General features: G+C 35.4%; 1 protein-coding gene and 1 long non-coding RNA gene across 2 annotated transcripts; both read right to left on the minus strand.

The window, feature by feature from the left end:
- Positions 1 to 53,187: 53,187 nt before the first annotated feature.
- On the minus strand, positions 53,188 to 193,353 carry Sema3c (semaphorin 3C). The gene is made up of 18 exons (XM_048339910.1): positions 193,088 to 193,353; positions 190,996 to 191,136; positions 120,497 to 120,657; positions 119,168 to 119,230; positions 111,521 to 111,640; positions 108,552 to 108,642; positions 105,407 to 105,526; positions 103,896 to 104,038; positions 102,624 to 102,738; positions 99,907 to 99,976; positions 99,257 to 99,401; positions 88,446 to 88,668; positions 67,969 to 68,057; positions 65,038 to 65,079; positions 62,606 to 62,763; positions 59,838 to 59,905; positions 57,175 to 57,305; positions 53,188 to 55,359 (listed from the first exon to the last, which is right to left on the minus strand). The coding sequence occupies exons 2-18, from the start codon at positions 191,096 to 191,098 to the stop codon at positions 54,946 to 54,948; spliced, it is 2,256 nt and encodes a 751-aa protein (XP_048195867.1). The 5' UTR covers positions 191,099 to 191,136; positions 193,088 to 193,353; the 3' UTR covers positions 53,188 to 54,945.
- On the minus strand, positions 132,250 to 133,153 carry LOC125346952. Its single transcript, XR_007210074.1, has 2 exons — positions 133,036 to 133,153; positions 132,250 to 132,810 (listed from the first exon to the last, which is right to left on the minus strand). It is a non-coding gene; the product is annotated as an uncharacterized LOC125346952 (long non-coding RNA).
- Positions 193,354 to 288,358: the final 95,005 nt, after the last annotated feature.

Consider the following 288,358-nt stretch of genomic DNA (forward strand, 5'->3'; position numbering starts at 1 on the left):
AAAAGACTGTCATGTTTAGAGGATGTTCATTTGAAGTGGATAAATCTCTGGACTGTCATTACATCGGATTAGCTCCAAAGATGTTGAAGAAATCTCAGAATAAGAGCTGAAGGTTGATCCGTTTATGAGCCATTCATCAAACCTTACTTAATTTTTCTTTTTGCCTAGAATACTTTGTACAGCAAAAATAGCTATTGTAACCATTTTTTACTTCCTAACAATGACTTTAATGACAATAATTTTGTCACTCATCATGCGAACTATTTGTAGTATACTTTAGTTCTTCTTTTTAAAGAATTTTGTTGTTTTCAACATATAGCTCTTCCTGGAATTCTAGGTAGATTTTAGCATTGTTTATTTTTTTCTGCTCAGTTGCAACTTAAACCTGGCAACCTCAGAATGCTGTTCTAGTATTAAGCGATGCACAGGATAATAAAGAAATTATTATATGGAATGTTACAGAGTAGAATATGCATTAAAAGTTGCTGGTTGTAATATTTCCAGTTTTCATAGTCACTTCAGGACTGTTGGCAAACATTAAAAAATGTTCCTCCTTAAGGTCCAGTACTTTTGTCTAGCTCCTGTTCTGTTATAAAATATCTACTGTATTTTCTTTGGCTGTGTTTCTTTCTCAATTCAAGTTTTATTTACATCAACATCTCTGAGTTCTACTTGGGGGTGGTGGTCCTTTGAAATATTTCCATACATGTGTAAACCAACCCAGCTGAACACCTTCCTTCCATCATGTTTGCTTGTCTTTTTCTTTTTCTATCCTGTCTTAAACATTTACTTATCTTTGAAGATGATTGGGAAAACTACAACAAAAAAGACTATTTAATCATTTATAAAACCATTAGAAGACACATTGATAGCTTATTCTGGTTTCTTTAGCAGAAAGCCTCACCTATCACACACTATTCTAGTCCTAAAACATTCTGACGGAGACAGGGAAGACAACAAATTCTATTCCGTGTTTTCCATGTAGAAGGATACAGAACAAATGAGCAGTAATAACTCAATTGTGTGGATATAATTATTAACAATTCCTTTACTTCCTTCATGGCTTTTATGCTACTTTAAAAGGTATATATTTACAATATATACCTACTAAGATCTCTTCTCTTCCAAGACATAGCATCAAAGGGGAAAGAGCCTTTGAATTCTTGAAGGTAGTAGAATTATATTCATTTGTCTTTCTTTGAATTAGAAGGGGGAAATTAATATTCTAAAATACTTATCTGTACCATGAGATTTTAAACCCCCTCCCCCAATTCAAGCTAAAAAATCTATCCTTTATGTAGTATTTGTGATATGTTGATCTAACAAATATAAAGAAATTGTGAGGTTGGACTATATCCATCTGAAGTATAAAAAAAGAATTGGGTGAAGGTAGCTATTGTACCTCCATGATACAAATTTTTACCTACTGTGCACAGTGCTCAGAGTTCAATTCTTACTTGCAGGGGAAAGAAAAGTAATTGGATGAAAAACACATTTATTTCACATAAGACTTGACCTGGGTTATAACTAATCATAACATACATATTCATGCAGAAATTTATTTTTTGTCATTTAGGTTTGAGAAAGGATTATATAAAATAATATATTGGGCTGGGAATATGCCTTAGAAGTAGAGTGCTTGCCTAGCATGCAGGAAGCCCAGGGTTCATTTCCTAAGCACCATATAAACAGAAAAAGCTGGAAGTGGCACTGTGGCTCAAGAGATAGAGTGCTAGCCTAAAGAAAAAAGAAGCCAGAGACAATGCTCAGGCCTTGAGTCTAAGCCCTAGTATTGGTAAAAAAATATATATATATATATATATATATATATATATACAGTTTATACAACTTAATTAAAATACATGTTATTAAATCCATACCTTTCCTCAGCATTTTCTTTCAAATTGTATACAATGGAGAGATATGTGTTTGTGTTTGTGTGTTCGGGGAGTGTATTAAAATAGCCAAGATGAATAATGAACTTTAAAGAGTGGGAGGACTTTTATATGTAAAATAGGGTGAAAAGAAGAAAGTAGATTAAGATGGTAGAAGGGAATATCTCCATAATTCTCCTTCCTATAAAAATAAATTCATAAGCAACTGAATACATACAAAAATACATTCACTAGTGCTAAAACTATAAAGTAGTTATCAAATAAAGCATAATATTAAGAAAAGATCCATTGAGGATGGTAGTTACTCTTACATACCCTTGGCAGCACAGCATAAAGTGAAATGCTGTCCACTTCGAAGAAAGAGGCAAGTTAAATGTGAGACTATCTTAGACACTACTGCCAGGTGTAGCACAGTGAAACCCTGTACTAGGCAGACACCTAACACCTAATAATCAAAAACTGTAGCCTGGGTATAGTGGCTCATGTATGTGTTCTCAGGTCTTGAGAGGCAGAGATTGGATGGGTTCTGGCTGAACACATATCTGGGATGCCAGCCAGCTACATGGAAGCCATAAGTAAGAAGGCTGTGGTGTGAAGCCAACACTGGGCAGAAATGTTAGACCTTACTTGAAAAATAACTGAAGTGAAAACTGGCAAAAGGCATGGATCAAGTGTTAAGGGCCTATCTTGCAAGGCCAAGTTCTCAGTTCAAACCCCAATATCACAAAACCAAACCAAATGACAAAGACAAGCCAAACCAAACAAACAAACAAAACCTACAAAACAACAACAAAAGCTAGTACTGCTCTGGGACCACCAGATAGAAACACACAGCTCTTGCAGGGGCACCCATTCTGCAGCTAGCACCATGGACAACATACCACAGCAATCTCAGATTCAGATAAAACTCACCAACTGGAAAGTTTCAGGAGCCAGTATCAGGCATATGCCATTGCTCAACCTGTGTAGGTAGACTGAAGAATCCACTATGTACATAGAGAATCTTTCTAGCCTTGAAATACTCTAGTGGTCCCAGAGTAGTTACCACGTTGGTTGCTCTGGCCATATTCTCAGGACACATATATTTGTAGAGCATTCCTAGATCAAGCCAGTCTATGAAAGCTGAAATAAGTAGCTATTCCTTTCAATGGGCAGATGTTGACAAATGATCACCATGAGGAAAATAGAGATAAATGGAGTACCAGTCATTGGCTAAGAAGGGACAGACATATATCTGCTTCCAGAGAATTCGGAAATAACTGTTTAGGGAGAACTGTTTGGAGAATTTCATGAAACTGCACAGAAAGCAACTCAAGGAAATGAAGGAGAGATTATGTATCAAGAATGAGGAAGTTAAGACAGTGATTGAAATAAAATTCTAAGAAGAAATCTTGGAGCTGGAAAAAATACAATTAATAAAGAAAAACACTATTGGAATCATTCAGAGACTTGATCAAGCAGAAGGAAAACACTATGGTGGAAATGAATTTTTCAACTTAGAGGAGTGGAGTCGGTGTGCCAGGGAGAGTGGGGGAAATAGCAGGAGAAAAATGAGGGAGGGGGTAACAAGGTTTGTCAAGAACCGCACTCATTTCCTTATGTAATGGTAACCCCTCTGTATATCACCTTTACAATTAAAATGAAAAGAAAAACATAAACAATTAACTACAGCCTAAAGTTCCCTGTGAATCTGTTGCTTCTACTTGCATGAATTTGTCCAGTGTTAGAAGACGAATACTCAAGGAAAAATTGAATCTGTACTGAATATATGCACATAATTATTCCTTAAATAATGATGTATGTATAATTTACATGATATTAGGTATGATTACAATGCAAGGGAGAATGTGCCCAGACCATACAGAGTTGCTCTATCATGTTTCAAACTGGACTTGAGCATCTGCAGATTTTGTTGTTGATGGTATGGGGGAGGTCCTGAAGCCAGACCTCCAAACATGTCTCTGCCAACACGACATAGACAAGGGAAGAAGAAAGGAAAGAAAGAGAGAAAAGAAAACATTTCAGATTTATGGGGCAGCAACACAAGTACATAAGTTCAACTCCAATAAATTAAAGAAGGGAAAAATGAATAAGTAAAACAATTGCTTAGATGTTATGCCAGAAAACCTTCATATCTAAAGAAAAATATAAATACCCAAGTACAGAAAGTCCACAAACTCCATTCAGATATAATCTGATAAATAAAACCACCCAATATGCTGCAATGAAGCTGTCAAGAACTAAGAACAAAGCTGTCAAGAAGAAAGCAACATGAGTAAAAGAGGGAAGTAGAATGTAAAGGCATTTGAGCAGATTTCTCAGCAGAAACCTTGCAAGACAATAGTTAGTGAGGGAATAGATTCAAAGTGCTAAAGGGAGAGGTCTCTGTTGAACAAGAGCACAATATCCAGGAAAGCTGTCTCTATAAGTGACTTCAGGAATTCTCCCCCAAACACTTTCTTTTAGAACAAACGGTTGTTAGAATGCTACACTAAAGTAAAAGGGAAAAATCTATTAATAATAAATGCAAAATTATTATACAATTATAAAATACTTTGGTAAGAACACATAGTCAAACTCACAGCAGTAATATTCATGGATAAACCAATTCTATTTTTGATATGAAGGTTAAAAAGTAAAAATATTTAAGAGTTACAGTTTTAAGGAATGTACAATATAAAATAATGTAAAGGGTATTATAAAAACTCAAAAATTTTAAAGTAGTGGAATAAAAGTCATTATGTGCAAGTAAATTTAAGTTAATTTCAGATTTCAGCAATGTATTATGAGAATTCAATTTCTGTAAGACTCCTAGAATCCATAAAGCATAAAAAATAGCAAGGATAAACAAGTAATGAAAATGCAACACTTTAGAAAGAAAGAAAAAGGAAGGAAGGAAGGAAGGAAAGAGGGAGGAAGGAAAGAGGGAAGGAAGGAAGGAAGGAAGGAAGGAAGGAAGGAAGGAAGGAAGGAAGGAAGGAAGGAAGAGCCAAGAAGATAGCCAAAGAGTAGAGTAGTGACACCCACCCATGCCTCGCATCTCATGAAAGGAGAGCTGGAACAGGTGGAGAGAGCTATTGTTTCAAGGGGGTAATTGCAAGAAATCATTGAAGTTCCATGAGTGAACAGACACGGACTTATAAAAACAGAGAGAACTTGGAGAGTGGAAAAGAGAGAAAGGGAGCTTCAGCACACAGCGCACATAAAGACAACATGGCAAAGGGTGGTGGTTTAAGACAGAGAGAGAGAGAGAAACTCTGAAGACATGCATACCAATTTCAGTTGTGAACTGAGAGAATCTTCAAAATACCATTATATCCATAACTGTTTGAAATGAAGAGAAACAGAGCTTCAGTTCACTGATCTTACAGAAACGGCAAAGCAGTTTAGGGACTGATATTATAGAAAGAAAGATAGCTCAGAAAACACAACTGCAGTTGAACACAGGGATTCTGGAGTCTGCCTAATATATGACACTCTCTTTTCTTTTCTTCTTAGATAAAATGTGTGTGTGTGTGTGTGTGTGTGTGTGTGTGTGTGTGTGTGTGTGTGTGTAAGTATTAGCTGGAATGATGCCATTTCCTACTACTGGTATGGGGATCTACTTCATTTCTAAGAACTATGCCTGTTCAAAACTTAACCAGATTTTTACAAACCATGAGATACCATTCTTAACAATATCTATGCAACCAATCATGTTATACATTGAAGGGATTACAGTTGTTGTACAGTCCTAGAGGAGTAGAAGGATAAGAGCCCTGCATATGGGGTTAAAACTTAGCTATTAAGAGTAGGAAGGATGAAGGAGGAGATGCAGAGTAAGGGCATTTGAATTTAAAGACAGAGTTTCTCTCTCTCTCTCTCTCTCTCTCTCTCTCTCTCTCTCTCTCACACACACACACACACACACACACACACACACACACGAGCTGGGATATTCCTGCTAAACCAAATCTCAGAGTAGAAACAGACTGCAAGAGTGAATCCATTGGTTGCTTAGAGCCTAATTGAAAGTCATAAAAATAATAACAGATTCTTAGACAAATTGAATTTTGTTGATTAACATAAAAATGCAGTCCTGAAATTCATATGGAAACACAAAAGTCCCTAATAGTCAAAGTAATCATGAACACTACAACAAAAACCATGATGGGGATATCACAACACTGACTTCAAATTATACAGAACCTACTGATCAAAAAAGTTTTATGCTGGAGCAATAACAGACCAGAAGACCAATTGAAAAGGCCCACAAACCTAACCATCTGATATTAATGATAGAGCTGTTTTATGTGTGAATATTTCTGTACACTCTGAGCCACACCCAAAGAAACATGGACTCTAGGGTCTCATAGGGAATAATTAGCACAGGTTTAGGCAAGTCACAACAGAGGATCACAAGAGCCCAATAGCTATACCCTTATGAACACATAAGATGTTGCTAAGTGAAATGAGCTCCATGTTATGGAAACGATTGTTATATCACTGTTGTAACTACTTTCAACGTGCTATGTGTAACTGTAGCTTCTATTGTTGATTATCTTCATGTATCCCCTTCCTGTGATTGTACCTGCACTATCTCTGTATCTTATCTGAGTACATTGGAAACAGTGGATACTGGTATTAGAACTAGGAAACTGAAAGGGAATACCAAAATCGAGAGACACAGGGTAAAAAAGACAAACGACTACAAAATCAATACTTGCAAAACTGTTTGGTGTAAATGAACTGAACAACTCATAGGGAGGAAGGGAAAGGGGGAGGGAGAGGAGGGAATGAGGAAGGCGGTAACAAACAGTATAAGAAATGTATCCAATGCCTAATGTATGAAACTGTAACCTCTCTGTACATCAGTTTGACAATAAAAAATTTTTTTTTAAAAAGGATAAAGGGGGAACCAATGCAACAGTGATACTCACCAGAGAGTATGTTGGAAATGTAAAGTATTGGGCGGGGTGGGGATTGAGGAGGAGGAAAAGTTGGAGAAAAATAAAGGAGGAGGTAACAAATTTGACAAGAAATGTACTCACTACCTTACCTATGTAACTGTAAACCTTGTGTACATCACCTTGACAATAAAATTAAGTTAAAAATAAAAAAAAAATTTCTGTACACTCTGATGAGAGGCAAGAGACTTGAGCTTGACCTTTTGTTTTGAGTTGATGAAAGTAAATGTTGATAAGGATGTTTTTATATTCATATTTGTTTGTAAAAAGTATACTTTTTTTTTTTTTGCCAGCCCTGGGGCTTGGACTCAGGGCCTGAGCACTGTCCCTGGCTTCTTTTTGCTCAAGGCTAGCACTCTGCTACTTGAGCCACAGCACCACTTCTGGCTGTTTTCTGTATATGTGGTGCTAGGGGAATTGAACCCAGGGCCTCATGTATACGAGGCAAGCACTCTTGCCACTAGGCCATATTCCCAGCCCCAAAAGTATACTGTTTGATGAAGTCATTTGTTTTTTATCTCAAACTAAGCTTATTCACAAAAGTATAGCTCTTCTTTATAACTTAACTTTGAAAATTTAGAGTCACTGAAGATGGGCTAGCAAATTGTTGTATGGTAATGGCATCTGAAAATGGGAGATTATAGATTGCTACTTATAAGTACATGAAGAAAGAGATTCATATTTTTAGATTCTATTTGTTTTTTCTTTTTTATATAAGAGCAAAGGGCTGGGAATATGGCCTAGTGGTAGAATGCTTGCCTCTTATAAAGGAAATCCCAGGTTGGATTCCTCAACACCACATATATAGAAAAAGCCAGAAGTGGTGTTGTGGCTCAAGTGGTAAAGTACTAGCCTTTAGCAAAAAGAAGCCAGGGACAGTGCTCAGGCACTGTGTACAAGCCCCAAGACTGGGAGAAATAAAAAGCATCTACCTAAGAGCAGATAAGGATATTGTTTAAGGAAAGAAATGTGGCTTTTCACATATTGTCTGTAAATTCAGACAGAAATATGCTGATTGTGTAGGTTGTGATGCAGATTTGTACAAAATAAAGGCCAATCTTCTAACATGTTTTCAATGTCTGAGCTTTACAATAATTGTCTTTGTGGCTAGAGTTTATATAGCTGGGCCTCAACAGAGTTCATATTTGCCATTTGAATGTCAGTGTATTCACTGTAGATATTTCTCTGTCCTCTGACTTTTTTGGCTTATCTACTCTTTTGAATGGACTTTGAAATCAAGTAGGCAATAATGATGTCTGTACATGCCAACAGAATTGTAATTATGCTTTTTTCTCCTAATATTTTTTTACTGAGCTGAACTTACAACCTAAATTTATTTTTGCTTTCATGTTTATCAAATACATTCAAGAAACTTCTTTGTCCTTTTGTGGTTCAAGGGATACTACATTTAAAAATGATTGTAAAACTAAATGCTCCTTTATAAAAATCATTTTGCTTTTAATTTTATTTTGAATATATTTGACTTCATAGTGTTTAATATTAGTACTATAAATTTATTATAGTTGTTATTGCACATTTATGAGTTACTTTGTATTTCTATTTTCCCATTTTCTGTTCTACTGTGCTGAGATGCTAGTCTTACGTTGATGGAAAGTAATTGTCTTAAATCTTTTTGCTTTAATCATGTAAATTCTGAGACTCAGTATCATCTGAAAATTTTTGCATACTGCAGAGTATTAGATCCTCCTCAGACCTACTGAATAAGAATTAACAAACGCAGATGTGATTCATACACACAAAACCCTGGAAAGGCCATGACTGAAGTCACACTGAAACAGGATTAGCTATAAGAGCTTTATTTGACTTGCTGTTGGTATTAGTTTGCTTTATTGTTAGAAGAACATTGAAATCAAAGCTGTATATGTGCAGAGAGTTGAAAGGAAATCTATCTGACTTGAGAATGTCGCTATAAATATTCCTCTGTTTTGTGGTTCGCTCATTGAGATTATAAAATGACATTTTTCAGATGGCAATAAAGCTAATCTATATGGCAGAGTAAAGGGTAAAATGGTACTGATTTTATATTGCCTGTTTTTGCCCAAATGTGCAAACTGATCTGTTTAGCAATAGTCATGTGCATGTAAAATAGGGGACAGGTCAGGGGCTGTTAAGATTACTGAATTTTGAGCAATTCTTTAGAATTTATGTGAAATTGAAATGATCCTCTTGATAAAATTTCAGAAACTAGTAGTATTGTACTATGTAGAGTATTTTAATATTTACATTACCTTATTGTTACTCAAAACCAAGCTATACTGCATGCATCCTGGATATTTAGAATAGAGTAGGAAGCAGGAGGAGGGAGAACATTAAAAAGAAGAAAAATTCAAAGAAGATGGTTGGTTTGTGGTAGCAAATGTCTGCAAAACTATATCAGAGAGAATGCCAAGAGATAGAGGAGATAGCTGTGTTTGGATTTGTCTAGGCCAATTTGATAGCTGCATTTTTGCCCTAAACCTTTCTCCAGTCTACACAGTTGTATGGTCAGTGATGATCTTCTCCCAATCTGTGGGCTTTCTGTTTATTTTGCTAGAGCATCCTTTACCATCCAGAAGCTCTGCAGTTTGATGCAATCCCATTTTTCCAACTTTTCTTTGATTTGTTGTGTTTCTGTGTCTTTATTAAAAAAGATTCGACCTGTGCCAAGTAGCCATAGTGTTTCTCCTATTCCTTCCTTTAATATTTTCAGGGTATTTGCTTTTACCTTAATGTCTTTGATCCATTTGGAATTCATATGGCCTTAATTCTGAGAATTCTATAATTTATACAGGTATGATAAGGCAATGCAATCTCTGTGATATGAGAAACTTTTAGGTTTACTCACTCCAGTAATTATGCTTTGTATAAGTCACATATAAGCACCTTTTGTTATGGAGATCAACAAATTGTGTCCTATGACTCAAATTCAGCCTAACATGTGTTTTCTTTTTCAGTACAGTTTTATGTATGGGTGATGATGAACTATCATGACAGAGCTGAATTGTTAGTAGTTAGGACAGATTCTGAATGGACTATAAAGCCTAAAGGATGTTCTATGTGGTCCTTGATAACAATTTGCCAATTCTTGAGTTAGTTTCTTTAAGCACATTATCAACAGTGATAAATAACTTACTCAGTTTGTGTACAAGCCCAAATAAAATGTTGCCTTAATATTTAGAGATGATTCCTATTCTAAAGTATATTGAAATTTGAGTTTTGCTTGTAAATGTTTCTACCTTATGGCAATAGCTTAACGTGGTAGATGGTAAGGATTTATCCTACCTAATGGTGTGTCAGTGATTGAACTCACACATCAACTTTCCCATTTCATAGTTTACTTTAGAGATTTTTTTTTCCTTTCATGTAGGACCTCTTTGTCCCCCACAATAGACTTTGCTAACACTTGATCACTTTTGAGCCACACAGACCCATCAAAATATTTGTCTCAACTAACTCAAGTGCCTCCCAAGCATATAATTTGAAGCAAAAAATTATCCAATAGTTGGGTTTTTTGTTTGTTTGTTTTTTGCCAGTCCTGGAGGTTGAACTCAGGGCCTGAGAACTGTACCTGGATTCTCTTTGCTCAAGGCTAGTACTCTACCACTTGAGCCAGCACCTCTTCAGGCTTTTGATAATTATGTGGTGCTGAGGAATCCAATCCAAGGCTTCATGTATACAAGGTGAGCACTTTACCACTGGGCCATATTCCCAGCCCCCAAATTCTCCAGTACTTGTAAAACAAAAACTATTTGCCACCTAGGCCTGATTACATGCACGACATTTACAGTTTATTTAGCAAATCTATTAAATTTGATTGCTTTTTTAGTTGGCATACTTGGTTATTGTGAGAGCAAACTTCTTCTCACTCTCAATACAAGTGCCGAAAGTATCTCACACGAAATTACCCTGGTGTGATGTTGTTTCCCATGTGTACCAACAGGCACTACATCAAAGGACCTAAATGTATTGAATAACAATTGCAGCTTACCAAATAATAATTTAGGAGTCAACTTTAAGTACACAGTTAGAAGGCAGGACAAGAAGGAGAAGGTTCACAGACTCACATGGAGAATGGAAATACTGAATTCTTATGTGCATATAATTCAAATATCATCTCTGCATTTCATTGACATTTTTATTTAATGTTAAAGTTGGTATGATCACAGTTATGGTTTGAACAAAGGAGCCCAAATGTAGAAGGTGCCTGGAAAAATCTACTCGAGTTGGAGGGCAGGTACACCTGGCCACAATTAGAACCAATTACCTGTCATACTTGATTTTCTTTATTTGTTACATGTTGCAGGAAAGAGCAAATGACACATATGAATATAGCTCATATGCCTTATTCCAGTTAGAATGTCGATTATCAAGAAATCTAATAATAACAGGTTCTGAGGGGTGATGTGACGAAAAGGGAATGCTACAACACTGTTGGTGGGAGTACAAACTGTCAAACCACTCTGGAAAGCTGTGTGGAGTTTTCTCAGAAGACTAACATAGAGCTCTCCTGTGATCCAGCAATCCCACTGCTGAGCATTTATGCAATGTCCACAAATGGGATCACACTAAAGCTATCAGCACAACCTTGTTCATTGCAGTATTATTTACCGATGGTAAGATATGAAACCAACTCAAATGCTCCTCAGTAGATGAATGGATCGAGAAGATGTGGTATATATACACAATATTGTCTTGTGCTTCCACCAGAAAGAATGACATTGCCCCATTCATAAGGAAATGGAAAGATCTGGGAAAAATTATATTGAGTGAAGTAAGCCAGACTCAAAGAAAAGTAAGTTGCATTGTTTCCCTCATTTTTAAGAACTAGAATATGTCTGAGATATTCTTAACAGTGGATCTCAATAACCCAATTGCTAGTGCATAGGACCATTCATAATGAAGTGTATTAACATGAACTCCAAGATATGGAAACAAGAGGTTCATAATATGTCTTATATGTAGTGTTTTTCCTTTTCTCTTAATTTTCTGTAGCTTGTGTGTTGTATATAAGATTATTCAATCTGTAGAAGGGAAAGGGAATCACAGAAACACCAGGACAAAGGAAGTACTAATGCAAAGTTAATATTCACTTGACACTATATTGGATATAAACCTTACAACTGGGTGGGTGGGGGTAAGGAATAGAGAAGGGTAAGTGGGGAAAAAAAATAAGGGATAGGGTAACTGTTTAAAACAAATGTACTCATTACCTTACTTATATAACTGTAACACCCTGCTAATCACCTTTTCAATAAAGATGAAAAATAAGAATCAAGGCCATATTTAGTATTAGTCTTTTAGCTAATTAAACTACTCTGCCAAGTTGAGAATGACACTTGAATTTTGAGATAGGAATCCTAAATTGATCTCTGACTAAGGCTACTCTGCTTACATTCTGTTTAATGTTGTCTCAGTGGTTGAGGGCTACTTAAATCTTCAATTAGATGGCCACATATTCTTATAAATCATTTACTTTCCTCCTCAACTATTTCCTTTTTTCTTTCAGTTTTATGGATTGAACTCATGCTAGGCAAGTATTCTACCACCGAACTATACTTCCAGCCTTCAAATACCTTTACTAGTATTAGACATTAAAAGCTTTGTATAGAAAAGCTTTTATTATAGAAAGATATTTGCTAATTAATATAGTTGCAAAGATATCATAAATTACAAGAAACATACTTAGGTCTTTCACTACACTTTTTTTTTTTTAGAAATGTTCTGGTTTCTTCAGTAACTAATTCTCAAATTCCTGGGTTATGTCTCCTACCTTTAAGTGGACGAGGTGTGATGTAATGGATAGAAATGTGATTCTATTTCCATACCCAAAACAACTAGTGTGACTTTAGGAAAGTTAGTGAACTGCTCTGGATCTTACTTTCCTCATCTCAAATGAACATATTAGTACCTCCATCATCAAGTGCTTTGAAACTAGTAAGTGAATGAGTATAAGATTCATTCATAAATGATATACAGAGTTGAGACAACAGTAGGCCCTCAAATGTTTTGTAATGGTTTGTCACTTAGTCAATCATCACAATTGAGCGTTAATTACCAAACAACTCAGGTTTCATCTTTGTGGAAATTAACAGCCTTGGGATTATTTCCTCATAATTAATCTTTGAAAATTTCTCCACCCACACTGTCCTGTTATGCCTTAGATTTAAATTTCCCCTACTTAAGATCTAATGAGTTAGCCTGTGTTATGTCAGGGATGTTGTTAGAAGATATTTGCTATCCCTACAATAGGGACAAACAGTGTATTGTTGCCAGCATCATAAAGAACATGCATATCAGTTTATTTGCCATCAGGTCCCCTGAACCCCAAGATTCAGGAGGAACATGAATACTATGGACACTCTACATTGTATCATAACTATACTAACCCAGTTCTGAGAATTTCCTCTGAGGGGTGTGAATAAGAAAATCTCCTTTCTTTTGGAAACAGAGTTGGGGCATTTCAGGTTAACCACTTCAAATAGTCCACTGAAAAATGTCCCAAGTAAGGAGAGTAATAGCCAAACTGACTGTCTCATCTAATCCTATTCTATTTTAGAGAGATCATTATACATTGTTTCTCTTCACCTTTTCTAGCTCTAGGATAAAACATTGATAAATTCTGTAAACAAAATAAAACATATTACTTCCTGGAGGTTCTTGTGGAGCCTTCAATGTGCTATAAATCTAAAAGAAAAACAGTGCCACAATGTTAGTCAAATTTTATGACCATGGATTCCTTCCTTTTACTTCAGAATAAATTACTTAAGAATCCACAGTATTTTTTTAGAGCAAGATGCTATTGGCTATTGATGTTCTGCTTGCTTCTCATAACTTATTTTCTGGCATTTCAATCACAGTAACAGACTGAGCATTTAATTTATACATAATTGTATAAAATCTTAGCACTCAAAATGTTAGTTGTGTTTCCTATTCTCTTGCTTTCAGTGACATGTTAATTATCAGACCACGGGTGTGCCTGCTTTCTTTTAATTATGTGTAAACCACAGAGCATTTCTGGACTCAGAGCTACCATTTGCAAGCTGAACGCAAAGCTCTCATGGTAATTATTACATCCACCTTTACATTCAAGACTTTATTTTGTGGCTAGTTACTTTCATTTTATAGTACTTATGGTAATCTGGCATTACTTGCAGTAACAGTTAATAGGCTAATGATACAGATATTGATTATAAAGAAAAATGAAGAATCATTGCAAATTGAGGCAGGGGCAGTGGACCCTATACAACTTCTCTACCAAACAGCATCATTCAGACCCCTAGCAATAGGAGGAATAATTCAATAAATTCTCACTTATCATTTTGGGGAAGGGTGGATATGTCAGATAATCCTCAGCTCTTGCTTTCCTGCCAGTTGCTCCATCTATATAACAGATGGTAAACTGCATCCAGTCTAATTCCCTGAGAGACAAAGTGAATTACAGCCCAGCTTATACACTTTAGGATTGTGATAGGAGAAACAATTTTTCACACTGGGCCTTGGAAATTTTGTTAAGTTACACTGTGGTAAAAAGTGGAGATTTCACCCTATTTTCAACAGAAGCTGAAAGCATTTCACATTGTCTTTAAAGCTACTAGTAGCCTGTGTAAAACATTTGTTATTAAATCTTGAAACCTTGAAAAATCCTCGTATTTGAGAATTCAAATACTATCATGAGTTAAACATAATTCCAGAATTACCAGATCCTTGTGTGTGTGTGTGTGTGTGTGTGTGTGTGTTTAATTCTGTTGCATTTATATAGTACTAATGAAATGATGTAAATGCAGATAATTGACCATCTACTGAAACTAGCTCTTAACAACTGTGATTGGTATTGTTTAAGGTAACCTAGATTGAGGTGTACCTACCAGACTTTGCCTAGCATTACCCACACCTGTAAGCCCCCAGGGGAAGTTTCATCCTGTTTTATCACCTGATGCGCAGAGGGTTTCCATTATGGGCAAGATGCCCTGACCTGTTTGTAACCAATTTCTGGACATTTCTCGAAAGTAATACTAGTTCCTGGCCATTTCTCAAAATTAATGAGTTATTACAATTAGGCAATAGGGAAAATTCCTGTGGTTTGAGGGTTTAAAAGCAGCCTTCTGAGATGGCTCAGGGCTGTATCTAGAGATACTGACCTCAAGTGCAGTCCTGGCATGTCAGTACCTTCTCGCTCAATAAATATTCATTTTCCATAATTTATTGGTCTCATTGATTGTCAATTTCCAGACCACATAACTCTAAGTGATATAAATAAAAGAAAAAATGCATAAACAATTACTCTACACATATGTAATAATGTGGCCATTAATCCCTTTCAATTAGGTGGTCAGAGAAGATCTCTAAAAGCTTTGACATTGTGGTAAGCAGAATGGTCACCAATGTATCTTTGCACTAATTCCTGGAATCCGTAAGTACTTTGGTTTCATGGACAAATAATTTGATAGAGGTAATCAAGGTTAAAGGTTTTAAAATAGGGTGATTATTCAGGATTATTCAAGTGGGCCCAATGTTATTAACATGATTCTTAAAAGAGGAAAAGTCTTTTCTTTTTAAATTAAATTTTATTAACAAGGTGTTGTGCAAATGGGGTACAGTTACATAATAAGGCAGTGAATACATTTCTTGTGATATCTTACATCCTCATTTTTCTTTCTCTTCCCTAGATCAGGTAGACATATATACAATATCCAGTGTACCAAAATCATATACAGTAAATTCACCTAGAACTTTAAAGATAACGTCAACAGTAGAATCCTCCTCTTTTCTTCTTGAAGGTAAAATATATACAGTATGAAAGAGTTATAGCAGGTAGATAGCTTTTTAGAAATTCCTAGCACCCCAATGTATACAAATGATCATGCAAATAATGGCATCTTGACCAAAATAACTGAAGGAGAAAAGGCAAGGAAATAACAGAAATACCAGAGAGGAAAGAAATCATAAAGACAGGAAGGAAACACCTGTTCTTGCTTCTGCATCCTTCCAATCAGCATCAACCTTTCCCTGTAGGCAATCATGGGCCAGGACACCTGAACATCCTCAACACTGTCAAGAACATTCCCTTGTCTACTCCACTGGAGACTTCTGCAGTCCTCATGAGCTGAGAAAAGTTTTAGAGTCCATACCAAGCTGCCCTGGAGAAAGAACTGACGTAGTCCCTTCTGCCATATCCTATATTGCTACCGCATTGTGCTATTTTGTTCTTGCTGCTAGGGTGAGACCTATTCAAGATATAAGAAGCCATTATATCTTGTTATTCCTGAGGCTTGGCTACCACTGTACCATGTCCACTTGGTAAAGTACTATTGCTAGAGAATGATTCTGCTATATCCTATCCTTAAAACATTGGTCATTTTATTGTATGTGCATACCAGTTTCTTTTTTTTTATTTGTTCATTGATGAGCACTTAGTTGTTCGTATCTCTCATTATTTTGATACTCGATCAGAGAACAGGGGAGTGAAGATACCTTTTACAAGAGGACAATTTGATGTCCTGTGGATGAGTGCTCAGAAAAGTTGTCGTTGGGTCATGGGATAGTTTTATATTTAATTTGTCTGGAAACCTTCTGTTTTCTATAATGACTATGTTTCTGCCAAAACTATACTATATTTCCTCTTTTTCTAGTCTCATAAACATATATTTATAGCGTAAACTATAGGACCGATATTCTACAGAGCACACTTTGGGAATTTGCTATCCAAACATTACTAACTCTACTTGTAAAAGGTTAAGAACATTGATGAGGAACTTTAAACCAGCTTTGAATCCTAAATGCCATTACTCTTTGAGTGAACTTCCTTGCTTTATAGATAATTTGAAGAAAATAAGTTAAACTTGTTGCTCATATGCTGCCAATTTTAGAAATTTGATTTCCCTAAATGAGAAAACTGATATCATTTCTCTGGAAATAAATATTTAAAAAATAATCTTGTTGAAAGTAATTACAACTGTGATATAACACAAAGACAAATGACTCCAAAAGCAATACTTGCAAAACCATTTGGTGTAAACCAACTGAACCACTCATGGGGGGAGAGGGAGATTGCGAGGGGGGAAGGGGAATGAGGGAGGAGGTAACTAACAGTACAAGAAATGTACACAAGGCCTAATGTATGAAACTGTAACCTCTCTGTCCATCAATTTGACAATAAAATAATTTTTAAAAATCTTGTTAGGGCTGGAGGGGTGGCTTAAGTATTAGAATTATGTCAATTATGAATTGGAAAGCTAAACAAGAATGTGAGACACTGAGGTCAAAACCCAAAATATATATGAAAAAGAATAATCTGAATAAAATTATGCAAATATTATATATTGTAAATATGTGGTTATTTCTATTACTTTGATTTTTTGTTCACATAAGGTAATAATTTTCTACATTTAAGTCTTTGCTCAGATGAGAACTGATTCAACCCTGTCAGACGACCACAAGGCTGCCTTTAAGTGTCCCAAAAAGGCATACTGGCCTTCTAAGTGCTCATGGATTACTTCTGTGTTTCTTAAATATTCATGGACATTGGATTCCTTGAGGATCTTGTCAGGATACAAATTAAGATTACCTTGCTGGAGAGGGAGTCCTGAGATCTTGCCTTTCTAACAAATTCCAGGGTGATCTCACTTGACCTGAGTTTCCGTTCATTTTCTGCAATTCTTTCCTTTTGTGAGATTGACTCATTCACTTAATACTGCTCTTTTCCTATTTCTTCCTTTTGTTAAGTTGATTCATTCACTTAGTACTGCTCTTTTCCTATTTTCTTAATGGAAAATAGTAATACAGACTTGTTCGAGTGACCTCACATAGCCATTATGAAGATAATTTCAGATTTTGTGATGATTCACTAAGACTTGTAGATCTTCGTGCCTTTTTCCCATAAATTAAATGGTTCTCAAAAATAGTCTGAACTCTTTCTTTGTATCCCTTCCTATGCTGACATATGTGACATTTCTCACAAATACTTTCTTAAGTCTGGTCTTATAGCTCATCTATTCATAGATGTACTCCAGGTAAGAGTAGAAAGAGTTAAATATTATGAATGAAGGAAAAATATAATTTTTAAAACAGTAAATTGCATTGCTGGTAAACATAGTTGAAGTAGCTTCACAAAGTATGAAGACTTGTACCTCATTTTATGAATAGAGATTTTAGTAAGGAAGAAAAAAGTTAACTATCTTGTTCAAATCACAAATTAGTGAAGAATTAGTTGTATGAAATTTAGGATGATTACATTTTGAAACAGTAAAAATGTGTGTTAGGGTTTAAAAGTGGTTGTTGAAATTTAAGACTCGTTATGTCTCAGAAGAAACAAATGGAAAAAACTAACACAGGGCCTATTCAAAACATGTAATTTGTCCAAATTCCAGTAGATGGCAGACAAAAGCCAACATTAAGTAGACTGGCTACGAAGGAAGGGAAAAATGGAATAAAGCTAATTATTACTTTATTAAAACGCAGGGCTTCTGACATTGAAATACTTGCTCATTTTTTTCATAAAACTTCTAAGCATAATTTAATCAATTTAATCAAATAAACTGAATATAGAAACTTCTTAAACATTTTTTATTCAATTTACTGTATGTCTACATATACAAAAGGTCAATGATTTGGTAAAATAGAAAACCATAAGAAGAGACATGAGATCCTAGCCATACTTTTAACACTAAATAGTCTTCTTAAGTAAGTTACTGAACTATTCTCAGTCCCATCTTGTTACTCAGGCAGTGTAGATAATAGAAAACAACACATTACCAATTTGTGAGTGTTGGTGTTAGATAAAAATTTATTTTGTAAGTACAAAGAACAAGTGTTGATTTTAGTACACTTTGTTGAGCAGGTACAACTGAAGCCTCAAATCAGTTAAGTCTCCTACACCACTCCTACCATGGTGAGATATTTAGTGCCATGAAGCTTCAAGAATCAACCATGTTCAATATCTTCCTGGCCTCTCTATGCTGGACTCCCCAGAATTCTTTAGATATCTCAGAATTTCTTCACTAATTTCATTGCCATGTGTTATAAGGATATGTGTCCCTTCTGTGGGTTATCATCCTCAATTGGCCATTAGGAGAGAAAACTTTCAGATTCAGTGTGCTGGAGTCAATTTTCAAATTCATGTGTCAGAAGACTATATCATATTTGTCTCTTCACACTTCCCTCTGTCCTTCTAGATTTTATTCTGTGGAACTTATGCCTCTCTCCCACTACTTTCATTTCATAACCACAAGAAGCACAGTATGGATCACAATAGTGCTAGTTTTCTTTCTCAAAAGAGAACAGAATCATCGCAGCACAATTTGTCATAGCGAGAAGCTGGAACCAACCCAGATGCCCCTCCATAGATGAATGGATCAGGAAAATGTGGTACATTTACACAATGGAATTTTATGCCTCTATCAGAAAGAATGACATTGTTCCATTTGTAAGGAAATGGAAGGACTTGGAAAAAGTTATACTAAGTGAAGTGAGCCAGACCCAAAGAAACATGGACTCTATGGCCTCCCTTATTGGGAATAATTAGTACAGGTTTAGGCAAGCCATAGCAGAGCATCACAAGGCCCAATAGCTATACCCTTAGAAACACATAAGATGATGCTAATTGAAATGAACTCCATGTTATGGAAACAAGTGATATATCACAGTTGTAACTACTTTCAACGTCCTATGTGTATGTGTAGTTTCTATTATAGATAATGTTTTGTATCACCTTCCTATGTTTGTACCTACACTATCTCTGTAATCTTATCTGAGTATATTTGGAAACCGTGTTTACTGGTATTGGAAGTAGGAAATTCAAAGGGAATACCAAATTCGAGAGACACAGGGTAAAAAAAGAGAAATAACTACAAAAGCAATACTTGCAAAACTGTTTGGTGTAAGTGAACTGAACACCAGGGGGGAGGAGGGAAAGGGGGGGAGGGAGGGGGGCATGAGGGACAAGGCAAAAAACAGTACAAGAAATGTATCCAATGCCCAACGTAGGATACTGTAACCTCTCTGTACGTCAGTTTGATAATAAAAATTTGAGAAAAAAAAAAAAAAAGAGAACAGAAACTGAAACAATCCCCAGCCGCTACAGTGTATATTTAGGTACTGAGGATATACATGTTGAATTGAGGAAAGAAAGAAAAAAGAAACAAAGAAGGAAGGAAGGAAAGAAGGAAAGGAGGAAGGAAGGAAGAAAGAAAGAAACAAAGAAGGAAGGAAGGAAAGAAGGAAGGGAGGAAGGAAGAAAGAAAGAAAGAAAGAAGGAAGAAAGAAAGAAAGAAAGAAAGAAAGGAAGGAAGGAAGGAAGGAAGGAAGGAAGGAAGGAAGGAAGGAAGGAAGGAAGGAAGGAAGGAAGGAAGGAAGAAAGGAAGAAAGGAAGAAAGAAAAGGAACTGGCAGGAACTAAGGGTTATGAGTGGGGATAGGGAGGAAACAGATTGAATAATATGTTGGAGACAAATGGCAGGATTTGATAATATAGCTTGATGAAGAACAAACAATTAAGTACAAGTACTACATTTGGTGGTATCAAAGCAAGGAAAGACAACAAAAATCAATCTTCTGGATATATGTCCTGAAGAACATGGTGTGGTTATTTGATACAATTCACCAAGTGCTCTATAAATCACTCTTGTTCTATGATTCTTACCAAACAAATCTCCTTTTACCTCTTTTCTCCAACAAGCAATGTTTGAATACACACAGATAATTCTAATTATGTTATAGTGGATATGTTTTATATGCTGTTTAATTTGGAAGTGGAGTCAAACTCTTCTCCCCTATAACATATAAGCTAGCTCTAGTTACTCACTTTCAAAACAATACCATGTGATGGCTGCCTAGGAGAAGTTATGAAAGGTGATGAAGCTTCTGAGTGGATGTGTCCGTACTCTAGGTATATATCACTTTGGAGTGACTAAGTCACAACTTAATCAGGTTGGCTAACATAAAACCAGCACATTGGAGAAAACAGGTGGAAAATGACATGATAACAAATAACTATAGAGTTTATACACCTCCAATTTTCAACTCTGAGTTTCTCCATTCATTTCACCTGGGAGCGATGAAGATTTTGAGAAAGCTCTGTTCTCCATCTACACTTTACTAAAGCAGTAGAAATGTGTAAGAGTCAGTGCTGCTAGACTGCCATAACAAACGTCTTGGACAAGATGGTTAAAATAATTGCATTTTCTTAGTTCTAAAGGCTAGAAATTTGAGATCATTGTTTTCAAAGAGTGAAGGTTCTCTTCCTGACCTATAGCTGCTTTTCCTCCTGCCTGAAATGGTAGAGAGAGTAAGTAAGCCAGACTTAGTGTCTCAATTGACCCTAATGACCTCGCAAAGGCTGCATCTCCATATATAATTACATTGAGGTTTAGGGCTCAAACATATGATTGGGTATACAGAGAGATCCAGTCCATTCACAGGTCATTGAGCATGGTACCTGAGGCAAACAGGTACTGCCTGAGCCAAACGCACACCGTAGACATGAAAGATTATAATACTAAGTCACTTTTGTGGTATTATAACTTAAATTGGAGATAATTTGATACACAGAAAAGCACTGGGCAACTCTCAATTCTACCTTAAGTTTCTGCTTGTCATTTCTTCAGAAAAGACATTTCTTCCAGCAGGTATAAGAGAGATATTTCACTTTTGTTATCCCAAATACTTTCTTTTTCTTTAATATGATATTTTTCACATACAATGCATTATTCCCTTCAAAAGAGTGTCTAAAGGTCGATAATGAAGAAGTCATTTAAAACAATCTATCAAAAAGAGAAGCATTTTATGCTTAAATTTGTACAACATACTCAAAGAGCCGACTTGTGGGTAGAGAAGACAATAGCTTTTACCCTCCATCTTCAATGCCCCATGTGGTAAGTGTTTGTGTGTGTGCGTGCACGTGTGTGTGCGCGTGCATGTGTGTGTGTGTGTGTGTGTAGAGTGAACAGAAATGTTTTATCTGCAAATTTGACCTCCAAATTGTGATAAACTTTGAGGAGTCATAGAACTAAAGGAGAAGGTCATTGGAGGCAGCATCCTTGGTTTTACTATAACTATATAGCAAAATAATCAATGCAGTCATAAATGGTGATTAACACTGCAAACATGAAACAAAGAAAAGACCCAAAATACCTTAAATGCATAGAATTAGTGCAAGCATATTTATTGACTCTCTGTGTTTCAATTCATATTACTTGTCATAGGAGAAATTATATAAGTATAAGGAATTCTTCAAGGAAATGATTTTTTATTTAGTTAGATAAGACATAATCATACTGAAACTCAATACAGAACATAAATGGTTTGTGTATATTAAGATAACCCAAAGGGAAATGATCACTGTAAATAGTTTCCAATGCTATGTTCAAAAATGTCTTTTTCCACATTGGTTATAGGTGGAGGGAAAGAGGTAATGATAGGATGCAGGACAAAGGATACACTCACCTACAATAGTAGGATTATTGTTAATAATTAGTAGACTTTGGTTTAGTTACTTTGCCATTAATAAGGAATAGCTATGCCAGGTGGTAAAGTTGTTAACTTACTTTATGGTCATAACCAAGTAACTATACGCATATTTCCCATAATGACATGTTATATACCTTAACAATACATAATATTTATTAGCATGTTTCTTCATGTGTGGGCCATTTGTGAATTTGTAATATGAATTGCATCAAACCGAAATGTCAAGACTATTTTTCTTTACATCTTCTATTAATATGATAATCATAAAAAGAAAATACCCCTAAATAAACTCTATTGATTTTTCTAATCAAGAAAAAATTTGTGTTCTCCAGTGGGGTTTTGCAACCAGCCTTTTGCTTATTCTTGCAAGTTTAAAGAATAATTATAGATGATTTAACCCTAGTGTTTTAAGATCTCAACAATTTTTAAGAATTTTTATGTGATATATGGAATAATACTATATTACACTTGATTCAATATACTATGAACAGGTTTCTTCTAATGAAAAGATAACATAACCAGCTAAGTAGAATAGTAACCTGAAATCATAATGTATAAAACGGAAATATGTTAAAATAATTAACTTCTGATATCCTATTCTTTATCCTTATCCTCTGTAATTGTGAATGGTATTTTTAGTTATTGCTCTGAAGAAGAAAATCAGTTGGTCTCAAACAAATAAACACAATCAAGTTAACAGAACATTGCAATGTATTATTTACTATAACGGGGGAAAGATCAGAAGCCCATGGGGAGAAAATAAAAACTCAAGAACAGGACAAAACAGGAAAATTAGAAAACTAGCTATCAATGGAATTGAAGCAGTTTGAATTCTGAGCAGGATTAAGATCATCTAAAATATTTACAGGCAGGAGAGTTACTGACGCAGCAAAACAAAGTACATATGGCTACAGTGACAGTCAGAGATTGGCAGAGTCGGGAAGATGAGAGGAAAAGAGTCTGTGTGGTGAAATAACTGGGCTCCTATCCAATGCCTAACGTATGAAACTGCAACCTCTCTGTACATCAGTTTTATAATAAAAAAATTTACAAAAAAAAGAAATAACTGGGCTTATTGAGCATTATGTGAAGACATTAGAGATTTTAAACATACATGTTTTAGAAAAATCATTCTACCTTCACTATAGCTAAAATGTAAGATAGTAGTCTCCATTTGCAGATAGCAAGATCTCAACTGAGATATTGAAAGCTGAAGTTAGAATATGATGTTCAAAAAATATTGAGGGAAGGAAATTGAGAGGATTTCTTGATAAGTTCATGAAATATACAAGATGTTTAAGTAAAATGTTGTATCGATCCACCCATCACTGTCTCAGCCAAAGCATAACCTGATAGGAATTAGACTGCACAAAGTAAAAGTGATCGATGGTAGAATTGTTGATGTTTTTCAGATGCATATATAATTTCTTATAAAGTGAGAGAAAGAAAGAAGAACGAAAGAAAGAAAGAAAGAAAGAAAGAGAGAGAGGGAGAGAGGGAGGGAGGTAGGGAGGAAGAAAGGAAGGAAGGAAGGAAGGAAGGAAGGAAGGAAGGAAGGAAGGAAGGAAGGAAGGAAGGAAGGAAGGAAGGACGGAAGGAAGGAAGGAAGGAAGGGAGAGATAGAAAGAGAGAGAGAAAATGAGAAAGAAAGTGAGAAAGTTGGAAGAGTGTGTCATGGACCTGAATTAAATCCTTCAGGGGGAGTAGTGTACAGCAGTCTCACCATAAACCTGAAAATCACTGACTTTAAAGATGGGTAGAAAAATAGCATTTAGCATTTAGTATTTCTACAGGAGTTTGGCAGGAATTCCTGTAATATGAGAACTATCCCTGAAGTCAAGTAAAGACCATGTATAAGGAAGGAGGCAGTAGTGATGAGCAGCACCACCTTTACTATGCATCTGGGAGAGGAGCAGCTGCAGTGGAGTGTTGGAAACCAGAATGCAAAAGACTAAGATAAGTGCTAAATATAAATGTAATGCTGATAACTCTTTTAAGAGGTGTGGCTGAGAAATGGAGGTCATTGACTAATTCCTTGCCATATATGTAATATATATGGCTATATATATGTGTGTGTGTATATATATAATTAAATAAATAAATATATTTTAAAACTAAAAGAAGGAAGCCAAGATGTGACAGAGAAAATATTTCCTGCTTGCCTTTAACTGCAAACACATTGAGCATGCTCTTTTTTTTTCTTATTTATTGTCAAAGTGATATACATAGATGTTACAGTTTCATACGATAGGCCTTGGGTACATTTCTTGCTCTTTTATAGATAAACTCTCTTAATTTCCAATCTCTATAATCTCCAATGCAGCACTAAGGAACAAGTACCTGCCCTTCTGCTATGACAATCACCCTTACTCAGTGGAAGTTCAGGTTCTAATACCTATGCCTTTCTCCTTCTGCTAGTAGAGACAGGATTTTTTTTTTTTAACTGGGGCTGGGGAAAAAAGTGAAAGAGGTCCTGAGGCCTAGGGACTGGCAACAGCTTGACTATTATCATCAGTTAAGGAAGAACCTGGACTTGAAAAGAGTCTCTTTGAGGCCTCAGAAGCCTTTATCAAAAATATGTAGAACCTGACTTTGGCATTAGATTATGGTTTTTCAGCACAGTTAAAGCTCAACACAAGAGAGATGTTTTCCTCATGAATTTCAAGGCTCTTTTTCCACATAGCTTGACTATATTTTCTTTTATAGCTTTACAATCAATGGACTCAGTTTTTTTCTATGCCAATAGCTTCTTCGATAGAATATTCTACCTGGTTTTATTTCTGGGTGTTAAGAAAGCAAGGCTTCTTTGGAATTGCAATGTATTCTGTTATAATTACTCAGCATAGCCTGTCACTGCGATCAATTTGTGGAACACTCTATTTTTGCTGGGATAGATTCACCTGAATTATTGTGATTGAAATGACTACTTACAGTGGGATTTCAATCAAGTCTGAAAAAAACTTGCTGTATTCAAAATAATCAGTCTGCTTGCATAAATCCAAATTTGATACCCAAAGAAAAGAGAGTATGTTGTTGTTGTTTTTTTTAATTTGAATCACTGAATCTGATTTTTTTCAGATCCATTTTGGTTTTGGTAGATGGACTAAGCAATTTGATATTCAGTTATGCTTGTAAGAATGTCCCACCACCACTTAAAAAGGCATATGGCTTGGTTTATGTAATTAAAACTGACACTTATTTCATATCTGGTTTTTTAAATATTAGAAAATCACTATAGAGAGCATATAATTTTGAACCAAAAATGTCTGTAGTCCCACCTCATATAAATGTGTGACCATGGGAAAATTTGCTTGACTTTCCATGTCTCCGTTTGTTCATGTCTAAACTGTAGATATAAATTGACACTTTTTCACTGTATTGTTATAAGCCTTAACAAATTAACATTATTTGAACTTAGAATGGTACACTGTGCATAAGAACATGTATTCTACCTATAACATAATTAATATAAAATAGAAGGAATATTACTAAACTCAGGTTACAAAGCCAGAATTAGTCTAGTAAAGAAGCCAAAGACACCACAAGAAAACTATGGGAAAGTTCCCCTGATGGACATAAATGCAAAAATCCTGAACAAATTATCAGCAAGCAGAAGTCAATGACACAACTGAAAGCCTATTTACTACAAGCAAATGAGACTTATCCCCAAGATACAAGTTTACTTAGAGATATGCAAATCAATGTGACATAGTACTTTAACTAACTGGGGGACTATATCAACACATGCAGAAAAATCATGAGACAAAATTGAATATCTTATCAATAAATTATTCACTAGGTAGTGGGAAATTTTCTCAATACAAGAAAATCTACATTAAAATTCACATAGCTGATAACATAACTAAATGGCAAAAAACCTGAATAGATTCTGCCAAGTCCAGTAGATCAACCCTATTCAATGTGATAGTGAAAACATTGTATAGATTCAAATAAGAAATACAAGGCATGAAGACAGAGATATCCCATTTTGCTTAATTATATTAATTACTTTATTCCACACCAATACATCATGCTGTACACTCTAAACAGAACTTTGACATAAAAAAGTGTAACAAGTGAAAAAAGTGTTCAAAAATGTGAATTCCCTTTCAAATCTCAGTTGGTTTACATCACACTTAAATAGCAATTCGCTGAGGACAAACTCCTTGAGGACAAAACTCTTGCCACATTGTTATCTCTTGTGTCATCTGACATGTATGCCTGTATGCAATATTTCTCAGAGAGGGATTAGCTACTGATTTTGACTAACTTCAAAAGAGCAAAGGCTATAAAAACTTGAAAAATTAGAATGATGGAGTTTTCAAATTGTATGCCAAAATTTAAGACAATGATAGGGGAAGTATTGTGAAAATACGCCAGCCACTTGATACAAACAATGATGAGTTCTGCTCAGAGCTGTAGTTTTCATGCTCATCACAAGCTTTTCAATATACTGAAAGTGTGATAAATGCGGCTGTCATGTCTGTTAGAAACATATTTATTATTACCAAGCAGTTCTGGTTTACAATTGAATTTTCTCTGACCTAACTGTCTTCTCCTTGTATGCATACTTGATTCAGCCCAGAGGCTCTCTGTCTCTGGAGCATTCTTTGGCTCTCTGTTCACGTATGTTCCCCTGTGGTATATTCGGCACTCATCTACCTCTCTGTCAGGCACACCCAACTTAAGCCCTCTCTCCTTCAACTCACACAATCCTGCCAACTTCTTCATCATCTTGAGTCACCATTCCTTTGTGGTTTTGCATCTGGCTGAGGGACCTAGAGAATTAGGAGTCATTCCCAAAATTCCTGGACAGCTCTTATTGCCAATAGGGATTCACATCTGTGTTGGACAAAGCAGGCTTTCAGCTTCTCTGACTTGAGCAGAGCAATGGGTATGAGAGCATCCAGCATGAAAGTCGACCAAATTCTAAATCCCAAGGCTCCTGCACACAGCCAGGGTTTAATTCCTCTTATATATCTATTCGGTTGCTATGGAACACTACATTTCCTTTGCTTTAAATATCGCTCAGTGGTATACTACTAGAAAATGCAACTCAAAAGGTTTTATCTTCTTATGGGATTAAAAAGTGAGGCAAAAGACTTTTAAATCATGAAAGGTTTCTAACTTGGTGAGGCCTGTTTTACTTTGGATGTGAGTGAAGTTTATATTATCAAAAAGCAACATTCTCCTACATTTGACCTTGGAATATTATATAGAAAGCAGTTAATGGGATTTACTCCAAGAAGAATTTTTTTTTTTCAAGGAGGGCATTGGGCCAGGAGAGTAACTCTCAGCAATGCAGGATCAAGGACACAAAATTAAACCTATTGGTTTATGGTAAGATTCTTCAGTCATTAGTCATGAACTGCAGTGTGTCTACTTTATTTCCAGCTGGAGCTGTGTGTGTGTGTGCACGCACGCACGTATTTGTATACATGTGTATGCATGTTTGGTGGATTAATGCTTCATAGTACATGGTTAAACAAAATTGAACAGTGAGGAGTTCACTATGGATAGGCTCAAACAAGTTATGCTTACCATGAAGTATGAAATAGCTCACAATTTTGGTGTACTGTAAGCTAAAAGACTGAGGAAGTCTACCACCTACATTTTGCACTGGAGCTCTGGTGCACTCATTAAAAGGACCATGACTTCATTGACTATTGTCTAATTAGCTAAATACTCTAACACCAAACTTTTCCTTATAATAATATTATTGTTATTCTCAAGTAGCTGTACACAGGCTATCTATTCAGTTTGCCACTTTATGAGTGCTATGCATCCTGATCAACATCATCACTATAATTATTCTCCCCTGTTTCACCCAACTCCACTCATATCTTCCATTCGCCTAGCTCATTTTTACTTTGATACCTTGGATATTATGACTGCCTTTACTCAGCAATTGCAACATACAATTATTTTAATTAATTAATTCACTTATTTATCAAAGTACTGTACAGAGGGGTTATAGTTTCATTCGTAAGGCAGTGAGTACATTTCTTATCAAACTTTTTACCTCCTCCTCCATTTTTCTCTCATCTTCCCCCCTCTCTGGTTCCCTTCCCCCTAGTTGTACAGTTGGTTTACAGAATATTGTCTTGTAAGTATTGCTGTTGCATTGGTTCATCTTTAACCTTTGTCTCTCCATTTTGATGTTTCCCTTCCCTCGCTCTGATAAACAACACCCAGTATACCAGTCAATTTTTTTCTTGTCCAGATTGAAAATAAAGTTCATAATCTTTAACCTATTTTGTATTTTACCTGTATAACATTATATACTTAAGAGACCGTATAAATAATACTTTTGAAAAGCAAGATAACAGGACTAGTAAACATTCACACAATGAGACCAAAGGAGGATATTCTTAGCAGTGGATAACAAGGGCTCAATAGCTATGTGCATATGATCATATAAAATGATGCTTATAAAAATGAAATACAAGAAATGGAAATGGGAGCTTTTAAATATTATTATTATACTGCTGGGGGTTCTTTTCCTTCTTCTTCTTTTCTCTTTTGTCACTATTTTTTTTTAAATTTCGGTACCCTTTGTCTTGTGTGTAAGTTTTTCTGATTTGGGGAGAGGAAGAAGAAGCATGGAAACAGTGGGACAAACAATGAAATAATTCACCAGTGATACTCTTTAGACACTATGTTGAAATTGAGCTATGCAATTTGTGGGGGAGTGGGGTGGGGGACAAACTGGGAGAAAATGAGGGAGGGGGCAACACTGTCCAAAAAGAAATGTATTCATTACCTGATTTATGGAACTTTAACCTCACTCTATCACCTCTACATTTAAGAAAAAAGAAAACCAAAGTCCAAAAATAGAAAATAAAATAAAAAGAAGGAAAATCAAGATATGTCTACCCAGGTGTAATTTCCTTTAAACAATTAAAAAAAAAAAGCCGATCTTGCCCGCCAAGGGGCCAGAATTTCTATTTCCCTACAATGAACTGAAACCTCAAAGAATGTTGAAAGCACAACATGAGATCATGGAGAATTTTGTCTTTCCAGTAACACAATCAAGAATGATTCCTCTTTTGAGCCATAAAGACCTTACTAGTTCTTTTTTTTTTTTTTTGAGGAGAAAGATCATGTTGTCATTTCTGTGTTTTGACAGGGAAAGCTGGGGTAGAGAAAACAAATCTACTGTGACCATCTCTGAGTGCTCTATTGTGTTTCCATAAGGAAATATTGATTTCTCTTATCTATATGTAGAACGGATTTGAATTCTTAAAAATAAGGATATCACAATATCCTTATGGCTATTATATTAAGATTCTCAATGTTTTTGACAGCATTCTTCTCGTCTCATTTTTCTATGCTTCTGGATCAGTTTTCTCTCTGGATGTGTAGGGTTACTCTTTCATGATTTGGTATCTAGGCACTGACATGACTCCCTCTGAGCAGTACTGATATTTAAATATATGCCCTTTAACATCATCTATTGCTACAAGTTGACAAGGGCATTGGCAATTCCTTAAAGCCCTGACCATTTTCTTTCCAAATTCAAAACAATATAATAAAAGAGATGATAACTAAAAGCTTTTAAATTAAACTATCACTAAGCATAGTTCATTGTTCAGAAAGTTGATTGGTAGGAGGATATTATAAGCTACATTAAAATAATAATAACAATGTAATAGTTAATAAAATAATGAATGTAATATGATTATTAAATCATTAAAATGTAATCATTTTGACTGCTATCTTATGGAACGCAATATCTGCATCATGTAGTTGTTCAGATTTTTATATTGAAAGTATTTTTAATAGATAAAAATAATTTTAACCAGAGTGCTGGTGGTTCATGCTTATAATCCTACTTACTCAGGAGGTTCAGATTTTAATATCATGATTTGGAAGACATTCTGAACAGTAAAGTACATGAGGGTTTTAATTACCTACCAAAAAGCCCAAAGTGAAGGCATGGCATAGTGGTAGAGTGCTTCTCTAGAGCACAAATCTCAGGGAGGGTATGCAGGATCTGAGTTCAAGCTTTAGGACCAGCATCCAAAAAGTAAACAAACAAATAAATAGTTTCAACCTTACTTAGGAAATACTGTTCACTTAATTAAGCTTGAGCTTAATGAATTTTAAGTAATAAAAATAAAATCCTGATGAGATTGGGTGAAGTTCAGTGTTTGTATGGCCAAATCTAAAAAATTAAGATAAGTGAGGGAAGAGGGGGTTGGGAGGGGTGAATGAAAATGTTGGAAGGGATAACACTGATCATCTTGCACTGTATTCATAAAGTGCTTTGGTGAATGGTAACTCCTTTCCAGCTACTTAAAGATAATGAGGACATTCAAAAAATAAAATCTTTTTAATCATTGTAAGGAAATTTAGTTTATACATGTGTGTTTATATAGATATTTCATTTTCATAATAACTAAAAAAATCAAAGTTCTACAAATATCCACCAATTGATATACTAAAAGTAAAAAATACTAAAAGAATGAAATGTATATATATATATATGTGCTACATAGATGAACATTAAAAGTATTTTCATTATACTAAGTGAAAGAAACAAGTCACAGATGTGTCAGATATGATGTATCGTTGTATTTATCTGAATGTTCACACTGGGAAATATATAGAGAGAGCATATATATTAGCCTCAACCTCGTGCTGGAAGAGGTGACTAAGTTTATGTTGTGACTGGTTCTGAATGCAGTGTTCCTCCTGTGAAGATTGTGTGACAAAAATGAACTAGGCTGCAGTGATTGTTGTATACTATAAGCCTCAAAATTAAATTTATTACTATATAATTATTTTAATTTAAGTTATTAATAGTTGTATCTTGCTTAATGGAGTACCAATTACATGCTACACACATGTGTAATTTATAATTCAACAAAGATATATATATATATACACACAACTGTATGTTCTCAGATTTAAAGGTGGTTTTAAACAATTTTGTATACTTATGAAAAACCATTTTTAACACCTTGATCAGCTGAAAGAATGTTGAGCTATTTGAAACTAATTACAAAATTACAAAAATTTCCTCTTTGATCGTCAAATAATGCCATCTCCTTTAACAACTTCAAGAAGCCCAGTATTTTATATTATTTTATTTTCAAGTTCAGAGATTTGTTAATCAGTGCAATAAATCCAAGAAATCAACATCATTATGTCTTGAATTTACAGTAGATATTTCCTGGTAAAGTGGAAAATTGTGTGGGTGGCTTCTGAAAGCAGCTTTATTGTAAGCTTTTTTAAAAAATATTTATTTTTGAAATTTAATTTTCTTGTCAAGGTGAAGTACTGAAGGGTTACAATTACAGTTAAAGTACTGATTACATTTTATGTCAAACATTGTTAATCCCTCATTTTCCCTATTTCCCTCCATCTTTCCCTCTCCCCAAGTTGTAAATTTCATTTCCAACATGGTCTCTTGTTAGTATTGCTGTTGCATTGGTTCACCCTTTGTCTCACCATTTTATTCCTCTTCCTTTCCCCAAATTAGAATATGTATATATAAAACAAAGGATGTCAAAATCAAGCACAGGGGATAAACCAAAGGGAGGAAAATGAAAGAAAGAAAAAAAGAAATAACATTAAAAGCAACAACAAAGAAAAACTTCTTGTTTACCTATCTTGGAGTTTGTTTCAATTAGCATTATTTTATATGGTCATATGTACATAGCTTTGAAGCTCTGTACTTTTGGAAAGCTAGGACTGAAAAAAGAATAGGACTGCAGCATTTTGTTTTAAAGTAAATTTGCTAGTCTGTCTACATTGTTGTTTAACAGAACTCCTTAGAACAGTGTGTTTTGTTGAAATTCTGCTAGTTTTTAAAATCTAAAGTCTAAATTAGAAGACATTTTTCATCTTGTTATATTGGAAATTATTCAAGGTTTCCACATACTAGTATTTCACACAAGAGCAGATCTGCCCAGAACTGATTAAAATCAGGAAAGAAATGCCATTAACCCCAAAATGAGGAGTACGAGATTGAATATTGTTGATTTAAAGTGTAAGAGTCATAGACCTAAGTTTCAATCTAACTGGGTATCAAAACAATAAAATTACGTACAGTTAAGTAATACCACTATGTTTTTAAAATAACTTCAGCAACAATTTTGAGGATGGTATACTACCCCTCATTATCTGATCATGACCTGCTGAGGATTCTGGGTACTACCTGGGTAGGATATTGTTGTCCAAGCCAGGATGACTAACAAAAAAGGCAGATTCCCTTTACATCCCAGGTCTCTGACTGTCTGAGAAATTTACTATGGTCAATTTTTGTGTATCTTTCATCCCTTCCAAAGCCAATTCACCTGCAATTGAAGGATGAAATAATATTCCTCTTTCCCAAGTTTCTAAAACAATCTTCCCTTCTCCTTTCTACAATTCATAGCTCGTTTCTGATACTACTTCAATATTCTCTCAGAAAATTCTCTCAGGCAGCAGAAAATGAAATCTCAGAGCCAATTTTTTCAAGGCAGTATGATTTGTAATCAAACTATGCAAATTTCTCCAGAGAGTACCATGGATTGAGGGAAGGAGAAAAAATACAGTGAGCACAAAATTAATTATCTCTAACTTTTCTTGCCAGAGTTGGATTCACTTTCTCTTCAATGGTTTAACTCTCAGTATTTCTGTAGTTACACGCAATAAACTGTGTCATACAGTTTTCCATGGTTGACCTTTTACATTCCCGTGACCCACATTAGTCAATGGTGGTGATTGCTTACTGCTGTTCATTTTTCTCCCTTCCTATGACATTCCATCAGTTATTCCATCGGCATGAGCCACTGGACCTCCTGCCAATGTACCCCATGCCCCAGTACTACTGGTCTCTTCATTGCATTCATTTTTAGCCTCATCTTGGCCACCAAGACTTTTGTCAAACTTGCATTTTTGCATGACATATTTCCCCATCTGTGGGTAAATATATTTTACTCTGGGTATTTTCTGCTACTCTCTCACCAGGTCTTTTTATCTCCTGATCTATCTCATTCTTTAACTTATAGAGTCTACTACAGCTAAATTAAAATTAAAACACCTGTAAACCAATATGGTATCTTTGACTTTCATTTTATTGTGACTATCACATTTTTTGATATATAAAATTTAAGATTAGGTTAATAAACTTTTGTGATTTAAATGTATATCTTATTTCTTCTACACATTGTACTCCAGGTATTGTGCGTATGCCTCTGTGTGTGTCTATGTATGTTTGTGTGTCTATGTAAATATGTCTATGTGTGCACAACTGTAGTTGAGGGAAAGAATGAACAAAATATTTGAATCGACTTCTCATTGAGAGAGGAATTAAATCCTCACAACTAACAACTCTCAAGAGCCTAAGTTAAACAACTGGTAAATAAATAGGTCACCTCACTATGGTATGAGGAATTAAAATCCTGCTCAATTCAGAGTACATACATAAATAAATCTGTGTTTTACATGTGATGTTAGTGTTTATTTTTTTTCTCCTAAATTAGTTATATTCAACATCTCAGTTGCATGCATGTTAAGTTGAAAGCAGTAATGTAAAAGAAAGATGGGGGCAGGTTTGTGGCTCAAATTACAGTGTACAGGCAGAGAGAGAGAGAGACAGGCAGAGAGAGACAGGCAGAGAGAGAGACAGAAACAGAGAGACAGAGACAGAGTGAGAGTGAGGATGGGAGAGAAGGATGGAGGGAGAAAGAGAAAAGAGAGAATGAAAAGACAGGAAATGAGAGAGAAAGAGGAAAAGAAAGGAAGATAGGGAGTAGAAATGGAAGGTAAGAAAAAGAAAAGAAGAAACAAAAAGAACAAGAAAAGTGATCACTTTTTACCAGACATCCTAACACACTAGGTGGTATAAACATTTCTAAGAAGTCTGATGTCACCAATTCTGCGTAAGGATATAAAAATAAGGTACTAGCAATAAAATCCAAGCTACCAGAAGATAATACATTTCTTAGCAGATAAATTGTACAGACAATAAATCATTTCAGTTGGAATAAAACAGTTATCACATAAACATTTTTACACCAGCCCTATTGGCACTGCAATTAAGTCTTAGAATTAAAAGATGATTAGAAAAAAAAAAAGCCAAGGAAAACAAAGGTGTGAAAGAGCCAGGGAAAATATTTGGAGAAGAAAGAAAAAGCAGCAGAAGGGCAAGGGAGAGAAGAAGCAAGTACAAAAACAACAAAGAGAGCAGGAGATGAGCTTGTGCCACACTGTTTAAGCATACCTGTGCTGGGTGTTCGATGGAATGGGAGAAGATATAGAACTCGAGGAACTGAAGTTCATGTGACAGAATTATTTAACTTGTGCCATTTTTATTTTGGCTAAGGTACCAGTCTCATCCCAGTGTTCAAGAGTCCTAATTCATTGAAAATTCTAAGACAGATCACCCTCTGAGCCAGGTGGCAGCTGGAAACTGAAGTATGTTTACATTCCAGGCACATTCCAAAAGCACCCTACTAAGTTGAACAGGCCCCTGAATGTATTCTTCAGAAACTACTCCTGCCCTCCCCCACCCCCACCCCCAAAAAAACTTAAATATGAGCTGCCCTTTGGAATTTGTTACAAAGTGTTCTTTTCTTTTGTAAGAGACCTTTGTGTGAAAATGCATCTGGGAAATATTCACCTAAGTTTCTCTTGTTGGGTAGAAACACTTTGGGAGGCTAACTGCCTAGAAGAAGTATAAATTTACCCAGTGGTCACTCACTGACACTGAAACTCTAAATCATTTTTAACTTCAGGAAGACATAAGTGTTGGGATGGGTCCCATTCAATTTGTCTGTTTTAGTTGAACTCTGGAGTAAGTCAGAGATTAAGCCAAACTCTTAACAAATACACCAGATTTTAGCATCTGGATGGACGATGATCCAAAACAAATTATATGATCCAGAGAGTATGTAACTGTGGTGTGGTCATCTGATTCCTGAGCAGTGACCATGCACTGGAAGTGTAGGGTGAACTTTTAACCCAACAAATGACAATTTTGCAAACAACAGCTGTGTAACCTTTCACCAATGGAACTATAAAAATTCAAACAAAACAATTTATATTTACAGTGGTATTAGCACTTCAAAAATGGCTATTTCTTTTAGCCTGAAGAAAATAAGAAAGCATATAGAAGTTCTAGATTTCTGCTCCTCTTTAAAACATAAATCATACCTTAGAAAATCAGATAAGATCAATATCTTTCCTTATCCTATTCAGCTGCTATTTACTTTCATCTCTTGTTCAATCTCAAGACACTTTCAAAGGAAGGAAGAATGACTTGTTTTTTTTTAACTTTTATTTAACATGTGTTACAGAAAACATATAAGCAAAGTGCAAAGCATTACTGCCACAAGCAGTTCAGTTGGACATGACTGTCTAGACCCTCCATTGGTGAAGGCTATCTTCTGTTGTGGATGGCTTTGCAATGCAGCTTATGCTATGTCTTATGTTTGTTTTTGTTGCTGATGTTTTGTGTCTGTTTGAACTAAGAAAATAGGCTCTGATCCTTAGTTTTTTGTTCAAGGCTAGTGTTCTACCACTTAAGCCACCCTCCACATTTAGTGTTTTGGTAGTTAATTAGAGAATAAAAGCCTCACAGGCTTTCTTGCCCAATTTGACTTTGAACTCATATCCTGTGATCTCAGCCTCCTGAGTAGCTAGGATTATAGGCATGAACCACAGGTGTCTGGATGGGTTTTTGCTTTGTTTTATGACTAATTTAAAAGGAACTGAAAATTGTATGATGGTATGAGAAATGAAGGCACTCTCATTTATGTCAATTTACCTATTGACTCAGCAGGTTGTGTCCTAATCCTGCAGCTTAGGCACTTTCAGGTGGTTATTGATTGAGCCACAGATTTAGTTCCAGCAAATGATACTATGTGGTCAGTCTCTTAATTACTTACTGCAGACTCTTCAGATCATGACAATATGCACATTGAGGTAGAGGGTGTAAATACAGCTGAGTAAGGCTGGATGAAGCAATTTTTATAAAGGCTGCTCTAACCAAGTGGGAGGTATCTCAAATTCAGTTAGATAAAGTGTTTCAGTGAAAGTCATGCATTATACTAAAAGCAATTTGGATAATGTTATCTATTAAGGATTTCTTTTTAAAAAGCAAATGGAAAAATTAAATCAGATATGTCTATACGTTAGTGTCTGGATGGACAGGGGGGTTCTTTGCTGTGCAGACAGTACCCGTTTCTACATAAAAATAGAAGATAATTATGATATTTAATTACTGAGCACAGGTTAAGTGGTTCTTATTAAAATCTTTAATCTTGTCCTTACTATCAGTGAGATACATCTAAATGCTAAATGTGGACTAGAAGAGTACTCCACAAACCAAGAAATTGGGTTATCTTTCAATTTCCTGCAGTCTTGGTAGTTAACAAAAAATAAATTTGTTTGTTGTTTCACTGCTGATCTTCTATAAGAACAGATTTGCTGCTTTTGTTTCCTCTTTCTCTCATTTTCTTTTTTCTCTTTTCCTCCTCCTTTTACTTTTCCTCCTTTTTGTTTACTCCTCTGTTGAGTACAAAAGCACTATGAAGAATTAAGGACAAATGTTTAGGAGAACTTTTAATTTTAGACAGTCAACAACAACCAAAAGTGGTTATTACATGTCGCTGAACATTGTGTGTAGTTTTTTTTAAAGGATCAATCCTTTCACATATACATCTCTACTAGACCCTATATATCTTTCATTATATCTTTAGCCAATTAATGCAACTTATATTGGTTAAACTACTGAAATTCATTTCCTAGAATTAAATCACTGTTCGAAGCATGGTGGCACAATTATGTAACCCCAGATATTCTGGGGCCAGCAAATAGGAAGGTTACATAGTCCTATGCCATCCTAGGCAAAAGTTAACAATACTTTCCCTCAAAAGCAAGCCAGGGGTGATAGCATATGCCAGTGGGCCCAGCTACTTGGGAAGCACAGTTAAGAAGATTTTTCTATGAGGTCAGTTCAGCAAAATGCACAAGACACTATTGGAGAAAAAAACTAAAACCAAAAGGACTTTCAGCATGGCTCATATGGTAGAATATTTGCTACAAAGTCCATCTCTATTTTTATACAAAAGTGTTTCTGAAATTGCAAAAGAATATCCAGGTTGTTTCGTTAAACATTAATTATTCTTAGAAGGTGACATTGCCTTATAGTCCTATTAATCTAGAACTTTAAAAATCTTCACTCCACTGGTATTGTAGAATGTGAGAAGAGTTAAAGGGAGAGTATGTTCATGAGAAAGGAGACAATCACCCCACCAAGAAACTAACCCAGAATGAGCAAAAGTACCAGAGAAAGTTTTTGATCATGAAATTAACCAATGATGAAGAACTACATAGGCATTTTTTTCTGATGGCATTGAATCCTGTAGTGCCTATTCTGTTGCTAAACTTCAATAACTATAATCATTTTCCATATAGTCATGCACTCTGAGGTCACAAAACTATAACATTTCTTCCAAAATAAATGATTCTCTTAATGATTCTTTTGTGATATATGCAAACCACAACCCCTGTGCTACTTGAATTATACTGTTGAGTAGTTTCATCTTCAACAGTGGTGATGGACAAGTTCCTCTTGACTGACCCCAGCAACATCTGTCATGCTGAATTCCACCTACAGTGCATTGGATGAGTTACACTGAATAGGTTTCACCCTGGTCAAGGTCACTACCCAAACAGTCAGAATTGATGGGGTCATTGCAAATATCCAAATTACTTCCAAATGGAGGTGCTGACAGACACTGTTAATGAGCACTGTTTTGTCAGACTTGTTGATGACCTTTGACAACATCTTTCTTCCAGACTGCCAGGATTGGTCTACTCTTTCTCCTTCTGACATTTAGGTGGTTTCTGACACTTAAATACACATTGGAAGGTAATCTGAATACAGTGTCTGATGATGAATCTGAAGATGAATTTGCAGAAGCAATTCAACTGAAGGTAGCATTATCTGTTCATTAGCAAAGAAAGTATTTGCTTAACTTAGTAAAGAAATACACATACATCTCTGTGTAATTATTATTATTATTATTTTTTTTTTGGCCAGTCCTGGGCCTTGGACTCAGGGCCTGAGCACCTTCCCTGGCTTCTTCCTGCTCAAGGCTAGCACTCTGCCACCTGAGCCACAGCGCCCCTTCTGGCCGGTTTCCATATATGTGGTGCTGGGGAATCGAACCGAGAACTTAATGTGTAGGAGGCAAGCACTCTTGCCACTAGGCCATATTCCCAGCCCCTCTGTGTAATTACTATTGGAGAAACAAGAGGAGCTACCTGAATCTATAACTACAGCCAAATGATGATAGAAAATGAACAATCCTGTTTTTAAGCAGTCATGTGTTCTTCATTTTCCCAACTATGCTGGCCAATAAATAAAGCACATGGGCCATAGCAGATCTCTCAAAGCTCAAAATAAGTACATATTCCTATGATGTTGCTTACATGTTCTGACAAATGTATCAGCTATATGATTCAACACCTGATTCTTAAAGCCACATTGGAAGACAAGGCTTTACAGTGTATGAAATCATGAAAATAGGAAATGTATAAACTGGTCAATTTCTGAACATCTACAATTAAATACAAGTTTAAGTCTTCTTTTGATTTTTTAGTTTTAAAATTATACACCCAGCATTGTCCTGTTTAACTTCTCCTCACCTGCAAATATCTCAGAATGTTATAGTTAAATACTACTTCGCTCAATATTCCTACTTCACAGCCCCTTGATTTTTTTAACTGTTCACAAACTTTGCCTGATAATCTCCTCATTTCCCTCTCTATTTGTCCCCAAGTGAAGTTTTAGGATCATTCTATGCTCAGCCTCTTTGACTATATTTAACATCTCTTCATAAAAGACCATAACCTTCATTTCCTACTTGTGCACAGCCTAAAGATTAGCAAAAGGTACACAACTTTCCTGAGGAGGCATATGCTTGCTGTGTACACACATTCACACACACATTCACACACACACACACACACACACACACACACACACACATTTGTACCCTGTTCCATGCATGAACTTCTCTTTTTTGTCTTTCCATGGGAAATGCTGGATTTTTTCAAAGCCTTTATCAAGCTTCTTATTCCACAGCTTTTTATTTTTAGATTTGAGTCTTGATCTTTCTTCCAAACTGAATGTGTCACAATTATTGCACAATTTTGAATATGTCAGTCACAAATGCACACATCAATTCTATTAGTTTTCTCATTTTCAAATGAAAAGGCATACATATTTTATTTTGCTCAAAATAGTTTTAATAGAGTCAATATTTATATTCCACTTGTAACTAAACATCTATTTTAAAAATAATTCTCTACACATGTGAAGGACAGAAGACATTATTTTAGACCAGGCTTATGATCTATGTCTAGGAAAAATATAAAAGTATCTAGGAGACAAAAATAAATGAAATAGAAACCTTAATATGGATACAAAGTTATAGAAGATTTTAAGACCCTCAACATTTTCTTTTATCCATTTAACTTTTTATGGAACCGTGTCATTTTCCCTTGTAACTTCAGCTATTTTGTGTGGGGAGAGTCATTGGTCCTTTAAGTAAATTGTGTTACTCTCTTTCCAGATTTGTGTTCAGTGACCTCAAGTTAGTTAGCTTGCCATTGTCCTTGATAGTATAAATTTACTCCATGACAATGGACAATTATACAAAGCAAGTCTTTTTTGGCCCTTCTAGTTACACTGTGAAAGATGGGGAGAAAAGAAAAAAATGAAATAAATTCTCTTTCTATTCCTCTACAATTGGCCTTCATCTCCACAATCATCAAATATGTAAGAAACGAAAGCCTTCCTGCAGTTTGCCCTACAGACCAACCACCTCAGCATCTCCTCCTAGGAACTTTTCAGAAATGAACATCTAGACCAATCAAGTTTGAGTATGCCTTTTAATAAGTGTCAGGGATGGTTCAGACACATGTTCAAATGCAAGGAGCACTGGCAGGGAGATGAGATGGAGGGACGACTGGAGATGGATGGGATGACTGGCAGGGGAAAAAAGAGATGGAGGAGATGGCAAAGAGAATAAGATGATGCTGGTTTGGGCCTTGAGTAAATCAGTTCCAAAGCTATTTAGCTGCCTTCTCTACAATGAAAAACCGGGAACAACTCCCCACATCTGTGACTGCTTGCTTTACCCCAGCACCTGTTTAAAAAGAAGATTGCAGTGAAAATCCCCAAATTTGGAGGAAGTTGTCATTATGACCTTTTCATTTCTTCAATCAATGTGGATTGACAGAAAATAGATTCTCCTTTCACTCTGGGCCAGTCTTACACCAAGGTCATATGTAATTAAGCAAAGCCAAATGAGACTAACCAAAAACAAAACAAAACAAAAAAAACCTGGTCTAGTTACACAGGCCATGAAAAGAAATCCCAGACACTCCACTTCTTCCTTTTGTGGTGCTGAAATGCAAAAGGAATAAGCTGTAGGCCTCTTGTGTATTGTTCAGTACTACACACACCCCTCTCTAGGTCACTTACATATATGGAAAAGGAGCTGCATAGATATATAGAATATGTGGCTTTGTAACAAAAATCTGTGACCTCTTTTTCCTGCTTAACTTGATCTTCTGTAAAACAGTTGTTTTGACAGTTCTTGGGACCACCCTGGTCTTCCCACCTGTCCACATGCTTTTCACTCTGGAATATTCTGATTTGTAAGATGAGCTTCATTTACCACAACTTATTCCCTAGCTCCAGCTGTTGTGGTGTGCCATAACATGTGACCTACCATTCTGATGACGTTTTTTCAGTTCCTAAGTCCTATATTAATTGATTGCCTGAAAGAGTTTTCACAATTAAAGTGTACAGAGATTCTGAGCACTTCTATATATGGGCAACATTTTAAAACATGTCTTAATTTTTGACTTTCTCATGAGAAAGAGTAGTGTCCTAGTCAAACTTGGTGGTTAGTATTTGTGATCTCAGTTCGCAGGAAATAGAGGGTAGTGGATTTTAGGTTTAAGCCATCATGAGCTAGAAATGAAACAAAGAAGGAAGGGAAGGGAAGGGAAGGGAAGGAAGGAAGGAAGGAAGGAAGGAAGGAAGGAAGGAAGGAAGGAAGGAAGGGAACAGCAGAATAGGCTATCCTGGAATTTTTCAGTTATTGTGGTACTGTGCTAGCTAATAGATATTCTGACATCATATGGTGAAATCATACTATCTGCAGAGGCAAAGACAAAGCTAGAAGCTAGCCTTTATATAAATTACATTAATATTTCCTATTCTGGATTATTATCAATATTAATGATCATCTGACTCTAACAGAACATATAGGGATTACTTCATAATGTAACAGCATCATGGTTTATATTATTTTACATAATCTTTTTACCAATGTGTAATTTCTTATCAACTTTCACATTTTTCTCAGCTCCTCATCTGTAAAAGACAACAAATTATTGTACCTCCTTTCCACATTTGAGCCTGAAAATTAAGCAAAACAACGCAAATTACCCCCAAACACTTAGCAATTAGTTAGCATAATTAAAACTAGTCTGTTGTGAATATTTTATTGTAGATATTTTTAATTTTTTTTCCATTCCTGGGCTTGAACTCAGGGCCTGGGCTCTTCCCTGAGATTTTTGCTCAAGACTAGCATACTGCCACTGAGGCACAGCACCACTTCCTGCTTTTTCTGTTTATGTACCATTGAAGAATCAAACCCAAGGCTTCATGCATGATAGGGAAGAACTCTACTAGTAAGTCACAGTCCTAGTCTCTATTATTACATTTTTTTTGAAAAAACATCATCACCTATAATTCTGGAAATACTTAAATGTATTAAAAAATAATGAGGCCTTTCCTGATTAATCACTTAAATAAAAATTAATCAGTTTTAAATAACTTGCAACACCTACATATTTTGGCAGATTTGTGTAGTAAAATCCCAGAACTCAGTGTGTCCACTAAATGGGAAAATGCTTTACTAAGGCTATCCTTTCTATTGTCTGGTTTCTTTATAATTTTGTAAATGTCTCTATCCAAAGAGCTGTCATAAAATCTAGATAGGGATATCTAGTCTTAAACACTGTCATTACGAGAGCTGGGAGTAGTAAAACATTAGAGTTCAGTTTAGAATGTGAGAGTCAGATGATATGCAGAGAAAAAATGCAACCCAAATACATGACACATAAGAAACTTAGTCCTTCCCAGTTTCAGAAACATTGGGGTGACCAATAGGTCACAGATGAGAGGTCTGAATGTGCCAGAATGCTGCTCAACCAATGAGGATTAAGAAAAGAATGTTTCTTTTTCTTTTTTTTTTTATGTCTATGGAACTCAGTCAACCCTCAGGCTTTCCTGAAGACATGTGTGTTGGCTAGATTAGAGGCAAGACATACACAGCAGAGATTTTATTTACATGACTCTTGTGTTGACCATTCGACTTTATTATCATGAAGACAAACAAGTGGGCTGTACTACAAACAACCAGGCAAGGAGGGCACATTTATAGCAGGACAAAGGGGACAGTGTTTCAAACAATTGTCAGACCTTAAATTGAATGCCATGACAACTATATTAAACAAACTTATGATAAGTAAATCTTTTACTCTTTTACCCTTATTGAGTCTGAATGGTGTATCTCATCTCAGATAAGTTTGCTAAGTAACCAAGGCAATGTAATCAATCAATCATTGGAAATGTTTGTCATGCTTACCTTGTTAAATAAATCTGACCCTCTGTCTTCTCCCATTGACCAACTTTCCTCAAAATCAATGATCAAAAAATAATTACTTCAATATCTCTTCCCTTCATACACATTTCTAATTAAATCTAGGAGTCAACATACTCTTTTTTTTTTTGTATCCTTGGTTTCTTTTTCTGCTCCAAATCTATAGAAAAGTCCTTCCACTTCCATAGTTACACATTTAAATTCTAAACGACACAGTCCATAGCATGTTCTTTGCAGCATCAGACTTTTCTAAATTTTCACAGTGAAAGCTCATTGGTTCAACTGTTAATGTGGGGGAACCTAGAACAACTAAGTAGATAAGTTCTTCAGTCTTCTCACAATCGCTGTGAACAATGGATAAAGTAAAGAAGACTTAAATAGCACGCTGATAGAACAACAGATTTTGAACATATTACTTTGGTGTCCTTGTGGTATGGAATAAATATTTGTTGTTTAAATTTTGTATTTTATATTAAGTATTCTATATTTGTTTAAGTTTCTTCTTGAAGAATAGAGATGGTATTTTTTTCTTAGTCAGAGTACATAGTAGAATACTCATTGTTGCTTGGTTTTGTGAGTTTTCTAAATTCTACAGATTTTCAAACCAACAGGTGCTCACATTTTAAAATCATATCATAGTGTTAATATAGCATCTGTGATATCCTATTTGTTGGATATTAGTGACCATAAGGTTCATTGTACACTATCCAAAAAGGAAGATCCTGACTCATTTGTATACATTTTTATTCAGACATGGATCAATTAGTATGTGTCCAGCATATTCCTTGATACTACAGAAAATATGATTGAGATATGAAGCTTAGGGCTGGGAATATGGCCTAGTGGCAAGAGTCCTTGCCTTGTATACATGAATCCCTGGGTTCAATTCCCCAGCACCACATGGCCAGAAGTGGCGATGTGACTCAAGTGGTAGAGTGCTAGCCTTGAGCAAAAAGCAGCCAGGGACAGTGCTCAGGCCCTGAGTCAAGGCCCAGGACTGGCAAAAAAAAAAAAAGAGAGAGAGAGAGAAAGATGAAGCTTAAGCTCTAGCTGACAAGGGATAAAACTTTCATAGATTGCATATGACACATAGAGTGTGTTACAGAATCTGGCACTGCCCAAGCCCTATGAGGGCAAGCAAATGTGTCAAAAGGTATGGGGGAAGACTTCACAGATGAGAACTTGGTTTGAATTTTGTATTAGTTTTTTGAAAAAAAGGATTTCATGTCAGTTTCTAGATTTTACGGGTTCTATCCAAATAAAAAAGTAAAACAACAATTTTTTTTTTTTTTTTAGGCGAGTCCTGGGCCTTGGACTCAGGGCCTGAGCACTGTCCCTGCTTCCTTTTGCTCAAGGCTAGCACTCTGCCACTTGAGCCACAGTGCCACTTCTGGCCGTTTTCTGTATATGTGGTGCTGGGGAATCGAACCCAGGGTTTCATGTATATGAGGCAAGCTCTCTTGCCACTAGGCCATATCCCCAGCCCCAACACTGACATTCTTAGACTATTTGAAACATGTCCTCTACTTTTCACTGGCTATAAATATATTTGTAATTTATTTCTTTATAGTCAAAGTTATGTACAGAGGGGTTACAGTTTCATACATGGGCAGTATGTACATTTCTTTTCCAACTTATTACCTCCTCCCTCATTTTTCCCCACCTTCTCTTCCCCAGTTCCCTCCCCCCATGAGTTGTATAGTTGGTATACAGCATACAGTTTTGTAAGTATTGCTGTTGCATTGATTTGTCTTTTATCCTTTTCTCTCCAATAAGCAAAATCTTGATTTTTGTGATAGAGAGGGTAGGGCAACGAGGATGGTTAAGTCTCCTTAAGGAGAGGCAAAGGCATGGATTGATTTTTTTCTTCCCTCTTTCTATTCTAGAGATTCATTTCACATAAATATTTTATCCATATGTATTCATAATTATTCTGTTTTTTAGAATGAAAACATTTAGATTGAAACATTTTCAAGTCTTAGAAAAAAACATGCCAAATAGGTCTGGAAATCTTTCTAGAAAGTTTCTCTTTTGGACAAGGCATAAGGAGAAAGTTCACCATGAGAAATTAAAGTGGCTTAAGTGTTGACTCCAGGAACCTAAAGGTTGATTCACACATAAACTTCATTGTAATTTTACTCTTCTGATAAAGGATATTTCATCACCATCTCCATGTCCTAAGTCTTCCTCCGTCACTTTACACAGCTTTTTTTTTATTAATTAAATTTTGTTGACAAGGTGTTGTTCAAAAGGGGTACAGTTACATAATAGGGCAGTGAGTACATATCTTGTGATATCTTACACCCTCATTTTTCTTTCCCTTTCCTAGATCAGGTAGGCATATATACAATACCCAGTGTACCAAAATCATATACAGTAGCCATGTGGCATGCGCCAAAGGAAATTTACCTAGAACTTTAAATATAATGTCAACAATAGAGTTTGCTTATCCTTGTCTTATATGATCATATATACATAGCTGCTGAGCTATTGTGATCCACTGATAGGTATATTTTAGACCTTTTTAGGCTTAGTTGTTGTTTGGTTTTAGATACTTAATGTAAGGTCGCACACCCAAACCTGTGGAAATACCATTTGACAAGAAGTTTTTTGTTTTGCAGACCCAGTCTCTACTGTCCCCCCCCCCACCACCACTCCTTAACAGTCATATATCAAGGAGACCATGCCCCTTTGTTCTCTGTGTTCTAGGCTTGTCTCGCTCAACATTATTTGTTCAAGTTCTGACCATTTCCCTGTGAATACCAATATTTTATCATTTCTAATCGCTATTTAGTATTCCATTGTGTATAGGTACCACATGTTTTGGATCCATTTATCTGTAGAGGGGCATCTGGGTTGTTTCCATATTTTGGCAATTGTGAATTGTGCAGTGATAAACATGGATGTGCCAATGTCTTTTTGATATCCTGAGACCTGTTGTTCAGGATAGATGCCTAGGAGTGGTATGGCTGGGTCATAGGGTAGGTCTATGCTGAGCTTTTTGAGGAACCCCCACACTGTTCTCCAAAGTGATTGTACTAATTTGCACTCCCACCAACAGTGGAGAAGGGTTCCTCTTTCCCCGCATCCCCTCCAGCATTTGTTGTTGTCTGAGTTCAGAGTATAGGCCAAGCTAACTGGAGTGAGGTAGTATCTCAGGGTTGTTTTCATTTGCATTTCCTTTACTGCCAGGGATGTTGAATATTTCCTCATATGTTTCTTTGCCATTTTTATCTCTTCTCTTGTGAAGTCTCTCTTTAGCTCCTTTGCCCATTTCCTAATTGGTTTACTGGGTTTGGAGGGGGATAGTTTTTTGAGTTCTCTGTAGATGACGGATATTAGGCCTTTGTCTGTTGCTGTGCTGGTGAAGATTCTTTCCCATATTGTTGGCTGTCTTTCTAGTTTGGTGGCTATGTCTTTAGTTGTGCAGAAACTTTTTATTTCGTAGTAGTCCCCTTTGTTGAGTCTCTCCCCTATCTGTTGTGCCCATGGGACTACATTCAGGAAGTTCCTTCCTGTGCCTGTAAGTTCTAGCATCATTCCTACTCTGTCCTTCAGTAGTTTAAAAGATTCAGGTGTGATGTTGAGGTCCTTAATCCGTTTTGAGTTGATCTTGATACGTGGTGATAGGCTAGGGTCTACTTTGAGTTTTGTACATATGGCTGCCAGTTTTCCCAGCACCATTAGTTGAAGAGGCTATGCTTTTTCCATTGTATGTCTTTTGCTCCTTTGTCAAATATCAGCTGACTGTAAGAATGCGGCTTTATTTCTGGGTCTTCTATTCTATTCCTTTGGTCTTCAGGTCTCTTTTTATACAAATACCAGGCTGTTTTTGTTATGATGGCTCTATAATAGAGCTCGAAGTCTGGTATTGTGATACCTCCTGCACTGCTTCTTTTGCTTAGAATTGCTTTGGCTATTCTAGGTCTTTTGTTATTCCATATGAATTTATGTTTTTTTCTCTATTTCAGTGAATAATGTAGCTGGGATCTTGATGGGGATTATAATAAATTTGTATAACATTTTGGGCAATGTGGCCATTGTCACTATATTGATTCTGCCTACCCATGAGCATGGGAGGTCTTTCCATCTGCTTGTCTCCTCTTTGATTTCCCTTTTTAGATTTTTATAGTTCTCATTAAATAGGTCATTCACATCTTTAGTTAGGTTTATCCCTAGGTAATTTATTCTTTTTGTAACTATTGTAAATGATATTATTTCCATAGTTTCCTTTTCTGCTTTTACACTGCTGGTGTATAGAAAAGCTGCTGATTTTTGTGGGTTGATTTTGTATCCTGCTACTTTGCCAAAATGGTTTATTACGTCCAGAACCTCTACTGACTAAAGAACAAAATTTTACAGAAATGGATCAATTCCTAGTATAAACTGCTGAAACTGAATCAAGAAGAAATAAATCAACTAAATAAACCAATAACTCACAGCAAGATACAGAAGGTAAACAAGAGCCTCCCAACAAAGAAAAGCCCAGGCCCGGATGGATTCACCAATGAATTCTATAAAACCTTCAGTAAGGAGCTAATACCAATACTCCTCAAACTCTTCTGCAAAATAGAAACAGAGGAAGAAATTCCAAACTCATTCTATGAACCTAATATTGAACTCATCCCCAAACCAGGCAAAGACCCAACCAAAAAGAGAATTACAGAGCAATATCACTAATGAACACAGACTCAAAGCTCCTCAACAAAATATTAGCTAATAGGATCCAGAAACTTATCAAGAAAATTATATATCATGATAAGTAGGCTTCATCCCGCAGACACAAGGATGGTTCAACATCCGCAAATCAATAAACCTAATTCACCACATCAACAGCACTAAGACCAAGAACCACATCATCATCTCAGCCAGTGCCCAAAAAGCCTTTGACAAAATACAACACCCATACATGTTAAAAGCCCTGGAGAGAATAGGAATAGAGGGAACATTCTTTAAAACAATAAAAGCCATATACAACAGACCAACTGCTAATATCATATTAAATGGGGAGAAACTAAAACCATTTCCCATAAACTCAGGAACAAGACAAGGATGCCCACTCTCCCCACTTATATTTAACATAGTGCTGGAATCCCTAGCCATAGAAATAAGGCAAGAGGAGGGCATCCAAGGTACCCACATTGGCAAAGAAGAAATCAAACTATGCCTATTCGCAGATGACATGATCTTATATCTGAAGGACCCCAAAAAATCAGTCCCCTACACAGTTTGTTTTTAAATGCATAGAATTGGGATGAAGTAACTCAATTTGCTGGTAAGATAACTGGGTTTCAACAACAGTTGGTCTCTTAATCCTGCCTCATTTTACCTTTAGTAAATTGCTTATCATTGCCTCTCAGTCATAGAGATTATTGCATCTTCAATAAGCAAGAGTCACTGTCCCTGGAACCCAGCTTGTCTTCATGAATCCATACAGCCTTGTCTCTAAAACATTCTTAGATCTCCATTCATATATTGAAACTTGAACCATTTCTTCTCCCAGACATTTTTAAATAAATTTTATTGTAAAGGTGATGTTCAGAGGGGTAACAGGCACATCATTCAGATTTCGAGATTTTCTTCTTGACCCCTATTGGGGTTTACTTTTCCCTTCTGGAGCACACTCACCCAGTACCAATGGCTCCTTATGCTTAGGCTCAAATAGCTCATTTCTCAATTTCTCCCTATTTCAAAAGTGCACTCCAGGAGAGATTTTTTTTTTTTTTTTTTTTTTTTTTTTTGCCAGTCCTGGGCCTTGGACTCAGGGCCTGAGCACTGTCCCGGCTTCTTCCCGCTCAAGGCTAGCACTCTGCCGCTTGAGCCACAGCACCGTTTCTGGCGGTTTTCTGTATATGTGGTGCTGGGGAATCGAACCTAGGGCCTCGTGTATCCGAGGCAGGCACTCTTGCCACTAGGCCATATCCCCAGCCCCAGGAGAGATTTTTACAATCCTCTATACATTCAGGTGAATGGGAGTCAAAACCAATCTAGAATCTGTTTGGATTCCTAGTTGATTGTTTCTTTGTGCTGATTTTTTCCCTGTAGAAAGCTTCTAGGTTCAGCCATAAACATATTACACAGCATGTAAAGCACTCCTAACAAAAACTAATACTGAAATCAAATGACTCAAAGAAAATTATAAGGTCTGTTATATAAGAACTTCACATCTCAATTTGATTCTCATGGCATAATCATTCCATGAACCTATTTTGTAGAATGTAATAATTCATGGTAGAGATGAAAAGAAATCATTTTCATGTTATACTATTATAAGTAGAACAGGAATTTGAAGCAGAATATTGATATTTATATGAAACAATGAGTAAATTGAACAGAGGGAGGGCTTCTGAATTTATAGATATATAAACCTTGAACACACACATCATATATATGAACATATAGATGTACCAGGATTACATCAAGGTCTCCAGGTTTTTGTGACTTGGATGTCAATTTTCCTGTGGGCCCACTTTTCCTACTATGAGGAAAACTGCCTGGATATTAAAAAGGAACAATTACAACTCACATCACCCCAGGGACCTTAAAGATGTAAAGTAGAACTTTAAATGTATAATAGAAGTGATAATCATTAATTACCCTCAGAACAAACAAAACTAAAAACTAAACTGTGTGCTAATGGCTCATTCCTATAATCCTAGCTACTCAGAAGGCTGAGCTGGAAATCATGCTTCAAATCCAGCCTAGTCAGAAAGGTCTGTGAGACTCTTATCTCCAACAAACTACTCAGAAAAAGCCAGAAGTGGCACTGTGGTTCAGTGGTAGAGCACTAGCTTTGAACACAAAGAGGTTCAGGGACAGTACCCAGGCCCTGAGTTCAAGCCTCAAGAATGGCAAAACAACAACAAAAACTAAAGCATATAATTTCTTTTTCTTCTTTTAAAGTTATAGACATGCCATTATGCAAAGGCTTTGGAAAGTAAGAAATTACACACATCTCCTGAGCTAAGCATCATACGTATACTCAAGAATACACATATAAGGGCTGGGAATATGGCCTACTGGCAAGAGTGCTTGCCTCCTATACATGAAGCCCTGGGTTCAATTCCCCAGCACCACAAATACCGAAAATGTCCCAAAAGTGGCGCTGTGGCAGAGTGCTAACCTTGAGCAAAAAGAAGCCAGGGACAGTGCTCAGGCCTTGAGTCCAAGCCCAAGGACTGGCAAAAAAAAAAAAAAAAAAAAAAAGAATACACGTATTGTCAAGAACATCCAGAGCAACAGTAGTGATGACTTCCATTTTCATAGTAATGCCATCATATATCCATTTTGCTTTGCATAAATTGTGCTTTTGATCTCAAAAAAATCTTTGGATGGCATCTTCTCTTGTATGACTAATTCGGAGATAAAGAAAAACAAAATACTTATGCAAGCACCCTGTTTTTGTTCTTGGGAAATGCCAGGTAACCTCACATAGAATAAACAGTTCTAATGTGTTTGTTATAATGTCATTCTTTAATAGCACTTTATGTAAGTAACACTCAAGCTTGGCAACATAATAGCCTTGAGAAATATACAATTCTAACTATCTGGAAAGGAGAATTTTATGAGGTGAATAGACAAATATAGTCATTAAAATGAGATTTTTTTTTTTTGTTCTTGGAAGTTGTTCTTCACTAGATACCTGGACTGTAACATTGTTATGAAGCCATAAAAATCTGTAGTATATATCAGAACTCCTAAGAAAACAAATTACCAACAATTAAGTTTACCATTGATAGGCATATTGGATTTATTGTGAGCTGTTTTGCTTTTGCAGTAGGGTTTGGTTCTTCTGCAAAATGTAGTCAGCTAAAAGGTTAGTAAGATAAACTCTGAAGAAGAAAACTTAAAACATTTTCACAACAATCTGCTACAGTTTTGTTTTTATGCAGAGAATTCAATAAAACTCTTCATTTCTGATGTTTTTCTGATTTAGTCTACTATAATTCCTTGTCTGGATTGAGGCTTGTAAGTAGGTATGAAAAAAGAAGCTTAATTTTCTCTTGACTATTTTCAGCAGAATAGATTTGAGACTCTCATCTTTTTCCTTAAAAGATTTCACATAGGTAAGTTGCAAGCGATATCACAATCTCTTTAAAATAATACATAAATGCATTATAATATTTTAAGATAAGTTAGGATAAAATAGACACAACAGAGAGTATAAAAAACATAGAAGCAATTCACACGTTCTATGAAATGATCAGGCTGCAAGACTGCTGTGAAAATTTTAAATTTTATTGTTCATTTCATCTCTATTCACATTACTACAAATTGATAACCTAGCAGTGAACAAGAAAAGAACTGTTCTTCAACTGAATGAACAAAATTAGGAGTTAATCCATGGTTCTTTTCCCCTCAATTTGACAATGGCTCATTTCACCTGGTAAGGTGTTAGCTGATCTACACACTCTAGTTATATACTTGGGTCATTGGAATCTAATGACATAGAACTCTAATAAAAGTTGGAAGATGTCATCTTCCAGAATAGGAAATTTGACATTTATTAAATATTCACTATGTAACATTTTCTAATACTTCCAGGTATTGACTTGTATAGAGTACTAATGCAGAGAGAAACTTAAAAACTTAAACTGAATAGCTAGACCAAACAGCTAGTTTCAACGAAGTCTAGGTTAGTCTCACCCTAAGGCCTGTGAACTTCTAAACTATGATTTTTAAAATTAATGTTGACAAATCATGGCATATAGATATGGAAGGATGTGCAATACTAGGGACACAAATAGACATTTTTTGCATATGTAAGATACTTTGGAAATAGAAAACCAGATGGCATAGGATGGCTTTAAGGTTGGGCCTGAATTAAGGATAATGGTAAAGCATTGCTAGACATGTGTATCTCTCTGAGGTTCCTAAGTGTTGGAGCAATTAGGTGCATTCCTCCTGTCAAACTAGAAAATTAGATAAATCAGGCGTTTTTATCCAATTAACAAACTGTATATTAATAAAGGAACAAAAGACATTTGTGGGAGAATCCAATAGGTTTTATTTTGCCAGGCAAATGATTTATTTCCCAAGTCAAGGTTAGTGTGATAACTACACTTATTTTGATTTCTTACACAGAGTGAACACTCACTAAAATGACAGATCCATCATGCTAAAATCTATTGACAAACCCACACCATGAAAAAAAAAGTGCATTTCTAGGAAATTTTATATACAATGCAAATGGAAAACATGTTAAACTGCTAATTTGCCAAACTAACCCAAAAGAAACAGTCACCAATAATCAGTACACCTTAACTATTTTTTGAGACAGAAAACCTTTACATTTGGCAACTGTGTTTTAGAACTGTTTTTAGTTTAGTAACAACCAAGATAAAAGGTATTAAATTTCATGAATAATGATAGGAAACTATTATTGTTGGTCAGTTTGTAACTATATGAAACCAGAAGATGACTCTATAACAATTCTATCTTTGATTTTGAACATAGAATAAGTTGATTACAAACACAGAATGTGATTTTGGTTTTACATTAGCACACTGCTTTGTTTTATCTTATGTCCTGGTATTAGGCCTTCTCTGAATGGCCTTGAGCTCACTCATCTTTATTCTTTTCATAGTGGGGGTCACCACTTGAACGACTCCTTCAATTTTAGCTATTTTAGTGGTTATTTGGAGATAAAAGCTTTGTGAACTTTTCTGCCCAGATTGGCTTTGAACCACAATCTTCAGATCTCAGCTTCCTGAGTGTGTAGGATTACACTCATGACCCACTGACTCCAAATATCACATTGCTTTGTGTGCATATAAAGGTTTAAGTATCTCCTTTTTAAACAGGCAAGCATTTGTCTAGTAAACTCCTTTAAAAATTGCTTTAGAATAATACACATTTTGAATAATAGCTTTTAAAAAATAAACCCCAGTGTTCTTTATGGTTGTCAATTTTCACTGAGTTTTTTTTTTTTTTTGACACACTGAGGCCCTCCTCTTAGATTATTACATTTTATTATTACTGAAAAAAATGAGTAATTTTCTTGAACTATGATCAATGAGCCCATTATTTTTTACAACATTTTTTTTTTTTTTGCCAGTCCTGGGGCTTGGATTCAGGGCCTGAGCACTGTCCCTGGCTTCTTCTTGCTCAAGGCTAGCTAGCACTTTGCCACTTGAGCCACAGCGCCACTTCTGGCCATTTTCTGTATATGTGGTGCTGGGGAATTGAACCCAGGGCCTCATGTATACGAGGCAAACACTCTTGCCACTAGGCCATATCCCCAGCCCTTTTACAACAATTTTAATTCCTTCCCTACCCTTTGATAATGGAGCTTAAAGTCAAGGCCTACTTCATGCTAAACATATTCTGTACAACAAAACCACACCTCTCATCCTAATTCTGCATCTTGAAGTTTTATGGCAACATTTTTAGAAAAGGCATATATCAACTTTAATTATCTTGCATTGTCAGCTAGAAGTGTTTTAATTATGTTTTAATGAGCTATTTGGTGCAATTTCTATTTTTACCTGTAAACTCAAAAAATGTCTTAAAAGTAAGCAAAATAAAAAAGCAAAAGTATTTTTTTAAGTTGGATAACATGAAGGAAATCCTGATTCTTCTCTTATCTAGCTTATAAATTGGAAAAAATAATTTCATTGTTAAAGTGTTCTAATAAAACTATTCAAACATTATTATAAGATAGTTATTTTTATTATCACAAAACATGTACAATTACATTTAAAGACCACTGAATAGGTGCCAACATTCTTTCAAATGAATGTGCAAATTAAAAAAAATCAATACATTATGAATAAAATAATCATCTTACAGGATATCTATTGTAATGTAAGGCTTAAAGATGTCCAAGTTTGTTCATATATATATATTATATTTTTCTCTCGTGGCCTAATAGACATCTCTCCAAAACAAATGATTATAAAATACAGAAACATTGACTGAAAAAAAATAACATCTTGAATTTGGGTTTTATAAAAAAGGCAATTGATCACAGAACATGATTGTTGAAGTTGGATATGAGCCACAATTGGTATGAATTCTTCATGATAACAAATTTTCTCCATTTATTATTTTTCATTTTGATGGTTTCACACCTCTTGTAAATGTTTGCTACTTCAAAGTGTTTTCTTCCTTTTAATATCCCATACAGACTAGAAAAATTAAAATCTAAACAATATGCCATTAAATAGTGTCAGATTAAACTTAAGTCCATAATAACTTAAAAAGAACTTCCAAAAAAAGAAAAGTGCTTTTGTTTGGAAGATAATAAAATAACAAAATACAAACCTAAATGTCCACTGATATATTTTCCACCAAAGATTTTGATTTATTCTTCCAGAAATATGAGACTAAAGATCAATGGCATTTATCAGCAACTGACAACAATTTTACAATCTTAAAAGACAATAATATATTTCACTGAAAACATATCAACTAATCATTTCCTTTTTATGATAGATTCATATTTTTATTCAACAAGATATTTAGATGCCCTCTTCCCTGTCATTTAGCTACTCTACATTTCTTTTGATATTAATTCTACCACATGCATTTGTGTAACTTTTACAATGTGAAGAGTATGATTCAGAATTGGTTATTATATATATAAAAACTGTTGACAATTAAAAATCTAAACCCTTAGAGCCCAAAGTTATGGCCCTCGCTCAGTCAAGGGATGTAACAGTTCTACTTTTGTAGTCACCACATTGATTTTAAAGAAAAGATGGGTAAAGCTATAAATAAAATCTGGGTTAAGTTAAATACTTATATGCACCATGAGGACCATGACATGTCTAGTTGCTAGTCAATATCATACAAGAAAATGCATGCTCATTTCAGTTCACATTAAACTCACTTTAGGAGTGAGTAGTTGCCTTTTAGCAGGAATTTTTCTTGGGCAAAAACACAAGATTCTTGGCAAAACTTGATCGTTGCAGACAGAGCATTTGTTGCTGGAAGCAGAAGCTTCGTGAAGACCTTCTTAGGATTCTGGCAGCTGGTTCCTCCTGTTTCTGCTTTTCCTGCTGTTGATGAGAGCCTTCAGCTTGCCATAGTCCCCTCGCATCTTCTGCAGTTCCTCTCCTTGCTGCTGCTGCTGCCGGGTGTCTTTGCAGTATTGATTGATCATCTGCATTTCAGAGTGGCTGAACGCCCCCATGATGTCCTTGGGGTGAAAGGGTAGCGCTCTTACTGAGCTGGCCCAGGTCCATGGGGACCATTTATCTGTCACAACAGCCACCATTTCTGAATCCAAAACTTTAAAGTTGATCTTGGCTATGGTCTGCTTAAAACTGTTCTCGGTTGCAATGCAGTGGTACAGCCCTTGGTCAGCATCTTGAACAGCACGGATCAGGAGTCCTTGAGAAGTGACTATAATGCGCTCATTCAGCTTAACCTAAGGAGAGAAACACATTGAAACACATATCCGAACTGAAGACTGTACTTCTATCATTATTGTTGTTTTTGTTATTTGTCAGTCGTGGGGCTTGAACTCTGGGCCTCGGCATTGTCACTGAGCTCTTCAGCTCAAGGCTAGTGTTTGCTCTACCGCTTGTTTTCAGGTGGTTAATTGGAGATAAGTCTCACAGATTTTCCTGCCTGAGCTGGCTTTGAACAGTGATGTTGAGTAGCTATGATTATAAGTATAAGCCACTGGTGCACAACTTATTTGGCTTTTTTGCTCAAGACCAATGCTCCACTATTCGAGCTACACCTTAACTTCCAGGAATCAAGATTCAGTGTTAGTTTTTAAATTTTGAATGTTCTTCAAAAAAAATGAAGATAATAAATTTAGTTAGAAATTAAGCAAACTAAAGTCTTTTCTATTGTCTGTTTTCTTTTCAGATAGTGGGAGAGAGAGAAATTAATGGCACTGTGGTTTGAATTCAGAATCTTACACTTACTGGACAAACATTCAACTATGCGAATCATGTCTGCAGCTTGCTTGTCTTTAGGTATTTTTTAATGTGGGGGTTCTACTTTTTTGTTTCAACATGTCTTGGAATGTTATTCTCCTATCTATGACTGTCACATAGCTGGAATTACAGGCATGAACCATCATACTTAGAGTCATATATTGTTGTTGTTGTTTTCTCTTTTAAGTATCAAAGCTTTCTAGGAAAGAAATTTGGTTCTGAAATCCACTGAGCCCTGCTTTTCTACAGAGAATTATGTAAGTAGTCATAGCCTACAATTAAATATTCTAGCAACAGAGGAAAAAGAGTTCACTGGACAGTTCACACATTTGGATATTCAAATCTGACAACTGGAAAGTATTTTCTCCTATGGTCCTACCATTTCAGCAACTTCAATTCAGAATTGAAAGACTGTGATCATAAGCCTTTTACATGGTCTTAATTGATATAAAATGAAGAAACAAAATTTCCCAGAACAGAAGACCCACAGATGGAGGGGACCCCTTTACCCACTGGCTCTTCAGAATTTATGATGCACTAATAGCAGTACATTTTAGACTACCTCAAGGCTTTATTACATACATGCATACATGTTTTTCTTCTCCTCATTTGTCTGGAAAACCCAGCAGCAAGGTTTTGGAATTCATTACTTACAGTATATTACCATTTTACAATGTCTCTCTTTTAAAATAGTCCTTTCTAATCACTGAAAGCTTGCAGTGTCTTTTTACTTAGAAATATTTTTTTCTATACCAATAAGTAAAGGTAATGGCTCCATAAACAAGGATTCCATGTATTACCTCAGGGAAACCTGAGAGTTATGAATAATACAGCAATGTAAACAGATTCTGGCACACTGGAAAAATGTTTTGTTGTCATAAAGGTTATAGTTCAGAGTAATTTCTTGCTGCAGAAAATTGTAGTTTGTTAAAAGATCCCTTTTTATCTTGAGAATCACACAAAGGCCTCTTGTGTGAAAACTTGGCCTGTGGATTTGCACACATCTTGTTTCTTTTTACAAATGCTTCCTTACATCAATACCACCGTCTTAGTGCCCAAACTCTTGTTTCAATTACTACATTACAGAGTTGGGCAGAGAGACAGAGAGGATTTATAATTAATCCATCAATCTAAACACAAAGGATTTTAAAATAAGTTAGGACTTGTCCAGCCAGAGACATAAAAGGATGCTCATATGTCTTTGCTTTTGTCTTTGATCAACACTTCACTTCGGGATGGTGATTTAATGTTTGGTCCAAAGCCCTGATGGATCATGAGGGCACCGAGCTACTCACCTCTTTCCTCCTGTCTTTATCTTTTTGTAGCAACCACTTGATCGATGCCTGTGGAGACTTGGGGGTACACTCTAGAAATGTGGTGTTATTTTTTACTCCATACTGAACAATTTCAGCTGCATTTCTATATGCTGATGAGCAAACAAGCAAAAGAAGAAGAAAGAACACAGTGGCATTTAGAGCTTACTCTTTTGTGTAGCTGTATATCTCTTTATATAAAGTTATATAAAATACAGCAGACAGGACAAGACAGTAACATTCATTTCAGGAGCAAACTGCTCTGCAGTGTTTTCTGGTGTTGTTTAATGTAAAGAAATACACACAAAGATGATGAAGCTAATAGAGAAGCTGTGTTGATAAGACAGTTAACATTTATTCAAGAACTCCTCGGTACCAATTGCACTTCAAATCCACTTAGACATTGAATTGCAATGTGCTTGAGAGTGACATTTTCTCAGATGAACAAATAGAGGTTGTGAAAATAGAGTGTAAAGATACCAAATGTCAGACAATTCTGAAACTAGGTTTATTTCACCCCAAGCTGGATATTTAAGTGTATGTAGCATGGAGAAAATGAAGAAGAAGGACAAAACTAGAGATTACTGTGACCACAGAGGATTTTTAGTGGTGAAAACCTAATGTTTGAAATGAGAGGAAATCCTGACTTCAGCTGTGGTTGTGTTAGCTTAGAAAAGTTACTTCATCTACTGTGCCTTCCACTTACTCATTCCTATAACATAAAGGGCTACAATATGTCCAACTTTTTCAATAAAATATATAGTAGGATAAACACAATAATCATGTGATATGTGATCCTCATATAACCAAAATTTTTAATTTGGTCATGACAGTAGATTCATTTGTGATAATTGTTAAAGCACTAACTGAGATAGTCTTCAAAAAGAAAATGAGATAATTCGGGTTTCTAGCCCAAATCAGCAGTATTTGCAGTCACCTCCACTGCCACTATTGCTCCCATGTGTCACTTGCCTGATGAATTGAAACTGACATGTTTTCTATCAGAAAATAGGGAAATGGCAACCTAGATTTATGCCCTCCATTAGCTGTTTGGGAAAATGAAGCCAACACTGTCTTGATTAACTCATTTTAGTTTGGGAAGAGGGCAAACAGGGATGACACTTTTTACTAAAGGAGAGGCTGGTCCCAGGTCCTTGGGCAATGGGAGGTTCCTTGTTAATGGTTAAAAGCAGAACTCATTTGACAGCCCCTTGGTGAGCCAGGAGAGGTCTGTTTGTAGTTACTGGTTGATGAGGTTGGGGTAGAGACAGTAGATTACTGGGGAAAGTGAAATAATATTGCACCTCCCTGTCAGGACATGAAGAAAGGGTAGGATTCATTTTTTTCTTCACTTCTTTATTGTCAGAATGATGTACAGAGGGCTTACAGTTTCGTTCGTAAGGCAGGGAGTACATTTCTTATCCAATTGTAAGGATTGCTGTTGCATTGGTTGGTCGTTTTATCCTTTAATTTTGAGATCCAAAGTAGTACTGTGTCCAGTACCCAGGCCCTGGCTTGGTACTTTTCACTATGGCCAAAGTGTAGACTTAAACAAGAAGAAAACTCTGATACATGCTACAATGTAAGTGAATCTGGAAGATATTATACTAATGGAAAGTAGCCTGTCATCAAGGGACAAACTTTATGTGGTCTTACTTATATGAAATATGTAGAAAAGTCAAATTCATAAGAAGTTTAGAAAAGTACTGGCATCATCAGGAGCTAGCATGGCTGCTGGATTTTTGTGCAACAATATGAATGTGCTTAGTGGTACAGTTTGAAACACTTAAAATGTAGATTTTCTACAATAAAATAGTGCTGTTCTTTGTGTTGTTTTTTCCATAATAATTCCTTTAATTTATTTTTTTTTCCTTTTGCGAGCTCTTGTATTTGAACTGAGGAACTCATGTTGGCTCAGATTGTTTAGCTGACACTCTACTATGTGAGCAAGACACCAAGCCTGGCTTTTCCTGTATATTTTGGAGATAGAATTACAAGGTTTTTAGAAATGTCTGAGCTGGTCTCAGATTTTGATCCTCTGAATCGCATCATCTCTAATAGCTAGACTTATTTGTGTGAGCTACCAGTACCACACACCCCACAGAAAACATTTTCTTCCTTCAGGTAATGGTAGCTATGAAAATGTACTAAAATGTATGTGAAATACCTACAAAATACACACCTATGACATATATATATATTTATATATATATATATATCTCAGTTATTTCTTTTCCTGATTCTCAGTGTTCATACAAATAGTATTAGAAATAATTACTTATCTTTCTGGGACATTCCCGTTTGAATTCCAGGCCTTTTGTTTACTAAGCAGGCAATCTATTAGGATGGTGACTGCACCATCAAGCCCAGCTACTAATTCAGATGGGATCTCATGAACAATTTGCTCTGGCTGTCCTCAAACTGTCATCCTTACAAAAAAGATGTAAACAAGAAGAAAACTCTGATCTATGCCACAATGTAAATTAATTTGGGAGATATTTTATTTATATTCTAATGGAAATTAGATCCAGTCTCACACAGATATATCTGTGATCACAGGTGTGAACTACCACTTCCTGGTCTCATGTATGTTTTCATTATCATACGCAGAGTTCACTGATACTGACTGCTGTCCACTTACTTACCTTTCAGATTAAATCCTCTGCATTGAGTCAGTGGATTTCCATGTCTCACATCTTGTCTTCTGCTCCTCCTACAGGCACAGAAACATATAAATAGGATTGGAATTGTCCTTGTACAATACTTAACACACTGCATTGTTAAAGTTAAAAGTTTTCATTGCCAAGGCTTTGAAGAGGGTGGGGAAGTTTCCCTGTGCTGTATAACTATGTGACATTTCTGATTCACAATAGATTTCTGCTTCTAATTCTGGAAATATAGGTATACAAGTTCATTCTGTGTATTTATTTTCCTAAAAAGCCCTGTGATCTTTATCATATAATATTACTGATTTTAAAAAACACAGGCACTTATAAATAGTAAAAATGTTAGTCTTTTTTATGTAGCAAAATTTGATTCATGTTATATTCTAGACTAGCACCCATACTCATTTTTTACTGCACTGAATTTGCTGTATTTGTGAGTCACAGCATTATTTACTATGAGCTGACTTGAGAACCTTTATTATATGCCTCAGTATGAGGGCTTATGGCTGACCTGGTCAGCTTTCTACACATACAACATCATTCACATAGGTTACATTTATTGTCCTGAGATCAGCACTTCGAAATGGTTACTCATTGAAAGCATATAAATTCTCAAGTTGGGCAATCTGAATTTACAGTATCAGCTTCCCAACATTCACACAGAGAAACCATTATTATGGCTTGGCTTCAATGTGTCCAGCAAGAGCCTTTTGCATGTGTCTATTGCCTTGGAGTCATTCCTACGGCACCACAAAAGCACACTTCTCAAGAGGGTGATCTATATTGCACACAGTATTTAAGGATTGGCTCTGGTTTCCAATGTTTTATCCATTATGGTCAATGCCTTGGATAAACAATGAAATCATTTTTTCTTGTATAGAAAGATATTTACTTGAAGGTTGAATTGATTATCTTGTCTTAAATTTCTAACTACATATCTTAATCTAGACTAAATAACTCTACCAACCGAATTGCACTATTTGATACAAATGTACAAATATTTAAGATACTAGAGCATGCTGAGGAAAAAACACATGTGTTAGCTATACTGTCTGTTTCTATGCAAAAGAGATTTTTTTTTGTTTTTGTTAATATGAAAACCTCTAAGTGATAGTTATGCTGCAGGAAGATAATGCAACCAGGTTACACTACCACTGCTGCAGAAAGCAAATATGGAAAATACTCAAAATTACTATTTCGATAATTGCCTTGTAAGAGATAAAGACTATAAACACTGAATTTAATAATTAGAGGATAGTTAATTCATTGAGGAAACATGGTTCATGTTCTCCATAAGTAATTTTTCATTAAGTTTGGAAATAATTTGGAGAATTTATATAGTATAGGTATTTTTAGTAAAACGTCCAGTGTGCTAGTCATTATATTTGCTAGTGCAAAACAAATATGACTGAAAAATCCATCAGGACCCACAAAAGCATTTTTTAATTTGAAGTTTCATCTCTCACACAGTCATCAATGTTCAAAATCTCTCCACCAGCACAAATATAAAACATTACAATATAAAATAGATCCCCAAATTAGATGTTAGAAAAAATTAGATGGCCTAGACCTCCTTACTCCATGAATGACATGGAAAAACAGAAATCTTTGAACATAGATACAAAAGATGCCATTACTTCTTGGCCTTTCCAGCCTCACATGTCTACAGATTCTGTGAGTTCAAAAAAAAAACAGACCACATCTTTTCTCCTCTTCCCCCATCACCCTGTGCAAGCCACTATTTTTTCTCACTTGAATTATTGAAATAGGCTCCAGACTTTTGCACACCTCACTCCAACCTCTTCTCAGATTCAATGCAAAACCCAACCAATGATCTTTTTAAAGTGAAACATCAAAAGTATCAATCACTCATGCACTGAAAAACCCCTTAGTCATGTAACTACAAGCTTTCTTGACTGTAACTACAAGCTTTCTTTTTACTTAAAAGATGGCATTATCTACCAATATGACCTCATTTTTCCTATTCAATGTCCTCACTTCAAAGGCTAATTTATTGGGGTGCTGTAACTCTAATGTTCTCGGATATATTCCCGGAATTGTATTTTCCAACTTAATGCCTTGATGAATTCTCCAACACCTTCAAGTACTTTTTCATCCAGTCAATACTGCAAACCTCTGCTTCCAAGTATTCTATTGACCTTTCCTGCTCTTCTAAAACTCATAGACGTATCTCTTTTATATATATATATGTTAGTGCTTGTCTTTCTTCATTTGATATTTTCTCCCCTTAAAATATTTTATACCTGAAGGCACAGATTTTTGACTTTTTATTATTATTTTCATCTTACATTTCAAATTCTAATAGTGGCGAGAAAATACCTGCCCAACACTGAGCAAGATGCACTACATTTATAAACATGTCAACTCCTTTGTACAACTAATTAAAGATAATAAAAAACTATCTGTTGAACTAATAGATGAAAAGATCAAGATCTTGATTTGGGAAAATGCTAGCATAGAGTTATTTGAAGCTGTCCATGAAGAAATAATCTGAAAAAGGGAATAAAAGCTATAAACTATCAAAAAAAATAATAGGACAAAAGGTGAATTAATTCAGTAGGTATAGTCACTAGACACTATGTTGGAAATGAACTATACAACAGAGGGGAAATCATAGCTATTACTTTACGTGTTGATGACACCATAAAATTGATCCCTATGACAGGGCACTTTTCTGTATTGTCTGATTCCATTGACTGCTGTTCCATTGTATGTTTGATACTCACCGCTTCCCAGTGGGGTAGAACCTAGAGCATGAATGGCCATCCCAGGCACAGTAGGGGTCCCTGGCCAGGCAGCAGTCAGCACAAGCTGTGCCATACATATGACAGCGATGCAGAGAGACTTGCGAAACCCCATCAATGGAGCTCACGTACAACTGTTGCTGTAAGAGAAATCATGATCATTTATGTCAGATATGGAAGTTAAAAGAATTTCTGCAGGAACATATTATACTGTACACACACAAACCCTTGAATTCATTCCAAAACAGACTAAAAATGAAAAGTAACACACAGAAGGATGTAAAGCCAAAACTAATAGAACTTTCCTATGTTAGTATGCCTATAACATTACCACTTTCCTGCTTTAAAAAAAATTCAAAGCACCATGTAGAATGTGTTTTAGACACCAAGATTCAGTGTTCTTTCAGATTTGAACAAATATGTTGCAGATTTCAATTATGTTTTCTATTTCCTTTGAATGCTGTCTCTTAGCAAACTACAAGGAATCTTTCTTATTTTTCCAAGGCTGGAAACACATTACTATGTAAGTTTGAAAGGAAAGTCAGATTTAAAATAAAGTTTAAAAGAAAAATAATATTAACATTTAAAAGAAAAATATTAAATAGTATTAGACAAAATTTAAAAAACGTTTCAGAACATGACTTTGAAAGTGGCATATTAGTTACTGAGACTCTTTTAAGCTTGTTTAGAAGAATATCTGTATGTATATTTAAATATGGTTTTAAATTTTGTCATGATCCAGCAATCTGCACCATCCTCAAAAAGTCATGAAATATAATATAATAAAATAATGTAGTATACATTTGAACAAAGGCATTTCAAAACTCAAATAATCACCACTGTTCTAACTCTAATTATTTACTGTTCTTTTTCTTTTCTTTTCTTTTTTAAGTCTGATACTGAGCTTGGTACTTAATGTTTTCATTCATTGGCTGGCTCTCTATCAACTATGCTATGCCTCGAACCACATCCAACTTGAATTGTTCTAAGGAAGTATTTTCACTATGAGGAATGTAAGATGTTGAAACCAATGTAATATGTTAACTACAAATAGGCTAAAACTTGGAGCTTTATGTAGTAAAGATGTGCCATAATGGCTTCAGGTCCATTTTGAATTTTTCTCTGATAATATTTTCTTTTTCTATTAGGCCACTGTAAACAAAGTGCTTCCCTGCTAACTTCAAAGATAATTCTGAGTTGTGATCAGCTCCCTAGGACATTAAGCAAAATGATGAATCTTTCCTTGTGACTTGGGAAAATGTTTCTTATGCACCATGCAAACATTTTTACAGATGAGATTTTTAGCCATATCATACACTATTTATTTTTGCTCATAAAATGTATCCATGTAGAAAGAGAACAAGGTTGACTTTGGAATACTGCATCCTCTCTAACATACCAAATATGGTAAACAATATTAAAATTATCAAAACAGTTGTACAAACACATAAAACCTTTATTCTCCATTCCAACAAAAACGAGTCTCAGCCCCAAATAGACAATATTTACTGAGAACCCACTTTATCTTTGGTAGTTTATATAAGTTAACTTGTGAGAAAATTGTCATGTTGCAGGTGTGGAAACATAAGCCAGACAAGTTGAGTGATTTGTCCATAACTAATAGTCAGGTTGAGCTTCAGATAAATCTCCATTCCAAATCTGAACTTCACCCTGCCTACAGTACTCAACTCTGGAGAACTTTGTTAAGCTAACACCTTTGAGGGCTAGAGAGATTGGAATGGGCTCTTCTGTGCAATTATTACTGTGTATTTGCATTCAAGTAAACATTATATTTTAAAAAATTGAAGATAATTACCAAAAATTTCTTCTTCAAATTCTGACTCAGAATATTCAGAATGTTTTTAGACAAGTTTAAACCCTAGAGAATAGATTTGCCTTAAAAATAACCATAGAATAATACATTGCATATTTCAAACTTGTGACAGAAGCAAAAATTCAAAGGAAGAGTGATTAAGCCCCTGAGAATTACAGTAGTCCAAGCATTATGGTAAATTATTTCTATGGAAGATGACTTTTATTTTAGTTGGATTTATACACTATAATATAAAATATTAAAATATATTTCTCCATGTATGAGGAGACCTGATGAACTTTTACTTTATATTTATTATTATCTTTAAGTACTTGTACAAGGAGTTGTCATTTAACAATGTAGTTTATGGATACATTGTAGTTGGTTAACTTTTATACAAAATAAGTATATTCAGTTTATTACTAGTACCTAATAATTTCTATATCAAAATCAAAGGTGATTTTATGATATACTTTAAACAGTATTAAATATGTTTCACAGTAAAACTAAATTTTCTGAATCTAAGAAATATACTTTAGAGTGGCAAACAACAATAAATTATTTCAACATGCAAAGAATATAAAAATTGCTTAGTTTTTACCTTTTTGGATGAGATTTTCATAGTTGTTATGGGCACGTGATTCTAAAAAAAATTTAAAAATTATGTTAATTGTTCATATGATCTTTAGAAACTATTTTACATCAAAGTATCATTTATAAAAACTCAAAAGTCATCATTTTTCTGTGTATACACTTCTCAATAAACTGTTTCTTCTTCTTTTCTTTTTTTTAATGTCTTTATTGTCAAAGTGATGTACAGAGGTGCTACAGTGTCATCTTCTTTTGTGAATAAACTTTGATTCAATATAACACCTTAAAATGCCAGTGCTTATTGTGCATCTATAATTATAGAAATTAGAAAAAATATAATTTGAGTAATTGATACAATGCAAAAAAAAGTATGTCTTAGAATATAGAATTCAGGTTTGGGTTGGATATAAAGGAGGGGAGGCTCTCTACAGTTACTCTGTCTGTTTCACTGGAACACAGGAACAACTTAGGACTTAGCTGATCGATTACCTACTACGTGCTATCTAGGAAGATGTATTTATTTCAAGTATAATCTTGAAATCTCCTTGTTGAGAATTAACACACTTATGGGTAAGGTCTTTCTGTAAATGGGAATGGATCGGAAACCTAAGTCACTACTTACAAGTTTACTTCTTAAACAACACTACGTGCTTTTATACATAAAAACTAGACTTCTGATAACCAGATGAAGGTCCATGGAGATTTATTTGAGATTTTCAAATGGCAGTAAATTCTCAAAGTCAACTGGTGTTTCCTGGAGCCACAGGTATGTACAAATACTTAGAAAATGTTATCTTTTACCCTTTATACACACACACACACACACACACACACACACACACACACACACACACACACACACACTACAAATGTTGCAACTGAGAATCAACAAGGTAATCCCTAACAATGGTACTTCAATTCAGGTTAAACTCAATAAAATCAGACTCATTCTCAGAAAATGAACCAAGTGAAAAGAAGAGATGAAGTTACTGCACTGTATAAAAATTAAGTGCCTGTTTTTTCAAACAGTTACATTGAGTTTTCTGCACTATTTCAGCATGACACTTAGCTAATGATATTTTTTTCCCAACTTAAATGCATTATTTATTTCCTTAAATGCTCATCAGAGTAGATCATGCACACCCAATTACTTTTTACCTCACCTCACAAACTGTGATACAAACACCAGGCTGCATATATTCACTGTATTTGGTAACTGTATCTCTTGATTTTTGTTCTATCCATCAGTGACACACATATCAGTGAAAAGGGCTCATGTAGATTTAGTCTCTCTATTGGGCTGACATCCCACACATATATTCTGACTGACTCTTTCCACTGAGAGTTTATTCTTCATGATGATAACAACAGAAAAAAATCATGTAACAGACCATCAGTAGTTCTCACTTGGTCAAAATAACTCATATTTCTTTTGAGATGTTTTTTATAACATATATGTTTTGGTTTGTGTCATATTCACTTAATTAACATTTCCCAACAATCAAGAAAAGATATTTCAGCATAAAAAATGAAGTGACACAATAAAGCATCGTTCTATCTTCAGAACCCCCAAGCATGTTACATTATTTAGGGCTGACACAAATTATTCCTACTTAATTGAATAGCTAAAACATAGACTATGTAATGAAATGTTTAATCTCATGAAACAATTGGTTCTTCAAAAAATAAAAATAGAAAAACAGCTAATTGTATAGATATAGCTCCTGTTATTTTATAGTAACTATTTTAATGCTCTAATCAGAAAGAACCAAATGCCAGTCTGCTTAACATTTGTACACTTAATCACACACAGGAAAATTTACCAAAGCCCCTTCACTACTTATGTGACTTGGTTATTTTTTTTGTATTTCTTTGCTTTTACTATGTATTAGCAAAAGCTAATAGTATTATACCTTTACTACATAGATTTTATTGACCTTGGTAATGTACAAAATATTTGGAATCCATTCAGCTAAGCAAAGCGACTGAGTGGATTAAAAATATTCTAGTTATGGGAGGTCTGAGATACTTTTACTCCGCCATAGGCTATTTCTGCTCTTTTGTTACTCCTGAGTTATTGTTTCTTAATTGGTTTAGTTAGACATAGTGGTCCTGCAACAAGATTTCCTGCCAAGGTTTCTTTGCAATTCTAATAGTTCCTCTCCCTGTGTTTTAGCTATCTTTCCAAGCACAGATAAAAAGGACCACTTGAACTACAGTGATTTTAAGAAGAAAAGGACAAGGCAGAATACCACAAATCCCCTCTCCTGGCACAAGGGACATAATGAATAGGCACTCTGCACCAAATAGAGAAGAGCTTATGGAACTGAACATTCCTCCTTGTATCTTTTATTACTTGCTTTGTTCTTTCTTCTTTTGTTTTATCAATCACAAATTTAACACAAAAAGAAAATTTCAACAAAATCTTCAATAGTGACAGAACCCAAGATTTTAAGGTAACACTTGTTTCATTTAAAGTGTGATTTGAATTGAAAGCAATGAAAACAGAAAAAAATCAAAGCAATTTTTCTTGAAATCAGTGGTTACAAGACGATGAGAAAGCTTATCTACCAATCAATAATGTGAAAACATTTGTGTTTCAGTGGCCTGTGAAGCAAATCATAATAGCCCTTTCATAACAAATTTATCTAGATCTTGACCACAACAAATCATTTTCTTAAATAAGGATGACTAAAGTTGTGATGATAGCTGAGGGGAAAAAAAGTCATTCTTTTATGTTACGATATCTCGCAGTGTAAGAAAATATTTCACGAAAATATTTGTTCTATATTTCTCATTTTATCTGATGTTTTCCTATCCACAAAATTTATTACAGTCATTTATTTGATCTTTGGTCAAATATTTTTCCTCCCAAGTGGCTGTGAGATTAAAGAATTGCACTCATTGCACATGTTGAGACTAATAGATGAGATGCTCTAACCTTAAAGACTTCCATTTCCTCCAGAATGAGTTCACCACTTGCAGAGCTGTTCATAGGAAGAACCACAACCTTCTGCACAGTACCTCGGTCTAAATTAAACAGAGAAACATTGTGAGGCATATATTTTTTTTAAAGAAAAGGGATACTTATTTACAAGGTACATATATTAAAATCTACCAAAAATATAAAATTTTCAGCTGTTAATTAAAAATAAATAAAAAACAATGAAAGGGCTGGGGATATAGCCTAGTGGCAAGAGTGCCTGCCTCGGATACACGAGGCCCTAGGTTCGATTCCCCAGCACCACATATACAGAAAACGGCCAGAAGCGGCGCTTGGGCTCAAGTGGCAGAGTGCTAGCCTTGAGCGGGAAGAAGCCAGGGACAGTGCTCAGGCCCTGAGTCCAAGGCCCAGGACTGGCCAAAAAAAAAAAAAAAGAAAAAAAGAAAAAAAATGAATTGCCATTAAATGAAAAAAAATAGCTCCTAAATTTAACCCAATGTTTAACTTATTGTGAGAGACATTTTTAATACAAATAGTCATTATCTTCGGAAACGATGTTAAAAATAATTTATTCATAAATAAATATAAAATGTTATACAAAGAAGACCTATAAACATGAGCCTATAAAAGATAATGCATAACTATTTTGATTTATTCAAAATAGAAGATAGAATGCTACTTTGATTTATTGCAGATATTTTCATTTTATAAAATTTCCTGGTAATGATGAATTCTCTATAGAGGAAATATTTGACAGTATCCTTACTCTGTATCATTTGCTGCTAAATAAATAAGCAAACTTGTGCTGTCTTCCACTCATTTTATTCATCAATTCAATAAGAAATTGTTGAAAGCCTTCAGTAAGCTAGACAGTACAGATGCAGATAAATAGACAGAATACTTAGGAGTTCACTGTTGAGGTTTTATGTTTTTCAAGTAGTAGGCATGTTCCCATTAAACCATTAGTCATTGTGAGATACACATTCCAGAATGGACATAAAAATCCCCATAACTTACATCCACATAAAGCCATCCCATACCCCTTCATTTGAAGAAGATAATATAGTTATCAAATGCCTGGGTGGTGAGAATAGAATTCCTTGGATGTACCCATAACCATAAATCATTTATATTGTTCTGTTGAATTGGGAAATTGCTATCAAATCCTTGGGAAAAAGCATTATGCTACTGTACAGTTGCACTAAGGACTATTTTCCTCACTCAGCTTGCATGTAGGATGCAGAGCACAACTGTGCTTTTTGCAATGGATATCTGCTACTACAATGCACCCAGAATCACTTCCTCTTCTTTTGGTACTATCAATCGAAGAAATCTTTGGGAATCAGTCACTTTCTCAGTCTCAGTCTACCATGATGAAGGGATGGTTTCCCTCACTGCCACTCAGACTTGACTTGAGCCTTGGTGATTCATGCAAGAGTGGGATCAGATACGAGTGAGAGCCCAGCCTTTTCTGAAGATATTACATCTACTTACATCAAGGCTGTTGAAGCCTTGTTTAGTTGGAGGTGCTGGAACCATTCCTGTGACCATACACAGATTTTCCATTTGCAAATTAACAATGTGAAGGAAAGCAAAACTGAAGGTGGTGAGATAAACTCTGATTTTAGCCAGATTTTTAGCACAGATTTAACTGGAATCCTCACAGCTTCTGACATTTCTCAAAGGGAGGCTTTTGTTTCTTTGTTTTACCGAGTTTGAATAAGGTGTATGATAATTTTCTGATGAAAGAGTTCTACCGAAATGAGTAAGAACAAAAACAACAACAAAAACCTGTTTAACATGGTAAATGGTATAGCATTTCTCCTCAGTAAGCAAAGGTTATTATTTTTAAAATTTTCTCATTCCCTTATTTTTAAGCTTTTGACAGGACAAAAGTCCATTTGTTTCATTGTACTTCAATTTCTTCTTTCATGAGTTAGAGGATAAACACCTGAATATATTACAGCAGCAGTGTATAAATAAGCAAGATAAATCTTAGAAGTGATTTACATAATGCACACTTGTACATAAAGCTATAACAGTAGATCCGACTTAGTAATTTTTATTGTCTTTTGTTTCATTAACTATTTAAAGATAATCCCTCAGACAAGCTAAGCCTTTCATTTTAAATTTTATACTCCCTAGGGTTGTTTCTTTTCCTCCTCACAGGAATCATAGCAATCATCTTAAAAACATCCCCCAATTCCAGCCAAGAGATCAGCTTGCATTTATAGCACAGTAGGTGTTGGCTGTCTCAAACAAGTGATCAAACACAACTCATTATCAGCAGGTCACTTGAACAATCACCTGTATATCCATCCCCTGGGTTGCATTTTAACTAAAGTCCTAAAAGAGTTTCCATGGAAACTGGTTAGCTAAACTGAGCTTGCTATGGATTTCATTGAACACTGCCTCCTTAATTAGATCTAGTCAGTCACCTCCCTTTCATGGTAACCTCTATAATTATTCTAGACAAACAGGCTTCACAGGAGTATGATCTGCATAGTCACACAAGCTCTTATGCTCAGAGGGACTGTAAATTTGAATTCAGGACCTACTGTTTATCTCCTTGAAATTTTAAATTTTTTCTGAGCCAATATGTTTATTAAAAAAATCATTTTAATGCATAATCTGAGCGATGGTGGCTTATGCCTATGATCCTAGCTACTTAGGAGGCTGAGATTTTAGGATTGTGGTTCAAAGCCAGCTGAAGCAGGAAAATCTATGAGACTCTTATCTCCAATTAACCCCCATAAAATTCAAAGTGGAGCTGTGGCTCAAAGTGGTAGAGCACTAGAAGAAGGAAAGATAATTTTATAGCCAAGAAAAGAGCTGCTGATCTCCAACAGATAAATCAATGATTTGATTTTTATGTACAAGAAAAAAATGGGGGAATGTAATAGGGAGGTCAGATCTGGCCAGTGCCATCATTAACTGTGGAGGGGTGTCAGATTGACTCCAGGTCAGATTAGAGCAGAAGCCAACTCCATCTTCACTAAGATCTCCCCCACCCTATCTAGGGAAGTTCCCCTTCACTGTGATAAGATTGTGTAAACTGCTTGACCACCTGAAGCATGGAAGTTTCAAGGAAATTTCAAGGTTGAACCTGTGCCCTCCTATGAGTAGGCGTATCCACCTGCATCATGTGAGCCCCGCCAAATCCATGCATCAATTCTAACAAGTATGATAGGTTGGTTCAAACAGATACTTTGAGACAGACTGTTACTCCATTGGCCACCTGCCTGTGACCTGGCAAGCTCTGTAAGTGTTGTAACCTCATTGGCCACCTGCATGTGGCAGGCTTGACCATGTGGTGTTTGCCTTTATAACCTGACCCTGAGTGTGGCCCAGCCGCACCATCCCAGCTACTGGTAGGCCAGCCTGCTTTTTAGGCTTGTGGTTCCAGCTCCCGAGTCTGGGCTGTGACCCTGCCAGTCAGTATACTTTTTACTTCCCCAATAAATCCATCCTTTTACTCGGAAAAAAAAAAAACAGGGGCTGGGGATATGGCCTAGTGGCAAGAGAGCTTGCCTCATATACATGAGGCCCTGGGTTCGATTCCCCAGCACCACATATACAGAAAACGGCCAGAAGTGGCGCTGTGGCTCAAGTGGCCGAGTGCTAGCCTTGAGCAAAAGGAAGCCAGGGACGGTGCTCAGGCCCTGAGTCCAAGCCCCAGGATTGGCCAAAAACAAACAAACAAAACAACAACAACAAAAAAAAACAAAGAAAAGAGCTGCTAAATCTCTACACAATGAATGTTCTATAGGTATGAAAGAAATTTGACTAGGCATTATACATTGTTAGTGTCTAAAATTAGATCTTTCCAATTGGATACTGCATTTCATGTTCGGTAAATGCTCATTTCAAATAGATTTATCAAATTGCTTCTACAGTAATTTTTTTTTTTTTTTTTTTGGCCAGTCCCGGGCCTTGGACTCAGGGCCTGAGCACTGTCCCTGGCTTCTTCCCGCTCAAGGCTAGCACTCTGCCTCTTGAGCCACAGCGCCGCTTCTGGCCGTTTTTTCTGTATATGTGGTGCTGGGGAATCGAACCTAGGGCCTCGTGTATCCGAGGCAGGCACTCTTGCCACTAGGCTATATCCCCAGCCCAACTTCTACAGTAATTTTTAAAAGAACAAAAAGAAGCATGTATTTTAAAAATCTTTAGTATCAGTTTGAAAAATCTTTCTCCTCAGCATGCTTATTGCCACAAAATAAATGTAAATATATTACTAAGCTAGGTTATTTACCAGTTTCTCACATTTTAATCAATTTCTTATATTGTGAGTCTTGAATAGATCACAAGAAAGCTGTAATATTCACACCTTCAACATCAGCTCTAGACAGCGACGGGCCAACTTGGTCATCAATGGCATTGCATGTGTCTCCATGTAAGGGGAGGCTTTTGAAAATACAGTGTCTGAAAAACGTGATGGAATCTATATTTTCCAAAATGTGTTGATGCTACAGTTTGCAGGATCATATAAATTTGAAAGTCCTAGGTTCACCAAGTTCAACAAGTTTCTTTGTCACAAAATCTTTCAGAAAGGTTAAAATACTTCTCCACATTGTAAAGACAATACAGATTTTCACCTTCATTTGCTGATATTTTTAACTCCACTTGGTTCCTTAGTTCCTCTTATCATGTTAAATCACACAAAAACTTTCTAAGTGTGGCCTCCCTAAGAGGCCCCTTTGAAATCTAGTAAAACCACACATATTGTTTCTCCTATCAGATCATGCATGGTGAAGCTTTAGAAGTCCTAAATATCACTAAATTTTACAGAGAAACATATCTGCCTAAACACTTAGGAACCACAGAAGCAAATAGTGTAATTCTTATTACCCTGTTATTTTGTGGTAGTTCTCTATATTAATCAAAGAGAGAACCACCAAACTAGTCCTTTTAATATAAATGGATCAAATCTTATTTTTACTAATGTATAAAATAACAGTGCAACGCAGATCCTTGATAAAAGGTACAGCCATAATTCTAATGAAGAAGCTTTGAAAATCAATGTGTAACTCATATTTACGATTCATGAAATTGCAAAAAGAACACAATCTACAAACATTACAGTGATGGATAAAAACTGGAGTTACTAACACAGGTAAGGAAAGAGGAACTTCCAAATACTTTCAAGAGAAATGTTGTAAGGATAATCTTTCTGAAGGGCACTATGGTCATTGATCATGATGAAGGAAGTAACTAGAACACGTTTGTTGATTGAGATAGTTTTCTACAAGCTGTAAAACATGACCCACTATGGGAGTCCCCTCTTACTGGGTCACAGCAGAAAGTGCAAGATTAAAACAAAGATGGCAGATAGGCTAATACTCACAATCCCCACTCTTCCTGCCAGTGAATTATTTTCCAATAGAGGTTATGAGTGTTAATGTCCAAGTTGAGCACAGAAGTCTCACTTGAGATAAAAAGGTTTATGTAAAGCCTTGGGGCCAAAGAAGGAAGTGAATTCTGTAACATGGAGCAGAAAGAGGAAGGGAACTGTGGAGCCTAGGATGCCCAGGAAACACTGACTCTGTGGGACTGAGTACTAGGCAACATCTTAGCAGGATACAAAGGCACCCAGGCTTTAGAGTTCACAGCTGTTCAGGGAAGAGGCAAAACAAAACAAAACAAAAAAAACAAAACAAAAAAAAACTACATCATTTTATCAGTTCTATGGATGAACTGATGTGCTTAAGTTTCATTAACATCTTGTAAGAATTGTTTGTATCCAGTTGACAAAAACTGAGCTTTTCAGAGTGATACAAAATGTATAACCAAGACCTGATGGAAGAGAAAGAATTTAGAGTTGGATTGTTGAGAAATTGAAATAACTTCCTTTGAGCATATGCATTTGAATGAACAGTTAAATAAGATCAAATATGATTGAGGTTATCACCTACTAAAGCACTTGCTGAAATAATACTATTCAGAAGAAATAAACAGCATCCAAGGACAGTGCAATATCCATAATGTCTAACATTCAAGAACCAAAATCATTACACACAAAGACGAAGAAAACATGGCAAAGCATGAGAAAAGAATAAAGAAGTCAAGATAAAGCAAATGTTGGGCTTACTAAATAGTAAGTTTAAAGAAGACATAAATATATTCAAGGGGCTGGGGATATGGCCTAGTGGCAAGAGTGCTTGCCTCCTATACACAAAGCCCTGGGTTCAATTCCCCAGCACCACATATATGGAAAATGGCCAGAAGTGGCGCTGTGGCTCAAGTGGCAGAGTGCTAACCTTGAGAGAAAAAAAAAAAGGGAGAGAATATATATATATGCATATATTCAAGGAATTAAAAGGAAATTTTCTTAAAGGAAGACATGGTATTTAATGAATGAACAAAAACAAAGTATAACAAAGGATTAAGAATCATTTAAAAATTAGAAATATTAGATTTTAAAATATAATAGCTATAAATAGTATATTGATTGTATGGGTTTAACAAAAGGCTAGCAAGTTGGCATTGAAAACAGAAAAAGTCAGTGAACAACTACAACTCCTCCCGTCAGTGTGAACCAACCTTTAATAAAATAAATGCCAGCAGGTCAGAATCAATCAGAATTAAATGATAGTAAAACAAAAATGTTCCTCCCTCAAAAAAAAAAAAGAGTCAAATTTAGCTCTTTGTGATATCTCATGGAATGTAAGAAAAAAATCAGTATATAGATTATAATTCCTGTTATGAATAAGGGATTACTCTCTATTTTTAAAGTGGCACATTCATTTTCTTTCATCTCTATTTCTCAACCAGAAAAATTTTGTAGGACTTTGTCTTTTCTTTAAAAAATCTTTTATTTTAAACTCTGTCCTGACTTGAACTAATTTGCCCATAAAACCTGACTGACACTGACTTGAAACTATTTATGTTCGTTACTCATTATTCATGGTAGATTTTTCATTACTCATTGAAGATTGTTATAAGTTTCTCTGTAGAAAAAGCACTATGTGTTGGGTTATGATGGGTGCGGTGCAAGGCTCTGCAGGCATTTTATATGTGTAAACACTACCTTTTCCTGTTTAGAAACTGCTGAAATCTGAAATGTGTTCAATTTCAAACAAGGGAAGATACACTACAATTCCTTTTTAATTTCTTAATAAAAATCTACCTTCCATATTTGTTTATAATAAGCTTATGTAACTTGAGTGAATAAAAATAATTTTTAAATGTAATTAAATATCTGAAAACATGGAGTGTCCTTTTTCAGAGAATAGAGTATAAATCTTCAAGAGAACCAGGATCAAATCACTCTCTTAATACAGGACACTGCTGCTGTGGTGTTCCCCATAACCATTATGTTAGGAAGGTGCTACTCTGAGGCTGTTTGGTGCTGGGTATGTGGAGATTGCTGTGATGGTGATCTCCTCAGCATTCAACAGTGGCAACCCCTATTCCTCACCAGATCAAGCAGAGCACGTGCTTCAGTGCCTATGAGTGAACCACACACATACACTGATACCCACAGATATAATAAACCATACATTCCATGTGCATGTGTCCTTACATGTAAATTTTTCATTTTTAATATGTATTTCATTTATGTAATATATATCATATTTATACATGTATCATCAAACCCCATTAGCATGTAATTTTCTTCCTTCTGTACAAAATATGGGTAATGGAGTTGCTTTATATTCTTGACAAAGCTGCTCAAAATAAAATCAGACAACCGACGCCAACCTTCCTGGTTAACTCCAAATATCGCCTGCATTATCTTACATAGTAGGATATTGTCCTTCCTTATTCCTCCTCTGCATCTGTTCTATAAATTTATTCATTTACTCTTCTTGTACATCAGTGCTTCATTATAATTTCAGAGCAAAAGACATGTTTACAATAGTATAGACAGATTTATCTATATGTCACTAAAGTTGTTTCTTTTTCTTTATTTCCTTCCTTCTTTCTTCTCTCATTCTCTCCCTTTCTTCCCTTCTTTCCTTTTATTCTTTCTTCCATTTTTCTTTCAGATCTTCCTCTTATAGTGTGTACTCAAATGTATGCAACATTAAAAAGCCGTTACATGCATATTGTCTATAGTTCCATTACACAGGAAAACAAGGTCTATAAAAGGAGAGGCATTTGTGTATTTTGCTTATTACTTATGACTAATGAATGGAGAAGCATTAAGACACATAGAAGGTATCCAAAATATGTATTAATACACAGCTATATAATATTACATGCCATATGTATGATTTATTTCAATAAATGTATAACTAGGGCATAAATTACTATGCGAATGTATCAGTTTGAATCTGGTCTAATTGTTGTGCATTAAATTAGTATGTTCCAGTGAGTGTGTGTGTGTGTGTGCAAATGCTCATGCATAATCTCATTCATTTATTATACTAGACCCACTAGTAGGTATAATTAAAGAAAGGAGGCTAGAATGTGTTACATAATTTACTCAAGTTCATGAAGCTGATAAATGAAAGAGAGAAATATTCAAGGCCTTGAACACAAAAATATTTTCTCTAACCTATAATTCATTGCCAAATAACATTGAAAGGTCTTTGAGCAAGTTATTCTGTATTTAACACAATTTTGTAAAAATCTCAACTAAAGTTAGAATTAGTCAATATGGGAGAAATCTCTGGAAGTATTAATTACACACTTCACTGTTAGATGCTGACCTAGAATTTACAAGTAAATATACACTTGTTTCTAGTCATCCCTGCTGTGAAAAGTTTCAGTTATACTTTTAGCTCAGTTAATTGAATAGTAAACTTCTGAAACAAAGTCCAAAAAAGAACCTGAAGACTAAAATTTTTGCTAAACTATGGACTAGGTAATAAAAAAGTTGCCAAATTACTTTTTATTTAAGTTGTATGCTCTAAAATTCATGAAAGGGTTAAAATATGTTTTATATGAAATTGAAGTTAATATTTAACTTTTTGAAATTCTGTTTGTTTAATCAGGAAAATATATGCTATATCTAATTTTTCAAAAAGCACCTGAAAAGTTTACAACAAATATTATTATATAGTCTGACACCGAGAACTCATTTTCTCCATGAGACTTAGGAAAAAAGTATTACAGAATTTTATCAGCAAAATAAAACCCCATCCTGGTAATAAAGGAAATTTTATATCTATTTCTATTTGATAATCCTCAAAGAGGTCCTCAGCAATCACTAAATTTAATGTTCTTTTTATTTAGAATATAAAAGTTATATTACAAATATTGCATTATTCCATTCACATTATAACAATGATTGCTTTTGTTTGGATTTTAATTTTAAAAGAAATGTAGGCTGGGCATGTGGCTTAGGGGTAGAGTGCTTGCCTAGCATGCACGAAGCCCTGGGTTCAATTCCTCAGCACCACGTAAACAGAAAAAGCCAGAAGTGGCTCAAGAGGTAGAGTGCTAGCCTTGAGCAACAAGAAGCTAGGGAAAGTGCTCAAGCCCTGAGTCCAAGCCCCAGGACTGGCAAAAAAATAAAAAGTAAAAAGAAAAATATGTATTTACTGTAATCCTACAGGTGTATTATGTAGTGTTTTGCCCCTTCTACACAGTGTACACCAAGCATGTAAAATTAGGGCTAACACTTTCTACCCAAACCTTTTTTATTTGCAGAAATAATTAAGTATATTTTTCCCTTATTGTTACTGCTTTTCGTGTGTTTGTGTGTGCTGGTACTGGAGCTTTAACTCAAGGTCTAGGTACTTACTACTCAGCATTTTTGCTCAATGCCAGTCCTCTACCACTTCAGCCACAACTCCACTTACAGATTTTTGTTGGTTAATTGAAGATCATAGTCTCACAGACTTTTCTGCCTGGGCTGGCTTCTAAATGGAATGAGTAATTAGTATTAGAGGCATGAGACATTGGTGCTTAGCTGAAATTAATGAAGTTTATGTTCCTCAAATAATGTATGTCCCTGCACATTGTTGTTTATAAAATAAACCATTCTGCATTAATTTTCAAAGCTTTAGTATTATTTGCTCTGTGTGTGTGTGTGTGTGTGTGTGTGTGTGTGTGTGTGTGTGTGTGTGATTTATCTACTTATGCTTCTGAGCTCTCAATAAAAAGGATCTTTCCTTTCTCTGTTTGGCCATCTCTCAATTTACTATGTGGCCTTCTTTTTTGTGTTCACATCTTGTTTCCACTTGGAGTGGTTATTCTGCCCTCATATGTTGTCGTGTTAGAAGACAGAATGATATGGAAAGAAGCATGCTACATAGCCACTCAGACATAATGGTGGCCACATGTGATGACTCCTTTTTAGCTTCCTATTAAGGCCATCATGATGTTACTTTCTTGTATTCTTCCACTTACTGCCATGGTCTCTCCTCTGTCTTGGAAAATATTCTTTATTATTTCAGCCCTTCAATGAACTCTCGGAGTTAATTTCTTATAGTCAGAGTGTCTTTGACTGACTTCAAGCATTGTCATGAACTCAGCTAATGCCTACATTGCTAATGACTCTCCCTCCTATCTCTCTTTCTCAAGCACAGCCCTCTCCGGTGAAGTGTACCCTCTTGGATTTATCCTTCTGCATAGTCTACCAAAGCTTCAATCAAGTGTGAGACTTGGGCTTATGTTTCAATACTGTTTCCAATAGCTTCACAACACTAAACAATTTAGTCTCTCAAATTCTCACTTTATATAAACAGTAAAATGGGAATAATAATTTCATCTCATTCATTTACTATGAGGGCTTTTTTCCTTAATAAATCCTTTCTTATTCATTCATTTAAATGGCACTAAACTTACTGTTTGGTGGTAATGTGTTTGACTCTTTTTCAACTTCTGAAGCAAACGCAACACACCCACTGAGAAGAGAGAAAGAAAAGATATCCTCCCAGATTTCCAACTCCAGTCACTTTACCTCTATCAAGAAGAAATATTTTCTAACAAGAGTCACCTTAAATATATCCTGGAGCCAGGTGGCAGTAGCTCACACCTATAATCTCAGCTACTCATCAGTCTAAGATCTGAGAATTGCAGTCAGTTTGAAGCCAAGCTGTGAAGGAAAATTTGTGAGACTTATCTACAATTAATCACCAAAAAGCTGGAAGTGGAATTGTGACTCAAGTGGTAGAGTGCTAGTCTTGAGTAAAAACTCTCACAGTGTCTAGGCTTTGAGTTCAAGGTTCTTGACTCTCTTTCTCTCTCTGACACTCTCTCTCTCTCTCTCTCTCTCTCTCTCTTTCTCTCTCTCTCTGTCTCTCTCTCTCTCTCTCTCTTTCCTGAACTGGGCCTGGAATTGAGAAATTAAACCTATGGAACTTGTGTCTTTAGTGGTTGTTCTAGCAATAATTTAGGGATTTGGGGATTGATAATGAAATTGCATCATGGGAGAGCAGAACTTCCATGCAGCACAGCTGATTCAGAGCATTGAGATGGTAGTGCCAGGCCAACACCTAGCCAATTCATTGTCATGTAGCACTCAGGGATACTGGAGAGGCAAGTGCTTCTCTGAGTTTTCTATGGAAGAATTTCATGGGTAAAGTTTGTGATTTTTATTGCCTTTGACTGCACTGGGCATTTTAACAGCAGGAAGAAGAGGAAAATTGGCTAAGGGCAATGGACTGTATCTTAAAGGATTCCCAACATTTGTAGAATGGTGAGAAAAGATTTTAGCACTCTGAGCCTGTACTATAAGGCTTTAATGAGATATTATAGTTGGATATTATAATTAGGTGATATATCTTAGATTTGGTCTCTGATGCATTCACTGCAGTTGGAACATGTAATTTGGCTGTAACTAATAAGAATGTGCAAAAGTGATTGTATGCCAGTGTCATTAATATGCTACACTGTCTTAATAGAGTGAAAAAAATCCAGACTTAGGCAAGCAGCCTATTCTGAATATCCAATAAAGATCCTTCTGACAGGGAATTGTGGGTGCCTTAGAAAGCTGAGGACTTTATCTGCGTGGAATCAAGAAATTTAATTTTGCCAAAATTTATGTGAGTCTAGAAAGAGACTCTGAGTTCAAAAAGAGATGTAACCTGCCTATACTGACCAAAATTTAGGAGACTGTGACTTGAAAGGACAGGTAAGCTACCATCGATGGAAATTATTATGTAAGAAATATGGATGGTCTAAGACAATAATTTTGTGTAAATTTTTATGCAGCAAGTAAAAAGCAGTGAAAAAAGTATATCAATAAGCTACTCTGACGTTAATAAACACATATTGAATTGGATTGTTTTGCCTTCATTATACCTTAACTTCCTTCATGGACAGTGATGCTATTTTTCTTCTTTCTAAACCATACCATTAATTAGGCTCAATAATTTCTACTAAATGGATAAATCATATTGTTATTTGGTAATATAGATATTTCTATGTTTCGCTATACTCATTAATAAGCTGTATTCATTGATAAGTTGATTTTAAGACACACTATATTATATTTGTGACTAATTAGTAATTCCTTTTTCCAGAATTTTAGATTATTACAACTGATTAACTTTAGTTTTTTCAAAATCTTCAGGAATGCATGTAGTAAACTAGCTTGCAAAAGCTGCTTATGTTCATATTGTAAACATTTAGATTTTTTGAACAATATGTATTAATTACCTTAGAGGTTCGTAAGACTGTGACAATGGTTATATTGCATGAAAAGGAAAGCTTCTAAACTTCCATTCTTTTGTTGATGTTCTAGAACCTAAAAAGTAGATATCTAGGGGCTCATTGTTTGATACTGCCTTAGCAGAAAAGAATTTTAAAAAATGTATGCCACTGAGGTGAATTAAATATGTGATTCTAATTAACTGATTTATCCCAACAATTCATTTAAAATCCTTTTGTTCCAATGTATATTAGATTTTTATTCTACAATAAAACACTTCCTTCCATTTTCAAAAATTTGAACTTTTTCCAGAACAAAAAAGGAAAATAATTAAGGCTAACTTTCCACACAAGCCACCCAAGCTGAGAGCCACAGAGGACTTACAGTAGTCACAGAGGGGCAGTCTCCCTGGCCGAGTGAGTGGGAGGCTGCGCATTCTTCCATGGGGACAAGGGATGCCAAATACATGCCCGGGAAAGTTGGCAGCACATCAAGAACAAAACTATAGTGTGGCTATTTATTCTTGACACATAGACAATAGACTTCTTAAATTAATGTCATTAGAGTCAAAAATTGTCTTACACTCCTGTGAGTGGAGGCTAAATAGAGGCAGCATGCAGGACTGATATTTCACTGGAGTAGTTTCCAAGTCATCTACAGAAATACAGGTGATTAAATAGTCAGAGAGCCAATGATACAGAGCAAATCACACCACCTCTCATCTTGCTGAAAAGCACCGTTTCCTTGCATGTTCTAAAAATTTACCAAATCTACCAATCACCCATGAAATAAGTAAAGAGAATTATGACTAGTTTTCTATGTATATTTTTGGTGAATATGTGATGCATTTGGGATGCAGGCATAATTTCTATCTTAAGCAATTGTAAATGTGTAGAAATTTAGTGAAACCTGAAAAAAAAATCAAAATGAAATGCTATTTCATCTATTCCTTCTTCCTCTCTAACTAAACATATATACCTTCACTCTAAATATAATATAATAAGCACACAATGCATGTGAGTCACAAGATTAATTTTAGAAAGGTTAGTTTAGTTTACACCCCAAAATCCAGTCTGCTTCAAAGCACAGTTTGACCAGTCTTCTCTGTCACTTTATGAGATACATCTTGTTCACATGTAAGATGTGTTGACAAGTGGATGGGTTAAATGATAGCACTTAAAGAATACCAGTGGTAGGTATCAGTAGCAGAGAAAAAATAACACTTGTTTTAGAGCAAAATGAGAAAATGCAAATGGAATTACCTTCATAAAAGGAAGAAATATGAAGTAGGTATAGCCAATGAGTTAAGAGTTTGAAGAAAAGAGATAATTAGAAAGAAAGTAAAATAAGAAAATGTCCATATCTGGTTTAAGGTAAACTATATATTGACATGATCTTAATGTATCTAAAGCTCCTTCTGAACATAGGGCTGAATATGGAGGACAACTCTTTCACTCATTCAATCAATGTTTATTGAAGAGTTACTTTGAGCAGTGCAATAGTTTAGATATTGAGGTTATATCAAAGGATATATCAGAACAGTACCACTGCCCTAAACAGCTGAGGTTCCTTGTGTCTCAGAGAATAAGTAGGAGAGATAGGTCATATATAATAATATAACAAAACAAAACATTCCAGAAACTGAAACACATGTATATATGAGTACAGTACTAAATAAATAGATTACTTGAACATCTAGCAAGACTGCAGTTTATATAAGCATTATAGGAGAATAGACTTTTTTTTTTTTTTTTTTGCCAGTCCTGGGCCTTGGATCCAGGGCCTGAGCACTGTCCCTGGCTTCCTTTTGCTAAAGGCTAGCACTCTGCCACTTGCGCCACAGCACCACTTTTGGCCGTTTTCCACATATGTGGTACTGGGGAATTGAACCCAGGGCTTCATGTATACGAGGCAAGCTCTCTTGCCACTAGGCCATATTCCCAGCCCGGAGAAAAGACTTTATGCTAATTTAAAAGAAAGAGCTCTAAAGAGTAACTTAATGAAGAGTTTGCTTTTAGAGATAAATGTCTCCAGAGATTAACCATATATACCATTCCAGTAAATCCCTCTTTAAGGTATAAATTAATTGAGAACATTTCTCTCTGGAGTGAGCATCATGTTGGGCTATCATCTTCATTTTTAAATGTCCTTCTGTACTGCCTTGTACATGATCATGCAGCCAGGCCACCATTAGTTATTACTTTCCTCCAATCAATTCAGCCATCATTCTACTCTCTTAAAATAGTATTGCCTGCTGTGAAAACCACTGTACAGCCCGGGGAAAACCCTAAGATGTTTCCAGGTTCTGCTTTGTAAAGCAGTGACCCAAATTATTTTTTTAAAAAAATTGAGTGATGTGGAAAGACATTTGTTCCTTATTTCTAAGCAAAAAATGCAGACATCATCTTTAAAAAAAAATAGTCATGCACATATTCCAACTAACAGTAGCTTTTCCCAAACTCTAATGCACTACATTTTGCATGAGTATTTTAGGGTCTTTAAAACCAGAATTCCTGGCTCTGAAGATCATTGAGTGTGCCATTTCAAGAACTACAACTGCCAGAGCTGTACTTACCAGGAAGCCAGTTTTCCTCCAATGCTACGAGTCAAGCATGTTAAGGCTTAGTCATATATGTGGCACAAACTTCAAACTTCCACACTTTCAAAAGACTTACTGGAGCCAGCATTCCAGTTTAGTACTTATCCAGTTAAACGGAAGCTAATAAGAGGCATGAAATCATATATGCCATGTAAGAATTTTGACAGAGCACTATAGGTATTGACCCTACATTAAAAACTTATGATATTAAATCACCCTAAAATTTTAATACCCACTCAGAAGAATACTATCATTATTCTATCAAAACCACACGTCATTCTGATTCATGTGTAGCACTAAAATAAAAATTTGACAGAATATTTTTGAACCTGACCCAAATACTTAAATATTTTTCCTAATTCCAGAAGCAAAAAGAAAACAGACAAAAATCTCTTGGCTTGTGCATTATAGTCTGCTCTGAGCAAATGGCCTGGATATAAGCGGTAGGTGGCAAAGTTAAAATAGAAATGCTAATCCCATAAGAGCCCTCTCCTGCTGTTTTACATCTCTCCTAAAGATTAGAGAAAAAAAAAAGAAGAAAGAAACTGAACAAACAATACAGAACAAAACAAAACAATGACTTTTATATGTATGTTTGTGTGTGTATTTTAAATATGTGGTCTTTCTTAGAGGAGGTAGTAGCAAGGAGTGAGAAAATAACTGATTTAGCTTCCAGTTTAAAATTCAATAACGTAGCACGTTTTCTAGAATTCAGAGTACATGTAGAATGATTTATGATGGAAAATATTATTCCCTATAGTACCTCCTCAAGTTACAAATTGGTTAAAAAGGTTATTTTTTTGCTATACTTTCACAAGCATAGACTGAAACAGTCAAACAAAATCTACCTTAGGCCTTATGCAGTAAGGATTTCAGTGGCTCCTGTTCAAGTCTTCCTTCTCAGCAGCACAAAAGCAGTCTTAGTTAATACATGAACAAGAAATTGGTGTGACTGAGTTATGAACACTGAAATCTAAGTCATAATTTTTACTACTCAAAAAACTCTCATTCTGTGTGTGTTAGCCATTACTAATACAAAGCAATATTCTTAGTATATGTAGTACACCCTACCCTAAATTTGCTCCATGGTTAATATAGTCTGATCACACTTAGAGCAGATATTAATAATGCATATAGAAATAAAAGTTAAGAGGCCAGTGATCACTTCCATCACGTTCTCTCTTTTCTTTGTTCTTTTTTCCTTCCTTCTTATTCTTTCTCTATCCACTCTTTCCTCCCTCCTTCCTCCTTCCCTTTCCTTTTTCATTTATTTGTTAGATTATTCTCCATAATATCTGACAACACACAAGCAATAATCTGAGGCAATCCAATAAGAATGGAAGACAAAATTATCAGAATTTCAGTCTCAGCTAGAGTTAAACTCACTAACGACACTGTTAATTTTAACAGTATAAGGCATTGAGCCCACACCACTACCCATGTGGATTCTTCTAATTATATCGTAATATTCATGTCAAATAAACTTATATAACATCTTATGTGCACTCCATTGTACTGTCACCTTCTTTCTTGATAACTGATGATTTCCTCAATCCACCTGAAAGTTTCTTGATGGCACAGAAGAAAGGAAGCCATGACAAAAGCTTTCCTTAGAAAATGGAGATGTGGCTCAAATGGTAGGGTGCCAGCTTTGAATGAAAAAGAAACTCCCCTCATTGTGACCACAGTTGAAAAATCATTATTTACAACACTGGGAGAAGTCATTAAAATTGTTTTTAGAAATTTGGCAATTTCAAAGAAATGTTATATTCTCCCATTGATTGGCTTACAGCAACCAACAGGCAAAAAGAATTATTTTATAATATCATGTTACTATGAAATGTTTTACATCAATATACTATTGTTGGAATTTCCAATAAATAGAAATCACTGTTCAGAAATTGTAATTCAGGGCTGGGGATATAGCCTAGTGGCAAGAGTGCCTGCCTCGGATACACGAGGCCCTAGGTTCGATTCCCCAGCACCACATATACAGAAAACGGCCAGAAGCGGCGCTGTGGCTCAGGTTGCAGAGTGCTAGCCTTGAGCGGGAAGAAGCCAGGGACAGTGCTCAGGCCCTGAGTCCAAGGCCCAGGACTGGCCAAAAAAAAAATAAATAAATAAATAAATAAAAAAGAAATTGTAATTCAGACTGATGTGACAATGTGGATAAACATCACTGGTGAAATGGGTATAATACAATCTCTCCAGAAAAATTCTATTGACTGAGACACTGCCCTAGCACACATTTTCATATTGGGGCAACATTCCCCCAAGCAATCATGAAGCTTTGTAAGCAAGCAATTATTAGTGAAGTTTTCCACTCTAATTAAACACATATGCCTAAATACTGTTTTGAAAAATGGCACAAGTGTTTAAATACCAATATGAATAACTTTGTAAAAGTGCCAGCAAGTTATGCAGCAAGAAAAGCCAAAGAATTAGAACAAAAGCATATTTCTTACTGTTTTCTATCTGCATAAATATAGTGGAACAGTCTTAAGGGATGTGAAAAGCCCCTCCATAAAAATATCCATAAAGTAGAAAAAAGCCAAATGTATATTTGTATACATGTATAGATTTATATAATCTTAGTCTGCCATCAAAGTCCAACTTTAAGTCATACTACAAAAGGTAAAGAAAGAAAGCAAAAGCAATAATCGTTTCTGGGTAATATGAGATATTAGGTTGAGATAGGCTGTAAATTATTCGATTCAAGGAAAAAGAAGTATAGTTTTTTTCAAATGCAAAGTACATTGGCTGATCTGATCTGAATCTAACTAAAAGCAATTGTTTATGCTCATTTACATGGAGCCTACTAGTTAGGAGAACACATCTTGTATGCAAATGAAGATAAATGCTTTCACAGGCATTTATGAATTCATTCTATTACATGAGTAACAATGGACATCGTTATATTTTTAATTTACCTTGTCAAATATGTATTGAGCTAATGCAGTCCTGTAATATTCCTACAGAGAAATTACCTCTCAAGGACCAATAGAAGCTTGAGAGTAAAGTGCAGCAATGAATACAAATATGCAAGATTGGATTAAGTTCTGGCTTGAGTCTTACAAGAGGATAAATGGAGCCTGAATGCTGTTGTTTGAAATGTTAATGGGATACATAATAAGTGTATAACACTTATGCTTATACTAGTAAATTGTAAATCCAACATTGGGCCTGCAAGGATTAATGACACACATTTTGAATTGTTTGTAGAAAATAGATAATTAAAGCCAGGTGAATAAATGAGGTGATCAAAGAATATATCAAAAGAGGGGTCATGGACAGAAACATTGAATTCCCACACTTATGAGCAGAAAAAAGACAGCAACTGAAAAAAGAATGACCTGGAGAAAGCTGGAAATAGATGATACATGAGTAATAGAATTGGAGATGCCACAATGCTCAATGTTGCAAGGAAAAGCAAGTACAGTATTTCAGTAGTTTAAGAATGGCATTTTGTATTGGAAAAAAACAACTCTCAAGCCACTGGCAAAATCAGCAATAATGTAGAAGTGGTAGTGAGTGAAGATGTGTGTGTGTGCGTGTGTGCATGTGTGTTTAGTGTTATTATTTGCTTTAGTCACAACTTGGTGTGGAAGAAAATTGGGATAGGCCCAGTGGCTCACATGTATACTGCTAGTTGACTGAGAGACAGAGATAGGAGAATTGTTTCAAGCCATTCTAGGCACCATTTAATGAGATTCTTTCACAGAACAAACTTGGTATGGTTTTCCGTGTCTGTAATCCCAGCTAAGCAGGAAGCAGAGGTAGAAAAGACATGGTCTCAGGCCAACTCTGACAAAAGCAAGACCACATCTGGAAAATAAACTGAAGTATGATGGGGTGGGGTTATGATGGCAGTGGTAGAACACTTGAGTACAAATTCCAGTACTGACCAGGAAAAGGGGAAATATAAGGTGATTAAGAATATAAATATAATAACAACAACAATAATATCTAACGCCTTGAAGATGGAAGAGTAACCCAGAGCAATTAGGCATGGTCAGACTGGAAAGAAGGGCTTAGACCTCCAAGAGTTGGGGAATAGAAGAGGATCCAGTGAAAACTTAAGCTATGAGGAACCAGGGTGAGGTTACCACATGTTAGAACAGTCTCTACCTCTCAAATTTCCAGCTGAGGTTATGTGAGAATTAAAGATTCTGAGGTTTGAAGTCAATGAATAAATAGGGATAAAAGAAACTTCATAAGAAAAGCAGGTTTGAGAAATTTTGTTTAGCCAAGAAGAAGTAAAACCACATTATTAAGTTGACTGAAATCTGAGTGCAATTCACCATTTGATGCAAAATATGTATTCCATTGCTGCCATATTGTGTAATGACTTTTACAGACATGTTTTGAGTCTTTTCCCTAAATTAGAAGAGATTTCATAGCAGATTTCATAGAGTAGCTCTGATATCACAGTAGGAAAACTGAGAGGGGATTTTTATCACTGTAGAAAGAGCTGTGTGAAATTTATCCACAACAATGAAGTTAAGCTAGAAGATCTGATATCCAGGGGTAAAAAATTAAACAAAGAAATATAGTATTAGCTATTTGCTTAGCCAGCTAGCTAAGATTTTATTACCCTTTACTTTATTGGTTCTCAGACTTTAGGATGAATCACCACTACCACCTGGACTTATTAACTATGAATGGCTCACATCTAGAATCCTGGGTAGGACCTAAAAAGGAGTATTTCTTACACATTTCAGTGATACTGCTTTTGCTGGTCTGAGGACCCCACTTTGAGAAGCATCGTCATTTTTTAAAAATCCATGGTTAATCTCCGAACATTTTGTAAATCTCTGTGACCAAGAGTATTTTCACTTAACTTCTGACAAAGTACTTTGAAAATTACAGTTGTGGCTATATTAAACTTGCCAAATTAATATTGCCCAACAATCTGCCTATATGTGAGTTCAGTTCACACACATTATCCTTAGAAAATGGTTTCCAAGTTTGATCAAGAAGACACAGAATTTCCTTTGCTTCAAAAACATCTTTGCAGTCCTCAATTTAGCTCATTATATATGATAATTAGTTCATTATATATGACATAAGTATAAGCATTCTTATATTTTATTTTGATAAGTATCAGGAACCTTTCAGATATTTTACATTGTTAAACTCATTTCTCACAACAAATACATCACTTCTTTTGTTAGTTCCATTTACAGATGTGAAAACTGACTCACCAAAAGATTTAAATAGCTCTCTAAAGTCCAGACAAAAGGAAACATTAGAGGCATTTTATTCTCCATACAAAGGTCCTAACCCACAACCTATATTGGATCACAGTCTTTGAGGTGTAGCCTGACTCACCTGTTCCAAGAAACAGGACATGGTATCTCCCATCAGCTGCATTGACTCTGTCCACAGCGATCTTTGTGTACTTGTAGTCAGTGCCTATACGAACTATCAAAGGCCTTCTGTGGATTGGGTAGATGGAATTGTACATGAGAGGGTGGTTCCGGATGAAAGTCACAACATCATCTGGAAATTCCTTGGTGGTTCTCATATTGGGTGTAAATGCTCCTCCTGGACACTAAAAAAAAAAAATGTTTTTGAGAAAGTAAGTTAATAAAACAGTTTACTTTAATAATTAACAAAAGCCTTCTCCTTCTCAAAATAGAAGCGCCAAGTGCTTTAGGTATATTTACTCTCCACTGAAGAGAAAATAAACAGCTTGACCATCTGCATGCCATCTGTAGAAAGTTAATATGAAATGCTACTGCTTCCGTGAGTTAGATAAGTGAAGGAAGCAATGTGTACTTACCCTTGCCCTACTTGTTTTCAGAGGAGCTGATGCTTTTGCATGTGATGTGTTTCCCCTTTTCTCATCTATCACTTTTCTGTTTTGTTTTTAGAAAAGAAAAACTTGTGGACACAATCTAATGTTCTTATTGGTTAAAATTATTAAATGGTGACTTATTAAACTTACTCAAAATTATATTGTACAAGAGTTTTTAAAACTATTATTATTCCATTAAGAGTGATCTCAGAAGTTGGTCCTTCAATTGGATGTGTTAAGTGAGATCTTCAAATCTCCACTAGAAAAGACTCCAGACATGTCTATTAACTTTAGAATGGAATCTCAACATCCTACACTAACCTGTAAGCCTTTGTGTGATCTGGCTTGAGCCTCTCACCCCATGATAGTTCTTGCTCTTCGTGAATTTCAAGTTTACTTCCCTACTAGCCTCTTGGCACCTGCTTCATTTGGCTTCATCCTCTAGTCCATTTCAACCAACTTATGTTGCCTCATTTATTTCTCTGTTTAAAAGTTCTCTAAGGTGATGACACTATAAAAATAGATTATCCTCTTCACCTCTGTTCTCTGTCTCCTTAGCCTGCTGTTTTTCTTCACAGCCCTTTACTGAACAGTAGATGACATATAAATTTGGACATATGAATGGACAGTGTCTGCACTGCCCATTTCTCCTTACATCATGTAAGCGTCATACTGATAATAACTAGGTTTGTTTTAGCCATTGTTTTACCATTAGACAAATAGTTAATATGATAATAATGCTTGATAGATGTAAGAGTAGGTAGATGGTTAAGTTATATCATCCATCTTAGCGGGTCCAAAATTTTAGTGAAGGGTCTGTATAAAAATGGAGTCCATTATACAATTGATCACTCTGGAAGTCAGTTTGGAGGTTGCTTAAACAACTAAGCATAGAACTTCCCTTTTGCACAGCAGTACCAATTTTGGGCATCTACCCAGAACATCACAAGACAGAATATGATAAATACATGTGAACATCCATGTTCATTGCTTCACAATAGTGAAGTCATGGAATCAGCCCAGATGCCCCACAAGAGATGAATGGATCAATAAAATGCAATACATACGCACAATGGAATTTTACACATCCATTAGAAAGAATTCAAGTATGTCATTTGTAGGGAAATGGATGGACCTAAAATAAATCATGCTAAGGTAAGCCAAGCCAGAGGGACAGACAGTGCATGTTTTCTCTCATATGTAGAAGCTAGATCTAAAATATAAGCATAAATGAAAACCTATACATGACTCTAGGCCTTCACATACAAACAGTCAGGCTAAAGGAGGATACACTTAGGGGAAGAACCCAAAGGTATAACTCTTCTGAACAATTAAAATACTATTTATTGAAATAAATTCCAAGAAGTAGAAACATGGAGTTTGTTGTTACTGTAGTTGTTGTTTATGGTGGTGGTGGTGGTGGTGGTGTTTATTTTTAAAATTTTTTTTTTTTTTTTTTGCCTTTTGGGAGTGGGGAGCAAAAGGGAGGGCACAAAGGGAGGAAGGAGGAACAAATGTATTCATGGTTCCATTATGTGGAAAAGAAACTACATAACAGGGTTGGGAGGGAGAAATTGGGGGAATGTGAAAGAAGGGTGACACTGTCCACAAAAGGAAACATACTCATTACCTGACTTATGAAATGGTAATGTCTGTGTAAAACGTCTTAATAATAAGTATTAAGTTATACTTTATAAAAAGAAATCAGGCCTTGCTAGGCAAAGGAAAAGTTCAGAGCTTTAAGTACAAGGGACAGTAAGCAATAATGTAACCTTAAAAAATGGACTGCTTGGTACTCACTAGACATTCTGTTGTAAATGAGCTATACAACTTGTGGGCAAGGATGAGAAGGAAAAACTGCGAGTAAGCAAGGAAAAGGATGACACTGTTCAAAAATAAATGTACTCTTTACTGAAATATGTAACTGCAACCCCCTCCCCCTTAAATTGCCTTTTACAATAAAACTTTTTTTTTTTTTTTAGCAGACTGCTAGCTGTCTTTAAACTCAGCTACTTGGGAAGCAGAGGTAGGAGGATTCTGGTCCTAAGAGAGCCTGGGAAAAATTAGCCCAAAATCTTATCTGAATATCAAACTAAAAGCAAAATGGCTATAGATATGTCTAAAGTGTTTGAGTGCAAGGCACTGAGTTCAGCCCTATTATTTTAGGGAGAAAGAGAGACAGAGGAGAGGAGGGAGGGGGGAAGAAGGAAGGAAGGAAGGAAGGAAGGAAGGAAGGAAGGAAGGAAGGAAGGAAGGAAGGAAGGAAGGAAGGAAGGAAGGAAGGAAGGAAGGAAGGAAAGAAGGAAGGGGGGAAGGAAGGAAGGAAGGAAAGAAGGAAGGGGGGAAGGAAGGAAGGAAGGAAGGAAGGAGGGAAGGAAGGAAGGAAGGAAGGAAGGAAGGAAGGAAGGAAGGAAGGAAGGAAGGAAGGAAGGAAGGAAAGAAAAATAGCCAAGAATAAGAAAAAGAACTGGACAGTTTCATGTTCTGAAAGGAGTTTGAGAAGGGCCACTGAGGCAACATTTCTATCTGTGGAACATCTAAAGCCACACTTCAGGTTAGACTGGGAAAACTGCTGAACTTCACAGCTCAAACTCTCTCAATGAGAGCAAATTATTTAGTCATATTGTTATGTATAGTATTTTAACATGTACAAACATAAAACAATAATGTTTACCCACTCAATTGAGTACCTGCCCAAAACACAAATCATCATTAAAACACATACTATTCCTAGCTTTTACTTATTCACAATAATAACATTCCAGGTCAGAGGAATATAACAAAGAAAGTTTCTTGGCCGACAGCAATGGGCACAGCATCAATGTGAAAAGTAGGGTGTGATGAGACTGAGAGATTGGAAAGTTATGCTGTGTCCATGGGTGACAATGAACACATATTACTTGCTTATTGCTCCTGTATAGGCATGTAAGCTTGTGCTGCCAGATTCAACCAAAAGATAGAAATGTGGCATTTTGCATGGAATAAGCCAAATCTTCAATATTTATTCAGTTTTGGAAGAAAAACAGCTATATGAGCCATCAATATGAGGCAACCTCTAGGTTGAAGCCATTTGACTGCTACCCACAGTCATTTATGCCTTTGGGTCAATGTTGCCAGACAGATTTACAATTGCATAGACATCTCCAGAGATTACTAACACAATCTCACTCATTTAGACTGCATAATCATGTATGCAATCTTCAGAACAAATTGGCCAATTTCCATTCCGAAAAAATTAACAGGATAAAAACATATACAGTATTTTTCTTTTGTTTTTTGGGGGTTGTTTTTGGTGTGTGTGGGGGTGTGGATTTCATAGGGAGCAATGACATGAGTTCCAAAAGGAGAGATAATGAAAACAGCGAAGAATTAAATCTTTCACTTGCTATCCCATTATTTGGAACTTATGTGCTTTGATTTGTAAGAAAAAACATTGTATTTAAATACACATGTTTATAAATTGCCCACAATGGAGACCAAAATGAAGACAAGAATTTAATTTGAGGTTGTTCTAAACTGGACGATGAGTTCCATACTTCAGAGAAACATGGAATTATTATGGGTGTTTTCTACTCTCATTCTTCATGCAAAGTGGAAAAAGGGAGATGCATCACTCACTAGATGGAGACATGGAAAGAACAATGCATGGGAAATGTAACAAGTTGCAGACAGTCAGAGCCACCACTAATTATGGCTTGCTAAGTTGAGACAGATCCTTAGGTATTTGCAGGCTCTTGAATTTGTCAATTCTTGAAAGGTCAAAAGTTAGCCTACATGGTGAGGTGATTTTTATAATTTCCAGTTGGTACAGTTAGCTGTCTGATGAGCTTATTAAATTATTAGAGCCTAGTTTCTATCTTTTCTTTAAAGGAATTGAAATCCAGATAAAAACAATAGTAAGATCACACACCACTAAAGTTACTAAATAAGTAACTTACATACATTAAATCAAATCTATGATTTCACATGCCTTCAATTTCCCTTCCCCATCTTTGAGACTTTTCTTACGTTAACATACTGAACTCTCTTGGAAACAAGCCCCTCCTAGAATGAGCTTATTTCCAAATTTACAAAACAATTATCTTTTGTTGTCGTTGCTGTTGCTTAAACTCAGGGTCTGGGCACTCCAGAGCGTCTTTGTGCTCCCTGCCAGTACTCTACTACTTGAGCCACAGTGCCACTCTGGTTTTTGAGTGGTTAATTGGAGATGGGTCTCACGGGAACTTTTCTACCTGGGCTAGCTTTGGAACGGTGATCCTCAGATCTCAGATTCCTGAGTAGCTAGGATTATAAGCATGAGGCACCGGAGACTAGCTAACAAGTATCTTTTTATAATAGTTACTTCTACCAATGCATAACATCAACTTTAGAGATAAAGTACATAATGAATGGTAAAATGTCAGCTAGAACAAAAATTGATTACTTTTTTCAGACTATCTGCTCTGGTGAAATCACTCAGGCTTACACTCTTGAATACAAATCATATGAGATCATTTTTCCTTTATCTTGTGATGAAGTAAAACTTATGTATTGAAACCTCAAGATCAAATAACATACCTGTACTGTCTTACATAAATGTGTTTTCCACTGAATAATCTGCTGCCTCAGTTCAGGGTAGTTGTACCCTACAATTGCCAAAAAACTAATTTTGTTTAGGCATTTTCAAATGTTCCTTTGGGTTTTTGTTGTTGTTGTTGTTGTTGTTTTTTAATGTACCAGTTGTGGGGCTCCTTCTCACATCCATTGCACGAACTTTCACTTGTAACATAGTAAAATACATGTCCCTTCTTTGAGCACTTTTTTATTCACAAAACATTTTGACATAGAAGACATAAAAATGAGTTGTTATATCAGTAAGATAGATTTTTTGAAAGCAAAATAATTGATAGAAATAACTGGAGGAAATTTTTTAAAAATAGAGCTTAGTTCAGGACTAATTTTTACAGACATATATGTATATATTCTATCTGTCTATCTACCTATAATGAACTTAGGAAAGTACAGAACTTAAAATCGACTAGAGCAGTGAAGAAGTTTTGAGAAGGGAAACTGTGCAATTCCTAAGCTACTGAAACAGATTTCTCTGCTACACTTAGAAATAGATGTTAAAATGGAGCACTTTAAAAAATGGTGCTGTTTTTACCAGGACATACAGTTTATACAAAAGAAAACTCTGCAGAAGCTTTGGACACGTTTGGACAGAATATGTAATGTGTTAGCCTGGCCACAGAGAGAGAGTCAACAATCTTTGGCTGCCCTTTGCAACATACCAAAGGTGTCTTGTTTCTTCCACAACTTGAATTACTTATGGAAAAACATTATGACACAATTGGCAGGCTTCCTCCTACCGACTCAGACTTGCTGGTTGGGATGTTTGCTAACACAGCTATCAAGCTTGCTTTAAAAGGAGCACCTTCAGGGAACATCAGAATCAGCATATAGAATTTCTGCCAGTGCCATTTCTTTAAGAATACAGTCATATTTATGGGGTTGACCCAGCAACCAGACTACTGGGAGGGGAAATATAGTCTGATAATAGCAGTTGATCCTTTATTGGGAGGACTTCAGAGGCAGCATTCTTGACCCCAGAAGAGAGGAATGCTTTTGGTCACTTGGCTGAAGCTCTTCTGGCTACATGATCAGGAACCCCGGGAAGAGACAGCCACCAGCCACTGTGAGTCACAGGGCTGACTTCATGGTGTTTTGCTTAGCAAAGGGTGGAGGGATCTGATCTTCAAGGAAATATGCTTTTCCAGGAGAACTTCCAGAGATCATTCCTCCACCCTGCCACTTTAATTCCCTAAGGATCACTCATTGGACAATTTTGGGATTTAAAGGAGCTGTTCTGGTCTCAACACCACATGTAAAACAACCACATAATAGAAATATGTCTTAAGTACTGACTACTCCCTTTTTTCACAGTCTGTTCCAGATGTGTGTCACTAATCCTTGGCTTATTCCACACTACTTTAGAACAGAGAAAGAGAAAAAAAATGCTTATTCTTAGGAGCTAAAAAAATGATTAACAGTGAACAGTTAGCAGAATTTTCTAATTTAGCATGAATTTATTTTTACTAAAAATGGTTGCTCGATTCCCACATTGTGGAGAATAATTGCTTCTTTCATTAGTGGGTGTTTTTTTCCTGTTATCCTCAGAGCTCCCTGCACATATTAAGGTGTCATTAAAGTTGCCATGGGTTTGAAGAGCATGATGAGAGGTAAAGCCAGAGGTGGGTTTTCCTTAGGGGAAATAATTTCTGATTTATAACAACTGCCAGTTTTTATGGTATAAATTGTTTCTCCCATGCTAAATTCTGGTTAGCACTGTGGTGTCCTTACTTTAGGAAGAGGTGTCTTAATGTACAGAATTTACTATTGGGAGCTGGGTATAAGTTGAGTCCAGAGCAACTGTCAGCATGAGGCTCTGCGGTCTCAGATTCTGATTTAGCATAGCTCTCTTTAATTTCTTTTTGTAGACTATCTGAAGAATTTTCTTCTCTTAAGAGATCAGGAATGGGCAAACAACTTTATTGACTTTACAAGTTAGTTGTTTCTTCTATACTAATCTATATATACATTGTTCAAATGAATTATTGATAAATTTAGGCAATGTAGCATATGTCTGTGATCAGGTATCCTTGGTAAGTTGAGATCAGGGGGATCGTGAATCAAGACCTACCTAGGAGGTGGGAAACACTAACTAGACCCTCATTTAAACCAGTAAAATCCCAGTTGTTCTACTTACTTGGTATACATAAATAGGTGGGTCCTGATCCATGTAGTTGAAACAAAAAGCACAATGCCACTGCAAAAAGTGACAAAAATAAAAAAGACTCAAGGGTGCACCTGCTTTGCAAGTGTGAGGCCCTAGTCTCAGACCCTGGTAACATCAAAGAGTGAAAAAAGAAGAAATCCTTGGTGAAAGTATACACTCTCACAATCAACTACAAATTTCCTGCTGAAGGTGAAGGAATGGTTGAAGACAGATCAAGTGGTAGAATGCTTGATTTTCACAATTAATCTGGTTTAATCTCCAGTATTGCAATCAATCAATCAACCAACCAACCTACCGATCAATAAGGTAACATTTTGGAGCAGAATGTTGGCACACACTTGTTAACTCAGTATATTTTGAGAGCTTGTTCGGAGGTTCTAGCAGTGGAGCGCAGCTACTCGTATACACTTGACCAAAGACTGGTCCTCCTCTATCAGGGATGGTTGTCCTCTTCAACCCAGCGCACAGCTTCGGGAGGGACGCACATGGAGAGGTGAGGGAGGAAGGGGACACCCGCCTAGCCAGCCAGATCAGCCGAATCAACCCTGGTGATCATTGGAGTGACACATGTCGCAGCCAGATCACCCTGACTTCCACTCAGCAAAATTTGAGGCTGAAATAGGAGGATCAGAAAATTGCGGCCAGCATGGGCTGCCTACTGAGATCCAGGTGACCCTGAGTTACATCACAAGGTCTTATCAAAACTGTTTTAAAAGTGAAATAAAAAAAAATGAAGCTATGGCTCAAATGGTCAATGAAAAGTCAATGTCAAGAATGCTATCTCAGAAAATATTATCCATGAATATATTAGCCTGTGGAAAAACATGAAATATTTTGGTTTAAATAGTGATGGCTTTTGACTTACAATGAGAATTTTTTTTTCAGGGGCTGGGAGGCCTGATGGTAGAGTGCTTGCCTCACATACATGAAGCCCTGGGTTCAATTCCTCAGCCCCACATATGTAGAAAAAGCCAGAAGAGGCACTGTGGCTCAAATAGTAGAGTGCTAGCCTTGAGCAAAAGGAAGAAGGGACAGTATTCAGGCCCTGAGTCCAAGGACCAGGACTGGCAAAATAAATAAATAAATAGCTAGATAAATAAATAAATAAATAAATAAAATTTTCAGCCTCCCCTAATCTTTCCTTTGTCTTATATCCTTCATGTTTCTTAATAAAATGCCCAGTGTACTGTATCTGTTCGTTCTGTTCTTTGTGCTCACTAAAATAAGTAAACATATTGTCCATTTTCTCCAAGTTGTTAAAAAATCACGAAAGGCATTTTTTTTTTAATTTTATGATAGGACATATTATCAGATATTGCAAATTACAACTTTAAAAGGGTAATACTTTCAGGGATAAATATCAGTTCTCATAATTTAGCAGAAATTAAATTGATTTTTAAAAATAAAAAGTAAACCACATATTATTAATTAATTTATTTATTAAAGAATAATTTTATTGTTATTATTAAGATGTACAGAGGGGTTACCATCTCATAAGTCAGGTAATGAGTACATTTCTTTTATGGATTATGTAACATCTTTTCTGTTCCCCCCCAACAGTTTTCCCCTAATAACACTTGGTGTGTGTGAGTGTCTGTGTGTCTGTGTGTCTGTGTGTCTCTGTGTGTGTATGTGTGTCTGTTCCTGGGACTTGAACTCAGGGCATCAGCACTGTCTCTGAGCTTCTTTTGCTCAAGACTAGCACTCTACCATTTGAACCACAGCACCACTTCTGGCTTTTTCTGGGGCTTAATGCATGTGAGGCAAGCACTCTACCACTAAGCCACCTTCCCAGCCCACTAATTTATTTTTGAGCATCTTATCCAGAAAGTTAAACTCAAATGTTTTAAAATTCTAAATAAATTGAGCAGTCTTTTTAAAAGGCTTAATATTTTTCACATGAAAAATTGACATCAAGATAGTATAAAACATGAGAAAATGAAAGTACCTAATACACTACATATACACTCTGTCAATACAAAAATAAAGTGAATCAACAATTTGTACAATGTATGTGGGAAGAATGTTTTAAGTTTACAGGGAAAGGTGAAAGAAGTATTTTAACTAAATAAGAACTTTGACAATTATCTTTTGATATGTTTTCATAAAATATTGTTCTTTCTTATTCACATCTATCCAATATTATGAGTTATCACCCTATTCCGAGAAAGACAGAGGAAAAGGTTGTATTTCTTTTAATAGCCAATTGAGAAAAATCACCTTTAAGTCTGACAGTTTTCAAAAGGAAAGTGCAATCAGTGTTCTAGAAAGCAACATAAAGAAAGGCCAGATGAAAAACAAGTTGTAAGAGATTTTTTTAAAAAAAAACTGGGTTCCTAGAAAAAGGTTGAATTCTAATTTTCCAGCATATAATCTGAGTCTTTGTTAGGAAAGTTAGCATTCAATGTTTCCCTTAAATCATGTGGCTTAACTTTGATAAGTGGCAATGCTTTCAAAGCAGTATTTCTACTTAAAGTGATTTTTAATCACAAAGCAGCAAATAGTTGTGTTGTTCTAATTTCTACATTATCTTACATTTTAGAAATGATTCACTTGTATAATAGTATCACTTTTTATACCTATTTACTCACACATAACAAACATTTTTTTTCTTTGTGTAATATATAGCATATACGCTTTAACAAAATATAGTCTACAATTTGGAATAGATCTGCCATCATATCTCTAAGTTAATTCACACTTATTATTTTACTAAAACAATTGAGATTCGTTAATCTGGGAGAAAGTTGAGAAGCAACTAACAAAATTTTTGGACTCATGAAAACTCCAAAAGTTGAACTTTCAACTAAGCATGGAAGAATACCCCTATAATCCAAGCGGAGGCTACAAAATGATATATTGTCAAAAGAAAGAGAGACATAGAAAAAGGATGAGAAGAGGGAAGAAGTGGAAGAGGGAGTGGGGCAGGTAACCTTTTCAAAGTTAAAGTTTGAATGTTAATTGGAAAATAGTAACTTCCCTCATTTAATTTCCATAAATTTGCATCTAAATAAAGATTTGATTAGCATTTAGCACTTAGAACAAAGAGAGTCTCTTTCTATCATCAGTTTTATACTTTAAAATCAGGATCTTGTATTTATAAGACAACTGACTCTCTTGCTCAGGTCTTTCTGCTTTAGGTTATTTTCTGGACAAGTTTGTTTGTTACTTGGGATTTTTGTTTTGTTTTGTTTTGTTTTGTTTTTGCCTTCTACATAGTTGGTATTGCAGACATTTACTGCCAGGCTCAGCTTATTTGTTGAGATGGATGTGTCTTGATAACTTTTTGGCTAGGCCTAACATTGAACTGCAACCCTTCCTATCTCTGCCTCCTGAGTAACTATAATTATAGATTTAAGCCACTGCAGCAAACAAGTATTTTCTAATTCATATGACATCTTAGCAAAGTTCCAAATCAGTGAAGCCTTGACAAGGCTAGGATTTATAAACAAAAAATTTCAGAGCATACTAAGAAGTCTGTCATTGTAAAATAAATGTCAATATAGTATTTGCCCCTTATCAAATCATATTTCAGGCATGATTACAACAAAATTTTAGTGTACTTACAGTTCCAGGGCGAGGATAAGGGATTCTACCCTGATAGGAAATCAGCTGGTGATTGGGCCCTTCTTTGTGGGCAAATGGCCCATTAAACACAGTCTGTATATCAGATAAATGGTACACACACACTGCTGAACCTTTAAAAACGGAGCTGAAAAATAAAAACAGAAAGAATATATTTTCTTTTATTAAAATCATGTACCATAATTTTAAAAAGCAAATTTTCTAATTAAAACTTGATACAATTCATAAATCTACTGCTGTGTGGTACCCAGTAGCAGGACTTGATATACATTTACATACCATTTTCACAGTCTAAATCACCTCAGCAGGACAATTTGCCAGAGTTTTCATGGAAATTGCCAGTATTCAGATTTTATTTCTTAAAATATCTTCTTTATCTCATTTCTACATTATAATACATGTTTTCTTTTTTGTAGAAAAATAACATGTAACAATTGCAATTAGATTATTCATTGTTCATTATATGCGTGATTTTAAAAGGTTCTTTTTGAACTTAAGTATAATTTGGTAATCTGGAAATCTAAACATAATGGTAGAACTACCTTATGGACATAACGATATAAACAATATTTTAGAACTATTCTTGCTCAATAATTTTATTGACTCATAAAATGTACTCATTGAACAATTACCTTGATGTTGTAAAAATGCCATACACTAGTGTTGTCCTTGGATTATCAGTTTCCAGAAGAAACACGTCCTCTATAAAAAAGGAAAATGCCATTCTTTTAAAGTTCACAAATTTTAATGGTATTGTAAGAAAATAATTTCAACTATGAAAAATACTATTTGGAAAGCTATACTTAGAGCATGAGTATAATTTGGAAACAACTAAATGATGGGTAGAGACAGTAATAAGATTTATTAACACTGTATCAGTGTGCCAACAAAGCTAATGAGATGTTAACTGAAATAACCGCAATGGCATACAATACCTACTAGATCTTAGAAAGGGGAGATTATTATTATTATGAGAGTCCTTGGGTAGAAAGTTACAAGAGCTTTGCTATTGCTTGTTTGTGAATTTTCTTAATATCCTTTAATGATAATGTATCATTTTCCTATTTAAAATATTACAAGTCTCAATTTCTTTTATTTATTTTTTAATTTAATTTTATTGTCAAGGTGATATGCAGAGGGGTTACAGTTACATATGAGGGTAGTAGGTGCATTTCTTGTCAAACTTGTTATTTCCTCCTTCATTTTCCCCCTATCTTCCCTCCTCCCAAATGCCCCTGCCCCAAATTGTACAGTTAGTTTATGACATATTGCCTTGTATTGCTGTTGAATTGGTTCACCCTTTGTCCTTTGTCTCACCATTTTGATGTTCCCCTTCCATTCCCTAATTCAGATAAACGTATATACAATACCCAAGATACTAAAAGTAAATACAATGACAACATGGGTGAAACCATGGGGAAGAAAAAAAGCAAGAAACAAGAAATGATTTCACAGAGGACATTAAAAATAAGAACAACAATGAAAAACCACTTGTTTCCATATCTTGGAGTTCATTTCACTTAGCATCATCTTATATGATCTTATGTACATAGTCATTGTGCTATTGTAATCCTCTGCTAGGACTATCCTTGATATATACTAAATATTACCAATGAGGGAAAACATAGTCTATGTTTCTTTTGGCCTGGCTTAATTTGTTTAGTATGATTTCTTTTCCCCAAGTCTTTCCATTTCCTTATGAATGGACCAATGCCATTCTTTCTGATAGAGGCAGAAAATTCCACTGTCTATGTAATGCTGCAAAGAACATGGTTGCACTGGTTGCTTTAGTATGGTTTTCTTTGCCATCTTTAAATGCCTACAACTGTTCCTTTAATAAATGGGCTAAAGACTTAAAGAGAGACTTCTATGAAGAATAAATTAGAATAGCCAATAGACACATGGAGATCTCTGGCCATAAAATATATCTGGCTATAAAAGAGGTGCAAACCAAAGCAACATTGAGATTCCACCTCACCCCAAAAAGAATGGTTATTATCAAGAAAACTAATGACAGCAGAAGATGCTGGTGGTGATGTGGCCAAAAGGGAAACCTACTACACTGTTGCTGGAAGTGTAATATTCAACCACTCTGGAAAGCAGTACGGAGGTTTCTCAAGAGGCTAAACGTAGAGCTCCCCTATGACTCAACTTCTTTTTAACCCAGAGTTTAAAGTTCTAGCAAAATAAATAATGAATTTACAATAACATTTCTATATAAATAGGGGAATATGGCTTATGTTCAAAATTGCTGGTGACATACCTTAACAAATAGTTTTTCTGCCATATTAAGTTCTTCTGCCTATTAAGGCAAAGTCAAGAGTATATAAAGTATAATCAACTGCCATGACTATCATAAAAACCTGGATGAACTATTTTGATAATACAATCTTTAGGAGAGATAGCAGGGAAATGTCTGAAATGAACAACTACTTAAGGATCACAAGCAAAAATTAATAACTTTATTTTCTCCAGATCAAGTAAGTGCTAATAGTGTCTTGTTCTCACTCAAAGTAAAAAGAAAGAACCAAAGAATTAGTGGGGGTGGGGGGATATATTAGCTTATGTCATAAAATGTAGCTTAGAATTTTTCTCTAGAGATGCCAATGTTGAAAACTTTGCTTGAATTAGCAACATAATGGATGATTAGAACATTAATTTCAGGATATCACTGTTAAAACCATCAGTGTTTTGCATATTACAATATAATGTCATGCTTCTTCCTCTACCTACAAGTTTGAGTACAGACACAATTTCATATTTTAATAAATAAAGGCAAAATACAAGAAATTCTTAAAAGGCATTAGCACAATTCAAATTAAGATGCACACCAGGATACTCTGAGTGAAGAGAACTTTTCCATAGCAGAAAGAAACAATTGTTTGTCGTAATTTGATCTGGAAAATTTACTTTTCTCATGCTATATAGGGAATACTTAATTTCAGGGCCCACAAGCAGGAGCAATTCTAATTTCTACTTGAAAATGTTTCTACGCACACTCAAGTGTGTGCTTTCATTTTACCAGCTGTGTTCTTATATATGCTGATTTTAAATCAGTGTGTTAGATGTTCTGATACATGCATATATATATATTCATTTATACAAATTGAAAAATGTCATTACTTATATTTAAGTTATAGAAGTAGTCCATGTATATGCATATATGTTGTATAGTAAAAGAGATTTGAAAAAAGGAAAATAATTAGCAGTATACAGATCATTCATTCTAATTGGCACGTTGTTTTTGTTGCAAATACTCATGGAAGACACATCTTCTGAGATTCCACTGAAATATGTGAATCTTACAAACTCTCTTTCCAAAACATTGTGCAATCTCATATTCACATACCTAACTCATCAAAGTGTGTTTCTGGGCCATCTTCATCTGTGACTGAGCACACGAGCCTTGCCTTTAAGAAGGTGGTCCATTTGTTAACAAGGCTTCGCAGCCCACCAGTGTCATTCTGAAACCATTTTGTAAACAGGATTCTGGTTAGTTAAGGAAAGATGGAAAGGCATTGAAAATTCAACTTGCACTCTGATTTCTTCAGGTTTTATTATAATCTGAAGATTATATGAACTACATCTACAAATCATAAAAATATGTATGACTTATTTTATAAAACATCCAGAATTTTAGTGGTATTATTCTCTTACATTATTATGACTTAATAAATTTGTCCTAGTTTTAACAACCTATCATAGAAACATCCATATTATGAATGAGGAATTTGTTGCCTTTTCTTAATAATTATTCTTCTTTGATATGAACCAAAATGTGTAGGTTGTATACATCTCTGGTCAGGAGAGTGTGCATGTCCTTATACTAAATGGTCCAGACAGTTTCATTTTTCCCTCCTTCATTGCATTATTATTAATTATAATTACTATTAATTTTCCTCCTGTGCATTATCAGTCCCCAATACTTCTAATCATTCACAAATGTGTATTCATGAGGATTTTCCCCTTCTCTGTACAGAGGCCTTTTATCCTTGTGAATAGCTTTTTTATCTTTTTCCAAGTAACTCAGAAAGAAATAGTTGGGCTCTGACCACTGGAATATTGCGATAAGTTGAGATAAATTAACATGAAAATCTTCCAGAATATTATTAAAAGAATGCTAATTATATATAATTAAATATAAATATGGAATTACTGTAAGAGAGAATAATACTACTTTTTGAGTATTAGGTATGTTTATTGTTGAAACCAAACATTTTGGTTACGGTTCAAAAATTAGAACTATATTTGCTAAAGCAGTTCTTGCTTTTTCACTACTACTACAGACTGTTTCATAATATTTATCTTTTACTGAGCTTTAGTTGTATTCTATTTGCAAGAGCTGTTGAGTTTCTTCTGGTAATAGGCAATTGCGCTATTCAAATACCAGTGCATTAAAGGAATGTAAAAATAAATTCGGCAAAACAAAAATTGCCACCAAGTTATTTCACTGAAGACTTTTAATGAAATAATGCAGAATGATTGCACGTGACTCATACAAGCATACATTATACTAAGTTCTTTCTGACATTGTCTTATTTATTTGTAACGGTAGATAATAAAAACATGAAGATAAACTATAATTTAAAATATTTCTTCAAATTAGCATGCAGATACTCACAGGACATATTCGAGCAATCATGGAATGAATTTGTTTTGTGCTCCTGTTATTGTCAGTTAACTTTTCTTTGAAGAAGAAATATACTTTAGCATCATTTGGGTCAGTGCCATCTGGGATAACATGTGCATCCACAAACATAGGTTCTGGAAAAATCATAAAGCTATCATAAATATATATACTTATGATGAAAATCCAGGTAATGTTCTTCCAAGTAGATCAGAGATTTGAGTTCGGTATAGAAGAGTAATTCTATGTCCACAGGCAAAATTTGAAAAAAAAAAAAAAAAAGCAGTAAAAGCATGTAGTGCAGCATTCCAAACTTAGAATGTCAAAGACCATGAATATAGCGCTAATGTGACTCTTTTTTATCTCTCTCTAATATATTTTGAAAGTGCTGTAAATGAAAAGGTTCTTTCTGCATTTGCTAAGTTCTAAAATGTTGAAAAGTTTCTCCCAGCTATTTCCCATGGAGTCTGATGGTCGTTTTATTGAAAGAATGTTTGCTTTTCAAAGTGTGGTTTACAATCTAGTGCACATAAACTCAAACTCATTGAAGCAGAATGAGAAGTTGGGAGTCCAAAGTCTGAAACACACATTTTTTCCCCCTTAAAAAAGAGCAAAATGAAATGAAGGGGAAACTTCTCAAGGAAAAAAAAATGCTGTCATTTGAAATCATACAGGGTTTCTTTATTTCAAGAATAAACCAACTTTTAGAACAGTCTGTTTCTAGATGAACAGGAAGAATTATTTGAAGTAAATGGACAATCAGTGCTTTTCTTATGTGTTGCCCTATCAGTGAAATAGAACACTTTGCTCTGCTGATTCATGCTTAGCTGGATAATGTTAAGTGAATAGTCAAATTTAGAGTCAGCTTGAAATTTTTCTCAGAATAAAATGACAAGGATCTTAGTGGTTTCTTCCTCCATCAAGAAGAGCAAGTGATTGGAGTCGTGGACTAAAATCAAATGAGAACCTTTTAGTTTAGTTTGTTTGTTTTAGTAGCAATTCCACATAATCTCTAAGAATCAATAATAATTGAACAATGATAATCACAAAGTTATCAACTATTTGATTTCTAGTAAGTATTAATCAAATTTTGGAAGTAGCATATACCGGTTTTTCAATTTTGAAATTTAAATATGAAACAAATAAGACTATCATCTACCAAGTGTCAAAAATTTAGGATAGTTTTTAAATTTGGCATTACTAAATATTCAAGCAGATTAAATGAAGTAGGAAGCATATTTAATTGCAAGATGTTCCTTTTAAGTATCTCGAGAAGATGCTTGGAATATTGCTGTCACTTTTACATACATCTATGACAACTGCATGATAGTTAATAAAATAAGGAATGCCTTTGTCCTACATTTTTTAATCATACAGTATGAAATATTAGTACTTCTATATTGGGCTAAATTTCTATTTTTTAGCTATTTTTGTTAGCTTATGAAATTATAAAATGTTAATCTATTACAGCATACTCCAGAAAAATACAAGCAGTAAGTTCTTACCACTCAGCCATTTAGAATTGTGTTGATCAGTCCTGACTGCATTCCTCTTGGTTAAACTTCGAAAAATAGCAGCATCTGTGCCCATGAAATCTATGTACATCCCCGAGAACAACTCTTCATCTATGAAAAATTAAGAAAATACCAGTAGAGAGTTCAATCTTACATGCTATTTTGTTATTTAGAAAGTCTTATAAATCAATAAATTTGGTCATCACAAATATAATTGTTTTCATTGTCTACCAAACTGACAGGATAAATTATAATCTAGTCCTACCATTGCCTACATAATTACTTTTTTCTACATAGTAAGTGTCAGCAGTGATATTCAACTGATAAAATAGCATAATTGTTTTCTTTTTAACAAATTAAAACAACACACTAAAATCAGAAAACTTGTTTTCTAATGTTGGCTGTCTGTAACAAACTTAGAAGTAGGGCTAAGTTCTTTAGCACTCTTACTTATAATCTTCTCATCTTTAAAATATGAGACATGACTCCCTTATTGGGAATAATTAGTACAGGTTTAGGCAAGTCATAGCAGAGGGTCACAAGAGCCCAACAGCTATACTCTTATGAACACATAAGATGATGCTAAGTGAAATGAACTCCATGTTATGGAAATGATTGTTATATCACAGTTGTAACTACTTTCAACGTCTCATGTGTATCTATCTGTAGCTTCTATTATTGTTGATGTTCTTGTATCACCTTCCAGTGGTTGTACCTACACTATCTCTGTAATCTTATCTGAGTATATTGGAAACCGTGTATACTGGTATTAGAAGTAGGAAATTGAAAGGGAATACCAAAATTGAGAGACACAGGGTAAAAAAAGACAAACAACTACAAAAGCAACACTTGCAAAACTGTTTGGTGTAAGTGAACTGAACATCTCATGGGGGGAAAGGGAAAGGGGAAGGAGGGAGGGGGGGTATGAGGGACAAGGTAACAGACAGTACAAGAAATGTATCCAATGCCTAACGTATGAAACTGTAACCTCTCTGTACATCAGTTTGATAATAAAAATTTGAAAAAAATAAAATAAGAGACATGAAATATAATCTCAAAATTTCTCAAAGTATATAAATTCCTAAGGTTTACTCAACACAATATAATAGTTCTTTTTTTTTTTAGCCATAGAACTATTTTATTTTTCTTACTGTGCCAAGGGCCATACTGAATTCAACAAATCTCTTTCTTTCCTTCTTTGACCTTTCATAGTTCTAAGAAGAGCAGAATATGGGAGAATCTTCACTGAGTGGCTACTTTTTTTTTCAAATTTTTATCATCAAACTGATGTACAGCGAGGTTACAGTTTCATACATTAGGCATTGGATACATTACTTGTACTGTTTGTTACCTTGTCCCTCATTACCCCCCCTTCCTCCTTTCCCTTCCCCGACATGAGGTGTTCAGTTCCCTTATACCAAACAGTTTTGCAAGTGTGGCTTTTGTAGTTGTTTTCTTTTTTTACCCTGTGTCTCTCAATTTGGGTATTCCCTTTCAATTTCCTAGTTCTAATACCAGTATACATGGTTTCCAATATACTCAGGTAAGATTACAGAGATAGTGTAGGTACAACCACAGGAATGGAAACGATTGTTATATCACAGTTGTAACTACTTTCAATGTCCCATGTGTATCTGTAGCTTCTATTATTGATGATGTTCTAATATAACAGTTCTGTCATCATCATTATGTGATCACATGGACACTACATTCCAATCGTTAAAAATACTATTCAGGATAAGAAATTTATTTGTTGTAAAGATGTATTTTAATTTAAAGTACAAGATGGCTACTAGTAATATAAACAAACTTTACATGATCAATTAGAACACAGTAAAAAACAGAATACAAGGAAAATACATTTAAAAACTTTAAAATTAATTCATCATTATTAATGGTAGCTTGAATTATTTTACGCCACACGTAAACAGCATTACAATTGTTACCTATTTAAAGGATACATGTATGTAAACACAGTAAGAAATTGTAATCATGGAATTAGTGAGAAGTAATGTGACCCTTGAGGAACTGAATATTATTTTAACAAGACCCAGCTTTATCAAGTCTGGTGCACTGAACTGCCTGCACCTGGGCTGTCTGCCATTCTACAGAGATGGTTCTGGCTGCCTCTGGGTTGTGCTCAGGGATTGTAACATTTGAACAATGAGTTCAGACTCCCTACCTAGGAATAAGCCATCAGAGAACACACTGAGAACGGAATGCTTCTAAAATGTGCTCACCAGGTTGCACACTGCACTAACAAGGAGCAAACCTAGGTGCAAACAAGGAGCAAAACCTAGATGTTTTGTTACCCTAGTCTCCTTCCTGATATGGGCCTGAAGTCCATGGAAACAGATTGTAGGGAGATGTAAAAGAAAACATTTGAGAAAGAATTCAGTGTAAAATTATATGAATTCATATAAGTGTTATTCATCACTCCCATTTTGTTATAACCACTTAATCATAACACTACAGATTATCAACTCCTGCTGTTCTGTTCCCAAAAAGAAAAATAAAGGATATGAAGCGGTAGGTATAGGGATTATCTAATTCTATTGCATATTACAGAAGTTTTTGTATCTTAAGCATTACATAAACTGGCATGTTTAATTGGCTTCAGTTCCTGTCTTGAATTCTCAGTGCTTCTAGTATGAGTTTGGGAAATTTCTGCATTGTGTTGTATGAATAAAAAATATTTAATGAAGTGTCACTTTGGAAAGCATTGTAAGATGGATTTGAGGATTTCTTTGTAGGATTTAAGCAAAGATAAATATGTACCTTTTAAGTTTAACCTCAAATATTGTTCATTTCCAATTGTACTTTCACTGACTAGAAAGACTAGTTTTTTTTTTAAGTTAATATATGGTTTCTTTATTGCTCCTAAAATAGTAACAGAATATTGGAGTTGACTGATGGATTAGATGCTGAAACAATATTGTGATGGTGTGAATTCTTCTGTTCTTAATGTTTCTTGGCATTTAATAGATGTCAGAATGTTAACCAGACTGAGTTATGTCACTCATGGCCGTAGAATGTACATGAAAATCTCAATCATACAGTAAAGTTAGATAATCACACACACACAAAAAAAACTTATATAGAAGACTTGAAATTTTGATTTCTTTGTCCTACTTACTGATCATAACAGACACAGTGTTCACATTAGGATTGAAAGAGCATCGTCCTTTCCCAGATTCACACTTGGAGTCAATCATGAAAACTTGGTCCTTTATTGTAGATAAAATAGTATATGACAACATGTTAGTATATGTATAATAAAATGCCGCAATAACTTACTATGTTAAGACAAGTGTTCCCTAATAAAAAAACAAAGCATAATAAAAAACAATTCACATTCTACTTGGTTGCTTATTTCTTCCCAATTTGCAGTGTGAAGAATGACTTGTCTTGTAAGAATCCATCTGTTAATAACTAGGAAACCTCAACAGTGCTAGTTCTCATCCTATTATACTCCCTACAGAGCTGATCCAAGCAGGAATTCTCCTCAAATCAACATCACCAAAGTCACAGCTTACTCTAAATAGGCCAAAAGAAGAAAAAAAAAATCCACATAGAAATAATACTTATAAGGAACAAAATATTTTACTAATATATTTACAAAATATTTCTATATAATTTTGCTATGTGACATTGTTTAAGATCAAGAAATAGTTTAGAGTAAAAGATGTCACTACTTTGTTAATATATTTATTTAACAAAATATTATAGATCGTGTACCAGATATTTGACTAGCCAATAGGGTTACAGAAAGATGAATGCAAACAAAAAAGCAGAAAGTCTTTGTTGGTGGGTGCCAGTGGCTCATGCTTGTAATCCTAGCTAATCAGGAGGATGAGAACTGAGTTCAAAGCCAGACAAGGCTGGAAAGTCTGTGAGACCCTTATCTAAGCACCAAACAGCGAGAAGTGGAGCTGTGGCTCAAGCAGAGTGGTATCCCTGAGCAAAAGAGCTCAGGGATAGCACCCGGCTCTGAGTTCAAGCCCCAGGACTAGCATCACCCCGCAAAAGAAAAACTACTTTGTTATCAAATAATTTACAATCTCATAAGGAAGACATATAGTAAAGAGCATAAGAAATGGGTGGTGTATATTGCTTAGAGGGGGAAACAAAGCTAAAGGATAAACAAAATAGCAAAGATTAAAGATTTGAGGAAGTAGATTTCATGTGAAAGATGATGGTCAACATGCCATCAAAGAGGGAAAGAGGAAAGTCCTGTCATCATAGCTATTCACATTTCTTATAGTTAGTAACTTTTTTCAAAGATTGTACAAGCTACTACTAAAATTGAAAGAAAAAATGATAATTTTATAGGTTTATTAAGTCTTGGAAGACCTTAGTTGTTTGGATAAGGCTTTGAGAATTATACAGAAGAAATAGACTCATTAACGTTAATGATGAAATTAGGAGAATTCCTAGAATGAAACATTCTGTATCATGTGGCCATTTTATGCTAGCGGACCCCTATCCCCTACCCTAGTTAGAATAAAACAGACACAATGTTTAACAAAACTGTGGGGGTTTACAATTACATTATGTATATATACATATATATTTCAGATATACAAAATGATGTTATAGCAAACCCTTTAACTAGAATACCATATGTTGAATACAAACAAACACAGTTTGAAAATCATAACTCTTTTATACCTGAATAGTTTTGTAAGGTACTCACATATGATTTAAGAGAATGAATTCATGAAAACACCTTCCCTTTTGAAATATATCTTCCTAAGTGAGAATAGTATACTTCATATTTAGCAAAGTGATTAAAACTGACTCCATGTTGGTTTTTCCTAAGGAGATTATTTCTTGGACAGACTTTCTAATTAAGGTTTAAAGAACATAATGGGAAATTTGAGCATGGGAAAATCATTTTATTTGAAATCTGTGCTCTGAAAATTGTGATGCTATTGTTGGCCTGTACAGTGAGCGCACAGACTTCAGCCGAGTGTCTGACAGACTGCAGACCTCTGAAGCAGGAGTTTATTTAACAAATTGATCTCAGGCATGTGGCTCTAATAACCAGCTCCATGCAGATAACTGTCTTCCTTCAACAAGTGTAAGTTTCTCTTGAATACTGTTAATATTTTAATAGCATAGTAAACCTCATTTGTAAATGCCTTGATTTATAGTATGCAAAAGTAATTTAATTAAAAGGAATATAGAAAATAACAGTGGAATTATATTTGTATTACTTTAGATGGATCCTTATTAAAAGTAAATAAACATTAAAAATCGAACAATATTTAATCCTTTTCACAATTCTAATCTCCAAAATCAAATTAAAATATTTTCTAAGTAAATTTCTAAAGTGAAATTTCATAGTGAAACAAATAATGATAGTTTGAAAACAGTTTTTAAGTAATTATATCATGTAAGACAATGTGTTTGCCTAAAAGAATGAATATAAACATTCATTTTAATGTGTACCTTCCTTAGTCAATAGTTGTGGATTGGGTAATAAGCACAATCCTAAATGCCATGGTTGAAGTTCAACCAGTCTTGTATTTGCCTATGCATTAGCAATGTACTTGACTAACCTTTAGCAAACACCATAATATCCAATATCATTTTAACTATTGAAAGGATGAAATGAGGACAGCCTGGTACAGAGTCATGATAGTTTTCCACGATATTGTAATTCGCTAATTTATAAAATTCTTTTACGCAAAAAAATTACAGTCTGACTTAGATATATCTTACAAATATGTGTTTCATAAAGTATTATCAAATTTCTTAGATAAATAAGAATTACATAAATAGATTGAAGAGATTTTAGAATATTTTAAGTGCTTTGGATTAATAGTAATGTTAAAAGTACCCATTTTTATATTTTTCATTATCCATATTGGAACACACACACACACACACACACACACACACACACATACGCACATATGAAAAAGTGACAGTGTGCCTTAACTCCTAAAGAACCTTGCTTGACAGGTATGAATAAAAAGTAAGACATTATGTATTTTAAAAAGAACATATTTAAAAAATAAGTTTCCTACTATTTAATACCATTTTTAAAAATCTCTGATGCCAACACTAAATCTAAGACTATGAAATAGGTGCATGTACCTCTGATCTCCTTCCTCTGTTCAGGTAAGTACAGACAGGGCTGTATGCTCCACTCCCACACACGTACAAATGAGTACGGTTGAAGGTCTGAATCACGCGGACGAAATTCCCACAGCCATGCTGGAAGTCAAAAAGAAGTACTTTATTGTTGACTTTGATTGCTGTTTATGCTAATGATATAAATCTGAGATTCTGAATAAAAAACAACAGTGAGCTTCAATTCTTTGTGTAATATTCCTTATCTTTGAGGAACTATGCAGGCACCTCATAAAGGAAATTTGAGAACACTCATCTTACTTATGAGAAGACCAAACATTTTGGTGCTCTTAAAACAAACCCAATGACTCAGAAATAGTCATTAAAATACCACAGGAACAATATCTCAGCTATTATTTACTGAGTACAAACCTTAATGAAAATGATATTGTGTAATCTTTTGGGTATTTTTTGTGAACAAAACTTTACCCTTACAGACTCAGTTGAACAATGAAAACATTTATGCCCTAGTTTTTGTTTGTTTGTTTGCCTGCTTGCTTGCTTGTTTTGCTTTGTTGGCTTGCTTGTTCATTATTTTTTAAATTATCTTTAGGTAGTTGTACAAAGCAGATGTCATTGCCATTTAACAAAGTAGTTTGTCAATACAATGTATCTTGACCAGTGTCACCCTTCTTTCACTCTTGTTAATTCTGTAGGGTACACATCATACCTAGTTTTGTTTTTTGTTAGAGTCATTAATGAAGTCCTATTAACATGAAAATATTCTCAAGTAGAAACATGTCAGTAAGAAGTAAATACAATATTGACATTCTTCTCTTTGCATTTTGTTTTCCTGTTTTTTAAATTTGCTACCAGTAGGAGATATTCATTGACGTATAGTTACAGTGGTTGTTAGTTGGCACTGATCTAGCAGGTGTTAATCTCATGTGTTCTACAACTGCTAGGCCTGTTATATTGCTGATTATAAATTCACAGAAATTGAGGTTGAACACTATTCCTTTTCCACAGTCTCTTGAAGAGCACTCTTGCAAAGAACTGTATAGATAAAATTTCTTATACTAAAAAACTAGGAAGAGGGCTGGGGATATGGCCTAGTGGCAAGAGTGCTTGCCTTGTATACATGAGGCCCTGGGTTCGATTCCCCAGCACCACATATACAGAAAACGGCCAGAAGTGGCGCTGTGGCTCAAGTGGCAGAGTGCTAGCCTTGAGCAAAAAGAAGCCAGGGACAGTGCTCAGGCCCTGAGTCCAAGGCCCAGGACTGGCAAAAAAAAAAAAAAAAACTAGGAAGAAAGAAATTGAAAGTTAACAGTAGATTTTCCTGGGTGGTCAAAGAGCACATGTTGATTTCTCTTTTTTAAGATATGTTTCTGATTCCAAAAGGCAAATTAAGCAAACTATTAAAATAGGAGTTATATTTAACTTAAAGTCAGTATTATTTCACACTTTTTTCATCTTTTTTAATAATACTGACTTGTCAGTAAATGCAAGCTTTTTTTTCCATACATAATTTCCTACATATGTTCTCATTATAAGTTGTATTATTAAATAACCAATCATTATGTACTGTCAAAGGTACTAATCCTTACAGATTAAACTACACACTTGATTTTTGTGTGAAGACATTAAGTTTTTCATTAAATACACAATGCCATTGAATTTTGACATATGTTTATAGAAGTACCTGGAAACTGGTTACATAACTGCAGTTGATAATATACATCCTTGGTGGGAAATCACAAATGAAGTGTAATGTGTATAAAAGATGTCTATTAAGATCATTGATGAAGAAGGAGCCTTGCAGAGATTTTTTCACATTGAATTTTAGGCACTCAGAATTCTGCATGGAATACTTTCGCATAAGACTTAAGTTCAATCCAATTATATTAATAACAGTTAAGTCTTCATCGTCTTGGGTTTTACACACAGTTACCTTCATGAATTATATGTACTTTAAAGAAAACTTAGAAGATACTCTTCATTTGAATCTTGATTTCTTATTAATCTCTTTTTCTATCTATCTGCTTATCACAACTATATTTTTAAATATTTACTATGGGTTGGACATATAAAATCATTTTATATTTTGCCCTTTTGCTTCTAGGAGTTCAAGTTTCACTCTTATTGCTGATTATTTTGGACAATTATTATTTGGTATTTAACTATTTTACAGAAATTTATTCAAGTTAAAACTATTAATACTTTTACTATATATATATATTTTTTGTATTGGGGCTTGAACGTAAGGTCTCTGCACTGTCCCTGAGCTTCTTTTCCTCAAGGCGAGTGCTCTACCAGTTTGAGCCACAGCTCCTCTTCCCATTTTATGTGGGATAGTTTGAGATAAGAGTCCATGGACTTTCCTACACTGGCTGGCTTTGAACTGAGGTCCTCAGGTCTCAGCTCCCTGAGTAGCTAGGATTACAGGCATGAGCCACAGCACTCAGCTTTTTATAACTAATTTATAGCTGCTGCAACAATTTTAATATGCACACAGATGTAAATGATATCAATTTTCACTGATATTCTATAGTTTAAATATTAGTATCCTATTTTATTGATGAATTGAGTACCAGATAGATTAAATGAAGCGGTCTATATTTAATAAGTAACTGAGCTTAGATCTGAACAATTATTGACCTGCACTGATCAGACTTTTCATTTTCTGATGCTCAGATTTATCTTTCAACTTAATCTATATACAAGGGACAGAAGGCAATAGAAATCATCTGAATTGATCATTGAAAATCATTTTGTAGATGTTCTGCCTTTCCACTGTGCTTCCTTCATTTCTATGCACATTATTTCTGACCTAGACCAATGTGTCAATTCCATCCAGCAACTATTTACTCAAGTCATGCTATGCACTGTGCAATACTGGCTAGCAACACTGGAATGAATAGTCCATTATCCCCTCTTAAAGAAAGGAATTGGTATGTCTAACTATGTTAGGTGCTAGAACAGGACTAAAATTTTTAAATACACTAGAAAAGAAGAAAAAAATGTGGTTTGAACTACATTTGCATTTTGGCTGGATCTTGCAGAAAGAGTTAGAAATTTTGACAGGAAAAGACATCAGAAAAGTACATCTCAACAGATAATTGCATGAACAAAAAGCAAAGACATGAGAGTGGAGGATTTACTGGGGGGTTAGTGCCTAAAAGGGTTAGAAGACTGCTGGGGAATGAAAGCTCTATTAACTAATAATAGCTTCCCGAGAGGCAAAGGAAGCTGAGCAGTCTTCAGATGGGCAGTAGATAGTACTGTCAAGAATAGACAAGAGATATAAACACTCAGACCTCAGAGCCAGCCAGAAGACCTGTGTTCAAACCTGACATCTTTTACCAGCTTTTAGAACTCAAAGTAGTGTTTTTCCTCACTTAATAAAGTAGTTAGATCGTATTTTGCATACAATCAATACAATAATCACGTAGATTTTTTTATTTACAACTCTCACTGATATTATGCACACAAAACATGAAAGTGTACAAGGCATTTGTCTTATAGACTTTAGCAGAGACATAAATGTTTTTTAAAGTCTTGGAAATTTAGTGGAAATAAATGTATTGCCTGCCTACTTTTCACTGCTTAATTCTCTTTCCTTGGTAGAATACTAATGGAAAATAAAACTGATGACATTATGCATAATGCAATATGATTGTTTGTTATATATACATACACATCTATACAAAGACATGCTTGAAGAATGCATCTAAATTGTTCATAGTTAATATGTTTTAGGAGTACAGTTTAATTATGTACTATCCTGAGCTCTCTACAAACATTAAATGGTTAATCCTCTTAACCTAATAAGATAGCAATTGGAAATTGGCAGATTTCACAGAGAAGCAAACAGAGACACAAAGCAGTGAAATCTCTATTGTCCGAGTTCATAAGATATAGTTTGTTTTCCATGTGCTCATCTTGGCTTTCAAAGATTTATAAATTACATTGGATATTTTTTCCAAGTCAAGTGAGCCAGACCCAAAGAAACATGGACTCTATGGTCTCCCTTATTGGGAATAATTAGCACAGGTTTAGGCAAGTCACAACAGAGGATCACAAGAGCCCAATAGCTATACCTTTATGATCACATAAGATGATGCTAAGTGAAATGAACTGCATTTTATGAAAATGATTGTTATATCAGAGTTGTAACTACTTTCAACATCCCATGTGTATCTGTAGTTTCTACTATTGATGATGTTCCTGTATCACCTTCTTGTGATTGTATCTACACTATCTCTGTAATCTTATCTGAGTGTATGGGAAACAGTGTGTACTGGTATTAGAATTAGGAAATTCAAAGGGAATACCAAAATTGAGAGACAAAGGGTAAAATACGAGAAACAACAACAAAAGCAATACTTGCAAAACTGTTTGGTGTAAGTGAACTGAACACCTCGGGGGGGACAGGGGGAGGGGGGAGCGGGGTATGAGGGACAAGGTAACAAACAGTACAATAAATGTATCCAATGCCTAACGTATGAAACTGTAACCTCTCTGTACATCAGTTTTATAATAAAAACTTAAAAATAAATAAATAAATAAATTACATTGGAGATATATTGGTTTACCAACGTAAAAATATACATGTCTAAGATATATCCTCAAGCACATATCAATAGACCTTTAGAGGTATTCATTCCTCGCAATACATAAAGTGCTTTAGGGGAAAAAAAGAGAATTTTTATTTATGTTTTATAAATAAATATTTCATATGCACATTTATGGAAGTATATGTATATAGAGAGAAACTTATGAGCTGGGCACCGATCACTCAGATCTATAATCCTAGCAACCCAGAAGGCCAAGATGTGAAGATCTTTCAAAGCCAGCCCTGGCAGGAAGATTTGTAAGACATTTATCTCCAATTAACCACCACAAAATGGAAGTAAAGCTGTGGCTCAAGGTGGTAGAGCATTAGACTTGAGGAAAATAGCTCAAGAACAGAGCCCAGGCCTTGAGTTCGAGCCACACAACTGACAGAAAGAAAGGAAGAAAGAAAGGAAAAAAAGAAAAGTTTATTTGACTAGTGTTAAGAAACGCCTAAACCCTTGGTTGCAATGAGAAGTTTAATCACAGTAAGTTATTTGTAGAACTTGCAAGGATCTACTTCTCAGGAACTTCTTTTTCTCCACTGGACTTTTGTTCTGTGGTTCAATTATAGGATCCTTGTCTTCAATTGCCCTACACATATGCATTGAGTTAGATTTGTTAGACATTCTATTCTCTTGAATAGACCACATGGTTGGAAGAATTTGTTTGTTATTTCCTAGGATTCCACAAAGATTTATGGACAAATAAAACCTGTCCAGCTGATTTCTAGTAATATCCACCTCAGAGCCTTCCACTAGTAATTTCAACCTATATAGCAATTAGCCACATAGAAAAGTTTAAAGATACTCATGAATGATATTATAGCATAATGAAACTATGGGAAAACGCATGCATGTACTGGATATTTCATCCGATTTTTAAAAAATCACCACAAAGCAATAATAATGGTGTCCTGCTTCGCAAAAGGGAACAAGAGAGCAAATGATTTAGCCATGATTCTTGAGAAAGTCAACTGGTGGTTGTGGGAAATGGGATACGCAAAAGTTTGTATAGTCTCCATATATTGCCTACAGCAGTTTCTACGGCTGAGAAATGAACATGTTTTTGAATAAAGTATAAATTCAGTTATATTGCCACAGAATATTAGATGGTAAAAGCAACACAAGAGCAGATGTCTATCTTGTTCATTAGAGAATCAACTAAAATAGTTTAATTCATACTAAATTATTGAAATAACTGCTTCAGGGAACAAAACATTCTCTACAACATGATACCTCATTCTACTATTAATTCCTTGGAAAGATCATTTACAATGTCTTAATAGACTCTGTTGAATATTTCTTCCTTATTTTTTTTCTGGATTTGTCCTCCTTTAGATTGTGGTCCAGGAAATTTCTTAAATAGTATATATGTGTTGGTAAGGTTGTTTTGTCCTCTTTTAAAGAGCAATTCTTGGATGATATGTCCAAAAAGTGAGACCCACAACTCAATCACCTTGGGTAATTTCTCTTGCCAAGACTTTTTGAGTGATACTCCAGTGATAATCAGAGATCCTAATTCCAGAGTGTTCTGTGGTTCTACCTTGAATCTGATATCTTGGAACTTTTACCAGGGGTTAAGTTTAGACTGAATCAATATCAATTTTCTTCATAAATAACATGTGCCCCTCCTGTCCCCACCCCCAAAAAAAGCAAGCCTGTCCTAGCAAAATGAAGCCTAGAACATTTGTTATAGGCATTGTGTTCATTAAGCACTCCTTGCCTTAGTCTTTGCCTAAAGTGCTTAGTCAACATTTTTTACTCTAATTTCAGATCATTATTTGTTATGACCTCAAATGTTAATAAATGTGTAAATTTACTAGATTTTTGACCATATCACCATATAGAGGCAACCCCATTGCCTAATTTGCTTGTATTTTCAAGTTCATATGAGAGATGTTGGCTTTTCAGAGCAATAAGTGAAGTTAATTAATACTAGGGCTATGTCTGATTCAGCCCAGATTGTATCTCTAACAACTAACACTGTTCAAGTTATTCTAATGGTATTCAAATATTATTTATTATTAGTGAATAATACTTATCATTCATAAAATTGAAAGAAAAATAAAGGACAGTCCTTATATTATTGTAAGAGTAGATAATTTAATATTTGGTAACATATTATTTTTCATAATATGATATATAATCTTGACTTAAAGCCATTTACAGTGAACACATGCACCATACATTACTTTTGTAATATTCAAGAATAAATAAGGGCTGGGAATATGGCCTAGTGGCAAGAGAGCCTGCCTTGTATACATGAAGCCCTGGGTTCAATTCCCCAGCACCACATATATGGAAAACGGCCAGAAGTGGCGCTGTGGCTCAAGTGTCAGAGTGCTAGCCTTGAGCAAAAGGAAGCCAGGGACAGTGCTCAGGCCCTGAGTCCAACGCCCAGGACTGGGAAAAAAAAAAAAAAAAAAGAAAAAGAAAAAGAAAAAGAATAAATAAATGTGTCCATGTCAGCAAGCTGTTGACAGAAATCAATACAGATTTCTTGCCTGACTCTATATTGAATCCCACTTAAAGAAATGTAAGTCATACAAGTGTTGCAGTAAATATTTATTGAAACTTCTATCTGCATTGATTGTGATTTTGTGGTTATTTTTAATCAACAAAGGTACCATTCAACACTGTTGATTTATATCTCAGGAATGTGCCCTCTACCACTAGTTTGTCACAGAGAATCTTTGGAAAAGCCTGCATGGTATCTGGGAGCTCCTCCAGCCACTTGCATTATCATTATTTCAGCAGCCTGCTGAGAATTCTGTAGGTTGGATCTGCTTGGAACAGGGTTTATTACTGAAATCCATCACAAAAGTATCTGCCTGAAATAATGAAAGCAAGACAGGAAAATTCTACCCAGTCAGAAATTCCAAAATTACAGATGGTATGAGAATTCCAATCTCTTCACATTTACATTTTTTAACATTTACTCATCCAGGGACTTCAAATGCTAACACCCTTTGTCTCTCTCTTGGATGTACTGAAAGTCACGAATGTAAAAAACAAACATTTGTGTGTTTTTATTTGTCTTAAAAGTACTCACTGTGGGATCTTTGCCAGCCATTTTGCACTCATCAACTTTGATTGTAGATGCGGGCCAGAAAACCTGCTCAGGAAGGGAACAGAGTTGTTTAAAAGCACTTAGATATATGACAGCTCAATGCTCTTCATTTGCTTCCTGCCAGCAGATTTCCTTAAGGTATTTTGTATTTCTGTAATTCTACTTAAAAGTTCACACTTCCACCTTCACTTAATATTCTAGTGTTATAATATTTGTTTCTCAGTCCTTCAATTAGCTCTTTCTTTACCAAGAGCCTTTTGGTAACACATGGCCATTTAAAATTACATATTATATAAGGTCTTCATTAATATAAATGTACACAAAATATGCATATTTCTTTCTTTTTGACTAACACTATGCCTCTCCAACTCATATTATTGATTTATGTTTATTTTTTCATCTAAATTTAATATTGGTTTTGGTAAACAACACAGCTGGAGTGATAGATTTTTACTTAATGTGAAACTTCAGGTAACTGAATAACTGAAGTAACTTGAATGCAATGCAAAAGATTCTCTGTCAAGAATATAGTACCAGCCTTGTAAGCCTCTGCAGTTTGGGTTCAGATCTTCTGAGTTATCAGCCTCTCACTATATTAACAGAATGGATCTAGAAGTCAACTTTCTGTAATTATCTATGTTGTATGTTTGTGCTTGTGCACACACAAGCTGCTCCTTTGGCTTGAAATTGGGGCCTGAATATTGTCCTGTGCTTTTTAAGTCTAGTGCTCTATCACTTGAGACACAGTTCTACTTGCAGATTTTTTAGTGGTTATTTGGAGATAAGAGTCTCACAGACTCTGAACTGTGATCCTCAGATCTCAACCTCCTTAATAGCTAGGATTACAGGTATAAGCCAATGGTACCTGGCAATCAATATTCTTTTATTTCTTTACTCCCAATAGGCTCATTTACTTTCTTGCATGGTAAATGTAGAGCATACTAGTTCAAATAACTTCCTTAGTCTATTCCTTTTAATCTCTGTGTGGTGTGTAAGTAAATTACAAGCTTTCTTTAATCTGATAATTTTCTAGTGTTCTACATTTCCTTTCTCTTATAAATATGTGAGAAGTATTTTCTAATTTAGCTGCAGGTTTTAGATTGTTAAAATCTATAGAATTACAGGAAAGAATTGATGTTGATATATTTCCAGTTGTGAAAGGAGATCTTAACATATTTCTTAACAGCAATATGTGTATGTGTGACAGGTATTCTCTATTCTATTGTAATGAAATACATATTATCTTCATTATATTTAAAGTTCTTAAAGCACTTAGATTCAACACTGCCCTCATGGAAATGAAAAACTTACACTTAAAGGTTCTTGACTGATATTATTAATATTCAAGGAGAGAATGTGATCCTTGCTGCCCACATATATCCGGTCCTGATCTTCATCCATTAGTAATATCCTGTAGTCTAAAGGGTGGTGGGATAGGCTGAAGTGTTCAGATGTCTTGGTTTCTCGGAGTTCTGAAACAGTGAATAACACACACACAAAACCAGATATGCCTCTTGAGCATTTATCCAGACTGTAACAAGTCATAATAAGGTAAATACATACGTACATCCATGTTCATTGGTGCACTATTCCTAATAGCCAAGTTATGGAGACAGCCTACATGTCCATAGCAGATGAGTGGATCCAAAAAATAAAGTACGTATACATAATGGAATTTTACTCATGCAGCAGAAAGAATAATATTATGTTATTTGCAGGAAATTGGATGAACCTAGAGCAAATCATGTTAAATGAGGTAAGTGAACCTCAGAAAGACAAATGGCTCATGCTTCCTCTCAAATGTAGAAGCTAGGTCTAAACCACAACTGGATGCGACAGGTGTACAGGGCTCTCTATGCATTTACACACAGACAAATATACTAATGTACTAGGGTACATTCAGATGAAGAACCAAGAGAGTTATTTAACTCCTCTGAACATCTAAAATACTACTTACCGAAACAAATGTTAGGATATGGAAACATGTCTTTGTTTGTTTTTGTTTATTGTTGGGCTCTTTTTTTTTTTTTTTTTTTTTTTTTGGCCAGTCCTGGGGCTTGGACTCAGGGCCTGAGCACTGTCCCTAGCTTCTTTTTGCTCAAGGCTAGCACCCTGCCACTTGAGCCACAGCGCCACTTCTGGCCATTTTCTGTATATGTGGTGCTGGGGAATCGAACCCAGGGCCTCATGTATATGAGGCAGGCACTCTTGCCACTAGGCCATATCCCCAGCCCCGTGGGCTCTTTTTTTATCTTGGAAGGGGGCAGCTACTGGACGGGAAAAATGGGGGAAAGTAAAAGGGTAACATTGTCCTGACTTATGAAACTGTAACCTGTTTGTACAACTCCTCAATAATAATAATATAAAGAATCAGAACTGGAGGTGTGGCCAATGTAGAGCACAAAATCTTGAGTTCAAGCCCTGTACTAGCTTTAAGTAAGTGAAAAATAAATGACAAGTGAATGAATAAGTAAATGAAAAATAGTGTGTTGTTTCTACAATTCTATTATTATAATTAAAACTCTTACAGAAATATTGACCAAAATGCTAACGAAGTTTAAATTCTTGTCCTTTTGCTGAAGAAAAACAAGTAAATCAACAAGTACAATGTTAAAAATTTATCTGATCCAGAAACATGTTCCTTCATGAGGTGAGTCAAACATAGTGGAGAAAAGTCATTCAGGAAAATTGGAAAAATAAATAAGAGTAACTGGAAAACTCGGATATCTGAGAATATATGAGGGAACACACAACAAAGCAAGTATCACTTTAAGGTTGAAAAAGTAACACATCTCCTTGATTGTTTCTGTTATCATAGTGTTTCATAAAGCTTCCTTTTCATCAAAGGGATACATCTCATGATCATGAAAATCTTCTTTAAAACATCAGGGGTACACTACAGCCTGGGCCATATAATAGATGCTTAACTAATATCTCTTGAGTAAATTATTTTCCAATGAAATACATAGAAAGAAACAAAAGGAAATTGGTTGAAAATGATGGAGGGGGTAACACTGTTCAAAAAGAAATATACTTATTATCTTACTTACGTAACTGTAACCCCTCTGTACATCACCTTTACAATACAATCAAAAGTAAATTATGAACTAAATTCCTAAAAATAAGAAAAGACAAAAAGAAAGAAGCACTACACTATGACTAAATTCATAGCTTCTGGCCTCAATCACTGGAATCTGAATTGTAGCTCTACAATCACATTTCTATGAATACTTGCATTACTGATTGGAACGTAGAAGCAGTATCCTCATCTTAAAGACAGTAAACAGAACTTGCCTAAAAAGGTTCTTGTGAGGCTAAAATTGGGAACATGCATGAAGTCAGTAAAAAAAGCAATCAGCCTAGTGATGCAGGATACTACTGGATAGAGATTTGGGGAAAGACATCAATTGTTGACCCTCAAAAGAAACATAATCCTAATACAGGAGATAAAGGGGGAGAACTAGATTGTCAGGCTTATGTTTAATATTATCATATTGAATATTTTAATTTGTAGAATCTACTTGAATTATTTGAGCAGGACAGCAGTAAGATAAGGCATTTTTCAAAAACAAACAAACAACTTAAGTATAGAGGATAACTTTGTAACAACTGTAAGACTAATGTGCAGTGTTTTAGTTGTAGAGATATGATCTGATTACCACTTGAAATACTAGAACTGGAAAGGAAGAGGTCAACATTTGAATGATACAGGGTTTTATATGAGTTTGTGCTTGGGATAAAGGGAAAATGGAAATTTTCTCCAAGATGCTTAAGCTAAATTTAGGGGATATGACTATCCCTTTATCACTTTATTTTTCAAATTTTTATTATCAAACTGATGTACAGAAAGGTTACAGTTTCATACGTTAGGCACTGGATACATTTCTTGTACTGTTTGTTACCTTGTCCCTCATACCTCCCTCCCTCCTCCCCCTTTCCCTTTCCTCCCCTGAGGTGTTCAGTTCACTTTCACCAAACAGTTTTGCAGGTATTGCTTTTGTAGTTTTTTGTCTTGTTTTACCCTGTGTCTCCCAATTTTGGTATTCCCTTTCAATTTCCTACTTCTAGTACCAGTATACACGGTTTCCAAAATACTCAGATAAGATTAAAGAGATAGTCTAGGTACAACCACTGGAAGGTGATACAAGAACATCATCAATAATAGAAGCTACATAGACAGATGGACGTTGAAAGTAGTTACAACTGTGATATAACAATTGTTTCCATAACATGGAGTTCATTTCACTTAGCATCATATTCTGTGTTCATAAGGGTAAAGCTATTAGGCTCTTGTGATGCTCTGCTATGACTTGCCTAACCCTTTATCACTTTTAAGAGATCAAAAAAAGGAGATTCCATTGGCAGAGAGAATATTTGATATTGACAGTTCAAACACAAAAGCAGATATGAACTACAAACATATGGTTCACTTAATTTAAATAAATTAATTTAATTGGAAATATTACATCTGCAGGGAAAGGTTTCCTGTTCTAATCTTGGGGTATTATGTTTATTCTGAGAGCAGACACAGTCTCTGAGAAAAAGGTTACCTACAGTGAAAAGCAAAGTAGAGAGCTTTTAGATACCCCCAAAAGAAACCTAGAATGGAAACTGAAAACAACTTGTGGTTCATAGGAAACAGTGAGATATTGTAGTAAAAGTACTGAACTGGAGGCAGATGGTTCTCAGTTAAAATCTTAGCCCCCTTAGTTACTAAGTACATCATTTTGATAAATCTCCAACATTGCTCTGCATTTGAACTTGTTCATCTTAAGTTGGTAATACTGTGTAGCAGAAAAAATGTTCCATCTGCTTGCACACCAGAGAGGACCAATGTCTAGTACCTTTAGCAGGAGCCTAATAGATACTGATTGTCTGCCTAGAGACAGAGTCATTCAGATAGCCATACATACTGTCCAAATGCCCTAGTCATGGGGCAATATCAAGGTGGTCATGTGACCAATTCTGCCCAGTGAAATTTAAAAGGAGACTTCTGCAGGGTTATTAAAGAGGTTTCTTAAACTTTCAAAACTGGCTTGTAATTTTACACATCCATTAGGAAGAATGACATTATGTCATTTACCAAAAAGAAAACAAAAAACAAAAAAACAATAAAATGGATGGACTAGTAAAATTTGTTACGTGAAATAAATCAGACCCAGAGAGATAAAATACATGTGTTTTCTTTCATATGTGACAGAACTAATTTATAAATGCAGAAGTAAATAATATGGAGTCATTTACAAGTATACACAAATTCATTAACTAAGATTTAATACTTGCAGGAGAGAATTCAAATGGCATAATTACTTAGAAAATCTAATGCACAGTACAACAAAATGAATATGAGGAAATTGGTGCTTGAAATGTGTATGGGGACAGGTCAATGGTAGGGGTAGACATATGAACAGAGAAAGAAGGGGGGGATTCAATCATATTACTCAGTGTATATAACATGAAATTAAGAAAATTGAGGGGAGGGGATGGTTGTGTAGGGTTGAGAAAGAATGATGAATGAGGCAACATCAATCTAGAACCATTGTATTTACAAACTGATTTGTTGAATGGTGACTCCTTTGTACAACTACTTACAGATAAATAAATAAATAAACCTAATAAAATGATACATGATAAATAAAAGGTAAATGATATACAAAAAAAAATGGTGTTTTCCTGTCTTTTTCTGCCTGACATTGGTTGGCGTGCTAATCATACTTTAGCAACTATTATCTTCTGAGATGGTTTGCCAATTTATAATAGCAAGGAGAAATGTAGGAAAAAAATCTGGGCCCTTTAGTAAGTCATTGAATTATTGAAATAACCATAAAACAGCACAAGCACAGAACTATCTAGTTAAATGAATTTTGCACACACACACATACACACACACACATACACACCACTTTTAAGACACTTTAAGGTTTTCTTTTCCTTATGTAAAAATCCATACTGACAGAGATTTTGTGTTCATCATGTCCAGACACCACTTTTCACTCTTTTTACTATGGCTTTATTTAGCTTACTTGTTTTTCTTTCAAAGTTCTGTCTCTCTGCCGCTGTCTCCTAACCTCCTGTTTTTTTTTTTAATCTGTGCTAAAATAAAATCAAGAGTATGAAGATAGCTTAGAAAAATTACTGCAATTGAAATTAATTTGCAAGTAACAAATGATAACAGCTCTCCTCTTACCTGTTCCACTAAAAAACAATCAATTTATTATATTTGCTTAAGTACCAGAGGGAGTAATAACCATATTAACATGAAGGCCTTTCTAGCCCAAAGACTTTTATCTATTTTTTTTTTCTGAGCCATAAAGTATCCTCCACTTTAATCATCTATCTGTAGTTCATTGGCAGTTGACAGCTATTAACCCAAGAAGTATTTAGAAGTGTTCTTTTGTGGTAGGATCCTAGGCTATTTTGTTAAATGCTATTTAAATTGCTGTTAAGAACCATACTGGAACTTTGGAGACTGTGAAAAGAAACAACTATTACTTCCTGTTAAGGAAAAATAGAAGGTCGAAACATAAAGAATTTTATCTTTAAAAAGAAAGATCCACAATTCTATCTTTTTGTTTCAATGTAGATCCAAGTTAAGTCTATGAATGATTCAGTGATTTGGTCACAGTTGTGGGAAATAGCCGATTCAATGATCTGGCTCTAGAGAGAGAAGGAAGGCACAAAGAATAGCTCAATGAATGGAGCTGTGCCACATTTGCTTAAATTTAATAATGATGTCATCTTTTTAACAGCATCTGAGTTACGGCTAGTTATGTCCTTTCTCAAGACATGGTCAGATGATTGAGAATAGACTTGACCTAGAGTTTGTAGTATTAGAAAATTCATTGGCCCCCAGAAGGGCAGCATGGGTCTTCAAGTTCCTGGGAAAATCTCCTGGGAAACAACATTAAAAAAATAAAAGGAATAAAACAACATCATTTTTCCTATTTCTATTCAGAAATCCACTCTGTTGTAGAGCTGCAGGATAGAAAGTTACTGTAATAGCTTCTCTACCCAATCTACTTTCTCTTGGGGAAATTTTACAGCATAGTATGCTTACCTACAATTCATGAATTCACGTGAACTTTTGTTTGTAATGGAAATGACTGTAAACCTTGAATATTGAAGCAACATTGATTTCCCCAAAATATAAGTCCTAGAAATGTAAGCTTCTGAGTCTATTGAAGTATATACTTACTTAAGTATATTCATCAATATACCACTATAAGAGTAATTCAATCTGCTGTGATTTATTTTATTATCAATAATATTCTAACCACATAAGAACTAATCTTGATTTGCCATTACCGTTGTCAGAGATCTTACTATTTCAAAGATGATCAAGTCATTAAGAAGCCCATTCCCATGCTCAGAAGTGTAATTCTGGTAGAAACTTTGTAGGATTTTTCTTTATGAATAATAAACATTTGTTAAACTGCCTACTAGAGAAACTCATTTAAACAGAATACTACATTATCTCCTGGCTTTTCTAAAATTGCAGGGTGGATAAAGAATTACTTGGGCTGAAAATCAATTCCCAGGAGTTTCTCAATTAGAAGCACATTTAATGATAATCCATTACTTATATTTAAAGCTCATGATGTGCTCTAAATATATTTATTTATTCAACACATACTCACAGACGCTTTAAGCAGGAAAGATACTTTGCCCACGTAAAATAAAACAGATATGAAGATAAACCCTATTATTAATTTTAACTGGATTTAGCAGTACTATTTAGGTAGCTCATCTTAACATTCTCTACAAGATCAGTCTCAGCTTTGCCTCAGGCAGATTGCAGACCACAGATTTCAAAGTAAATCTCATGATAGCTTTTACTTTAGAAATTGTGTTAAGGACAGGATAATTTCCTTTTGCTTTTCTTATCTCAGAAGAATGTTAAGTATGGTTCAGCAAATGACCCATCCTCTACTTCAGGCTCAGTGTTTTGAAAGTGAACTTCACCTGTCCCTTTAGGCAAAATTCTCAGATAAAGGCAAGAGCAGAAACTTCTGCAGCCTGATGCTAGGATTCCTAATTCCTAAGGTAAACAGAGACCAGAAAACAGTTGTTAAAACTTCATTCACTCAAAATTAACAGCCCCAAATAGCAGCCATATGGGAGCACACCAGGAGAGTTCACTATTCTACAGGCTTTATGTAATCTTTTCACTTAATTTTCCTTCACAGCCTCTATCATTATGTCTTAATATTGTTCTAGCCCCACAAAAATAAGTATGGAAGTTTAGTAAAAGTGACCACCCTAACCAAAGTCTCCTAAGAGAGGTATGAAGAGGCAAGACCCAATATTGAAAGGTCACTGGGAGAATGACAAGAGGTTATCACTGATCCAGATGACTGGGACTCATAAAAGTGACATGGTGAATGGAATCCCCTTTGTGTAACCAGTTAATGATAATTTAAAAAATGAAAAAAAATACATAATTTTTTCTTTAAAGTAGAGAAAAAGAAAGCAAGATCAGTTCTTTGAGACCTCAATCAGATATTCTTTTGTTATTCTAAATGGACACATATCTTCAACATGTATGTGTTCCAGTTTTGTTTTGTCTCTATGCATGAGTCTATATAGTATCAAATGCCATAGAACTACTTCCTCAGCTTCTCAAAAAAATTTTGTTTATTCCAATTGAGGAGAAGTAGAAACCACACTGCAAACAATGGGAAAGCAATCGGTTCTACAGTGCCTTCATGATGGCCCAACAAGCTGCAGGAAAGAGGCATCAGATGTAATTCATACTGCAGATAAAACATTCCCAATTTCTGTTTCTTTATGGATGTGCATGATTAGCTAAGTGGAGGCAAAATACCACATGGCTGAAAGGAAGAATGAGAGACACAGCTCTATTCACTGAGCCTAGCCAGAAAATGGCCACAAGGAACACAGAATGTATTTTCCAGACATTGCAAAAGTGAGATTAAGGAACATACAGAAGACTTTATGAGAAATGGTGATTCTCGCTCTGGTCTGCCCCAGACAGCCCTGCTTTCCCAGAATAATTGTCAATAGTGCTTATTTTCATCTTCAAAAGACTCATGGTTCGGATGTTAAATTTTTATCCTGACTTTCAAGGCCTGGCATGATCCTTTAAAGATTAATTTATTAGAAGCCCGGTGTGGCTTTTTTTTTTTTTTTTTTTTTTTGGCCAGTCCTGGGCCTTGGACTCAGGGCCTGAGCACTGTCCCTGGCTTCTTCCCGCTCAAGGCTAGCACTCTACCACTTGAGCCACAGCGCCGCTTCTGGCCGTTTTCTGCATATGTGGTGCTGGGGAATCGAACCTAGGGCCTCGCGTATCCGAGGCAGGCACTCTTGCCACTAGGCTATAGCCCCAGACCCCAGGTGTGGCTTTTTTGATTCTAGCTAATGAGGAAGCTGAGATTAGGAAGATTGTGGTTTCAGGAAAGTCTGAGCAAAACGTTCCCAAGGCCCATCTCAACCAACAGCTAGGTGAGAGGTGACTGTCATTTGAGCTACAGTTGGAATTGCAAATAGAGGATCATGGTCCAGGACAGCCTGGACAAGAAGCAAGATCCTGTCTAAAAAGCAACCAGAAAACAACAACAAAACTAGAGGCATAGCTCAGCAGTATACTGGCAGCCTGGCAAATGAAAGGACCTAAGTATAAACCCCTAATTCTGAAAAGAAAAAGGAAACGAAAATCAAGGTTTTCACAAAAGAATGTATCACTGTTCAAATACACACTTTATCATTGTTAGAGTGTTGGGCATTGTGGAAGCAGCTGTGGAATTAACCAATTGGAACTATAGTTTCAGTTTCATCTTCCAACAATAAAAGTCTTTTCCCAAACATCCTTCTACCATGTCAGTCCTGTATCTACACAACAGAAGAAATAATAAGATTTATTTAATAACCAGAGTAATTGCTAATGTCCACTATGGAAAGAAAATAATTCTTTTGTCAATATTTGCAAGAATTATTTATGATAAATATTATCTGTATAATATCCATAAAGCTCAAGTAATATTTCATTTTATCTTGAAACTGCTAGTCAACAGGAATTCTTTTTAAAATTCAGAAATGTAGCCCTAGTAATATTACTGTATTTTCTGTAGTTTCTAAGCTAAAAAAAAGAATAAGGACTTCTATTTAAAAATTATACTTTGCTGTGCGGTTCCATTAAGTAGAGAAGTTTAAAGTTTTACTTCTGAGATCACCTGGGAGGCAGAAATGCAGATTTCTAAAACATTGCACACCAATCTGGAACTTTGTTTGAGAAGTAATGGCTAGAATGTAGCTCAGTGTGTAAGGAGCAATGGATTAGGTGTTCTCCTCAGAAGTCTTGGGAGACTGAACAGGCAGGAAGGGACTTCTGGTAAAAAGACTCAAATCTGCACCTAGTGCTAACGTGTGGGGGACAAATGTATGAGCTGAGTGAGATATCAGCAACTGGAGGTGCTTAGGTGAGGATAGCATCAGTTTTGAGAGTGCTCATGAGACAGCAACCTTGTAGACAGACTGACAGAGAAGCAAGCCTATTATCTCACACCTACTTTCTAGAGTTGTTGACATTCTGGTAAAGCTGCCATGGGACAAGGAGTTTAAGTTTTGGGGGATACAAGGTGTGACATGATTTCAACCGCCAATCTGTATACATCAACTAAATATTATTTTACAATATAATGTCAATATAATGTAGAAAGAAAATATTTATAAACCTAACCTAGTACACACGTGCATGAAAGTACACAAAAAAGTACCTTGAGAAATTCAACTCAATGATTTTCTACATCATGTATCCAAAGAGAAATGAACTTGATAACACTGAATGCTTAATTCAGTGTTTTGTCAGCTTAGAAGATTTTTAATTACTTTGGTGAAAATGCAAGAAGTATCTGCTTTCTTTATAGACCACAGTATACTACATATATTATGAAACAAGAGTCTGGTTGGATTGTACTTAACAACATATTGAACTAGATGAAGAATGAAATACAAATTACAAACTGGAAAACAGATAAAAGTTGCCAAAATTCTCTATCACTAGATTCCTTCAGAATGATGGAAGACCACCCACAACCCTTAGCAGGCAGACTTTTTGGAATTAAACCACTGATCTGGCTCCACCAACCAAATTCCTGAACCAAGTTTTTATTTGGTACATTCTTAAACCAAGTTTTCTTTGAAAACAGGAAAAATATTTTAAAAAAACAACAACCGTATATCATATGATCTGAAGTTTAAGGAATCACACTTCATGAACTAAGAGATATTTTCCTAAAGAGAGAGTTATTTTATCTAAATATTATTTAGCTTAATGTGACTTGTTGCTTAGGCGAGTAATTACACTTGGCTCAAACACAAAAGTTGGAGAACTGTATGGGCCAGTAGAGATGTGTTCCTTTCACTCTCAACATGTTCATTTGTCATTCAATGCAGAGCTCTTTCTCTCCTGTATCTGTCTCCTGAGACTGTCTAAAATACAAGGTCAGTGACTCCCTAGCATTCAGCTACCGGAGAGGAGATTTAAACAGTCCTTGTGAGTGTGCTTCTACATAGTAATAGAGCTGCCCATTGATTCTTTTCAAGAGAAGCACAAAGGATCCAAGCACGTTTCCTGCAGTTTTGAAAGCCCAAGCCCCATCATATATACAAGACATTCTCTTACCTTCATGCTAGTTTGGCAACCATTTGTTTCCAAATTTCATGTGATGATGTTTTGAGATGGCATCACTTGATGTTTTACAAGCAAAGATCAGTGTTTCACTTGTCTGCTTTTGTCTGGAAACATAATATTTATCATTCTTGCATGCACTTCAAGAAGAATAGAAAATATGGGATGTGAAGTTTATTTTTTTTAATGTTGCTGCCCTTTTGAGATAAACATGAGTCATGATTGTCTCTTTAATTTCCTGTGTACAAGTAAAGTCATTTGGTGAATGAAAACAAGGCACACTTACAGGACAACGAGACAAGCCATAGAAAGTGAAAATTGATCTGAGTGTCAATGAACAAAGACAAATTATTTTTTAATGGAAGGAAGTTTTATTCCATTTACTTATATTCACGTTTATCTGTGAATCTCAAAACTTACTCTTAACCATAATGATAGATGTAGATAGCTAGGATGACGCTATTCAAGGGAATTTTTTAAATTAAACAATTTAAGGATTCAGTGAGATTAAATCAAACAGGCTTTCCTATACCAAATACTAGAAGTATGGGTACACAGGTTTCTATTTAAGTATCTGTCCTTGGTTCCTTTTCATCAAAGAGACTTCCAAGTTGTATTTCTATAATTTGTTTTTTGTAAGCTTGATACTTTGTAAATAATAAGTGCAAACATAACAAAAGATTATCTTTTAATATCCAAAAGAAAAAATAGCTTAAATTGAGAACAAGTCCCCAAATCAGTTTAAAAGCAACAACAAAAATTACAGATAATTAAAGCATAACTTTTTGGAAGGGAAGGTGGGGGGTGGGGGTGGGGTTAAACCTAGTCCATTTTACTGGAACAAAGTTTTGCTTTTGAAGAGAAATCTACCATCAAATCGTGGCAGTACATCTGATTAGCTATATGGCTTTAGGCAAGTTACTTCAATATTGGTGCCGAAGTGTCCTCACCTTAATGATGGGAAAATAATTCCTGTCTCCTGGAACTATTGTGCTCATCGAATGATAAAAGAAGTGTAAAGCACCCATGGAAGTAGAGACATTATAGTAGTAGCTGTCACGCATAGCTAGTAGACCCCATGCCAAGACCAGAGTTCCACTTTTAAACAGAATACTAATGTTTTGTCTGTGCACTAGCTTTAGGACATTACTCGGTTTTCTAGTGAATCTTAATAAATAAAAAACACCCTATTTCATTAATGTCAAGTTTTTATTAAAGTACTATCAATAAAAATAGGTATGACACTTCAAAACTCTAGCAAAAATATGATTGCATTTCATCAGAATTACTGCAATTCTGCATAAAATGATGAGAAAAGCAACAGCTTTCAGAGTCTTTAGCCAGACTGCCTACTTTAACCTACCACCCACAGTACCTGATTCCTTGGAAGAGTATACTAAGTATCTATATGTTTTTCTAAGAACAGCTTTTAAGCACTTTCTCATTTAATATCAAGAATAGTCCTACTTATTGGATCTTATTTTTTTGTGAACAAAGATGTAGAAAGCTAGTGATGAATTTTGGGATACCTGAAGAGTGCACGTGTGTACTTGTAGGTATGCATGTTCTCCAAATATTGGTAGAGAATGAGAGCTTCTTCAGCCTGAGGGACTTTGCCTCCTTTTGTTTCCTCTTAGCATACCTGTGTTTTTCAATCCTACTGTATATATGCTAAGTAAATTCTTAAAAAAAAATAAAAAGAGCACATGGCAGAAACATTTATTTGGCGGGGGAGAGGGGTTCAGCTCTAACTGTTGAACATCCCAACCTAGATACTTTACCCAAGACCATTGCCAAGATCAGCCTAGCACTTCCCAATCTTCAAGGCCTTGGCAATACATTTGATACTAAAATTCAAACTCATTTCAAGTGTTTTGTAGTTTGTGGTACAATTAATACCAATATGTGGCTAATATACTATTTTTTGGAGATATACATTTATGAGCTAATGTTTGATGATTTTATTTATTTATTTTTTCTTTTTTTTTTTTTTGGCCAGTCCTGGGGCTTGAACTCAGGGCCTGAGCACTGTCCCTGGCTTCTTTTTGCTCAAGGCTAGCACTCTGCCACTTGAGCCACAGCGCCACTTCTGGCCATTTTCTGTATATGTGGTGCTGGGGAATTGAACCCAGGGCCTCATATATATGAGGCAAGCACTCTTGCCACTAGGCCATATCCCCAGCCCGATGATTTTATTTTTTACTAAAATTATCTGACAAAACAATCACTATCCTCCAAAACACTACTTTGCTTTTCTTCTGAAGTTTTGGGAAATTCAGCAAAAGTTTACACAACATCAAATTTTCTTAAGTTATTATTCATCTTAGATACTACCCAGCACAAAGATTAAGTGTATAATGAAAATTGTTTAAACTGATTCAAATATCATTTGAATATTTGACTTACAATTGCTTTCCAGAATTAGGAGGGTGTAAGAAAGGGAAGTCTTCTCATACTAAGAAGTGAAAACATTACACAAGATTTACTGAACCAGCCTCATGGGAGCTACTGGATGCCCACACTGGACAGAGAGGCACAATAACACTCTTGTATTTACCACCACTGTCTGATACTCTGAATAGCCTATCAGCCTCAATTTTAGCATTACTGCATGAGGAGTTTATGATTCACTAAATTCTTTGTGGCTTTAGGTTTGATTTCTGATTTTAAGAATTTCTAAAACCACCTTTAAACTTATCCCAATATGACTTTTTTTTCAGAATTTATTATTACTATATGCTTTTTAGTCTTCCTCTTTTTCTTTCTTTCTTTTTTTTTTTTTGCAAGTCCTATGGCTTGAACTCAGGGCCTGCGGGGTCCCAACTGTTCTTCAAATTGTACATACTTTTTTCTACATCCTTCTTTATTTGTTTATTTACTTATTTTGGCCAGTCCTGGTGCTTGGACTCAGGGCCTGAGCACTGTCCCTGGCTTCTTTTTGTTCAGGGATAGCACTCTGCCACTTGAGCCACAGCGCCACTTCTGGTCATTTTATGTATATGTGGTGCTGGGGAATCGAACCCAGGGCTTCATGTATACAAGGCAAGCACTCTTGCCACTAGGCCATATCCCCAGCCCCTCTACATCCTTCTTTAAATCTCATTTTAATACCAGTGTTTTTTACAGCTCTGGATTGTATACAAAGTAGTCATTTTTCAGCCCGTGATTTTATTTTTCAATTTCTAATGACTGTTGATTTTCTTGCACAATTTAGATCAAGAAACTTCGTCATTTTTAAGATCTCAAAGCCTTCTCTTGAAACAGAACAATCTTTCGAATAGGGAGAGAAGAAGATCACCCACAAATCCATATCACCTCTCTCTCTCTCTCTCTCAGCATGTTTCACACCAACAACACATGTTTCTTAATGCAAGAGATTTCACTGCCTTTTAATCCAGCTCTTGAATGTCATATAGAACATCATTTGGCAGCTACGCTTCTAAATTTAGCCTTTAACGTCTACCTAATTCTGCCATAACTACATAATGACTTAATCTTCCTCAGTAATCGTCACTGTTTTGCAAGAAAAAAGAATACTGGAAGATTTATGTAGTCTTAAATGTACACCACTTATAATCAGCCTTTTTACTGTGCATTTCAAACCACAGAAGTCATAACATTAACATTTAGTAATGATGGCAATTAATGAATTTTGATGCTTTTGCTGAATAGAAATATAAAAAGAAAAAATTATTACCCTGACAAAATACTTCCACTCATTTTTAAAGCCATAATATTTTCTCTTCTAATGGATGGTCTGTATCAAGATATCATCTTCATGTATAATAAAATCACATAAAGACAAATACATTTTGTTAAAGGTAGATAGTACTAAATGGTATATAATAGCATATCTTTCATAAGAGATTCACAGGAAAAATGTACATAGCAGCAAGGGACTTGTGGCTCAAACCTGTAATTTTTATTACTCGGGAAGCCAAGACCTGGAAGATCATGATTCAAAGACAGACTTCATAGAAGGTATGTGAATACTCTATCTTAATTAATAAGAAAAATGCTGGATGGGAGCATGTCTCAAGTGGTAGAGTGCCAGTTACATGCAAGAAAGCCAAGAAAGGTTATGATGTCCGGAGTTCAAGCCACAGTACCAGCATACACATGAAAAGGATGTTCATAGCAGTTTTATCCCTGATACTCTCAAATGGAAACATAACTGTCTACCAAGTGGAGAGGGCCTAAACAAATTATTATGTTTTCCTTATCTTGTTATTTCTCAGCAACTAAAAAAATATACATAATATATTAAAAACTCAAGCTAAGAATAAGCAAAAATACACAATTCAGTTCACAGATAGAAACTTATTCAAGACAGTGATTACATCCATGAGAAGGGGTGGGGTGTGGCATAGTTTTGAGGATCCAAAGGGGAAACCGATAGAATTTGCTCACCTGAGTGGTAGTTACCCAAATATGGACTTTGTGTTAACTCACTTGGTAACTTATCCATGCTGACAATGCTTGCATTCTTTCTATATCTTGGACTTCACTTGATAACCACATTTTCTTTTAAGAAAGAGTATATAAATTTTGAGTTGGTATTCTTTTTTCCCCCCTGTGGTTGTATAAACAAACACCACAAGCCTTGCACCTTGAAAATCAGAGAAAGTCCTTCTCTTGCACTTGTGAATGCCGGAAGATCAGTGCACTGGGCTGAAATAGAGGTGACATTGCTGTGGGAGTCTGTAGGGAAAATCTGTTTCTTGTCCCTTGAAACTTCTGATAATTTCTTGACTTACTTTAGTTTATCCTTGTTTGGTCCTGGTGTTTTTGTTTTTGCTGTTCCTTTCATTCTATGCCAGGCTCTAAACTTCTCTAATGGTGTTTGTGGATGTATTTGGGGCTCATCTGGTCAGCCAGAATAAGTTATCTATCTCAAGAGCTGAAGTTTATTCATATCTGTAGATTCAACTTCATCTAAAAGCTCACATTTACAGATTGCATGCTGTAAATGAGGACATCTTTCACAGGACCATTATTCAGCCTACCTTTCCATGCTGATAGCCACAAGCACTGAGAATCCTGTGGAGAGAGATGACTGAACAGTAGCAGCAGCTGAGAAGGACAATTGGAGGTGGAGTGGAAAATGCATTGTGATAGGTAAGGGAGCCAGAACACAGCACACATAAAAAGGAACAATCAAGGCACAAAATGGCCCTGAAGGAAGCCAAGTGACACACTAAAGAAAAGATTTTGACAAAATCTGCTATTACAGAAAGAAATTTCAATAGGTTTGTCTAAAATGTGGTCCATTTTCACAGAGAAGGCAATGTTCATTTTAGTTCTATTTATACCTCCAAACTGATAACAGTAAAATAATTCACCTTAATTTGATCATGACAAAAGGTTAAGGATCATTAACAAGTATAGTTTGTTCAAGTTTGCTTTTCCACTCCTGTGAAACTCTTTGTCTTCAATAACTGCCAAGTTAGGACTCTTATACACATCTACTCAGGCGACTAGCAGCAACACAATGGACGGGTCCAGTGGTGCTCGAAAGCAACATTTTATGACCATTCTGGCACTACAGAGGCACATGTGCCCTTTCATCCCCTGGTTGGGGAATCTAAGAAAAGTACCTGGGGGAATCAAGACACTCACATACATCTACTTTGCCTAACTCCATCCGATTACAGTATAATCCCTGATCATATAGACAAGATAGTGTGGTAGAAAGTGTCACATGTTATCCACACATCTCTTCAAAACATACTGAGATTCCTTTCTGATAATCTCTCAGTGATAAGAAATAAACTTTATTATAATCTCCATAGTGAAAATTCAGCTGTAATGTTTAAGCCATTGTTGGGCTCTGATTCATATGATGTGATTATCCCACATGATCCTGAAAAATAGGTTGCATGTTTTCAGGAAAATATTTGGTAGAAGTATTAGTATTCTGGAAGATTGTACAGAAACAAAAAGCATGCTGTCAAAGAAAATAAAGAAAAAGTCAACTGTTTCCATGTGTCCTTTGCCAGGGTGACCCTCAGAACAAATCCATAGCAAATTGGGCAAAAATTTGGCTTATGAGTGTAGATAAGAAGGAGATCTACTGCTCCTCTACCTGAGCATTGTTGGAGAGTGGCAATTTTCCTATACTGTACTTTCTGGAGTGTGATAGTGAACACCACATTTACTACCCAATTTAGTACAGCCTTAACTTGGACATGAGCTCTGAGGCTCTATTCTGGGTCAGAAGTGAACCTGTTTGCTTTTGTTTTCTTACTAAAGCCAGGGTTCTTGGGTAGGGCTAAAGCAATCAGTGTGCAAGAGTCCCCAAGGATTGTCAATACAGCTCATCGCTCCCTACAATTCTCTTGCTTACCATTTCTCAGATACACACTTTTTCTAGAAACTGAATTATAATATATTATAATATATTCCTGGGCTAAGGTTATATGGCACCATACTGTAACTCCAATCACCACATGAACCTCACAATAAATATATGATACTGTATTCCACAGTATATTATGTTTAATAATGTTCAATACTTTATTATAAAATAAAGAGGTATAAGTAACGTGATTTTAACTGTAATTTAATACGAGTGTTCTGAAAGTGTTTAAGATTTGTTTATAATCTATAATAATCAACAGTTTTGCCTATTAAATATGCATATATGGGGCTGGGGATATGGCCTAGTGGCAAGAGCGCTTTCCTCATATACATGAAGCCTTGGGTTTGATTCCCCAGCACCACATATACAGAAAATGGCCAGAGGTGGCGCTGTGGCTCAAGTGGCAGAGTGCTAGCCTTGAGCAAAAGGAAGCCAGGGACAGTGCTCAGGCCCTGAGTCCAAGGCCCAGGACTGGCAAAATAAATAAACAAATAAATAAATATGCATATATATGTATATATAGAAACAGTGAGAGACATGGAGGGAGGGAGGGAGAGAGAGAGAGAGAGAGAGAGAGAGAGAGAGAGAGAGAGATTTGGGGGGCTTGAACTCAAGGCCTGGGCACTGTCTCTAAGCTCTTTTCCTTAATGTTAGCACTCTAACACAACATCACTTCCAGTTCTCTGGTGGTAAATTAGAGATAAGAGTCTCTTAGACTGTTCTGTTTGGGTGCAATCCACAGATCTCAGCCTTCTGTGTAGCTAGAATTACAGGCATGAGCCACCAGAGCCCAGCTTTCAATGTATTTTCTGATGTAAGTAATTTTCAATGACCAGTGGGTTATTGGGATGTAACCCCTTGAATTAAATATCGTTGCACCATGAGTTGACATCTACATTTTTATATCATTATAAAGGTATTTATCAAACATTTAAACTCAGTTAGATTATGACTAGAACATTAAACTATTATTTACCCCAATTATCTACGTGAAAAATCAACAACACAAGTATTTTTGTCAACAACACTATTTTCTCTTTTTTATACTTTTTACATTAGTGTTTCAAAATTGATAAGACTTTGTCAGAGTTTTTGCAGATGATCATGCTATCCTGCTGGAGGGAGAAAGGGCAAATGCACCTTTTTGGGTTCTCCCATGTCAGTTCTGCTGCATTTTAGTAGAATTATAACAAATAAGGGGCTGGGAATATGGCCTAGTGGCAAGAGTGCTTGCCTTGTATACATGAAGCCCTAGGTTTGATTCCTCAGCATCACATATATAGAAAAGGCCAGAAATGGCACTGTGGCTCAAATTGGCAGAGTGCTAAACTTTAGCAAAATGAAGCCAGGGACAGTGCTCAGGCCCTGAGTTCAAGCCCCAGGACTGGCAAATTAAAAAAAGAAATATAATAACTTTGTACTGATAATTAGTAGTCCTTTTCTAACTATGAATCATACTATTTAGTCTTTACAATCACTATATAAGAGACTAATTTATCATCCAAAATAGGATCTTTCCAAGTGTGAACAGGTAATGAAAATTTCATGACAAATGATGTTTTCAGGGACCATACTTGAGAGACTATGATGGATGATGAATTGCCTTATTTGTGAGGATGACTTTATCCTAGTGTATAGTTGGGGCCATTGAGACACAGATATTTCCATGACTTGCTCACAGTCCCAGCAGAATCAAGCCTGGCTCACAGGGAAGTCTCACTGGAGCCCTACTCTTAATTACAGGCTTAAAGACTGAAGTAAATCCAACAGGATGTGAATACACCACAATTTGTAGTAAGTCCAAGAAAAAGGGATGGGGATTCAAATTCAATAAATTACCATATTTGAAGTATTCCATTGTAACATTAGTTTCAGCTTGTGTTTAGGTTTCACTTCTACAAGAAGCTCTCTCAAAAAATAAACATTCTGCAATCACTCATGCTGTTTTAACTAGATTTGCCATATACTTAGCAGCCTTGCTATTTTGCATTTATGCAGAAGATAAAAGACTAGGAACACATTTCTTATATTTTGGAAAGAGGTGAACAAGGAGCTGGCTATCTGGATTGCTTGTAATCAGATAGCAGCCTTTAAAACTCTCACAAATTAGCAAAGGATATTTCTCATTAAATGTAGCTAAACAAAATTTAGAATTTATTTAAACTTATTTTTATTTCCCAGAGAGCTCAGCAGAACTAAGTAGGGGAAATTAAAAAAACAAAAGAAACAAAACACCTGATTTCATAACCGTGTCATGGTAACAATAGATTGAGAGTCTCTGAATTTTCAAAATGACCCTTGAAAGCTGCATTTTGGGGCATTTGTTATTTTCTATCTGTTCCTTGTGTGTGTGTGGCAGGTAATGTATGCCTACATCTAAGACATAATATATCCATACTTGAAAATCCAGGTAAAAGAACATGAATTAATTGTGATGTAACAAAATGTTAATCTGGGAGGGAAGATTAGCCAAAGTAGATTGACTCAAAGTAACAGTGAGAAATCCTGCAGGACAGAGATTTGTAAAGAACACACAATCTTCCAATAGTTGGGGAAAAATAGGTCAGAAGAAGAAATCATCCTGAAAATATGCTTATTGTGCTTTATGCTTACAATGTATAGAATTAATGCTCAGAGTTTAAAGGATTAATAAGCAAAAGAACATTGTGAAGATAGATTTTAATTCTGGAAAAATGTTATAACAAAATATATTATCTCATACATTTTTTCTTAGGTAAATCATGTGCTGCATGCCTTGTGCTCAAGGAGCTGGCTGAAAATATGAAAATATGGTGGACTTAATACTCCATCTTGACCAGGAATACATGCTTTATATAAATTTTTCAGTGATACTCAGGCATAATGGAGGAACATAGATGTATCATAATACAACAAAAATCTTTGCCTGTGGGATTCTACCTGATTTAACTGAAGACTACACGCTAGACCTTAAGGAAAATCTTTAGTCATACACATTTGCACATAGAATCCACATCTGAGACACCTCTGAGTATAATACACAGAAAATGAGAGCACTACTTTTCAGACAGTTGACGACTGGAATTTTTGGTTGCAAATTCACATCACTACAGACATTTTGAAAAGGAAGTCATAATAGTTATAATCATAGTAATTATTACTGCTGTTATTACTGATGAAGAAACTATTAAGTAAAAGAATTGACATTAGCTGGTGGTATTTTCAAATCACAAATGGTCAAAGAAGGCTGCCTGAAATGAAAAGACCATCCAAAGTATGCCTAAGAGAAACTGAACAAGAAGTGTGAGTTCTAAGAGGATTCACTCATGCCATGAAGCTGCTAGGTGTATATAGGGGTTGTCATTAGCTGGTGTCCTCTCTGAGGTCCTGGGGTGATTCAGTAGACCAAATGTCCTTCAGTCCAGGTAACCTCCAATTTCATGAACAGATGTGTTCTCATTTGCATTCTAATACCCTCTTATTTTAGGATTCTTAGCATGAGGAGGAAGCAAGGCTTTACTCTGTAAATTCAAGCAAGCATCCTTGACTCCTCGCCATGTAGCACAGAAGGAACCATAAAGATATATGCAGAAGAGATGCAGCAGGGATGTAGTTTTCTCCTTCCTGAAAGCCCCCAAACTATCTCATTTTTAGCTTTTCAAGCTTTTGCTTCTTCTCTTTTACCTTTTCCCATCATTTGAAATGTATTTTCTAAAACTTTGTCTTGAGACAAGTATTCATCATACAATTTTAAGTGATAAGTTATTGTTGTTATTTCCAATGTACCCTATGAAATTATGCCTTGTTCTTTTGTCTTTCTTCCCCATGGTTTTACCCCTGATGTCACTGTAACTGACTTAGGCACACTGGATATTGTATGTACGTTTAGCAGAACTAGGGAAGGGGAATGCCAAAATGGAAAGAGAAAGGGTAAAAGGTGAACCAATGCAATTGTCATACTTTACAAGACAATATGCTGTAAACCAACTGTACAAGTTAGATGAGGGTGGGAAGGGAACTGGAGAGGGGGGCAGATGGGAGAAAAATGCAGGAAGAGGTAAAAAGTTTGATAAGAAATGTACTTACTACCTTACGTATGTCACTGTAACCCCTCTGTACATTACTTTGACAAAAACAGAATGACAAAAGTTCCAGAAATTCTGTGTGTGTGTGAGAGAGAGAGAGAAAGAGAGAGAAACATATCTATTTTTACTATAAAAATGAATGTGGGTCGTGGTTTTTATGTATACAAATACAGATTTAGGCATTTTTGCTCAATGCTTAATCATAGCTTTCAATAGCTAGAACAAAGTTCTTATGCGATTTCAGTGTGATTGTCTCAGGATTTGGGTAATTTTGGAGAATCATCTTACAAGCTCCCATGACAGTCTACCTTTTCTGCCTTGCCATTTCCAAGTTCACCCTGAAAATTTGCTTCAAGCCTCAGGTGGGTGGACAGAGTGACTTACATAGGCTAAAGAAAACCTTTCCTCTCAAGCCAGGCTTGGGACTCAAACTCCTGCTTAGTGCTTCATGGTCACAAGAACTGAATGTCTTATGTTGTAAATGAAGACAGCCAAAAGGCAGATTTAAATGCAGTACAATCTCATTGTGGGAGGGTGGGGGATAGGAGGATGGGGAAAAGGAGTGTTTTTTCTTGGATAACAACTTTGGAGGCACACACTTCCAAGCTTAGTAACGCATTGTTTGTACCTGTTTACAGACTTCACTAAACGGTTTCCTGGATTTCCTGGACAGTGAGCTGCTCTCGACATCATTCATGGGCCCTTATTTGGTTAGAAGAACTGAAGACTCCTGCTTTATGGTTGGCACAGAAAATATTTCTAAACTACACTCAAATTTAGAAATCTCCAACACCTCTCACATCTGTTTCAGGAGTTCCTTTGTATGTAAGCCAGACACACAATTTATGTTTTATATAATGGAGCTTCAAAACTATCTCATCTATGGGGATATGAACTCATATTTAAACTCGGTAAAAATGTTCTTCATTGGTAAGTATAAAATGTAAATTTCTTTGTAAATTTCTGTTTACACTGAATCCTTTTATCTTATATTGACATGTTTTACTGGAGTGATCAATAAGTGCATGGAAATTATGGCATTTATTTTCAACTTATTATTCAGCAGTAAGTCTCTGTATCCTATGAGACACTAACTACTGCTTAGTTTTTATGGCAAGAACTAAGACCACTGTCTCATTGAGAAGTGTGTAATAATACATTTTTAAAAAGGATTATGAATATTCCCCTCAAAGCTAACTACTTTCTACTTCTTTATTCAAATTTTAAGTTATTGCTATCCCAAAAAACATCACTATCTCTACTGTAATTACATTCCAGGGGTAATCTCTGGTGTATTTCTGCTAACAGGAGGCCCTAGATATAAAATTGATTCAATGAAAAGAGAAACTTGACTTCACATGGCAAAACTCATGCACTGAAGGGTTACAGGAATTACCCTATTTCCATTAAATAGCATTAGAACAATCTTAATCAGTGAGCAAGATCTAAGATTAACTGGCAGAAACCCAGAGTAGAAGTTTCAGATCCAAAACCACAGAGGTCAAGGGTCCTGAGCCATTACTCTTCCTTCAGTGTCAGAAACCAAACAGGCAAGTTCATTCAATCAGAGGGGAGGAACACTAAAGACCAGGCCACCCACATGAGCCTTTGTTGGCCTACTTGGTTCACGGCATTAAATAATGCCATTAAAATAGGTGTTGTGGGGTGTGAAGAATTCTGTTTGGGGGGACCTGCAACTTGGTGAGTGCGTTTCCTAAGTAGGTACCTGCCATGCCAATTTTCTACATTTCCTCTTTCACTGGTATTTGTTTGTTTAGTGCTAGTAACTTTGACATGGTTTTGTGGGAGACTTTAAATCAAAGGCACACTGAATGAAATAGTATGGATTTTTAGTGGATGAACAAAGGATTTTATCCAGTTGACCAAACACATGAAAATGCACGCAAGCTGATGAAAGCATTCCTTGGCCATTTTGTTTGCTGACCAGGGCACTAGTGGACAGATGGTGAATACAGGTCCATGGAAAATGTTCTTTGTTTTTCGGTGCAGAAAAAAATCCACTTTTAAAATCATAAATGATTATCTAGAAACCATTAAAATATCTACCTTTAGACAGAATATTATAATATACCAACATAATGTGTATTTCTATATCTAAAGAACACCTGCTTTAACATCAGCGTTTTCTGAAATCTTATATATCCAGAAGAATATAATTCAGTCATTTCTAATAACATAAGTTTTGGCTAAGCTTGGCATTTAACAGCATGATGTCATATGCTTACTTGCAATAATTAGTCTAGACCTTGCTTTGAAGTTGGAAGAGAATATCAAGTTTTAGCAATGACTGCATTGTATGTCTATATAACATTTTTAAAGAAGTAGTGATGGCAACATATCAAGTGAAACATATAAAAAGCCAGATTTAAAACAAAGCCCAGCTTTGTTCACTCACATTCTATAGTTGAAAATTTAAATAGTGAGAGGCTTTAGAAAGCTGATCTCAAATGTCATAAACTGTAAATATCATTGAATTTGCAGCATATTCATACTGTCAAAGAGAATTTTTGAGTATGTCTTATTTTTCAACTTCTATACTAGACTCTAATAGTAAAATGCTGCATTCAACAGTGTGTCTTCTTTTTTCTTTTTGGGGAGATTAGAATCATACTTAATTTAATGATGCAAGGATTGTTGATTCTAAAGATGTTTTTAATTATCTAGTGGTTAGGAAAAAATATGTAAAGAAAACTGCACAAAATGTAGGAGGAAAAATTGGAGAAAAACTATCATCACCTTCCGTGAAACTTCAGAATTACTATGCTCACACAAAATTAGTTTTATTCTATTCTGTACACATATTGTCTCTACATCTAAGCTACATAAAATGCCTTCTAACCTTTATATAGAAGATAAGTAACTTGCCCACTAGAACTCCATGTTAGTGCTCAGTCCTGAGAAAAATTCCCTAGTGGAAGGCAATGTCTTCTCCATAAATGATGGTCAACCTTGAAATTCAAGGAAATCCAGTTGTCTGGTGAAAGCCACACTAATTTTACTAAATTAGTGCCCTAACTTAATAAATAATGAGAATCAACTCTAAACGTACTCAGTTTTATTTCTAGTTGTTTCCCACAGTATATTTCCTTAAGTGATGCCACCTTAGTAGTGCCAGGTTTATTATTGTGCTGTGATGGAGGCTGTGTGTTTTTTTTTAGTCAGACCTCAGGAAAGGTGCTCCGGCAGCTGAGGGAGGTGTCTGCTTTCACTGAAGGTTGCCAGAACATTCTGGAGAAGCAAACACTAACTTTGTGTTGAGGGAACTTCATCCTCATGCTGTGTACAACTCAATAACTCATTGTTAAAATCACCCCCTCCTCCTCCCCCTCTCCACACATACATGAGGCATTGATAATACATGGAACAACTTTACTTCTACAGACACCGTGTTTCCCATAAGGTTTTTCTGGTGGAAAAGTTAAACAAGAATATGAACTTCTCACAAAACTCAACTCTTAAGCCTCTTCAGTTTACAAGTCAACAAATTTGCTGACTGAGAATGGGTAGAGAAAACGCAGAGTACTGAGAGAGTGAAATTATAGAAACATGAGCAGGAAGTTGAGCTGGTTCCAAATAAGCAAAAAAAAAAAAAAAGAGAGAGAATTCTAGGGAAGAATCAGGTGAAATATCTGTTCAGAAATCTCTGCTTGGGAAGAATTTAGTGTTTAATCAATGAGATGCAACAAAATCAACAATGTAATGTGCAATGTGATAGTCATAGTATGACATAGTATGATAGTCATATTATGAATATCAGTGTTGATAATAATTACTGGATTTTAATAGTTGTGTAAGATATGTGAAACAAAGAAAATAAATCTTTCAGAATAAACAGAAAATATATTTATGTCAAAGTACATATTTCAAATTTCTTCTTACTTTGGTGGTACCCTTACTATATAAGATACTACTATTTCAAGGTACTACAATGTGATAATCACTAGCAAGCAACATTGGGAAGCTAAACTTAACCTCACATTTTTCTGGGCTGTGTTGCTGATTCTTCCATGTTTGCTGCTTTTGTTTTCTCCAGTGCTGTGTGAATTTTTTGTGAATTGTTAGTCCAGAGGGCAGACAGGCCATACTGGTGAAAACTAGAACAAAAAGTGACACAGAGTAGCAGAACTGACAGCAAGCTTAACATTTTTTCACACACACACACACACACACACATACACACACACTGAAGTTCTTGTGAAAAAAATCATGGGAGGAAAGCACTCTATACTGTTTGAGAACAACTATTTTTTTTTTTTTGCCAGTCCTGGAGCTTGAACTCAGGGCCTGAGCACTGTCCTAGGCTTCTTTTTGCTCAAGGGTACCACTCTACCACTTAAGCCACAGTGTTACTTCTGGCCTTTTCTATATATGTGGTGCTGAGGAATAGAACGCAGGGCTTCATGTATATGAGGCAAGCACTCTTGCCACTAGGCCATATTCCCAGCCTGAGAACAACTATTAAATGGAAATCAGTCAAGCAAGTCAGAAGACAACATAAGTCATTGCCAGATATATGAAATGTGCCATGATCTTGATGTCAGGAAGATGGCAGGGAAAGGAAAGAAGAGTAGAAACCACAAAAAGCACATGCTCTCAAGGGAGTGGACATTGTTCCTGATGGCAGGACTTGTCATGCTCTAATTGCTAAAATTTTCAGTAGTAATAGACAAGTTATATTTCATTTTGAAATTCTACAATTTAAAAATAGTGGCAGCTATCTCATTGTCCTGATCACTTTAGAGATCAAGGTGCACCTGTCTTTAGGCCAATCTGAACTTCAGGTAGCATTTGAGACTTCTCCATCATAATAAAAACAAGGAAAGTGTTTGACTTGAGTCAGTCCCAAGACCAGAAAAGACATCTTTCTTCTCTGAGGCTCCCTAGCTACCTCCCTTGATTTTTTTTTTTCTGGTGCTGTCCCTGAGCTTCTTTTGCGAGTGCTCTACCACTTTAGACAGCACCAGTTCCAATTTCTTTGAGTAGTTTATTGAAGGTAAGAGCGAGACTTCATCTCACAGAACCTATTGAGAGATTTTCCCATTCTAGTCATATTGCTCCCAACCACACTGCATCTAACCTCACACAGCATAAATTAACCTCGTACACTTCAAAAGAGAATTGAAGAAAGTTATTAGTGAGAGCTGTCTCTTGCACACTGGCATATTTCACTTAACAGGTTGTTGTCTAGTCCTCCCAATTTTGAGCATAAGACATTTTTGTTTCTTCCTTTTTTTGTCAGTTGTGAGGCTTGAACTCAGGGCCTGGGTGCTGTCCTTAAACATTTTCCTTCAAGGCTAGTGCTTTATCACTTTTGGCTACCACTTTGAGCTACCCTTCTTGTTTTCTGGTGTTTAATTGGAGATCTAAGTGTCTCACAGACTTTCCTGCCAGGGCTTGCTTGAATCATGATCCTCAGATTTCAGCCACTGGTGCCCAGAAATTTCATTCTTCTTAATGACTGAATAAAACTATCTATTTTCTCTCTCTCTCTCTCTCTCTCTCTCTCTCTCTCTCTCTCTCTCTCTCTCTCTCCCTCTCTCTTTCTCTCTCTCTCTCTCTCTCTCGGTTTTTGTGTGTCTATGTGTGTGTTTACATTTAGTTTTAGTTTTATTTTATTTCTGAGACAAGATCACCTATGTACCCCATGCTGGACTAGAAGTTGCCGTTCTCCCACCTCAGCCTCTTGAAGGCCGGATCAGAGGCATGTGACACTTCATAATTTTCTTATAAGTACAAAACAAAACACTAGATGGAAAAGTCTTTAGTTATATAATCACTAAATTCATATAAACATTGACTTCAATTTGAAATATAAACAATGATGCAGGGTAAATATATTTTGTTTTGTCCCATCTGTCAACTAATAATTCTATTAAATGAGGAAGAAAGTTAATATACTGTCTCAAACATTAGTTTGCATCCTCACCAAACATCCTGACTACAGAGAAGATAGATTGAAGGAATGTGTGGTAATTGAAATTATAGTACATATCAACCCTTATATGATTTAAAAATATAATCTTTGAGTTGAAAGGAGTCTTTCTGCCAATGCTAGAGACTGTTGAGTTAGAAAGAGCTTGGCAGTTGAAGGAGAAAAGCAAAAAGCATTCCAAATTTGAAGAAGAATTCAGTAGGCACAACTAACAAATGTCACAGATAATTGATGAGGGCCTTTGTTAGAGTATATAGTTTCTATTGTGAAGAAAGTTTGCAATTTAATTACAAGTGGCTTATGCTTGCTTCCTGTGCTTCTTTATACATATATTTTATCAATCTATGTTCATAATCTATGGCTTATTTCTAAGATAAATCTAATTACTGCACATTTTGCAAAGTTGGCTCTGGAGCAAACAATACAATGTCAGGAAGTAATCTACATCAATGTATGTCACTGAGTGCTAACAGGTGATCATTTAACCTGACAGATGCCACCCGGACTGTCCTCAGAATCTATGGGTCCAAGCTGAATGTCAGTACCACCACGATGCAACTTAATACAACCTCTTGGGTCCAGTTTGGCATGATCCTAAATATAACTGCTGTGAGCAGTTTTAAAAACAAAGAAAGAATTTGAGACTAGAAGTATATTTCCTTCAATGACAATGATTTTTACACTATTTAAGAACTTGACAAGTGATAGATCACATTGTCAAACAAATTGAAAAAAAAAAAAACAACATTGTTGGAACTTTGTTGGTCACTTTAGACATTACCAAAGGGTTTTCATTCATCCTGTGGAGGGAGATTGTCAATGACTGAGTGATTTTCCAGAAACATTATTGGTTGGAGAATAATCCCAGTTATATTTTATTTGCTAAATCGTTACTCAATGCTCAGTTATATTTTGTTACACAACTGAAAGACATCACAAAAGCTCCCTGATCTTTAAAACAATACATAAACTAGATATTCTTATTCACTGAAAAAATGGGGTATATGAGGCACAGAGAAATTATTTGGAAAAACGAGGGGGGTAGTATTGGAAACCTAAACCAAGATGGCTATTTTGAGTTTCTAGTCTGAATCTGTATATTCCTCCCATGTTGTCGTTCTATCTTTTTGCCAGTCCTAGGGCTTGAACTCAGGGCCTGAGTATTGTCCCTGGATTCCTTTTGTTCAAGGCTAGCACTTTACCACTTGAGCCACAGCACCACTTCCGGCTTTTTCTATGTGTGTGGTGCTGAGTAATCAAGCCCAGGGCTTCATTGAATGCTACATAAGTACTTTACCTCTAGGCCACATTGCCACATTCCCACATTCCCAGCCTCCCCCCCCCCCCACCCCTTGTTGTCTTTCATCTTCAGAACACCCCACCTACTTGTGGAGCTTGGTTGTAAGCTCATGTGGAGATAGGGGAAACAACATACTAAAAATTTTTTCAAATCTGAAATGTTAAAGTTTCTAAAACATAGATCACCAGAACATTTATACATATGTAAAAATACTGATTAGCCATACCTTTCTCACCAATAATATCTGAAATGATTTTAAGAGTGCTGAAAACATTATTACTAAAAATTATGAATACTTCTATGCAGTCTGTAGTAGAGAAGACATAAAAAATGTCACTTTTTTCTAATTTTCAGTTATGCAGACACAGTTATCATTTCCTGTGTATGTGAGATATGCTATACTGATAACAGAGAGTATGATACGAGAGAGAGAGAAGGGAACAAGAAGAGGAAGAGGAGGAGGATAAAAGAGGAGAGAGAGAGAGAAGAGCAATTTGTCAGAGTCTTTTAAGCAATACATGGATATAACTAATAATGCCTCAAAGGTCTCTCTCTCGGGATCCATCAACCTACAAGGGACTCTAAGAGCTCAGGAAATGGGTGGGAAGCATCTCTGTAATTGTAAATACTGAAGAGCACTGTGGATCCAAGAGACTTTCTTAGCTTCAGTAAGTACTAAGAGAAAAGAACTGAAGAGAGTTCAGCCCCGTAAGGAATTTGCTAATTGGTGTGAATGCTCTTAACTGAGAAACACCACCACACTGATTAAATTATTTATGTAAACCAGGAGTACAGTAAATGCCTAAGGAAGTTCTGGTCATGGTTTATCTCCAGACTTTTGGACTTGAAAAAGGTAAAATTGGGAGGGTGCGTGTGGGTATCAGCTGGTGAATGGCAGAAGCCAGACCAAAGCTCATGATAGGCCAGAGACGGTTCTTGCCCCATCAAAAATAAATAAATAAATAAATAAATAAATAAATGAAGTTGCATTTCTGCAAAAATAAGAATATATACCTGTGATTGATACCATGACTCATTAATTTGGTATTAGAATTAAAAGCTACTTTTACCTCTCACATAAAGCCTTCCTGTGGATAAGGAAGTTCAGGTGGTGAATTAGGCCTGGGTGAACTGCTTCCACTTTGGTCACCACAGCTCTGAAAGGAGATCATGGCAAACTCCACACAGCAGGGACTGCACTTTATTCACCCTGGACCTAATGCTACCCAATTTTGTAATTTGTGTAGGACAATCTAGGTGTTTATGCAGAACATTTAAAAAGTTGATTCAAGGATCATCATCATTGTCATTGAGAAAAAGCAACAAAAAGCACGGTGTAGACAAACTCAGAACAAACTGAATAAGTTGTAAGAATGATGTCCAGATCACAAACCACTGATTTATGACCTCTGCCCTGTGCAGTGAGACTCCGTCTGCTCTCTGACCACAGTTTAAACCCCTTTCCCTAGTTCTTTTCATCCCTTCCGCAGTGTTCTCTTTAAAGAGTCTCAGATTTCTCAAGGACCTGCTTTGGGTCTTCTTTGCTTCTTGTTTTCTATGCTAGAGTTGGGTCTTTCTTCTTTGTAAAACCTCATCTCTTTTCATTAATAATTTGTTTTAAAGTTTTAGGATTCATTAATTTATATATTATAAATAAAAATATCAATTTATGGTTGTTTTAAGTAATATTTAAATTTGTTTGCAGTTTTAACTTCTATGTTAAATGTTAAAACATTTAACAAATATAGCCCCTGTCCTGCTCACCAAAAAAAAAAAAAAAAGGTGTTCTTAAATGTACATAGTAGCTCTTAAGAATTCCAGTGGGTCTTGAGGATAAAACTTTCAAGAACTATTAGTTCATAGAGATGTATCAAACACCGGAATTGCCCAGTTCATCTATTTGTATTCTTCATTAGATTGTCCCCAGATCTTCACTGCCATGTTAGTACCCCCTTAGCTCCTAAAACAGAGCTTGAGGTGTCCCAGGCGCTAGGATAGTAGAATAAGCAAATAAAGACAGTAGCATCATGTATAAATCAGAGATATAATGAAGCCTAGGTTTGAGCCAGCTCTCATTGGAAGCTTTGCATCTAAGGCAGTGAATGAAACTGATCAAGTAGCCCTGCACATAAATTCTGAGTGCTTGTGGTTTATGCTTCTCAACATAGCTACCCAGGAGGGTAGGATCTGAGGATCTTGGTTCAGAGCCAGCCTGGGCAGACAAACCCTAGAGATTCTTATCTTCAAATAAGAAAATAATAAAATAAGAAGAAGCTTGAAACAAGGCATGGTTCAACTGGTAGAGCATCAGCCCTGATCAAAGAAAGCTAAGAAAGAGCAGGTGGTCCAGTGTTCAAGCCCCAGTATCAAAGCACACACACATACACACACACACACACACACACTATTTAACACACACACTATTTATTTTATGGTAAAAGATGTAACTTTTCTTTTACCAACTCTTGAGTCTACCTCTTCCTTGATTTTCTGAGTAGGGAGAAGTCTCTAAGGGTTTTGTGTGTTTCTCACAACTATAAATACTCATGTGCTAACAAATGAGGTCACATGAACTTAAATGAAACACTGACAGAGAACACAATTTTGCTCATTAGTTAAGCATGACAAATTTATAGCCAGAAACTCATGTTGACTTTTACAGAGGAGCATAAATTCAAGGTGGCCAATATTATGTAGTCTGAACTCACTCAGGCAAAAAATACACATATTCCATCATGCAAGCCCTTAAAGCAAGAGGTGTGGTATCTTTAAATGATCTCCAGAGCTCTGAAGGGAGGCCTTTTCCTTCCCACTCAGGGAGACAAGTCTTTAAATGTGGCAGAGAGTATAGAATGTCATTAGAGACATTTAAAGTGACATTCTAAAGAGACATTCTTCAAAGTGCCTTTTTCTGCTGTGTGCTTTTAAAATACAAATCCCTTTATTCCGTTAAGAATTGGAGGTCGAGTGTCAAACTCGTATGCTTAACTTTAAATCCATATTATGTGTATAGTCTTGGGCAACTGAATGTATGTGTCTATGCTGTGTTTAAATCTATGAGACATTAAAACTCCTACTGCAATTGTGTTAGAATAAAATGAAGTGTATTAAAATATTTACAACATTCCCTGCTACATGGTATGTCCTGTGGGTATTAGCTGTCACCATTCTGGCAGGATAGGTAGCACAGGACACTGTCTGTGAAAGACTAGCTTTGCAACTATATCTCCAGAAAACTCTTATTAGCTCATTTAGGATGTCTGGGCTTCCTTTTTTTAATTTAAAAATAAAAGCAGCCTTGACTTATTTTCCTTCATATCGTGATCTCCAATCCACACATCTTTCTGAAAATGAAACAAATCTGTTCTTTATAACTAAATTAAACTCCATATATATATATATAAAACATATATGTGATATATGTACATTATAGCATACTAGTTATATATCTTTACCTACTTATATCTATACCATACTATACTTATACTTACTATACTATACATACTATACTTTTATCTATGGATTATGTAGAATTGGTGGTACTGGAGTTTGAGCTTAGGGTGTTATGCTTGCTAGGCTGGCACTCTGCTGCTAACTCATGACTCCAGTTCTCTTTCTCACTGGTTATTTTTACAATAAGTCTTGCTTCTTGCCTGAGTGTCTGAGCCTCCTTCCACCTACTTTAGACTTCCTGTTGTTGCTAGGATGACAGGATCTTACAACCTCATCCAACTTTAGTCTTTGAAAATGGAATCCCTCAAATATTTCTGCCTGGGATGTCCTGGAGCCACAATGTTCACAATCTCATTCTCTCGTGTAGGTTAAGATGACTGGGCCCCACACCTACCTACATGTCAAGAATGAGCCTCACAAACTTTCTGCTAGGGCTAGCATTGGCTCAAAATCCTTCAGCTCCCACCCTCCAAGGGAGCTAGGATTGTAGATGAACTCAACTGAAAACTAGGTATTTTTACTTTTTTGGTGAACCTCCATAGTGATTTCTATTACATTTAAATTAGTTTACATTCCCACCAAAAATTATTTGTTTTCTTGATGGTAACTATTTTATTTCAAGATAAGATGGAAACTCAGTGTAGTGCTTTTGGTTTGTTTGTATGTCTGTTTTTGTTTTGCCTTTACTTTTTGTCAGTACCAAGATTATAAATTAGGGCATCACATTCGTTTGGCTTGCTTGCTTATCTGGCATTTTCCTGGTTATTTGAAAAGAAGGTCTTGCAGACTTATCAGCCCAGATGGGCTTTGAACTACATCCTCCAAATTTCAGTCTCTTGAATATCTAGTATTATAGGTGTAAACCATTGTCACACAGATGTCAATGTAGTTTTGATTTTTATTCTTTATGGCTAGAGATGTTGACCCTGTCTCTTTATGTGTTTATTTGCCATTTGTACTTCATGTGAGAATTGTTTGCCTATAAGCTGTCCTCAAAAATCCAGATATTGATTGAATGTTTATGCCCACATGAGAAATCTAGGCCTCAAGTGAAAACAATAGCAATAAGAGAAGAGTATAAAAAGGAGATTGCTTGGGAGATTAGAAGGGACAAGGAGAAGGACAGTGGAATGTAAGGGGTTAAAAAGAGTAGAAAATATTATGTATCTCTATGGGCATAGATGCTTGTACATATATGTATATATATACATACACATATACATATAGTTCATCAAATGTTTCAAGCAAAAGAGAAAATGGAGGAGAATCAAAGGAATGCAACAGAGGGGGTGAAATTGTTCAGAGAATCCTGTGTACATCTAATTTTAAAATAAGAGCAGAGAAGTCTTTCTTCCATTCAATTAAATGGAGAAAATTCTATTTAAAAAGAAATGTTCTGAGTGAATTAATATGGTCCTCAGTTACATAATCCCCAAGGGAAAGTATTAGCATAGTGCAATATAGCACAAATTCTGCACTGTTCTAATGGAAGTATTACTGTTTTATGGAGGAGAAAATAAGGTTTTCATTGGTTGCATTAGACAAGGTTGGAAGAAAAAAAAGTTGGGACTTGGAGGAAGCCTTCTTTATGCACTCCTGGCGGGAGTAAGTGATTCCAGGTAGGGGCGAACAGCAGTGACGGAGCTGGGTTTGAATATAACCAAAAGTGCTCAGTAGGAAATAGTATGATGGAAACACTAGGAACAAGTTTACCTAAAATGGGAGTTCAAGACAGGGATTTAAAAAGGTAGAATCTGCTGGGTGCTGGTGGCTCATGCCTGTATAATCCTAGCTACTCAGAAGGCTGAGATCTGACAATCATAGCACAAAACCAACCCAGGAAGGAAAGTCTGTGAGACTCTTATCTCCAGTTAACCACAAGAAAACCAGATGTGGTGATATGGCTCAAAGTGGTAGAGCTCTAGCTTTGAGCAAAAAGAGCTCAGGGTCAGTGCCCAGTCCAAGTTCCAACCTCAAGACCAACTGAAAGAAAAGTTAGGCCCCAGAGCGCCCCCAGGTTCTTTTCAGTTTGGAAAAAGAGGAGGAAGGGTTAGGGTGGAAGTAAGATCTGAATCCCACAACGTGGAGAGACTTTTCTCAGGGAAAGGAGAAGTCATTTGGGAAAGGAAGTAACACATCTAGCAATAAAACTGGATGGATGTCTATGCCAAAGGAGGAAAGCTGATTAACCAAATCTTATTGGCCTTGCCTCTGGCTTTCCTGATTCACTCTCCTGAGACAGCTGCAGGCAAGGAGGCCATAAATAAACATCAGTCCTTTCCTTTTAATCCTGAGGAGCTAGAAAGGAGTCTGGAAAGGCCAAGCATGTAGTAAATGGAAAGAGGCATTGTAAGAAAATATCACCTACTGCACATTATCCTTCTTGGGTGTGACTTTTTATGGGCCGTAAATAATTAAAGGAACACACAATATTTTTTAACATTTAAGAACTGATCTATGATAGGTTTATATGTGAAGGCATCTCTGCTTTTCTCATAATGAAATATTGATTGTCTCTGAGTGTAACCAATACACTTTCATTAACATTTTGCATGCTAATTATGTTCATTAAATTCATATGTGATTACTTGCAGCACTGCTAAATTGGTGTGTATGTGGAAGATGAGGGAGATATTCTATCTCTTTCATTCCAAATGACTGAAAACTTCACTGACTCAGAATACTAAAGGTTTATATGAAATACGTTTTTGAAAAAAAATCACCACTATATTTATTAAAATTGTAGTTACTTCTAAATTAGGCAAAGAAGGTTATACTATTAAATATACATTTACATTGTCTTAGAAATGGTAAATAAGATCTCCTGAAATGTCTGTGTGTGTGTGTGTGTGCGCGCCAATGTTCACGCTCACACCTTGAGATCTACCACTTAACCCAGGCCTCCAGTCCAGAATTTTGGTGATTATTTGAAGATGGAGTCTCTAGGACATTTCTGACCTTGCTGTCCTCAAACCTTCATCTGAAAGGTCTTAAATTAACATTTTTATTTGTTTCACATTACATGGAATAAAACTATTATAATTGCACAAAATTTGATTTTGTGACACTGGAGTAATTTTAGGAAGCTTTATGTTGTAAAGAAGAAAGCTGTAAAGAAAAAAAACTATTGGTGTTATGAGGGTATAAAATAGTCATCAGTAATAGTGCCCTAGGCCCACACTGAGACAATGGAATTTGGAACTGATATTTGCTGATACAGGACAAGAAGAAATGTGTTTGAAGAAAGGAGTGTGTGCATTTATTTAGCTATCTTGAGTCTGAGCGTGCTTCTAATCTGTGGATGTGCAAGTGTATCATTCTATAGAATAATGTTAGATTCAGGAGAGACCTGGAGTAGCCACATCTGGGAAGCATCAGAGAATAAAGATGGTAGGGAAGCTTTGGCAAGGGATGAGACTTCTCATAACATCATTGAAATCAGTTTCTCAAGAGGTGCAAGAATTCAGGGCATAGGATCCAAATAGCCAAAAGTAGGACAGGAATTCTTTCATTAGGAGGCCAAGAGTCAAAGTCTGGGGATATCTGACTGTTCTCTCAAGACACAGCAGAAGAATGGGGATGTGAAGGAGAACAGATTCCGAGCACCAATGGTACTTTGTGAAAACATTTTGCAGGCCGATTACTTATAGACTCTAGCTACTTACATACTTACTTTATGCTATGGAGCTTCTGTATACTCTCTCGCTCTCACTCTCAATCTCTCTCTCTCAATCTCTCTCCCTCTCTCTCTCTCTCACACACACACAGATGTACTTTAGCTGAAATTACAGTGCAAAACACCACCTCAAGGAAAAGAATAAGAAAAGGTAAGCCAGACAAAGGTTAGGTAGCACTTAAAGTGAGTTTGGACACATAGTCCAACCTAATTCAGGGAGACATTGAACCCAAACATGTAGAAGGCATCTCATAAAGCAGAATTTTCAAGTTACTTCTCTTCAGGGACCCCAACCCCCATCAGTCTCTCACTTTCCCCTGATATATTCCTGAATGACACTACATATGCTTTCACATGTGTTTGGCCCTTTTTCTGACTCTATACTCTGCCATGAATGTTCTTTTTACAGCTATGTCTTTAAATAAGTCTCACCTCCTTCAAGTCTTGCTGAGACCTTATGCTGTTAGTGAGGCCTGCCTGGGTATCAAGGTAATACACTATCCTGCCCTTTCCCATTTATGTTGAATTCCATTATCCTACACAGTGGGTGTTAGACGTTATCATTGCCAAAATTACTGAATAATTTACTTCTTTCTCATACTTATTTTTCTCATCTATCTTTTTTTCATAAAAATGTTCTGGATTATAATGTGTTTAATTTTTTTTTTTTTTTGCCAGTCTTGGGGCTTGAACTCAGGGCCTGAGCACTGTCCCTGGCTTCTTTTTGCTCAGGGTTAGCACTCTGCCACTTGAGCCACAGTGCCACTTCCGGCCTTTTTCTATATATGTGGTGCTGAGGAATTGAACCCAGGGCTTCATGTATACAAGGCAAGCACTCTTGCCACTAGGCCATATTCCCAGCCCCTATGTGTTTAATTTTTAAAAGCATCTGCCACATAGTGGTAAATAATTATGTATTGAATGAATAAATACAAATGATATTGCACTGACTTGTTAGATTTAAAACTCATAGCTGTTACCAATCTTAGAAATTCATGTTACATGTAAAGTCATTTTCCAACTATCTATGCTTTTAAAAGTATGGATGGAGATATGATTGAAACTTCATTTCTATTTCCACTTGCAAACAATTATACTACATAGAGAAATACCATGTCATACAATTCAAGAAAGTCCCTTGCATTATAAATAATAAATAACACTTTCTTACAAATTAAAACTTGATAATAAACTGAAATTCATTTGGTTGCTAGGATATACAATGATGTTCCTAATAAGGAATTATATACCTGCCCCAGTGCCAATGGCTCATTCTTGCTATTCTAGGTTCTATGGAGGTAGAGTTAGGGAGAATCATGTTTCTAATGGCTTAGAAAAATGGGGAAAATTTTTTCAAGACCTTTACCTCAATCAACACCTGTGTGTAGAGACAGATACACCCCATCCTGAATACATGAGAAGCTATATTTCTAGGCCAGCCTGAGCATAAAAGTCTGTGGGACTGAGCATAAAAGGTGAGACTCTACCTCAAGAGAAAAGAGCTGTTGCATGGTGAAATATACCATTCACCCAGCTATGGATGGAAATTGTAGATAGGAGAATCATAGTCCAGGTTAATCTCATCAAAAACTGAAACCCTAGACGCTATATCAAAAAATAACCATAGCAAAAAGAGGTGCCCAATATGGCCTAGTGTTAGAGTACTTGCCTCCTATACATGAAGCTCTGGGTTCAAGTCATCAGCACCACATATATAGAAAAAGCCAGAAGGCACTGTGGCTCAAGTGGTAGAGTGCTAGCTAGCCTTTAGCAAAAAGAAGTCAGGGACAGTGCTAAGGCCCTGAGTTCAAGCCCCAGGACTGGCAAAAAAAAGAAAAAAAGAAAAAAGATCAGAAGTACAGTGTCTCCCTAGCAAGCATGAAATCCTGGTCTCAAATCCAAGAAAGGAAACAATGGAAGGGAAGGAAAGAGAATGGCAGGAAGAAATCTTATGCCTATGTGGTAGTTTTTGTTGTCTGGGAAAGAAAACATACACATACAAAATACTCATAAATTCAACACACACACACACACACACACACACACAATCTCTCACTTTTTAATCAACGGAGTTTTTTGAGTCAGCAATAACATGGTGATTCTTCCAAATGAACTTCAAATGTGGCTCTGTATGGTTTTTTTTGGTATCATATTTGAAAACAATCTGTAAAAACTGTGGAAATTTCAAACGTGCTTTATATTGAAGTCATTTTATTTTATTTTTTTACCAGTAACATAGAAGCACCAACTTCCAGGAAAATAGATGTGATACTTCCTCTGAGTGCACTTTAAGTTTTATACAACTCTGACAAGAAGTTGTGGACAATTTTGGCATCAGGAGGGTTTCTGCATGTGTCATTGATTAGGACAATGAATGCTCAGATTGCTACATTCTCCTTGAGCTTATCTTTTGTGGTGTGGAAAAACCATCCCTCTCCAACTAGGGATGTTTATCTCAGTAATCATGGGAACAATTAAATACATTTACAGTTGGCCTCATAACAGCAACAAAAAGTTGAAATAAGGTTGGAGAATCTCACATATCATTCCTTGCAGAACTAACCAATCAGTGTAGATGAAAACTTTTAATCAACTACTGTATTAAAATGAAGGGAGTGAAAGGAGGATAATGTCAAACTACACTAAATTTGCTGTGACAGGGAAGCTTGCGGAGTATCACAAAGGCTAAGGATGTTTTTTTCATACGTAGTTTGTGTCCATATGTGGGTATTGATATCACTTATTGAGAAAATATCATGAGGTAAATTACTCATACAATTTTGTTGATATAATCTAATTGTAACCATTCTGTTATTCATTATCTCTGACTAAAACATAAGTATTCCAGGAAAGAAGAAAAAATGAGCACAGAAAAACATTTAGGCGTGCCAGTATTGTCTATGTTTTTTTTAAATTCTGTGCTTTCAATAGAAGATTTATTGTGATCCTATGTAACCAGAGTCAAAGCTGTCTTTAATCATTATAATTGATAGTACAGACAACTACAGCTCATTCCCCCAAATGCCATTGATTCACTACTGCATATATTAAATAACAACAGTTATCTTCCACAAATCTTAAATAATCTCAATTAATATAATGCGATAAAATAATCTCATGAAGTAACTCAGTCCTCATATCCTGGGAGTAACTTTCTAAAAACATTTTTAGATCCTTTGATTTTCTTAGAAGTGAGACTGTAGTGATAATTTTTGCATTGCTATAAAACAGAACTCTGCCTTATTCAGTTTCCAATTTTGAGATTTTTTTTGTATTTATACTCTAACTACATACTGCAAATGGACAAATTCTAAAAATCAAACCACTCATAATTTTTTAAATTACAAATTCTTCCAAATTGAATGATGGAATCATGTCTAGATTCATCCTGCTGAAGATGTGCAAAGCATCTACCACATATGCTACCTGGCTATTTTTCTCTCAGTAACCATCTAAGTAAATCTTCATGGTATTATAGAGCAGGTATTCAAGTAGTAATGATTTTGTCTAGGGCTGGTTCCTAAGTGCAAGAGTTGTGATATACAAAAGGCATTAGTGTATAAAACAGAGAAAGAAAGATTACCGTATTATGGGATAAGACCACCACTTCTAGTCTGGTTTTTTCCTGATTAATTGGGCATGGAACGTAGCAGAGTTTTCTGCTCAGGCTAGCTATGAACCAAGATCTACTGATCTCAACCTCCTGAGTAGTTTGGGATCGTAGACATAAGTCACTGGCACCCAGGATGACTGGAATTTTCAAGGAATGTAGTTGTGGGGTGTGTATTTTATATTTCAACTCTGCCTCATAGTTTACGTGTTTGTTCACATATAGTCATATTAAAAAGGGATTGACTAATGCTCTTGATTCATATATATTGATTGAACATTTGGTGATTTGTGAAACACTACTGTCAGAGAAATATTGACCTCTCCTCAGAGGCTAGGTCAGAAATGGCTTCCCACTTCAGGAGGCACGATTACCTCATGTCTCATTTCAAACAAATTGTTTTTCTAGTATGCTTAGTGAGTTCAAGAGTTCTTTTCTTGTTTTAATTGGACCTATTCTCTCATTTTGCCTAACACCTATAATATAATAAAGATAGCCAACAGAACTCTTTCAGGGTTATCTGGAAATCTATTAAATATAAATGTTTAATTTGGATGATTTTCACACAAAAATGTATATACACATTATTTTTTTTTAACAGAAAGGTCTGGAAATTGAAGTTCTTGCCAGGAGGTGACATTTACTTTAAGCTATGAATGTAGCAGAAAGACTGAAGGTAAAACACCTACAACAGGCAAATGAGATTTCCATGCTGTCCTACACACTCCAAGGAAGTAGGAATTCTCTGGTTTGAATAATCTGTATGTACCTTTTTTTTTCTTGCCAGTCCTGGGACTTGAACTCAGGGCCTGGGCACTGCCTCAGAGCTCTTTGTGTTCAAGGCTACCACTCTACCACCTGATCCATAGTGCCATTTAGGGCTTATTCTGAGTATTTTATTGGAGCCACTGGTGCCCGGCTTGTACATACTTAAAAAAAAACTTAGCAATAAATGCAAAATCTACAAACTAATAGATGTTATTTCTAACAAATCAATGGCCAATTGACCAAAAAAAAAAAAAAAGGAAATGGGCATTTGAGTCAATTCTAAATAAATATGCCACATCACACAAGAAATTTGTATTCTGTTGCATATTTCAGAGAAGAGAAGCACACCCTTTGATTTAAACTGCACTTGAGACAGGATACCTGAATTATCAATTAAAAGTAATTGTGTATTCCAATTGCCTAAGTGTCTAAGATAATAGTTTCTGTCCTTATTGTGCCAACTTTTGTGCATGTGAACCCTAATTGCCCAGTGCACTGCTACATAACTCCTCATAAGTTAGCAAACTTTATATGGAATGACATTTTTTGTTGTACTATAGCATGCCACTTGCTCTTCATCCAGCCTTGGCTATAATGAGAGGCTCACGGTTTGCCTTCCAGTAGGCTTAATAAGAGATTCACAAAGGTTCGCTGTTTCAAGTCTGTCATGGTATCAAAGCACATATTGAAATCACCAGGAGAGACCTGAGCTGTCAACAGTCCTCCTTACTATCAATTATCCCAGCACTTGAAAGAATCATCACTCTTCTTTCACTTTGTAGTCATTTCTGACAGGAAGTGTTCCTGAAATCATATCATATGTGATACACACTAAATCTTAAGCTGTTTGTTCCTGACCTCTAGGATTTAAGTCAGTGTCCTGGCCACTTTTTAAGTGAAAGTTTCAGTTCAGGAAACATACTTGTAATGTTAACTTAGTGTAATTTGTTGTACTTTAATTCTAACCTATTCATAAGTTTTTATGTTACTATCATAAAATACAAATACATAGAATTATATGTAAGCATATATAAGTAATATCTACTATAACTTATATGTAAATATATATAAGTAACATGTACATTTTATATAAAATTCTCTTAAAAGAATGACATCTTTAGATATAAGTGTCTACATGAATTTTAAAAATAATTTACTGGTAAGATGCTTAAGATTACTCCAAAATTATGATACTGTTAATAAAGAAATCAAGACAATGTCATTTAATTGTTCTAGAGAGTACTTTTAATGGCATAATCTTTATTCTAATTGTTATAAAACTTTAAGGTCTTTATGAATATCAGAGAGTCTTACCATATCTGATATATTGCAATATGGTGAGGAAGTACCCAGCACATGTATGTCACAGACTTGCTTATGGACAATTTGGTTCTGAAGCTACAGGGCCATGACAGGAAGGCCAGGCAAAGTGAGAACAGAAGCAGTCTGCCTCTTACAAATGCTGGTATTGCTTTCATCTAAACCAGTGTGCAAAGTAACCCTAATGTAAACTCTAACCACGTATTCAACACAAAGACTGATGAGGATGTCTTTTTATTGCTTTGAAGTACACCAAAAATTTCTCCTTAAGGTCACAAGATTGTGATGACACACCAAAAACTAATAAAATACTGACTATATATAATGCTCATGATATAAGAAAACTGTGATAATTATTATGAACTGTTTTGCTAAGTGGCTCAATAGTTTACCAGCTCACCATTCCCCTTACTTATTGTTTATGAAGCAGAATCCCAGCCCTTTGATAGAAACATACTTTTATGTTTGGTGTATTTAGAATACAACTATTCTCCTTTTACCCTCTCTTAAATCTCTAGGCAAGTTGGGTGAGAAGTTATTTTTAAATTAGCTTCTTCAAAACCTTCTCGACAAACCCACACACTGGTAAAATCATATATCAAACATATAGCTGAATAATAGTTCTGTGATAGAATAACAGTTCTGTGATAAAATAATAAGAGTTCCATGACAATGAGTCATGAACATATGAGCTGTTCAAAGTCATTGGTATGCCCATGTGAGTCTGTCCTGTTAAAAATCTATGCTCAATATTACATCCCTGGACAGGGACTTATAAACTCGGCCTTGCATTGTCAATTCTATAAACACTCTCAGACAACCTTGATGTCTTTATTTATGGCCTCTACTGCTCCATCCCAGTGAGGCTCCCTACGTAGTCCTTTCGTCTAACCATCTTGTCCCCACAGAGTGTTTCATTAGTTTATACAAACCTGCTGTGCTAAGCATTTACAACAACAATCCTGCTGATGACATATTGATTTTTTTAGCTTCAGTTGTTGCCTTTGAGAATTCAGAGCAGCTGCGCTTTTGTAATCTATTGAGTCTAGAACACACACTACACTATACCTACATTATTCATCTGGAATATTCCGAGAGGAAGGACTTACAATTATTAGAGAATATATCTGCTGGTGAACATTTGAAAAGTGAAGATCAATCAGCTAATGAATGATATGGCGAATCTATCAAATCTACTCTTTCATGTTTATCTGTTTCAAAATCTGATCATGTGCTTGTCATGAAGTGTGCATTTAATAAAATACATTAATATATCCATGCACTAATAGAAAAAAAATCTTGAATGAATGTTGTATCATTGAAATTTCTCAAGGAGGATATACTTTTCCAAGGTCTCTCATGGCAAAGTATACTAGAAATTTCTTTTTTTTAGCCAGTCCTGGTGCTTGGACTCAGGGCCTGAACACTGTCCCTGGCTTCTTTTTTGCTCAAGGCTAGCACTCTGCCACTTGAGCCACAGTGCCACTTCTGGCCATTTTCTGTATATGTGGTGCTGGGGAATCGAACCCAGGGCCTCATGTATATGAGGCAGGCACTCTTGCCACCTAGGCCATATCCCCAGCCCTACTAGAAATTTCTTATTGAATGTGGACTCAAGATACCTAAAAGTTAATTAGTTAAATGTAGTATGTATTAACTAAATCAACCATCCACTAAAAAGTCACTAGTGTTTGTCTTAGTTACTAGTATTTATTCTAGTCCCTAAAGATTGTGATTGAATTTGACTATCATTATTATCTTAATAGAAACAACAATAAAAGAATTAGGATAATTTTGAGTAACAAATACTTTCTCTTATTTAACATCAACCGATTGAATCTTGAAATGTGTGCATGCAACATGTAAGCCCATTAAAGTATGTTAATTAAACATGGCTTATATTTTCAGCACATAGACTCTGAGCTTTTCCATATTATTATCAGGTAGTGACATTATTCTCCTGAGAGATTTCTACTTCAATATATTATTGTCATTCTATAGAATAGATTCAAAATTCAAACTCCTTTACATCAAGTAAACTTAATTTTTATATAAAATATTTAATTAAATGTCCGCATTTTTCATTTCTTTTCTTTCCTTTCTTTTTCTTTGTCAGTCATGGGGCTTGAAATCTGGGCCTGGGTGCTTTCCCTGAACTCTTCAGCTCAAGGCTAGTCTTTTACCACTTGAGCCATAGAGCCACCTCCTAAAAGTACACATTTATAAAATATAATCTTTATATATTTTAAGCAGTCAGTCGGATGCCAGTGGCTTACACCTGAAATCCTAGCTAGTCAAGAAGCTGAGGCCTGTAGGATCAAAGTTCAAATCCAGCCGAGACGTTAAAATCCTCTAGACACCTGTCTCCAAAAAAGAAGCTGGAGTGGGGAGGTACGGCTCCAGTGATGGACTGTTATCTGTTAGAAATCAAAGCAAGCATGAGGCCCTCTGTTTAAACATATTTAGCAAAAAGTACATAATGATAGAAGGTACACAGACAGACTGACATAATATTTTAATAGATCAAACCCACCAATTTTAAGATATTATTCAAAATTTCAATTTAGCACAACAGAAAGAGCATGAGACAACAAATTATAAATTAGATCACAGTGTATTTGAATGTCTCTCATTGTGATTCTGTCTTTGATAACTATATTATATTTAGAATAAAGAGGAAAGATTGAATTGAGTTTTTAAATCCCTAAAGAAAAGTACAATTGATGAAGAAACCCTCAAATAAAAACATTATAGTATATCTAAGATCTATCTATTTTCTATAGAGATAGGAGCAGTTATGTGTTATAGAAAAAAATCTTAAATTCCTTTAAATACATGCATTTCTGACAATATTGGACTATGTTATATCTTAGCTTTTCATGATTATAATCACAGTATTGTTGACATAAACACTAAGTTTAGAAAATTAATGTTGCAAAGACACAGCTAGAAGACAGGGGATATAGAGAGAGTATCTATCTACCTACCTTGATATCTATCTACAGTAGGTATCAGAGGAGGAAGAAGAAACTTATGCAATCATTATTATCTGAACTTTTATATGGGTCCCTACTCCTATGTCAAAGCATAAAGGCATTTAAGATTTTTTTCTGTAATATATAATTGCTAGTATATACTAATATATAATCTCAATTACACTTTATATTCAGGATAAGCAATCCTTTCCATTGATTTAATAATTGAATTGTTTTTAATATAGATGTATATTTAAAATAATACCTCTGTTGTAACAAAACTTACTAAATTCAAATAAAGGGAAAATATGGCATACTGTATTTTCTCACATAGCTTCATTTGAGATACTAACACTTGTTTAATGTATTTATTTTCAATACATATATCTTCACATTGGTTGCTCTTGCTTGACCAGTACCAGGGGTTTAACTCTGGTCCTCAAACTTGCTCAGCTTATTTGCCTGCCTCTAATACTTGAGCCCCACTGTAACTTAGCTTTTGGCTGATCATTTTTGGAAATGGAATCTCACAGACAATTCTGTCTCAGGCCAGTTTTTAAGTAAAATTCTTTAGATTTCATCCTCTCAAGTAGCTAATATAATAGGAGTGAGCAACTGGCAATCAGCTACTGTAAATCCGTGACAAACTATTATTATGAATTGATGCAAAGCAAGAAACAAAAGTACTTATTTTTATTTATGTCTTCTGTGTCTTATAAAGATGGCTCTTCCAAAGCTCTTGGGGCTCCCAAATATTCCCATTTTTTAGTCACAGAACTAGAGTTCCACATATCTCGTGAAGCTCAATAGAGAGGTGGATGTCAAGGTAAAAAATATGTAGATAAAATAAAGTAAGTTCAGAAAACTGAAATTTTTAATGAGTATATGATCATGGAAACTTTTGAAACTACTTGAAAAAAACAAATCTACAAAGCTGCAAAATGAGCTCAGCCTTTGTCTTGAGGTTTGGCTGAATCATTTTATTTTATGTACATTCTACTTTTAAAATCTCTTTTATCAAAAACTGGAAATACTTGGTGGGTGGTGACTGAACTCCATGTTATGGAAAAGATTGTTATATCACAGTTGTAACTACTTTCCACGTGCCATATGTAACTGTAGCCTCTATTATTGATGATATTCCTGTATCACCTTCCTGTGGTTGTACCTACACTATCTCTGTATCTTATCTGAGTATATTGGAAACCGGGTATACCGGTATTAGAACCAGGAAATTGGAAGGGAATACCAAAATTGAGAGACACAGGGTAAAAAAAGACAAACCACTACAAAAGCAATACTTACAAACTCTTTGGTGAAAATGAACTGAACAACTGAACAACTCTTGGGGGGGGAGGGAAAGGGAGAGGGGGGTGGGGGGAATGAGAGACAAGTTAACAAACAGTACAAGAAATGTATCTAATGCCTAATGTATGAAACTGTAACCTCTCTGTAATTCAGTTTGATAATAAAAAAATATAGAGAGAAAAAAATCTTTTTTTCTCAAAAACTGGAAATACTTGGTGGGTGATGACTGAACTTTCCCCAACTAGCGTGTGATAAACCTGAAAGTTATTGGAATTTCAAAACTATTTTTTTAAAAGACTCAGAGCTTACTATCAGAGAAAATTTAGATTCTGGAAAATATACATGCATTTTTTAATACACTGTCCTCAACTACATGATTCTAGTAGCATGGCATCACTTTCTTCTAAAACCAAATCAGTTGATCAATGATCTGTACATCAAAGAGACAATATTTCACAAACTTTCCAATAGTATAGTTTGGCTTCTTTCTTTCAGAAGCCCATACACAAGGATTCTGTCACTGGCAAGCTTCCTGAATTTACAAGATTGCATGGATATTGATTCACACTTCCATTACAGAGCTTAGCACAATTAAGTCTCCCAGTAATTTCATGTCTAACTCCCTTGAGCTTCACTCTGCTTCCCTTCTTGGTTCAGAGCAGTCTGCTTGCTTATGTGCCATGTGAGACCAGCCTCCATGGTCTACACTTACAGTTTGCATGGAAATTTCATATTAAGTATTTTGAGATGTTTGGATAATTTTCTGATTGTCTGTGAGTGATGACACAGGAGACATTTCAACACATGTTGAAGTCCTCCTACTTTATTCTCTCCATATCACTTTTCTTCAGCCCAAATTTAAGACACATGTCTCTCTTCACTACGCATCATATTTTGCAGGGTAATTCTAATGCTACTTGCTTCCTTATCTTCCTTTTAAAGATATTTCTATGGCTCTTTTGAAAAACTAACTCAGAGTCAATTAATCTCCAACTACCTCCCTTAAATCTTGATCAACAAATTTTATTTATAATGAAATTCTTCAAATAGCCTGGAATATATATGGAGTATTAGAGAAGGAAAGCAGGAAAAGGGAACCCAAAAGCAAGAAAAAGGAGGAAAATACACTATCATTACCAACCTTCATTGCATACTTTTCATTGTAAATAATAAAGTGTATGGGAGAAGCTGGGATTGAGGATGCACTCTTATAGTTTTATCACTCAGAAGACCAGAGTTGGATGATCATAAGTTTGAGGTAAGCCTGAGCTTTATAGCAAGACACACATGGTATATATCACAAACACCTTGTTTCCGTGTGCTCAGTCCCAATCTGGGCTACTGCTACAAATAACTAATGTTCTTTTATGATTATATCACAATGGTTATCCTTTAAGTTTTCGTTGCTACAATAGGGAAAATGTTTCTAATAATTTTTATTCTAAAAGATTATAGACCATTGATTTTCTGAGGACATTTTCTATTTCTCATAAAAAAAAATTATGCTATATCCTGAACGACTGAGTAGTCTTAGAGTTGTGCTTACACCGGATAAAATCTTTTTATCAGAATATGTGACATTGAGAGTTTCTATACCTTTAAATACCACAGTCAGATCCTTTCACTACTTTCTTTATATGGCTTTCCTCTTCTGATGCTGGTCCTTAAAATTTACCCATGTTGTCATGGTAGCCATCATCATCCCTTGGACAAGCCTTTAGCCAGATTACTCTCTCCAATTCCATTTTACCCTGATGTCTACAATCAACACTGTCAAATTCATTACGTGATATCTTGAACTCAACCCAGAACAGCCAGGAAACTGATGTCTATGCATGATTCTCTATCAGTTGCATTCTGTCTACTTTTCTAGCCAGATGTTTTTAAATCATGCCATTCATCACAATAACTCAGATTTTATATTCCCTCTTCTGCTTCCCCTTATCTCTCTAGCTTTCAACAGTAATTGCTAATAGCATCATCTGGTATGCAATTATTATTTTCTTCATCTCTGTATGGGATTTTAAATTTCTAGAAAACCAGAAGCAGCTCGTGCATTAATGTCCTCAATACAAAAGACAAAGCCTTAAACACACTAGGTGTTCAAATCAAGATTTTTAATTTCAAGGGGAATACCTTGAAATCTAGAGAAGGTTCACTTTGATATATGCTAATGTGTACATTGTAACATGTCATAATAGGTTTATGTATATGAAGAGAATGCAAATAATTCAGAGAATTTATTAAGGCTGTTTCTAACATATATAATTACTGGAAAAGAATTGACACATCATCCCTTCAAATAAATAAGTTACCAAAAATATAAGTTAACTATTGTGAAATAGAAAATTATTTTAAAATGTAAACACATTTTAATATATTATGTGGATTTTCATGTTTATTGTGAGTTAAAAGCAACTGAAGACATTTCTCTATTCTAGTAGCATTTGAATCCTATGGCTCTACCTCACCAGAGAAATCTCCTTTGTCAGGAAGATTGCTGAGAAAACTTGCCATCTTGCCAAAGATAAACAATTTAGTTTGCTGCTTTTATGAAGTAACTCTATTTAAAAATATTCATCTCCTCATAGGAAATGCAAATTACTTCAGACTAATTCCTGAATACTGTAAAGCAATTTTAATTATGGCAGGTATATAAAAGAGTGTATTAGTGTTGACTTCTGTTTTTCTTATGTAAATGTGGTGCCATTCTTTGGTATAGCATATTAAAATTCACAGTGAAATATATTTGTGTACCTTCAAATTAAAGATGAATCCCCTGTGCTTTCTTAAAGAGTAGAAGACAAACTGTTTTTCCCTCATTGCATAATTACTCAAAAATTTCATTTCAGTGGTAGAATACCCATTAGAATTAAACCTTACATGATTTAGTTTTCTTTTTTCCCTATGCTATAGCTATGGAAATTTTTCAGAAAGGATGAAATACTGTTTCTATGAGCAGATTTGTCAAAGGAAATTCACAAACTCCTTTAGAGTGTTCATGAAGAGTTATATGGACCTCTGACACAGGGTAATCAACACTTGAGTTTGGAGGGATGTAAATAACTACACATACTTCCTTTTCTTCCTTCTACATATTAGCTGTAAATAGTGGGCATTTTATTACATAAATTGATTTTGGTTTTAGTCCCAAACCTTAATAAATAGGCATCAACAGTGTGTTTCTTGAGAAGCATAATTGAACCATTTGAGTTAAGCAAAGCATGGTGAAGCGAGTGGACATAGATGGACAAATAACCACTATTCCAACTTCTGCTCATCCTGCATAGTGGCCAAGGTTGTTAATCTTTTTAGGCGCCCTCAGCTGTAATATAAAATGGGCAGATTAAATTGCATCTAATTTTTCTTTATGCAATAAAATTCAAGATCTAAATTTAGGAAAGTGATGCATGTTCTTTCTAGCCCTAGGCATGTTATTTAGCATTTTTATATTCAAATTGTTAAATATAAAACCACAATGTAAAATATGTTACAGTCACTGATCACAATAAATTATCACCAATTTTATTAACTTTACAAACAGTACACACAAAAGCAAACACACATTTGCAGACACACATATACACAAACTCCATAAATATGTATTTTCTTAGAAAGTACTATTTATTTCAGTTGAATATTTCTTAAGCTACTCTGTATCAATAGTGCTTAAACTCCATGTGTGTTGAAGTAACAAACCCAGGAGCGTGTGTGGCTACTTATTCATGACCACATGAATAAGAGGATATCTGAATTTAAAGGGCAAAAGGCAATAGAAAATAGAAGTCAGCCAAGTGTTTTTCCAGCTGATTCACTGGTTAAAAAAAAAAAAAAAACTGTAGTAAAGTTGATTTCTTCTGTCTGTTTCCTCTACATAAACTGATAATGCAAGATTGCTGTATTAGTTGCATTCAATGCTCAGATATGCTGATCTCATATATTTTACAACATTCTTTTAAACTCCAGGCTAGCAGGGTGAACAATTTTCATACAGGTATTAAAAGGGAATGAGGCTTAGTGGTAGAGTACTTGCCTAGCCTGCATCATGCCCTAGGTTCCATTACTCAATACCATATGAACAGAAAAAGCCAGAAGTGGCACTGTGCTCAAGTGGTAGCCTGAGCAAAAAACTCAGGAACAGCACCCAGGCTCTGACTTCAAGCCTCAGGACTGGCAAAAGACAAAACAAAACATCATCAGGAATTCCAATCCCCGATACATAAAACTATACGATTAGTTAGCATAGAATGATTAGAATGTTGTTTTGAACATTAAGTTCAGGCATGAAATTTTCTCAATAATATACATAATACATTAATTATCTAGGGTAAAAAATGGGCTTTAAAACACACACACACACACACACACACACACACACACACACACACGAGGCTGCCTAAAAATAAATTTATTGGTAAATGTCCAAAGAGTTACTTCATTCTCTAACATATCTCTGTGATATGGAAAAATCAAGATAATGATTTTAAGGTCCTGTAAGTTAAATTTTGTTCTAATTTTTTGTTCTATTATGCTCATATTTTGACAATTTTCTCCTATTATCTAATCTCTGACTAATTTGTAGGGTTGTGAATAGGAAATTAATGTGTTTACAAGGCTTTCTAAAATATTATGAAACAAAAAGAATGTACAGTTGGCTACTTGCTGAATACATGCCCATAGAGTACGTTCATCTTAAGCATAAATTTATTACTTTGATTAAAAATTTGTTCCTTTTTGTCCTATACCTACTTGTTATATTGGTGAAATAAAGAATTGTATAAACTTTCGACAGGTGTCATTTACATTTTAATTATTGTTTTAGAAAGTAGCAGTAAAGACGGTTCTTTTAGAGTCAATACTAACATTTTCAGAGTACTCCATTTGAAATGATGTAACCCAAAATTGCTCAATTTATTTCTATTTTATAATTTTTTTTATAATTTCTATATTATAATTTTTCTATGTTATGTTAAGTTTATTTTATAATTTATCTTACAATTTTACTTTATCAATTACTTCATAATTTAGTTCACTTTATAATTTATTTCTACTTATTTCTATAATTTATTTCCACATTATTGTTCAATTTATTTCTAATTTACACCTAGTTTTTTTCCGTACAATAATTTTTTTCTTTCAGTTTTCAGTAGGGAGCTGTGTTTCTTAACCAAGGAAACATATATTATAACAAAGTCAATCTCTTATCCAGCTGGAGAAGCAACGCATCAAACTGGAGAATAACCGCACTGAAAACTTACACATAGAAGATAGGTTACACATAGAAAATAGGTTATGTTGTCATTTCCAAGTTCCACATTATTTTTTATGATATAGTTGTATTCAAATTTACCATTATTGGTTCCCCTAAAACAACACTATACAACAGGCAATTGTGAATGTACAATACAACAGCACAGTAATCCATCTTGGTTTCATTTCTAGTTCCTCCTGGTTTTTGGTGTTTGTCTATAGAATTCCTTGTCTAACTTCTACAGGTTTTCTGCCTAGCTCTCTCTCTATCTATCTGTCTTCCATCTGTCTACCAGGTATTTTGTAGTGCTGGGGATGGAATGTAGATAACAAACACCCTACCAATGAGCCTCACCCCAGTGATAGTTTTACCTTCAACAATATACAGTCTATCAAAGCAGAACTCTAGACCATTAATCCTTGGCTTTCTTGCTTACATGGAAGAACAGGATTGTAGTAGAAACCTAAGGCTGTAGTACTCCACACAAATAATTTACTAAAAAGGCTCATCACACATTAAGACAGTCATGTCATGATTCTGTAACAGCCAGCATAAAATTTAATTTATTATCTTCCTTTCTCACTTGTTCATTTGTGCTACTGTAACAGAATACTTGTACCACATGATAAAGAATAGGAACATATTTCCTCACAGCCCTGGAGGCTAGAAAGTCAAGATCAAGGGCTCAACATCTGGTGAGAGCATCATCTCACTGTGTAAGGCAGAAGACAGAAAGGAGGGCCAGGTCATTCAAGGAGATCAGGACTAAGACCTTTAAGAATTGGCACTAAGTCATTTACAAGCCAACAAGCCTCTAATGAGGTCCATACAACCTATCATGGCTGCATTGGGCAGTAAGTTAAACTAAGCTTGCAGGCCAGTCCAATATGCAGCCAAGGCAAGAAATCACTGTTCAAGGGAAACTTGAGTTTAATTTACCAATTATTTTGAAAATCACAAAATATAGATTTTTTTCTTCAAGATTTGTGCCTGTCATCTAATTTCTTGTTTTTTGGCTTATAATCGGGTGGCAACCTACTGGTGGAAGTGAAAGTCTAGAGAAAAGAATTTATTTTTGTACTGCTTATTACTTGTTTGAAGTCAGGGCCTTCCACTTGCTAGGTAAATGTTCTATTACTTGATCTGTGCCTTCAGACCTTTTTACTTTACTTGTTTTGAGATAGTGTCTCAGTTTTCTGCTCATGGCTGGCCTGAGATCATGATATCCCTTTGTCCCATGTATAGCTGGAATTATAGACATGTGTCTCTGTGCCTGGTTTGTTTGCTGAAATGGAATTTCACTTAACTTTTTGCCTGTGGTAACCATGAACCACAACCTCCCATCTCCATTCCTGATGTAGCTGATATTATAGGCATATACCACTGCTCTACTGAAAGGAACTCCTGGGTATTGAGTTTGTTGCTAAGTATAAACGATGTTTCGGAAGACCAAGACATTTTGAATCTGGATATTTAAAGTCATCTTCTTCATGCCTTTGATGCAACCCTAAAATACATCCAATGTGTGTGTGTGTGTGTGTGTGTTTGTAATGTGTGCATGGATGTGTGTGAGAGAGAGAAAAAGAGAGAGAGAGAATGAAAGAGAAAAGTAGAAAAAGAATAAAGGAAAGAAAGCAAGAAGGAAGAAAGGAGAAGGAGAGAGGAGATGGAAATAGTTACCGAGTAGGTAGCCAAGTTGATTGCACAGTTATAGACACTGCTAGGAATTTGGATATGAAACAACAGATACTTGCTTTGGAGACCTTTGACTAGTTGTAATAACTCCATTCTTGATCCTTCCAACTTAATTTATCCTTGACTAATATTTTAAACTCATTTAAGATATTCTGTCACAAATGTCCTCTTCTGTAAAGGGCTGTGTAATCGCTCATTTATGACATGGCTCTGGGTTTGCTGGGGGTTGATAGTTATTGATATTTGGCTTACCCTGCTTCAACTAAACAGGAGGCCACTGCAAACAAGATTCTTCTCTTTGTACACACACATAAGATCAGAGATTGCATGCTCTAAAACACCTGAAATATTAAATACAGTTTCTTGGATAATTTTTGCTAAATGAATAATGGACCCTTTCAGCAGTGAAGATGGGATGAAAGAGTAGGAAGAAAAGAATAAGAGAGAAGTACACAAAACATTCCTCATAAAGGAATCAAAACTTTCTCTCATATTGGTTCATAATTTTCCCACAATAAATTCTAATCATTTTTTTCCACCTACTACTAAAAGTAAATGCATTTTGTGTGGGTAGAACTTAATCCAGATACTTACACAACTTGAAAAATTAACACACAGTTAATGCACTTCAGCAAATTCATCTTCACTTATTAAAAATCTAATACCTATTCACCCAGAAGCAAGACTTTTTTTTTAAAGAAAGCTTTATAATTCTGCCTTAGTGTCAAATATTTATTATAATGTTTGGATATCAAAGGTAGTTGTTTTAGAGGTAATTTCATATAAATGGTTATGGTACTGAATTTCATTTCTAAAGCTGGAATAAATGACATTTTAACTCACAGCCCCATCTAACAACATTCCTTCTAAGCACTCCATCAGCACCTGGGCTCTGAGGTTTTTACCATTTGATGAATAAATACCAGGTTCAGCTTGATAATCCTTCTCAAAGCGCACGTGCATGTGTGCACGCACACGCACGTGTGCACGCACACGCACGTGCGCACGCACACGCACGTGCGCGCGCACACACACACATACACAACAGTGAGTCAAATGAAAGACTAACTGCTAAGCATGGGTATTTTACATTCATTTTATAATGTAATTCCTGAAATAGTCACAAATAATTTTTGCATACCAATATGTCCAATGCATATCCTAAAATTAAAATGCAAGCTGAAGTAAGTCTATATAGCACCTTGTAGAAGTTTCCAATGAAGTTAAACACATTATAAATGGGATCTGCAGACTTTAACTTTAATCCCAAAGCAGAATATTGTCTAACTCTTCTCCAGAGTGCATAAGGACTATGTTTTTCCTTTGAAAAATAAAGCTACTGGCTGGGCACTGGTGGCTCATGCCTGTAATCCTAGCTACTCAGAAGGCTGAGATCTGAGGATCGTAGTTCAAGGCCAGCTAGGGCAGGAAAGTCTGTGAAACTTATCTCCAATTAACCACCAGAAAACCAGAAGTGGCACTGTGGCTCAAGTAGTAGAGCCCTAGCCTTGAGCTGAACAGCTTAGGGACACTGCCCAGGCTCAGAGTTCAAGCCCCACAACCAATAAATAAACAAACAAACAATAAATAAATAAATACATAAAGCCAACAAATGCATCTTTCTTTCTACAATAGAGAAGTGCTTATCCCACAGTTGGAAATATAATTAATAACTAAGAGATAGAATACTGGCATAAAAGTATAAATGAGTTTGTTTACCAAACTTAATACATTAAACTGCAAAATACAGTTGAACAGAATGTATATATTACATAGCTAGATCTTCACACAATGAACTCTCATCGTATCAGCAGGTTCTAAGGACTAGTGGGAAATGGGATTGATGCAATTATGTAGAACAGTGGTGGGAAGAGTGGCTTTGAAAAGAATCAGCTTAAAAGGAAAAAGCTCAGTGGCATGAGCATTAAGGCAGTCAAAATTCTAAGCAAAAGATCTCCTCTCTGTACCTACCAGTTAAAGCCCTGCCTGACTTGACTCCAGAAAGTAATTTTCTGAAGCCATGCTAGGCCCTTAGCTGGACAATAATGTCTTAATTGGTTTCTTCTAATAAAATTCCAAAAGCTCTTTGGGTGTTGATAATGCACTCATTGTTTTATTCCAGCTTAACGCTCCGGTCTCTTGGAATGTCCTGAGTAATACCGTTCATGGAAAAGGAGAAAAATAGCCCATGTGTTTGAATTTATGAAGCGACAATCAGGCTGGGTGGACTCACAGATTGGAAGCATTTGATGCCAGGAAAACTGCTTCATAAAGAACTCAGATTCCTATATAGTGCAATGGGATTCCAAATCTCTTTCCATTTTCTCCATGATTAGTACATAACTTAGATGTGAGCACAGAACTGTTTTCTTTAGAGAACAGTTAGGCTACTTCGAATGCACACCAACACAAATTAAATCAACCAATAATTCTTTTTTCAAATAAGAGATAACTCAAAACATGAGGTTTTTTTTTTTTGTTTGGGGTTAAATTATGACAACTACAATATTTCTAAGAAGTTGGAAAAGTTATAAAAAGAGGGTTCCAAAATGTTCACCAGACAGAATCAAAACTTTCATGTGCTTAGACTTCATCTTGAATTTATTATGTTTTCAATTCAGCTTACTGAATGGTTGTGTGTATATGCATATATGTATGTATCTATATATCTCCATATAGAGACTTTAAACATGTTTGTTAGACAGATAGACAATAGATTAACAGATATACTTGAGTTTTTCTATAATGAAATAGAAGAAAATTTTACATGTTTTATACAAATCAGTTTTGTAATTATTATGTTACTCTTCATTGATGCCATTGAACAAAAGGCTTTTGTGTTAAGAATTACAGTTCTGTTGCAATTGTTACTCTAACAATTATAAGGGCAATCTATACTAGCCATTGCTAATGGGAACATTCAAATGCACAAGTCACCAAGACTTCTTGTCCTGCTCCTCACACTAAGCAGTCGCTACAAAGCTGAGTGTCTTCATTACATCCTAACAGCTAAACTATATGAACAGTTAAATTACCCAATTACATTGTAATTATAAACCTGTGATTATTGACATTGAGGAAAACCATGAATAACACATTAAAATGATACCAGGAATATTATCACCTCTTTATGACTTATAAGGTTGGTTACAGACATTTATAAAAGAATATGTAAGTTTGAAAAGACTAAAAGAGGATTAAATATAATTATTTTTCCTTCATTGTCTACCTGTATAACATAGTTTATACTCAGATGTTCATATCCCTTCTCCAGAATTCTTTCACTAGAAATACAATATGTATGTACATTAAAAAGGTAGAACTAGAAGAAAATGAGGGAGAGGGTGACACTGTTCAAAAAGAAATGCACACATTACCTGATTTATGTAACTGTAACCCCTTTGGTGCCTCAGTTTTAAAAGAAAATAAATAAATAAAAGAAGTAGTTCTCACATGAGAAAGAAGTTTAGTAGATGATTTTTTTAGATATATTAATTATATACAGAATCAAAGCATTATTTTCACTAGACTGGCAAACTGATCTTTTCTTAGACAATCAGAAATTGTCTTCTATGACATTATAATATCCTTGGTCTATTGATTCTATACAGACTGTAAACTACACATTAGCCAATGTATTATGTATTATCTGTACATAATGAATATGAGAGCAAATCTGAATTTGAAGTCTGGTATCCATTTGGTGTGGAATTCATTTTTTTAAAATTAATTATGTAGAACACTTTACACTTTCACTATAAAAATTCTTTAATCAAAAATTAGAGTTAAGTAGCACAGGAGATTGTTTCAATGATCTCACCCCACCCTCACCCCTGTACTAGACTTGAAGTAAGGGCTTGGGCTCTCACTTTCCCTGAAACTCTTTGTGTTCTATGTAGCACTCTACCACTTGAGCCACAGTGTCACTTGCAGCTTTTTCTGAGCAGTTTGTTGGAGATAAGTCTCATGGACTTTTCTGCCTGGGCTGCCTTTGAATCGTGATCCCCAGATCTGAGCCTCCTGTGTAGCTAAGATTATAAGTATGGGCCACAGGTGCCCAACTACAATGATCTTTCCTTAAAGGCCATATATGTTAATGTCCTTGGAAATGAGGACGGGGAAGTCTTCCAATTATTTATAAAAGAGAACAACACAAATATTGAGTGTCTATCCTTAGGTACTACAGACTTTGTGCAGAGAATTTAGGGGCACACTCAGTTATTAAGACTGAAGGTGTGGGTCATTGGTAGACCATTTGGCTAGCACGTGCAAAATACTACCGCTGGTAAAACAGAAGGATTCAGGAGAGAAAAAAAAAGAGAGAGAGAAAAGGAAAGAAAGGGGGGAAAGAAATCAAGAGGGAAGGGGGAAGGGAATGAGAGAAAAGGGGAAGAAGATAGGGCAAAAAGGGAAAGGGAAGGGCAGTGTTGTCTTCATAATATTCAGGAAATACAAGGGAAAAAAAGACAAAGGACTGGAAAAGCAATACTTAGAACACCATTTGGTGTAAACCAACTGAACAACTCCTGGGGGAAGGAGGGAAAGCGGGAGAGGGGGAAGTGAGGGAGGAGGTAACAAATTGTACAAGAAATGTACCCACTGCCTTATATATGAAACTGTAACCCCTCTGTACATCACTTTGACAATAAATAAGTAATTATTCAGAAAGAAAAGAAAAAAAAACATGCTAAAGCTGCAGTGTTTGCATACACTTTGGAGAAGGAATAACATGAGGTGAGTTTGTTAATGTTCACATTATTTGCCTGCTATTTCTTCACAATTGTACTTTGCATGTTTCAGGTTGCTTCTGATTCTATTCAAGCATAAATCATAACTGATTTTCTTCTTTGCACTTCTGTTTTCTACTACTGTCAGCAGCAAGCTACAAGATCAGAGCAGAGGCTTCAGCTCTACAGGCCTTTATTCACAGGTATTCTGTTATAAAGTGCATTCTTCAAAAAGCAAAAAAGAAACACTCTGTAGAACAGAATCATTATTCTCTTGAGTACTTAAAAGCAGTGGATTTGTTCTGGAGAAGAAAGAAGGCAGGAAATGATTGTTTCTGAAAAGCTTCCACCTTGGAAATTCAGGATGGACTGCCATCTTTACAGCTCAGCACATTGCTTCCTGGCCAGGTCTACCCTAAAAATAGAACATAGCTCAACACTGAGCTCTGCCTCTTCAGCTCTTCCTTGCCAAAGCATACTTGGTGATAGGAAAAAGACTAACTTTCTGTCCTTTACTTAAAAAAAAAAATTGTTTCTTTTGACAAAAGAAGTCCTCAGTTATACATAAATGAAAATACAGAAGGAATGGGAGTGCTGGAATTTGTCCAAAGCTGGAAGCTCTCTGTCTTGATATTTTATGCTGATAGTTTTTCACAGTAATAGAATTAATACCAAAGTGGAAGTTTCCCTATATCTCCTTATATGAAAGAAGTTTAGGAAATGGAAATTTTGAGTATGTGTCAATGCTATATTTAGCTAATGTTGAAGGATTATCCATGGAAAGTCATACTCAAGTAGCTTCTCTTTTAATAGAAAGTATAAGCTAAATTCAACCTATACAAATATGTCTTGCTAAATTGGCACAGTGAGATAAGGAGAGTAATATAATAAATTCCTCTCTAGTTAAACTTCTCCCGATCTTAGTCTTGTATCTGAACCACAAAAGGAACTCTCACTATAGCAACAAAATGAACCTGATCCAGTGGCCTCATTCCTGTTTTTTCAAAATTGAAGGTTCATCCATTGAAAAAAGAATTTGATCTTCTGTTGAAAACACATATTATTTTCTAATTTTTAGAAAGTTTTGACATTCTAAGAGAAATTTGGAAATACACTAGCACCTTTTCATTCTATTTTTTGGCTTTTTAAAGAATTTTTAGGGGTTGGGGATATGGCCTAGTGGCAAGAGTGCCTGCCTCATATACATGAGGCCCTGGGTTCGATTCCCCAGCACCACATATACAGAAAATGGCCAGAAGTGGCGCTGTGGCTCAAGTGGCAGAGTGCTAGCCTTGAGCAAAAAGAAGCCAGGGACAGTGCTCAGGCCCTGAGTACAAGCCCCAGGACTGGCCAAAAAAAAAAAAAAAAGAAATTTTAAACTATTATTTTAATTGGTGCATCATAATTTTGTATTTATGAGTATAGTAGGGCTGTACAAAGATATTTTTAGTATATAATTAACAAACCAAGGTTAACACAAAGTAGTTAGTCTGGACAAATAATGCATTAGTGCTTATTATAGTGAATATACATAAATTATCAAAGTCTTTTAGACACATATAAGACAAAATATCAATCTGTAGTATGGAAGCAATTCATAATTTTCATGATAAGTATATTTTCTTATATTGAAAATAAAATTATTTAAAATATAGTATTGTAAATGTACATAGAAATATGTAATCAATACATGAACAAATGTAAAATACACTACCTTTCACCTCTTAAGTCATTTCCATTTGATAAAGTTAAATCTAATTAAAATATGTGCTTACCCATATGACACTTTTTTCATGAAATCACTTGGAGTGAGTGATTGATCATTCCTAACACATAAGCTCTTTCACTGGGCTTCAGAACCCTAGAACAATCCTTCTGTATACCTTTGTAGAAACTGTAGAAGCATTGTACCTTTTCACTGTCTTAAAATCATGATGTCATATCACCATTTGGGAACAACAGAATGAGCCTTAATATCATCTGTGAAAACTCAGCTGGAATAAGAACCATATTTTAAGCAAAAGGAAAATAAAGGCCTCCACATTATTCTAAAAGAAAAAAAAAACTTCTCAAAAGAGAATATATCTTTTCTATCCTGACATATCTATCCTAACATTTCTACAAGGTATTATTTACAATACCTGAAATAAAATTTCTCTCTTCTAACTGCAGCCTACAGAAAAGATTTTGCTTTATTTCACATACCAGCGTCCTATGTTTATTATTATGAAAAAAAAACAGATTACATTACTTTGCAATTTTTCTCACCAGCTATTTCAATTGTATTTCAGAACAGTTTCTTACTAATGGCTTTAAAAAAACAAAAATGTGGCTTACTCTACAAATTTCAGGTAATGTCCAAGTTACAATGAACGTATCCATTTCTTAATGAGGTCAATGACACTGTCACAAGATGAAAAACACACCTTTTTGTTCACACTTGGTTGACTTTGGGTTTATTAAAACATGTAGGTGATGCTCAAGATATTTAGGAGACATTTACTATGACCATTGAAGGAGTACTTAAAAGAAACTGCAGTAACACAAGATTCCCTGAGAACTAAAGATTTCAATACAACCAGAGTAAACATCATCCACAATTAATGGGGAAATAAAGAATTGACCTTATTTTGATCTCTAGGGCAACCACTAGACAAACTATTTTCAACAAATGTGTCTTGTAATGGTGAATGTTACTAGAGTTCATAGAGACACAATTTATTATTTTGAGTTTATTGTCTAATAATAATTCATTGGATTGTGAGTTTAGTTCATTTGGTTCTCAAGGATCTTCTCATCTGGTATTTAATTAACTCGACTTACTTTCCAATGAGACAAATATTAAAAGAAAAATGACGTTTTGTTTTCTTTGATTTAAAATAAAATTCTTTCTCATTTATATACTACTGATAACCTCAAGACTAACAGTTTTATTACTGAAAATTCAACATTGAAAGAAGGCAAAGAGAATGATAAAGTAAATAAATAAAAATGAGCATTGTAGGCAAGTGTAGTCACTATTCTTTTTATACTTATTCCCCAAGACAAAATTTATACTCAGTCACTTTCATACCCTAATGTCACTGTCATGAATATCCAATGTGAATAAAAACCTTGAATTTGAGCTGGCAGATTGGCCTTTATTAGTGAAGAAAATATAATACATGAAAATAGAGTTTCCTAGGGCATTTCACTCTTAATGATCAATTTTCTATGGAGTTTTAGGTAATTTAATGGAACCAGAGTAGAAGGCACATTGTAGAAAGAAGTCTTCAGTGTCTACTAACAACACAAGGCAAGATTTAACAGCTTCATAAACTGACTTTTCTGAAATTATAGTTCAAGTATTAAATGAATTAGTGTTGAGCTTTTCTATCTTCATAAGTGCTTTCAAATATTTCCTTGAGTACCTTGATAACTGAGTTTTTTTTTGTGTGTGTGGGGGGTGGGGGGGGGGTTAGTCCTGGGGCTTAAACGCTGGACCTGGGCACTGTCCCTGAGGTTTTCAGCTCACCAGGGCTCTACTGGAAGTGGCCTTCCTCTCTGCTGGTTAAATGGAGATAAGAATCTCACTGACTTTCTTGCCCAGGTTGGCTTTGAACCAGGATCCTCAGATCTCAACCTCCTGAGTAGTTAGGATTACAGGTGTGGGCCACTGGCGCCCAACAATAACTGAGAATTTGAAACCAGAATAAACAGAACATTGAGCCAATCTTTTCTGTTCAAGGAAGGGGTTATCAGATTGCATGAAGCCCCTAGAATATTGAGTGCCCTTACTTCCTTCAGATAGTCCACAAAAGTATACGGACGAAATGATGATTCAGTACCCACCAGGATTACCTTTAGTTTTCTTTGTTCTGCTTCTGGGGTTTGGACTCAGGGCCCTGTCCTTTACCTTCTTTGCTAAAAGCTAGTGCTTAAGTGACAACTCCATTTCTGGCTTTTTTGGTGCCTAATAGGAAATGTGTCTCACAGACTTTCCTGTTTGGGCTGGCTTTGAGTTGTGATACTCAGGTATCTCTCTCCTGAGAAGCTAGAATTACAGGTGAGAGTCACAGATGCCTGTATTATGCAGTATTATCCTTTAAAATAATATTTCACAATTCCAATGATTTTGGTAAAGAGATAAAATTTCCACATGACTAAATTATTGCTTTGGTAACATAGGTAGAAATATTATGTCATCTTGCATGAGTCAACTTTGGAATTGTAGTTGCCCCTCAATATAAGACACACATACCAGTAATGTTTACTTGTTTGGTAACTTTATAATAAATATCCTCTTTAGATTACATGATCTCACTAGTCTAAGTAGGAAGCCTGAACTAAACTCTTGAACCATAATACCCATAAATTTCTTCAAACAGTAAGTATTCCTAAGAGCAAATGTTTTTTAAAGAATTTTAATTTACTCACCTCAGGCATAGAAAAGTGTAATATTTTAAAACTATTTCATGCTGGATATAAATGTAGCATACACTTGATATTTGGGTGGATGAATTTACATTTCATTCTTTTACATTTCATCTTATTTAAGATGATTATGATAAAATTAATCAGAAAATATCCCATATGCCCTTCTTTCTGAGTTTCCATGTTACCCTAAACTTAATGCTTCAAGAATGGCAAACAGTAATCTACAATGTGAAGCCATGGAAACCTTAAGACTCATTCACGCTGTCTGAATTCTTATTAAGTTCAAGATGATACACAGATTCTTAAACATTAGAATCTGAAGTAGGATAATATATTTGGGGCAATAAAAGCATCAAAAGCTGAAACATATGCAGACATGCTGACATATAGATTGCATGAAAGAATAAGGAAAGGCCATCCCAGGACACCTTTCAAAGCCATTAAAGAAGACTGACATTATATGAAGCTTCTTCCTCCTGGCATTAGAAAAGTAGGCATCTAATCAGAGCACTCCAAAACACTTGACAGAAAACATTTAACATTTGCAGGGCAAAATGCCTATAAGGAAGGAAGTAGAATAATTAAGAGATGGTTTTGGAATTATCTGAGAAGGATTATTATATACATTTCATTTCAAGATTACAGAGTGTTTGGTATTTAATACAGGAAGGATTGGGAAATAGAAAGATTTTTTTTTAACGTTGATCATTGTGTTCCAGGGTATAGATCTGTAGTCAACTGTTTACAAATTAACAAAAACAGTTCTTAGAATAGGTGTTATTCCCATTTTAATGATAAAAATTCGAGAATAGGGAGAATATGAATAAATTCCTCAGTAAAGCCCACCAAAGAAATAGCAGGAAACCATGGCATATCTACCTATTAATTGGGTATTGATGGCTCATGCCTATAATTCTGGTTACTCAGGAGTGTAAAATTCAGAGGGTTGATGTTAGAAAAAATTTTGGAGAAGAAAATTCTTCAAGACTCTGTCCAGTTAGCCAGCAAAATGCTGGATGGGAGATGTGGTTCAAGTGATAAAGAATCAGGAATGAGGGCTGGGAATATGACCTAGTGACAAGAGTGCTTGCCTCATATACATGAAGCCTTGGGCTTGATTCCTCAGCTTCACATATATAGAAAAGGCCAGAAGTGGCACTGTGCCTTAGTGGTAGAGTGCTAGCCTTGAGCAAAAAGAAGCCAGGGACAGTGCTCATGCCCTGAGTCCAAGGCCCAGGACTTGCCAAAAAGAAAAAAAAAAAAAAAAAGAGTCAGGAATGAGTAAGAAAACCAAGCAAATCTAAGTTTAAGCCCTATTGCATAAGTTCTTGTATTTCTCCACATCTAAGTAAATTTACACAAACTATTCTTGTAAGCATTGAAGTATAATACAGTATAAGTCCGACTTTCATAAGAATAAACTAATTTTAAAAATAAGTTTAGGGCAAGAAATTCGTCTTAGAGATTGGTCCAATTTTTGAGCTTTTGTTTGTTTGCTTGATGAGGTTCTTACAAAGATTTAAGAATTCAAAGGACTCAAAAGACTCCAATAAAGGATCAAACCTTGATACTTTTATTTCAAATAAATGAAATTGTTACTATATCATACTGCTATTCTACTATCTATTCATGAATATATATGCAAATATGTATTTATTTAAATACACTTTCTTACATTTTCATATACGTGACTTAAAATCTCATAAATTGTGACATTGTAATGCCAGTCCTGGGGTTTGAACTCAGGGCCTGGGCATTGTCCCTGAGCAGTTTTGGTCAAGGCTTACACTCTATCCCTTGTGCCACAGCTCTACTTTTAGCTTTTTGGTAAGTTGTTAGAGATAAGATTCTCACAGATTTTCCTTTCAAGGTCCTCAGATCTTAGCCTCCTAAGTAACTAGGATTACAGGTGTTGAGCCACCAGTGCCTGGCTGTAATTACATTTTTATTTTTTTCTTTTTACTATATAAAAAGTTTAGAATGTCATATGTGCAAAAAGCACATCTCAAAATAAAGATTACTATAATCAAGGATATGTAATAAACGAAAAATAGTCAATTTGATAAGAGGTATAATGCTTCTAAATGTCAGCATATAATAATATAAATTGAAAGATATGTATCAGAATTTGACAGAAATTGCAAGAACAATTTTAAAAATCCATAACTCTAGTTGGGTAATTCAACCTCTTCTCTCAGTGACTGAAAGAACAAGAAAATAGAAAATCAGTAAAGATCTAGATAATCATTAACTGACTAGACCTTATTGGCATTGAACAAATACTCTAAGCAACAAAAGCCAAATATATAGTCTGTTTACTCTGTCACTAATTAGGCTTAAATAACTAACATGGTATAAATTCTGTAGAGATTGATAATAGAAAAATCTACAAAAAATTTACAAGATCTATACATTACTACACATTACAGACACATTTCTAAATAGTCCATAGATAAGATACAAGAAACAACTAATTGCAATCATATTGTATTTTGGCAGAATTTGTGGTGGACTGCTAAAACATTGTTTTGGGGGAAATTTATAACCTGGATGGCTACAGTACAAACATTATATAAAATCAGTAACCCAGACTTCTATTTAATGACATGCTGAAACTAAGAACAAAATTATCATGAAGAAAGAGAACATTAGGTAATAAGGAAATTCAGAATAAATAAATAAAATGTTAGCTGGACACTAGTAGCTCACTCCTATAATCCCAGTTACTCAGGAGATTGAGAATTAAGGATGGCAGTTTGAAGCCAGCCCAGGCAGGAAAGTCCATGAAGCTCTCATCTCCAATAAATTACTCAGAAAAGATTAGAATTGCACTGCAGCTCAAATGGAAGAGTGGTAAACTTGAGCCAAAGAAGCACAGCTCTGAATTCAAACCCTGGACTGGCACTAGATAGATAGATAGATAACAGACAGACAGACAGACAGATACACAGATAGATAGATAGAATGTAGAATGGATAAAATTAACAATACTGAAAGTTATTTATTTGAAGGTGGATAAAGTAGATACACCTTTAAACAAATACAAAAAGGTAAAGAAAAGCTTTCAATATGAGAAATGTAATAAAACATTACTACAGATCCTACAGAATAAAAAATAAGAAAAAGTATGAATAAATTTATTTTAATAAATTCAGTTTAGATTAATCTGAATTAGTAGCTGAAAAAATAATCTCATTTTCAAGTGATTCATTACTTTTTGAAATACAAATAATATTGATTATGCTTAATCCAGTAAGTATATTTTTATGGATTTACATGTAGATGATATCTTTATTTTCAGTTCAGAAACCTTGCCTTAAGTACTAAAAAGAACTTTCATAATTGTATCAAGCTATGATGCACTTATTCCAGATTTTGATTTATCATATATGCTAGCATATTTACTGGGTTAAAGATAGATTTAGTCAACATTTTTTCACTGATACATTAGCAAACACAACAAGATTGCTTTGAATATAGGCAACAGTTACTTTTCTTATGAGACTACTATATTCCAAAATTGCTTTTAGAGGAAAAATAAATAAATTTCAATAATTCTATGAAGTGAATCTACAAATCTGGTTTGTTTGTTTATTCCTACAAATAATTCAAGTTCAAAAGCAGTAGCATGACATTTGGAAAATGGGCATAAAATGGGAATTATTGCCATTAGAAAACACCTAATAGAAAAATTTGTGGTTTTCTTCACAGGAATGATTGGGGGAGCACCAATGTATCTAATTATTATCACGTGAGGTTCATTCTCACATAGGACTGATAGGCATCTGCTTGGAATAGGCATGGCATCAGCATGGAAGTCAACAGCTGTAAATCACTGTTTTGTAAACATTATCACTCCATCAATCCACCTCAAAACAGAGAATGGAATGTGGATGGAAGGAGAAACTTTATTTCACACACCTTTAAATTGACAGCAATGCTTAGATGGACTTCAAGTAAAATGAGATAGAATAGATTATTTTAAAGTTTCACTCAAAATGAGACAGATAAAGGACCCAGTTATAGTGAGAGAGAAGGTTTCAAGAATAAACAGCCAGCAGGCAAAAAAAAAAAAAAAAAAAAAAAAAAAAATTCTGAGAGAATTCAAGCATACACAGAGATATCAAACAAGGGACAAAACTGACCTCTGCCTAATAAAACTTGAGAGTATTTGAATTTCCTCCAAACATCTTATAATTCCTGAATTTTGGTTGATATATAAGGTAAATTAAACTAAATATCCATATGTTAAATGTAAGGTATATTAAAGAAAGTAAATATCAGTATGTTTTTAAATACATGTGCAATAATACTTCTGGTAATTCTGTACACAGTTCTATATTTTGATGTCAAGTGTCAGCAATTTTTAGAGAATTTACTTTAGAAATCATCTTTGATTGTTGAAATTTTGTACAATTTAACAATTGTTTTTGTCAAGTTTATGTCTCTGAGTGTGTTTGTGTTTGTGTGTGTGTGTGTGTGTGTGTGTGTGTGTGTGTGTGTGTTGGAACAAAGTATTGTCCCTTACATTTTGTACCCAAAGCTGGCATCTACCACTTGAGCCATAACTTTAGTTGCTACATATTTTGGTGGCTAGATAGGAGTCTCATAGATTTTTTTGCCCAGCTAGCTTTGTGCTACAGTCTTGAAATCTAAACTGTCTGGATAGCCAAAGTCCAACTAGAAAGGTATTTTTCTTTTGACATCTTGCCTACTGCAAAATTGTGGGTTCTAAGAAGCTATTAATTTAGACTGAGTAGAATTTTATTTTAATTCATCTACTTGGGTTTGCAAAATGAATTAGTAGTTAATTAATTTATTTTCAATTATTATTATTATAAAGGTGATGGGCAGAGGGGTTACAGTTACCTAAGTCAGGTAATGAGTAAATTTTTTGAGCAGTGTCACCCCTTTCCTGGCTTTCTCCCAGTTTTTCCTTTCATTTTAATTATTTTAGTGCTATCTAACTTTCATAATTTATTGATAATACTATTCAAAAGAATACTATATCAAAAATTAAGAAATTTTTTACAAGTGACTTATTAGACAAAAGTCTACGTTAATTATAAATGAAAGTGTATCTTATTCTGCAAGGATCTGTGTTGGGTTTGGGATTTAAAACATCTAAAATAGTAGACTTATGTCATTTTAAAACTTTCTAGTACCTTCCAGTCCCACTGAAATGCTCCAGTCACTATCTGCACATAGTAAGAAAATTTGATTCTAAAGATCAATTTTACTTTTCTTGTGGATCCTAGCCTATCACCAAGCACCAAGATCAACTCAAAATGGATTAAGGACCTCAATATCAAACCTGAATCCTTGAAACTACTGAAGGACAGAGTTGGAAAGATGCTAGAACTTATAGGCACAGGAAGGAACTTCCTAAACAGAGTCCTAGGGGCACAACAGATAGGGGAGAGATTTAACAAATGGGACTACAAAATAAAAAGTTTCTGAAAAGCTAAAGAAATAGCCACTAAACTAGATAGAAAGCCAATCATATAAGAAAGGATCTTCACCAGCACAGCAACAGACAAAGGCCTAATATCCGTCATCTACAGAGAACTCAAGGAACTAACTCCCTCCAAACCCAGTAAACCAATTATTAAATGGGCAAAGGAGCTAAAGAGAGGCTTCACAGGAGAAGAAATAAAAATTGCAAAGAAACATATGAGGAAATTTTCAACATCCCTGCTGGTAATGGAAATGCAAATAAAAACAACCCTGAGATACCACCTCACGCCAGTTAGAATGGCATATACTCTGAACTCAGGCAACAACACTTGCTGTAGGGGATGTGGGGAAAGAGGAACCCTTCTCCACTGTTGGTGGGGGTGCAAACTAGTACAACCACTTTGGAGAGCAGTATAGAGGTTCCTCAAAAAGCTCAGCATAGACATACCCAATTACCCAGCCATACCACTCCTAGGCATCTATCCTGAACAACAGGTCTCAGGATACCATAAAGACAACTGCACATCCATGTTTATCGCAGCACAATTCACAACAGCCAAAATATGGAAACAACCCAGATGCCCCACTACAGATGAATGGATCCAAAAAAAGGTGGTACCTGTACATAATGGAATACTACATAGCGATTAGAAATGATAAACTATTGGTATATGCAGGCAAATGGCCAGAGATTGAGCAAATAATGTTGAGTGAGACAAGCCTAGAACAGAGAGAACAAAGGTGCATGGTCTTCTTGATATATGACTTTTGGGGTGGGACAGTAGAGACTAGGTCTGCAAAATAACAAACTTCTTTTCAAATGGTATTTCCACATGTTTGGGACTTTATATTATGCATCTAAAAACCAAACAACTACTAAACAAAAAGTTCCAGGATATACCTATCAGAGGATCACAATAACTCAACAGCTATGTACACATTATTATATAAGATGAGGATAAGCAAAAAGAACTCCAAGAGAAGGACACAGGAGAATACTATTGCTGTTACATTTAATGTTCTAGGTGAATTTCCTTTGGCATACCCCACGTGGTTACTGTATATGACTTTGGTACACTGGATATTGTATATATGCCTTCCTGAACTAGGGATGGGAAAGAAAAATAAGGAAGGGTATAACAAATATGACAAGAAATGTACTAACTAACTTATTATATAACTGTACCCCTTCTGCACATCACCTTGTCAATAAAATTTAATTTAAAAAATTTACTTTTCTTCTGTGAAATATAATTTCAACTCTCCTTTCAAATGGAAAAGTACTGAATTATCTTTAGAAACTCAATTGATTATATTTATATAAAAGATTTGGAGAGGGGTGACATCAATCTTGATATACTATATTCATAAACTTACATGTTGCATGATATCTCCTTAAAGAATCAACCATTAAAGAAAATAAGACATAATTAAAAATAAGTTTGAGGTTAGTTTTGATGCAATAGAAGTGGCTAATTTTTAGACCATCCTATCTCCCTACATATTTGTAGAAATCATTTGTTAAATTTTATTTTTATTTTCTTTAATTAGTTTTACAAAGGAGTTACTATTCAAAAAACCAGTCTATGTATATACTGCATCTTCATTGACGTCACCTCCTTTCATTATTCACCCCATCCCTCCCAACCCAAGCCCTCCTGCCAGTACTTTTAATTCATATGATATAAACTGAATTTTATGCCTGTATTCTCCCTACTTCTTTCTACATCATTTATATACCCTCTTCCTTCTATCCCTATCCCCCACCTTTTAAGAAACAGCCTAGTATTCATTTTATTAGACTGTGACTTAGTCTTTCTAATGAAATACAACATTCCAATTCTATACTGAAAATGCTATATTTTGGATAATATTGTCAATCTTATTTGATGAAATATTTCTTAGTTCTCAATTTGGGAGAAAAACTGTGGGCAGACTGAAAGATGTTTTACTAATTAATAAGAGAAAAAGATATTACCAAAGAGTTTTCTGTCCCCTGTTCCACATCTGCCACACAACCAAACTGCATAGCTATAGTTTTAGTGGGGAATGTCTAGCTTGAATGCTAAAAAAGAAATTAGAAGTTTACACACTGTAAGTTCTAAATATGGTTCCTTCAGTGCTTATAATGACCTTGGAGAAGCACTTGGTAACTTTCAAACAAAGGGAAAGGAAGATAGCTCTTGCACTGCCAGTCATGGTGCTATTTGAGACTGAAGATAATCAAGAATTTCAGGGACACCAGGCATGGAAAAGTATGAAAGAATATTCTATCAACTGAATTTCACGCAGAGAAGAAAAATGCAATAAAAATGTCCACATTCCCAAATAGCAAGGCACTTCTCTTTCGCATCTTATTTCATCTGTCCAGTTAGCATGGATTTCTTGACTCCACAAAATCATTTATCAATTAGAGATATTGAAAATTAATGCACAACCCTTGGTGTTGGTGGCTCATGCTGGTAATACTAGCTGCTGAGAAGGCTGATATATGAAGATTGTGGTTCAGAGCCAGCCTAGGCAGAAAACCTGTGAGACTCTCCAATTAACTAACAAGGAGCCAGAAATGGTGCTTTGGCTCATGTCCTAGAGTGGAGCCAGAATTGAGTTTAGAAAAAGCCAAGGAAGAGCATGAGGCCCTGCATTCAAGTCCCACTACTGACACAAAGAGACAAAAGAAAAGAAAGCTTATGCACACATTTGGCTAACTATTCCTTCAGAGAACATTGTCTTTAATGTATATAACAGGTTGAAGTTGCATCTTTCTCCCTAAGCTTTTGAAGGCAACATCTGTACACAACAACAGTCATAAATATATTTCCAACCATTCTTGCAGGTACATTTCAATTCATTAGAATTGTGTAAAAATAGAAGAGACACCATTAGAATACCCACACAGTAAAGTTTTGAAGCGAATATATCAAATTTGTTGGGAGATGTCTTAGCAAGTTAAACCGATATAGTATTTTTCTGCTAATGAAGGATGGCAGAAGAGAGTGTTTCTTATCATAACCAAGAGAGCAAAATGGTCAAAGATGATTGGCTTTGAGTTTTTCACTATCTGTCCAAGAACATACATATAAACATAGAAGAAACTTAAGGGGGAAACAAATGACAGTATGTACTTCAAGCATTCGCATAAACATTTCCTCGTGGGGCTTTCATCATTATTTTTATTTATTTATTTATTTATTTATTTTTTGGCCAGTCCTGGGCCTTGGACTCAGGCCTGAGCACCATCCCTGGTTTCTTCCCGCTCAAGGCTAGCACTCTGCCACTTGAGCCACAGCGCCGCTTCTGGCCGTTTTCTGTATATGTGGTGCTGGGGAATCGAACCTAGGGCCTCGTGTATCCGAGGCAGGCACTCTTGCCACTAGGCTATATCCCCAGCCCGGCTTTCATCATTATTAAACCATCATTTGCAATAGCTCTAGCATCTGGATTTTTTTTTTTTTTTTTTTTTTTTTTTTTTTTTTTTTTTTTGCCAGTCCTGGGCCTTGGACCTCAGGGCCTGCGCACTGTCCCTGGCTTCTTTTTGCTCAAGGCTAGCACTCTGCCACTGGAGTCACAGCGCCACTTCTGGCCATTTTTCTGTATATGTGGTGCTGGGGAATCGAACCCAGGGCTTCATGTATGCGAGGCAAGCGTTCTTGCCACTAGGCCATATCCCCAGCCTAGCTCTAGCATCTGAAAAGCACCCTAGTACTACTTTTCATGTTCATCCTCAGCAATATTCTGTCTTTAATTGGTTATTTTTTATCTTGATAAAGTGAAACCAAATAAAACGGCAGATAACATTTTCCCAGAATTTTCTTTTCAACTTTCTTACCATCAAATGTTAAATAAACTCTTGCTTGGGGCTGAGAAGATCCTTTTACACAGATAGAACAAATAAGTACTCCAACCAACATGAAAATTGCCCGGAATGCCATTTCTTCAGTTTGGGAAGTCAATATCCAAGGGAAAATACCTTTAAAACAGAGATAAAAAGTTTGTGATATCTCATTTCACAGGCTAGGAATACAAAAACACAGTGATTTAGACAGAGCAACCTATTCACAAAAGTTACAACTGAAATTCTTCAGAGCTACATACAGTAGGAGGTGCTGTGACTTAGCATCTCACATGTGAAAAGGCTGATTTATTTGGGTCTGCACATCTCTGCAACTAGAGAGCTGTTTCATCTTCCATCAAAATAATGCTAACATGGAAGGAGAGTAAAGCAGCAAGTTAAAGTGTATTGATTCCCAACGGAGAAACCAGTCTGGTAACCGAGCTCTCTAAAAATCTATTCCACTAAAAGGACTCAGAGAGCTGCTGATAGGGCACTGCTCCCTCCTCAAGACAGTAGTAGAGAAATCCAACATGTGCTTTTATGTGTGCCCACTTGCTTCCATAATTATTAACTCTTTGGAAGCACTTGTCTCTAAGATGGTTTTTCTATACATAAATCTATGTACTCAATCTTAGATTAGTAAACTCATTTAAATTAGCTATGTGGCAATTTATTCTGGTGACCAGGCAGCTGTTCAATGATGTAGATGAGGTAACCATGGACTCCTGCCAAATTCAAATCACTGAGCCTAGTGGTGAGTAAGCCAGTGACTCTTGAATCCCACCAATGCATATTTTAAATAAATCAACCACAAAGTGAGCTGTCAAAATTCCAATACATAAATCAAAGAGAAAAGAATGGATCTGTAAAAGTGCACCTATAAAATTGATACACACTATTAACTAATGTCTGGATACCAGGGAAGAACAAGTGACATGCTATATGAACTACAGAAGAGGGCGGGGAGGGACAAAACACTAGACAAATTAAGCTCACAACCATAAGAGAAATTCTATCATTTTCATCATTATACAGTAATTGTTTAGTAAAATGCTGTTAGTGTAATTTAGAAAGGTACAGGTAAAAATACTAATCTCCAACATTGTGCTTTTTTTTTAAAAAAATTATATCATGTGCTCTATTCAACGAAGAAGTGGCATTCAACACTGAAGACTGCTTCATTGATACAGAGGAAAAGAGCAATTAGCCCAAACACTCAATCGGCAACAACAGTTCTAAATTGCTTTCACAGGTTGTGCAAAGGCAATGTGATTTAAGGAAGAAACACTATTGCTTCTTTGACCACACAGAGGGAGGAAACCCTAGAAGTATTTGTGTTGGTAATTTTCAAAAGAAACAGTTTCTTCCTGATGCCACAACCTCTTCACCCTGTCATCCCTAAATTAACTTAGAAGAAAATTAATTTTTATGGGTGACTTTCTCTTAGTAATTTGGGCCTTGGATTTATAGTTAGTGTCAAGGGAACAAAAAGTAAAAGAAAAAAAAAACTATTAATATGCCCAACCTCAATCTGTTTGTTAGACTGGTAGTATTTCCATGTTTTTCACATATAGCAATTACCCAAATCTAATCAGATATGTCCCCTAAGGGGACATTGAATAAATTGCAAGGAATAACATCGTAGATGAAATAAACTGGTCTCCAGAGCAAGCTGATTTCATCTCTACCTAGTACTGAAAAGGTGAAAGCCAAGTGTCTCACTTCCTTGCACCCTCCCCGCCCCCAAAGTACCTTACAAAGTCTTCCCCGTAACTCCCCGCAGTTAGAAGTGCTGCCTCGTGTTACCTGTTACTGACTGCCAATTAAGGAAAAATACGAATTGCTGGATTACTCACGATCCATTTTGCTTTAAAAAGCATCAGAATAACGCCCAACTCTCAACTCTACACAGGTGTCACAGCTTAAACAACTCCAGCCAGCCAGGCCCGCAGCAGCACCAAGCATGCTTTCGCGACAACCCGCGTGGGCACTTCAGAAAATGCCCAGACTGTAGTACACCGATGTATACACCCTAAAGTTATACCTGGCTAAATGTATAAAGCTGAAAATAACGCGTCCAGCTTACCGAGGTTGGAAGAGCTCAGTGCAGAAAAGTCATCAACGTGCTACCAGGTTGGATATCCCAGTCTAAATCCTTTTCCGCAGACGATCTTCATTCCCAGTGCGATCCCACCAGCGCAATTCTTTCTTCTCGATCCCCAGACTTTCTTTGTAAAGGAATTCCCGGCGCTGCAGTGCCGTGGCACCCAGAGACCTTCTCCGCGTCGTTCAATCGGGCACCTCCGAGTGAATGGCAAGTGGCCCGGCAGGCGCGGGGGGGGGGGGGGTGAGCGCACGGGTGTCCGATTACAGCGACGCGGCGTGCGGCTGGGACTGCCCAGGCGCACCGCCCAGCCGGCTCGCAGCGCCCGCCCAGCGCACCCCACCCGGCCGCATCCTGGGGCCGCGAGGCCCCACCCAGGCTCACGGGCCAAAGGGTGGCCGGGAGCCGAGAGCCACGAGGGCGGGCCGGACTGCCCCAGAGATGCGGGAACGCGCTGCTGTAGGCAGGTCCGCTTCCCTGGGCAGCCCGCGGTGCCGACTGTAGAACAACTTGCAGGGGTGCGCTCCAAGGTGGTTTTTGTTGTTGTTTGTTTGTTTTTTTGTCATCCGCAGATCTTGAAAAGCACACAGACTTTAAAAGTGCAAAGCAGTTTTCTTTTTAATTTTTGCAAGGGAAGTGTCCTTGCCTCCTTTTAAGGCAAAGAGTTGCGTTTTTAAAAGGACATAAGCACATTTTCTAGTCTGGCAAGACAAACCCACAGTCTTGTCCCCTTAAACTGAGCCTTCTTATGGGCCTCGTTTTCTATTGTGTTTCCTTAATGTCCTAATGGCAATAGTTATTTAAACTTATTCACATCGAATCATACACAGTACCTTCCCTCTCCATAACATAATTACAAATCATTATTTCATAATTTTGCTGAGGAAAGCTGTTTGGAAATTATGCCAAGAGATCATGGCTTACAGATCTAGTCATTAGGAATGTGTTTCCAACTTTGCTTTCAGGTATACTCCGTTCAGCTCTGGAACTGATATTGATGTTAGGTGAAAAGTATTTCCCCCAACCACAATGAACTAAATGTTTGAACACCGAGAGAAAAAAGAGCTTTGCTTCAGAGGAAAGGGGAAGGGCTTATTTAAGTTCACTGTAAGCTACAGCCCAGTAGATGTCACTGTACGGAGGAAAGTTGAGTTTAATTCGCCCACCTTGCATCTTACAATTTTCCTTACAAAGTGAAGCAGAATTGCTAAATTCATACAAATTGTATCACAAAAAAACAACAGTGAGAATACAGATTTACGGCCCAGTCGCTCAACTGAACGAAATCATGGGTTGGAGGATCTGGCAATTTGTAAACAGCTTTTGTAAGTCTAGACACAGTCTCTTATGTCCACTAGACTCTGTGCTTCTTGCTGTATGCTTAAGAAATAACTGGATTAAGTCAAATAGGAATAGAAATTGGAGCTCATGCTTTATGGTAATATCCACTTTATTATAGTGCTCTTAAACTGAACTTGCAGTCTGGTGTGTGTATGTGTGTATGTATACTTGTACATGTGCATACTTGTGCATGTGTGTGCTAGTATTAGGGCTTGAATTTGGTCTTGAATTCTCACTTGGTCTTTTTGCTCAAGGTTCTTGCTCTACCACTTGAGCCACACCTCCACTTCTGGCTTTTAGCTGATTAATTGGAGATAAGAGTTGGGCTGGCTTACTACTTGGAATGTCAGATATCAATCCTTAGTAGCTGGAATGAGTTACTAATGGCCAGGCAAATTTACAGCATCTTTGAGATTATTTGGATCCAACTACAAAATAGGCAAGAGATTTTAATAGTTATTTTTGAAAAGAATAAATATGGTTAACAGATAGATGGACAATGTTCCCATCACTACCCATTTCAACAGGAAAGTTTTGGCCAAGATATATGGACTGCTAGTGAAACCATTAGGGAAAGCTATAAAAGTTCCTTTATATACTGAACACAAGATTACCATTTAATCCTACAATGCCATTTCTGTGCATTTCCCTTCAAGTTTTGAAATCAGTATAGAGAAGAGATGTTTTGAATTCTCTTATTCATTGAATTAGTGGCCAATGAGCCTTAATGTGAATCATAGCCAAGAGGGATGGACAAAGAAAATCCGGTGCAAATAATTTATATTACTTAATATGTGGAATACTATATTGTGTGATTCCCCTATACAATAGAATACAATACAAAAAAAATATCTATCATTTATGCAAACATGGGTGGGACCAGATTTCATACTAAGTGAAATAGGATTAAAAACAACAGACAAATATCACATGTTCCCACCTATCTGTACAATCTAAAAGAACTGAACTCAGAGAAACAAAAAGTAGAATGGTGGAGGCAGCCTCTGAGGGAAAAGTAGAAATGAGGAAACCACAGTCAAAGAGTTAAGCATGAGGAATAAATTTGATTTTTCATTTAAGATTTTTGGCTTAATTCTGTATGGTGAATATAGCTGAAAAATGAATGCTGCATATTTCAAAATCGTGAAGAAAATAGTTCTGTTTCATCATGAAAATTGCTTAATATTTGAAGCAATGGGTATGTTAATGAGGTTTATTTAATCTTTCATATTATACTCAAATTTGGAGACTGAATTATTTCCATAAATATATGCAACCATAATTTGTGAATACATAATTAAAAGCCCAAATATGTTTAAACATTAAAAAATGAATTTTTAATTTTTTATTTTTATTGTAAAGGTAATGTACAAAGGAGTAACAGTTATATATGTAAGACAGTGAGTACATTTCTGGTCGAACTTGTTACCTCCTCCCTCATTTTCTTCCCACCTTCCCTCCTCCCCAATTCTTTCCCCTCCTCCTCCAAGCTGTATATTTAGTTTATAACATAGTTTTTAAGTATTGCTGTTGCATTGGTCTGCCTTTTACCCCTTTTTCTCACCATTTTTATGTTCCCCTTCCCTTCCCTAGTTCAGCTATATATATATATATTACTCAGGGTACCAAAATCAAATACAGTGACAACAGGGGTAAAACCATAGGGAAGAAAAACAAATGAAAAACACAATTTCCCATAGTACATTGAAAATAACAGCAATGATAAACCACTTAATTCCTTAAGTTGGAGATCATTTCTCTAACCATCATCTTTTTTGATCATATGCACATACCTGTGGAGCTATAGTGATCCTCTGCTAGAACTATCCTAGACATATACTAATTATTACCAATGAGGGAAACCATAGATTCTATGTTTCATTGGGTCTGGCTAACTTCACTTAGCATGATTTTTCTTTTCCAATTCTTTGCATTTCCTTATGAATGAGGCAATGTCATTCTTTCTGATAGATGCATATATAACACAATTTTTTTGATCCATGCATCTACTAAGGGGCATCTGGATTATTTCCACAGTTTAGTTATGTTAAATTGTGCTGCAATGAGCATGGTTGTGATGGTAGCTTTATTATGGGCTTGCTTGTGATCCTTTGGGTAAATACCCAAAAGTGGGGAGCTCTATGTTTAGTCCATACTGCTTTCCACAGTGGTTGAACAACCATTCCCACCAACAGTGGATTCCCTTTTGGCCACATCCCCTCCAGCATCTGTTGTTATTAGTTTTCTTGATAATGGACATTCTTACTGGGTAAGGTAGAATCTCCATGTTGTTTTGATTTATATTTCTTTTATGTCCAGTGATGTTGAGAACTTCTTCATATGCTTCTTGGCCATTCTAATTTCATCTTCAGAAAAGTCTCTCTTTAAGTCTTTAGACCACTTCCTAAGGGGGCAGTTTAAACATTTAAAAATGTAAGAGTGCAAAAATAATACCCCAGCAAGACACTGGTGTTGCTTAACTACAAGCTACACAGGAGGCAGCAAGTAGAAGAATCATGGTTTAAGGCCTATCTGGACAAGAAGTTTCTCATTTAAGAATGCATTCTAGGAATGGTGGCACATATCTGACAACCCAGCTATAGCAAGGAATGTAATTAGGAGGATTGTGGTCCAATTTAGCTCAGACAAAAAAAGTGAGCCCCTATCTCAAAAATAGTCACAATAATGGCTTAGAGATATGGAGGAAGTAAAAGAAGCACCTGTACAGCAAGGGCAAAGCCCTGTTCCAGTTCCAGTACTCCTAAAATAATAATGATAATAATATTCTGTGGGAAATATCTTCAAATTTATATGAGTTTTGAAAGAAATGTCCAATTCAGTGGGTGTGTTTCAAAAAAACCAATATAGTAACAGTTACGCTGGTTTTTTGATGATTAATGAAATAAAATGTGAGCAGTTTCTTGACAAAAGTTTGCAAATAGCAATATTACTAAAAAAAATCTGACATTACTAACATCCAAATATAAATGTAAATGAGCAATATGCTTGCTTTTCTGAAATTACTTCTGAAATGGATTAAGGTCTTTGTTATGAACTAATTTTTTTTTATCTTCCAACAAATAACTGACTTGACAATGAATTATGACAGAGATGATTAATGGGGCACTAACAACTATAAAATTCTTCATAAAAGTGCATTTCCATTAGAAACTGATTAATCTACAAATCCATGCAATATAGAACTTGTTTACATATTTTATTTTTAAGTTCCACAGAACCAGCATCAAGTGATACAAGGTGAATGAATATCAAATTGTACATTTACTAGGGAGGTTAATTCCAAACTAGAGTTCTCCAAACTCAGAAAATTTATCCAATTTGTAACAAATAGTCCTAAGGTTTTGGAGACTATGACTAAAGTGTGAGATGTAATTTGTCTATGAAATTTGTGCTGAGATTCTCTCTATCTTGCCTGAATAAGACCCACCCCCCTCTCTTTTCAATATGATTATGGGAGTTAATAATGTATGCTTAGTACACACCTCAAAGTGAATCATACTGATAGGCATTAGCCAAGAAAGATCCACCCCAAGGACACAATCAGTGCTCCTGCTTACCTGAAAGGAAGGCTGCAGCGTGAAATTTTAGGAGTGGCATTAGTTGACTCTTAAAAGTTTACCTATGTCCCATTATCTCATACTGTTTAGGAGTCTGACACACCTTAACAGAGCAAAACTCATGAGAGAGACATCAATGGTCAGTGCCTCTTCCTCAGATTCTTTGAACTAACAGGAACTAATTGAGGAAGCTGGCTGAGAAAAAAGACACTAAATAAATTCAGAGGGACAATAATGCAATTTAATATAGAGGATACAATTTTCAAAACATTTTCTCATTAGGATACCCTGGGAAACCATCTGCAGTAGAATGCAGAGGTGCACAGTCCCTCCAGCACATTTGTACTTTCAATGGTGATTGACTGTCTACATCCCCCTTACATCTTGAGTTATCTTAGCACCTTTGAGACCAAGCTGGCCAAGCAAGTCTGGTCTATAAACCAGTGCATGAAATTGCAGGGTGATAGGTTTATTATTGCTCCTGTCAAAATAATTTTGTATCTTTGAACAGGATGAATGTATCTCTATTTTTATTCTTAATTGCTAACCTATTTCCCAAATTCTTCATCTACTTCTCCATTGCTGTATCTTAGACTATTTTTCTCAAATTATAGTATTTATAGCAATTAAAATATAAGGGAGGATTGGGAATATGGCTTAGTGGTAAGAGTGCTTGCCTTGCATGCTTGAAGCCCTGGGCTCCATTCCTCAGCACCCCATAAACAGAAAAAGCTGGAAGAGTGACTGTGGCTCAAGTGGTAGAGTGCTAGCCTTGAGCAAAAAGTAGCCAGGGATAGTGCTCAGGCCCTGAGTCCAAGCCCCAAGACTGGCCAAAGAAAACAGACAAACAAAAAAATAATAAGGGACTGATTTTTGTTTAAAAGAGGGCACTCACTAGAAAGAAAAAAATGTTTATTTTATTCCTTGTTATACTTTTGTAATTCAAAATAAAGTTAAAATCATTCTAAAATTCAAAGTTTAAACTTTCAATATTCCTTTAAACACCTCAAACATTGTAATACATAATATTCTCCACCCAAGAGAAAATTGCTTCTAATATTAGCACATTGCACTATTTCTTTGTAAAACAGAAGTGTTAGGGTAGTCTGTTACTGGATTTGCTTCTTAGTATACTCACTGCCGGGTGCATGATGACAGTTTTAGAGGTTGGCTGTGATGGTGCATACATACACCTACATCTCAGACATGAAATATGCATTGCTTTCCTCCTGTTGGAGTATTTTTCAAGACACATCTCCGTATTACAGTGGCTAACTGTCCCACAATTACTTAATGCATCCTGTTTCTTATTTGAATGTACATACCCACACCACCAGTCAGAGTGATTTAAGAAAAGCCACAGCTTTTGTTGTTCTGTTTTATCAAAAGGCCTTCCTCCTCACCTGGGAATACAAAGCCCTTTCCTATGTCTATTCTCCAGATGAGAGAACCACCTCTCGTGCCTCTGCTGATTAGGTGTTTGTGTACTGAGGCTCAGAAATGGTAATCCACTGCTGCATTAGTAAAGGCAAAACTGTTATAGCTAATTAATTCCTAACTATAGCCCTTCAGTGTGGTCACAGTTGATTTCCACAGTCTTCACATTTTACTATTTTTCTCTTCCTCTTGATATTTAAATGGGTGACTAAATTGATTATTAAATCACATAAACAGCAACTTCCTTATCGGCGCCCACACATTTTCATAATGTAAAGCATCTGACAAACTCCATTGTATTTTTCATCAATCATTCCTGAGCTTAGAGTGCTATGTAGGGAAAGGACTAATCACTTTACCTATTTGACTGGTACTGTTAATCAGGATAGGTAATGCTTTGAGATGTCAATTAACACTTAAATATACAGAAGGATAATTTTCATTTTGAAACAAGCATAATACAATTTAAAGCATAAGACTCTTGGGGACACATTTCTATTAAATTTTTTTTATAGAAAAGAAAGGAAATGTAAGGTAATGCTTATATTGATTTCCCTGGGGTTACTGAATCTTACAACCGAATTATACCAGAGGGGGCACTGTGATGTAAAGGGAAAGCAATATTGATAAACATTGTAAATTTCTATAACAGTCCTTAAAAGAAGATAAAAGTATGCCAACTATACAAACAAGAAATCTCTATCTTTGGCCCCTAAGCAAAAAATTAAGGTCTCCCTGTTTCAATATTAATATGTGTCCCACTTTCTCCTATGCCTTTCTGCATCTATCTAGTTAAAACAAATCTAGTAAATAAGAGAATGAAATTTCATTTTCTCTTGGGCTAGTTTTTGAAAGTAGGGTTTTTTTTCTTTTTGTTGTATACTCATTACAGTTTCTCAGACTTGTAAAATAAATGCAGATATTGTATCTTTACTAAGACATTTTGAACAAGTTGAGAGCAAAATCAATTCCTAATTCTTTTTTATACTTCGTAATGCTTACAACTGAGATGATGATCATAGAACACAATATAAGAGGGAGTTCAAGGACAGCAAGTAGAAGGGAAGAGCTAATCAATAATACAATGACCAAGTAAAGGACCACACAAGTATAATATAAAATCATACAAATTATTTCCTTATCCATATAAGTGCATTTATCATTATGCAAATTGATCACTCATGTGTCTAGTTTGTTAATTAGAAAATTAGAATAGATGGCAATCCAGAAACAATACATTGGTAAATTAAATCCTATAAACATGTATTCACATTAGAAACATTCACAGATGCAATTCTCTATACTCATAACTTTGTTCCTCAGCTATATCATTTAATGTTATAATTATGTGAAAACTTCACTTTTTACTCTTCCAGAGCAGGACAAAAATATGACACATTTTGATTCAGGAATGTAGGCAAGTCTTGGCAGATAATAAGTGCTAGATTGATGGTTTTCAAAATAATCATGTTTTATAGACCTTGTAAGCCAAAATAAAATAGTAATCATTATTCACGTTAAATGCTTGCACATATAATTTCGTGGGCTTTATAATTATTCGCTTACTAACGATCATAATTTCACTATCAAATGTGATTGTATTTGTTTTCTTCTCACCAGACCATATTTGGAACTTATTTTATGTTGTGAAAGTATAGGAAAACTTGAACTGGTTTGATTCTTAACAATCAACAGCTATAGAACCAATCCTGAGTTAATTTTACATTATTTTAAGAGGGGAGAGAATGTGGTTTATTGGTGTAGTGTTTGCCTAGCATGCAGGAAACCCTGGGTTCGATTCTCAGCACCACATGCACAGAAAAAAGCCAGAAGTGGTGCTGTGGCTCAAGTGGTAGAGTACTAGCCTTGAGCCAAAAGAAGCCAGGGACAGAGCTCAAGCCCTGAGTTCAAGCTCCAGGACTAGCAAATAAATAAATAAATAAATAAATAAATAAATAATAGGTTTTAAATATTAAATCAGGATATATGATTGGCTTCTTTTTTTACAATTTAAAACAATGCTCTCTAAAAATTACATGGTATCAAAACCAAATCCTGATTGTAAAAGAACTAGTAGCAACTCAGAACATACAAAGGGAATGTTATTTATAACAGAAATTGAAAACAATCTTGTTTCCTCTCATGTTTCAGTTCTGTATCATTCTAGTAAAACTCTTACAGTCTTTTAAGAACTAGGTTATCTACTAAGGATTTTTATATCATAATCTATCAAATCTGTACTTTTACCAAAATGATCCACATGTAAAACCTGTAATTGAATAATGTGTTAGTAATAGCATGACTTAAAAGAAAACAGTTGCTTAAATGTGATTCTTCAGTTTTTCCAAAAGAATTTTGAACCATTCGCAGTTATCCCTAATACATACAAGTGATTATTTTTAAACAGTTCTCAAGAAAAATCAGTATAAATTATTAGTACTAATAACAGTTATTTTGTTTTAAATACATATATACTAATTCAAAATTCTTACTAACATTTTAAGTATATATTGTACATATTTCTGTATAGAAATCTCAAACAAGGAGTTAGATGATTTATAATTCCTGTATAAGAAACATGAAAGTTTTACAAATATCAACATTACTGAGAAATATTGTTTTGATAGAGTCAAATGCCACTGTTGGGATTTTCCACTCTGGTCCCCTAGATACAATAAGTGTGCACCCATAACCTCAGGAAACTTCTGTTAAGAAATACTATGTTGGTAATATTATAACAAGGGACTTCCCTTTTCAAATAAATTATACTTCATGGCTTAAAAAAAAAGCCTTCACATACTCCTTACAAATATCTGTAATTGGAAATAGGTGTCTCTTTAAAGATGTTTGAGAAAATTCTCACTTTGGGACAAATGCGCCTAGGGAATTTTAAAATATACAGTAATTTAGTGGGAACAGCACATATTGAAGTCATGGCCTCACTTTTCAAAGTATGCATTAGATTTGGATATCCATTTATTGATGTTACCATTTGCCTACTTGTGTGCATATGAAACCCATCGGGAAGGGTTTTAAATGCCACAGCCTTCCATATTGGAAAGTCATTCATTATTCGACTTCCATTTAATTTAAGGCTCTTGAATATGCATAAGCTTTTTGTTCACAATGAGTTGGTTCTCCTGAGGATTTATTCCCTTTATATCATTTACCATCTCACACACACACACACACACACACACACACACACACACTGTACATATATGGCTTAGCAATATGATATATTACATATCTGATTATTCTACTCTTCAATCTTAAGGCATTTAAAACAGGTAATCATCTTCTGCTTTTATATTTTTTGTATATTCTCCCTTGTCATTTTTTTTAAATTTTAAGATATTGGAAAGAAATCAAATATGAGAAGAGCATATGAAAAATAAAATGGGGTAAATTATTTTAATGAGTAATTTAGCCTTTGTCAGTACTTTACCCAGTGACTGTTTAAGCAACATACTGGTTAATGAATTAAAGGTTTGTATGTCCCATATTTTAATATTATGAGATTCCTCTACATTTCAAAGAACAAACAAGTGACCTTCATCTTTATAGCTGAAAATTTCCCCTATATTTAACCAGAAAAATTGCTCTTGTAGCATTAATTTCTCACTGTATAAGAATTAAGGCTCCCAATCCTAGATAGACATAAATCAAAGTGCAATTTTACTTTCCTTAAACATCACATCCTTCTTTCAAGTCACATTGATATTTTATTGTACATGACAATTTATACAAAAGTTTATCACAAATCCACTCCTTCCTTGCTGTGATAGTATTTCCCAGTTTTTCTATAGTCTTGCCAATAAATACATTCAACCACCTTGGATAGCACCTGTTGTCTTTATTCTCTTTTAGTTTCCACTATCACTTTCACCATGGCATCCAACTCCCTTATGGCTGCTGATAAAATATAGATACCTCCAAGGGATGAAAACATTTTGGTTCTCCATGGTATCAAAAAAAAGTGGAAATGACAGGAAAAATTCCTTGTTTCTTATACATTACATTCTAATAGAGGGCAATGTTAGGTCCTGTTTTCAGTGTTTACTGCTTTCCATCCCTAATCAAGACTTGAAGACAAAGAAAAGCTATGGAATCCTAGCTGTCCAGAAGGCTGAGATCTGTGGATTGGAGTTTAAAGCCAGCCTCTTAGACTCTTATCTCCAGTGAATCACAAAAAATGCTGGAAGTAGAGCTCTGATTCAAGTGGTAGAGTTCTAGCCTTGACAGAAACAGCTCAGAAACAGAGCCGAGGCCCTGAGTTTAAGTTCCAGGACTGCCATAATGTAGTCCAGAAAAAATTGGTCTTTAGATGGACCTTAATCCAATATGACTACTGTCTTTAGTGGGGGGCAAACTGTGAAATTATGTTTTCACGAGCTAAAGAACACCTGAGGTTACCACAAGCTGTACAATTAATTGATAAGTTAAATAGAGAAGAAAAAAGTAATTTATTATATCCTTATAGTGCTGAAATCTTGTGGTACTGAAATATTTTTCAAATTGTGTATTTTTTACATATCATGTGCTAAGCATTCAATTGATTTTCATAATCTGAAGACTGGTGCTTATGTCTTTGAGAAGTTACTATTCTTTTAAATTCTCTTCCATGAATTTGCTCTCTGCCTACTTTGTGATTCTATTACTTTGACTTTCTATGTATATTTTGAGAGATTTCCTTAATTTTATTTCTCAATGAATTATTGGAGATAAATTACTAAATTCTAGTTAGAAAATATTTATTTTCTGATTATTCCTTGTCATAGACTACAGATATTATGAATGAATAATCTTCATTTTAAAAAGATCCTAATGAGCTGGGAATATGGCCTACTGGTAAGAGTGCTTGCCTCACATACATGAAGCCCTGGGTTCAGTTCCTCAGCATATACATAGAAAATGGCCAGAAGTGGCGCTGTGGCTCAGGTTGGCAGAGTGCTAGCCTTGAGCAAAAAAGAAGCGAGGGACAGCACTCAGGCCCTGAGTTGAAGCCCCATGACTGGCCAAAAACAAAAACAACAACAAAAGATCCTAATGAGTATGTTACTGTTGTCGGTGTTTCCTCTTCATTAGTGAATTCTTTTTCCACTTGGTTATGTATTGGTTTACTTTGACTTTTTCAGATTTCAAACTTCCTTCAACCGTTCTGTGGACTTTGGTCATCTATTAAGATGACTTCATGAGGAGATCTTGTTTATGATGGTTAGATATTGCTTTCAGAATGAGAGCAGAGGGCTGGATTGCTAAACATTTGGTTTCCTGAATATCAGATCAGAGGTGGACTTCCTTGAGTAAGTGCATCTACATATGAAATCATGCTTAAAATTTAGGTTTTGATAGAGTAAAGATTGTCTTCCAATTGTTCTGTACTGAGTTGTAAGAAATAATGTACATCAATTATTTCATCTCCTGTTACAATAAATTAGGCACCTTTCAGTCCGGAACCAGTGTATGACTCTCCTCAAAGGTGCAGCCTCCTCCTCTTGTACTCTTCTTTCCTGTGTAAATGCTTACTAACTTATCATCTTCTTTCTCACTTCTAAAAATATGTTAAGAGCCTATGAATGTTATTCCATATTATATGGAATATATAGATAGATATGGAATGTTATTCCATATTATATGTTTTGAATTCCTTTTTTTGGTGTAAATTTGGGACCAATATAATTTCAAATGTTCCATCTCTAATTTTGAATATTAGTTCTCCTATCGTCAGCCTCATATTTTTTGTTTGGAATTATTGTTTCTTAACACTAACATTGGTTAAAAAAGTGTTTTTCAAACAGCAGATTTACTTACTAAGAAAAATATAAGCTTATATAATTGTTCCCAATAGACTTCCCCTGTCAGACACTGGCAGTTTTAAGAGTCAATGGTATATGAGATGAGCCTAAAAATGAGATATATTGTGTATTGTAAAGAAGAAAATGATGGCCATCCTTAATTTCTGACCCTAGCTCCTTAGATACAAAATTAAAGAAAGAAAGAAAATTGAAGGCACTCTTCTTTTTCATTTTCTGTGACAGGTCTTGAAAACACAGGCTCCCCTCAGCCTTCCAAGTATTGAGATTTCAGAAGAGGGACACCAATCCCAGGTTATAGCTCCTTTGGGAGGTGAATACACACACACACACACACACACACACACACACACACACACACACACACATTTGCCAGTAATGGGGCTTGAACTCTGAGCTTGGGCCCTGTCTCTGAACTCTTCAGCTCAAGGCTAGTACTCCACCACTTGAGCCACAGCACCACTTCTGGTTTTTTGATGGTTAATTGGATAGAAGAGTCTCACAGACTTTCCTTTGCAGATTGGCTCTGAATGGCAATCCTCAGCTCTCAGCTTCCTGAGTCACTAGGATCACAGGCGTTGACCCACAGGCACCCAGCTCTGCCAGTAGTTTTATTTCTACATAATCTCAGTAGTATGAAAAGGATGAGAGTTTTTATAATTTTCATAGCATTCTATTATTTTTTAAATCTACGAATGAAAAGAATACCTTGGATTTTATCTATACAATTTTAACCACTTCATATTATTTATGGATTCATCATACATGATACTTTCTTAGTTAATGTATAATAAGTAAGAATAGAGGTATTAAGTATTTCCATATAAGGTTTTACAAGACTCCATTAGCCTTAAAGACTAGAGAGTCAATACCACTTCTTGTAAGGAAATTTTTCTCTATCGCATCTGTACAACTACCTTTCATGTGGAGTGGATCATCGACTCCAATGACATTTTAATGGATTTTAAGTGGGTCCTACCCTGACCTTATCTTATTTGTATGTAACTTTCCGTAAACCATTAGACCTACATCCTTTATTTAGTTAAATTGTATAGAAGAAAGCTGATACATTCCTCACTGCACTTCATTTAATTTGATATGTGATAAAAACACATTTGTAAAACACTCTAGCTCATATTATGTGTCAGTGCCAAGATTTAATAAATATTTCTAATTATGGCATAAAAGTATATTGATAAACCAATTTTGAATTGGTGCATTATAACTAAACATTCCATTAGATGTACTTTCCAATGTCAAGAATGGCCTCTGTCTAATGTATATCATTTGTGTAAGGTCTAGTCCGTCTTATCGTTCTCTGAAGGAGTATTTATAATTTTCTATGTGAATGGCTAGTCTCTATAAACTACTTATTCTGAAAGTCCAGCCATCTTTATTTCTGTATGCAAAGTCACAGTTATATCCAAAGTGAATACATTAAAGCCAATAATTTATTATTGGTTTGATTAGTTGTGATAACAACTTTGTACAAATTATAAACATATGTTTTTCTTAGTCTAGAAGGAAATATTTTTGGAGAAAAGCCAGTATTCTAGAAATGTTTCTACTTGATAAAACAGAAGTTTGGTCAAATCATATTTTACTGCTAAACTTCCTGTTAATATTTCAAATCTAAGAATTAGAAAAGACCTTGGGGTCATAGTGTCTAATCTATTCCTTACACCTATTGAAATTGAGGCTCAAAGTAGTTGGTAAATTGTTAATAGGAAGCTGAGTCTCAGAAGAACCAAGGGATATTTTCAACAGTCCAGGGCTCTTTCCAACTGTTTCAGAGTGAACTGTGTATTCACTTTTTGTTGGTGCTAATAACTGACCTAAATTGTAATTATATTTAAACATATTTTCCATTTAATATTGTACAATAGTACATAAATTCCTGGCATCTTATAGGATACCTTCTACTTCCAGTAGTGTAAGTTTTCCAGTCTTTTCCTTTTCCTTCTTTCTCCTCCCCCCCTTTATTGTTGTTGTAGGTCTTAAGCTTGGAGCCTAGCACTGTGATTTTATGTGCAATATTACATAGTTGTTGTTTTTTACAAAGACTTGACATACCACATATTCATATGCACATATGTATCCATATCTATGTATTTTTTATTTTAGTTTTATTAGATATAGTTAATTTTGTGAAATAAAAATGATTTATTATATAAATGGCATTGCCCTTAATCTAATATATGTATATATACATATATTTATTCTAGTTTCATTTTCATAATAATCATGAGAGTGTTTTATATCCAATTATGGACATTAAGAGTATGTTGAAGAAATATTGAGCAAATGAGCATCTCACTTCCTGTCTAGCACAGGAATTCAAATATATGTCTGTAATTCTCAAGGCTTGGAGTGTTCATGTATTTATTTTACTCTTAAATTTTCAGTGTTTCAAAAACTGCCTACTTTGCTCTCATTTTAAAATTTTCAGAACCTAGCAATTCTTTTTCCTCTATCTTAACATGTTCTACATGTTACAGTAATTGATCTATTTGCGTACATTTTCTTTACCTTACTTTCCTCTTTTTCCTTTTGAAATGTAGACTTCATGAGAACAGTACATTTATCTTTCAATGTTACGAAATCTTTAGGACAATACCTGACATGGAACAGCTTTACAAAATTCTAACTTGAGCCAAAGAACTTACACAATGAACAGTCTTTTACAAATGAAGAAATAAAGTTACACAATGTGTAGACTTTTAGAAATTTTAGAATTTCTTCATTTGTTTCAACCACTTAGCAAAAGAATTTATTGTCAGTGTTATTTATCTGTTCCAAAATTATTTATTGAAGCAATATTTGCAAAATATTTGAATATTTTGTAAGCTTTCAACACTGTGATGCTCTGCATTGTTTCTCAGATCATTGAGATGCTGGTGTGAAGATTGCAGGTATTTCTTTTTTGGAGATGATGGGAGGCTCTCCTAGACTGTGGATGCATAGTGCTATCCCAGCCATTTTGTACCCTTAGTAACTGCACCATAGCTTGCCATTTAAAAGAAATATTTTTCCACCATATCCTAATGTTTCTTGTGGAACAAAATCACTTCAAATTAGGAGATACATCTCTAAATCATGCTGCAAGAATTATATTAAAATATAAAATTTCCTTCATTTTCAAAAATATTTCTAAGAGGATAGTATGCCAGATTCATAGAAAGGTAGAGGTTTGCAGAGTAAAATCCTACACCTAAGGTGACATTTTTGAAGTAGAAAAGTGAGACTGATTAATTTTCAATCAGCAGGAGTTCAAGGTTTTGTGTTCAAGCAACTTTTGCAGGACCCCTAAATAAAGGCCCCCACATGCTGTGGCTCACCTTTTTGGACTTCCCTTCCATCTATGTTAATTCTCTTCTGTCCAGATCTCTCACTCTTTCCCCATCTGGCTTCCAGGAATCTAGTTTTCCTCTTCACAAGTGAGATGAATATTCTTCATCTCTGCTATTACTCATCTCTCCTTTTCTCTTGGTTAGTTTTAGCAGAAGTTGATTCTGAGCCAAGCATATAAACTTTATTAAGAAACAGTTTCTAGGTAACACTTATCCCTAGCAATCGTAAATAAATAAATAAGGATGAAAAATGTAGAAAGATTTCCGATACTGTGTACTATAAGCATCTAAGTTATTGGGTGAACTTCATTATCACTACTCAGGGAGGCTCTGGTTCATAAAATAGAATCAATTAAGCTTCATGAACAATTGTTCTGGGGACAAGTGTTCTGAGACAACCTTCTTGAAAACATTTTTGTGTTCAGACCAAATTAAGGGGTGGAGGGGAGGAGCCTTGTGAGCCTGCTCTTGAGTGTAGATAATCATTGACACTTTAATGAGTCAAAGTGGGTCAAAAGTGATTCTGACAAGATTTCCATTTCAAGGCCCTGTCTTTGTGGAGTTGGAATTCATAGCCTGAGGAAAATAGCAATTATCTCATTTAGGACAGCTGGTACCTTCTTCAGATTTAAATTTAACTTCCTAGTAAGCAATAAGCCATCTTCAGAAGGATACATATGAATGCATTGTGACAGGAGTACACCAAGAACAGGCAGGAGGGACATAGGAAAGACAGTTACACTCTTATTTCAGAGCCTTGAAAGAATTTTTCCATGAGTGTTGACACACAAATGACACAAACAAGGGTAATGTAATTATTGCCGAATAAAATTAAATGCATACAACCTTAACTGCTGGGTTTCTGTCATAAAAATAAAGTCAATGAATTGCAAAGTGAAGCATAGTGAAGAGAAATTTCTGATTTTCTTCATATCAGAGCCAGTGAACATCATCTAAAAATAAATATTGAGCTACCCAAATACCAGTGTAAACTATATGCCTATGTATATTTCTTAATGCCTGTAATGAAAAATTATACAATTGGTATATGATATTTATTAGACATACAACTTTCTCCCTTTAGTCTCTTGCTTGGCTCTTTTTCTATTCTCTCTTTAAAGCCTTTCCCTTCTTTTTTTTTTTTTTACCATCTTTAGTTTAGTGTTTATTTCTCAAGAAACAAGTTCACACATCTCTTAGTTACATTTTTTCCGGCAGAATTTTTTTATTTTTCAACTGCAGAAATTTGTTTTAAGAATCTATCCAGAGGTGAGTCCTAATGTCTACCAATTAATAGTGTCTCTCAATGTGCTTTACATGCACTGGCAAAGTTTGAGAGTGTTAGGGCAAGTAGATAACAAACTTGTACTTTTCTTAATATCATAAATTGAACAAAAACGACAGCCTCTTGAAAAATCAGATGGCTATTTAAGAGTCTCAAGTCTGCTTAGCAGGCTCACTTGCCTTTTTACAGTCAGTGAGTTCTGGCCTATCAGCCACTCCTGCCAGCATTCTTCTAGCTGTCCCAGACAGGCAGTTTCAGAAACTGGCTGAGTCATGTCTCCACTCAGCTATTCAGTAATGAGCCAACTCCAGGGACATTCCTCAGACATGCCAGAGATTCGTTTCTGATCTCCACCTATTTTTTATTCATGCCCCCAGGCCATGCCCACATTGCTGGAATTTCTAGTGCTCTGCCACTCACTAGTACAGAAGAAAATTCTGTGCAATTGTTACATATTATTAGTTAATAAATCAGCAACAGAAGCAATGAATGTAGTGGAATGTAAGATTCTTGGCTTTTACACTTAGAACCACTTCCTTCCTCTGAGAAAATAGTGGATAATAGGTTGAATTTGGGGACTACAGAAAACAGATTATTTCCTAAGCAGCTAACAGTACTATGAAAAAACCTGGGAAATTCATTTCAAATGGAAAGAATATGCTATTTCCTCCATTGAACTATTGAGTCTCAGTAAGACAGCCAGCAAACAATCATTTGCTGCTTTTAATAGATAAATGGAATGACTTAAGAGTTACTGAACAATTATTGACTTAACAATTTCTATAAAAATGTATTCATTAAATTCTAGAAGTATTAGATTTTTTTTTCCAATTCATTTATTCTGGGAAAGATTTCAAAGAAAATTGATACTGCCAATTTAGAAAGACAGCTGTTTGAGTTAGGTATTATTTATTACTATGACTCAACACCTGGAAGGTGGGAGGGAACAAGTGAAAATGAGGAAGAGTTTATTTTTCTGACAGTTTCAAGCCATCAATCCATCCTGGCAGGGATGGAGCAGAGCAGCTCATATCAAGGCAACCATGAGGTGGCCTAAAATCAGTTCACAGCATAGGAACTAGGCAAGATCTAGTCCCAAGGTCATGTCCTTATTGACCTAATTCTGCCAACTAGATCTCATATCCTATCTTTCACTCACTCCTAACAATGCTCCATATTACTAAATACATTAAGAGATAAATCCATCCATGAGGTCACATTCCTTATGTTCGATTTGTCTCTGGAAATATCATCAAAGGCACCCACAGAGATGTGCTCTAATATTGTCCTAAACCTTTGTCTATGAAAAGATAAGATAACAATCAAGATGACAAGATTAACCATTATAATGGTTATCAAAACAATCCACTAAAAATTTGTTAAAATGATGTTTGAGACAGTCAAATATAGACAATGTTGGCAAAAATTATATTAAGTGAAGTAAGCCAGATCCAGAAAACATAGCTTGCATGTTTCCCCTTATTCCTGGTAGCTACAATGTGCCTATAAATCTGAAAGTTAACACAGTGGGTGATAAGCAAGGGCTTACAAATGAATTAACTATGGTGAGTGAAAATAGTCTAATTCTTTAAAAGGACTAATTCAAAATACATCCTCTACATACACATACAAAAACAAACAAACAAGAAATGGGTATTTTCAAGAGGGGAGAGGAGGGTGAAGAGCAGAGATGTAGAAGAATGAAGAAGGAGGAGGATGCAGGCAAGAATTCATCATATATACCACAGAATTGAGTAACATAAGGGAAGGAAAGGTTGAAGGTAGGTGAAGATATTGAAGTGATGACTCACAGCAAGATGTGTTGTAAACGTCAACTGCTTTGTTAAATTGCAAAAAAAAAAAAAAAAAATTCAATGCGTAACCTAAAATTAAGATAAGGGAGGTAAAGGGTGGGTAGGGAGGGGTGGGTAAGAAAGGTGAGAGGGTGACAATGATCAAGATGCACTGTATTTCTAAACTGCTGTGGTGAAGGGTAACTCTTTTATACAAACAACTACTTAAAGATAATACAAATATTTGAAAAAAACAAAGTTAAAAAAATAAGACAACAAATTGATTTTATAAAAAGATTTGCCAAAGAACGATATTTTCTTGTTAAAGTAAATTTTGCTAAGATTTAAGAGAAAGTCTTTTATCTTGTTCATTTAACTTAAGTGAAGTTTAGAAAAAAATGAATACCAGTTATCCAATACTGGTAAAATAGTTAAGATGTATCAACATATTATAAAATCTAATGGAGATGGATAGCATTTTAATATTTTTTTCTGAGTAGAAGCAACAATATTTTCCTTGTGAAACATTCATATGAGTTATATCATTGTATAAGAGAATGGAGTGTCATCACAAGTACCCAAGATTACAATGAAATTTTAAATGGTTTAAATATGAACATTGAGTGAATATAAGTGAGTTGCCCTAAAGGATACACTATCTAGCTAAAACTCAACCATCTATACCAAATGGTAAAGGATATCAACTTGACTCTATCGTCTTCAGATAATTTGATTAATTTTGTTGTCACAAATACCTGTTTTGTAAATCATTTTTTGTAATAACAATGAGATTCAGTGTTTTAGGTTGTATTATCTCTTTGTCTTGGAGATCTTAGCAATGTCTTCATCTTGGATCTACCCACTATAACAGAGAACTTACGTTGCATGATTAGCTTATACTCCACTTTATAAAAAAAAGGCATATAATAAAGCATATGACTCAATATATGTCTTAGTTTATGTCAAAATTTAATTATTTAAAAATATTCTTAATAAAATCAAATGTTCATTCTATTTTAATCTCAATGAATTCTTTTCTAATAAAGCAAATGTCCCTTGAAGATTAAATTTTCCTCTGCAGAAAAGTTGTCTACAGTCCTGGAGGTTGGCACTGTCTTTATTACCTATTAATGCTGTAGGGAAAGACATTTAAATTGGAAAGTAAACTTGGCATTTTTACATCTCTCTACAGCAAAATCAAATATTTTGGACCTATAGACAATGTTTGTAATAATTCTGGAACCATGATAGTGCAAGAACACAGCTGAAAAAGCCACCTGAATTTTCCCAGGTCAGGGTTTAAGAGAACAAGCATCAGAAACATATAAGCATAGTGAAAGATGGTGTGTATTCTCAGAATCATAGCATCATTCCTCTTGTATCTTTCATTCACAATGAATAGCTTACATATTGGGGAGTGAGGCTTCTTTCCTAGAAGACTTGACCTTGGGGGTATATTAGGAAGAACAATGTGTTTCTTTAGGCTGTCTAAAGAAAGATAGGAAGGATTATAATGAAAGCAGTTGAAGAAACTTGTTGGCAATAGGGTGTATCTGTATCACTAAGTGCCTCAAAGTTCCCCAGAGGTTAAATTGAATGGCAATATACTAAGAAGTCAATATTTGTTCCATCTAGTTCCTTCCCTCCTTCTGAGAAAACTCCTTTCTTCTTTCAATGACCTGCTTCTCATCTTACTCTAAGTGCATTGTTTTATCTGTGGCTGAAATATGATTATTTTATATTGTTTGGCTCCTAATCCCTGTTTACCACAAGAATGGGAAGTTGGCTCTTGTCAAGCAATCAATTTTTTTTCTCTAGGAATTCATTTTTCAAAATTGAAATGAAAAGAAGCTTCATTTTTCTCTTTCTTGAAGTTTGTTTATTGTATAGTTACCCTGCTACCCCCAAAATGCCCTCATCCTCACCTGCAGAGTCCTGAAAGATGCTAAAGATGCAATGAGATATTAAGGTTGCAAATGGAAACAAGGTTGTCAATCTGTTTATCTTACATTGTGGAGATTGTCCTAGATTTTTCCAATTTTGAGCCAGGTATAATCACAGAATTCTTACTAAGAGGCAAAGGAAGAGGCTTCAATAATGACATTTTAGGACATATCCCATATTTATTTTGGAGATGGAGGAAGAGAACCACCAGTCAATGAATTAGTATGATTCTTTAGCACTTGGGAAAGGCAAGAAAATTGATCCTTTCCTTAAGAAAGCAACATAACACTGGGAATAGCTTGATTTTGCAACAGCATCTCAGTCTGCATGGGCTGCCACATACCATAGGCTAGCTGGCTTAGAAACAGAAATTTACTTTCTCCCTGTCCTAGAGCCTAGAAGTCTCAGGCTGAAATATTATTTGTGTTAATGCCTGGCAAGCCCTGTCATTGGCTTGCAATGGGCTGTCTTGTTATATCCTTACATGGTCTGTATTCTATGAACATGAGGAGGACAATACTTGGGACAATTAGGGATTCCATATTGAAAAAGCAAGAATTTAGAAGCAAAGTGATAAATGACATTATTTAAAATTCATAGAGCCCACAAAAACAATATTATTATTGATGGGTTTATTTATTATTGAGGGGTATATTTAAATAAATCTTTATACTCTAGAGGTTGTGTAATTGTTCTAGGGAGCAACTTCTTCTTAAGACCTAATCCAAAGGGTTTATCAAAATATGTTAAACAGAAATAGAACATACATTTATTCCCTCAAAAAGATGCATTTGTGTGGGAGAAATAGAGAGTAGAGAGGGGCAGAGAAAGAGACAGACAGAGAGATAGAAAGGGAGAGGGAAGGAAGGAAAGAAGGAAGGAAGGAAGGAAGGAAGGAAGGAAGGAAGGAAGGAAGGAAGGAAGGAAGGAAGGAAGGAAGGAAGGAAGGGAGGAAGACAGGGAGGGAGGGAGGGAGGGAGGGAGGGGAGGAGGGAGAGGAGGAAGGAGGGAGGAAGTTAGGAAAAAAGGAAGGAAGGAGAAAGGGAGTGGAGATGAGGAGAAGGGAGGGTGGAGCAGATAGGAGGAGAGGCAATGAAGGAGAAGGGGAGAGGACAGAAAGGAAGGGAAGGAAAAATATGTCTGTGTGAATTTCCACTTAGGGGCCTCAAATAATCACTTTCATAAGTCAAATGTAATTATATATTTGAATTTGTTTCTTATTCTGTAAATTTTGAACTAGAATTCAACAATTCTATTTTGTTTCTCTTTTCTATTACTTTTATTGTATTATTATTTTGACTCATGTTTTTTTAGCCTACCAATTTAACTGCTAACTCTACATATTTTCTAAAGGCATAGAGATGAATTTATTCAATGTACTTTTATGTATGTAGAAATGATTTTAGTAAGGAAAGAATATTTTAGTTTTTTATTTTTTGTTGGTTGTGGGGCTTGAATTCAGGGCCTGGGCACTGTCCCTGAGCCTCTTTGTGCTCATGGCTAGCTCTCTACCACTCGAACCACAGTATCACTTCCAATTTCCTAGTGGTTAATTGGAGATAAGAATCTCTCAGACTTTCTTGCCTATGCTGGGGTCAAAACGTGATCCTCAGATCTCAGTCTCCTTGGTAGTTTAGGATTATAGGCATGAGCCATGGGTGCCCAGTAATAATTTATTTTTAAAATAGTCACAGTTTATATCTTGCAAAACTTACCCATTCACTTTTCACACATTTGCTAATGTAGACATTATATGATTATTTCCTTCCTTCCTTCCTTCCTTCCTTCCTTCCTTCCTTCCTTCCTTCCTTCCTTCCTTCCTTCCTTCCTTCCTTCCTTCCTTCTTTTTCTTCTTTTTCTTTGGTCGTGAGGCTTGAATCTAGACTCTAGGCACAATTCCTGAGCTTCTTTTCCTCAAGGCTAATGCTCTAACACTTTCGGCTGCAGTGCCACTTCCTGATTTTTGGTGCTTAAATAGAGATAAGAGTCTCCCAGACTTTCCTGCCTGGTCTGGCTTTGAACCGCAAGCCTTAATGTAAGGATCCTAGCCTCCTGAGTAGCTAGGATTACAGGCTTTAGCCACAGAAATCCAGCCAATTCTGTCTTTTGCACATTAAAACATAAAACTTAGCTATAAAATGATCCTTACCATCTTTCAATGATGATCCTTAAAAAAGTTTTCTTCAAGCTCCTATAACATCTGAGATGTGTGTTTGGGGAGTTGAAGGGTTGAATGGAGCACCTCTGCTTTACTAGGTTACTGTGGTTTAATCAGCCTCTTGGTCTGGCTTGTTTCCACCCACATTCATCCTTTATTCATTTATGTAGACAAACAGACTCAAACAGAACAGGAAGGGATTGAACACAAGAAAACTTTCCCTGTTATCCAAACAGTTCTTTTCATTTTATTATGAGCAACATGTAGAACACCTGGCCCGATTGCCTATATTGTTCACTTGAGAGCAAAGCTGTTCATATGCCTGCAGCATCTGAGGAAATTGTTTTGACTGCATACTAATTCCTTGGACCTTTTCCCTTACTGGGCCCTAGCCTCCTCCTCCAGCCCTGTGCAACAGGCACAGCAGATTGTAACTGAGAGAATATGATAGTAAGGAAAGATAAATCTGTTCTCAATGTAGGTCAACACAACAAAGGAACCAGTTATTGTATGGCAACTACTCACATTTTGATTTGCCTGAACTTGAGGAAGCTTTTTAGAGTTATTCTAAAACTTAGCTCCTCTTCGCCATGATAAATGATTGAGCATCTCTCTCTATAGTTCCCCTGGAAAAATACTCTGCTACTTAAGTCAAAAATAAAACTTGTTTAATGGCAGTATCTAAAACAACCAGCATGATACACATGAACTTTGAGAAACTTTATGTGCTCTTGCAGTAATTTAGAATTTCATTTTCATTTTCTTTCACTTCTACTTCCTAGACCAGATTTTCTACTTTGTTTTGTTTTGTATTGTTTTGTTTCAATCAACCATGTTTCTCTAGTCCTGAGATATAAGCTTTGGATGTTAATTTATTTGATATGCATGGTATAATTATGTGATATCTACTACATATTTTCTTGCATGTTGTTCATAAAGCAAAGATATGTCTACCGTGAATTATAATATTCTTAGTGGAGTTGAAGAAATATTCCAATTAATGTCCAGTTGTCATGTAGATTATTATATGTAAAGCACTTAGGATGCAACATGGTAAATAAGTGTCATTCAAAAATGTCAATCATTATTTAAAATAATATTCATTATCACCTTGGGCAACACAGTACATTATTGGGAACCTAGCTTCAGAAGCTAGACATCAGGGGTTCAGATTTCACTCTGCCATTCATTATCTGTGAGTTCTGGAAAATCACACCATTTTTCTTTTTTTTTTGGCCAGTCCTGGGGCTTGGACTCAGGGCCTGAGCACCGTCCCTGGCTTCTTTTTGCTCAAGGCTAGCACTCTGCCACTTGAGTCACAGCGCCACTTCTGGCCATTTTCTATATATGTGGTGCTGGGGAATTGAACCCAGGGCTTCATGTATACGGGGCAAGCACTCTTGCCACTAGGCCATATCCCCAGCCCAATCACACCATTTTTCTAAGCTTCATTTTTTTCCCCATAATACTTAGATCAGAACTAAACCTTAGTGGTAGAGTCATAAATTGCTCCTGATTACTGTGAACAAATACTAGAGCATTTAGCCTTGTGAGTCCTGGGCTCTGTAGACAGACCTGTTGTTTACCAGCAGGTTATTTTCAGGAAACAGAGAAAAGAGAGAGCGCATTGTATCTGACATGTCTGGTTCTGGCTTGCATCCTTATTCCTAAATCCAGTATCATTACCCTTGGATTTAAACTCAATGACATCTCTTCTCTTAAAATGACAGATGATCACAGCTTTGTTGCTGTTGATTATAGCAAGGGGCAGGACCTTGGGTCCAAGTTGTGGCACATTCATTCAGTGATCCTTTGGTGCCTGTGTAGAGATTTCTAAGTTGGGTGTGAAATTCCAAGTGTTAATGAAAGTCATGAAATTGGTAGATGGGAGGTATCTGTCAACACTGAGAGATGCTGACATGTGACACAGGCTGGTACAAGCCTTGTGGAAATGATCTTTACAATTTCAGGAGATCTGCAAGGCCACTATTAAACAATTGCTATGACTGATCACTGATGTAATCCTGGCTGCTAAGGAGGGTAAAATCTGAGGATTGTGGTTCAAAACCAGTCTTGGCACGAAAGAGCATAAGATTCTTATTTCCAGTTATCCAGACGTGTTGCTGTGATTCAACTGTTAAAGCACAACTCTTGAGGGGAAAAGCCAAAGGACAGCGCAGAGGCCCTGAGTACAAGCCTCAGTACCAGCACAAAACCAAAGCAAACCAGTCATTATTGAAAATTGTTATATAAATTTTCTATTAAATAAATTATATTCAAAGCAAAAGTGATAAGCATCTAAACTCATGCTTCTTCAGATTAAGCTGAAGAGGTTTTCTGCTCACCTGTGCATGATTGTTAACAATTTAGGGTTTTATTTTCTTTCCTCTTCTTCTAGTTAATAAAATTGTCTACAAGGTGAAACTGTTTGCAGTAAGAAATTAGATTTTTTTTGTTTATTTTTAAGATTTTTCCAGAGCTATATCTTGATCTTTTACCAATGTTCCAATAAAATTACTTAGATTATTATTGCATTTGTTTACTTAAGGTTGTTTTTGCTTATAAGTGTACAAAATGCAATTTCTGAGGAATACTGGGCTAAACATCTAGTAAACATTTAGAAAATACAATAAAAATGAAGCCACAAAACACAGTGAAGTTATGAATTCACTCATTTATGTACTGCACATACATTTATGTTTTCAGGGTTTTAAATTAATTACTTATAAGTAATTGTACAGAGAGTTTGTATTTAACAAAGAAGTTTATAAATATAATGCATCTTGATCAATATCATCACTTTTAACAATCTCACCTACCCTCCCAATCTTTCCCTTAGTTTTTGAATTTTATAGAATATACATTAAATTCTTGACTACATTCTCCCATTTCTCTTCATTTGTCTACCCTTCTCCCCTTGAACCCAATGCCCCTCTTGTAAGTACCCATTTCCTGTTTTTTATTGTTGGGCTTTGACTTTGCCTTTCTAAGGAATTCCACTATTAGATTTCTCCCTTGAATCTTCCATATTTCAGCTAATACATTTCTAATCACTTTCATACCACCCAATCTGTTTACTTATAGGATAACGAGATAATTCTACCTTCCACCTATGAGGGAAACCATGCAACCTTTGCCTCTCTGGACCCAACTCACTTCACTTAATACAATTTTTCCAAGTCCTTCCATTTCTTTATAAATGGTACACTATGTTTTTTCTTCTAGTGGATAAGTAAAAACTCCATTGTTGTTAAATACTATATTTTCTTGTTTTATTTGTATATTGCGGGGCATCTGTGATGATTCCAAACCTTGCCTATGGTGAATAGTACCATAATGAACATAGTTGTGCTGGTGGCTTTACTGTAACCAGGTTTGTGATCTTTTGGATAAATGCCCAGGAGTGGATTTCTGGACCATAGGGAAGGTCATAGGAAGTTTTAGTGTTGTTGTGTTTTTTGTTGTTGTTGTTTGTTTGTTTTTGTTTTGATGAAGTTGGCTTTCCAAAGTCATTGAACAAGCAATGTATTAGAGGAATTCTCACCAGCATCACTTATCTGTTTTCTTAATAATGGCATTCTTACTGAGGTGACGTGGAATCTCAGTGTTACTTTGATTTCAAGTTTAAAAAATATATTTTTCTGAATTCTTCTGGCAGTTAGGTCACTGGAATTCTATCCCCCATCACTTGAAAATATACAAAAATCTCTTTTGTTTTGGCGATAGTTATGGTCAATAGGTATCGTTCATCAATAAAAGAAAAAAGTTACAAGAATAATTTTGTTAAGTTATCTCGACACTAATATTAAAGATGTATTATGGTGTTCAGAATAGAAAATTTGCATTCAGATAAGTGCACATATCATGTTCTAGAAAACAAAACCAAACATTTCACAAGGCCCAGCATTCAAACCCAAATAATACTCCCCAATCTTAAAAAAAAGAAAAAGACAACATACAAAACCAAGTACACTATTTTCTAAAAAAAACTATTTTGTAGTTGTGTTTAGCTTACTAATGATTTCATTTATATTTGCAGATCTGAATTTTGTTCATTGTTGATTAGCTCAGGAAAACTAATACACTGGCTTAATTATTGCTTCATTTATAAAAATGAATATACTACAATAATTCATTATAGAATATTGGGAAGCCCAAATACTTTACTTTTATTCAACATGATAACAAACTATTTATAAAAAGTGTTATTTACCAAAACACATTTTATATAGATAAAAGAGAGTTTGAAAATAGAGAATATCATTGGAACTTTAGGCTATACAAGCCTTCAGTATAGCTACGTTTTTCCTCTCGTGTTTTGATTATGGACATTATTGTCAAGATGCCAGAGCATGTCTACGGCTGTTGAAATTCTATCCTCAGATGCCAGAAGGTCTATCACAAAACCCTCTTTGATTTTGTAGATCTGTTAATCCACTGCCTCCTCATTTTATGTTTCCAGGAAAGAACCAAAGGATGTTGAGCCCTATAGTTTGCACTTGGTTCATATGACGTAGCATAAGGGGTTATAAAAAATAAAAAGCAAAACTGAATGCCATCACATGTAAAAAATTACTGCTTATTTCAATGACAAAATAGATGTAATTTCTACACGATAAGTGAACTATTTTCCTAATTATCATCTTAACAGTTTGTGCTGAGTATTTAATATACTTATTTTATTTTGTCCAAATTCTCTCTTGCTCATTCTAAGAGAATTAAGGATTCTTTGGGGTTTTCTAGGTAATCTATAAGTAATGACAACACATACTCTTTTTAACAAATGTGGTTTTTGTTTTGCTTTACCTTTTCTCCTGTTGTAGTTTCTCCTTTGAATATATATTACCAGTTCTGGTAAGCGTAGACATCTTTGCCTATATGCTGATTTTAAATGAACTGTTTGGTAACTATTTGAATAATGGTGACTAATCCTCCACTTGTGATTCAAAGAAAGCCATCAGACAGATGAAAGCGAATGCTTCCCTTAGGATCATCTAAGCTTCTGAGTGTCTGTTTTCAAGATTAAAATATACATTGCAGCACAAAGTCACATCCTGAGCCCTTTAATAATAGTTATCCAGTGTACGTAATGATCCCAAACACAGCTGTGTTCATTTTCATTCAATTATTACTAGTTAAATTTTTCGAAGAAGTAACTCATCTCACCTAAAACACTTCAGTTCAAGTGTACCTTCTATATACAGTTTAAATAAAGTGGTATATGAGTGTCTGAATTGTGTACTTTTTTTACATGCCACTTCTGCACACAATTTTGACAGACAGTATAGAAATAAAGATCAAATTTTACTTCCTCCATGAAGTCTCTATTGGAATTCTGTACATAATCATTGTTCCTTTCAAATTTATAAGACGATGGATACCAACATTCATGTGCCTCTTATTAAATACAACTTGCAAATGAAATATAGATTTTTATGAATAACTTTACTTGCTTTTCTAGTCAAATGTATGAATCTAATTACTGAGTCAGAAATGGAACTAACTCGTTCCAAATTTTAGCTTTGCTTCTTAACTTGATATTTCACCTGTGAGTTTCTCTGGTAATATATTTTTGGCCCTATTCCATGGTTTCCTCATATGTGACACAAACCTATTAATATTTTATTATTTATTTAAAGCATAATTGCAGCGTTCCTAAGACTAATGAAATGTATTAAAGAGCTTAGAATGGTTCAAATTACAATGAATAGAGCACACTAATGGCTTTATGGTTACCTTGCTAAACACTCTTGTCAATTTTATGTTATTACATCTCAGTCACTCATCTAAACTAATTTAGGAGAAGTGAAATTTGTAGAGATTAAAACATTTGCCTCAGAGTACAACCTTAGTATTCCAATGTTTGGAATTTCTGGTCTTATGGTAAAGGTTCTGTTCTAAGGCAATGTACAAGTCAGGTTTTCAACCAATAGTTTTGGAATAAGCAATTTCTTGTATAAGCTAATAGACCCATATTTTACAGGGGATGCTATATATGAAGTAAAATAAGATAGTAGAACTGTGAGAATACACTAGTTAGTGCTTACATTTTTTTCTTGTCCTTCTCTCTTTTCTTTTCTTCCTTCCTTTTTCCCTTCTACTCTGCTCCATCCTCTTCTTGCTCAGTATCCATATTATTTCAGTGGTAGCACTGAAATGGGGCTGATGGTTGGATCTGGGCATCGACATCCATTAAATTTCCTAGGTGGGTTCCAACCTGTGGCAAAGTTCAAGATCCATTGGTTTAAAACTGTTCTCCTAATTAAAAACAATTAGAATTTAGAGGAACAAATTTACAAGTCTTCCTGGTGTGTCAGAGAGGACTTCCCACAAGAACTCATTGACAAGACTGAGGAGAGGAAAAGTTTGCCTCATTCTTTCTCATAGGGAGAAAATGGTGATGAGGAGGACAAATATGAAAATGTGCAAAAAGAGAGCCAACAAGAAACAGTGTATCCTACTTGGGGCAACTTACAGGTTCTGGCACTTCAGTCACCTTGTATCACTCCTCAATGATCTTGTTTGTATAATAATGTTTCCAACCTATTCTGGTCATCTTTGCACATGGTTGTCCACGCCATTTCAAGTGTTCTCTGACAAGCAGCCCATATAGTATTTACTTGTACTCTCCAAATCAAGCTTTTTATGATCGCTTGGTCTTCTGCTTCCTATTTGACACTTTATAGTTAAAAATCATCAAATGATTTATTGTAAAATATTCAGTGGTCATTTTCTAGTTATTTAAAATACCAAATATTGGCCTGGTAGGTAGTGCATATTTCAAACATAGAGTCATTTGTGTTTTCTGTATTTTGATTCTATAATATACAAAAGTAAATGCATTTTAAATATATGATAGATGAAATTATATTTTCATCTACAGTACAATTTGTTTGAAATAACTTGATTATTTTTAGTTTTGAAATTTTGTTATTATTGTTTTACAAATACTAATACTTAGAATTTCATCCAAAACTAGAATAGAAAAGTCACTAACCTAAAGATGCAGTTGTGTATAGCAAATAGACATAAGGGAAAATGTTCAGTTTAAAAATGAGTGTATTTTCAAAATAGATTGCAATGAAAATCTGGAGAGGATTTCTTTTCAAGAATTCATGCATGGGGCTGGGGATATAGCCTAGTGGCAAGAGTGCCTGCCTCCGATACACGAGGCCCTAGGTTCGATTCCCCAGCACCACATATACAGAAAACGGCCAGAAGCGGCGCTGTGGCTCAAGTGGCAGAGTGCTAGCCTTGAGCGGGAAGAAGCCAGGGACAGTGCTCAGGCCCTGAGTCCAAGGCCCACGACTGGCAAAAAAAAAAAAAGAAAAAAAGAAAAAAAAGAATTCATGCATGTATCTCGACCTACATTAGTTATGAAGACTTAGTTGTTTTGTTTTGTTTTTATCTTAAAAACTGATTACAGGCAGGATGTCAAGTTGAGTATAACAAAGGTTCTTGTGAAACCAATTATTTGTACTTAAACCTTTTCAAATGGCTTCCAGAAAATGATTGGTCAGATCTGATTTGAGTCATAATTTAAAATTCCAAAGAATATGACATTAAGACAAATTAAAATGTCTTGCAAGCCTGAAGGGGGTGGTGGTGCAGGGAGGGAATTGTTTACTACAAATCCAAAGCAGAAATTGGGAGTGTAAAGAATTCATCTCCTCCCTTTTCCTTGGGGAATGGTAGCAAAATACCACATATTGCTGGGAAACTCATTGCTGACAGTTTTGGGAAATCACTCAGGGGTTTCCACTATAAAACCAAAGAAGAAATATCATATGCTCTTTAGATGTGTAAAATCAACATAATAATGAAATCTTATAGTCTTAATAGTCTCATAAGAGAAATGTAATATATAAGTGGCATGGGTAAATGAGAAAATGAGTTGAGCAATCTAAACTGATATCTTCCTAATCTTGTAGATTCTATCATTATCCACTTAGGAGAAATGACTATTGACATGGTGCATCAGAGAAAAAAAGAAATTGAATAGGTAGTCATATGTTATTTCTGAAGTTGTCAAAAAATTTTAAAAGCATTGTTTACAAATATGATTTTTAGAAAAGAAAACATGGAGGCTGAAAGCATGGCTTAAGTGGTAACAGTACCAAGGGGAGAAAAAGCCATGTGAGATCATAAGACCAAGAGTTCAACTCCTAGTACTGGCATAAATTTAAAAACACATCAATCAATCAATAAAAACTAGATGTCTGTAAAGACATTTCAGTAGTTCTGCAAATCTGAAACAAGAATTTTATTTCTTATAAATAGTTTATCTCATTAAAATTATTTTATAAAAATTCATCTTTATGTGCAAAGTCCTGGCATACTTCTACACAGCCTGTAGATAACTTTACATTATCCTGCATCACATATGGGGAAAGTAGGGCATGGAAACTTTGGTTACCTGACCATGACTGCATGGGTATTAGGCCAAAACTGGCACTCACTTATATTTTAAAACATAATAATAACTGGTATTCACTGGAGGTAATCAAGAATTTAAGCTGTCTGAAAAAGTTGAACCTATTTTTTAAATCATAGAATAAATCAAATTATATTTTCATTCTTTATCTCTTCATCAAGGAAGACTTGAAGAAACTAGCAAAACTATCCAGTCTCAGGTTTCTCATACGTGAATGCAAAACTAAAATGCAAGCTGCTTCCATTTCAAGGCAGGAAGCCAAAAGATACAGAGAGGAAGAACCTGAGGCTTCATTATCTCTTTAGAGGATGTGCTCCCTGTGACCTATGGACCTCCTGTGAGGCTCCTCCTCCTAACGGTCCATCCTGGAGATGTGTCCCTTAACACAGGAGCCTTTGGGGATATTCAGTTAGCCAAGCATGATACCATTCAACTAAACACCATTGTTCATCACTGCCTTAACTGCCATGAGACTCTGAAAACATTCAAAGATTGTTACTGAGTCCTAAGCTTGTTGAATTACTTCTTGGTTGATACCTCTCTCTCTCTCTCTCTCTCTCTCTCTCTCTCTCTCTCTCTCTCTCTATCTCGTAAGATTTTTCTTCAGAAGAAGAACACATGAAGAAATAAAGATAATATTTACAATAAATCTTAGGTGTTTTTTTGTTATGTCATTGGAATTTATCCAATAAAATTTGAAATAATTTAAAATTTTAAGATCAGTTTCTAATGGCTTCAAAACTCATCCTGTATCCAGAGTTATCCAACTAATACAAGAAATTCATAATCTGTACTTAAAACTTATTGCATTCCTGTGTGCCTGTGTTCAGAGACTAAATACATCAGTGAAATCCTGCCTAGTCAAAAGTTAAAACCATTAAGAAGGTATGAAAATAAGTAAGCAGGCCAAGACTAATAATGTTTTCCTTTTGCATGTTTTCACAAAGAAGCTAGCCTCTCCACTGGCCTTTGAGCATGTAATATTTTGATCCATTTCTTCCACTTTAACCTCATATAGATGATCATTTTCTGAAAAAAAAAATTTCTGCAGACAATCGTGTGGATTTGTCTTATTATATCCATTCTCATTCCAAATTGCATAGTTCTGCTGGCTGTCTACATTATTGCAAATTGGTCTCAACATCTACAGTAATTCTAATTCTTGTCTCCAGACTAGGTTTGGGAAATGACTTTTATTACGAACTTCTTTAACAACAATCATTGAGAGCCCACATTTCTTTCCTAAGAAAAATCTAACACTGTGTGTTTGTGTGTGTGTGTGTGTGTGTGTGTACATTCTCAGACATAACTTGCCAAACCTATTAAAATTCTATATTATAAACCCTTCGTGTCATGTATTTGCATACTCACAGGTGCTCCTTCTTGACTCTCCATTATTTAGACAAATTTATTTTTGCTTCATACTTAAGAAATCCATTCTTCACCATTTCATTAAAATTTAATTATCCAAATGCTAATGAAGGAGTTGAGGTTCATTGTGATATCATCTTGCTCTCTTTTTATTTACTCTGATTTTATGTTGCAGTATTTTTGCCTGGTGACTAACTTTTGTGCATTTTACTTCCTCATGTGATATCATTTGTAAGTTAATTGTATTTATATTTCATACCATAGTTGCTAGTTTCCAACAATGACAATTAGCAGAATGTAATACAGAAATTAAAGTTTGTTTCACTGGATTAGAGTTTTCAAAAATGATATTCTTGTCAATGACAAGCTCAATGTAATTTGCTTATAGAGATAGTGTATAATTTATATAATGCTGTTCTATAGGTGACCTCCTTGTAATTAATTTGTTTATTTTTCTTCTACAAATTCATTTTGTGCAATAGTTTTGTTTGGGGAATGATAAGGATAGGGAAAAAAAAAATCTCTGGACTACCAGATCTTAGATTCCAGTGAGGCAGAAAGACAATGTTACAAAGACAAAGACCTGTAATGGCCTTAGGTGATATAAGGAAGATTAAAGTGACCCTGTAAGGTCCTGCAAGATACATTGACATAGAAAAGGCTCTTGGCAAATGCATCCTGAGGGAGTACTCTTGTTGAACTCAACAGCTGTAGACACTGATAAGTAAGAAAGAGAAATGGATGTTCTAGCAGAGGGCCAAACATGGGTAAAGATCCTATAGAAAGACCTCTTAGTAAAAGTGTGTCTGGAAGAAAAGTGAAGGGAAATATAGTAGTTGATGACTCAAAAACCAGAAGTCATAACAGACTTGGGCTTCCCCTTTTATATGGAGATGTTCTAGAAGCCAAGGAGAAGCTTTAAAGGTAGAGAGAGAGTGATGTACACAGAAAGAAAAAACAATGCTAACTAGAACCTAAGAATATGGTATCAGGATGTGTTAAGCAGTCTTTGGAAATGTTCAAAAGCACATTAAATGCCATGCAATTCTGTGTTTATAAAGCCCTTAAAATTACATTTTTAAAATAACTTCTTTCTGCTCACATCGAAAACTATATGATCTTGCTAATAAAGTGACAACTCAAAATCCAGTTTAAAAATAATCTCAAATGTAACAATGGGGAATGGCCAAATGTTTTGAAATTGAAGCATTAGGACTGAAAAAAGTGTTTACATAATGGTAATGTGATGTCTCTATGAATTCTTAAGAAATTCTGTCCCATGCTCCTTGTTTGTTTCTGGCTTAGGTAAGAAATGACTTGAAATTGTTTCCACCTGCCAGCTGCTGACATATCTGAAGTTAATATATTCTCAGCTTAGCTCATAGAGCAGATGTCCACATAGTAAAATGAACATCCTAATAACCAAAATTGGTTTCTTCTTCAGCAAAGTTAGCCAGAAGGGTAGAGATCAGATTGTTCAATGGCACTGAGAAGAGATAGAAAATACTACTTTCTTACTCTTCTTTTCCCTCTGAGAGCATGGAAAATCTATGGTCCTTTCTCTCATCCTTTCTTCTCAAGTGTTTTATGCTATCTGACTTAGAAAAAAATTCAATGATATGAATTCTTTGCTCCACTCATCAAATGTCTAAATGCTCCATGCCCCCATTTCCCTCAGTTATTCTTCTCTTTGCTTTTTTAGTAAACACCTTAAGAAGTCCCTGTATTTCCAGGTTCAGATAATACATAGAGATGCTCTGTAAATCATAAAGAAAGGAAGACCTGAAAAATTGAGTTGCCTAGTTGCCTAAGTGGATGGTCCTTGTGTGGACATAAAATTTACAACAAGGTTGGGTTCATACTAATTATAAGCTACCCACAACCCAATAAAAGAGACATGATATATATTTGGCATTTTGACAAAATACTAGCCCAAAAGTAATTCACCTTAATGGCAAATGAAAACCTGTGTTGTCAATTTACCATAGCTAAAATATGGAACCAGCCCAGACGGTCCTCAATAGATGAATGGATCAAGAAATTGTGGTATATATACACAATGCAATTCTATGCTTTTATCAGAACAAGTGATATTGCCCCATTCATAAGGAAATGGAAAGACTTGGAAAGTGAAATGAGCCAGATCCAAAGAAACATAGACTCTATGGTTTTCCTCATCAGTAATAATTAGGAAATGTCTAGAATAATCCTAGCAGATGATCACAATAGCTCAATACCTATATACATATGATCACATAAGTTGATGCTAAAAGAAATTAACTCCAAGTTATGGAAATGTTTGATCATTGTGGTTGTTATTTTCAATATAATATGCGAAATTATGACTATTTATTTTGTTTTTCTTCCCTATAGTTTTACCCCTGTTGTCACTGTATTTGATTTTGGTACCCTGGGTCTTATGAGCTAGGGAAGGGAAGGAGTACATCAAAATGGTGAGACAAAGGGTAAAAGGTGAACCAATGCAACAGCAATACTTACAAGACAATATGCTATTAACAAAATGTACACAGCAGAGGATCACAAGAGCCTAATAGCTATGCCCCTATGAATGTATAAGATAAGGCTAAGTGAAATGAACTCCATGTTATGGAAACGAGTGATATATCACTGTTGTAATTACTTTCAACAGTGAAACCATAGGATCTATTGTGTATCCCCTTCCTGTGGTTGTGCCCGCACTATCACTGTGTCTCATCTGAGTACATTGGAAATTGTATATACTGGTATTAGAACTAGGAAAGTGAAAAAGAATACCAAAATCGAGAGACACAGGATAAAAAGACAAATGACTACCAAAGTAATTCCTGCAAAACTTTTGGTGTAAACCAACTGAACAACTCATGGAGGAGAGGGAAAGGGGGAGGGGGGAGGGGAATGAGGAAGGAGGTAACAAACAATACAAGAACTGTATCCAATGCCTAACATATGAAACTGTAACCTCTCTGTACATCACTTTGACAAATAAATCTAAAAAGAAAAGTAAGAAACAACAAAAGCAAAATGTACAACTCGGCGTGGAGGGGGAATTGGGAAGAGGGAACATGGGAGTAAAGTGTGGGAGGAGGTAACACATTTGAAAAGAAACATACTCACTGCCTTGCATATGTAACTGTAACCCCTTTGTAAATCACATGGACACTACAAAAGAATAAAAAAAGAAAACCTGTGTTGCGTATTTAAGAAAAAGTAAAATACAATTTTTATAACAGTTAAGCATTTTTTACAACCAGATCTTAAAATGCATTATTATTTGGCAGATAGTGTTGAATGTGGTTGTTATAGTCTTAGAATTTAGGAAAAAAACATTTATATTAATAAGAACAGGTTCTTTTCACAGTAAGAACATATCTTTTTTTTTTTTTTTTTTTTTTGGGCCAGTCCTGGGGCTTGGACTCAGGGCCTGAGCACTGTCCCTGGCTTCTTTTTGCTCAAGGCTAGCACTTGACTACTTGAGCCACAGTGCCCACTTCTGGCTTTTTCTATATATGTGGTGCTGGGGAATTGAACCTAGGGCTTCACGTATACGAGGCAAGCACTTTACCACTAGGCCATATTCCCAGCCCCAAGAACATATCTTTAAGTGTATTATTTTTATGTTTTTATAGTATGATTCTATAAGGTGTTTTTTTTCTGTTTCATAAAGTAGGAAGTTACCATTCAGTATTATAGTGCAAATCACATCTTGAATCAGAATTTAGGTTTTAATTTTTGAAAGCCTAGTTATGTCAGTACTACCATCTGTTAAGCCCTTCCTTTTATCAAATAGTTTAGTACCATACACATGGCTTAAAGTGGAATTCTCTGAGCTTTGCCAAAGAAATCCTATTTACAGCAACAGTGGTAAGGAGGTAGGGGGAAATCTTGAGTTGATGAATAAAGCATATGAATAGTGTAACATTTCACTCATGGAGAAACAATACTGAGGTCATCACACACTAGTTTTTCTGGATCTCATATGCTTGGTTTACACAATAAATCCCTATGTTTCTCTTTTGATTTGAAGAAATTGTAGTGGGGAAATTTCTAAATCCACAATAAAAGGAATTAAAAAGTAGGGTTGGAGGAGTGGTAGAGCACTTGCTAATATGTACAAGTTCAAACCGAATATCACCCAAAGAAATCAGCCCTACAAATGAGTAAATACACACAGCAAAAATCAATTTTCCAGCTCTACCATATGACTTGTACTGGTGTGTGCCTTGTTGCATTTTAAGGGAGAGAAAAGAAAATCCTCCTAATATATAGCAGACCTAGCTGAAAAGGTCTTTCTGTTACTCAAAGAGTGTGGTTCAGAGAGAGAAAGAGACAGACAGACAGAGATTTGACAGTGATAACACTCATAAAGTTTATGCCCAAGTTTTACCTTCAAAGACATTTATAGAATTTTAATACTAAATTCTAGAGATATAGTAATTAAAAATCTTCAAGAAAAATGGAAAGATAATGTTCAAGAATTGCTACTTCTGCTTTGGATATAAAATGTCTATCAGTAGGATTGGTAAACAAATATATCAAAATTTAATTAATAAGTGAGTTCATTTAACATTTTATTATATATATATTTGAAATTTCAACAGGAAAAGTTTAATTTAAAGATCTACTAACTATATAGGAGATCAGAGCAATAGCACATTGATAAGTAAGCATGAAACATAATATTAGTGTGTACAGGAATGGAATACATATGGAATATTTTGCATCCTCCAGCTGAGATTTGTCTACAGAATAGTAGTCTCTCTTCCCCCAGGTCTGAGGTCCAGACTTTGTGGGAGTGGAAATACCTTTGGTTCACTGAAAGAGAAGATGCTGTGGCATTCTGCCAATGAAACTTACAGAAGGTCTATCCTTCAGAACTCGTAAGAAATTACCCTTCTGACAGCTGGCAATGCTCATAAGAGACATTTCCCTATGGAACTGGCTGTGGGATATCCTTGGGGGAGCTACTGGCCCTTGTATGTTGCTGGTCAGTGTTCTGCAAATGTCTGTTGCTGAAGAACCTACTGTTTCAAAATGTAGGTTTGTTTTGCTACTTAGCTCTGAGGAGGTCAATAAATCAAAAGATCATTTCCAAAGAAAATGTAGTTATACTTACTATCAAAGGGAGAGATCATGCTATGCTATGAAGAGCCATTTTAAAAAGTCCAGGGTTGGTTAGGAGATGGAATAAGATGATTTAAGGACAAAACCAGTACTGTGTTTCCTTCAATAAGGAATACACAAGGCAGATAACTAGGTTTGTCATTAGCTACTCTAGGATAACATTTTGGTTATAAGGCAAAGAACCAAATGATTTTTGTAAGTGTATAGGCCTTTCTTGGTTTCAATGGAAACTCTTCTAACCAAGTAGATTTTACATTGTAAATTAGAACTCTTCTACACAATCAGCCATTATAATCCCATCACTTTTTAACTTCCAGATTTAGTTTTCTGCTGTTTCTTTGTCATCTTTGCTGTTAATACCATTAAAAATCCAATCAAGGACATAAAGGAAGTCAATATGCACAATTGCAGGTTTCTGTATTTGCAGCCGTTTTTTTTCTTCACAATTTCTAGGTACCTCATAGTACTAAACCCAGACTTCAGACACCACTCTTTAAACCACCAATATTGCAGCTTTGTATTTGAATGTTAGACTCTGTCTTTGGCCCTTAATCTAAGGGCAGCTCAAGACACAGGTCATACATATCTCTAGGAAAAATTTTCTTTTTCAAATGTAAAGACCCTAAAACTTCTGTCTGATTTGACCAATCTCTACTATTTTCAGCTTCTTTTTGTGATTTAAAACATGCTTTGTCTAGATTCCTTAGTTATTTCTTGCAGGAATTTGAGTTTGATGTGAACCACTATGATCTGCTGAAAATGACAAGTGGTTATTGAAACTGCACTGCTCCAGCTGTGGTCCACAGACAACTGTCAAGAATGAGGGGGAGGGCTGGGGATATGGCCTAGTGGCAAGAGAGCTTGCCTCGTATACTTGAAGCCCTGGGTTCGATTCCCCAGCACCACATATACAGCAAATGGCCAGAAGTGGCGCTGTGACTCAAGTGGCAGAGTGCTAGCCTTGAGCAAAAAGAAGCCAGGGACAGTGCTCAGGCCCTGAGTCCAAGGCCCAGGACCGGCAAAAAAAAAAAAAAAAAAAGAATGAGGGGGAAAGAAAAGATGTCAATGGAGAACCCCATTTTCTTCCTTACTAATGTTTAGAAAGAACTGCTCACATTTTATGTTTAATTTTATTCTTCAATGTGATTCCCTACATGATTTTATTTAGTAAATAAAATATGCTAACAGTAGATAGGAAAAAAACTACAGTAAAAATTATTCCACAGATTTTTAGTGATTTTTAAATTATTTTCTGTTCTTTACTCAGTGTAATATTCACTAATGCATAAGGTAAGCATTGAGAAAATAGCTTGCCTTTTCTGACTTTTTATTTTTTAATTTGTATTATGTTAAAGTAGTTGTATAAATGAGGTGCCATTTAACAAAGCAGTTTATGAATACAAACTGTGTCACACCTTTCAATATTTTCATTCCATTCAATCCACTCTTAATTTTCTTATTTTTGTGATATATCTAATGAACTATGAACTGCATTCTCCCCATTCACCTACCCTCTACCCTTGGTCCCTACTTTTTATTATCTATACATAGTTGTACAAAGGAGTTGCCATTCAACAAGGTGTCTTAAACATTATCAATCTTTTTCAACATTCTCAACCATCCCCCACACATCTCAACATTTTTACCCACCCCTTCCCTCACTTACCTTAATTTTGTAGGATTTGCAAGGACAGGGAACAAAAACTGCCAATATAGTTCCAATATAGTGTTAATAGCATCAAAAACCTTTCTAAGGGCAACCTCTTTTTTGAGGAAGGAACAGAGAAATCAAAGATAGAGTAAATGGGTTAGTTGCAAACATTCACTTTCTGGATAAATTAGCTTTATTGTGATGTGACTTGAGAAAACAGTCTCTATATTCTATAAACAGTCTTTTCTTTTAGAACATAGTGCTTACTCTACAGGGGCATTCTTGGCTCATCTTTTATTTGAACTATTTTTATCTCATAAACATCAATGACAAAGAGACATTTATAAGGCTATCAGTGAAAAATAGATTGTTAGTTTAAGACTAGGTGACAGTATTCTTAGGGAAAGGAGCTATTGTCTTGAGTACAAATTCTATGATTAATTTGTGTTTAGGAGAAGACAAGCTTTAGGAATAATAAAAGACAGAAATAAGCAAAGATTGACCTACTAATGTATAAGCTGTGTAGGGTATGTTATTATATCAATAAATATAGATCAGAGAGTTTCTTATGGGTTTTCACAAAGAGAATGATTCTATTTGGAGAGCTAGAGAGGCAGAAGCAATGTGAAGCAAAATAAGGAAAAGATCTACCACAATGCAAGGACATTCTGATCTGTAGTGGGGGCCCAAATATATCTTATAAAATATCAGTATGGTAAGTGGTTATTCTATAATATGCTACACATACCATGAAGTAAACCTTCCTCTAAACCATACATCATTTTTCAATAAAAATTATTTTAGATAATGAAAGATCTACAAATTGTACCAATAGTAAGTAATACTGTATTTTATACTGAAAAATTGATGAAAGAGAAGTTTTCTTATTGTGTTCTTGCTGTACACCAAAACTTCCTATACAGACATGACTTGGGAACTGTATTGTAAACAGAATATTTAATAATTGGATCCACATACTATGTAACAATAAAAAGTCTGATTCAATTTAATACTACAAAAAAATGAGAGTAAACCATAAACAAAAGACACACTAGACCAAGTTAGATTGTGCATAGTTTCTTGGTTGATGTAGATTTTGAGTCCTTAAAGTTAAGTGATGGGAAACTTCTCTGAAGAGGAAATAAGAATGGCCAATAGATTTTACTTCACCCAGGCAAGTATGGCCATTATCAAGAAAACTAATAACAGATTCTGGTGGGTGTGTGGCCAAAAGGGAACCCTACTACACTGTTGGTGGGAGTGTAAACTTGTTGAACCACTCAGGAAAGCAATATGGAGATCTCAAATGACCACACATAGCGCTCCCCTATAACCAAGCAGCCCCACTCCTGGACATTTACCCAAATAATCACAAGCAGGCCATACTGTGTCTAAGAGCACAACCAGGTTCATTGCAGCATTATTTATCACAGCTAAAATATGAAACCAACCCATATGCCCCTCAGTAGATTAATGGATCAAGAAAATGTGGTATATATATATATACAATGGAATTCTGAGCTTTCATCAGAAAGAATGACATTGCCCTATTCTTAAGGAAATAGAAAAACTCAGAGAAAAAATCACATTAAGTGAAATGATCCAGACCCAAAGAAACATCAATTCCATGGTTCCCCTTATGGGTAATAATTAGTAAATGTCTAAGGGGGTCCTAGCAGAGGATCAAAGTAGCTCAATACCTATGTGCATATAATCATATAGGATTATGCTAAGTAAAATAAACTCCAAGATATGGAAACAAGAGGTTATTTTTTTATTGTTGTTACTGTTGGGGACTGTTTTGGCCTTGGTGGAAGAAGGGCACCAAGAGCGAGAAGCTGCCCTTCCCCCAGCCCTGGGACCATGGAGTAGGGAGCCCCTCCCACCGTTCAGCCTCAACTGGAAAAGAACCCCCACCCTGCCCCTTGGGAGGCGAACACGTGCATGCCACCATGATAGTTGCCCAGCCCAGAAAGGAAGTTCCAGGATCACTTGAGTGGCAGCACAGTCAGCCAATCAGGCAGTCACCCAAGTCCTTCCCCTTCCGCCTTTGTCATCATAATAAATTTCTCTGGCCTGCCCTCGGAGGGGTGAGACGCATCCCACCATCGCAGGTGTCCCTGATGCCTTCTTTCCGCCCCCCCCCCCCCCGCTCCTGGTAACATTTGAGGGGACTGGGGGGAGGGGAGGCTTCAGCAACCTTTCCTCAACTTAGTACGCCTTGGCCTTCTGCCGGCTGAAGGCAAGGCCGAGTGCTCTTTCATAGATTTTTAGGGTTCAAGCATTCTCCCTGGGAGATGGGGGAGAAAGGGATTGTTCAGATCCCGACAGTTACTTTTAATGTACTAAGAGAATATTTTTTCTTTCCTATGCTTTATCCCCTGTTGTTACTATGTTTTATTTTGGTGCCCTGGGTATTGGATATATGTTTATATAAATTAAGGAAAGGAAGGGGAACCTCACAATGGTGAGACAAAGACAAAGGGCGAGTCAATGCAATAGTGATACTCACAATACAATATGTTGGAAATTGATTATACAACTTGGGGGGCAAGGACAGGTTAAGGGAGGGAAGAGGTAAAAGTATGACAAAAAATGTACCCACTACCTTACATATGTAAATGTAACCCCTCTAGACATCACCTCAACAATAAAATTAAATTTCAAAATTTAAATAATGGGAGCCATGTGCCAGTGGCTCATGCCTATCATCATAGTTCATCAGGAGTCTGAGATCTGAAGATCACAGCTTTAAGTCAGCCTGGGCTGACTTCAATTAACCAACACACATACATACACACCTCTGTCTGAAAGTGGAGCTGTAGATAAAGGGGTAAAAAGCTCAGGGACAAAGTCCAGGCCCCGTGTTTAAGCCCCAGAATTGAAACACACACAAAAATGATAGAGTAAAGGTTAGAGGGCATAAAGGTACGTAAAGAAGTTAAATTTAGTCAAATTTATTTAAACAACAGAGTTTCTGTTAGAATATCCTTGATCTGAAATCAAGATGTAATGTTAAAGTTAATTTTAAAGTAAAAAAATCATACAAGCTCAAAATTATATACTAATGAAGACCATAGGGATTCTAGATAAACAAAAACTGTTTAAATACTGAATAGTGGGAATTGTTTTATTACTCTTAGCCGAGTTAATCAGAATTTAGGATCTTTTTCAGGTTAATTTCACCCAGCTATTTTTAACTCACATAATTTTCTATAAATGCTATCATTTATATTTGATTTTTATAAAATTATTTTATTAGGAATATACTCTATATTTTGAAATAGTATCTTTGAAAATACACACTTATTGTTATTCAGTGATTACTAAAGAAGCAAAATAATTTTAATTATATTTTCAGAGTTATATTGCTACATTACATCATACATATTTTTTGTGCAAAGAAATATTGACATTTGTCAATGAGAAAGCCTATGGAAATGCATAAAACAAATTAAAAAGTTTATCCTTTAATTAAGAGGTGTTCTTTTAAAAAAATTGAAGATGATATCAGAAATGCCCAAATTACAGAAAGAAAGGTGTAAATACTTCTATAGGAAAATATCAAATCTTATCCATTTTTTATGTGGAATTCAGAAATGCTGTCAAAACATTTCATCACCACTTTCAACATATTTTATAGAGATCTGCTATCATTATGCCTTAATAACCCCAACTACCTTTATAGTCAGATTGTATCATGGAAAATACCCAATACATAGTATTTAACTCTTTAGAGAATGTGAAGACCCTGAATCAAATAGGGGGTAAAAAGCAAGAAGAATAGTTCTCATCGAATTTGCTTACTATATTTTGATGTAAAAAAATTAAAACAAGATTTGTCATTATAGATAAATAAGAAATGCATGCATCTTAGTTACTTTGAAGCATATATATATATATATATATATAGTACTTTTTGCTGTTTTGCTTAAGGGAACTCATAATAATATATATTTATCACTAATCTTCACAATCAAAATCATATGTGTTTTTATGAGGAAATTGTTCCTATGTAATAAAATTAGTGTATATATTGTCTTCTAGATAGAAAGTAACAATAAAGCTAGTGTGAGATGATGTTTTCATACAGAAAAGACAACAATTGTTAGACAACTAGTGTCAGAGCAGGTTAAGGTTAAGTAAGTGTTGGAATAAGTAAAATGAGATACAAAGGATGCTGAAGGTGGGATTGTTTAGGTAGAGTAAGCAAAGGTACCTACTGAGGAGCTCCCACTTTAGCTGAAACATAAATGATAAACCAGAAGTGTTAGGTGAAGTTGTAGAGTAAGAAGTAAAAGTTGCAAAACAGAAGTAGGTCAAAGGAGCTAGAATCTAATGGACTAAGAATGTAAAGGACCAAAGACACTGGTAGGAAATGAAAGAGAAAATATAGCCTGAGATAAACTTACATGAAAAGAATCACTTAGAAATATGAAGAATCTCAAGATAGAAAGTGTTAGAAAAATGGAAATGACTGGGAAGGAGCAAAAGTAAAACAATAGGTCTTTGCCAAGGTAACTGTGAATTATTGCTTGATTTGTAGGTAAACCTTGATAGCACCCATATTACTGATAGAAGGCAAATTGTGATTATTAGCAACTTCTATATTTTCCCTTTAATTAGTATGAATTTGGCACATGGCATTTTGTTCTTCCTACCTTCCCTGTTCTTTTTAGGCACCTACTGAAGCTACCCAAGACCATGTGTGCATGCCTAGGTAATCAACAGGCAGTGTTGTAACTTTGCCCTTGGTCACTTCATAGCCTGATAGAGGTCATGAGGGTGGGAAAATCTCAACCCTGTGGAAGGTTAAGTTGACCTGAAGATTAAGAAATTATGCTACAGACAAAGGACTGAGAGTACTGAAAATTTAACATTCGTGTTAATTTCTGACTCTCACTTCTAATATTATGTAAGTTTATGTATGGCTTAATGTGTGCTTTTAGAAGTTCAATCATGCCATGGGGGAGAGAGAAAGACCTAAAGAAACAGAAAGTGGCAGGAGGAGATGAAATTAAAATCACTAGTAGGCTGGTTAGTTTTTTCATTTGCTTTTTTTTTTTTTTTTTCAAAAAAAAAAGAAGTTTGAAAAAGGTAAGAAAAATATTACCAATTTCCTCACAGTAAAATCATAAGACAAAACATATTCAGAGTAAATTGAGAATAAAATAGTATATTAAAACGAAGAATTAAATGAGAAGAGAATACTCAGTAGTATTTGCATGGAATCTTTTGTCAGGGCAATTTTTTAAAATTAAAGTTAATTAAAGGTACATTTATGGACTGGGAATGATGCAATCATGATGTATAAATTAAGGACAGACAAAGAGGGGACACTAGGAAGCCAGTTTTATAGACCAGTATGAGGGCTGGCTTGGAACAGATATGAATTGATTGGCCATGGAAAAACATGGGAGCTCTTTCATCCTCCACATTAACAGCACCATCATGAGTCATTTAAAAGCTATTTAAATTCTATTTAAATTATTTTCTTCATGGCTCTGAAAGGGTACAAAATAATGGAGGATTCTTAGGAAGAAATGATTACATGTAGGCATACAAAATAATTCAATAAATATATAGGAAATGGTTCAAAGAAATAGATATATGTACCCAACCATGGTGTGATTAGTTTATCTGATATTATGTGAAGTTTTGAAAAAACTTTAAACTCATATATCTAAAGCTTGGTATTATTTGTCTTAAAAATCACTGGATTCTTTCAACTGAAGCCTACTTCAGACAGTGTTGGTGTTAAATAAAACACATTGTCATATAGGGATTTCATCTGAACATGAATGAATTCCAATTCAAGGAGGACAAACAACTGTCTTTTCTGTGGACATTAAAGTTTTTCTTTTTTATTATGTGTAAGTAGTTGTACAAAGAAGTTGCCAGTTAACAAAGCAGTTTATAAAGACAATGCATCTTGATCAATGTCATCCCTTTCAACATCCTAACCCATTCCTCCCTAGCTACCTCTTCACCCACTCTTCTGTTTGTCAGTATGCTTTATTTGCTATTCAGTCATTCAGCAAGAAATCTTGTATTCTTGCTCCCTCCCCACTGAAATACTTAACTACAAGATTAAAAAGTTTTCCTTGCATTTATGTTGACTTTTTGTTTTCTATTTGTAATTTCTCTTGCAAATGAATATTTTGAGTCTTGCCATAGGATCTTTAAAACCAATGAGAACGCATTGGTCACATACTCCTTGGCGCTCTTGGTCTCTTTTTAAGGGTCATTAACTTTGAGACTTGCAGTAACCAGCCTACTTGGAATATAAAAAAAACCTAAAAGAAACAAACAAGTGAACAAATGCAGGATTCTCTTCTGAAAAGTTAACTTTGAAAGTAGACAATATCCATGACAAAATTAACTCTTATTCCAAGTAAATAGTAGAAAACAACAAATGTACTTGTTTTATAGCTGACACTATTTGGAAACTAGGCCTTTTTGATATTATCTGAGTTATCTGTCTCCTTTTGATAATAATTTGTCATTTTTTCCCATGAATAAGGAAACCAATGCAATTGGGGATTCTTATTGTGTATACTTAGTTATTGCTGCCTTGTGTTCACTGTATTTCAGTTACTACCATTGCTAGCTAATTTTAATTAAACCTTGCTATGTTTGTGCTGATTTGCTTTTGATAAGGGGAAAGAAAAGTAATTGAGGTGGCAGCCACATTTTCTAGAGGATGCCAGTATACCAATGCTTATCCATTGATTCTAGATGGTTTTTTGAGGCTTTTAAATGAATAACATCTCAGATATTATATATCAACAATAGAAAGTGATGACAAAGCCAAACATTAAGCACTTTAAACCCATAATATTAAAAATTCCTATACTGGGTGTGGTGCAAACTGTGGCTGTGCTTGTTTTATACTCTGATTCTTCAGGGATTTATGAGTCAATACAAATGTAAAACCCAAGAAATAAAATTGTGCAGTGAAAGAGGAAGTAAAGCATTTCCAAATAATCAATAGAATGTGGAAAACATCTGTTTTGAACTACTAACAGTTGTTATGTTAACACTAGTAAATAAACATTGTAAAAGGAATATCCTGAGTTTATTTTCCTCTCAATTACCTAATGTTTTAGGTTTCTAATTGTTTTGGGTAAAGAGTAAAAGTATTTTCTTAAGTAAATAAATGTGAATATTCTTTGCCAATATACAATATTATTGCTGATGAGAATGTGACAATATGTTTTAAGGGAAGTATATTTAAAAATAGTAACACTTTTTTTTAAAGCTACTTCCCAGGGATAAATTAGTTCCTAGAAAGTATATTGTTCTTACCAATTAATATCTAGCTTGACCAATTAGTCTCTTATCTTAAATATCTTATCTCTAAGAAAGTAACCTAAAATTAATCTGTATTCTAATTTTATATTATTTTGAAATTTGCACTTAAAATAAGATATAAAAAACTAAAACATGATCTTTATAAAACTAGACTATATCTGTTATGTTGCAATATTAATATCATAGTTAATATAGATTGAGATAGCCCCAAATTTTTAATGCAGAGAGAAAAATATTTTACAAGTTTCAGTTATCTAAGACATTGCAATATTTCTACTGACTATTATATATGTAATTATTAATTTATTTAACTCAGTTTGAAAAGCTGGTGAAAGTATAAGTTTTCTAAAAGGAGATTTGCTTACATTTTTGGAAATGTATGCAACATTAAATATCATATTGCATTTTGTTTGGAACAAAATCAGAGCTAGTAAATTTACTTTTAGGTCATATTTTTTTTTCTTTTTGCATTAGTGTATATTATTTATAAAAAGGTGTTTCTGTGTGATATTTTCGTGCATGTATATAATACAACTTGATCAAGTTCATCTCTATTAGTAAAATGCTCAAGTTCGGATTCCCCTGTAAGACCTCCAGAGACCAATACCAATGCAAGCAGCAAAAAGGGCGTTTATTTTGAGCTAGCTCAGTCCTCTAGGCACTCAGCATGCTGGTGATGCTAAGAGGCCTTGAGCCTAGGGCTTCCAGCTGATTTGTACATTCTTTTGGGAAGGCAGGGACTTAGCATACATTGTAACATCTTTTAACAAATCAACACACACCGCGGGAAAATTATAAAATAATTCTAAAGCATGTTTGGCGCATTTGGTGGTGGGAAGGAATCTGGAAAGGGTCATTGGTCAGATCAAGGGACTGACACATTTAAAATTGATTGGTTAAGCCATAAGGGTGTAGCAAGGGGGATGTGTGCACAGCTGCGGGGTTTTAATTAGATACTGGAAACCACACCTGGGTGGGGGAGTTCTGGAGTAACTCCAAAACTTGTTTTTCTTCTCTGCTGGTCACTCTTATGGTGTTTATGTTTTTTCTGAGAACTCTCTGTCCCAGGGCATTTTATGGTCTTTAGGGCTTACAGTAAAGTCAGTCAGGTACAGAATAGGGTCTTAGTACAATATGGAGTTACTCTGGTCCTTCACTTTGGCTCTTCACTAGACTTCCTTACCACCACCACCACCCCCCCCCCCCCGCCTTTAAGCCAATTTTAATGGTTTTAAAGATTGTTTTAAATGTGTATGAAATACATTGGTCATGATCACCATGTTGTTTTGAATTTCCTACTGATTTCCCTCCAGAAATGGTCTGTTTTAAACTTGTGTCATCCTCTGTCTCTCTCTCTCTCTTTCTCTCTCTCCCTCTCCCTTTCTCTCGCTCCCCCATCTCCCTCTCTCTCTCTCCCTCTCTCTCCCCCCCTCCCCCTCTCCCTCTCCCTTTCTCCCCCCCCCCCTCTTTGCTCTGTCATTCATATACATTTAGCTGACACTGTATTATTTGAGCTACACCTCTGGCCCAGCTTTTTGCTAGTCATTTTGGAGATAGGTTCTCAAGGGCTTTTCTGCCCAAGCTTTCTTGGAACCTTTATTAATCATCTACATCTCAGTCTCCTGAGTAGGGAGAATTACAGGTGTGAGCCACAAACAGGTAAAAATAAGTCACTTTTTAAACTTGTCTGGATTTGCTTAATATAATGATTTTTAGTTCCATCCATTGTCCTCCAAAAGACATAATTTTATTCTTTTGAATGCATAGTACAAGTGATTCCTCATTCCAGAGAGCACCCAGATAGGTGAGTAGCATTGTATTTTATTTATTTATACATATGTTAATGCTTTATAACCCCCTCCCACTGTCCTATAAACCTTTCTGTCTCTCGATTCTCTTACTAACTTTTCCCACATATTTATAAACACTTCGTATGCTCCATCTAAATACCTATATAGTGCAAAATCCTGCAATCTAGAGAAAATTCAATATATAATTAGAATTATATTAGAATTGGATTACAGAATTTTATTTTATTTTATTTTGTCCAGTCGTGGGCCTTGGACTCAGGGCCTGAGCACTGTCCCTGGCTTCTTTTTGCTCAAGGCTAACACTCTGCCACTTGAGTCACAGTGCCACTTCTGGCCATTTTCTGTATATGTGGTGCTGGAGAATTGAACCCAGGGCTTCATGTACATGAGACAAGCACTCTTGCCACTAGGCCATATCCCAGCCCTGGATTACAGAATTTTAAAAAGTGTGATACAGTGAAGCCACAATAAATGAGCCACAATATAGCAAGGGACAGCTGTACTGTATTATGTTTACACACCACAGTTTATTCATCCCTTCATTATTCAAGGGCACATAGACTCCTTCCATGAAATCCTCATCAAAACACCAATGACATACTTCACTGACATAGAAAAAACATTCTTCAAATACAAATGACCCCAAATTTCCAAAACAAAATTGAGCAAAGCAATAATGCTGGAGCCATCAAACATTTGACAAAGTATACTACTAAAGTATACTAGCCAAAATAAGATAACAACATACACTGGCCCAAAACCAGAAGTGTAGATCAAGGTGCTACAAAAACCTATGTAGAGAAAAACCAAACCTCATACAAGTGGAAGAGGTTTTTGTTGGGATGCCCCATATACTCAACTGAAACTGGACACCAGTCTCTTGTTCTGTACTTAAGCCAATTAAAAATCAATCAAACACATTAACATAAGAAACTAAGGTATGTGCCTAAAATAGCTCTTAAAATTTTGAGATTTCAGTGTTAATTTATCCTTGAAAAGATGTCAGAAACATATAGTAGTGATGGCAGTCTATTAAGTAACGTTGGTAAATTTTATATCCACCTGCAGAAGACTGAAACCTGATCTTAATCTCTCACTATGTATAAAAATCAATACAACATAGTTAAAAGATCTTAATGTTAGTCCTTACATTCCTTAGAGAACTTCTTCAAGATTAACATGGACACTTAATATCCTGCATAGGACTCACACACCTTAGGAAACCAAAATAAAAACTTGTGAAATGTATTGCATCAAATTTAATAGCTATTAAACTTCAATGGAAACAATTAACAGAGAAAATAAACAACTATATAATGCAAGGAAACATTTGCCTGCTATTCATGTGGCAGAGCCTTAACATGCAGACCTAACAACAACAGAAAAAAAATCCAACTAAAATTATTAAATGACCAGAATACTTCTTAAAAAAGAAATGCAAATGGCCAATCAATTTCTGAAAAATAAAACTTTGGAATACTATTATTTAGTGATGAGGTAAGTCCAATCAAAAATATTTTCAAATACCATGGCACCTCAGTTCTAATGGCTATTACAACAAGCTAACAAATGGTGGCAAGGATGTGGAGGATAAATAAACCATATGCAAAGCTGATGTGAATATAAATTAGTCAAGCTATTGTGGAAAACAGTATATAGTCCCCTCTCCACACCCAAAATAGAAAATAAAAAATACTACCATCTGATCCAGCTATATCATTCCTTAGTATACATCCAAAGGAAGTAAAATTAGCATAAAAAAGAGGTACTTATTCGCTCTTGTGTATCAAGACTCTTTTAAAATGGCTAAGAAGTGGAACCACTTCTGTGGTTCCTGTGAATGGATGAATGGATAAAGAAAATGTGATATTATATCTATATTGCTCTCTCTATATATGCACATGCATATATATTCACATATACATACATGCAAACAATGGATTATAATTAGGCTCCGAAGAAGAAAAGAATTATGCCATTTACAGTAAAATGAATAGAAGTAAGTAGCATCTTGTTAAGAATAGTAAGCTAGACAGTGAATGACAGGATTGCATCCTCCCTAACATATGTGTGAACTAATAAAATAAGATGACATGAAAAGAGACGAGAAATTAGGATGCAAGGAGTAGGTTTCTTGGATAGGATTAGGAAGATGAATAGACACAGAGCATGTTTGGAAATATTTATACAATTAAGAAACATGAATAAACATAAACTCACATTTTAATTATATTAAAACAAAGACAATAAAATTCAAAGTACAGGGAAGGAACTTAAAATGCATATTAAATATTACTTTTTTTTTTTTTCCCCAGAGCTGAGGACCTAACTCAGTCCCTTCCACTTGCCAGGCAAGTACTCTTCCACTGAGCTAAATCCCAACCCCAATGCATAAGGGAAACAACTCAATCTGAAAAGCTTACAATGTAAATTGCAAGGACATCTAAGTCTTCAAATGGCTAGAGTTGGTAAGAATATCAACTGGTGAAGACAAGTACTGGTGTCTCATCCTGTCTATTCAGTGAGGATTCTTGTTTGAAGTCAGCCTGATCAGGAAAGTCCTTGAGACTCTTACTGCCAATTAATAGGCAAAAAATCCACAACAAAACAACAACAAAACAACCCATAAGTACAGCTGTATCTCAGGAGCTAAAATGTCAGCCTTGAGCAATAAAGCTAAGGGACAGTGCCCTGGACTTGAGTTCAAATCCCAGTACAGGCACAAACACATATATTATAACTACCTCCCCTACCCCACACACACATGTGCAGTGAAATGGTTTCAAGAAGAAGGGAGAGAGGAATGAAAGGCAAAATGCTCATTTTTAGGTCAATGAAAATACATTATATTATCCATAATTTTGATATATTTCATCTATCTGTTTAAATCTATAGATCTGCAACTCTGAGAGCATGCATGTACCTGGTCTTGCACAGCAGTAATTGTAGCACTCAGGAGGCTGGGATAGGATGATTCTAACTTTGTAGCTAGCCTTGGGCTATTTAGAAAGCCTGTGAACTGTGTTTAGTGTTTTCCAGAAAAAAAAAAAAGAATCTTAATAGGAATAGATTTACAGAATAGATTTGGTGAAAATTGCTGAATGGGGGACCATGCCTTTGCAGAAGCAGAGGTAATATGGAATGCCTCTAGACTTACTTCCTCAATTTTGCTGTGAAGTTAAAACTATTCTACAAAACAGTCTTTATTTAAAAAAATTATGATTGTTTTAACAAATCGTTTGAAACAAACTATTTTATATTTAATATAGAATTAAGTATTCTACAAAAAAGAGCACTCAGTTATCTGTAGATGAAACATGTTTAGAGCTCTGATTTTTGTATCTTTGAGTGTCATTTATGTACCAGCTGAGGCCACATGAGACAGACACCAACAGTGAACTGGAAGTGGCACAGAAACACCTAGAGACACATTTGCTAAGGTGGCAGGCTGCCTACCATTCATCAGCATAGCAGATGGCCAAAAGGCAACCCGGGTAGGAGTGGCTGACACCTCACAGACTGCCAGGATCTGTCTCGGCTCCTGATAAATATTAATTAAGTGAACCAAATACATTGAAAAGCAAGTCATGCTGCCAATTATGACAACTGCTCTTTGATTTTTTGTATTATCATGTTAGCCTGGTAGAGAGATTTTGATCTATCTTTATAAAGAGTGCATGGGCTATACAGATAACCCAACAGATGTGATATACAAAGGCATCCATGTTTCATGAATTCTAAATTATTAATATAGTATTAAAAACATATCTGACTGATGTTTTGATTAGCAATTCATCTGAAAATAAAGTCATAGTACTTGAACAGAACCGATCTGTGTGAGAGAGACTGGCAGAGCTTCAGCCTTTCCATTGCTTGGTTTAGGGCTAACACAGACAAAGAGCAAAAGCAGCATCCCAGAATTCATTCTTATGGGCAGTACGGGGAGAGGTGGTGGTGAGTTTTTGAAGCTCACAGTACATGTTACCTTGGTGCCCTGATTTGACTCCATGCAGAGGACTTCTGTACCTCTCCATAGCGATGAAGAGGCTATGGTACTCGGAGGTAGAAAAATGAAGGTGATCTGGACATGAATGATTTTCCTAGGGACCTAGTGAGAAAAAAACATACAGGTACCCCAGTGTTTGAAAGCAGCTCTAAGTGAAAATTGGCCCTTGTCAAATAGTAATAAGAACACAAGTGTCTTATAGCAAGGCCCCCATAAGGTCTATAAGCCACACCAGCCTGTGGGTTCAGATGAGGATTCATTAATATTAATGTCCAAACTCTACACAGTCACTCCTAATGGCAAAAAGCCCACCCTAATGTACAATATCAGAAAATGTCAGCCAGTTATTTCTGGGAGTCCACATATGCTTCTCAGTTTCTTTCACTCCAGCCTACTTGTTAACGGAAGGCCGTGTCCTAAGCAGGGGCACCTGGTCACTGGCAAATTCCCAGGGATTTTTTTTTGTCAAATTTTTATTATCAAACTGATGTACAGAGAGGTTACAGTTTCATACGTTAGGCATTGGATACATTTCTTGTACTGTTTGTTACCTTGTCCCTCATACCCCCCTCCCTCCTCCCACTTTCCCTTTCCCCCCCTGAGGTGTTCAGTTCACTTACACCAAACAGTTTTGCAAGTATTGCTTTTGTAGTTGTTTGTCTTTTTTTACCCTGTGTCTCTCAATTTTGGTATTCCCTTTCAATACCAGTATACACGGTTTCCAATATACTCAGAAAAGATTACAGAGATAGTGTAGGTACAACCACAGGAAGGTGATACAAGAACATCATCAATAATAGAAGCTACAGATACACATGGGACGTTGAAAGTAGTTACAACTGTGATATAACAATCGTTTCCATAACATGGAGTTCATTTCAGTTTGGCACCAAAGTTATCATATGGGAATGATGTCTTTTCCTCCAGTGTCCTCAGTCATTTGTGCTCCAAAGCAGCCTGGTAGTAAGGCTCCTTCAGGAAGAAGATGTTGCTAGTCCTGCTGTGTCAGAACTAGTCCTGGCCACAGGTGAGACACATAGTAGTGTTCCTACTTCTTTGGGAATAATGATAAACATTGATTTCCAGAAGAAACTTTATAGAACAGGACTATGTTAGGGGCAGTGCTCTTATGATCTCATGGTTCTATGCACGTTCCTCATAGTGCTTAAGGATTTTATTTACACTGTCTGTGTTCTTGGCTCTAATCCCTTTAATTATTTAATATTTAGTGATCAAACTCAGGGCTGTTCATTTGTTAGGAAAGTGACATACAACCAGAGGCATGTCTTCAGCTCATTTTGCTCTGATTAGTTTTGAGATAGAGTCTTCCTTTGTGTCCAGACAAGAAGTGGCCAAAATCTTCTATTTACAGTGCAGCTGAGATGACAGGTATGGACCAGTGTGCCCAGATATTGACATAGGGGTCTAAAGGACTTTTGCCTAACAATGATTTCAAGTAAATGTTTTATGTTTTATTCATTTATTTATTGGTTTTCTTATTCTGGTACTGGGGCTTGATCTCACAATTTTGCACTTTTGCTTGGCCTATTTACTCCAGGCTGGTGTTGACCACTGAGTCACATACCAATTTCCATGTCTGTATTTGTTAAGTTTTGTCACTTTATATATCTTTCATATCACCATGTTCTTAAGAAGGAATACAGACTGCATATTTGGGCACTGCTAATATGATGTTCTCCCCAACATTAATAAAACTTGGTGACTGCTTAGGTAAATAAATAAGTCGTATTATGCAATTGTGAACTTCTCCCCTGATTTACCTGAAATATAAACATGCTCATTTTTAATAATATAATATTGTCTCATGATATAGAAACTAATGATCAAGCAAGTTCTGTTCGGAATAGGTTAGATTTCCACTCATCTGGTTGAAGTAGCCACACAGAGCTGTGTGGAGCAGAGAAGATTTAGGCATTGAGCCCGAGGCATCACAGAGGGGTTGTGGCCTTGAATTCATTCTACAATATTCATTGAACACTCCCTTCACTCCCTTTAGAAGTGTTGCTAGAGATACAGGCATCAAAACAGTGAATAAAATAAAGGATAAAGACTAAACTGCCTGTGTGTGTGTGTGTGTGTGTGTGTATGTGTGTGTGTGTGCCTGCACACTGTCTGTGAGCTTTTTGCTCAAAACTAGCACTCAAATTTAGGCACAGATCCATATCTGTCTTGTTGGTGATTAATTTTGGAGATAAGAATATCAAAGACTATTGCCCAGACTAGCTTGAAACCATGAACCTCAAATCTCAGCTTCCTGTGTAGCTAATATTACAGACATAAGCTATCATAGGCAAATTCCAGAAACTATTTTATACCATTACTGGAAATAGTATTAGAGGAAATATTCTAAAATAATATTAAAAATAGAGTCAGCATATGGTAAAACCAACAGGGGTTGGTCATTTAAAATTTTTTTCTTAGAATTCTTCACTGAGGCTGTTTGAAATATCAACATAGTTATTAATTAAAACATTCATACAGATATTCAAATAGATTGTCTACTGAACTTGTGGAACATTTATATTTGTTTTATTTATTATTTTTTGACTGCCATGCTTAATGCACATAGATGTGTCTTAGACCACTCAACAGAAAACTGGTTCCCAATGTGCTAATTTTCCTCAAAAATTTGACAGAGATCTTCCATCAATATTACTGGATTTAGCAATAGCAATAGCCCTACCTGTCCATCTGTTGCTAGAATGTTTTCTGCTATGTACAAATCATACTGACCTATTGCTTGGCCCCAATCACACAAAGCTATGTTAGACTGATGGATAGTATTCATTGTAATAGCTGGGTAGATCAGAACTGGAAGATAAAAGTCATTTAAGTCATTTAAGTGTTACTTTGGGCAATGCCAAGCAAAAAAAAATAGCAGATGGTAAATATATTCTGACCAACTGACAATTCCAGTTCTCACAGCCTAGCAGTCCCTAAGTCACACAGTTTCCAGAACAAATGGAATTGTCCTGGGAACATAATTATCTTGGAAAACAAATGTTTGTAGCTACTAGAAGTTATACTGATGACTAAAACACAAATACAATTTAGAAGTTTTAATATTTTTACTCTTCCAAGAAACATTTTTCAACAATAGGGAGTGAACCTTCACACCAGTAAAAATGTTCTGCAAAGCCACATAAGTTTACATAAATGGCTAAAGGCATCTAAGAGGTAATTGTCATATTAGGTTTTACTTGTATGCAATTGATGTTTTATTAAAAATATTTTGTCTAGACTTATTCCAGATTGATTAGTGAAAACAGGTGTTAATCTGTTCTGTCTTAATGTTCTTCTCTTACAGAAACAGAATTTTAATGGAACCTTAGTAAAAACACCATCTACTCACCTAGAAATGTATGATCATTGGCTTGTCTTCAAATATGTAACAGATTAGAAATGTTGGCACTATTGACTAGTTGAGTACATATCTCTTCACAATGTCAATTTCCCTATTATGTGGAAGCCAACATGATTTGAATTAGTAACAATACCTCTAAAAATGACTTCATATACAAAGGAAGATAACCCACCCTCTTGCTAGGATTGAGATTGTCATACAGAAAGCATCCCTTCCACAAGACTGGCAGGATTTCCTACATCACTTTTTTTTTCCTCGTTCAGTCTGAGAATAGGACTGAATTTTGCCAGATAAAATCTTGTTGAAACTTGGAAGCTAATAGTTTTCAGTTGCTAATTTACATTTAGCCCTAGCTCTGCCAGCTTCAAAAATAAGACTGAGTACAAAGCCAGATGACCTTAAATAACTTCAAGAATGATGGTCATGTGTGTACTAATGATTTGTATAGGTTATAACCTCATAAAGTTCCAAAAAAGATAATGCAGATCAGAATTTAGACTTGACCTTATCAATGTGTCTATTCCTATTATTTTATTAAACAATTTTCAATTTCAATTATTAATCAATCAATTTTAATTTCATATTCTACCCCAGTTTCTATTATTATATCAAGAAATGTTCATTAGGATTTCATTTTCAAAATATTTGTTTAGCTTTGAGGAGTAGTATTTCACCCTGAAATTTAGTGGTTTTATTTGAGAAACATTTAGTTTTAATCCAGTCAGCTATAATGTTGGCTGGACTTATTGCATGGCTCTTCCAAGGTCTCAGTTAATCATAAAGTAACCATCACCTGGGCACTAACTGGATGATCTGGAAGAGTTGTACTCACAGCACTAGAAAATTACTGGCTTTCAGTGATGCAACAGTTGTGATTAGGTCATGGTTACTCTTGGTCCAATGCCTGAACGAGGCTTAAACACATGGTTACCAAATTCCGTAAGCTCCAAAAATGATACAGCACTCATCAATGCCCATCATTTTCTAAATGGTTGCTTGTTTGCTGTTGTCCCATTGGCTAAAACAAGTAAGTGGTTAAAACCAGTAAGAGAGTGGATGATGAAAAGACAGAAAACAAAAACAGGAAAAGACAGAAAGGAAACAGATTGACTTGCAGTGACTTTTGCACTCTACTTCAGTTATTAACCATGATCAGTTTGACACATAGAACTAAACACTGACTGGGTTTATTGATTTAGAGATATTTATTTGTAAACAAGGAAAAAAGGACCAGGATATTCAATGAGTAAAATTCTTTATGGATACTACAAATTTAGTTAATTATACTAGTTTTCTAGTAATCAAAATACCCTAAGTTGTTGCTGCTGTTTTGTTTTAGAGAGAAAGGCAATTTAGTTAACTTATAAATTTAGAGGCAGAAAGTCCAAGATTGGTAATCTTATCAATTCAGCCTATGGTAGAGGCCTCCTTGGCTGGTTTTCTTCATCCTGAATGGCACCATGGCAGAGATACAAATAAGAAAGTTACATGTGTGTACACAGGAAGCCAGGATACCGGGATGGACTAGTTTGTCTATCATATATTAACCTTTGAAAGAAGAACCTATAGAGTCCCATGAAAACTAATTCCTACTGAATCCAACACTTGGGATAAACTATTGTTTTGTTGTTGACACCACTTCTTAAAGATTTCACCACTTCCTAACAGTGCCAGAGTGAGGAACAAACTTCCAACATGGGAGTTTTTGGGGAACAGAACCAAACTATACCAAAACTAAAGCACCAACATTGATTGAACAGTTACTGTGCCCCACATACCACCATTTTGGCCCTATTGTTTCATTTTCTGTGTTAGTATTGTAAACTTGTAACCACTATGGAAATCAGTATGGAAGTTCCTCAAAAAACACAATACAGAACTTTTCAATGATCCAGTAATATCACTTTGGGTCATTTATCAAAAAAATGTAAATCAGAACATAATAATGGCATAGCACACTATTTTAATTACAGCATTATTCATTCACAGTAGCCAATGGAAAGAACCCAAATGTCTTACAGAAAGTGAATGAATAAATAATAGGTGATATACATATGTACATCAGAATAATATTCAGCCATGAAGAAGGAAATCATGTCATTTTTCAAGATTGGCCTGGAAAAAATCATAGCAATGAAATAAGCCAAGTTCATTCAGAAGGATGAAGCTCACATATTCTTCCTTATGTTGGTATTAGACCTAAAATACAAACATACAAGTAGGCACATACAGATTCCTATCCATATATGACTAAAGCATTCTATTTTCAGGTGTGAAATTTCATGGGGGAAACCCTTTTGAACAGTTTGCAGGCATCACTGCAAGAACACCAGGATTTTGAAATATGATGAAGTGTGGGTTCCAGTTACTGATGGGAAAATGAGAAGAGGGTGGAGGGTGCATTAATCTTAAAATTCTAGGTACATATGTGAAAACAAGGAAAATGAAATAAGGGAATTGTATGAGACTGGTGAAAGGAAAGGGGCAAAAGAGAAGAATGGAGGATCAAGATGTCTCTAGATGGACATGTTCACATGAAACACCCTTGTAGAACTAGTTAATGCTAATTTGAAAAAAGAAAAAGTATCTCTTTTTGCTCTTACCCATCTGAATATATCACCTTATAATTCTGCTTTGGTAATTTCTCATTATTACTGTCAATGCCCTTTCAGACCTGATCACCACATTCTCAATGGTTTCCTATAATGAGTAGAGTTATTTAGTTATTTATAGTCAGGGATTTATACAAATAATTATATTAAGCTTCTATAAATGATATGAGCTAATTTAATAACTTAGCACAGACATGTTCCCATTTTTATGAATTGGTTTTATTTTGGTGGCATCCAGTTCACCGGGAGCAAGAAAAGGGCTTCTAACAGAAAATTCAGTCAAATAATAAAAGGATCAGGATGGTGGCCAGGTGCAGAGACAGAGATCACTGTCAAAGAAAAAGGTCCAGATGTAGATTCATGTAATACTGTAGTTCTCACCCAGCCCACGTGGTGTAAGTCTTTTATTTTTTAATTTTGTTTTTAAGTTAAAATTGAGATAACAGTAACAATTTAATAAGAGGGACTTTCATTGTGATATTTCCATACAAGTTCGTGATGTACTTTGGACACAGGCACTCTTCTATATCATAGTCCTCTTTACCCTTTCCTACCTGTTCAAATAGCATTTTGTGGATTCACTGTTGTGTTATATAGCATGTATGTATGTATGCATGTATGTATATATGTATGTATGTATCTATCTATCTAATGTCCTATGACCCAATTTACCCCTCAATATTCTCTCTTGTCCCTTGCCTCACTGACTTTGAATCTCTCCTAGAATGCTCCCCTTTTACATTCATGTTTCATTACAACTAAAGTAATCACCACCACCTTCACCATTTTAGCTCCATATTCCACAAATCAACAAGGACTTGAGATATTTGGACTTTTAAGTTTGACTTATCTCAATCAGAATGATGATTTCTACCTCCTCCCATTTTCCAAAATCATAATATAATTTCATTTTTAGTTATTCTATATCTAGTTTTGCTATTGTTCAGGGCATTAAAACACTAGGACATGTTTGTGCTATCATAGTAAAATTAGCATAGGTCACTTAATGGAGGACGATTAGTCCTAGTTTAAATCACTGGCTATCAATAAATGAAACGAGGTAGTTAGCCACCTATCTCCACTCATCATAGGACACTGGTGTGAGTGTAGTGGTGAGAACCAAAGAGGTCAGGGGGCAATGACAGGGAAAGGCAATGAAAATCACTAAGGCTAATTAATAAAGCTTACACATTTATGGTTTTGTCTGAGTAACAACCAAAAACAAAATCAAGATGTTTTATTAAAGTAACATATAAAAATAAAATTCCATATATCAAGTGCATAATTAAAATTTTTGCAATTGCAAAAAGTTTAAATATAAAAGTTGTACATCTTTTCCATGTCTTTATCCATTCATTGTTTGTGAATCACCTCAGGTGATTCCTCAGTTTGGTTATGGTGAACAGAGTTGCAATAAACATGGGCGGACAAGTGTATTCTAGGATGCATGGGTATTATCAACAATTTGAAAGATCTGCTTAGGACTTGAATAAGGATCTTTTTTATTTACCTTCCTATGTAGCTGATTTATGCACGGGGATGTTGCAAGTGGGAGTGTTTCTCATATCACTAGGGAAGAAATTGTTGCTTTTCTACTTCAAGTTCCATAGTTAGCTTTTCAAATCAACTCAAAGATGGCACATTTCCAAATCTGTAAGCGCATTGACCAAAAAGGTCTTACAAAATGTTCAAGGAGCAATATTGTTGAAGTTGAAACTAGTCTGGCTGCACAGATATGATTCTGCCACCTAAGTAGAAGGCAAGTCCTAGAACATTTTCTTCCAAAGAAATCTTTTTGTATCCTAAATGGATACAAGCGGAACAATGGTGTGTTGTTTTGCATTTTGTAAGTATAGAAAGTATAGAAATAGGAGGTGGTGTTGAAGATTGACCAACACCCAGTGCCTTTCTGGGAGTGAGCTCAGAGTGGCACTGCATCTATGAATCTACTGGATTTGATCTTCCTGATGGCACCTTCTCTCCCCACAAGGGCAATTGTAATTGCAGCTGAAGTGGCCTGGGATCATGGAGATCTAAGAATTAACATGAGTAGTCAACATCCACAGTGACTGACTATGAAGCTTCAACCCTTCTTGCATGGAAATAAACAAACTGAGGCCTATCTCACAGTCCTAAACTAAAACCAGAGTCACAAAAATCCATAACTAAAAACCTGGTACATTTATTATTACTCCAAATTAACAAACACTCTTGGGGGATGGATATAAACATTAGTGTAAATTGTAACCAGGTTTTTCTTCTCTCTACCTGGAAGAAATAACATAAAATACGTTTTTCAAATGGATACAATATGGTTTAATAAATTCTGATTCTTGCTCCATTCTTCCTCCTCCCTTTAGCTTTTGGCTGACCTAACTGGGATTGGAGTTACTCCCTGAATTTCCAGCAAAGAATGCATTTGCTCTTCTAACTTACAGTAGCCTGATGTTTTTAATCAAATCTGAGGATTTGAGATTCAGTTTGAAAACAGCCAGCATAACACATTTAAGTACAGATAAGTTACTATAAATGTCACTCTCTGGTTTCTAAAGTGCATTGTGATAATGGAGGCTGTTTTCTCCAAATTCAGATTGCTTTAATAGTTACAATTAACTTAATCAGTCAAGTACTAGTCTATAAAGAAATAACTGTATACAGTACACTAAGCAAAATGAACTCATTTCTATATCTTGTAGCTCATTTTGATTATTATATGTACATAGCTATGGAACAATTTGTCTCTTTTATCCACTATTCCTAAGGTATTAATTTTGGGACACCAATTGAAAATTTAGAATATATACAGAGTACTTCCTTTAAGATAAGTCAATTCTACTTTCCTTAGCACTAGGAAACTTCCCAAGTCTCCACTTAGATTTAAAATAATTTCTACTTTTCTTTAGTTTCTTAGAATGTCTCTATGTATCATCTGGAACGAATTATTCAAGGGGAGTTTTATTCATTGTAAGTGAGCCTTTCTTTGCCTCGTTTTTTTTGGGTTGGATTTTGCCTTTTAAGTTCTGAATGCTTTACTCAATCTCAATGTATTTTTTCCATAGAAAGAATGCTTCATGCACTTAATGACTTTATGTATGTATATGTGTGTGTGTGTGAGAGAGAGAGAGAAAGAGAGAGAGAGAGAGAGAGAGAGAGAGAGAGAGAGAGAGAGAGAGAGAGAGAGAGAGAGAGAAACCACTTCTTGCTTGTTTCTCAATCTCTCCAGCAAGTGCTCCAAATTGCAAGACAGCTCACAGGAAGTCAACTCACCTGTGTGTGTCACGACTCCAGGGATCTTCACCCCTAAGTTCATATGCTCAGCAGCACTCCACTTGTCTTCAAAGGAATCACCTCCTTTGTAATTTTATCTGCCTTCTCCATTTATCCTCCGCAGAAGTATTAGTCAGCTAAAGTTACTTCAATGTAGCCATCTCAGAAATTCCCAGCCACTTGGTTTTGATGATTCAAGAGTTTCAAATGGTTTTGAGTCAGAATCTGAGTTATTTAGTAACTATGGGATAAGCATTAGAAAAAACAAACCATACAATTAGAATATGCTTTCATCTCTCTCTGTGTCTCGCTGTGTCTCTGTCTCTCTCTGTCTCTCTCTCTCTCTGTGTGTATGCACACACACACACGAATGAAATCCTTCAAATAGGTAACCCATAGACACTATGCCAGTAGAAATACTACCTTCATTTCTAAAAGATAAATGAATAATGGAAATACAATGAAATTTCCACTTTTCTGAATCTGGGACTAGATCATATTATGTCCAAAAATCATTCAAATATAGTTGTTTAGTATTCACGGAATATACTGTTCCCATTTTCAAGACCTTCCAGGACCTGCAATATATTAACTAGTTTTCCAGCTAGGGTGGAGGTAAGAGGTAGAGTTATATGTGGAAAGCATGAAGAATGAAAGTTTCAAAGGATGTAGAGCCAAAAGTCTCGATGTGGGGCTGGGAATATGGCCTAGAGGAATATGGCCTCATAAACATGAATTCCCGGGTTCGATTCCTCATCACCACATACATAGAAAAAATCACAAGGGGCTCTGTGACTCAAGTGGTAGAGTACTAGCCTTGAGCAAAAAAAAGCCAAAGACAGTGGTCAGACCCTGAGTCCCAAGGCCCAGCACTGGCAAAAAAGAAAGTTACAGATTCATGGGTTAATGAACTGTTACTACTGGAATGACTTTTATTTTTATTTTGTCAAGGACATTAGACAGTAATCTGTTACCAAGATGTTTGGGATCATGAAAAAAAACTTGTAAAGATGATTTAAAAATTCTATAAATTACTTTTGGCTGAGGTTTTTTTTTTATTTTTTATTTTTTTATTTTTCTTTTTTGGCCAGTCCTGGGCCTTGGACTCAGGGCCTGAGCACTGTCCCTGGCTTCTTCCCGCTCAAGGCTAGAACTCTGCCACTTGAGCCACAGCGCCGCTTCTGGCCGTTTTCTGTATATGTGGTGCTGGGGAATCGAACCTAGGGCCTCGTGTATCCGAGGCAGGCACTCTTGCCACTAGGCTATATCCCCAGCCCCCTGAGGTTTTATTTTGAATATGAACTGAAATCAAACCTATAGTATCTACATTACACATTATCTTTTTAGAACTAGGTCTGATAATATAAATGTTAAACACATTAGTAGAGAAAAAAATCTGTTCCAGAAGTTAGAGGAACACAAATCTGGGCTTCTGTTCTTATCCGCTGAGCCTGTATATTTATCAAAATAAAGTCTCCAACTTATGAAGTGGTTTGATAAGCATTAAATATTTACAAGTAGAAATATTATTTTGAAATTTAGGGATACATTTTAAATTTGGAGAGTATTATATCAGATTCAAAGTAGTCTAAACCAAATTTATTTCATTGTGTTACACCTGTATTGCAAAGAGAACATCTTTTCATGCTCTGGAAACTGAATGTTAGTTATTCATTATTTTATACAATTTTATGTTAGAGACATTGACAGTTTCAGTAACATTACAGAAGTGTAAGTAAATCTCAAATAAAGGCACAGCATCTATAAATAGCATTTTGAGAGAGACAGGAAAAGAGGATTACATTTCCAGACACAACAAATCATTCATCATGATGATTTGCATATTTACACAGAGTGGAGATTGCTGACTCATTAGTGATGTACACATTCATGAAAGAGAAAAATTGACTCAATTATCCCATATCTCATCCATTTATATTTATAACTCAGCATTACTTAATCCAGTAGTTTTTTTGCATGAGTTCTGAAATTCTTCCTTTTATCACTCATGAAATTAAACCTAGTTTGAATATCTCTGTATTTGTCTCATGTACGATTTATTTGAAACTTCCTAATGTGCCAAATTCATTCAATTCTGACATTCTATGATTTAATGTCTATGGATATCATGCCATGGTAGATAGGATCTATTTTAAAATTACAAAATTACAAAATCCTAAAACAAAAGTATAAAAAGAAAAAAAGTGAGTATAAAAAGAAAAAAGAGATAATTAGTGGATGAAAAAATGCGCAAACTTTTGGTAAGTGCTTATGAAGAATAGTGAACCATTTTCTTTGTTTATTATATTTTAAATTTATACAATAAGGAAAGAATCAAAGAATTCTGATAAGAGAAAATTAGTAGTTAGAAAACCAATAATAACAAAGGAAACTAGAAAGAGAGGAAGATAACAATAAGGGTTCTACAAAACTATACACACACAAAAAAATTCCCTTAGGGGCTGGGGATATGGCCTAGTGGCAAGAGTGCTTGCCTCGTATGCATGAGGCCCTGGGTTCAATTCCCCAGCACTACATATACAGAAAATGGCCAGAAGTGGCGCTGTGGCTCAAGTGGTAGAGTGCTAGCCTTGAGCAAAAAGAAGCCAGGGACAGTGCTCAGGCCCTGAGTTCACAGCCTAGGACTGGCCAAAAAAAAAAAAAAAAATTCCCTTAGCTGTTCTTACCTGTCAACAATTATGTCTGTTCAATATTGATTCAATATTTTCATCAAAAGGCATAGCTTATTTGGGTGGACCACAAGAATGACTGAGCTTTATGGTCCCTACAACTGAGTCACCCCATTTTAATGACATTTGAATGAAAGTGAAACATGAAAAAAGTAACTCTCCAAATGGAAAGCAAAAGTTAGAGTTAAAGAACTTTAAGAAACTGACAAGTTTCTGAACATATGAAACCTACCAAAATTAAAATATAAACAAAGAAAATAGGACAAGATCTAAGTAAATAAGGAAATTATATCAGCAAAAATCAGTTTCCCAACAAAGAAAATTCTAGAGCTGGAAAAATTGACTGCTAAATTGTATCTTTTCTTTCTTTCTTTCTTTTTTTTTTTTTTTTTTTTTTTTTGGCCAGTCCTGGGGCTTGGCCTAAGCACTGTTTCTGGCTTCTTTTTGCTCAAGGCATTCTATGGAAACACAATTACCTTGATACCAAAAATAAGGTAAGGAGAGAACAAAAAGATAACTAAAGGCCAATTCCCTTGATTGACATAGATGAAAGCCTCCCAATAAAAGTACTAGAAAATGAAATTAAATAGCACACTAAAAAGGTCTATTCCATGATTAAGCTGCCTTATTCTAGTTTGAGGAGCCATTAAACAATAGGAATATGCTTGAATTATTTCTTAGTTCTATATCATAGTATAATGAAAGTAATTATAAAGTATTATCCACTCCAAATCTCAAAGACTAAACTTCAAATGTGTTCATTGCAAAAATGTTAAATATCTGATGTGATTGGTAAATGATTGGTAACTTGATTTAATTATTCCTTAAATTATAACATAAATTGTAACCCCACTGTATGTTCTATCAATTTATGCAATTATAAGTTTCAATTTGCAAATTTTTTTTGAATTTTAAAAAAGAGGCAAGGTGTAGTGGTACACACCAGTAATCTCAAATACTTGGAAGATAAAAAAATTAGGAGGATCATAGTTCAAGGCCATCTCAGATAAAAAGTTGTCCTTGCTTCACCTCAACTAACAAGTGGGTAAAGTGTTTGCCTAGGATGTACAGACTTGAGTTCCAACACCACTGCCACAATAAATAAGTAAATAAATAAATAAATACATTTATTTAAAAGTAGCTTTAGTAGAATAATTGTTCTCACTTATTTTTGACCTTCCATAGGTAGTCAAACAAATCAAATAATTTCAAGGAATAGTTTACTCACTCAGCAATATTTTTCTTTTTTTTTCTGATGACCTAGTATACAAAAAACACCCATTCCAAGGACTAGAAATGCAACAAAATAACTAAAGCAAACACAAACCTCTATCTGTGGCTCATATGATTTTTGATGAGGGACAGAAAATAGATAAAGTAATTATATATATGTGTGTATATATACACATATCTGTAAACACACATATACACATATACACATATCTGTAAACACACATATATACATGTATATTAAATGTATATGTGTGTGTGTGTGTGTGTGTGTATAAATGTCTACAGGTAAGAATTAAGAGTCAAGATTCAATAATCAAGGAGATAGGAAATCATGAGTCATCATACCATATAGTATTAGAAACAAAAGCCTTCTCCATGACATGATAAATGTGAGACAAATCTTCAAAGTAAATTTTTGTGTGATCTATCTATATCCAGAGCACAGTCTTATGGGTACAGGGTTCTGAGGAGGAGGATGCCAGGCATGAGAAGGACATGAAGTGATCTTACATGGCCAACACAGAAAAAGAGGGAAATAATAGGAGGTACAGAGAATGATGGTTGGAATTGACAGGTAACAACTTGGGGTTAAAGGTTAAAAGAATTATCTGTCAATTTTCTAGTTAATCATTTTAAATGTGTAGGAATTATCTTCAATACGAATTACCTAATGACCCAGTGTTAACTTGCAAAAGGAGCATTACTTCTGCTCTGTCTTAGTGCTAATTTAAGGCACTGAAGTTGTGTCCCCATGCCTGTCTAAAGAGAAATTATGTTAATAATTTAAGTGAAGGCTTAAAACTAATTCTTACTGCATTTGTAGCTTAAATAAAGCAGAAATGTGAAACGCTGGACTAAACAAACCAGGGTAAAATTTAAAAAGATAAATATTTTATTAATTTCAAAATGAGGTATTGCATCATTCAAACATTGAGACAACAAATCTAGCATCATTGGCACAATAGCAATGAGGCCAGAAGTGATCGTCTCCTGCACTTGTCTTGTCCCATCATCTGGGCATATTGTGTTCTATCCGTGGAACCAGATCCTGAGGTGACACTCATTAAAAGGATCATGTGGATAGAAGACACAGTGGAAAGTCCAGATAATACGGGGTCAGGAAGCAATTCTGAAAACCGTGTACCATTTTACCATTTTATGCTTTATCCTTAAACTCCATTCCTAGCTACAAATCTATTCTCAGTATTTCAGCTGAAATAGTCATGAAAACATGTCAAAAACGAAAAATGAAAGGTTCCTTCTCATCTCAAAATTCTGCAGTGCCTTGATGAATATTTTATAGAGGTCTAGAAACCTGAATATCACAACCCTCCTCCCCGCTGTCATGTCTCACGTCTTGTTTCTAACACCATTCACTTCCTTGCTCACTCTGCCCCAGTGGTACACTGGTAGTTGTGTTTGTCTTGGGGTTCCCAGTCACTTTACTGTCTCCCTCACCTGCTCTAAGTCCTTCCTCAATATCACCTCAGGAAAGACAATTAGGGAGACCACTTTGTAAAGGAAACCATTCTGATCCCTTTATCTTGCATGTCTTGCTTCTCTGCTACTGATATTTAGAATGTCAGGGTATTCATTTATAATGGGCTATTTTTATTTTATGTATTGGTACTTGGCTTTTTGCTAAGTGATATCCCTAGAGTGGTATGTCTCCTCTTTATGTTCATGCAGGATAAACAAAACATTCTCAGAAAGGAAGCAAGAGTCTGTCTTTCTTCTCTTCTCTTGTTCCTTCTCCTGTGCGCCTCCATCTTGTGTGGGACAGCAGTTTGTCCTTCCTCCAATAAACTCTTTTTTTGCCTGAAAAGAAAAAGAAGCAAAACAAAGAAAGATGTCAGTCAGCATTATTATGAAATTAAGATGGGGAGCAGACTTTAAAAAAAAAAGCAAATCATGGCACTGATATGGCAAGGATATTGGTAAAGTAATAGATTTTATGTATTACCTCAGATGCAGCGAGGAATGATTAAGTTGTCTGTGGCTTCCACAGCAATAATTACTTAATGGTTACTGAGCACTTGAAATATATCTAGTGTTACTGAAAAACTGAATTTGTCTTTCATTTTATTTTTTCATAATTATAATTTAGATTTATGTAACAACATTAAACAAGTGGAAATGAAGCAAGGCACCATAGTCATGGAAGGTCTAACTGAAAGCCAATGACTAATCTTTGACAAGAAAAGAAACAGAGATTTGGGGTTAATTAAAGAGGAACATCCCTGTCAGACTCTACAAGCGCACTGGGTATTCACTGCTTAGTGAAATGAAGGTCAGAAATGCTGGGGATGAACTTATCTGAACTGTTACAGCAGAGACTGGACCTGTGAGCTCCACTGCAAGGTTAATGGCATTTCTAAATTCAATACCTAACATCATAAACTTTGCAGAAAATAAATCATATCTATTGAACCACACTTGGTATTCATGTACACAAATATACATTGCTGCAAACAATAATAAATAGTATGCTAGAGTCTGGTGAAATTTTTCTTTAAATTCTCTACCAGGGAAGTGCAATAAGAAGGAAATTATAGTTTTTAAAAATGACAAAATAACATATATGTCCTGTCATTACTTTTGGATTAAAAAATCTTTCTCTTGTAATAGTAGGAAAATGAACTTGGGAACCATACAGGCTTCAGCGAGTAGGCAACTGGCATTCTCTGGTAATACATATTCAGAAGTTATTCATCAACCTCACTAGTCTTAAATCCACAGTTATAGAGCTTTACCCAGGTCATGGCTGCAAACCTTAGAAGAATGGGTTCAGAAGTCACTGTAGTAGATACAGAGCTACGACTTGGCTCTTATAACCCAGGTGTAAGTAGAAATGATGTCTCTTATTTTGGCTTTGTGAACCTCATAGGTGATTTCTATCTCTAGTTATCTTTTCTTATCTTTGTACCACTGGCTGAAAGGCTAGTATCAATCTTACCTTGGGCTCTTCAACTATGTGAATTTATTGTTTATTTAGTAAACTAAAAATAGATTTATTAAATTTCGAACCTACAACAAGACCAGTTAACAAGATAGAAAAGATAAAGTTGTTTTCTGAAAATCAAAATGAGAATTTGAGTAGCTTGTGTGTGTGTGTGTGTGTTGTGTGTGTGTGTTGTGTGTGTGTGTGTGTGTGTGTGAGAGAGAGAGAGAGAGAGACAGAGAGAGTGTGTGTCCTGGGGCTTGAGCTCAGAGCTTAGTCACTGTCCTTGATCTCTTCTGCTCAAGAACTAGCACTCCACCTCCACTCCAATTTGGCTTTTTTTTTTTTTTTTGGTAGTTAATTGGAGCTATGTGTCTCATGCACTTGTTTGCTTGGGCTGGCTTTGAACTAGTATCCTCAGATCAAAGCCTCTTGAATAGCTCGGATCATAGACGAGATCCTGGCACTTGACTTTTTTTTTTTTTTTTTTTTTTTTTTTTTAAGAATCTTATTTCATGCCAGACAGCTGACCTTAGATTTGCAATACAATTTGGGGAACAGTCACAGAACAGGTAAACCTTTTTGTCTGTGACTAGGTCTGGTGACTCTTACATTCGAAACACTTCATGTGAAAAAGGAAAAGGTTATTTAAAACGATTGCAGTGACACTGGTAGGTAGGTACCTTATATTTATTTCTACATGCTATTTAGAAATATACTTAGATTAAAGCTGTAATTTTAGATGGTATCCAGAGGATGTGAATCAGTTTCCTGATACAAACATGCAATTAAAATCAGACAATGAGAATATTTAAACATGGTATTGCTTAACAGATTGTTTAATGATAGACTTCCTTTCCTCCTTTGTTGAAAGGTAAGGATCATCACAACCACACAGTAGTCTAAATACAATTTGTGTCTTAAAATATTTTTGACAGAAGTCTTAGTGCCTATTGTATTTTTTTCTTATAGGGAAGAGTTAGGATGAATAGGTAGTTTGTTCAAAAAAATTGTTCCTCCCACTTTTGCCTGAAGTCAGAGTTTAACTAAAAAGATTCATTGTATCACTTCCAAATGTATTTCTGATACAAGGAACTGTAATTAGATTCTCTGAAATGCATCATAATAAGTAACACATTCAGTTTATAACCCAAGCAATTGTAAAACTTAGCCAAATAATTTAATAGGGTAGTTATAAAAATTCTTTTATTTTTCTATTACTAAGCACATTTCCAAGTCTGGCTAAAATATATTCAATGCTAGTATTACAAGTTTAAGCAAGTATTGACATTGTGTCAAATTAGGTCCCTTTTAGTGATAACCATGTAAAACATGGATGATAGAGAGGGAGAAGTAGAAGAGCACAGAAACATTATTATTTAGATGTTTATTCCTTGTAAATATATGAGTTCGTGTTCTAAACCTAAAATAAAAAGGAATTACTTTCAAAATCACTTTAGTTTCTTCATAACATTTTCCCATAATTCAGCTGCATTATAGAACACTCCTTAATTTCCCACTTTAAATTGTGCTTTCTTTCTGATGGCATTGTCTGAACTGCAGCTTGAGAGAGCAAGAATGAAAACAGATTGAAACATGCCCAATGATGGTTCAATAAAAAGGATTCTGAAATGATAGTCATTTCCTTGTTTGACACCTTATGCTTCTATCTTTGACTTTCCGACAGTTTTTCTTGTAAACACAGTTTTTCTCTCTCTTTCTTTAGATTTAAAGCACTGAAAGACTCTTAAGTCAATAATGTCTGTATTTTCACATGTCCTTGATAAACAGTGAAGTAAATGAATTGCACCTCTGTCTTTCACTTTGTATGTTAAGAATGAAAAATTAAATCACAAAGTAAATTGTCAAATGAAATATACTTTTGAATATGTTTATTGTGAAAAATAATTTAAACTCAGAAAAAATTACATAGCCATTCTTTTAAAAGGTAAATGCCAGGCTTAGCATAAACTCATTTTAAAAGTCCATGATTCTCCATATTCTCTGGTTCTATAAATCCTGGAAATAACACCAAATGTGGAAAAAGAAAAATTCTGAAAAAGGCATGAAGAAATCAAAACCTGGAGACCCTGGCATGGGAGCAGTATAGTAGTTGGGTGGCTTGTTGAATCTTCACCCAGTAGAATAGGATGGCTCAGGCCTATCTTACAGTAGAACTCAGCTCACCTTCAGAATGAATCCCATTCTTCAAAGGGGTGCCTCATAAATCAACTGATGTCAATCCAAAAGGGGAACAATGTTAAAATTATCTGACCAAGAATTTAAATTAACTACCATGAAAATAGTTCAATACGTAATCATTCACAAGCTTGAGACAAATTGGGGGAAAAATGTCTGAATAAAAAATTTAAGATATTAAGAAGAAAATGTAGGCATTTTAAAATGTAACACAAAAAATGACAACTCAGGAAAATACTAGCTTGCTGAGTAAAATATAACAGTGAACAAATGAATATAATCAATTTTGCAGATTAAACCTAAACAAAATAAAATCTTTATTAACTAATTGTGGCAATAGCTTAGATTTCTGTGATTTATAAAATACCTAACTGATTATTTTGAAAATATAGTTTGATTTAAAACTTTCCAGTTGAATATCACTAATTGGAAAATGAATGTTGTATTTCTCTAAAATTCATTGGGAATTATAAAAGACATATTTGTAAAATATGTTTGTATTTCTTTTTAAAATAATTTATTGTGGAGGTGAGATACAGATGGGTTACATTTACATAAGTAAGGCACTGAGGTCATTTCTTTTCAAACAGTGTTATCCCATCCCTTCTTTGTCCTCGCCCCCGCCCCCCACCCCCGTCTTTCTTCCCCACCACCCCACAAGTTGTAAAGTTCGTTTCTGACATAGTGTCCAGTGAGTATCATTATTGCATTGGTTCACCCTTTGTCCCACTGCATCTGGGATTCCCCTTCCCTTCCCCAAAGCAGATAAATTTATTTACAAAACAGAGGACTTAAATCAAAAACCGTGATAAAAGGGAATGAACTAAAGGTAAAATGAAAAAAAAAAAACTGCAAACAGTACACTAAAACAACAACGCCTTTGTTTCCATATCTTGGAGTTCATTTTGATTAGCATAATTTTATATGGTCATATGTACATACTATTGAGCTATTTTGATCCTCTGCCACTTCACCCAGTTAGAATGTCCATAGTCAAGAAAACAAATAATAATAATTGCTAATGGGGATGTGGCCAAAAGGGAACACTGTTGGTGGTAATGAGAAACACTACTTCACTGTTGTACTGTAAACATATTCGACTACTCTGGAAAGCAGTATAGAGGTTCCTCAAATGACTAAAAATAGAGCTACCCTATGACCCAGCAATCCCATGCCTGGATATTTACCCAAATAACCATAAACAAGGGAACACTAAAGCTACCAGTGCAACTTAGATGCCCCTCAGTAGATAAATGGATCATGCTTGTATTTCTTTCAAACAACTACTAAAAAAATCATACTTTACTCATTGAAACTAATTAAAAAATATTTATTCATTTCAATGTTAGTAGAATTCTTAGTACTAATATTCACATACTATAGATTTTTTTTCAAATTTTTATTATCAAACTGATGTACAGAGAGGTTACAGTTTCATACATTAGACATTGGAAACATTTCTTGTACTGTTTGTTACCTTGTCCCTCATACCCCCCTCCCTCCTCCCCCTTTCCCTTTCCCCCTATGAGGTGTTATGAACACATAAGATGATGCTAAGTGAAATGAACTCCATGTTATGGAAACGATTGTTATATCACAGTTGTAACTACTTTCAACGTCCCATGTGTATCTGTAGCTTCTATTATTGATGATGTTCTTGTATCACCTTCCTGTGATTGTATATACACTATCTTTGTAATCTTATCTGAGTATATTGGAAACTGTGTATACTGGTATTAGAACTAGGAAATTGAAAGGGAATACCAAAATTGAGAGACACAGGGTAAAAAAAGACAAACAACTACAAAAGCAATACTTGCAAAACTGTTTGGTGTAAGTGTACTATAGAATTTTTTAAGGTCACTGAAATTACTTGAAGATAATTGTCTTTCCATAGTGAACAAAATGACTTTAAAACTTGGAGTGAATCCTTATTTCAGAAGGCAAAATTCATGAGCTCTTTCCATAATTTAATTGAGTGACTGGGGATAATATCTATAGGATGTAAACTGTTTTGTTTTATGAAGAACAAAACTTTGTGTCAAAGAGAACCTTTTTTTTCCCCTAAAGAGTGTAAGGAATTTGAAATATTTGTAGTATGCTGATTGGCAGTGTGAAAATGAATGAACTATTGTCGAACAGAATTGTTTTGCATTTCTATCATTCATCAAAGAAAATCCACATCTTCTTTTTTGGATATCTATGTTGTTCACTTCATGTGAGCCAATAAAATCAGAACGGTATATCTAATAAACTTAGTCTGATTCTTCCCTTTAAATAATTTAGAGGAGGCAATCCTCAAAACAAGCATCTATTAAGTGTCTATGGTACACCACACACCAAAAGAGGTGATTCGTTTTTCTTTGGAAATCATACCCTTCTCTCAACAGTGCTAAACTCTGACTAGGATTGGATGAATGTGAAAGATACTTAACTAACACATCAAAATCAGTCTCCCTTCAGAACACAACCTCAGGCAGACAACTGGCTCTGAAGGAAGAACTCTTTTACTTAAATCCAAAATCCAGTTTCATCATACAGCCTCAAAGAATTATCAAGTATAATTCAGTTGCTCATAGTTCAAATGGAAAAGAATGAAAAGAGATTTTATTTATGCACAAGAAAATTATCCTTAAATTTAGAGCAGGCCCGTCTCCTTCCTCCTCATTCATTCATCCAATATCAAAGAATAAACTTGAGAAAGATGTGTAGACAGCTCACAGCCTAGAAAGCATACATGCACAGCAGTATGCCTTGTCAAAAGACAGTAGACAAATATTAGAATCCTCATGACCATAACCCAGTTGTTCTCCTATCTGCTTTTCCACATCCAGCTGCTACCATCATTTATGCAGCAGCAGCAGCAGCAGCAGCAGCAGCAGCAGCAGCAGCAGCAGCAGCAGCAGCAGCACCTCAACAGCAATGTACTGACAGCTGTTACAGGGATTATCATGACAGACTTCCCACTTTTACTGATCTGTCATTGTACCAAGCTATTGCTGACAACAGGCAAGGTAGTCTTATTGACGTTCAACTAAAAACAGATTCAAAACTAGATATGGACATAGCATTAGAGTGTTACACTTACAATATAGGTTAAATAATCTAATTGCCTAAAGTTGGCTGTAAGTAGACCATTATTCATTTATTTTCTTGGCTTTCAAGGGATACACGTATATTACTACAAGAATGGCAACTGGGCATTATCTCCTCAAATTCCAGGAGTAATTTAGCCACTATAATTTGGGTAGAAATATTTCAGCAAAGGAATATAACTTGTATCGAATAGTGATTACTACACCCAAAGTGATTTTGAGAACAAAATGGCATAATCATAAACCTGTCCTGACTCTAAATAGATCAACTCTCCATTTCCATGGATTCAACCAACTGTAGGTTGGAAACATTTGGAAAGAATTCTGGATGTCTACTGAACATGTGCAGATTTATTTTCCATCATTATGCTCCAGACAATATGGTAAAATCACTATTTCCTTGACATTTACCCTGCATTAAGTATTAAAAGTCATCTAGAGAAAAGGTAAAGTACACAGAAGGATGTACATATAGATTTGTGAAAATTGTAAACATTTTATGTAAGGGACTTGAGCATGGGAAGATATTTTATGAATCCCAGGGTCTTAGAAAACAAAAGATGACTGCATCTTACTCAGTTTTATTGACTGAAGTTTTTAGGTTTTATTTGGAACAATCAGTCCATCATAGAATCAGTGTTTTGGGTTGAGCATAATGACTCATGCCTGTCATCCCAGCTATGTGGGAAGCATAAAAGGATGCTCAAGTCAAAAAGCAAAAACCTATTTTAAAAAATTGGGGGTTATTTAAGACTACTAATTTAAAAAGTAAAGAAGAAAGGAATAAAGTCTTTGCTCTAGTGATACACAGCCTGCCTACCAAACATAAGGTCCTAGAATCAAGCTTACCTATTCCATTTATTTTCTAGCACTATCATCCACTAGACAAGCAATGTTTACCTGAAAAGCTCTCAGCCCCCTCCACTACCATCAGTTATCCTACCACACATACTGGCAGCTTCATGCTTAACATGACCACTGACTCCCTTACAATACAAAGAAAAGCACAGCAACAAAACCTATACTCTTTTCTAAGTTGACTTGCAACACCTTTTTTTTTCCCCTTGCTGTGAACTCTGTTTCTTAGTAATATTCATGTCTATAAAATGTTTTAATTCCCTTAAAACCAATCAATTTTATGGTCATATTGCTGCTGGCATCTTTCCATTCTTCAGAAATGTGTTGAAAATGAACTTGTGAATCATTTCCTATCAAACCAAAATGGGGAAGAATGAGAGACAGGGTCAACAGTTCTCAGGGATGGGATGAGGAAGGAGTATATATGTAAGGTGTACAATGGATATCCACAATGAAAACTAGTCTTGCAATAGATGATGAGGGGCTTGAAAGACAAGCTTATGGTTTGTTTGTTTGGTATTATCATTGACAGTATGTCACCAATAAGTATCTATTTCTGCTAAAGTCATTAGTGCCATAATAGCTTCATGTTTAATTTTACTTTTACATATTTATTTGTTGTTATTATAAAGATGATGTACACAAGGGTTACAGTTACATAAGTGACAAAATGAATACATTTCTTTTTGGACAAGGTCACCCTCTCCCCTGCTTGCTCCCAGTTTTACCCCGTGTCCCTACCCACAAGTTGTAGAGTTTATGCTCAACATTGTCTAGTGAGTTCCATTGCTACATTTGTTTGCCCATTATCCTTCCATTTCTGTGCCCTCCTTCGCCCTTCCAAAATCAGATAAATGGACAAGACAAAAAGAATCATAAAAAACAACAACAAATACCTATCTTTCCATTTCTTGGAGTTCATATTGATAAATACTATTTTATATGATCAGAGGCACATAGACTTTATGCCTTTATATTCCTCCCTTCAGAGTATCCTCCTTTAATCTCACTGTCTGTGAATACCTAGAGTCCTATATAATTTAACATGTCCCAGCATATTATAGATTTATAATAGCTTCATTTTTAAAGAGTTACTCAGAAAAAAATTGCAGGACAGTGTCAGGGGCAAGGAGTCCAGTTTTAAGTCTTTCCTTTTTTTAAGGTAAAAGGTAATAACAGTTATTATTAGGATAGAAACCATTGGGAGGAATAAGAAAGGTTAGAGGGAAAATGAGAAACATAGCAAACAAACAGACCCAAACCACAAGTACACAGAAAACAGATTCAATACGGAAGAAATGAGAAGGTTTTTTTTTAAAGCAGAACAAATAGGATGACAGTGCTGAATATAAACAGGCAAGTCTTTGGGAGGTGAGGATTGGAGATGGAGGGTGGGATTATGAGTGTTTCAGACATGGCAAATTAGGACAAAGGGAAACAACCAGATGAGAGTGTTTAGGGCACATTGGGAAATTCAGAATGGAGATGGGGACAGAAGATAGAGCTTTGAGAATCAACCACAAGAAACTCAATCACAAAATATAAAAAACAAATACAACAAAAATGATTGGATGAGAATTTTTATGCCTTAAAACGAATACTGTGTTGAAAGATCTTGCACCAGCTTCAGAGTTCAGGACTTCCTGGTTGGCATGACAGACTGGTAAGAAGTGTGCAGATTTCAGGGGAGGCATGGGGGCTGTCCTTAGGAGTGAGACACTGTGAGATAGTTTTGATCTGTTGAGCGTTTAGAATTTTCCATAACCCACTTTATCTGTACAAGGTTCTGCTTGTGCTTGAAATCCAGTGCCAGACTTTCACCATAACAAGCTGAGGAATGCAGAATTCTCCTCCAAGTTCTGTTTTGGCAGAAAAGCCTTTTCCTGGGGCTTCAGGCTTGAACGGAGTTGAGCTTCTGATCTCTCTGAGCAACATCACATATCACTAGGTTTAATCGTTTCTGTTTGTAATAAACAAACACAAGCAACATGAACAACAGTGGGAATGGAATCATACAATCTGAATATAATTTCTAGGAAGTATTTCAGGACAATAAGAACAAGATTGTAGAGCAACCAATGGTACCATTTGGAGAACCTTGTTTTCAAAATTTAGTAGTGAATCTTGGTGTTGCACTTAGTTTATGAGCTGTCCCCCATCCCCAAAGCTTTTTATACTGAAGGCCTGGACATCATTTTGTGCGGCTCTGGGAAGTTTGAGAGGCGGGGCTTAGCTGGAAGAAGTGAATCACTGAAGTGTGTCCTTTGAAAGATATCTTGTCCTTGATGCTTCAAGTCTTTCCCTCTCTCTCCTCCATCGCCCCCCCCGCCGCTCATGTGTCCTGTCTGTCACCCTCAGCCACTTCCCTGCACCAAGATGATGTGTTGTCTCACAGGCACCAGCAAGTAGCTAAGTGAAGGGATTCCAAGCAAAGGCCATGGGTGGAAGCCTATGAACACTGAGTGAAACAGATGCTCCTTTTACATTGTCCTGTTGCTTCTTTACAGTAACAAGACACTACCAAAGAAGGTAATTGTTAATACTACAGAAATCAAAATGAAGAAAGAAAATAACAAAAACAAAACCAGGAATGCAAGGTCGTGGCATTAAAAGAGGAAAATCCTAAGGTAGTAAAAAGGAAGAAAAGGGGAGAGAAGTAGGAGATCAAAGAAAGTGTACATGATGAAAGTACATGGTGAAACATCTTATTTGGTGTAGCTTAGTAGAGGAAAATGAAAATGATTTTAAAAATTAGTATATTAAACTTTTCTCTTGTATTTCTTGGATTGGATAAAAATGTAATGGGTTGACTGAGAAAAAGCTGCTTAGGCATTTTTATAAAACATATATATCATATTATCAATGTAAAACTTCTAAATAGCTCACTAGGTCTACTGTCTGGCTAATGATACCATTTTTTCCCCTAATGTGTTATGTTTAATCTAATCACAGCCTTCTTTTATTTTAGAATGTGTTATGTTAACAAGCACAGTAATATTCTTGATTTCAAATTCAATATATTTTTGGTTCTGTATTAAGTTCAGTTGGAATATCGTATACGGAACTCTTGGAAAAGACTAAATCGAAAATTTGAGTTACATCTGATACTGTTTGAAAAAGCCAAATAGATGCTAGCTGTGAGAACTATATTACACTTTACTTTTCCAACTGTTTAACTGAATTAGTTTTATAATATGTGTTCACTAGGGATAGAAGTGTGACCTTCAACATTTAGTTATATTGTTGTCCCTGATCTGGTCTTTTGGATCTACAACAGCCTGCTCCCTTTATGTTAGCATCTAAAACTATAATGCAAATCATACTGTAACTTTTTGGTATTTATGCTCATCTTCCTAATTAGGTTATGAGGTTAAATACAGTGTTTCTTTATTTTAGGGACTACTGAGATAGGTATACATTTTGGTGCATACTGATTGCTTTTGTTTGTGGGGGGAGTGAGTCATGGGCTTTGAACTCAGGACTTGGGGGCTATCCCTGAACTTTTACACCTAATGCTGGCACTCTACTACTCTGAGCTGCAGTACCACTTCTGGTTTTGGCAATTAATTGGGTGGCTTCCAAAGCAATCCTCGGATCTCAGACTCATGAGTAGCTAGGGTTACAGACTTGAGCCACTGGTGCCCACCTTCTGATGGCTTTTGATTGATAATTGACATAAAATATGTCCCCTTCTGACAAATATGACCTAGATAATTGTATACTAATAAGCGTTAAGTATTTTCATTCGTCTCTCCTATTATCTTGATGATATCTGTACTATGTTGCTTCTTATTGAGAAAAAAAAATAATGTTATGAGACATTTGTATGGCCGACTTGTACTCATTAAATATTTTCCATGTGCTTTGCATTGTATGATAATGGATTGGCTTTGACCCTCACAGACAAGTTCAGGATCTATCAGCCCTGCTCTAGGTAGTTTCAAAATTTACAATGCTCAGAAGGGTCTGTGAAAGCAGGTGTCTTAACACTTGTGATTTACAAATGAGACATCTGAAATCAAGAAATTTGAGTTTTCTGTCTAAGAAATATTTGTTTAACATCTGTCGAAAACTTAGCCTGGGGATAAACAGACCAAGTACAAATAATCGTATAAGGATTAAGTGTGATATTGCACATCACAAATGGAACACAGCTCATTCATGCACAGATTATTTTTATATTTCACTTGCAAATGTGTGGCTCCTTATGCTCCTATATCGAGAACAGAACTATAAATTGATTGGCAAGCTTAAGAATTTCACCATCAGTCTAAAACAGTACACCAATATTTTGACTATTCTGTGCATCAACAACCAATAACCTATATAAGAATTTAAACTGTCTTGATTTCGGTTTAAAGGTTTGTAGAATTTTAAATTATTTCGCTAAATTTCTAGCTACAATTCACAAAGTTATAGTATGTATGTTCATAATTGGATATGAATATCACTATGCTAAAAAGCAGAGGAAAAATAAGAATAGAAGAGAAGATCTTTTCTCGGCTGTATAGGATTCCTATTATGTTAAATAAGAAGATATACTATATTCAGAAATTATTACATTTATTTAAATGTTATAAGGCATTATTTTATTTGAAATTGAAGTGTTCTATGCCTAACTAACACACAATCACCTTAATTATCCATGAAATAATGTCTAAATGACAAACGTTTCCAAAACTTTTGTAAGACTCCTAGGTAAACATGCCTGTAACCTCTCTGTGCTATAGCTATGATTTTGATGGTATTGATTGCCTTATTTAGAAATAAGACATTATAGCAAAATGATCATTGAGTAATAAAACACAAAGAAGCAAATATATATTCTACATAGAAAACAGGCAATGTGAACATTTCAGTAAAAGTGACATATTTAAAGTGATTTATAATACCAAGGACAGAAAAAGGATTAAACCATGTCTTCTTGAATTTACAAAAACACATGAAAAAAGTGTTTTTACAGTTGTCAGGAGTCCCAGCTGACACAAAGTCCAGCTGAATAAAGAAAAGAAAAGGTGACTAGTAATATGAGTTAACATCAAAAGTTGTATTGAATTTCCAAAGTAAGTTGACATCTTGACACAAGGGAAAGTGTAAAAAAGTAAAACAAAGGTGATACACCTTTTCTTTCTTGGGGCTAGATTAAAATATATTTTTAGGCTCACACAGAAATTTTAACCCCAAGTTTCACATTTACTGGAAAGTTGGCAAGCTATGAAGAACTAAGCTAAATCAAAGTAATTAAATGCATGATAAAAACATTCCATATAGTCTAGAAAGCTGTTTGAGAAACAGAAAAGCTGCACTTATAATTAAAACTGGAATATAAAAAAGAGCAGTTATATATAAGAGAAGATAGAAAAATACCAGTTTAGGATTATTAGGACAAGAAAGATACAGAGGAGGTGGAGCTGTGCCTCAAGTGATAAAAGTGTGAGCCCTTAAGAAAAAAAAAGTTAAAGAACAGTGCCTAGGCCCTGAGTTCAAGCCCTAGGATGGACAGAAGGAAAGGAAGGAAGGAAGGAAGGAAGGAAGGAAGGAAGGAAGGAAGGAAGGAAGGAAGGAAGGAAGGAAAGAAAGAAGAAAAGAGAAAGAAAAGAAAGGAAAGAGCGAGGAAGGAAGGAAGGAAGGAAGGAAGGAAGGAAGGAAGGAAGGAAGGAAGGAAGGAAGGAAGGAAGGAAGGAAGGAAGGAAAAAAGTAAAAAGCGTGCACATCACTTTGACAATAAAGAAATGAAAAGTAAAGAAAGAAAGGAGGGAGGAAGGGAGGGAGGGAGGGAAAAGAATGTAAGAAAGAAAGGGAAGAAGGAAGGAAGGAAGGAAGGAAGGAAGGAAGGAAGGAAGGAATGGAAGGAAGACACAGAGCCAGACAGACACAGAAAGCAAAGGCTATTGAAATAAAATTTGTTAAGATTTTAACTTTGCATTAAAATATTCTGATTGAATTGATTAAAGCCCTAAGCTTTGAGGTAGTTTTCTCAAATTATATGGCCAAATGTCATTCTTCATTATTGACTTTTTTTTTTCTTTTTTTGCCAGTCCTGGGCCTTGGACTCAGGGCCTGAGCACTGTCCCTGGCTTCCTTTTGCTAAAGGCTAGCACTCTGCCACTTGAGCCACAGCACCACTTCTGGCCGTTTTCTATATTTGTGGTGCTGGGGAATCGAACCCAGGGCTTCATGTATACGAGGCAAGCACTCTTGCCAGTAGGCCATATCCCCAGCCCCATTATTGACTTTTTATAGTCATATAATCAGCAATGACCTTTGTGCTGTCAAAGTGACAGAGGTACATAATTTTCCTATTTTATTTATTTCTACCAGAACTGAGTACTATTGTTGGACTTCCCATATTCCCCAAAAGAGAAACATATGATCATCTGACTACAATCACTGTGGTTTCTTTCTTTCTTTCTTTCTTTCTTTCTTTCTTTCTTTCTTTCTTTCTTTCTTTCTTTCTTTCTTTCTTTCTTTCTTTCTTTCTTTCTTTCTTTTTTCTTGCCAGTCCTGGGGCGTGGACTCAGGGCCTGAGCACTGTCCCTGGCTTCTTTTTGCTCAAGGCCACAGTTCCACTTCTGGCTATTTTCTATATATGTGGTGCTGGGGAATCAATCCCAGGGCTTCATGTATATGAGGCAAACACTCTTGCCACTAGGCCATATTCCCAGCCCAATCACTGTGGTTTCTGTATCAGTATCTTATACTAGATGAATAGATTGTCATATTTGCATGTGATTTCTAGGACCACTTCATAAGAGTTTACTTCTAAAGGGATAAAGTCAGAGTACAGAATCAAAGTTTCACTTGCTGCAGCCTGGCCAAGTCTCAGGTATTGCCATTACCAAAGTTTAGCTCTGGCAAGTGTCTATCATCTTGTCTGCTACATAATTATTGGTTTATATGTATTATTTATGATGACTTTAGGTTTTTGTAATCTAATATTATCACAAGGTTGACATAATGTGATACTAAATTGAAGATTACAATATTTAACCCTGAAGGATAGTCATTTTCAAATAAAATCTATACATCCTATTAGTTCCATTTATTTATTCAATATATACATTATATTAAATGTGCATACATTACATGTTAGTATATATAACAACAGGAAATAGATAAGTAGATATAGATTTTCTGTTCTTGTTATGTAATGTTACGTTACAGAAATAATATTCTGTATTGGAAATACAAAAGTGACCAATTCAAAATGTTTGAATGATCAAGAGCTTAATAGTCTCAGAGTAGAGACCAATAATTTGATCTAGAATTACTCTGTAATGGTTTGTGATATTAAGGTCAGTAAATCTGTAAAATATTAGTAGAGGAAATGATGTGAAGAGGCTAAGACAAAAAGAGGGTGTAGAAGTTAGCTAGGGGGACTGGGGATATGGCCTAGTGGCAAGAGTGCTTGCCTCATACATGAGGCCATGGGTTCGATTCCCCAGCACCACATATACAGAAAACGGCCAGAAGTGGTGCTGTGGCTCAAGTGGCAGAGTGCTAGCTTTGAGCAAAAAGAAGCCAGGGACAGTGCTCAGGCCCTGAGTCCAAGCCCCAGGACTGGCAAAAAAAAAAAAAAATAAAAATAAAAAATTAGCTAGGAAAGAACCTCAAGTGGGAGAAGGGGAATAATTTTTATTTAGACAAGAAATAGTTCTTAGTATGCATCACATTAATCCTCTGTGTACTCAGGGACAGACTAAATACATCAGATCTTTGTTATTAGTGATCTGTATTCTTTTAGAGAGAAAACCAATTAGAAATCTTATAAATAAATATTCTAAATGGCCAAGGAGCTATAATGAAATAAATCAGAGTTGTAGAGAGAATTTTGTTTTCCTCTTAGGGCATATTGGCTCAGATACACTTTTAGGTTACTCTATCCACACGTTGTTTTCATATCTGTGAAAGTTGATGTCTCTCTCCACTTATACCTGGTATAAATTCAGTTGCTCTGAAAGCAATTCTATCCCTTTGCAAACAATTGGGTAAAAAATATGACCTAAGTAAAGCCAGTGAATTCAGTCAGTCTGAAAGATAATTTAGGGACTTGGTGTTACACAATCCAAGCCATTGAAATAGGAGAGGAAGATTCTCCAAACTTCCCAAGGAAATGGTGCCTCAGTCTTAGGTGAAAACCCCCGAGGGAAGGGCGGGGGAATGGTCCCTTTCTCACTAGAGAACATGCTGATCACTAGTAATACCAAAACTTGGGGGGGTGGGGGGAGAGAGGAGGGGGCTGCAAGTCTGATGCCAGCTTGGACTCCACAGGGAAATCCACATGCAGTAAATAGCCCACTTCCCCCCTAGTTTTGGTACTAAAGCTACTGCTACTGCCCCACCCCCTGAGTGGTTGAAAGAACTCAAGCAAGGTTTTATTGAGTCTTGCTGGTTTCCATCTGTGTCTGAATATCTTAATCACACAAGCCAATTGTCACACATAAATCTCCCCAATGTCTGTTGTTTGTCTGAAAACAATTCAATGCAAAGAAAGAAAATGGTTGATGTATAAGAAAAGAGCAATTATGACTACTCTAAATGAATGGACTAAAATATAGACATCTCTATGGAGAGCTCAAATAACATAATTTTTTAAAGAAAGCCCAAGTCAAGAATTCATTGTATATACCACAAATTTAAGAAATTTAAGGGAAGGAGTGGGTGGAAGGGGGTGAGAATGTTGAAGGAAGTGACACTGTTCAAGATTCATTGTATTAATAAGCACTGCTTTGTTAAATGGCACATCCTTTGAATGATTACTTAAAGATGATTTAAAAAAAGAGAAACTACAGGGCTGGGGATATAGCCTAGTGGCAAGAGTGCCTGCCTCGGATACACGAGGCCCTAGGTTCGATTCCCCAGCACCACATATACAGAAAACGGCCAGAAGCGGCGCTGTGGCTCAAGTGGCAGAGTGCTAGCCTTGAGCGGGAAGAAGCCAGGGACAGTGCTCAGGCCCTGAGTCCAAGGCCCAGGACTGGCCAAAAAAAAAGAGAGAAACTACAGATTTTTTTTTTAAGAAATAGAGAAGAGACTCAGATGTAGCATGGTTGGTCCAAAGTTGTCATTATGCAGGGAGTGTTATTCAACCTGAGACAAGTCTGCCCAATACACCCTGGGAACAGACCTTCCTGAAAACACAGAGAACAACTCAGCAGTCTCAAGTTTTGAGGAAGAATGAGGATGTCTTAAGCTTGAAATCAACAAGGACATGATGATTAAAAGCAAACTTTTTATTCATATGGAAAAGCTATAGGATTTGCTCTTAAGAGTCATTAAATTATTTAAAGTTTGGGCATGACAAATTTTTGTCCTTTTACAACTATGTCAAGTTAAATCTCATATTTTCAACGGAAATTGAAATGTGTTACATAACAAATAGCAACCATGTTGCATTTCCTATTGATAAGAAAAGTAAAATGAAATTTATAGCATTCTTTCTTTTGTCACATAAACTTATTTCAAAAGTTGATGACAGCAATTTCTTTATAATGAGTTTCAGTTGGAAAACTTCATCAATGAGAAGAAAAGATCCAATTATTTTACAGTACAACTGTACTGAACAATATAGTCTGAAACGTATATGTATGCACATGTTTGTGTGCATGTGCTCACACGTGTGTGCACACTAAGGTTGCAATTCAGCCTCTAGGTTGCTTGGCTTTCTTGCTCCTGGCTATCCCACTACTAATTATGCCATGTTTCTAGTATGATCCTATTTTTCAATCAGTATAGAAATTAAAATGAATTAAAATGGCAAACAATTGCTGACAAATGATTTTTTTCTAAAACAAAACTTTTCAAGGCAACATTTTAGTAAGAAGAAGGCAGTAGAGATAATTAAAGAGTTGTGGCTTGTAGTGTAAAAGATAAATTTACTGGAAAAATTTAAGTATCTTTATATTTTGACTGTAGGTCATAAATACATTCTTGTAAGTATGCACATACTCAGTAAAATACCCCTGTGGAACCCTATTAGTTTCCCAAAATCTTCATTCATAGACTCTGTGGGGAATTTGCTAGAATAGAGACTTGTATACAAAACAAAACAAAAAAACAAGTAGCTTTTTCAGGCCATGTTCTTACAAGTGACAGTATATTTCTCCCCAAGTAAGGTAAGAACATTAATTACATGATTCTGATGTTTATCAATTATACTTTGCAAAATCTTCCTAAATCAGATGAGATCGGGCGCATTCAGCGTGGTATGGCCATAGACAATAAACATATATACACAAATACACATATACAGCACATTGATATAGATGTTCAATGACCATTACTATTTCTGTAGTGTTATCATAATCAGCAACTTTTTTTTTTTTTTGGCCAGTCCTGGGGCTTGAACTGATGGCCTGAGCACTGTCTCTGGCTTCTTTTTGCTCAAGGCTAGCACTCTACCACTTGAGCCACAGAGCAACTTCTGGCTGTTTCTGTATATGTGGTGCAGAGGAATAGAACCCAGGACTTCATGTATATGAGGCAAGTACTCTTGCCACTAGGCCATATTCCTAGCCTCACAAAATCTTAATTAAAACCCTTACTACCTTTCATGAAAATCTGAGCTTTGAGACAATTTTTTTTTCATTTATAAATGGAAAAGTAAAACTCAGGGGCCTAAAATTTGCTTCCAGTTATGTCAACTTGGGCCTCATGTGCTGTTTACATATTTTTTAAATTTGTAAACTATTATGTTGTTATAAATGTAAAGTTGTAGTTCTATAAGGATTTGTATTAATTCTAAATTTCCTTGTTTCTTTATTACTGCTTCCTATTTTAGAACAATGCCATGTCAATCAGGATTTTTGTCTTATTTATTGAATGTTTCTTGCATTTATTACTACATACTGGATGGTAAAAATTAATACTGGTACATATACATTATTTATACTGGCATAGCAATTTGATCTGTGGATAGCGACATGCACTAAACTAGTCTTTCTTTTAATCTAGAACATCCAAAGTTAGATACTGGGAGTAAGTTTACACAATTTAGTCTTCTTTTTGGAGGAGAAAAACTCCATTAACATACTTTTAAGATAATTGTGTAATGGATTCTCTTTGGTCATATCAACTTTTTAGCAAGTTTAAAAGGCATTTGAGGGGCTGGGGAGATAGCCTAGTGGCAAGAGTGCCTGCCTCGGATACAGGAGGCCCTAGGTTCGATTCCCCAGCACCACATATACAGAAAAATGGCCAGAAGCGGCGCTGTGGCTCAAGTGGCGGAGTGCTAGCCTTGAGCGGAAAGAAGCCAGGGACAGTGCTCAGGCCCTGAGTCCAAGGCCCAGGACTGGCCAAAAAAAAAAAAGGCATTTGATACAAAATGTGGTATGTGGCAACAACAATCTTAAATAATAACAATTAAGCTACTGTCTTGGGTTTCTGCATTCACTTTATAACAAAACTTGAGATCAAGAATGTAGTAATTGCATTATAGCTTTTAGGACTCCTTTTCATTTTCAATTTTTAAACTTTTAGATACTGCTTAAGAATTTCCTTCTTTTTAAATTAATGAAACAATCTGGTAAATAAAGCCCTTTCATAAATGTGCTGTTGCATGTAGATATAAAAAGAGAGAGAGAAACCATTAAGTTGGTAGGGAGGTCTGTCTTCCTATAAAATCTTTAAACTCATTAATTTGAAATCATTAATAGGGCATATATATGTATATATTCACTGTGATGACTACATGCTAATAGAATGTTTAAGAAAATGTTGCAAATAATGAATAAAAAAGGAATTGGATATTCATACTTCAAGTGAGGGGGAAAAAATCTTCAAAAGAGAAAAAAAAAGCTGTAACAAAGGCATGAAAGAATGTTAAAACAGAGCAGCTTCAGATAATAGTCCTGATTGGACAACTGAAGTCTACTTGTATGTCTTGTGTAGCTGCCTTGTTTCCCTGGGGTGGGGGGGATTTTCTTTCTTAGATTTAGAAAAGCAGATTTCCACTAAAGACAATTCTTGTGACTTAATTGATCCCACAGAGGGAGTGTGTTCCAGCTTAGGAGGCCAGAGTGTACTTCTGTTGTCTCAGACTCTCAGTTTATGGGGGAATTCTTCCACTCAGCTCTCAGCTGCTAGGCCAGTTGGTTAGTTTGCTGCCAGTGAGCCAAAGGTCACAAGTCTGATACTTGCACACATCTCTACACAGAGAAAGCTTTGTAATGAAGACGTAGATTACAGCCATATCCCTGCCAGCACCAGCTGAGTTCCAAGTATGAAGCAATCCTCACCAGAGGGTAGGACTGTCTAAGGGCTTCAGGGGTCCCCACTGAAGAACATGGATTCTCTTGCTTATCAAGTAATTTTTTTTGCTAAAATGTGTAGAAATTCAAATGCAAAGAAGATGGGATCTATCTTTAGTGTTATGAGAAAATCATTATTAGTGTAGATGAAATGAGAAAATGGAATAAAATATTTTGTTGTTTTTAAATCACAGTTTTAATTTTTTCACATTTTTATTAGTGTATATTAAATTTATAAAGTGGTTTTAGTGTCATTTGCTACATATGCATTCAGTGGACTTAGGTCAAACTCACCCCTCCTTCATTCCTTTTTCCTTGTTAAACAACCTCAATGGGTTTCATTATTTTTAACACATAAATATATGCACAAAATATGAAAAATATGATCGTCTTCACCCATTTCTTCACCCTCTCCTTTCACCCTATTTCCCACTGTTGATCCCTACCCACCAAAAAAATGCCCTTTCTAGCCTTACATTCCAGTCACTTTTGTTTGATTAGGTCTACATTCTGCATATGAGAATAAGCCAGCAATATATCTTTAAGTTGCGTTTTTTGTTAAATAAAGTGGATTGTATTTTTGATGGTAGTAAGATGAGAAGTTAACGTGACAATACTAAACAAAGAGTCAACAGCTTTGGAAGCATGTTTTAACATTGTATCCACATGTGAATTTAAGTAATGTGTGACTTATTTGTACCATAAAGTTGAAATTCCTTTATCTTATCCCACTTCGAAATTATTTCCCTTAATTAAAGCAGTGTTTTTGTCAGTTCTAAATGGGAGAGTTTTGTTTCCAGCTTCTCCTCTTATATGTTTTATTGAATGAAAATATAAAGTGTTGGAAACTGAATAATTGAGAATGCTCCTAACCCTTCACTCCTGACATGCAATTGGTAACTGAGTACTGTTAATTTTCTCCAAATATTTCTGTAACCTATATAAAATTAAACATATAAAGATAGTACAGGAACTTTGTATTATGTCCTTGGTGGTCTAACATTTCAAAAAAATTGATCTAATGATTTTTTTTTTTCTAGAGCACATCTTTGACTCATTTGCTAGCTCCTACTTCTCTAGAGGATAAATGAGCAACTCCATGGTTTCTGTCTCATCCTGTTCAGCTCCATCCCCATCACTAAGTTAAGGTAAATTATCTGTCGTTTTCAAATTATATTTACTATCTAAATGTTACAACACATCTGGTGAAATATTTTTGCTTTTCTAACCATCATCAACTCCTCACATGCCTCCCTAGAAAAGCAAAGGTCAAACAACTAAATTCTTTTGCTTCCTCGTGGAGCATTGGGCCTTTTCATACCCTTGAGATGAACTGTGGTTAGAATATACCAACACAGTTCTCTCTTCCTCTTAGAAGAGATTATTGCACAAGCAAAAGTCTTCTGATAAAGATTCACTTGGAAGGAATTAATTGTCCTATGTTCCTATGATGATGTTTTAGGAGCGTGTGAAACATGAAACTTGGTCACATACCATCATAAAGCCAGGAAATTAACTCTGTGCTGACTCTATGTCCAATCTTGTTACAAGAGATGAAAATTCTCATGCTATTTAAGTCACTTTGAAATAGACTTTTGTTCTTTCCAGCCAACAATATCATAATTATAGAAACTCCCACAACTCAGAAGACATTGGAGCGTACTGATACATACTTCAACTTTGTTAATACGACTTCATCTGAAATCTTTCTTAAATTCCCCATTTCTTATGTGCCATTACAGTTTATGTATGCAGTTGCTAACCATACAACCAATATAGAATTGCAACAGACAAATCTAACGCTTTCTTTCTAATGTACAAACTATCACTATGCTGAAACATGGATACTGGATCTAAATAGAGCCATCTTGTCCTAATAGCCATCTTGACATGTAATAGATGATGAGGAATTTTTACCCAGTTCCAAGAACTCTAGAGGTGATATAGGACTTTCATTGATCTTCAGCTATGTTATGGTTATTAAGTACTATAAACTGATATTCTTTGAATTGCAGGTATGTCATTAGTTATTTAAATTCAGGAAATTTTTGCTCCAGAGAATATTTGTCCTTGGTTTTCCTTGATTGTTCCTCTAGACAACTTGCTTCAGTAAAACACACTTTGCTAGGCTCCATATCATTGACATCTGATTTGATGTAGTTTTTGCCTTTAGAAATTTTGTAATAACTGCATTTGGGGCTTTAAGTTCTTTGGGATGCTAGTCTGCTAGTTGTTGCTAGCTTCCTAATAAGGACTAGGGATTCAGCCTCTTAAAGTTTGGCTTCTCTCTATCTTGCTGATGGATTTGTGTATAACAGTGCCACCTGGGTGTGGATAAAGCATGAGAAAATGAATAATAATGCTCCCATTAATCAATTTATTTAGGTTTTATAGTACTAGTACTGACCTTCAAATAAAGGATTAAATGGAAAACAAATTACTTTTGCTGATAAAAATAAATGCTGTTCTATGTGTACAGAAGGGTCATCTAATATTCACAAAGAAGGGAAAACATGAGTCAAGAAAAGACAGCTTTTTCAATAAAGTCAGTTGGGCAAATTGGTTATTTACCTGCTATAGACTGTAAATAAACCATTGTCTCTACTCTGTACAAAAATCAATTCCAAATGGATCAAGGATCTTAAATGTAAGATATGAAACTTTGAAATTACTATAGGAAAACATAGGGTAATCTCTGGAAACCATAGGAATAGGTAATGATTTTCTGAAGTGTATTACAATTTTCCAGAAAATAAAAGCAGGAATTAACAACTGGAACTGTATCAAATTTAGTTACCGTACATCAACAGAAACAATTATCAGAACAATTACTTTTTGATGGATGAAGGGTTAGTATCCACAATATACAAAGAGCTACTAAAACATTAGTGGGAAAGATAGGTCAAAGGGAAGGGAAGAGAGCCAACAGAGAGAGTGAATGAGTATCTAAAGTAATTTATTTCATGGATTAAGATAGAACAATGAAATTTGTTGATTTTTTTAAGAAAGGAGAAAAAGTAAGGAGAACAATGGAGAGGATGAGTTTGTTGGTGTACACTGTATGCTTGTATGCATGTATAAAAGGACTATCTATCTATATCTATCTGTCTATCATCTATCTATCTGTCTATCTATCTACCTACCTACCTACCTACCTACCTACCTACCTACCTATCTATCTATCTGAAATGATGTGGTAGACTTTACGTTCCTTCATGTAGAAACTACATCCGGGTAATTTAACTTACATAATTTAATTCTATTTTTTCTCTCAATTAGAGGAAAAAACGCATCATATTGTACTTGAATCTCTTTGGTGAGTACTTATATTAATTTTTTTTTATAATTGTAAAAAGTTGAGACTAACTTCACAGTTCAGATAAAAACCATCATAATTTAAACTCTTTTAGCTCTTACAGATATGAACTTATAGTTTTCTTATTGGTCCAAGAATTCAGTCATAACTTAACTGAAGGACTCCACTCAGAGACTCAGGTGGTTCAATCAAGGTGTCAGCCAGGAATCTCTCAGGGAGTTAAGGTTGTCTGAAATTTTCTGACTCACAACATGGTCTTCAAGGCAGACAGGAAAATCTCCATTACTTCCAGGCTCTCTCTTAAAGGGCACTCTTGATTAGGTCAGGCTTGCCCTGGAAATAACATTTTTGATTACCTTAGAGTCAACTGATTTGTGGTTTGATTACATCTGCAAAGTGTCTTCACCTTTGCCTTATAATGAAATCTAATCACAATCATGAAATCCATCACATCAGGAGGCCTCATCTGTACTCTAAAGTTACCTTATATGCTTGGACTGTTACTTGGGGGCAGGAAGATTGGAGGCTATTTTGATTCCTACCCAGCAGATCAGCAAATGTTGATTTATTGTGGAATATTTTTGCCTTAGCTATGAAAACACATGTTCTTGTAAAAAGAAAATCAATCAAAATGGACATAAGAATATATGATGGCAATACATCTATAGCTCGCCATTGACTTTAAGTGTTTTTCCCTGTTTACTAGCAACATTGAAAATTCTTCTTCTTCTTCTTCTTCTTCTTCTTCTTCTTCTTCTTCTTCTTCTTCTTCTTCTTCTTCTTCTTCTTCTTCTTCTCCTTCTCCTTCTTTTGTCAGTGGTGAGGCTTGAACCTTGGGACTGGGCATTGTCCTTGAGCTCTTCAGCTCAAGGCTAGTGCTCTATCACTTGAGCCACATTGCCATTTCTGGTTTTCTGGTGTTTTTTTGGAGATAAGAATCTCATAGACTTTCCAACCCAGGCTGGCTTTGAAATGCGATCCTCAGATATCAGCCTCCTGAATAACTAGTATTGCAGGTGTGAGCCACTGATGCCTGGTGAAAAATTTTGTTACACACCTCTGGATCATGCTATACATGCATGTGTTATAACACTGATTAGTATTTTTTTGCTTTTAAACATGGCTACCTCCAAGGTATATCATAAGCACTTTGTATGTTTGTTTCACATAAATTTATACATGTGTGTTTTATTATAATGCTATTTAATTACATATATGCATTACTTAATTGCAGAAATAGAAGTATTTACTATTTTATTGTTGTGAAGAAGTGTCACCTCTTTTTTTTTACTTATTGTCAAAGTGAAGTACAGAGGGGTTAGTTTCCTATATAAGGCAAGTGCATATCTTATCCAACTTGTTACCTCTTCCCTCAATTCCCCCCTCCCCCTCCCCCTTTGCCTCTAACCCCCGCCCCACTCGTAGTAGTAAGAATAGAGGGTAGGACACCTTGCACCTTATTAAAACAAACACAGGAACTTTAATTCTTCAAAGCATTTGTGACTTGATTTTCCTTCCATTTGTTTTCTTAATGGTAGCTACTGTATTGAAAAGAGCCACCATGCCTGTCTAAAGGTGGCAGAACCTATTGGAGAAATTCAGGGAAACATAAGAGAACTGAGCAGGATCTACACTTGGGAATCCACAACATTCATTCCTCTCTACATTATAGCATGTATGTGGTAACCATAACCCTGTCTATAGAATTATGCTTGAATTGTTAAGCTGATTTCACCTTCTGCCACAGTCTATTAGGGGCTAATTTTTAATCCACAGTCGTCCTAAACAAGTTAAGTTAGACTTGTAAATTTATTCATGCACTATTTTCCTTTTACATAAATGGCTTTACCTATTTGGGCATCAATTTCCTAATCTATCAAACTATATCATATTGACTTGCACAGAATGAAAGAGCACTGAAGTGAAACATCACTAATATTACTTACTTTCACTCATAAGAGCATGCCATATAGGTTTCTGAAATGAGTTGCCAAAATTATCTACCACCTGAGATTTTTATCTGTTCCCCTTAGTCCATCATCCAAGCCTTTGCTTGCCAAGGAGGGTTTGATCTCTATGACAGAACATGCTTTTCTTGTTATAAGGGACTGCATTGCTGCTGTTGAAACCTGTCCTGACCACCTGTTTCTATTCTCAATTCCCAGGGGACCTATTAATAGCCAACACCTGGCCACTCTCAGACAGACTGCCTTGATGATCACGATTCTGTCACAGGTTGTACTTAGTGAACTATTACAGAATTTAGCACAACCAGTGATAATCTAACCCATATTCTTGTGAAATTCAACACTGGTGCTCTATGTGAAATATCTTTCTCCTAACCAACTTCTTATTACTAGATAAGAACACACTATAAGCTTCCAGAATACAGAACTGGAAATTATTAAAAAGTGGTGGCTTAGCTTTGCAAAATAATTCTAAACAAGCCATTTTGATGAATATAGCCAGTCTATTCTTAACTTTATATTTAGTCGAGAGTTCATGTTAACTTGTGTCATGTGACTGGATTTTTTTTTTTTTTAGCATTTTTCATTTTGGCCAGTCCTGGGGCTTGAACTCAGGGCCGGAGCACTGTCCCTGGCTTCTTTTTGCTCAAGGCTAGCACTCTGCTAACTTGAGTCACAGTGCCACTTCTGGCATTAAAATATATATATGGTGCTGAGGAATCTAACCTAGGGCTTCATGTATACAAGGCAAGCACTCTTGCCACTAAGCCATATTCCCAGCCTCTTTTGTTAGCATTTAAAAAAAATTAAAAACCTCGTCTAAAAAATGTAATATTTTCCAAACCCAAAATGAATACATATATACATTAACCTTCTGGCCTTCAACACTTACATAACTTAGTGGGACTGAATGCAGTTGCCATTGCTATTATTGATTCAGGATTTATGATAGACATTTTTATCATCAGGAAGATTTATTAAAATAGAATTTGCTTCTGTTCTGGCTTTTGCTACTTTAGGCAGAGATGTTCTGTTTGTGGGAAGGGGGACATCTCCTGGAAGGGGTCCTTCTGCAGCCTGTAATTTGAAAGGATTAAGGTTTTGAGAATAAAGGAGCATCAAAATAATTAATTAAAATACTCCTGAGGAAAGCTTTGAGTCCTCCATACTGTCTGAGAAGAACCTGAATGGGGAACTCTTCTAAGACTCTAGCCTTGGGAAGCTCATCAAAAGTCCTTGAAACTAATGGTCAAATAGACCATGCGATCTTGTATGGGAGTCGCTGGCCAACAATACTTGAGTCACAGAACACCATGAAAGCAATGGAGGTGATGGTAAGTAGCAGGGAGTGAAAGTCAGTATTTTCTTCACTGTTTTCCTTAAGAAAACCAGATCTTGAACCTGGGCTAAAGTTGACTTTAAAAGGTAAAATCAGGGCTGGGGATATGGCCTAGTGGCAAGAGTGCTTGCCTCCTATACATGAGGCCCTGGGTTTGATTCCTCAGCACCACATATACAGAAAATGGCCAGAAGTGGCGCTGTGGCTCTAGTGGCAGAGTGCTAGCCTTGAGCAAAAAAGAAGCCAGGGGCAGTGCTCAGGCCCTGAGTTCACGGCCTAGGACTGCCAAAAAAAAGAAAAGAAAAGAAATGTATCCAATGCCTAACTTATGATAATATACCCTCTCTGTACATCAGTTTGAAAATAAAAATAAAATTAAAAAAAATATTAGATAAAGTAGATTTCACTTAAAAAATAAAAGGTAAAATCATACACACACATGCACGTGCATGCACACACATGCACACACATGCACACACACACACACACACCAAACTTGTAACACACTTTCCCATGAGAAGATAGCCAGTGGTGTACTTGACAATAGAGCTCTTTTTTTTATTTTATTTTTTAACAGTGCTGAATTTCTGATTCATGGGTGCCCTCATCTTGCTGCTTATCTAAGAAGTTATTTTAGAATTACTGTTTCTGCCTCAGTCTGGATGAATATTCAACAATAGACTTCTGGGTAATTTATCCTAAAGTGGCAATCTAGAAGTACAGAATACTTCACCTGGCAGAAAACATAAAGGGAAAGTTAGATTCACCTGTTTTGAATCATTCAGCAACCCAAAACTGCTGGGTTTGTACATTTCAAATTCAGGAGTTAGAGCCAGGTCTGCCTGACCTAGCAATCCTTTTTAAATGCTCTCTGTGACTCTTCTTCCAGGTGGATGCAATCCATGGTGTCACATCCTGGTGATTGTCTGAAATCTTTATCCAAAATAGAAAATTATACCCTTTTTCCCTTCATGTACATACACCTCCATGTAGTAGCATAGGATGTGGTGCATAGTAAGGTCTATTGGCCAGTAGTTTTCATACCAATGCAAACTACACAATCTCATGAAGCAGTCCTGGTTCTCTATAGCTCCATAAACAATCCATAACATTTTGTCATTATTAAAGTATTATTACAATTACCGACCCATGCATCCTTTGTTACAGATGCCAGGATCCATATATCAATAGTAAATTATTTCAGTAACAATGAGAACCACTTTTATGTATTTCGGAATGCATATTATATTCATCGGTAAAAGATAACTGAATTACATAAACATTTACGGATCAAAATAATTAAGACCAAAATCAAGAGTGTAAAAGCAAAATTTAGTAGGAAGAAAAGAGTCTTCAGAAACCTTTGTTGAAGATGAGCATCAGAGGAAGAAAATTCAGGTTGGATAAGAAATAATAAAAGAAAACAATATTGATTCATATATTCAAGAAACACTCAAATTTAAGCTAAGCTGTCTAATTATGACCATAAATGTAATAGGAGAATTCTCACACTTCCAAAAAATACCATCCCAGAATAACAATGAAACATAATAGAATAATAAAAAATTTTAAAAATTAGGTCAATCATGTTTAAAAGTGGAAATATTATGGATTAATCATAGCATTTAAGGACTTGACTGGAGGCTCATGAGTTGCTCACACTTGAAACCCATAATTAAAAAATATACATTAA

Source organism: Perognathus longimembris, chromosome 2 (assembly GCF_023159225.1).
Source record: "Perognathus longimembris pacificus isolate PPM17 chromosome 2, ASM2315922v1, whole genome shotgun sequence".
In the NCBI taxonomy this organism is placed as follows: Eukaryota; Metazoa; Chordata; class Mammalia; order Rodentia; family Heteromyidae; genus Perognathus; species Perognathus longimembris.

Excerpts from the sequence above, each read along its gene's own strand:
- Sema3c (XM_048339910.1), bottom strand. The coding sequence starts at position 191,098 with ATGGCATTCCGGGCAATTTTCATGTTGGTTGGAGTACTTATTTGTTCT. Across the intron at positions 99,402-99,906 it reads GGCATTTTTACAACATCAAG|CTCCGTTTTTAAAGGTTCAG; the intron begins GTAATTGTTCAA and ends TTTATTTTTCAG. Across the intron at positions 68,058-88,445 it reads TGTCCTGTTTCTTGGAACAG|ACCGAGGTACTGTGCAGAAG; the intron begins GTGAGTCAGGCT and ends TGTTTAATTTAG.